The 288,358-nt window shown below is 45.2% G+C and overlaps 1 long non-coding RNA gene across 3 annotated transcripts; it reads left to right on the top strand.

The window, feature by feature from the left end:
• Positions 1-85,537: 85,537 nt before the first annotated feature.
• LOC138266640 (uncharacterized) lies at positions 85,538-283,453 on the top strand. Of its 3 annotated transcripts, XR_011199593.1 has the most exons (5): positions 85,538-85,851; positions 194,241-194,374; positions 211,421-211,553; positions 219,819-219,968; positions 283,295-283,453. It is a non-coding gene; the product is annotated as an uncharacterized lncRNA (long non-coding RNA). The 3 variants fall into 3 exon arrangements; XR_011199592.1 differs by lacking the exon at positions 283,295-283,453 and having other exon boundaries at positions 219,819-220,366; XR_011199594.1 differs by lacking the exons at positions 85,538-85,851; positions 194,241-194,374; positions 283,295-283,453 and adding an exon at positions 201,835-201,914 and having other exon boundaries at positions 219,819-220,366.
• Positions 283,454-288,358: the final 4,905 nt, after the last annotated feature.

Here is a 288,358-nt window from a genome sequence, read left to right as displayed (position 1 = left end):
TGGATATATCTATAGATATATCTATGTACATAGATATATATATATATATAGAGGTAGATCTATATATACCAAAGAGATTTATAAAGTGTGCTACTCACCTGTGAGGGTCTCAAGGCGCTTGGGGGGGGGCGGGGGGAGGGAAAGGGGCTGGGAGGTTCACTGTTCGAAAAGCCAGGTTTTGAGACCCTTCCTGAAAAGAAGTAGGTTTTGGGTCTTGCGAAGGTGGGTTGTGAGGGCGTTCCAGGTTTTGGGTGCAAGGTAGGAGAAGGATTTGCCCCCGGTGGTGGTGTGTTTGATGCGGGGGACAGAGGCGAGAGAGAGGTCAGCTGAGCGGACGTTTCGTGTGGGGGTGTGGAAGGTGACTCTCGTTGAGGTAGGCAGGGCCTGTGTTGTGGAGTGATTTGTGTGCGAGGATGAGGATCTTGAAGGTGATCCTTTTGTCAATGGGGAGCCAGTGGAGGGATTTGAGGTGTGGAGAGATGTGTTCGTGTCGGCGGAGGTCGAGGATGAGTCGTGCTGCTGAGTTCTAGATGCGTGTAGTTTGCGCTTGAGTTTTAGAGTGGTGCCGGCGTAGAGGGCGTTTCCGTAATCAAGCCTGCTGCTGATGTGTGCGTGAGTGACAGTTTTTCTGGTCTCTGTGGGGATCCATTTGAATGTTTTTCAGTATACGGAGTGTGTTGAAGCATGAGGAGGTGAGAGCGTTGATTTGTTGGGTCATCGAGAGGGAGGAGTCTAGGATGATGCTGAGGTTGCGTGCGTGGTTGGCGGGGGTGGGTGCAGGGCCTAGCGTGGTGGGCCACCATGAGGGGTCCCAGGTGTTTTTGTGTGGGCCAAAGAGGATTATTTCGGTTTTGCTTGAGTTGAGTTTCAGGTGATTGGCTGTCATATATATATATCACTTTTGTCAATATTTGTGTGGTTTCCCTGGGGGGAAAAGGGTCCGACTTGTCTAGTGGCAGTTTTAGTGCCATAAAGAAGCGCAGAAGGTTTATATGCCTACTGCAAAGAGCAAATCTGTATTTTATGTAAATAGCTGAGTACATTAGCAAAGTCTATGGAGAGATGAAGGGCACTTTTGCTGGGTGGTAATGAGGGAATCCGAGGAGGAGGGAGTGGGAGCACCAATAATGATTGTTGGACTGGGCGCAGGAGGTGCTAAAGGCTGTGACGAATGGTATGTGACAAGGAGTTTTTTGAGTGTCTTGAAAGTACGTGCTGATTGAGGGAAGAAGCGCAGGTAAGGTGGCCTCTACTGTTGCACGTATCTCACACACCATCGATTTTGTGACTGTCTACGTAGGCTAGTGTTTTAGAGCAACAGTTTAGCCAATAGCAGAGATGGCATCTTGATGGATGACTGCTGCCTGCACTCGGGTTATAGAGGACCGCTCTGACATAGGATCAGAGACTGAGACATCAGATACTGAGACAGCATCTGAGGGATAGGACAATGGCGCAGACTCTGGGAGTGATTTTTCAGTCAGAGGAGTCCCATTCGATAACTCCTCTTCCAGTACATTATGAGGGAGGTGATGAGGACAGTCCTGCTGTCCCTTCGCAAGCTGTTTGTGCAGCTGGGTAATAGTGGGTTAGGCCAACCCAGAGAGCAGGTGAATGCGGCGGCAAGCAGAGAGAGAGTGCTCTCTTGGGAGCTCCCCAATTTAGTTCAGCCCCAAATTCCACCACCCAAATCATATTGTGGAGACATCAAAATTATCCATGGCAAAACAAACTGGTTTTGTAAGGCAGGCACCTGTGTTTTTGGTCCTGGATTCGGCGGCCATATAGAGAAACACACTAAACCCAAACATTTCTGGAAACTAGACATTCGGGGGAGTCCACAGAGGTGTGACTTGTGTGGCTTCCCCAAAGTTTTCTTACCCAGAATACCCTGCAAAGCTGAAATGTTGAAAAAAACCTCAATTTTTCTCGCATTTCTGTCACACAAACTACAGGAATATGCTGGGATCCACAATATTCCTACCACCCAGTGACTCCTCACCTGTCCTGATAAAAACACTACCCCACTTGAGTGCCTACACCTAGTGTCTGTGTCAGGAATGGATCACCCCAGGGTCAACAGCTGCCTCACGTAAGGACCAACATTGACCGTTGTGTGATCTATTCCTGTCGCAGGCACCAGGCCTAACCACACAAGTGAGGTATCATTTTTATCGGGAGGCTTGGGGGAAGCCTGGTCCGAGCCCCGCAAGTCACCCCTCCTTGGATTCCCCTAGGTCTCTAGTTTTCAGAAATGCACAGGTTTGGTAGGTTTCCCTAGGTTTCCCTGAGCTAGAGGCCAAAATCTACAGGTAGGCACTTTGCAAAAAACAGCTCTGTTTTCTGTGATGTGTCCACGTTGTGTTTTGGGGCATTTCCTGTCGCGGGCGCTAGGCCTACCCACACAAGTGAGGTATCATTTTTATCGGGAGACTTGGGGGGACGCTGGGTGGAAGGAAATTTGAGGCTCCTCTCAGATTCCAGAACTTTCTGTCACCGAAATGTGAGGAAAACTTGTTTTTTTAGCCACTTTTTGAGGTTTGCAAAGGATTCTGGGTAACAGAACCTGGTCAGAGCCCCGCGAGTCACCCCATCTTGGATTCCCCTAGGTCTCTAGTTTTCGAAAATGTACAGGTTTGGTAGGTTTCCCTAGGTGCCGGCTGAGCTAGAGGCCAAAATCTACAGGTAGGCACTTTGCAAAAAACAGCTCTGTATTTTGTGAAAAAATGGGATGTGTCCACGTTGTGTTTTGGGGCATTTCCTGTCACGGGCGCTAGGCCTACCCACACAAGTGAGGTATCATTTTTATCGGGAGACTTGGGGGAACATAGAATAGCAAAACAAGTGTTATTGCCCCTTATCTTTCTCTACATTTTTTCCTTCCAAATATAAGAGAGTGTGTAAAAAAGACGTCTATTTGAGAAATGCCCTGCAATTCACATGCTAGTATGGGCACCTCGGAATTCAAAGATGTGCAAATAACCACTGCTCCTCAAAACCTTATCTTGATCCCATTTTGGAAATGCAAAGGTTTTCTTGATACCTCTTTTTCACTCCTCATATTTCAGCAAATGAATTGCTGTATACCCAGTATAGAATGAAAACCAACTGCAGGGTGCACCTCATTTATTGGCTCTGGGTACCTAGGGTTCTTGATGAACCTAAAAGCCCTTTATATCCCCGCAACCAGAAGAGTCCAGCAGACAAAACGGTATATTGCTTTCAGAAATCTGACATCGCAGGAAAAAGTTACAGAGTAAAACATAAAGAAAAATGGCTGTTGTTTTCAGCTCAATTTCAATATTTTTTTATTTCAGCTGTTATTTTCTGTAGGAAAATCTTGTAGGATCTACACAAATGACCACTTGCTGAATTCAGAATTTTGTCTAGTTTTCAGAAATGTTTAGCTTTCCGGGATCCAGCATTGGTTTCACACCCATTCCTGTCAATAACTGGAAGGAGGTTGAAAGCACCAAAAATAGTAAAAATGGGGTATGTCCCAGTAAAATGCCAAATTTGTGTTGGAAAATGTGGTTTTCTGATTCAAGTCTGCCCGTTCCTGAAAGGTGGGAAGATAGTGATTTCAGCACCAGAAACCCTTTGTTGATGGCATTTTCAGGGAAAAAACCACAAGCCTTCTTCGGCAGCCCTTTTTTCCCATTTTTTTGGAAAAAACTAAATTTTCACTGTATTTTGGCTATTTTCTTGGTCTCCTCCAGGGTAAACCACAAACTCTGGGTACCATTAGAATCCCTAGGATGTTGGAAAAAAAGGACGCAAATTTGGCGTGGTTAGCTTATGTGGACAAAAAGTTATGAAGCCCTAAGCGCGAACTACCCCAAATAGCCAAAAAAGGGCTCAGCACTGGGGGGGGAAAGGCCCAGCAGCTAAGGGGTTAAAGTGGCTGTCTATGATGGCGGTTTCAGCCATGGACGTGATTCCATTTTTTTAACCGGCGGCCTGTTGGCGGTGTACCGCTGCTTTAACACCGACCGTCAGGGTTGTAATGAGGGCCATTGTCATTTACAACGCCAACAGCTCTAACTCCCTGCAAAAGCGAGACCTATTAGCGTTGCCAATGCTTGTCTCCTATCTCAGGGCAGAATGCCTGGCCTACTTGTAGAGAATTGCTGTGATTGAAAGGGGATTTGTGCTCAGGTACTCTAGCTGCAGGGCAGGCCTGTTGCAGAGAAAGGCAACACCCCATCTCTAGCCGCCCTCCAGCGCACTGCTCCCTGCCTTCATCATGGACGCTGGGAGGGCAAAGCGGCTGTCTGAAGATGATCGCTGTATTTACTTTCAGGATGGCAGAGCGGTCAGAGTGTGTTTACCATTCGGGACCAGGATTCTAACAAGTAATAGATACTCGAGCCAGTGAAGCTAAGCGTCTCTGACACGCCTGATGGACGCTGCTCTGAACAAATTCTCCTCCTGCCTGAACTGATCAGAAGAAATGCCTTTCACCGGAAGATTAGCACTTCACTGATATTCTAATAAAGCAGGACTCCTCCGTCTGTGTCTCTCATTCTGTCGCTCCCTCCAACTGAAATCCCCCTCGCCACTAAAATGAAAGTATCATTAGTGTGGCCGGTGCAGTGGCGCTGGGGCACAGGGGTGTGAGCGAACAGCTTCCCCCTTCTTCCTACCTGCCCCTTTCCCCCTCTTCGTCTGTTCCTCCCCCTCCCTATAAGTGGAACGGTCCCATGCTTCATGCTAGCATAAATGTGATTGTGCCCTACTTGCTGATGCCGCGTACATTCTCTCACAGCTAACTAGTGAATATGTCACTCCCACGAAACTATTTCCTTATTTGTTCATTCATTTAAAGTTTTGCCAAGCGCATCACACTTCCTTTCCTTACTTCAGAATTCTTAAAGTATTATTGGGGAGAAAGTGTAGTCATTAGAATGAGATGGTTAAGGATGAAACTTTCTTATGCTCTTCCAAAGCAAACCCTGACGCAGATGAAGGCCATTTTTAAATTATTTTTAAGAGAAAGATCAAATAAATGGATTCGGGAGTGTCTTAGAAGTATAATTGTTCATACTCCTTCCCCGACTACGCTTTGACAGGTTGTAAAGCATAAACCTTGGACCAATTGACAAACTTTGTGGACAGGGAGTCTAGCATGTCTACCACCAGACATTTTGAATTTGCTTGAAATGGAACCATATTATATTTGAATAAATTCAACATTATGACATTTTTGGAGTAAGAGAGTAGAGGTTTCGATCATCTTCTTGGTTCAGTTTCTCAAAACATCTTTAAACAGTCAACATTTATGGAATATTTTGGAAAACATGATTCTTTTTTAAATGTCCAGCAACCAAGAAGCAATAATTAAAAACAAAACTAAAGAAATGGTGTTCCCTGAATGATTTATGTGGTGCGCAGCAGAGGTTTCCATACAATGATTGGCATTTCGTATTGTATGAGGTGTTATGGATGTTACTGGCTTCCTAGACATATGAGAGGCATGGATGTAATTTAGGGGTCAACTGGGGGTCGCATTTGGGACCCTTAGCTTGCTCATTGCGACTCCTGGCACTTCTTTTAGGGCCCCTGGCCTCAGAGGTGGCAAAATCAGTGCTAAGAAGACATGTGTGACCTTGCCTTCCTTATTTTCAGCTCATTTTTAGGATTGAGCCTGCGATAGCATGTGTTTGCACATGCATGTCGCTTGTGAGACACTATTGTTACCAAAAGGGCTTGGAGCCTGCCTGTTACTTATCATTTGTTGGCTTGTGTGGTACTCTTCTTTGCAGCCTTGTAATTGGTCACTGTAGGCCTAGCATAATTTACATTTCTTTTTGTAGAACAGGGACCAAGAACTGATTGATTCAACTTAATCAGTGCCTCTTCTCTGCTTTCAATATGATTTAGGTACTATTTTATTCTTTTTAACTTCTAGTGCACTGCAAACAGAAGGCATATGGCTCGCAAAAACATGGCAAGCGCGACAACTAAAATTGCAAAGTTTTATTTTCTATAATCAATTTTTTTTTATCTTGTCAAGTCCTTTTTTCTCACTTTGCACTCATGTTTTGTTTTTGCTCGTGGGTGCTGTTCTCAAAAGATGACGATTATCTTGTTCCAAATATTGCAAAGCAGCATTGTTTTACTTATGTGTGTTTTCTGAAATTACCCTTCAACACATAATCGTGCAGTACACTCCAATCCCATTCATGACAATCCACACCACCTCACATCACAATAATCCACCCCACTCCTTCCGATCCACCCCACTCAATCCAGTCCACCCCACTCCAATCCAAACTGGTCACCCCAATATAATCCACTCCAATCCACCACACTCCAATCCTCCCAACCTGCCCCACTCCAATCTGCCCCACTCCAATCCAAAACAATCTGCTTTACACCTCAATCTTTCCCACTCCACTACAGTCCAATTTGCTCCACTCTAATCCACATCCATCACCCCCACTTCATCCCATCCAAACCACTCACACTCAATTAGATCCACCCGGGATCAGTCTAATCCACACCATGCCAATCCATACCACTCACCCCACTCCATTCCAATCCATCACACTCCAGTCCAGTCCACCCCACTCCAATCTACCCCACTGCAGTCCAATTCAATCCACCCACTCCACTCCAATCTAATCCACCTCACTCCAAACAACCCCACTCTAATCCATTCCACCACACCCCACTCCAATCCAGTCCACCTCACCCTAGTCCTATTACTCCAATCACATCCACCCACCCCAATCCACCTTACCCCATTTCAATCCACTACACTTCAATTTAATATACCCCATTCAATCCACCCACTCCAGTCTACCTCAATCCAACCCACCCACTATACTTCCATCTAATCCACCCTACTACATCAATCCACTCCAACCTGCTCCACCCTATTCCACCCCACTCCATCTCACTCTACTCTACTCCACTCTATGACACTGTACTATAAGGCACTGCCACTGAACCACTGAACTCTACTCCCCTCCGCTCAACTGCACAGCACTCTACTTCACTCTACAACACTCTACTCCAATAAATCCACTATACAACACCCTACTTCCCCACTCCACTCTACAACACTCCATGTCAAAACCATTTAGCCATGCTGAACAGCAGCCACACTGGGGTAAAACATGGCAAAACACATTGCCAAAGCCAATAGCTCTTGTATGGGTGAGACCTATTAGCTTTGCCAATGCCAATAATTGTATATAATTCACTATTAGTGTAAAAGAAACTGGACCATTAGTTGAGTAAAAATGTGTTAAATGTATGTTGTATGCATGCCTTTAGTGAGAGTATTTTTGTGTGAGAGAGGGAGCATTTATATGCAAGCGTGTGTGTATGTGAGCATGTGTATGAGTGAAAGTGTCAGTTGGTGATAGAAGTAGCAATAAATGATATTAAGATTCAGTAAGTGAGTATGAATGAGTTAGGGTGGGTAAGAATGATGGAGTGAGTGTAAGAGTGAGTGCAAATCACTATTAGGCCTGGACGGTACTCACAGTGTTTCACTCTGTGGAATTCCGTGAAGTTGTAAAAAAGCTCCGCAAAATTCCGTTGAGTTCCACGAGCAGGCAGATGGGGCATGCTGTACTGCATGCACAGATTTTTAGCGCCCAAAGCTTCTTCTGTGCTGTAAAATCATTGCAAACTGCACCACGTAGAGCAGCAGAAAGCACTGCTTCATTCTGCCACTCGAGTTGATTTTCTACTCAAGCTACAGCTTTCTCAACGCGACCTTGCGATTGCCCGCGTTGAGAAATCTCTCCAGGAAGCATTCTAGCAACCAAAAATCACGCTAGACAATGCAAATTCTCATTCACCAGCTTAACGTTGGCAAGCAAGGTGTCAAAAAAATCTCAGCCATTCAGCAGTTGGTGGAGTTTTGCTGGAACTTGGAGTGCAAACTAGAAAAAACTCCATGAACTCTGCCAATGGAGTGGAATTTTTCACCCACCTCTAATCAGTATGAGTAGCTGTAAGTTAATCAGTGTAAGAATGAGTGACAATGTGTGAGTGTAAGATTGAGTGCAAGAGAGTAAGAATGGTTGAGTAGGAGTGAGAAGGTGAGAATGACTAAAATTGTGAATTTCAATCAGCACGGGTGAGATGCAATCAAGTAGTATGCTTGCAAGTCTGCTTTTCTCTTGCAAAATACTGGTGTTGGCATGCTGGAGGCCATTATTAACAGACAAGGAATTGGCATACTAGAGATAATAATTAATAAATGAGACATCCATGGCAAAAGGCTGGCACATGCATACTGGAGGTAATTCTTGGTATTGACCGCTCAAAGCAAAATGCTCACGCTAGCATGCGTGACATGGTTCTTGGCATAAAGGATGACAGCTGTGGTATATAGGAGGTGGACAAACATGACAAAATGCTGGCTATATCATACTTTAAGGGTCACCCAAGGTACATGGATAACATTATTAGCAACATTCCAGACTGACATGTTATATGTAATTGTTGACATAAGGAGGCACCCATGGAACAATGCTGGCCCTGGCACAATGGAGGTTATTTTTGGCATGTGGGAGAATCCACAGCAAATTCTGAAAGAAAGGAGGGTCAACGTTTGTGGTACGTCAGGTTTCATTTGCTTTGCACACCATGAAAAGACTCATATATCTAATGAGTGCCCTTTCATAGCCCATGGCTTTTTAGCATATTATGTGAAAAGTTTGCTTTAAATTAAAATGCACTATTTGACCTATTTTTTTAATGTTTCTTGTGGGGAGAAATCCTTACCCTCAAACACATTCAAAACAGCTCTGGTTCATTCACTTTGCTCAGTACAATTTAGGCCCACCATACACCCAACCACTTTCAAAAGGTATGTGCACATCCTAATATATGTTGATCAAAAGAGACATTTGTGTAGTATTGTTATATTAATGACACATTTATGATGTAAATTCAGTGATATCAATTATTGCGATGTTCGGGTTGAGGTCAAGTCACATCATTTCCTGGGAAGATTCAGGGGCAACAGTCATATGATGTCTCTTACTTTAATGTCAATAAGGTCAAAAGGTGTGTGATGTCACTTCCAATACCCCTGGCATTTTGGTCAATCAACATCCATGATGAAAATCAAATCAGATTAAGGAATCCTCAATTGTTCTGTGTGGAGCTTGACAATTTATATTGTAAGTATTTACCAATGAGAAACAGATGCCAGTTGAGTCAAATTATAACGTTATGAAGAACTTGAATTCCTCCACACCTGTTGCTTATTCACAATTTGTGTTAGAGGGTTGTATCTGCTCAGTTGTTCAATTTTATTTAAATAAAGCTATGTCATGGGATAATTCAAATTATTACAAGAAAATTTGTTGAAGAAAGTATGCAGGGATGTTTGAAATTCGACACCAAGAGTTGGAACACCCTCCCCATCCACCTCAGGCAATCCCCCACCCTGTCTCAGTTCAGGAAGACCTCAAGACCTGGCTCTTCGACAGATCCTTCCTCCATTCCTCCATTCCCTTCCCTCCTCCAGCGCCTTGATACCCTCACGGGTGATTAGCCAGGCTATACAAATCCCCTGATTGATTGATTGAAATTATCTTCGGGCGTGGCCTGCAGGTGCATTAAGTGAGACGCACCTTTCTTGCTTTCTGAGCCCCCTTGGCCTACTGGACATCCTTTAGAGCATTGGGACCCCCAGCCTGGGTCTAAATGTCCAACTCCCTCCCAGTGCTTACCCTGTAACTCCACCAGGCATGAAATCTGCCCTAGGGATCCCAACTTCAGCGTGCTGTGAGGCATCTAGCCAGAGATCTGCCCTTGTAGCCATCACTTTGAGAAGGGAAACCTGCCTTGCTATCACCGGTGACCTACATCCAGACATTGTGGCACAGTTCCCACTGGGATCCTCGTTGCAGCACAGCACTGGGATGGTGAGCGACGGTCCTGCGGAGCTGCCTCACAAGCAGTGGGAGCCACCAACAACCATGCCGGGAGGTGGGAGGATGGAGACCCCACTTGCTCTTCTGCAGGAGACTAGGGGCATGCACCCAGGACATCTTGACACCTTCCTGGCTTCGCAGGGAAGCTGCAGCCGGGTGGGGAAAAAAAGAAGCTGGACTAGTGATGAGGAGGTACCCTAAAGACACCCCTCTTCTGGGCTATGTAGTACGTCTCACCCAGGGCCTGACAGCGGCGCTCATGACGGTGTGCAGCTGACACGGGAGCAGTTGTCAGTGAGCACCCCCTGCCAGAAGGTAGGAGACAGCCTGTAGTGTGCACCCCCTCCTAATACTCCAGGGTACATGTCCAGGGCGCCCTGACACCCACCTGCCCCAGTGGGGGAGCTGTTACCACAGGTGGAGAAAAGTCTTGCACACACTGTGGAGGATCCTGGATAGTGCCTTCAGCTCTTCTGCTAGGCCTGGCATCATCTCCTGCACCACCGGGCCGGATTTGTAAGCTGCTAACACTTAGCGCAGCCTACCTCAAAGAGGACATTGCTGACAGGGGCCTACAACCCCCATCATTAACGCCAACTCAACGCACCAGGCCCTAATACCATGGCAATCTTAGGTGACGTTGGAGGCCCACTCGCTGCTCCACTGCCCTGAGTCTCAGGAAATCCTTGGCCTCTCCTTAACGAAGCCTGTGCAATCCCTGTGATGACTGGAGAGACGCTCTCCAGGTGGTGTGGGATCCTCACCTGATAATACAGCTACCACTGCTAGTGAGTCTATAATGAGTGTGGCTCATTCACTAGGTATTCCATTGCTGGAACACTAAGGTCCGAATTTAAGAAAGGTGGTGAGGCATCCAATGCAGCACTACTTTTCTTGCACCCCTTAGCGCACCCCTACCGGCACCATGTGTGTGCCGTAATTAGTATACGATGTACCAGTAAGGTAGGGGCAATGGCATAAAAATTTGTGATGCTATTGATGTACTGTGCAGGATTAGTGGCAAAATGTTGCCGCTTATCCTGCAGAGTACATAGGGGTCCATTGAAAACAATGGTATGCCGCCTTTTAACACCTGCTCTGTGCAGGCATTAAAAGTAGCCGCTAAAAATGACGGAAAGTGGAATCTTCTAGACTCCATGGCATCAGTTTTGCGGCCCACCCTTAAGGGGGAATGTCCCCCTTGCATACATTATGCCTGGCACATGCATAATGTGGCGCAAGGGGTTACAAAGTGGAGCAATGCATGCATAGCGCCATTTTGTAAATATGGCGTGGTGAATTCGGCCTCATTGGGCCACGTTAGTGTTATAAAAATTGATGCTAATGTGGCACAAGAAGGCGCAAGACCCTCTTAAATCTGGGACTGACTCTTCTGCAATAACCTAGCTGGTCTCCACAATACCCATGGCTATGCATACTTCTTACAGATCGTATTCAGGAGTGGAAAGGGCCACCATAACCACACAGAGCCACATGAAAAAAACCCATGTTTCTTGGGCATTCTACCCCCAAATAACGGACCACTATACTTCTTCTAGCCTGCGTGGTCTGGTGAACTGAGCCTCATCACTTAGAAAACCCTTACATCCCAGCTGAAAACTCAAAGTCTTGTAACTCTGTATGGTCACCGGTCCTCCCTGTGGCTTTTCTATTGCCCACTCTCACAATAGTGAACACCTACACATGATGCTTTGAAACAAATCTACCAAGGACATACCAGTGACCTCACTCTGGTAAACGCACCAATAGGTACACTAACTCACCCGAGAGATCCGAACCCTGAGACTGACAACCCTGCGCCCACCCCAATTTCACAGGAATACCTGTCACTTTTCCTGCAAGAAATACGCTCAGAGATTGGCTCGTTTAAGAGAGATTTCAAAACCAGTGTCCAAGATCTAAGGAAAGAGGTGACTGAACTAGGGGACAGGGTTGACGATATGGAATGCACCACTGATGTGCGCTCCGAAAAGCAGTAAATGTTGTGGTGACAAATAGCAGTCCTTGAAGAACAACAAATAGTACTTCAGGTCAAACAGGAAGATCTGAAAAACAGAAGCCGTCACAATATAATCTGCACAAGGGGAATGCCCAGTGGTGTGGAAGGAGATGACATTATGTCATTCACAGCAGACCTACTACATACGATAAGAGGTAGCATGGAACTTCCCCCTCCAAGACTGGACAGGATGCACAGAGTGGCCTCAGGCTTGAGATACCCCAACAAAATGCCTGATATCATAACCGCAGTCAACCTTTTTACAGAAAAAGAAGACAACTTATGGGCCGCCAGATACAAAATGGATTTCATTTATAAAGGACATACAATGCAAATTACATCAAGCTCTGTCTCCCACCACAATCTCAAGAGAAAAGGGGCTTTCAAACAGTGACGGACAAGCTTAAGGAACTGAACATTCAATACCAGTGGGCCACACTTTTGCTTGTTGTTCACATGGGAGGGTAAGAGACACTCCCTGCGCTCCTTGGAGGAGACTAAACGCCTACTGGGCTGCGATCACCCTTTGGATGACAATAACTCTTCTGCATCAGGCTGCACAGCACAGACTGAGATCTGACCTGAGTGGTCCACAGTGAAGCTTCGTTGGCCTTTCAAATGCCAAACAGAAGAAACCTCATGCAAGGCTAAACACATTATCATCCCACACCTCAAAACCAAGAGCACAGGTCAGTCCCCTTCCTCCGCCCGTGATCCCCCTGAAAATGGGCTCCTGTCTTTGCTGACGGGGGACTACCCTAACGGGTGAAGAATGATCCCCATTACTGCACTGGACACCGGGCCTGACCTCTGGGGGCTTGGAATAGTGCGTTCTTGAACCTTGGTGTTACCCCATACTCACTAACCTTTACTGGTAGCCCACCCCACTGGGCTCACATCCTCTTGTGCACGATTTGTGTGACCCCATGCTGATCTTTGAGGACTGCAAACCTTTCGATTGGACCCAGTTGGCCCCTTTGTTGTGGTTTGCTACTTCAGCCTTCTCTTACAGATCATATTGCTTTCCTGCCCAGGCATCTCGCTACCCCCCACCGCTGGAGCGCACCACGCCCCCACCGAGCACAGGTTTTCCCGGTATGTCGTTGCCCTGGTAGGTTGCCCCCCACATCTTTTCAACACACTCTATACGGCATCACAGGGAGTGGAGACAGAGGGAGGGCTCTTGGGAATGGGAATACACTGCTGACTCTTCCCCATCAGGTCCCTTTAATACTGCTTTACCCCTCAGCCTGGAAATATGATATGATGGCCCCTGCACATAAGAAACTCATATCCTCAATGTCCGAGGTCTCAATTCTCCTAACAAACGTCGACAAGTATGGAGATACATTCTGCAACATAATCCTGACGTAGTCCCCTCACAGGAAAAACATCTTTTAAGGGGAGGAACCCATAGAATTGCCACATCTGTGCTTCTCAAATTGATTCTGGGCTTCTGCTGACACCAAAACACTCGGTGTACGAATTCTATGCAAATCAAGCTTTTGCCCCTCTGTGTCCAATGTAGTTAGAAATAAGGAGGGTTGCATCCCTATATTGCACATACAACGAAGAGTGCAGATCTTAACCAAACTCAACACTTATCCCTGTAATACGACACAAGACTCATATCTTCAAAAGACCTTGTGGGAGCAATTAGAAGGGAATAGGGGCAACCTGATTGTGGCAGGCAATTTCAATCTAGTCTAGGACCCAGAATTAGATAAGTCCTCAGAGATGTATCAGGGCGTGGGAGCCATGTCTGCTCAACTTAAACGGGACATTACGGATCTAGGCCTTGCAGATGAGTGGCGATACACCCACCCTAATGATAAAAACGAAAAAATGTTATACCTACGTACACTCCTCCTACTTGCGAATTGACACTATATTGGTCACACATTCAATACTATGTACCGTATCCTAGTGGACATCTCAGCTATCTCCCTAATGGATCACGCCTATTTCAAACCCCTTTGGGACAATTCTTCCCACACCTGTAGAGGCCCCCCATGATGGCGTTTGCCTCTACAACTGCTACAAGGCCCTGACGACGCTGCTACTGTCCGGCAGGGAATAACAGACTACTTTGCTACTAATACCACCCCAACATCTCCTTACCTACATTATGGGATTGGTTCAATGCGTACATACGAGGAAACATCACCTCGATAGCTATAGCCAGGAGAAGAGAGAGCTGTCTGGCAGAGAATAACCTCATCCCAGAACTCTAAGGGCTAGAACAACGTGACAAAGAGGCCATGTCCCATCACAATAGGCACTAAATTGCTTTGCTGTGGGGCCAACTCTGCTCCCTCCAAACCAGAAGAGAAGAACGGGCTTTATTGGCCCTACAGCAGAAATATCATGAAGGAGGCAATAAGGTAAGCACACCCTTGGCCCAGAGACTTTGCCATAAGTGAGCATGAGCACATATTACAAAACTCTCTGACGGGGAACAAAGCTGTGCAATTACTGAATGTGACAAACAAAAAATATTCTGCAACTACTATCAGACGCTCTACCAAAGCAAGAATGCCTCACGGGAACAGATCAATGCCTTTCTTCAATCCTGTGACTGGGACGGATTGCCGGGAGCACACTCAGACCTTCTTGAAGCCCCCATCTGCAATAAGAAGTTCAGGCAGCAGTTAAGGCCTTACCACTGGGGAAAACCCTATGTCCCGATGGGCTGCCTGTCAGCTTCTACCATCGGTCCTCCCAGATCTCCAGCCTCCTCTTCCTGACTTCTTTAACTTCTTTACATAAGAGGCCGGACTCACACCCTCTATGATGACAGCAGAGATCACTCTCATACTCAAACCTGGCAAGAACCCAACCCACTGCACCTCCTATCTCCCTATTGCCCTCCTCAATACTGATGCCAAACTATTCACTAAGATAATAGGTACAAGATTGGACAAATACCTCCCGGTGCTCCAAGAACCAGACCAGGTGGGCTGTGTACATGCCAGACAAGGCGTGGACAGTGCTCTCTGAGTAGCACACTTAGTAGAAAAAGTACACCAACACCACAAACTGGCATGTCTCATCTTGTTGGATGCAGAGAAGGTATAGAGTGAGCTGGCGATTCCTCACTGCCTGCCCTGGTTGACATCCTGCAAACCTATGCAGGTGTCTCAGGCTTTAAGATTAATATGACTAAGTCTCTCGTGCACAACCTCACTATCCCCACTCAGGACCTGCCACATCTCAAAACACTAGCACCATTTCAGTGGACACAAGATAAAATCAAATATTTAGGCCTCAACATTACCCCTACCCTAGAGTACTAGACATGGGTGAACTGCCACCAACTCCGCAGTGACATCCTAGCAGACTCATGAGGATGGCAGTCACATCTTATCCCCTGGCTGGGCTGCATCAACATTATAAAAATGAACGTACTCCGAGGAACACTATATCTGTTTCAGATGTTGCCCAACCGTGTCCCATAAAAGTGAGATCCAGCAACTCCAGTGAAACATCCGCTCCTTCATATGGAATGGCAGACGCCCACGAATAGCAAATGCGGTGATGATCCTGTGTGACAGAGAGGGACTACCATGCCCTGACTTGCTTCACTACTACTGGACCGCACATTTGCGGTACATCTTGGAGTGGGTGGTGGGGGCCAGTGAAAAACACTGGTTCGTCATGGACTGTACAGTAGCTTATAGATAACTTTGGGATCTGGCATGCCTGCCTAGAACAGCCTGACCAAGCAGCCCTTATCTCTCCATGCCCACTAAAACAGTCCTCAACAACTGAGATAGACTGGCCCTCAAGAATGGTCTTACCACCTTCCCGCCACCCAATACCCCAATAGCAAGCAACTCGGCCTTCTCCCCAGCCCTCTTGCCTGAGACGTTTGCAGAGTGGTGCAAATGCAGGACATTTTGTGAACTCTTCACAGGCCCCCTAATGAAAACTTTTGATCAATGTAAACAGCAATTTCATCTAATGGACAGGGCAAGACTGCAATATTGTCATATTAAACACTGGGCCCTCCACGCCCAGGTATGCCCAGACATTATCTGACCATATAGGGGCATATTTATACTCTGTTTGCGCTGAATTTGCGTCATTTGTTTGGCGTAAATTCAGTGCAAACTCAACTCCATATTTATATTTTGACGCTTGACCCATCTAACGTCAAAATATTGAAGTTGACGTCACTTTTTGGATGCATGAAACCACCTTGAGTCAATGAGATGCAAGGTAGGCGTCCCCGTCCAAAAAATTACTCAAAGCCCCTAGCGCCTTATTTATCATCCCATGCAAAAAAGGTGCAAGGGGGGAGGAGGGCATAAATAATTGCGCTAAGCCTGCTTAGCACCATTACTGGGTCAGAGCAGGCATTAGGAGACCTGTGGACCCATTTCCATGGTCAGCCACCATGGAAAGGGCCCACAGGTGCCCACCCCAAACTCCAGGAACACCCCCACCCGCACCAGAGGGACACCAGAGGATGGGGGACCCCATCCCAGATAAGTAGGGTAAGTAAAGGTAAGTATTTGTAAAACTTTTTTTAAGTGCCATTGGGGGCCCTGAAATTAGCTCCCCTACATGGCACTGGTTGCAATGGCCATGCCCAGGGAACACTGGTCCCCTGTGTTTGCCATTGAGGTGGTGGGCATGACTCCTGTCTTTTATAAGACAGGAGTCATGTGGTATGGATGGTTTTGCACCAGGAAATGACGCTAGGCTGGTTAACAGCATTTTTTTGGCCTCTATCCAGCCTAGCATCATTTTTTGAGGCAAAACCCCTTTCCCCCGTACCGCCACCCCCACCCAGCTAATGTCATTTTAGCAGGCGCTAGCCCACCCTTAGCGCCGGCATGTGGGATTCCATAAATTTGACACCCGCCTGGCGCTCTGGAATGACACAAGCTGGCACTATACTTTTTGACGCAAAACTGTGTTTGCGCAGTTTTGCATCAAAAAGTATAAATATATGCCATTGTCCCTTCAAAAAGCTGGTTTGGACCTAAACTGGTACGAAGGGCCTCATCTCCAACACATATCGAGTACTACAACAATCCTCCCCACAACACCAACACATGTATCAGAGCACTTGGCAGACCACCTCGTCCACAGAGATCACACCCAAACAATTGGAGACCCTTTGGCAGGTCATACCCAAGATGTGCCGTAGACTCTCCCTTACAGAGACAGACCACAAATTGATGTTCCACTGGTAGTATGTCCCGATACACCTGGCCAAAATCTATCCGGGCACGTGGCCCCAATGTCTGCCACATATGGGGGAAGGGGGCTTTGCACCAAACAATTATGCTAGGATGGTTAGAGGCAAAAAATGCCTTTAACCAACCTAGCATAATTACCTGATGCAAAACCATCCATACCACATGACTCCTGACCTATAAAAGACAGGAGTCATGCCCACCACCACAATGGCCAGCACAGGGGACAATAATTCCTATTTCAGGGCCCCTATGGCACTTCAAAAAAAAAAAACAAAAAAATTACCTCTACTTACCCTACTTACCTGGGATGGGGTCCCCCCATCCTCTGGTGTCCCTCTGGTGTGGGTGGGAGTGTTCCTGGGGCTTTGGGTGTTCACCTGTGGCTCTTTCCATGTTGTTTGACCATGCAAATGGGTTCACAGGTCCCCTAACGCCTGCCCTGACCCAGGTGTTAAATAATGGAGCTAAGCAGGCTTACTGCCATTATTTAGGCCTTCCTCCTCCTGTGCACGATTTTTGCACAGGAGGGTAAATAAGGCGCTGGGGACCATGAGTCATTTTTTAGACAGGAGTGCCCACCTTGCATCTCATTTTACATGCCTTCATTCCTGTGGCTGGGGTCTCATTTATTTCTGTTGTGCCTTGGCCCATGCTCTGGCTGTTCACCACCTATCACCATGGTCACAGAACACTTGGCTGCCATTGTGTTCAATTTGGATTTCCTGCCTCTAGCAAAATGAAGCAGGCGACAGCCCCTTTGTCAAACAAGCTGTTTGATTGCTCAGGGTCTAATTGGCACCTATGACGTCAATTCATTGAGTGTGATGCTGTTCCGCCCACTCTCCTCCCTGGCCATAATGCACATCAATCACAGCGGCTCAGCACAGTGCTACAGGCGCAGAGAAGGACGCAGACACGCTCCACTCTGAAAGTCTTGACATCAGTAGCACTTGCACTGTACTTTACAACACATCCGAGTATGTCCCAGCTGCCACTTTGAGTACCTGCATGCTCCTTTGGCTAAGGAGAAGTTCCAGTACTCTAGGGAGGAAAACTGAGAAGTGCCAGCTCTCAGTACTGGTGAGTATCGGCCCATTCAGGGCACTGAATATATCCCAATAGCCCTCCATTTAGAAGCTCTTCTCTCTTTTGGGAGGACAGGGTTGTGACGTGGAGCAGAGAATATACTAGGATTTAGAGCCCTTTTATATATCAGTTCATCTATCACAGCTGTCTTTTTTAATCAAGATAATCCTGGCTTTTAACCCTTTTACTAGAGAATGTGCATTAATATGGCCTTTCCTCTTCTGAATTTTGCCAAATGTTAGAAGGCACCTTTTTCTGTTATTGAAGAGATTAGTGGTGTCACAGATAGCATGCCAATTGCCCTCAAGCTCATGTGTCCTGCCTCTCCAATCCAGAATTTTGCCTCTAACATATTGCTTTAGTAGCTTGCCTCCTCATCGTATTCAATTTTTAGTTCTCACCTACAAGCAGGCCTTAGCTGTCTGTTGTTGAAGACCTCTTGTGGACAGTACAAATATTACAGTGGGCTTTGGGCCAGCACACTGCTTACTATTATTGGTTGGCTTTCTGATCACTCTTGTTTGCTTGCTTCTTATTCAATTACTTTCCTTCCTCGCCTTGTGTATGTACCTCCCTGGAACCTAGCTTGTATTCCAAATTTAGGACTGGATGACTTGTATCCTTTCACTGCTCACATTCGAGGATCTACTTTTTCTTTTAGCACCTCTCTAGGAATATCCGTGCTTTGTTCCTCTCTTTCTTGTGTGTTGAATGCTCTCTCGGATATACCCACCGCATTGTCCAAATTCCTCCCTCCTCCCTTCCAGCTTATCTATTGCCTTCCTACCCCTCCAAAGCTGCTTTTTTTCTATTTATTTGTTTTTCATCTACCCTCGGCCTCCAGCTCCTGCATTACTCCCTGCCCCTCCACTCCCCTTTGCTCCCTCTGCAATGAAGTCTCTCTCCATTCCTTCCCCAGTGCTTCGCCATTCCTACATCACAATTTTCTGCAAGGTCACTCCTTTCACAAAATGATCTTTCCTTCACTATGGTGCTTTGTAAGTGGCCATCAGTTCCAGGTACAGATTGGTGTTACCTTATAACCTTTACTAACTAATTTACGAAAAGTCAGATTGCTACGACTGGAATACAATGTTTGCCTACCTTCTTGTTTGCTTGTGACTCATTTTTATCATATTCCTACCTTTACTTCGGGGGGCTTCTGTGCATAGCCATTGATTTGGTTTATTTTACTTCCTGTTTCGACTTTGTGTATCATTTAGAATGATATATGAAGAAAAATATATTAGAATAAAAATCATATGGGATGGTGAGAAAGGTAGCATTTTGATTTTTCATATTCACTGAAATTATGCTGTATGCAGTCTCACCACAACAAAGCCACTTTTTATTTTTGGGGTTATGGGGCAGGGCAGGAAGTGGCTGGAAACTCATGTCACAGCAATATGAGCTGAGCATTCTTTAATTACTCTATGATTCCCCCAGGACCTGCCGTGATTCAGCTGAAGACTTCTGGCAGCAAGATGATATGAGAGAAGCAGTCTCCAAACCTCCTTTCACGGCCTCACAGCTATTCTTGCCATAGTAAGAACAAATTTCCCTCTCATAATTAAGATCTAATCTTAATACATTAGCAAACACTTATCACTATAAGCAAACACTCAACAGTAGCGAAATATGCATACTATAGATATATCATGATAAAATGTGTATTAATCAATTTATTTCTTTATTTCAGTGGGAAGAAGCTAATGTAGAATCACAAATATATTCTTTATACATTGAACTATGTACAAAAAAAAACATAAAGTGTCAAATGTAGAAACATATGGTTAGAAACAGCACATTTTTAAAGCTAGTGTTTTACATGATACTCCTTCTTGTTGCAAGACTGGTTTTCTAAGGCAGTACTTCATTGAGAAATACAAATTCCACTTCCAAAGATGGCAAAGACTGCACTTATTGGAAGTCTGTTTTTCTGTTCCGGGTATAACCCTCAGTTAACTGAACTAGGCTTGATAGAAAAAATCTGGATTTTGTGATTTCAAAGGAGGATGGAAGCAAACACGAGCTGAAAGTGACTTTTAATTTGCATCTAATCAAATTAGAGTGATGCATATTCTGTTTTTAAAAACTTCTCCGCAGTTATTCTTATGAGGCGACAGACATAAGAAACTTTTACAAACAACAAAGGCTAAAAACATTCAAGATTATAAGCCCATATTTTCGGCTGAACCAAAGCTTAGTTGCAGTGTTTCCTGGGAAGAGGAACATTTTCATAAATTACTAAAGATTGCCGTCTAACGTCTGCTATAATAAGAAAAATACGATTACCAAAGCTTTTGAAAATCTGCCAATAGATTTTTAGCTTATTAGCCTAGGACATATCATGACCTGAGTGATAGATAATTACACTCTTATATCAGGAAGACTCTGGTAGAACCTGAGGGCTTTGTTTCCCTGGCTTTGATTCAGGTTTTCCTTGTTGATCTTTGCTCCCTGCCTTTAACTCTGCTCTTTGCTTATAATGTTATGCCCTGGGCTCTATTTCTTTCCTTTTTGGTCTTACCTGGGCTGCCTGATTATATGATTCCTCCTGGGCTGGACTGTCCAATTTCTGTGTGAGACCTGTGTGATTCTCACCGGATACAAAACACACAACTGAAATCCTCCTGAACAGGAGAGTTGTGAGTATTAGCTGCACATTTAACAGCTAGTAAAATATCCTTCAATGTGTGCACTGCAAAGGGTTAACCAGGCTTAGTGGAAATTTGAACACAGCTCCAAAGACAAACCGACTCCTAATCCTATTTAGAAACGTAGGGTGGAATTATACTGAATAAAACCAATTTCAAAATATTTGTTAAATCACCAGCTATTTCAGAATGTGCCACGCTTCATCTGGAACCAGACAGAGCCTTCATTTCATGAGGAAGCTGATTGTGTTTTTATTTATTTATTTTATATACAGCAGGGCGCCAACAGGAATGAGAACCTCGTACATAGCACGAGGCACGTTTTACCTAGCACATTAACTGTAATAACAAATAGAGTAAAAGGATTACAGGTATTTCACATTTATAGAATAGCTATACCAGCCTATTTGGGGGGGCGTAGACAAAATGGCCAGTATTTACAGTGGATTAATTAGTCTGAAAGCTAAAGACCTAACAGGTGGGATTTCAGATTTGTACAAAAGACAGCCTCTAGTAATAAGAACACAAAAACAAGATAACAGGTGTACAGCAGTTAGAGATTAGCTACACTAGTAGGGGAGGAGCACGTAAAATGGGCCTAAACAGAAGGTGGATTAAATAGCCTGATAGATGTAGCCAGAAGAGATGGGCTTTCAGATCTTTATCAAAAGACATCCGAGTGGATTTCTTATGTTTTAAATATCTTATTTAGTGCACCTATTAGATACCTACGTCAAGTCAAATCAAGTCAAATTTTTTTCTGTTGGATTCACCATCCATAAAAGTACAAATGAAAGCAATAAAAAATGCATTTGCAACCCCAAAAAATACATATATACAACAGAAACTTATGAAAACATGAAAATCGATTAAACAATTTCCCCTGTTTGATGACACAGTCGAAATTTCACTACAGGCCCAGCAAATGTACAATGAGTGTACCGACTGGATATAAGCTATAGCTTCTTTAAAGTGCCTAATGTTTGCATCTTTCAAAATGGGCAGCAAAAAGCAACGTCTAGGATAGGCATAATGTGGGAAACTGGCACCCTCTTGTAGTACTTCACACTTTTTGCCTGGTTTCTGCATACAACTTGGACTGGAGTGCACTGGGATCCTACTAACCAGGTCCCCAGTGCCAGTGTCCCTTTTCTAAAATTGCAAAAATATTGATAGAATTGGCAATACCTTTAGCTGTCATTATAAGTCCCTAGTAAAAAAGTACATAGGTACCCAAGGAATGGAGTGGTAAGGGTAGGTCCCTGAGGGCAGCAGCACAGATTGTGCCACCCTCAGGAACCATGCATTCAAGTGCATCCAGCACTGTCATTGCAGGCTAAGTGTCCTGGTGAAATCCTAAAATGCAAAACTGACATGGCACACAGCCTGTGTGACCTGTCCACTATAATCTGCATGCAATATAGGTAAGTCACCTCTCTAGCAGGCCTTCCAGCCATAGGGCAGGGTGCACTATAATGCATGTGTGGGCATAGATGCATGAGCAAAATGCCCCTACTATGTCCTTGCGAAACTTGGGAGACAGTACGTGAATAGAGCATCCATTTTAAATGCATGTGCTGGACACTGGTCAGTATGAGTTTCACAGCTACATGATGGCCACTCTGAATCCTGGGTTGTTTGGTATCAAACAACTCGGAAAAATAATTTCAAACTGGCACCTGTATTGGAATTATTGCAAAATGTACCCCGGGCCACCTTAGAGGTGCCCCCTGCAAATGCTAACTAACCCTGGCATGGTTACTGGCCAGTCACAACCAGCCTGCCACCACCAGACAAGATTCTGAAACACTGGGGTGAGAGCTTGTGCTCTCTGGGTTCAGAAAGCAAATCCCTTCTTGGGCAGAGGTATTACACCTCCTCCCCACCTCGTGTGACGTGAGACTGAGAGAATATAGTGGTCATTAAACACTGTTTCTGCAACTAAATAATTAGAAAGGAGGTAACTAATATCTGATGAAAACAAAATAAAATCAATTAAACTACCACCTTTCCTGCCAGTATAGGTTGGGTTAAGAGAAGGGTCAGCGTGTAGTGAATCCAAAGCAAAATGCAGAGTGTAATTAACTAGAAGATGATTAAGTGCATCTCCATATGATGAATGAACAAAAATGGGTTAATGTGGCTCCAAAATAGTCTACTGAGCCACAGGACCTAGAGCCTACTTGGTGATATTAAAATCACCCATTCACAGCAAAGGTATTGGTTCCTTCTGTGAGTCGATAAATCTATCCAATTCATACATAAGAATGATCACTCTCTCAATGTTGTGTATGTTAAAATCTTTACTGAAAAAAAAAAATAATGAAAAATACATAGGGCATGAATTAAGCCATTGAAGTTGGAAATTAGGAGAATCTAAAATGGACCATTTGACTGCCCCTGGGAACCCTACCTTAACTAGGATTAACAAACCACACCGAGGGGCATATTTACACAGAAGTGGCGCAGAGCGGTGCTGAGCCAACAATGGCATTGCTGCTCTGTGTCACTTCTGAAATGCAGGGATGTGCCGTATTTACACAAATATGGCGCACCCCTGTTTCCCTTAGCACGGGTGCTAAATTTAGTTAGCAGCGCCAAAACAGGCATCCTTGCACCATAGTGCAAGGGTGTCTGCATTGAAGGGAATGATTATTTATGTGCAGGAAGGTGTCCTGCACATAAACAATCTACAATGGCGATTTGTTACTTCTATGTGTGCTGCACAATGCAGAGAAGTAGCAAATCATCATTATTGAATGATTGTTTATGTACAGGAAGGGACACCTTCCTGCACGTAAACAATCATTCATGGCCTATTGCTCTTTTTATGTGTGCTGCCTAGGAGAAATAAAAGTATTTCTCCTCGTTGCACCATGCTAACGCCACCCCTGGGGTGGTGTTAGTTTTTGTCAATGCCTCACATTTATGATTCCTTGTAAATCTGTGGTAGCGTCAAAAGCAATGGGTGTTGCAGTGGATCACCCACAGCAACACCCATTGTACAACCCTCTGCTGTAGAAAACTGCATCGGAGGGGCCCATATTTACAAGGCTCCATTAAGCCACAAAAAGTGACTTTGCTCCACCTTGTAAATATGGCGCAGTGCATGGTGCCACTGGAGTGTCACAAAAGTGACAATCTGGTGGAGCTCGGAACATGTAAATATGCCCCTTAGTTCTGCTGGCTCGTGACGGTACTGTGGACATAATAAAGAGATACAACCATTTACATAGAGTGGATCAAGAACCCATCCAGCACACAATATCAAAACCCTTAGATAAAGATAACCAATAAGGGATATCCACCTTAGAGCTAAGACCTAGAACATTCCAAGAGGCAAATTCAAAGGCAGGGATACCACCCAGAATCCCACAGTCCCCAGGTGTAATTCTCCCTGCAGAGGCACGTGCATTGGGGGAGTGCATGCAAATTCAGGCCGAGGGGATAGGGAGATCAGATATGTGATCAACCCTAGGGGGCAAGACAAATCCTCAGCAATTGGCGCACATGTGTAAATGTGGAGAGAATTCCGCATGATTGTCAATCATTAACGTCACAATCAGAAAGGGTTTCAAATCCATTACAGACTGGTACAGAAAACTGAGAGGCCACAGAATCAACCTCATAGAAATTCATAGTAGAACTTGTGCCGGCCTGCAGTGGGTGATATGCAGATCCTAAGGGGAGGGCTGATATGTTGCTGGCATTAGCTGGAATAGCTCAACCTATTGATAAGTCTTGAACTACAAATGTATTTTTAAAGTGGATCACCACACAGTCGTTAGTGTACAGTTTGGGAGAATTCCCAACCCACTCAACCCTCTTCAACATGGATATCTTATCATGTAGGAAATATCTGACACCCAGAGCTCCCTGAGAGTCAATTAGTCACCTTATTTACCAACTGGTCATGGTTTTCAATTAAGTACCATCTAAGTTTAGGCACCTCTTACAAAATGATGGTGTATGGTGTGGCAGCTGGTGGCAAAACTAACTTACAGATGGATTTAGTCAAAGGATTTCAAACTGGGGCTGAGGGGGAGCTGGTGGGGCCTTAAAACCAGGTAGGAAGACAGTAGAATACGTTTGCTGGCCGAACTGAGTCAGTGTTCTGTAACAGAGGCAGTGTCACAAGGGTCCAACCAGAACATGGGCGTTGCTGTGGGACACCATGCTTGTTAGGAGTGTGGACATTTTCATGGGAAGGTTGTAATTTTGCTCATTGCAGGTCAATAGAGGACAGTCTGTGGAGAATATGAAAGACAATAATTGGCACTGCAGGTACTAAATACCGCAGCTAGGCAGAGTGATGCCCTTCACACCCTCAGACCCATTCACAAATTATTTATGCTCAAGTTGGACTATATAGTCATCTTGGCTCTTCTAGGAGCAGTTTTCCCTTCCCCATTGAGTTTTTGATGTCTTTCTACCTTTTTGCCAGGGGATAGGAACAAATCTGATCACCAGTACCCCCTGGAACCATGACAGGGCCAGCCACGTAGACAGGAATTTGTGAGGGGTCAGAAGTGCAGCCTAATTGTCCACCCTCAATCAACATTGTACAGTCATCCAAAGCAGATTGTGTGGGGAGGATCTATGGCCCCGCTGACTTGTCTTTAGGTTTCCCCAAAGTTCCGGTTGAAGTGCAGTAGAAAGACACTCTTCAACTGTCTATCTTTTGATCAAACAACCCCTTATCATTAGGCAAAAAGCTAACTATAGAATTCAAAACCGATGGGTCCTTGCTGATGGTAGCAGATGATGTCCTTTTAGCCATGGTCCTCACTGAGTCAGGACTGGCAAGATAACCGCAAGAATATCATGGCCAAACAGACAATAAAGACGGGTGTCCCAGTTCAGCCTATTCTGGCCTCTGATGGGCGCAGACGTGTTCCATCTTTGCCTGGTCTTCGCCTGGGAATGTGCCCGGACACGTGTCCAGCACTGGGGAGAAGTAGGTGCAATAAATAGCTCTGATGATCTCTTCCAGGTGTGGTGAGCAGTGTTACCTAGGGCCTGTAGGCCGCTCTGTGCCCCCCTGTGGCCCCGCTGCAGAGTTCTTTGTCCCGATACTATATAATTTGTTGTCAGTGTTGCATATTGTATTGAAAGAAACAGAGTGCACGTCTTGCCTATAGTTTCTTATTCCAGAATCTGTTTTGAGATAATCCTAATGCACATTTGTTGATGCCTTTGAATTATGTTCCATGCTAGTTTTAGCACAGAATTCCTCAACAATATAGAAGCATTTATGGACCCCGGTGATTTCAATTAGAAAGCATGGAGTGTTTTGAAGTTGTGATAAGCACCAACATTTTAGGTTTTTGTTTCATGATTGAAGTCCGTATTGAACTTTTAGTTGAGCTTCAAGGTTGTTTATAAGCTCAAAGAACAGAATATTGTGGCTATTTACAACCATAAAGCCACTTTGTTTTTGATTCAGTATATGTCTGAAGCCTCCCTTTGGCAGTGTGTGCCAAAACATTTCAAAGTTCAGCAAAGTGTATGGGTTTAGAGATGTATGTTTTGAAAAGTTAAAGGTTTTCTAGACCAAAACAGCAGTGCATGCTTCAAAATAAACAGAACTGGTATTTGGTATTTAATAGATTGCACAACGAGGATTTGTGTGCTTTCTGCACAAATGTTGATTGTTTATTAGTATAACGCTAACATTTCATCCACTTTTTAAGATATGAGAATGGTAAAGTTTAATGCTTGACGTGCTGGATAAACAGTATTCTTTCTGGTACATTATTCCGAACTGACTTCACTAATGAACATTTATTTAACTGGAATTGATTGTCTGACTCATTGAAGCTAAAATACACTTCTTTTAAAGAGAAGTGCTTACTCTTGTTAAAGCTGTCTTTCCTAGAGAATGAATCCGAATAGGAGAGACTGAGGGCCTGATTACAACTTTGGAGGAAGTGTTAATCCGTCCCAAAAGTGACAGTAAAGTGACAGATATACCACCAGCCGTATTACGAGTCCATTATATCCTTTGGAACTCGTAATAAGGCTGGTGGTATATCCGTCACATTTGGGACGGATTAACACCTCCTCCAAAGTTGTAATCAGGCCCTTAATCTCAAAAACCTGCAGACCAACCAAGATCAACCAAACCCGATGGTTTATAGAGAGGGCTCTGGGAATCAATCAGGTGGGAAGGCAATTTGAAGAAAATGTGACAGTATAGTGTCCCAGGCTGGGGACAAGGGGCACCGACAAATGCGTCTAGCCTCTTCGTATCGGAGCGCCGTGCCCTCTGCCATACCCCATTTCTGCAGGGCACCATACCATGCCTGCAGCAGGGGAGCAGAAGGTGCCTTCCAGTGCATAGTGAGGATGCTTGTGTCCAGTAGCCGGGCCAGGCTGGCAAGCCGGATGCAAGCTGCATGGTGTTTCCTGCATCTAAAGATATCCAGGCTAAGGTCAGTGAGTTCTGTATCATCACGGAGAATGTTATTTATGTCTTGTCAGAAAGAATGCAGTGAGAGGCATAACAATAATATATGGTGGAGGTCCGTGCGTTGCCCGGCCCACAGTGAGGACAGGTCATATTCATGTGGGAAAGTATCAGTTAAGTTTGGTGGGGTGAGATATGCCTCGTGTACTATCAATTTTTTAACCTCGCCTTCCTGGAGACTGTGTGGGAATGCCAAAGACCGGGTGCATCCCTTATTGTTGAGCACCCTCCCGATCTCATCCTCCTGTATGGCTCGGCAGGGACTCAATGAGATGACCATATGGTCACTTAGCCCTTTGTACAGCCAGGTGATTAAATGGAGGCCAGTGCCAAAAGTGAATAAGGTCTTTAGGGTGTTATGCATTGGGGGATCCACATCGATTTTTTCCCACAGCCTATGGCATGTGTTGTGTAGGCGGTAACAGGTTAGGAATTGCCCAGATGGGAGGTCAAAGTCCTCCTGGAGCTGGAGGAAGGAGAGGAAGTGACCACTGGAGAACAGGTCTCATGGTGAGCTGACATACCTGCCAGTCACGGAGGGCCTGGCTAGAGTAAGAGCCAGGGTAACGTGGGAGGCCTATCATTGGGAAGCCTGGGGCATATGGAACGATGTGGCGGGTAAGAGTGTGGAGTCTGCACAGGCATCTTCTTGCCACCTGCAGCAGGAGAACTTGCTGAGGACGAAGTGGATGGTCTGGGAAAAGAATGTCCCTGATGTCAGAGAACACCTAGGTTCTTGCCTGCTATCCACTGGGTGATCCACTGGAGTTGTGCTGCCAAGAAAGACAGCTCAAAAGAGGGAGACTCCAGCCTGCCCTTGTCTGGGGTTAGTTGCAATTTACAAAGGGCAACTCTTTGGCACCCTCCCCAGATTAATTTCATGAGTATGGAGTCCAGATCTTTCAAGAAAGCGTGGGATGGGATTAGAGGAAGATTGGAAAAGTAGTATAGGAGACGCAGCAGGATGACCATCTTTGACAGTGCAAACCTTCCGATTGTGGTCAGTGGTAGGTTTTTCCAAAACGCCACTTGGGACTTAAGTGAGTTAAGCACGGGATGATGGTTGCCATCGAATAGGGCGCCCGGGGGTCTGGAAGAGGTGAATGCCTAGATAACATACTGCTTTCCAGGTAAGCAGTGCGTCTCCCACGTTGAATTTGTGGGGGATTAGGGTGTCATGGAGTGGGTAAATAGCAAATTTTACCTAGTTGACCATGAGACCGGACACCATGGCAAATGTCTTTAGGTTGTTGTAAATGGGGGAATAGGAGTAGGTCTTTGGCATTTAGTGAGACCACATGCGTCCTGCCCTTGAGGGGTATGTGCTAGTGACTACCTCCTGCACAGATATGAATTGGCAGGGGTTCCATGGCCAGAGTAAGAAGCAGGGGTGATAGGGGGAATCCCTGCCTGATTCCCCATTCTGTCAGGAATGCATCTGAGATGAGATGTCCCACCAGCACACACCAGAGCGAGTCTTTATATAATATTCATGTTCAGGCCAACAGGCAGGGGCCTATGCCCATGAACTCAAGGTCACTGAAAAGGTAGTGCATGAACAGGAAATCAAAAGCCTTCTCCACGTCCAGCACAAGGCACACCAAAAATGGGTATCGCCCTGCACCTGATCCTGAATGTATAAGAGGCGGCAGAGGTTGTGTGAAGTACTGTGGCCTGGAACAAACTCTTTCTGGTAAGGGTGTGTGAGATCCGGCAAGATCCAGGCATATTTGTCTGATAGTATCTAACCCTGGATCTTAAAGTCTGACCCCAATATGGCAATGGGAGGGTAGGACGTAACGTCTGTCATATTGCAGTGGGGTTTGGGGAGTGAAATCAGCAGTGACTACCTCATTGAGGTGGGTAGCTCACCTAAACGGAGGGTCTCTTTGTACATTGCGGCTACAATGAGGCGAGAGCCTTAGCAAACATCTGGGAGTATTCCATGGGAAGGCCATCTAGGCCTGGTGCTTTGTTTCTGGCTAGAAGTGCCTGCTTAACATCTGCTGGTGCTTTGACCTCATCTAAATCATCTCGAGTGGGTGTGTCTATGGAGGGAATGGTAAGGCAGTCTAGGAAGCCTGGCACCCGCGTCATCCAGGATGCCTAGCGGCATGTTATACATGTTGCAGTACTAGGTGTAGTAAGAGAAAGGGAATGCAAACGGCCCCTTTGGCAATTAAGAAGGATGAGTTAAACGGGTAAGAAATTGAGAAAAAGTGAGATCAGATGTATACTGTTGGATGGGGAAAGTCAGTTACAAAAAAAGATTAGAAAATGAAAAGAAAACAAAACAAAACAAAACAAAAGAAAAGAAAAGGAAAATTAAAGCCCTGTAAAATGCAAGAAAATAGGAAGATGGACACATCAGCGACAGACAAATTATACTGCATATTTGAAAACAAACAGGATAATCTGTGGAAAGTTGTTATTACCTATTGGTGGTCCCTACCTTTCACATGCACTGAATATTTAACCAGACAGGTATGTTTACTGATGGGAAAAAAAGATGTGCCTGGCATCCATCAACAGGCTTTTTGTTATGTACATATTTATATATGTGTGTTTGTATTCATACCAATAGGGAGTATGACATGATGAGATAGTGTATAAGGTGCAAGTGCAGGGGTCTCCAAAAAGTAGCTTGAAAGCTACTGGTAGCTCGCCAGCACCCTGTAAGTAGCTCTCAGAGGTGAAGATAATCCAAGCCCATCTCAGTTGAGTCTGCATATTAAACAAGGCAGCCCCGTTCATCTCAAAACCCTTAGAGTGGAAGCCAACCAAACAAATAGCAGAACCTTTTAATAACATTCAAACACAAAATGTGTTGGGTTATGGGATCTGACACATGAACTTTCATATCCACTCTAAATCTAAGTCACAAGGAGATTGGCAATGTTATAAGCTCTGCTTTGTCAGTGACAGCACAAATGTTTTCAGCTGGGAACATGATCAGCCCAAGAACTGAGAGAAGCAGGCAATGGATCCAGAGCAAAGAAAAAACATTAGCCTCATCTGCATTCATTTATGTGTCTGTCTGTCTGACATTGTCTCCCTTCCTGATAGACAGAGTTGTTTCCTGGAAAATACACCTAGTGTCAAGGACTGTCAAAGTATGCTGGCCCACGTCATAAGGGTTTTATCTCTGATGCAATTATGTGCATTCATGGTATAATAGTGCTCATGGCATAAAAATTGTCATTCTTGACTATTACAGGCTTTTGTAGTCCAGTTGTGCCATATAGGCTGCCATCATTCACATATTAAAACATGAATGGTCTACATTTAGCCATCCCTGACAGAATGGTGACCGTTCCTCCAATAATAATGGCCATGACAGATATAAAGTGGGCAAACTGGATATGACAATGTCCAGCCTTGGCACATTGATGGCCCTGGTATAATCGTGTGCATTACTTACATAAACATAGGCATCCTTGGTATTATGGTTAACATCTAGGACCCGTGATTGTAATACCTGGGCACTTTGAGCTGCATCTATCCATGTGAGGCATTTGTACATGACAGTTCTGATACTTGGGGATTCTGTGTTTTCTAAAAATGAGTCTGATATTTTAAAGGCAAAAATTATGTTTTTCAGAAAAGGTTTTTATTCTGGAAAATTGAATTTGTTTGCCCACAAAGGAAAGTGTCATTTTAAAGAAAAAATGTGTATTTTCAAAAACTAATATGCTGACGAAGACAAATTATTGCAGTTCTAAAACACATTTACAGTTGATAGCCAAGTGACAGTTTGGGCTGATTTGGGGGGAACTTGCTGGTCTGGTTATATTCTTTGCTCCACAGAGCATGTGAGGATTTGAAAGTCCCTCACTAGTGAGGTGGAGGCATCTAATATTGAGAAACAGTTTCCTACCATTTCTTCTGGTAACCTTGTCTAGAATACCTACTACTTACACATGCCTGCTAGCCCTCCTGTGGTATATGCCATCACCCAGGACTCTCCAGCAATCTCTGTCCTGGTCTTTTCTTTCAATCTCACTCAAGGTGTGACCCATCTCCTTGCAGTCAGCCTTGAGGCCTTGGCGCCATGTTTCATGTCTTTCCTCTTTTTCTTTTCCCTTGAGGGTTCCAGGTGAGGGCTTGCCTGGTGGTGTTTTGATGAGAGCTTGCAGACGGTGTGACCTATCCTGCCTCAGCATCTTTTGTTCATAAACAGTGAGTTGAAAAGTGGGCTGCCACAGGTCATTGTTGCTGATGGTATTTGTTCAGAGGATTTTCCTCAGACAGGTGTTGATGACGGTCTGGACCTTGTTGATGGTGGTCACTGTTGTCCTGCAAGTTTCTGCTCCATGCAGAAGGACTGATTTTATGTTGGTGTTAAAAACCTGATCTTGATTTGCAGCGTTAGGTCCTTGGAGCTCTAGAACTTCTTTTGCTCAATGAAGGCAGCCCTTGCTGTGCGTATTCTTCTCATGCCATTGGAGTCTTTGGCACTCTGCTTGTCTTTTTCACAGATCAGGTAGGTGAAGGCCTCAACCACCTCCAATGCATCACCTGCAGTTGTGATGGCTGTGTTAGAATTCAGAATCTTGGTTTGTCCCCTGTGGATTTTGAGGCCATGTTGTGCTTTGTTCAAAATGCTTGGGTGAACACCACTGCTTAGAGTAGTCATAGTGTGATGTTAACACATGTTGTCACTATTTTACAGAGAGAAAATATGCTAGTAGCTCGGCAGTATTTCCACTGAGCAAAAGTAGCTCTTAATTCGGAAAAGGTTGGAAACCCCTGTGCAAGAGTCTATTGTCTGCAGGGTGATGTGAAAGGCTTCTTCACAATGACAGATTAGGGGCCTCAGTTGCTACTTTTTGGCGCAGGGCAGCACAGCAAGGCTTCTTGCGGCACCGCCCTGCTTCAAAAAGAAATGGCAGGGATGTGCCGTGTTACTGTCATACGGCGCATTCTTACCCTTTCTGCCTGTGCCTGCGCACAAATTGGTGCCTAGCGCCAAAGCAGACACCCTTGCATCATGGGGCAAGGGTGTCTGCGTTGTTGGCATGATTGGTTTTGTGGAACACCTTCCTGAACAAAAACAATCAATGGTGGCATTTTCCTCTTTGTGTGCTGCAGAACTCAGCGCTCATAGATTTCCTTTTTCTATGTGTGTGCAAAATGCAGTAGACATAGAAAGAGGAGAAAATGAGGAGAAATAATGTTATTTCTCTTTGTTGGACCTTCCTCATGTCTTCCCTGGGAGGCTTAGGCTGTTGATGCTTTCCCAGGTTTACAGCATGTTGTAAATCTGGGAATGTGTCAATTGTTATGGTTATTATGTGGAAACACTCACTGTAGGTCCAATGGCATGCCTCCCTATTGCAGTGTGAGGCACCGAAGCTACTTGCTCTCCGATGCCTAACTCCATATCTACAAGGCATTAAAAGCCAGCAAGGTGGCTTTATGTTGCCTTGTAGATATGGCTCTGCAGTGTACGCCGCTGGATTGTCATTAAAAGTGACATTCCACCGGTGCACAGTGGCCTGTAAATAAGCCCCTGGGTTTTTTAAAGAGAGGCACTTTCAACGTTTTTTTGTTTTGCGGGTGTAAAGGAAAGCTTGTTGTGCAAAGGGATGCTGTTTCAGATTTTGGGTGGAAAGTTGTAGAATGCTTGCCTCATTGTTGTTTCTATTTCCCATTTAATAGACTCCAGTCTGGCCATGCCTAGCTTTTCTGGCATTGTATTGGCCTTCAGAGGCGTTCAGGGAAGTTACATTTTCAGTTCACTTAAAGTGAGGTAACCATCATTAATGCTTTGTAAATTATGCATCAGATCTCATGTAGCCTCATGGAGTCATGTACAGCAGAGTGGTGTAGAGTAGAGTGGCGTAGAGTAGAGGGGCGCAGAGTGAAGAAGAGTGGTGTAGAGTGCAGGAGTATAGAGTGGAGTGGAGAAAGGTAGAGTAGAGTGGCGTATATTGCACTGGGGTAGAGTGCATAGGAGCAGAGTGGTGCATAGTAGAGAAGAGAGGCATAGAGTGCAGTGGCGCAGAGTAGAGTAATTCAGAGTAAAGGACAGTGCCATGTAATTGACTCTCGGTAGCCTGGGAATCACCTTGAACACTTATCTAGAGTCCCTTGCTGACTCCTGTTTGTTTCTCTTTTCGCCATGGTATACTTGTGTAGTACTACATTTGCTTCCTGGGACTGCAAATCCCATAATGCACAGCCTGGTAGTCAGGAAAGCCTGAATTCTGTTGCCCATTGTTTTCTATGGGAGAAGTCCAGCTGCTCCTTTTCACCAGATCCTCTCCTCCAGGACTTGCATGTGTCTGAAACTACACACACCTGAGACCTCTCCTGCGCAGCTCAGCTTGGAACTGCTTATAAGCAGCCATTTCCTCAAGATACCCGTCATGCATTGGAGTTTGATTCCTTTGTGTTACAGACTCCTTATCGGATGGTGTTCCAGTTTTGTTCCAGCTTGATCCTGTTTCCTGTTTCTCTGCCCTGCTCCTGATTGTTCCAGTCAGAGTCTGCTCCCTACCTCTTAGCCTTGTACCTGTGTGTTTCTTCCAGAGCCTGCTCCCCGTTTCTCTGTCCTGCTCCTGCCTTGTTTCAGCCTGAACCTGCTCTCTGTTTCCCAGTCCTGTTTACTGCTTATTCCTATATCCTGTATTCCAGCCCTATCCTTGCCTGTTCCAGCCAGAGCCTGCTCTCAGTTTCCCAGTCCTATCTCTGTTTGTTCCAGACAGAAGTTTGCGCCCTGTTTCCAGTCCTAGTCCTGCCTTTGCTTCAGCCTGAGTCTGTTCCCAGTTCTTGCCTCTGCCTCTTAGTTTGTTTCCTTCTGTTTCCGTTTTCCTCTCGGTATTTGTGTCTGGTAAGTGTTCTATCAGTCTTCACCAGTGTATAAGTGTCCTCCTTTGTACTGGGGTTGGCTCCTGGTTTCCAGGAGGCAATGCCAGCCCCATCCTTGTCTAGTGTTATACGTTGTCTTTCGTGCCTAACAGTGACAGTGTTCTATTGCTGTTTTTACAGGAATCGCCACTGTGTTTCCAGCTGGACCCAAAAGAGTGTGTCTTGTGTATGTAAGTACTATCCTTGTTTTTGCTCTAGGGCAGTGGTTTCCAACCTTTTGACATCTGTGGACCCCCACTTTATCATTACTGGAACCCGGGGACCCCCACTGAATCATTATTGGAATCTGGGGACCCCCTATTGAGTCATTACTGGCTGGGGACCTAATTTGTTAATATTATTTAATTTTCTAACCAGTCGTGGACCCCCAGGGGTCCCCGGACCACAGGTTGGGAACCACTGCTCTAGGGTCCAGAGACAGAATCACTTCCGCTGCCTCCTTTCTATGGGGGTGGCAGGGTGACTATCTGTAAGAGCAAACTGCACAGAGGCATTCAATCAATCAATCAATCAATCAATCATAGTATTTATAAAGCGCGCTATGTACCCGTCAGGGTTTCGAGGCGCTGAGGGGGGGGGGGGGAGGGGAGCGCTGCTGGTTTATCGGTCGAAGAGCCAGGTCTTGAGGAGCCTTCTGAATGCGAGGAGGTCCTGGGTCTGGCGAAGGGATGTGGGGAGAGAGTTCCAGGTCTTGGCGGCGAGGAAGGAGAAGGATCTGCCGCCGGATGTCTTGCGCTGGATTCGGGGTACGATGGCGAGGGCGAGGTTGGCGGATCGGAGTTGACGTGTTGGGGTGTAGAAGTGAAGTCTGGTGTTGAGGTAGGAGGGTCCGGTGTTGTGGAGTGCCTTGTGAGCGTGGGTCAGGAGTTTGAAGGTGATCCTCTTGTCTACCGGGAGCCAGTGGAGTTCCTTTAGGTGAGGGGAGATGTGACTTCGGCGGGGTATGTTGAGGATCAGTCGGGCGGAGGCATTTTGGATACGTTGGAGGCGTTTGATGTCTTTGGTTGGGATGCCTGTGTAGAGTGCGTTGCCGTAGTCAAGTCTGCTGCTGACGAGGGCCTGGGTCACCGTCTTTCTGGTTTCTGTTGGAATCCACTTGAAAATTCTGCGGAGCATTCGGAGGGTGTTGAAACAGGAGGAGGAGACGGCGCTGACCTGTTTGGACATGGTGAGGGCGGAGTCCAGGATGAAGCCGAGGTTTCTTGCGTGGCTGGCAGGGGTGGGTGGGGGTCCGAGGACAGAGGGCCACCATGAGTCGTTCCAGGCCGAGGGAGTGCGTCCGAGGATGAGGACTTCCGTCTTGTCGGAGTTGAGTTTCAGGCGACTGTTGTTCATCCAATTGGCGATAGATTTTAGTCCCTCGTGGAGGTTTGTTTTGGCGGTGAGCGGGTCTTTGGTCAGGGAGAGGACGAGCTGGGTATCGTCGGCGTAGGAGATGATGCTGAGATGATGTTGGCGGGCCAGTTGAGCGAGGGGGGCCATGTAGACGTTGAACAACGTGGGGCTGAGGGAGGATCCTTGGGGGACGCCGCAGATGAGGTTGGTGGCTTTGGAGCGGAAAGGGGAGAGACGGACTCTGCGTTCTGTCGGAGAGGAAGGATGAGATCCAGTGGAGGGCTTTATCTTGGATGCCGGCTTCCTGGAGGCGGGTCAGTAGGGTGCGGTGGCAGACGGTGTCAAAAGCGGCTGATAGGTCGAGGAGGATGAGGGCTGAGGTTTCGCCGTTGTCCATTTGATGTCTGATGTCATCTGTGGCGGCGAGGAGGGCGGTCTCAGTGCTGTGGTTTCGTCTGAATCCGGATTGTGAGGGGTCCAGGATGGAATTGTCTTCGAGGAAGTGGGTGAGCTGAGTGTTGACGATCTTCTCAATGACTTTCGCTGGAAAAGGGAGGAGAGAGATCGGACGGAAGTTTTTGAGGTCGTTGGGGTCAGCCTTGGGTTTTTTGAGGAGGGGTTGGATTTCTGCGTGTTTCCAGCTGTCCGGGAAGGTGGCAGAAGTGAAGGAGAGGTTGATGATCTTGCGGAGTTCGGGGGCGATGGTGGCGTTTGCTGAGTTGAAAACATGGTGGGGGCAGGGGTCCGTGGGGGAGCCTGAGTGGATGGTGTTCATGGTTGCTATGGTTACTGCCTCGTCCACGTGGGTCCAGGCGGTGAGGCGGCAGTCGCGGGAGGAGACGTCGGGGGTGGGGTCTGGCGGTGGACCGGTGATGAAGCTGTCGTGGATGGTGGTGATTTTCTGGTGGAAGAAGGTGGAGAGGTCGTCGCAGAGTTTCTGGGAGGGCGGGATGTCGTTGGAGTTGGCTTTCGGATTGGAGAGTTCCTTCACAATGCCGAATAGTTCTTTGCAGTCGTGGGCGTTGTTGTTGATGCGTTCGGTGAAGTGGGCGCACTTGGCGGTGCGGATCCGTTGGTGGTGTTCGCGGTTGGCGTTTTTGAGGGCGGCGAGGTTGTCGGGTGTGCGTTCTTGGATCCATTTCTTTTTGAGTTTCTGGCAGTTGCTTTTGGAGGTGGTGAGATCGTCTGTGAACCAGGCTGGTTTTCTCTTTCCTTGGGTGGTGGTGGGTTTCTTGAGAGGGGCAAGGGTGTTGGCGCAGTCGAGGATCCATTGATGGAGGTTGATGGCGGCTGTGCTCGGGTCGATTGCGTCGGGTGGAAGGTTGTTGACGAGGGTGTTGGTCAGTTGTTCTTGGGTGATTTTGCCCCAGCGGCGGTGGGGAGGTAGCTGGATGCGGTGTTGCTCTGTGGTTTTCTTATAGGTGAAATGGACACAGTGATGGTCAGTCCAGTGGAGTTCGGAGGTGTGGCTGAAGGAAATGTGGTTGCTAGAGGTGAAGAGGGGGTCAAGGGTGTGTCCGGCGATGTGGGTAGGTGTGTTGACTAGCTGACGGAGACCGAGGTTGAGGAGGTTGGAGGTCAGTGACGCGGTGTTGACGTCGTTGGCATTTTCCAGATGGTAGTTCAGATCTCCCAGGAGGATGTAATCCGGGGAAGCGAGGGCGTGGGTGCTTGCAAGGTCGGCGATGGTGTCGTTGAAGGGGGGTCTTGGTCCTGGAGGGCGGTAAATGAGGGTTCCTCTGAGGGTCGTGTTGGGGTCCGTGTGGATCTGGAAGTGGAGGTGTTCGGCTGTCCTGAGGGTGTCGTCCGAGTGGGTGTGGATTTTGAGGGTAGCTTTGTGAGCGATGGCTATTCCGCCGCCGATTCCGTTGGTTCGATCTCGTCTGGTGATTTTGTATCCGTCCGGTATGGCGATGGCGATGTCCGGAGACGAGGAGTCGTTCCACCAGGTTTCGGTCAGGAAAGCCACGTCAGGAGCAGTGGTGTCGAGCAAATCCCAGAGCTCGATGGCGTGTTTCCGTGCGGAGCGGGTGTTGATGAGGATGCAGTTCAGGTGGTTGGGGTTGGATGTTTTCGTAGTTGGATTGGTCGTTCTGATGCAGGAGAAGTTGCAGGTACGGCAGGAAAAAGGTCCTTTAGTGTGCTTCGGGGATGCCCGGTAGCATTCAGTGGAGGGGCCGGGGTTGAAGGCGCGGAGTTCGTTGATCGAGTAGCGGATGCGGGGGGCGCAAGGGCCAGGGGGTGTGGCGCTGGGCGCGGTCCAGGCGCGGACGCGCAGCGCCAGCCATTAAGAAGGGAGGGGGGAGGGAGGAGCAGCTGGGAGGCGGGAGGCGGGAGGGAGCGGCAAATGGGGGCGCGAGGGGGGCGGGGCCACAGGGAGGCAGCGGCAGGGAACGGGGAGCGCACAAGGGGCAAAAACACTGAAAACGAGCAAAAAACAGCAGTTACAATAAGAAAAGCACACAATCAGAAAAAACAAAATGGCACAATATACGATCGGGGAGACAGCAATCAGGGGGGCACAAAGGGGGCAGAAGCGCCGGCGGAGAGGCGCTGAAAAAAGCGAAAAAAACGAAAAACACTTACGGGACGGCGGAAAGCGGCACACGGGTCAAGTGAAGCTAGTCAGAGCCCACTAGACCCCAGGGATGAGGCGCAGGAGGATGCCTGCGGGTGGAGGAGGGCCTCGAACACGCAAACAGCAGCGTGGTCAGGGGACAGAGGCAGGAGGCAGCAGGTTGGTGCTGCGGTCGTGGGGGGCGAGCTCAGGACCTGAAACAGGTCAGAGGTCGCTCACTCGCAACACGCAGCGCCAGCCATTAAGAAGGGAGGGGGGAGGGAGGAGCAGCTGGGAGGCGGGAGGCGGGAGGGAGCGGCAAATGGGGGCGCGAGGGGGGCGGGGCCGCAGGGAGGCAGCGGCAGGGAACGGGGAGCGCACAAGGGGCAAAAACACTGAAAACGAGCAAAAAACAGCAGTTACAATAAGAAAAGCACACAATCAGAAAAAACAAAATGGCACAATATACGATCGGGGAGACAGCAATCAGGGGGGCACAAAGGGGGCAGAAGCGCCGGCGGCGAGGCGCTGAAAAAAGCGAAAAAAACGAAAAACACTTACGGGACGGCGGAAAGCGGCACACGGGTCAAGTGAAGCTAGTCAGAGCCCACTAGACCCCAGGGATGAGGCGCAGGAGGATGCCTGCGGGTGGAGGAGGGCCTCGAACACGCAAACAGCAGCGTGGTCAGGGGACAGAGGCAGGAGGCAGCAGGTTGGTGCTGCGGTCGTGGGGGGCGAGCTCAGGACCTGAAACAGGTCAGAGGTCGCTCACTCGCGACGCGCAGCGCCAGCCATTAAGAAGGGAGGGGGGAGGGAGGAGCAGCTGGGAGGCGGGAGGCGGGAGGGAGCGGCAAATGGGGGCGCGAGGGGGGCGGGGCCGCAGGGAGGCAGCGGCAGGGAACGGGGAGCGCACAAGGGGCAAAAACACTGAAAACAAGCAAAAAACAGCAGTTACAATAAAAAAAGCACACAATCAGAAAAAACAAAATGGCACAATATACGATCGGGGAGACAGCAATCAGGGGGGCACAAAGGGGGCAGAAGCGCCGGCGGCGAGGCGCTGAAAAAAGCGAAAAAAACGAAAAACACTTACGGGACGGCGGAAAGCGGCACACGGGTCAAGTGAAGCTAGTCAGAGCCCACTAGACCCCAGGGATGAGGCGCAGGAGGATGCCTGCGGGTGGAGGAGGGCCTCGAACACGCAAACAGCAGCGTGGTCAGGGGACAGAGGCAGGAGGCAGCAGGTTGGTGCTGCGGTCGTGGGGGGCGAGCTCAGGACCTGAAACAGGTCAGAGGTCGCTCACTCGCGACGCGCAGCGCCAGCCATTAAGAAGGGAGGGGGGAGGGAGGAGCAGCTGGGAGGCGGGAGGGAGCGGCAAATGGGGGCGCGAGGGGGGCGGGGCCGCAGGGAGGCAGCGGCAGGGAACGGGGAGCGCACAAGGGGCAAAAACACTGAAAACGAGCAAAAAACAGCAGTTACAATAAGAAAAGCACACAATCAGAAAAAACAAAATGGCACAATATACGATCGGGGAGACAGCAATCAGGGGGGCACAAAGGGGGCAGAAGCGCCGGTGGCGAGGCGCTGAAAAAAGCAAAAAAAACGAAAAACACTTACGGGACGGCGGAAAGCGGCACACGGGTCAAGTGAAGCTAGTCAGAGCCCACTAGACCCCAGGGATGAGGCGCAGGAGGATGCCTGCGGGTGGAGGAGGGCCTCGAACACGCAAACAGCAGCGTGGTCAGGGGACAGAGGCAGGAGGCAGCAGGTTGGTGCTGCGGTCGTGGGGGGCGAGCTCAGGACCTGAAACAGGTCAGAGGTCGCTCACTCGCGACGCGCAGCGCCAGCCATTAAGAAGGGAGGGGGGAGGGAGGAGCAGCTGGGAGGCGGGAGGCGGGAGGGAGCGGCAAATGGGGGCGCGAGGGGGGCGGGCCGCAGGGAGGCAGCGGCAGGGAACGGGGAGCGCACAAGGGGCAAAAACACTGAAAACGAGCAAAAAACAGCAGTTACAATAAGAAAAGCACACAATCAGAAAAAACAAAATGGCACAATATACGATCGGGGAGACAGCAATCAGGGGGGCACAAAGGGGGCAGAAGCGCCGGCGGCGAGGCGCTGAAAAAAGCGAAAAAAACGAAAAACACTTACGGGACGGCGGAAAGCGGCACACGGGTCAAGTGAAGCTAGTCAGAGCCCACTAGACCCCAGGGATGAGGCGCAGGAGGATGCCTGCGGGTGGAGGAGGGCCTCGAACACGCAAACAGCAGCGTGGTCAGGGGACAGAGGCAGGAGGCAGCAGGTTGGTGCTGCGGTCGTGGGGGGCGAGCTCAGGACCTGAAACAGGTCAGAGGTCGCTCACTCGCGACGCGCAGCGCCAGCCATTAAGAAGGGAGGGGGGAGGGAGGAGCAGCTGGGAGGCGGGAGGCGGGAGGGAGCGGCAAATGGGGGCGCGAGGGGGGCGGGGCCGCAGGGAGGCAGCGGCAGGGAACGAGGAGCGCACAAGAGCAAAAACACTGAAAACGAGCAAAAAACAGCAGTTACAATAAGAAAAGCACACAATCAGAAAAAACAAAATGGCACAATATACGATCGGGGAGACAGCAATCGGGGGGCACAAAGGGGGCAGAAGCGCCGGCGGCGAGGCACTGAAAAAAGCAAAAAAAACGAAAAACACTTACGGGACGGCGGAAAGCGGCACACGGGTCAAGTGAAGCTAGTCAGAGCCCACTAGACCCCAGGGATGAGGCGCAGGAGGATGCCTGCGGGTGGAGGAGGGCCTCGAACACGCAAACAGCAGCGTGGTCAGGGGACAGAGGCAGGAGGCAGCAGGTTGGTGCTGCGGTCGTGGGGGGCGAGCTCAGGACCTGAAATTGACATTCCCTGTCACTGTGGGAGGTTCTGCACCCTTCTCTATGTACAACCCCAGCGTATTTGTCCATTAGTAATCCGTTTCCTGTTTGTTCACACAAGGGTTGCTCTGCTTTTACTTTCCTGTCTCAGGTGCCTGTCCATAGCTGTCCTTTCAGTGTATCCCTTTAGCTGCTCTTCTGCCCCAGTACACTACCTCTTTAGGATATTCGGTGACCTCAAGTGGTGTCCCAACCAAAGTCCTGATCAGACCTGCCCGAATCCGTGACAAGTGCAGGGGCATAGAGTGGTGTACAGTGCTAGGGCATAGAATAAAGTAGCATACAGTGCAGTGTCATAGAGTAGAGTGGTACAAAGCAGAATAGAGTGGCATAGAGTTCAGTGGCTTATTGTACACTACAATGGCATAGATTGCAGTGGAGTTGAGTGAAGTAGTTAGAGTAGAGTGGTGCAGGGTAGAGTAGAGTGGTGTAGAGTGCAGTAATGTAGAATTCAGTAGTTTAAAGGAGAGTGGCATAGAGTGAAGTGAGTTAGAGTGAAGTAGGGTAGAGTGAAGAGAGTAGAGTGGCATAGAGTAGGGTGAAATAGAGTCGAGTGGCATACAGTAGAGTGGCATAAAGTAAAAATTAATATATATGTGGCAACAAAAAGCTTAGATTGGCCACATGCTCCTATAGTCTTAAAATGTAATGCAGGTGCTCATAACACACTAACATATTGTTGCTGAATATGTATACTGTAAAAGAAACCTTAGCCAGTATAGAAACTTACAAATAGAAAAACATGTGGAGCACTCCACAGCTATGTGTAATTGATACCATACTGTAAGCTGAATTATGTCATATAAAGGCAATCTTGAACAGAAAACAGATGCAGTTATATATATATGTGAGAAGACAGATAAATACAGGCTTTAGGAAGAATATGGACAGACACATTATAGGATGCAGTCCATTGAAACCAAATATTTGCTTTCAAACCAAGAAACAAAAATTCGAAACACCTTCGACAACATTAAACATATCAACTTAACAGTACACATTAAACATACATAAATCGAAAACAAACGCTACAATAATGTCCATGATGAATCCATCCAGAAATGGTCCTGCTTGTAATAATAAAAATCAGTCCAAACATAGGATTCAATCAGGAATAATTCTGTTCAAAATAGTAAGGTTCACTCTGATTTAGAAAAAGCAGCCCGGAACTTCAGCCGACACGTGTTTCGTCCTATTCAGGACTTTATCAAGGCTGAATAAACATTAACAGAAATTATAACAGAAATTAAGGTAATTCGCAGATGTCCAGCAATATAAAAATTCACTCATCTTTTAACATTGACCGAATCTGTACTAATTATAATATTGAGTTAGTCACCATCTAACGTCATGCAAGCAAAAAAGTCAAACCAAAAACCACAGTCACCCACACGTGTGGTAATCAGTGCAATAGAGTCAAAGTACTAGAGCAGTGTGTCAAATAATAAAACAGAGAAAAAGAGGACCCGACTAGTAACTACAACCAATTACTGTGAGTTAGCATGCATTTAAAATGAGCAGAGAGTCCCATAATAGCATAGAATTTTAAGAACCTCTTGAGAGGGTATTCCTCCATGTCCTAGTCTCAAACACCTACATATATAAAATCACATATTACGTTCTACCAGTGCACACCAAAGCTACTAAGACTGTCAAAAAACATGAACCCAGTCCACCAACAAACCTGAATGTAATGATTTGATTGTCTGATGATTAGTTCTAAACTGTCCAATCGAGCATCTACACATATGAAACGTCACTCATCTCGCTAAATTCGTCCGACAAATAGCACTTGAAATAGCTCTGAAATAATCAAGCAGTGGTACTGTTGTTAAATATTAGAATATCACAAATAATCCATAGTAACTCAATTCTATGAGCAGTACTGGCGAGAAATAAATTAAAAAAATATACATCAGAGATGTGCCCATGCATGTCCGTTGTTATAATCTGGAAAATAAATAACCATTCGAGTAATCTATTACCAACATGGAGACGCCACCCATTAATAATAACAATAGTATCCTTGCCCAACTTAACATATTCCAATCCCTTATATATGGCCATGAACATTCCAAACACGTGACCGAAACAACAATTATCGATGGCAGAAAAGTCACCAAATCTATTAATGGTACAGTAATGCGCCAAAACCACTGCCATCACTTATTTAGTTTGTAAACCCGTTAAACACAGTTATACAGGAAACCTCAATCTAATTGTCCTTAACGCAATTAACTTGTAAGCGTCCCACACAAAACGCCATCACGTCTGAATGGAAGGGCAGCAACTCGTTGCTTGTAACAAGCGGCCCTTTTGAAATAAAAAAATTAAAAAGGGACAACACCGCCCTATGTGAAAATACATGTAGGAATAGGTAATAAACCTAGTTCTCTCTATGTACGCCATCTTGTAATATGCGATTACAACAAATGGATATATCTATCCATACTGCAAATGCGTCAGTAGCCTGCATATCAAGTCTCAACAAATATGACAAAGCCCATATTTATATTAGCACCGATAACATGGCAAAAATGAGACAAAAAAGTCCTCAAAACATCCAGACATATTTTAAGTTGGTAAGGGAAACACAATGTAACACGCTATAGCACAAATGTGTGTAACTCTATCCAAAATAACATGTAGCTATGAATGACATGTATATGTGAAATATGTACCTCAAATATAAAGACGGCCTCGTTAAGTGTCCATCGACTGATTTTTTCGGATGCCATCTTGGAGTGGATATTTAAATCCTCTCTAGTCCTCAGAAAACATATCAAACTACATTGTCCACTTCTCAAAATCCAAAAGTAGAGCAGAATCCCTGTTGTTTTATTTCCATATGAAGAAAAAAAAAAAGAAATTTTACTCACAACAAACATCATAAACCAGGTACAGACCCATTACACACAAACATGCCTAACCCATGGTGTGTTAATAAGTGATTTAGTACGATGGCTGCTGTAGGAATAATGTTGCAGAACTCTTCATGTCATTCATTTAAGATGGTAAAATACATAGTTATTCTCCACAATTTTGTAAATCCAAACCAAGAAATCCTATTTACAAAGAAATGCGTTATCATAGAAAGTAATGCATTTCATGATCAATATTAATGCCCAATTCTATGCTTTTGAGCCTAATTATCCATTTAGCCTTGCTTCTTCTAAGTGCAATTTCACGATTGCCCCCCCTAGGGTGCGGCAAAGTCTGACTGATACCCATAATTCTAAACTTGGGGACCTCTGTCCTAGGATGTTCATTGTTAATATGGCGAAATGTGGGGGATGATGAATTGTTGTTTCTTAGTGCACGTATATGTTCCTGAATCCTCTCCTTTAAGGGATGAATGGTACTTCCTATGTAGATTTTATTGCATTCACACATCAATATGTAAACTACAAACTTGGTGTTACAATTTATGAAAGTTAAAATCCTATATGATTTACTCCCATTGAAATTAAAAGCAAAAGTTTTGTGTAAAGCTATATTGCACATATTGCACTTACTGCAATTAAAGAAACCAATTGGCCTGGCAGGAAGCCATGTTTCCAAGTTGTCCCTCACTGGAGGTAGATATCTCTTGCAGACCAAGGGGGTCATTCTGACCTTGGCGGTAAAAGGCGCTTACCGCCGGTCAGAAGGCCGCCACAACACCGCCGCGGTAAACCGCCACGGTCATTCTGACCCTCAAGAGGCAAACCGCCAAAAACCCGACATCCACAAAAGTCCGCCACACCAACGGCCACCGTTAAACTGGCGAAGACCAAACCTCCACCGTCACGCCAACAGAAATACGCCCATGCCATTACGACCCACAAATCCACGCGGCGGTCTTTCAGCCGCGGTGTTCGATTGGCGGTACACACCGCCGCGCTCAAACTACACATACAGCTCCAAAACACAGCCACATTGGACAATTTGAAATACACACACCTGAGACACATACACACAACACTCCCACACACCCAATTAACTATAAAACACACACCCACATCACCCACAAACCCCTACGACCACAAATCAGAGACGAAGCCCAGAGAGAGACAGCACAGAATAGAGAACACCATCACACAGAGGCACACTACACCATCACCCACACAACAACCACGCACAAAACACCACACACCACTACACTCACCACACTCATCCCCGCAAACATCACCCAACACCTCATCCACACCACCCCATGGCACCCCAAAGACACCCCAGGTTCTCAGACGCAGAACTCAGGGTCATGGTGGAGGAAATAGTTCGGGTAGAGCCCCAGCTCTTCGGGACACAGGTGCAGCACACCACCATTGCCAGGAAGATGGAGCTATGGCAAAGAATAGTGGACAGGGTCAACGCTGTGGGACAGCATCCACGAAATCGGGACGACATCAGGAAGCGGTGGAACGACCTATGGGGGAAGGTGCGTTCCATGGTATCCAGGCACAACATCGCGGTGCAGCGGACTGGCGGCGGACCCCCACCTCCTCCCCCAGAATTTACAACATGGGAGGAGCAGGTCTTGAACATCCTGCATCCTGAGGGCCTCGCAGGAGTAGGCGGAGGAATGGACTCTGGTAAGTCTCATCTTCACTACTTCATCCCCCCCACCCCACCAGCATGCCAACTCATACATCCACCCTCCCCCCACCACCATCACACATCCTCATTGCTAATGTCTCACCATCGCAACCCACCCATCCCAACACCAAACCCTGCATGCCACCACAAACCATCGACAGCCATCACCTAAGCATGCCCACTGCACATACCCATCTCCCCCACAAACCACCGTCACAACAGCCCCCACAAAGGAATGCCAGCACTGGGGTACACGGGCACCCACCCATTGCACGCTATGGCACACACAGAAGCAATAATCTTACTCTTATACCCCTGCAGGACCCGAACGCCACCACACCGCCCAGGAGGGTCCAGAAATGTCCATCCCACCCCCAGAAGAGGCCCCCAGTGATGACAGCAGCTCTGTCTCCCTGGACCCAGATGACCAGCCCGGCCCATCGGGGACCTCGGGACAGTCGGTTCCCCTCAGACAGCCACAGGCTACATCAGACCTACCCCCCTCTGGGAACACCAGCACAGCACCCACCCAGCGGGCCCATGCCTCTGTCTTCAGGACACGTCAATCAGCGGTGTGTCCACCACTACAGGGCACCCAGGTTAACCCACCATCCCAACAACAACAGGGACCTGGGGGCAGTGGTAGTGGGCACACGGTCCAGGGGACAGAGGCCCAGGGAAACAGGGGAACTGGGAGGGCTGCTGTGCGACAGGGGGAGGACAGGCCCAGGGAACCCACTCTCCACGAGGCCCTCACCTCCATCATGGGAGCATACCACCACTCCCAGGAGACGATGGCGACGGTCCTGGCCAGGTTCCAGGAGATCCAGGTACTGCAGGAGGAACAGTTTATGGGGTTCAGGGAAGAACTGAGAAACATTAGTTCCGCAATGGGCACCATCGTTGTGGCTCTCAACCAGATTGTCACCACATTGCGGGACCATGTGGCACCACAAAGGGCCCCTGTCACTAGCATGGACCAGGAACAGGCTACCACCTCCGCCGGCGCTAGTGGACAAGAGGCCCCGACAGAGGAACAACCGTCCACCAGAACCCCACCTCCTGCAGAAGAAGAACCACCCCGCAAGCGGGGCCTGAGATCTAGGAAGAAGACAGAGTAGGATGCCAAGACCCCGCCAGGAAAGGATACCCCCTGATGTCATCCCACTGTCCCACATTGTCACCCTGTCCAACGTTAAACTGCCCCTGCTCCACCTTCCACAGGCATATGGACAATGCACCTGTGAGACTGAGAATCTGGACTCTGCCATGGACATTCCTCCACCATCACCCATCACCGATTTTCAACCATGTCCCAAAATTGAGCACTTTAATAAACACACTTATTGCACACAAATAATCTGGAGTCTGCCTGTATTTTTGAAAATATGTATTAGACATAAACGTGCCAAAATGACCAGTTACATTGTGATGACAACATACCACTGTCACACAGCTGTAGTCCATGGGCAAACAAAGCAGAAGTCACGCAGTGGGGCCCACATCTCTGAAATTGGAAGGGAAAGTCACAACTCTGTTAGCATACACTGGGTGAAAAGGACAGACAGTAGAGAGGCAGGAGACTGTAAGTAAATGTAAAATGCCGGTGTTGATTCTTACCTGTGTGTTATTGAAAATACTGCTGTATCACTGTGTCCCTGTTGTCTGTGTCGTCCTCTTCGTCTTCCTCCTCTTCACTCTCCGCAGCCTCCACAGCTGCTACAACACCACCATCTGGACCATCCTCCTGCAGAAAAGGCACCTGGCTTCGCAAAGCCAGGTTGTGTAGCATACAGCAAGCCACGATGATCTGGCACACCTTCTTTGGTGAGTACATTAGGGATCCACCTGTCATATGCAGGCACCTAAACCTGGCCTTCAGGAGGCCGAAGGTTCTTTCTATAATCCTCCTAGTTCGCCCATGGGCCTCATTGTAGCGTTCCTCTGCCCTTGTCCTGGGATTCCTCACCGGGATCAGTAACCACGACAGGTTGGGGTAACCTGAGTCACCAATTAGCCACACACGGTGTCTCTGTAGTTGTTCCATCACATAAGGGATGCTGCTATTTCACATGATGTACGCGTCATGCACTGACCCAGGGAACTTGGCATTTACATGGGAGATGTACTGGCCAGCCAAACAGACCACCTGGACATTCATGGAATGATAACTTTTTCTGTTCCTGTACACCTGTTCACTTTCACTGGGGGGTACCAAAGCCACATGTGTCCCATCAATGGCACCAATGATGTTGGGAATATGTCCAAGGGCATAGAAATCACCCTTCACTGTAGGTAAATCCCCCACCTCAGGGAAAACGATGTATCTCTGCATGTGTTTGAGCAGGGCAGACAACACTCTGGACAACACCTTGGAAAACATAGGCTGAGACATCCCTGATGAAATGGCCACTGTTGTTTGAAATGACCCACTTGCCAAAAAATGGAGTACTGACAGCACCTGCACTAGAGGGGGGATCCCTGTGGGTTGGCGGATGGGTGACATCAGGTCTGCCTCCAGCTGGGCACACAGTTCCTGTATAGTGGCTCGGTCAAGCCTGTATGTCAAAATGACATGTCGTTCCTCCATTGTCGACAGGTCCACCAGCGGTCTGTACACGGGAACATTCCTCCATCTCCTCGCAAGTCCCAGCGAACGGTGCCTAGGACGGACAACAGCGAGCACAGAGTCAATCAACCCACAGGTACGTTCCCACAGCTTGCACAGTACACGATTCTCTATGCATTGAATGGCTTGTATGAGTGTCGATGCAAGGCCTAGGCATGCGTGACGCAGTAGAAATTAAGCCATGTGGGCCCTTGAAATGGCGGCTGCCTGACCTGTGAAGTGCGACAATGGGATGTGAGGTCAATGCGCTGGCGTGGCACACCGTGGCGGTAGGCGGTCGAAGACCGCGGCGCAAAGCTGCATTGGTTAACATTGAACCCTATGCGTTGCAGGAGCCAATGACGAAGTGCGCCGGCGGTTGCGGGACGCACCGCCGCGGTACGCACCGCCGCGGACGTGACCGCCATTTTCTATCTGCTTAATCACTCGAGACCTGATCATCCACAGGAGAGGACCTATACTGCAAGTGCTGCTGTGACCTCGGTCTGGAAGATACAATGGCTGCTGCGACTGGGGAAAGGGCCCCTGCCTTCACTTCTGAAGAATTGGAGAAACTCGTGGATGGGGTCCTCCCCCAGTATGCGCTACTCTACGGTCCTCCAGACCAACAGGTAAGTACACTGGGAGCATGCTTTAGGGGCAATGCCTGTGTTGAGTCGGGTGGATGAAAGATGGTGGGGAAGGGAGCGATTGAGGCATGCATCAAACGACGGATGAGAGCATGTGCCACATGGCAAGGGTGGGGATGGGGGGCCACTCACATCGAGCATGCAGAAAATTATAATAATGTTATTTCTCCCCCTGTACATGTCACATAGGTCAGCGCCCATCAGAAAATCGACATTTGGCGTGCCATCGCCAAGGACGTCCAGACCCTGGGGGTCCACAACAGACGGGGCACCCACTGCCGCAAGAGGTGGGAGGACATCCGCCGCGGGAGCAGGAAGACCGCGGAGGCTCTGCTGGGGATGGCCTCCCAACGTAGGAGGGGTGCAACTCGTCAATTGACCCCCCTGATGTCTCGGATCCTGGCGGTGGCCTACCCAGATTTGGATGGGCACGTGAGGACATCACAGCAGACACAAGGGGGTGAGTACCAGCACATTCTGCTATCTTAGCGCGCAGTGGAGGTGTCTGGGTGGGGGAGGAGGGCTGTGGGTATCCCTAGGCCAGGGCGATTTCTGTAGGCTAGGCCCCTCCATAAGGCATGGCCCTGTGCCCCCGCCCCCCACCTTTGTAGGGTGCCAAGTACAGCTATCCATGGCCCTGTATCACCTATGTGTGCAGTTGTCGTCCATAGGCTTGTAGGCCAAGTCCCAATGATTGAGTAGTGTACCCCAAGTGCGCGGCGTAGTGCAGGGGGCTTCTGTGTCTGTCCTCTCCGTCAACTGTGTTGCCAATGCATGCACTCAACATGTCTTTATTTCCCCCCCTTTTTTGCTGCTCTTCCTGTTCATGTGTGCATTAGCATCATCAGGCGGAGGAGAAGTGGCATCGGAGCACGAGGGAGCTGCATCTCACATGGCCCTGGAGGGCCATGCAACCGACTCGGAGTTCACCAGTGAGACGGAGGGCGAGGGGAGCTCCACAACGGGGACACGTGGAGACATCAGCGACACAGACACGTCCTCGGAAGGGAGCTCCCTTGTGGTGGCGGCAACAACCATGCCCACCGCAACAACAGGTACAGCCGCCACCCAGCGCACCAGCTCCGCCCTCCAAGCAGCCCCTCAGCGTTCGCCCTGTGCCCGCTCGCACATGAAGGCGGGCATCTCCTTCGCCCCAGGCACCTCAGTTACCCCTGCTGCCCTCAGTGAGGAGGTCATTGACCTCCTCAGGACGCCCATTGTTGGACAGTCTACCCTTTTGAATGCCATCCAGGGGGTAGAAAGGGAGGTGCATCGGAGCAATGTATACCTGGAGGGCATTCATTCGGGTCAGGCTGCCCATCAGCGATCGTTCAACGCTCTGACCTCAGCACTGACGGCAGCCATTGTCCCTGTCTCCTGCCTCCCTCCTCCAACTTCCTCCACCCAGTCCCACTCCCCTGTTCCTCTGCCTATCCCAGACACACCTACAGACCAGCCTGCACACACCTCAACACCCAAGGGCAGCTCATCCAGACATAAGCACCACACATCACACAAGCATTCACACAAGCAACAGCCACATACAGACATACCAACAGCCACTGCCTCCTCTGTGTCCCCCTCCTCCTCGTCTCCCTCCTCCCTCCCTGTGATGTCTCCACTCACACTTGCATGCACAACATCATCAGCCACTACGTCCATCACCAGCACACCCACCAGAACACTCCGCACACGTGCAGTCACCACCCCCTCTGCCATTTACACGTCCCCTGTGTCCTCTCCCAGTGTGTCTGTCACCCCCTCTTCCAAACCACACAAACGCAGGCAGCCACCCACCCAACAGCCATCCACCTCACAACAGCCTCCGTCACAAGCACCTGCACCCAAAGACACCACACTTGACTCTCCTACAACCACATCCTCTTCCTACACTCCCATACCCACTGCACCTACCCTTCCCACTGCTCCTAAAAAGTTTTTCCTGTCCAAAATTAACCTCTTTCCATCACCTGACCCACCCCCTCCATCTCGTAAGAGTCCAATCAGCACCTCAGCCACCACGACCCCTGGACCTACAAGGACCATAGTACAAGGATATTGGAGTCCACCACCTTCAAGGGCAGCTACATCGGCCAGCAGTAAAGGGACAGCCAGCCCACCCCCTGGGAAGAAAACCAAGAAAGGCAAGGCCCGGCGCGAGAGGCCAGAGATGGCAGCCTCCAAAGGCACTACCCTGGCACCGTCAGGAAGTGGGGTGCCACCTGGCACATCTACAAAGGGAGGCAAGGGCCACAGAGAATCACGGAAGGATGGCAAGGGCATCACGGCCGACAAGTCCGGCAGCAGGCGAGCTGCCCAGGAGGGCCCCACCAGCCCCATTCTGGGTATGAAGGAGGACACCCACGGGCCCGGGACTCCAGCACAGGAGGGCCCCGCAAACGAGAAGTCGAATGGCGAGTGAACTCCATATATTGGCCGGATATGGTGCCCTGGAGACACATGTCAAGAACCGCTGAACAGGGCCCTTCAAGACAAGCACCGCTGAACAGGGCCCTTCAAGACAAGCACCGCTGAACAGGGCACCGCCGTCTCAAGAACCGCTGAACAGGGTCCTTCAAGACAGGCACCGCTGAACAGGGCCCTTCAAGACAAGCACCGCTGAACAGGGCCATTCAAGACAAGCACCGCTGGACAGGGCACCGCCGTCTCAAGAACCGCTGAACAGGGCCCTTCAAGACAAGCACCGCTGAACAGGGCACCGCCGTCTCAAGAACCGCTGAACAGGGCCCTTCAAGACAGGCACCGCTGAACAGGGCCCTTCAAGACAAGCACCGCTGAACAGGGCCCTTCAAGACAAACACCGCTGAACAGGGCACCGCCGCCTCAAGAACCACTGAACAGGGCCCTTCAAGACAGGCACCGCTGAACAAGGGCCCTTCAAGACAAGCACCGCTGAACAGGGCCATTCAAGACAAGTACCGCTGAACAGGGCACCGCCGTCTCAAGAACCGCTGAACAGGGCCCTTCAAGACAAGCACCGCTGAACAGGGCACCGCCGTCTCAAGAACCGCTGAACAGGGCCCTTCAAGACAGGCACCGCTGAACAGGGCCCTTCAAGACAAGCACCGCTGAACAGGGCCCTTAAAGACAAGCACCGCTGAACAGGGCACCGCCGTCTCAAGAACCGCTGAACAGGGCCCTTCAAGACAAGCACCGCTGAACAGTGCACCGCCGTCTCAAGAACCGCTGAACAGGGCCCTTCAAGACAGGCACCGCTGAACAGGGCCCTTCAAGACAAGCACCACTGAACAGGGCCCTTCAAGACAAGCACCGCTCCGCTGGGCCCTTCATCTCAAGCACCGCTCCGCTAGGCCCTTCATCTCAAGCACCGCTCCGCTGGGCCCTTCATCTCTGCACCGCTCCGCTGGGCCCTTCATCTCTGCACCGCTCCGCTGGGCCCTTCATCACAAGCACCGCTCTGCTGGGCCCTTCATCTCAAGCACGGCTCCGCTGGGCCCTTCATCTCAAGCATCGCTCCGCTGGGCCCTTCATCTCAAGCACCGCTCCGCTGGGCCCTTCATCTCAAGCACCGATCCGCTGGGACCTTCATCTCAAGCACCGCTCCGCTGGGCCCTTCATCTCAAGCACCGCTCCGCTGGGCCCTTCATCTCAAGCACCTCTCCGCTGGGCCCTTCATCTCAAGCACCGCTCCGCTGGGCCCTTCATCTCTGCACCGCTCCGCTGGGACCTTCATCTCAAGCACCGCTCCGCTGGGCACCGACGTCTCAAGCACCGCTCCGCTGGGCCCTTCATCTCAAGCACCGCTCCGCTGGGCCTTTCATCTCTGCACCGCTCCGCTGGGCCCTTCATCTCAAGCACCGCTCCGCTGGGCCCTTCATCTCAAGCACTGCTCCGCTGGGCCCTTCATCTCAAGCACCGCTCCGCTGGGCACCGCCGTCTCAAGCACCGCTCCGCTGGGCCCTTCATCTCAAGCACCGCTCCGCTGGGACCTTCATCTCAAGCACCGCTCCGCTGGGCCCTTCATCTCAAGCACCGCTCCGCTGGGCCCTTCATCTCAAGCACCGCTCCGCTGGGCCCTTCATCTCTGCACCGCTCCACTGGGACCTTCATCTCAAGCACCGCTCCGCTGGGCACCGCCGTCTCAAGCACCGCTCCGCTGGGCCCTTCATCTCAAGCACCGCTCCGCTGGGCCTTTCATCTCTGCACCGCTCCGCTGGGCCCTTCATCTCAAGCACCGCTCCGCTGGGCCCTTCATCTCAAGCACCGCTCCGCTGGGCCCTTCATCTCAAGCACCGCTCCGCTGGGCACCGCCGTCTCAAGCACCGCTCCGCTGGGCCCTTCATCTCAAGCACCGCTCCGCTGGGACCTTCATCTCAAGCACCGCTCCGCTGGGCCCTTCATCTCAAGCACCGCTCCGCTGGGCCCTTCAAGTCAAGCACCGCTGGCCCATTGGCAGACGGGGCAGGCCCAGATCTGTGTCGGGCAGGGCTGCACGATGCACTCTGGGCACCATGCCTCCTTCAGTACCAGTGGAGTCTGTAATCCAATTGAGAGACTGTGGCTTTGCACTCCCCAGGATGTAACAGTGGGCAAGCCACCCACTGTAGAGACTTGTGAGACTGTGGCTTTGCACTCCCCGGGATGGCACAGTGGGCAAGCCACCCACTGTAGAGACTTGTGAGACTGTGGCTTTGCACTCCCCAGGATGTAACAGTGGGCAAGCCACCCACTGTAGAGACTTGTGAGACTGTGGCTTTGCACTCCCCAGGATGGGACAGTGGGCATGGAGGCCCCTCGTGGATCTGGCGTCGTGGACTCATGTGGCTGAGGTGCCTCCCCTTCCCTTCCCCCTGAGGGGCCTGTAGTTTTTCTATCTGATGCCCCTGCAGTGTTCTCTCCAATGGATTCGGGTCTCCTGTGTGGGCTTTGCCCATGTGTTGAGGCCCATTGGCCCACGTACAATGACTGGAACCCAGTTTGACAGGACAATTTACATATGTGTATATAGTTATAGATGTTGGATTTTTTTTTTACTTAGCCTTACAATATATTTGAATTTCATGATCATTTTATTTTGTCTTTGCATTCTTCCGGGGGAGTTGGGGGTGTCACTCTGAGTTGTTGCTCTGCATTGATGTGTAGGTAGTTGTGGGTGAGGGTGGGTGTGTCGCGTATGTGTGTGCCCGTAATCTTTTCTTCTCCCCCCTCCCCTGTGTCGTAGGTGCAGTACTCACCATTGTCTTCTGCGCCGGCGTTCGTGCTCCTGGTAGAGGAGCAGGTAGACAATAGCTGGTAGGATGTGTAGTTCTGGTTCCATGCTGTCCGGATTCCTCGTGGAGTGTGTAGAGGTGAGCGTTTTCCCGTTCGTAGTCTGTTTCCGCCGTGTTTTTATCGGCGGGGCTCCCGCCCCGGAAAAGGTGGCGGATTGGTGAGTTGTGATAGGGTGGGCGGTACATTGTCTCCCGCCTATCTGATGGCGGTGACCGCTGCGCTGTTTGTTTGTCCCGCCGTTGCGGTCGGAGTGTTAAAGTGGCGGTCTGTGTTGGCTGTTTCCGCCAGGGTCAGAATTCCATTTTTTTGACCGCCTGTCTGTTGGCGGGTTGGCCGCCGCTTTAACACCGACCGCCAGGGTTGGAATGACCCCCCAAGTTCCTAATGGTCGTCCCTTTCTTGTGGACCATTTTGGGTCTAGGAGGTAATATCTGTTTAAGCGTGTCATCCGTAAATAAAACATTCCAATGTTTGAAAAGAATCTTGTAGATGTCTTGACTGTTATGAATGTAAGCTGTACAAAAAGATATAGTTGGTTGTGATGTAAAATCACTACTTTTGTTCTGTTTTTTCAGAAGAGATGTTCTTGGCACTTTGTTAATTTTCTTTCTGGCTGTCTTAATGATTTGCTCCAAGTAGCCCCCATGAATGAATCTGTTCCCCAATCTGTCTAGTGCTATTTCACAAAGATCCGACTTGCTACAATTTCTTTTTGTGCGGATAATTTCCCCATAGAGGATAGCATTTATTTGAGTTTTGGGATGGGAACTTGTGGCATGTAATAATGCATTACAGGGAGTCGGTTTGCGGTAGACACTTGAGTATACTTGATTATTTTCAGCAAATATGTCTAAATCCAAAAACTGTACTCGTTCTTTGTTATATTCATACGTCATTTTGATGTTAACGTCATTCCTATTAATGTAAGTCTTGAATTCTAGTAGTAGCGATTCTGCTCCTGTCCAAATCATTAGTATGTCGTCGATATATCTTCCCCAAAAGAAGATATTGTAACGCCGCGCTCTGACGCGGCGTCTCTTTCTGTCCTCGCGGGTGGAACACGCTACCGATATTCGGAGCGCCATTCTCCGCGTTTTTTGACTATGCTTTCTGGGAAGCATATATTTCGCTCCCGGTCGCGCTACACTTAGTTGTAGCCTTTTGTTCTTCATTTATTGTTGGTGGTGGGTTTTTTGTTGGGCCTTTTGCCTGTCTCTATCCATGTTGTGTCCATCTTGTCTTCTTCGTGTTTTTGTCCCAGCATGCTCTGTTTTTCTTTTATACTACTTCCTTTTTCCTATACTGGTCTATGGGCTTTTCCCAAACCAAGAAGGTGTTACTTCCCTTTCCTGTGATGTCACTTCCCTTTTCTCAGTATATAAGTCAGTCAGTCTTGTTCCTCCTTGCGTTGCAAACACTTCCTTCTGGTTGTGCTGTTCGCTCCTGTTCTTTGTTCCTGCTTTTTTTCCTTGGGAGATTTTTGCCTGTTCTTTGTTCCTGCTTTTGCCTTGGGAGATTTTTGCCTGTTCTTTGTTCCTGCTTTTGCCTTGGATATTTTTGCCTGTTCCTTTTTTCCTGCCTTGTACCCTGGATATTGCCTATTTTTGTTTCCTGTTGTCAAGTCCTGTTTTTTCTTGTTTTCCTTCAGGAGTTCCTGTTAGAGGTTTTTTCCCCAGTGTTGGGGTTTTTTCCCTCTGGGACTCCTTCTGGAGGATACGGTCTGCTTTGGCGTAGCCTGTCAAGCGGCACCGTGGCTACTAGAAGGGGTCGCCCTTATCTGGGAACATCCAGGACCTGTAGAAGACTTGGTGTATTCGCCAATCCGAAATCCAGAGGTGAGAAGTCCAGCGCAGTACGTGACAGATTGCAACGCCAAAAGATTCTGCGTTGCGAGAGCGCCATGGAAGATCCACAGGGAGAGGTGTCAGAAAATGCTCAAGCTATGTTACAGACTGTCCAACAACAAGCCCAAGAGTTACAACAGTTACGGGCAGAGAACACTGCGCTACGACAGGTCTTGTCTTCCCGATCAATGGACATACCACCCGTATCTGCTACTATTCCTCGATATTCCGGAGATCCTTTAAAGATGAAGGAATTTTTGGACGCCCTGACGGTTTTCTTTGCCTTTCGTCCACTCCAGTTTTCTTCGGATAAGACTAAGGTGGGCTATCTGATCAGCGCCTTGTCTGGTCCGGCGCTTGCTTGGGCGACTCCTCTGGTTTCTACAGATGACCCAGTCCTGGCTAACTATTCCGCTTTCCTGACTGTTTTCAAACAAATGTTTGAGAGACCTGGGGTAGAAGCAGCAGCTGAAGAAGCCTTATGTGACATTCAGCAAGGTAATCAGGATGTACTGCAGTATATAACCCACTTCAAACAGCTGGCAGCTGAAACCTCCTAGGTAGAACGCACCTTCGTAACCCTTTTACGCCGAGGCCTGCGTGAAGAAATTAAAGATGAGCTTGTACACTCTTCCCCAGCTTGTTCTTTGAAAGAATTAATGGATCAATCTATGAACATCGAGTATAGACTTCGAGAGCGCAAGATGGAAAGACGTAGAACTAGAGCTCCATACCAGCCCGGTTCCTTCCGTGCTAGCAGTTGGCGAACGGAAGATAGTACATCTGAAGCCTCTCCACCTCCCCATGAAGAGCCCATGCAGATAGATCTGGTTCGTGGGCCATTGACGGAGTCAGAAAGGGAGGAACGACGACGAAGGGGACTTTGCCTATACTGTGGTAAGGCTGACCACCTGATCCGTAGTTGTCCGGTACATCCCTCAAGGCCTGCGGGAAACGCCAGCTCCCGTCCCCTGTAAGGAGGAAGGAGACGGGAGGAGCTGAAGTACCATCAATATGTTCCTCCAAAGAAAGCATGTCCACCCTGTTTATCCTCTCGGTCAAGTTACAAAGTTCACAAGATCAAGAAGAACATCTTCTGGCTCTCCTTGATTGTGGAGCCAGTGGACTCTATCTGGATGAGACCTGGGCTACTAGTAAAGGAATTCCCTGCATTCTTAAAGAAACCCCTTAGCAGGTTCACACAGTGGATGGCTCTACGTTAACCTCAGGACCTGTGGTGGCCTCAACTCCCACTCTTTGTTTGACATTTGGGGGGCATCAAGAACACGTTGCCTTTGATCTCAAAGCCTCACCAAATCACATCATGATTTTGGGAATTTCCTGGTTAGCCCGACACAACCCCTATATCAATTGGGAAACACGAACTATATCCTTAACGTCTTCATTTTGTCAACAGAACTGTTATTCCACTACTTCTTATTGGACTCCAAAAAGGTCCTGTCAGTCAACTAAGGATAACACTAACTCTATCAATACTATCCAGGGGGTTCCAGATTGTTATCAGGAATATATCAGGATTTTTCAGAAACCTAGTAATCCTATTTTGCCACCTCATAGCAGTTATGACTGTGCTATTCCTTTAATTCCTGATGAAGTTGTTCCCTTCGGTCGAATGTATTCTCTGACAGACCAAGAAAAGAAGGTGTTAAGGGAATATTTAGACGACAACTTACACAACAATTTGATTGCTCCTTCCACGTCCCCCGCTGGGACTCCTCTCTTCTTCGTCCCAAAGAAGACCTAGGATCTGCGTCCTTGTGTGGATTTACGTGAACTCAACAGAATAACGATTAAGGATCGATATCCACTGCCTTTAATCAGAGATATACTGGATGCCATTCAAGGAGCCAAGATATTTACTAAATTAGACTTACGGGGGGCCTATCATCTCCTTCGGATCAAGGAAGGAAATGAATGGAAGACTGCTTTCCGTACCCCTTTTGGGCACTATGAGTATCGTGTTATGCCCTTTGGACTGACCAACGCCCCTTCTGTTTTTCAACGATTTATGGATTCAGTGTTCTCTGATGTACTCAATCAATATGTAGTCATTTATTTGGATGATATCTTGATATATTCCCGTGATCCTGAGCACCATGTAGATCATGTCCTACAAGTCCTGGAAAGACTCAAGAAAAACCAATTGCTTTGTAAACCTGAGAAGTGTGAGTTCCATAAATCTGAAGTAAGGTATCTCGGGTTTTGTATTAATCAACACGGAATATCCATGGATCCTGACAAGGTCAGTGCCATATTAGATTGGCCTTCTCCAACGTCCATTAAAGAAACGCAATGTTTTCTTGGGTTATCAAACTTTTATCGTCAGTTAATTCAGAACTTTGCCCACCTACAAAGTTTCATAACACAAACAATTAAGAAAGAGAACCTGAAGAAGGGTTTCATTTGGACCAAGGAGGCTGAACATGCGTTTCAAGAATTAAAGACAGCCCTTACCCAAGCACCCGTGTTGCGTCATCCTGACAATACCAAGAAATTTATCGTCGTGACTGATGCCTCAGACAGAGCTATTGGAGCAGTTCTGCTGCAGAAGCAAGACAGTGATGGATTGGAACATCCTATCTTTTATCTGTCGCATATTCTATCAGAGGCTGAACGAAATTATTCTGTACTGGAACGAGAACTACTCGCTCTCAAAGTAGCTTGTAAGGAATGGAGGCATTTCCTGATGGGTTCCAGAGAGCCTTTTGAAGCTAGGACTGATCACCGTAATCTCCAGTGTCTTCTGAGCTTTCAGTGTCGCAACAGTCATCAGGCTAGATGGGCTTTCTTCTTTAGCCAGTACGATTTCGTGATTACGTACATACCGGGTTCCCAGAATTTAGTGGCAGATGCCTTATCCCGCAGATATCCTGACATAGCCCAGAACTCCTCTCCACATCTTATTGAGTCTAGCAGGATCATCGGAGCTACTCAATCTTTTCAAGAATGCGTTCAATCCGAGTACCAGTTTCTGTCTGCTTCAGAATGGGATAAAGTGACTCCTTTTTTGCAGAAGAAGGACAACTACTTCTATCATCAACATGCTCTCTTCCTACCTACCAAGAAAGTGCAGACAGAAGCCCTGCAAATGTGCCATGATTCTCCTATAGCCGGTCATCGAGGTATCAGGAAGACCCAAGAACTGCTTCAGCGATCTTTTTGGTGGCCTTCGCTAAAGACAGACACTGAAACCTATGTGTCAGCATGCCCAGTCTGTGCCCAGACTAAGACACCCCGAACTAAGGTGGCAGGTTTATTAAGACCTTTACCGGTTCCTTCCGCTCCTTGGTGTACTCTATCCACGGATTTCATATGCTCTCTACCTACTTCCTCTGGTAACCAAGTAATCATGGTAACCGTAGATTCATTCACCAAGATGGCCCATTTTTCAGCCCTGAAGAAACTACCAATGGCCCCAGAAATGAGTCGCATTTTTCTACGAGATATTTTTCGCCTCCATGGTCTTCCTCTGGAGGTCATTTCGGACAGAGAGCCTCAATATGTATCACGTTTCTGGAGAGCCTTTTGTGCCTTCTTTAACATTGAGATTTCTTTATCCTCGGGTTTCCATCTACAAACGAATGGGCAAACTGAACGAGTGAATCAAGAACTTCAGCAGTATCTGAGATATTACTGTAACGCCACACAAAGCAATTGGTCGGAATATCTTGCTCTTGCCGAGTTCTCCTATAACAACACAATACATAGTGCGACCAAGACCACACCCTTTTATTGTACTTATGGATTTCATCCGAGGACTTTCACTACTGTTTCTCGAACATCCTCTTCTGTGCCTGCAGTCACTTCTTTTTCACGACAGATCCGTCGAATACAGGGCCTACTTCACACTACTCTCCTAGCTTCGAAACAAGCTATGAAGCGAAAGGCGGATCGTTGTCGGCAAGCCGCATTTTGTATCAAGTGGGCCACAAGGTATGGCTTTCTTCCAGATTTCTACCATCCCGATTTTCCACCAATAAGTTCAAACCACGTTTTTATGGACCCTTTCGAAATTCCCACATCCTGAATCCTGTAGTTGTGCGTCTCCGCTTACCTCATACCTGGAGGGTTCATCCTGTTTTCCATGTGTCCCAGTTAAAACCCTTTGTTCCTGATCCTTACCATCGCCAGTTCCAACGTCCACCTCCTCTTTCTATCAACGGACAGCCTGAGTATGAAGTCCAGGAGATCTGTGATTCCCGAATTTTTCGACGCAAACTACAGTTTTTGGTCCACTGGAAAGGATACCCCCTCAGTGACTGTTTGTGGGAAGATGCTTACTCCGTCCATGCTCCCCGTTTGGTTCGCCTGTTTTTTGACAATCATCCTGACAAACCTGGAGCCTCGGGAGGGGACCTACTGTAACGCCGCGCTCTGACGCGGCGTCTCTTTCTGACCTCGCGGGTGGAACACGCTACCGATATTCAGAGCGCCATTCTCCGCGTTTTTTGACAATGCTTTCTGGGAAGCATATATTTCGCTCCCGGTCGCGCTACACTTACTTGTAGCCTTTTGTTCTTCTTTTATTGTTGGTGGTGGGTTTTTTGTAGGGCCTTTTGCCTGTCTTTATCCATGTTGTGTCCATCTTGTCTTCTTCGTGTTTTTGTCCCAGCATGCTCTATTTTTCTTTTATACTACTTCCTTTTTCCTATACTGGTCTATGGGCTTTTCCCAATCCAAGATGGTGTTACTTCCCTTTCCTGTGATGTCACTTCCCTTTCCTCAGTATATAAGTCAGTCAGTCTTGTTCCTCCTTGCGTTGCAAACACTTCCTTCTGGTTGTGCTGTTCGCTTCTGTTCTTTGTTCCTGCTTTTTTTCCTTGGGAGATTTTTGCCTGTTCTTTGTTCCTGCTTTTGCCTTGGGAGATTTTTGCCTGTTCTTTGTTCCTGCTTTTGCCTTGGATATTTTTGCCTGTTCCTTTTTTCCTGCCTTGTACCCTGGATATTGCCTATTTTTGTTTCCTGTTGTCAAGTCCTGTTTTTTCTTGTTTTCCTTCAGGAGTTCCTGTTAGAGGTTTTTTCCCCAGTGTTGGGGTTTTTTCCCTCTGGGACTCCTTCTGGAGGATACGGTCTGCTTTGGCGTAGCCTGTCAAGCGGCACCGTGGCTACTAGAAGGGGTCGCCCTTATCTGGGAACATCCAGGACCTGTAGAAGACTTGGTGTATTCGCCAATCCGAAATCCAGAGGTGAGAAGTCCAGCGCAGTACGTGACAGATATATTTGGTTAAATTTGGAGGACCATTACCCCAAATATGTGTCTTCTCAAATAGGCCCATATACAAGTTGGCATATGATGGTGAAAATCGTGAGCCCATGGCTACTCCTTGTGCCTGTTTGAACCAAGTTCCCTCATGAATAAAGACATTGTTTTCTAATATAAAGTCAATCATTGCCAACAGCATGTCTGTATGTTCAAGATAGGAGGCTGATCGATTGGAAAGAAAGTGTTGAATTGCCTGTAACCCCTTTGACTTGGGTATGCATGTGTATAAAGAACTAACGTCCATAGTAACCCAAGTCATTTCCGGAGACCAAGTGACATCCTCTAATTTCATCAGGACATCACGTGTGTCTTGTAAGTAAGATGGTAAATTTACTACAAATGGTTGTAGATAGATATCAATGTATTCAGAAAGTGATTCAGTTGGTGAGTCGATGCCTGATATAATCGGTCTACCCGGGGGCATAGTTGCGTGTTTGTGTATCTTTGGTAACATATAAATACATGGTGCCTTTGGATGTACATTGAGGATATATTTGTATTCCAAATCCAATATTAAGCATTCATCCAACCATCCATGTAGTAATGACTCCAGGTCACGTACAATCTGGGGTAAGGGATTGTTTTTCAATTTAATATATGATGTTGCATCAGCCAGTTGTCGATTGATCTCATTAATATAATCCACTCTGTTAATAATCACTACATTCCCTCTCTTATCTGCCTCTTTGATGACCAGTGATTCGTCATTGCTTAACTTGTGGAATGCCACTCTTTCTGTTTTGGTTATATTGTGTATAATGTTTGAATTACCAACACGTATTCTATCTTCTAATTTGTTGAAATCTTGAACCACTAGTTTGTTGAAAATATCAATGGCACTGTCACTGGGCAATAAGGGGGTAAACACAGATTTTGGTTTGAAACCACTGTATAAAGAAAGATCTTGTTGAATGCCTTAGTCACTAAGAACTTGCTTTAAATTAACATCATCACCACTACTAGTATCTAAAGATAATATGGTTTGGATGTCATATAAGTCTTGTGGCTTGTGAACTGGTCAATGTTGGTTGTTTGATTGTTTCATTTTGGCTGCCTTGGTTTGTACACCCGAGGTTATGTTTTCCCCTACTACCCCTTTTTCTCTTTCCTCTGCGGGTTCTCTTAAGTTTGACTGCATGTGTTGGGGAAAATTTCTCCTGTGGCCCAATCGATATCTTTTGGCTTCCCGTAAACAACTTGAAGAGGCACCTTGTTCAATGTTAGAGGAAGCACTCGCACTATCATTGAGTACTTCCCTCTCCTGTTCACTTGAAGTGATAGAGATTGCTGATTCACTTTCTGTTTGTCTGTTGATAGTAGTATCAATATCTACATGTTTCATTGAAATGCCATCAAATCTTTTGGCAAATGTGTAAATACGTCCATTTTTATAATCCCTGTCATCTCTTTGTATTTTAGTCATTTTCTTCGTCTTGATATATTGTTGATGTTTGTCCAAGACATCCTTCAATATCTTGTCATTTTTTTCTTTCACATCGGGTAAGTTAAGGTTTTGTATTTCTACTTCCAAATCCTGTATTTCTTTAAGTAATGTCTCCCTCTTTTGTTCTGCATGTTGTATCAGTATCAGCATTATACCTTTAGATGCCTCAAAAAGTCATTGTTCCCACTCTAACATATGTCTAGGTGATAGATCGTCAAATGAGGGGAATATTACTATTCTAAGTCCTCTTGGTACTTTTTTATCCGAGATATATTTTTCAAAACTGTCGCATCCCACCAACGTGACAATTCTTGTTTTCGTAATTTTTCTAACCTAATGTATTTCCTCTTCATCCCTTCTGTTTGAAGTCATATAGAGGCAATCTTGAAAAGAAAACAGATGCAGTTATATATATGTGAGAAGACAGATAAATACAGTCTTTAGGAAGAATATGGACAGACACAATATAGGATGCAGTCCATTGAAACCAAATATTTACTTTCAAACCAAGAAACAAAAATTCAAAGCACCTTCGACAACATTAAACATATCAACTTAACAGTACACATTAAACATACATAAATCAAAAACAAACACTACAATAATGTCCATGATGAATCCATCCAGAAATGGTCCTGCTTTTAATAATAAAGTTCAGTCCAAACATATGATTCAATCAGGAATAATTCAGTTCAACATAGTAAGGTTCACTCTGATTTAGAAAAAGCAGCCAAGAACTTCAGCCGACACGTGTTTCGTCCTACTATTCTGTAGTATTCCTTACTATTTTGAACTGAATTATTCTTGATTGAATCCTATGTTCGGACTGAACTTTATTATTCATCATGGACATTATTGTAGTGTTTGTTTTCGATTTATGTATGTTTAATGTGTACTGTTAAGTTGATATGTTTAATGTTGCCGAAGGTGTTTTGAATTTTTGTTTCTTGGTTTGAAAGTAAATATTTGGTTTCAATGGACTGCATCCTATAATGTGTCTGTCCATATTCATCCTAAAGACTGTATTTATCTGTCTTCTCACATATAGATAACTGCATCTGTTTTCTTTTCAAGATTGCCTCTATATGACTTCATTCAGCTTATAGTATGGTATCAATTACACATAGCTTTGGAGTGCTCCACATGGTTTTCTATTTGTGAGTGGCATAAAGTAGACCATTCTTGTGTGGAGGGAGGTAATGAGGCATAGAGTGGTACTGTGTGGAGTGGAATGGTGTGGTGTACAGTAGAGTGGCATAGAATAGAGTGGTACAGATTAGACTGGTGTACATGGAGAGTAGAGTGGAGTGCAGTGTCATAGACTGGAGTGGAGTGGAGTAGAGTGGCTTGGAGTTGCACAGAGTAGAGTGGAATAGAGAATAGTGGTGTAGAGTAGAGTGGTGTAAACTAGAACCATATAGAGTACAGTGGCATAGAGTGCAGTGGGTAAAAGTACAGTGGTAACATGTGGACTGGAGTGTTGAAGAGTGGCTGTGTGTGGAGTGGAGTGGCGTGGTATACGATAGAGTGGCATAGAGTACAGTGGTGCTGACTAGAGTAGATTGCCATAATGTGTAGTGGCATACAGTGTAGTGGCCTAAAATGTAGTGGTGCAAAGCAGAGTGCAGTGGCAAAATGTGTTGTGGTGCACAGTACAATGCAGTAACATAGAGTGCATTGATGTACAGTGCAGTAGTGTTGAGTAAAGTAGTGCATAGTAGAGTGCACTGGTGTACAGTGCAATGGCATAGAGTAGAGTGGGGTCGAGAAGGGTAGAGCGGCATACTGTGGAGTGTAGAGTAACGCAGAGAAGAGTGAAGGGAGATGGAGTCATAGACGGCAGTGGCGTATAGTAAAGTGATGCAAGCAGGAGTACAGTGGTGTAGAGTGCAATGTAATTGAATGGTGCAGAGGACAGTATAGTGGTGTACAGTGCAGAGGCATAGAGTGCAGTAGCATAGGCTTGTGGAATGGCATAGAGTGGAGTAGAGTGGCATAGAGTAGAGTGAACAGACTAGAGTAGAGTGGCATAGATATAGACTCAAGAAAAGTAGAGCAGTATGGTGGCATAGAACAGAGTGGCATATAATACAGTGGCATGGAGTACAGTTGAGTAGAGTGAAGGGGGTTAGAGCGAAATGGGTTAGAGTGAAGTGAGGTAGAGTGAAGAGGTGTTAAGTAGAGTGGTGTAGAGTAAAGTGGTATACTGTACATTAGAGTGAGGTAGAGTGTAGTAGCATACATTGTAGTGGAATAGCATGCATGGTGCAGAGTTGAGTGATGTAGTGTGCAGTGGAATAGAGTGCAGTGATGTAGAGTTGTGTGGCACAGAGTGCAGTGGCATAGCTTACAGTGGGGCAGAGTACAGTACAGTGGCAAAGAGTGCAGTGGTATAGAGTATAGTGGCCAGAGCAGAGTACAGTGGCATACAGTGTAGTGTAGTATATTAGAATGGTGCAGAGTAGACTAGAGTGCTGTGACGTATAGTGATGCAGAATGGAATAGTGTATAGTGGCACAGAGTGCAGTTCCATATTTGGTTGCCAGTAGGTATAGTTAGGACCAAGTTTCCACAGGAGGAACATTTTTTGTTTTGTTAATAACTTTGGCATCCTTTGATAAATCTTCAAAGATTTTTCAAAACTAGTTTGCCACTCACCTCAGCTGCTGCCTAGAGAGTTTTCACAGTGATTCATCAAGCTGGGGCTGAGAAAAAGAGAGGGTCCTAAAACATGTTTTCCCCATGTCAATTACCCATGGGGATTTTAGACACAACTACAGCCTGAATCACTGGATGAAGTTACACCAAATTTGTCAGAAAGCTAAATCTTTGTCCAGAAAGAGTGTTTTTGTAATTTGGTATAAACTGTTCAGTAGTTTTAGAGTTATTAAAGAAACTATATTTATGTATATCTAGAGATGCGCACAGCAGCAGGTTTGCAGATCCATGTGTCAACAGCAATGCCATGATTGGCTGGCCGCAACATTACAGAAAAGTTGTGGTCACCATTTTGTGTATCGGGACCAAGTCTAGTGGGGGGGAGCTAAAGTGACAGATGGGGTCAGGGTAGAGGTATCCTCACCTCAAAGGGACTAGTTGAGGGGTCTGTGAGGGACCCTGAACAAAAATGTTCTTTTTGTGGTGCATATGGATCCGCAGAGCCAATGTGGCACTCAGGGAGGCCATCTTGTGAAACTGCAGCAGATGTATGGGATGAGACCCCAATTTTAAAAAACACATACGCCCACACAGCCACTCACATACCCACTCACACACCCATAACTCACTTACTCACTGACCCACAATACCACTACCACACCCAATCACAGAACCACGCACTCATACTCCTACTCACACACACACTCATACATTCACACATCTACTTATACATCTACACAACCACTCACACACCCCTTTACACATGCACACAGCCAATCACACATCCACTCAGAGACCCACAAAACCACTCAAACAGCCACTCAGAGGCCCATAATGCCACTCACACACCCACTCAAACACCCATTTACACATCCCACTCACACACCCACTCACACACCCATTTACACATCCATGTGACTCACATACCCACTCCTCACAGACCTACAAACGACTCATACACCCTCTCACAGACTCACACAGCCACTCACACACCCACTCACTTACATACCCACACAACCACTCACACACTCATGCAGACACTACAAGACCCACAAACCACTCACATGTCCACTCAGATTCACACAGCCACTCACACACACACTCACATACCCATGTACACAACCATGCAACCACTCACACACTCACTCTCACACCCATAATGCCACTCACAGACCCACAAAACCACTCAAAAACCCACACAGGCACTGACATAGCCACTCACATACCCACCTATACACCCACAGAACCACTCACACACCAATACAGTCTCTCTCACACCAACTCACAGACCCACCAAACCACTCACACACGCCCTCACAGACCCACAGAGGCACTGACATGCCACACAACACACAACTACTACTACACCCACTTACACACTGATACAGTCACTCACACCCGATACAGTCACTCATACCCAGTTACACTCCCACATAGCCACTCACATACCTACACAGTCACTCACACACAGGCAGTGCTACACTTATAACATTTGCAATTTCATATGTTTCTATTAAAGGTATTGTTGTTAAAGTATTTAATGTTTGCTTTTGGTTCAGAACTGATCCATGGAACCACCGCAATTTTAGCACAGGAACTAATAACCATAAAGTACATGCATGGGCTTCCTTGTTGAATTCGCAACTGATCTGTGGATCAATAAAATAGCTAACAACTGATGACATCATTGATAACATCTTCCAGTGAGTGTATTTTGTAACATTTTGCGACACTGAAAGATATGTACTGACCTAATACATACGTTAAATTATGATTCTTTCTGTACTACTAAGTGTATTTCTATTTCTATCCTACATCACATAAGCCATATTCCAATTTTAAAGCAAATTTTCACAGTTTTTTCAGAATGATTCCCCTAGGGGGAAAAAATCATTAATTTTTTTTTTACAGTGAAATCGCGACAACGTAAAAAAAATTGTGGGAACAATAAAAAAAAGCACAAGCGCGGACTCCCATGCTTGTTTTTTAATGAGCCCCCAGGTGGGCAAGGTCCTGGGGGATGTTTTTTTTTTTTTTTGGAAGCCTCCTGCTACAGCCACAATCCTGGGACCACCACCTCCCGAGGCATTTGCTAAAGTTGGTTGTTTGGGCCATTGGGCCCCTTGTGCCCTTGTGCCCCGGTGGCCACCAGCTACCTGGGGTAAAATGATTTTCTTATCTAGAGGAGGCTCGACAGCCTCTCCCACAGCTCCAAGGACCACCACCTCTCCATGGCTTTTATCTAATATGGTGCGGGGATGCACAGCCACCGTGCAGCACTAGGGTCCACCACTTCCGGGGCTATTATTTAATATAGTGTGGGGGGCTGCACGGTCACACTGGAACCCTGGGGACCACCACCTCCCCAGGGCTATGTCAGGAATAAGGCTGTGCGCGGTCCAGGTCCCGCCCAAAACTGCGCTGCGTGTATTTGCAGCGCCTCATCCGCACCACTTGTCATCCCCTCTTGTTCTAGAAGTGGTCATCAGCATCGCCTGCCCTGTGGTAAAGCTCATGTAGCTGCACGGTCAGGACATTGGTGGACAAGATGCTCTTATCAGTGCTATTCTATGAATGGACTACAATTCCCAGGTTTCTAGAAGCAGCAGCCATTTTGTGGTGTGGCAGGCCTATATAGCCCAGCCACACCCAAACACATTGCTCACTATTTTGAAGCCTTCGATGCAGTCAGACCTCGTGGGGGTTCCTCTGAAGAAGAGCAGATTTCCTGCTTGGCAGATTGACAGCAAATCGGAGTATCCTTGTTTCCATGGTGAATTCATATACGAGTAGGTCGTACTCGTAACGGTAAGGTCTTGATGAGCCCAATCTTGAAGGGAGTTGTTACTTCCAAAAGTAAAGCACCCCTTAGCACAACGAGCACAGCGCTTTCAATCCAAAGAATAAAGCGCTCCTGGCATGATGATAAAATTGCTTCAGGCCACCGAGTAAAGCGGCCTTGGCGTGGCGATCAAAGCGCTTCGGACCACATGAGTAAAGCACCCCTTAGCACAACGAGCAAAGCGCTTCAGGCCACACTTGTGAAGCACCCTTGGCACGATAATCAAAGCGCTTCAGGCCACACGAGTAAAGCGCCCTTGGCACGACAATCAAAAGTGTTTCAGGCCACACGAGTAAAGCGACCTTGGCACAACGGTCAAAGCGCTTCAGTCCACATGAGTAAAGCACCCCCTTAGCACAACGAGAAAAAGCGCTTCAAGTCACAAGAGTAAAGCACCCTTGGCACGACAATCAAAGCGTTTCAGGCCACATGAGTAAAGCGATCTTTGCAGGAGGATCAAAACGCTTCAGGCCACATGAGTAAAGCGCCCCTTAGCACAATGAGCGTAGTGCTTCAGACAAAGCAAGTAAAAGCACTCTCTGGCATAATGAAAAAAGCACTTCATGTATGACGATCAAAGCGCTTCATGAACAACGATCAAAGCGCTTCATGAACAACAAACAAGGCGCTTCTGCCCAACGAACAAAGCGCTTCAAGTTCAATGAGTAAAACTTTCAGGCCTTAGTAGTAAATGTGAAAACGTTTTGGAGATAATTAAAAATTCTAGTTTCATTGTTTTTTGGGAAGCATAATATGTGAGATACATATTTAAGTCTTTGAGAATTTCTAGGTTGAGATCAAACGTTTAGGTTATGAATGCATAGTTGTTACATGATTGATATTCAGAGTATGACCATAGTCCAAAGCTCTTGCCATCTCTAGGTTCAGAGGTTGCAGTTTGTTCTTGTTCCAAGATTCAAAGAAGGGGCTACGCCCAATTCACAAAGGGTTTCAATCTGATATCATGGAGACGCGTTTATTCAAGAGGCTTTTGGCGAGTTTATGCTGTTATGAATGAGTATATGCATATTTGTTCTAACCGTTTCTTTTCAGATCTCTCTCCCTGCAGTTCCCTACACTAATTCCCTTCCCCCCGCCTGGCTTCATCATAATTCTGTGCTCTGATAGCTTTTTGAGTTGGTGACGCCGTGAGGTGGGCCTTTTGTTCAACATCGTGCAGATCCTGAGTAAAGGGCACTGTGACAGGCTATTTCCACATTGAGGGGGGCCCTGTCCACCCCTCAAGGAGCCACTAATGCCCCTGGGAACCACCATGCCCCAGGGCCGGCTCCTGCTATGTTCTGTGGTGCTCATCACCGGGAAATAGCTGTTTGCTTTTGCTTGTTGGGAGCTGACCACTCCCACCAATCAAAACCAAACATAACTCCACTTTCTGACAGTGGGGCCTGTCAAACAGGCCCGCTGTCAGAAAGCAGAGTTTTCATCTGTGTTTCCTGCACGCAGATATGCGTGCAGGGAAGACAGAAAAAAACATTGCTCCAGCAAGCAGGGAGGTGGGAGCCGGCTAGGACCACAGGCGAGGACCGGCGAACTCCCAGATAGCCCGTAAAAAGCAAAAAACAAATCAGGGGGACCATGGGGAAGGCCTTGAGGTTCCCCATCCGCACTCCCAGATAGCCAGTAAAGTGCAAAAAATGGTTATATAAAAAAAAGTAAGGTAATGGTGAAGGTCACAGACCTTCACACTAAGAGTTGAGGGTTCGACTCCATGTGTGTCCATAGCCATTTCTCTCCTTTAATTTTTTTGTACTGCAAAGGCTTAAGGCTCATACTGAAAGGTAATCTTACTCTTTTTTAATTGACAAATGCATATTTCTTTTTAATTTGTGCAGAAATATCTCATTCTAAGTATATCATCCATCAAAGCCTAAAAACCTCTCTATCTCTCTCCCGCTCACTCTCTGTCTTTCTCTCTTTCAATCTTATTCTTCCACTCACCCACCCACTTAGACCCATACGCACCCACTCACAGACCCAGTCAGACACCCACTCAGAGACCCACTCAGAACCTCGTATGCTCACTCACAGCCCCAGTCAGACCCTCACGCACCCACTCACAGACCCCCTCAGACACTCATGCACCCACTCACAGATCCACTGACACCCTCCTGCACCCAGTCACAGACCTCCACAGACACTAACGCACCCACTAAAACACCCAGAGACTCTCACAGCCATTCTCACTGCCAAATACACCCTCTTACACCTATTCTAACACCCAGAGAGAGCAGTTTCCTCTGTGTGCCTGCTTGCATCTCTGCGTGCAGGCACACAGAGGAAACCTCTGCTCCAATGAAGGTAGAGCTGTTTGACATCATCGGACCGGAGTGTTTGCTGTGACTCGGCAGCAGCTGTAAAGTCCTGGGAGTGGGCACCCTGAGACATAGCAGGAACTGGCCCTGGGGGGGGGGGGCGGCATGGAAATTCAGCTGTTACAGTTAGAGTTTTCACCATAATTTGTAAGATTCTAAAATTACCATAATTTCTAAGGCAATGGAACCCCCTCATTTTTTTCCTTTCTAAGTTAAATGTTTTAAGTTTGACCAGTTTGATTCAATCAAGGTGACCTCAGGTGTGCCACACTCTTGTCATAAGTAAGACTATTAGCGCTCTAGTTGATCTCTAGAACACTCTGAGAGGCTGCAGTAGAACTCAATGGAATAATATGACAGGTTGCTCCTCTCGGAAGTAGAACAGGAAAATACTTTAGAATTCTAATTTTTCACACGCCCCCCCCCAGGCATTCATTTTGTTGAAAGCCCTGGGGAGGTGGTGGTCCCCGAGGCTTCATGGGGGCCATACTGCTCCCTAGTACTCATTTTGTTCAAAGCCCCAGGGGAGTGGTGTTCTACAGGGCTGTGTGGAGGCAGCGTGGCCCTCCTTAATGATGATGAAAAACCCAGGGAGGTGGAGGTCCCCAGTGCTGCGGGGGAGCCACACGGCCCTGGTCCCCGAGGCTGCATGGGTGCCGCACTGCTCCCTAGTATTCATTTTGTTCAAAGCCCCAGGGGAGTGGTGTTCTACAGGGCTGTGTGGAGGCAGCTTGGCCCTCCTTAATGATGATGAAAACCCCAGGGAGGTGGAGGTCCCCAGTGCTGCAGGGGAGCAACACAGCCCCTACATTAATTGTGGTTAAAGACCTGGGGAGGTGGTGGGGGTCCCTGGGGCTGTGGGGGACTGGGCAGCACCTCTGTATTCACTGTTATTAAAGCCCCGGAGAGGTGGTGGGCCCCTGCCTTAAAAAAGCCCATGAGGGGCCCCCATGCAACTCCTCCTTATTTCTTCCCCCGGGACCTGGCCCACCCAGGGGCTTCATTAAAAACCAGCCCGGAAGACAGTGCTTTTTCAAAAATGTTACCTGTGAAATTGCGATCCCATCGTGAATTTGCATCAAAACCTTTTTTTTTTTAATACTTTTTTGCTTTTGAGGGGTCCCTCTTGGACTCCAGCATCAGAGCTAAGGGGTCAGGATGTCCCTACTCTGGTTCCTTTTGTTTTTTTTATTCTTTTCTCCTGGGACTCAGCTGAAGCCGAGTCCCAACATGGCTGCCAATCAATCAATCAATCAATCAATAATTTATAAAGCGCGCTATGTACCCGTTAGGGTTTCGAGGCGCTGGGGGGAGGGGGGGTGCTGCTATTGTTCGAAGAGCCATGTCTTGAGCCAACACTTCCCTGTCAAAGTTTTGTCAGCCAGTCAGATCTCAGCACAAGATTTGGGTGGTTTGTGGAGCCTTCACTTCCCTATATATGCAAATTTGGATTTTCTCAAAAACTACTGAACAGATTTACACAAAGGACTCTTTGTGAACCAAGAGCTACCTTTCTGCCAAATGTGTTGAAATTCCACCCAGTGGTCCAGGCGCTATGCCTGTTCAAAATTCCTATGGAAAAATGCATGGGAAAGAGCAGTTTGGGGCCCCTCTTTTTTTTGGCCCCTGCTTGATGGATCACCTAGAAACTTTTCAGACAAATGCTGAAGCAAGTGTCATCTTTAAAAAAAAATATTTTGTGAAGATTCATCAAAGGCGCCAAAGTCATTAGCAAAACAAAAAACTATTTTTCTATAGAAACAAAGGGCCAGATGTAGCAAAGTGTTTGCGCCTCGCAAACGGCAAAAAACGCCGTTTGCGAGGCGCAAAAGCCTCTCTGCTATGCAGAAATGCATTTTGCGAGTCGGATCCGACTCGCAAAATGCATTTCCGACTCGCAAATAGGAAGGGGTGTTCCCTTCCTATTTGCGACTCGCAATGCTATGCAATTTCATTTGCGCCCGCGAAAGCGGTCGCAAATGAAATCGCTGTTACCATCCACTTGAAGTGGATGGTAACCCATTTGCAAACGGGAAGGGGTCCCCATGGGACCCCTTCCCCTTTGTGAATGATCACAAAAACAATTTTTCAGAGCAGGTAGTGGTCCTATGGACCACTGCCTGCTCTGAAAAATACCGAAACAAAAGGTTTCGGTTTTTTTTCTAAGTGCAGCTCGTTTTCTTTTAAGGAAAACGGGCTGCAGATAGAAAAAAAAAAAACTGCTTTATTAAAAAGCAGTCACGGACATGGTGGTCTGCTGTCTCCAGCAGGCCACCATCCCCGTGAGTGCCCATACTCGCAATGGGGTCGCAAACTGCGACCCACCTCATAAATATTTATGAGGTGAGTCTTTGCGACCCCATTGCGAGTTGCAGAAGGTGTCTGAGACACCTTTCTGCATAGCAAATTGCGACTTGCAATTTGCGAGTCGCACGGACTCGCAAATTGCAAGTCGCAATTTGCTTTCTTCCTACATCTGGCCCTAGGTCCTAACTATAACTACCTAGTGGTGACTATCCCTAGTTAATATATGTGTATAATTATGAGGAGTACTGCATTGATTGGCCAATAGTGTACTTAATAGTACCTGGGGTATAACAAATGAAATGTATTGATACTGTTTATAATGCGGGTACGGCCATTCATGATGAAATTGAAATGTATTATACTAATATGGCGACCACGAATAGTGTATTCAACACAGATGGACAGCAGTACCCTTTCATTTGCCACTTCAAATCCTCCAATAGGAATGTACTTTGATGCATTTAAATAATGGAAATATCATGCTGTTGTTTTCACTGTGATGCAATTGTTGTGGAAGGCATCAGGCCGAAACATGTTTGTTTGCAAATTAAAATATTGAATCCAGGCCTTGTGTGTGCTCCCTATTGTCCTTTGAGCAAGTTGTGTGTGTGTGTGGGTGTGTATATATATATATATATATATATATATATATATATATATATATTAAAACGCGTTGGAGGTGGGGGCACTTGTTGTGGTTAAATAAAACACAGCTGAAGTACCTGTTCCTGGAGTGCAAAGCTTCTTGTTTTCTGTAAAATAATATTGGAGGGCTGGCCACATCTCCCGCGTTGGCACCAGCAGTCTGAGCTTGCAGGCTACAATGTGGCTTATTGTTAGGCTCTTTGTTGTGAAATATATATATATACACAAATGCACATCATCACACTCCAAAGTCCACACTCTGGATACGTGGGCAGTGATTTGTTTATTGTGCCAGTGACCATTAGATAGAAGCAGAAGCAAAAATCCCTACAGGTTGTGGCACAACTTGGCCTTGTTAATGGGTTAATGGGTTGAACAACGGGATGAACAAGGTCATGTTGGGCTGAAACGCTAAGAGATAGCCATTGTTTGGACCACCAACCTAACATAATAGCACAGATGCCCTTTTGGGAGACTAGGATCTCTTGCTGTAGCCTGGAATTTGTATAGAACTGAAGGTTTGAGCTGGTGGCCAAATCAGCAGTCTCTTCAATAATATTGGTATATATTTCTTCCACCTTCTCCATGTGGGCTTGCAACATGTGGGAAGCATTTCAAAAAATTACTCTGACCCCATTTTTCAACATCCATTGACATGGCTTTGGCAGTGGCAACACCTCCTGTTTGAAGTACATAATCATGTTTAGACTTTTATTGCTCAAACCAGCATAGCGCATGAAGATGGTGAAGTTCCATAGGGACAGAACCTCCTCGCTGAGGTCTTTACAGGGATTTTGTTATCATGCTGAATGAATGTCAAGCACTTGTTGATTTTAAAGGAATTCTGCACAAATCCCCAGAAAGGTCACCAGTATTTTGTGGATGATTTCTTCCTCCTTCAGGAAGTCATCCATAATCCAGCTGATGCAGTGGGGTAAACAAAGCACTCAGAAGTATCCTCCACTTGCCATGGCTTTGTCAATATTCCTCCATTGTCAATGACGATAAACCAGTCATGAGACACCTGGGTTGAAGCCATTCGCAGACCGTGGTATGTGGAAGATGTGTTTGATATAAGGGCAGTTAGTACATCCTGCTGAACAACAAGGCCAACGTCCTGCTCTTCTTTTAACTCAGGAATATTAGGTGTTGGAGACACTTGTTCTTTCTGAGTTACCTAAGAAGACATAGGCCCATATTTATGAAATGTTTACACTGCCTTAGCATCATTTTTTTAATGCTAAAGCAGCGCTAACTTAACTCCATGTTCAAAATATCTGAGTTAGCGCAATTTTTAGGAAGCGCCAATCCACCTTGTATCTCATTGTGACAATGAGATGCAAGGTAGGTGTTCCCTTCCTAAAAGTAACGCTAGCCCCATAGCATCATATTTATCTCCCTACGTTAAAACCACGCACACCTAGAAAGCGGACCCCAAAAATGACACTAAGGCCGATTAGCGTCAAAATGTAATGCCTGGTCAGACCAGGCGTTAAAGTGAAGTTAGGCACATTTCCTTTGGGATTCCACCATGATGTCCCTATTTTGGGCACATAGATGCCCACCCGAACCCCCAGCATCACCCCCACCCACACAACAGGAACACTACAGGTGGAGGGAGCACATTCCACGTAAGTATATATTTTTTACTTTTATGTGCCACTGGAGGCCACTTACATGTGGCCACCTGGCTGGCACTGGGTACGTTGGGGTCCCTAGTGGTGTTGTGTAGCCATTTTAGAAATAGCTCCATGCACGTTAGTTTAACACACTAGGCCGCTGTGCACTTGAACCTAGATATATTTTATTCAGCTTTGCATTGTTATTTTTACAATAACCAGTTTTACGGCCTTGTTTTATTTTCATTTATCTAACTGTTTTTCCTTAGTTCAGCACTGTGTTCTCAAGCAAGACATTCTTGCTCACTCTGTGCTTCATTCAAGGCTACAGTTTGGTACATTGCCGGTGAGCGTGGTAGAAGTTTAGTCTCCAACATTCGTAGAAAATACACATCCTTACGTAGGGACATTTTCTTAGAACATCAGCTGTGTTATTATAAAAACACTTCCTAGTACCATTACACGTTAAGAGGGAGATTCCAGCCAAGGAACCACAACTGTATGCTGATTGCTGAATGCTTCGCTACAGATGCTAATGCAGACCACAGGCCTTTGCTCAGGTATGAGAGTTGATGTCCTCCCGGGGGAACCTGAAAGGCAGAATTAGAGTTTAACACGCTGTGCTCAGATTATGACTGAGATAGGAAATAGTCCATTGATTATAGTAACAATATGATAGCGTTAATCTTACGCTTCACTCTTCTCGTCACCCTTTTAATACTGTCATGTTTTGTCGTCCTGGTTATTGCAGCTCACGCTTTGCAGTCATTTTATTAAACTAGTCATTGAAACATATACTGCTTCTGTCTGTCATTTATATATGAGACTGAATTATGAATGAGAGAACCGGATGTGACCTGAGTGACCACGACTTCCCTGAGAAGCCTAATATGTCATGCCCTCGGCTGCCCAATCATCTCTATCCTCTGGTAGAGATGAGGCACTGCTAGTTAGCCAGAGCAAAACCCGGATTTGGAGCAACAGGTGTCACCCACAGTGGGTCAGACTCAGTCTCCCAAACTTTATCTACTAGTAAAGTACTCTCATTTGGGAATTTTTCCTTACGAATGAACATTTGTAGCTCAGCTATTGTTCAGTATTTTCTAAAAAAAAGTAAAGCCACATTTATTCTCTTTGAATGGGTACTCCCAGCTCGGCAAAGACATCCCCTTTGCCTTGTTTTAGCATATCAGCCGACCTGTCCTTTTTCCCTAAGATACTCTTTCCATCAGTGTTAAATATTCTTCACACAGCTATCCTAGATCATCCAACGTCTTATTATGACTTTATCAATAAGAGCAGTAGAAATCTGGATGACAAGATGCCACCTGCCTGGAGGGTAAACCGTGTATGCCCCAAAGAAAGTATGTGTTGTGTTACACTCTGCTTTTTACATCGAATAGGGAAGTTAAATAAACAGAGTGGCAATTGTGCTCCTTCAATGAACGGGTGCCAAGGAAAGAAGCAAACAAGTACAAACATTGTGAAATCCACTCCCAACCATTTCTCTTACAGCATCTTGAATAACTGTGATAAACTGATGATTAGCTTCTGTATTGTTGAAGAGCCTTCATTGTATTGCAGCTCTGATTGCCTCTCAGACCTCTGTTGATTCACCGATAGGTTTTCTAAACTGAAGTTCTGGATATTTGAAAAGGCATAACCTCCAATTTCTCCTCACATTGTGTTTCAGTTATTTCCTTCCATACTTCCTATTTTGGCATCCCCTTACTTTCTGCGTTTTTTTTATAGCTCACCTGTTTGCTTCAGTAACTCACACGTGGCTCTCCTGTACACAATGCTTCCTTTCAGATACTATTTATTGTTCTTTCTCAGGTAGTCCTAATATGACTGCTTACCATACCCAATTTCTTCTTTTTGCTTAATCCTCCATTTAAAAAACTTACTCTTGGCTCAGATACCGGAAAAATATTGTGGTTTCTTCCACCAGTTCAAAGTTACCTCAGAATCACTGTGGATGCTTGTGACTGAATTGAAGGTAATTTAGATGAGTACCAGACCAGTCTTTGTTAGAGCTGTGGCCATATTGGATTTCTTAACATTAGCCTTTAATGACGACATTTTCAGTGCCTTGTTCCTGTAGGACATTTGTTCTTGTTTGACACCTTCTAAAAAGCCAGTCTGATGGATCGCATTTGAGCCATCGAGTCAAGAGGTGCAGAACTCGAAGGATTTTACCCATTTCTCACAGCTGAGTTTGAAGCCAAGCACATGTCTCTTGCTCTGTCAAGCACATCCCTGTGCAGTCCTCAGACATCCTTATTGTCATTCAATTTTCTTCAGTGTTTATGTTAATCTAACTGACCTCCTCATCTGATCTTGTGAACACCATGTCTAAATGTATACCGACCTCTGTTTAGATCAACATAATTCAGACCATTGTATTCACACCCCAGGGGGGCTTCAATAGCATGTCAGGGAGAGCAATATCTATAGAATCAAAACCATTTCTGCATGTTACACGCAGTTCCTTTTGCCCCAGATCAGGGTCTCCACTCATATATCTTGTCGGGATTTGGACCCAACATCTGAAGAGAAAACATTTTAACATCAACATTAATGGCAGGCTGCCTGAGAAACACACTGGCTGTTGTGTCAGTGAAAAGGATCTGGGGCGTGTGAAGAATGTCTATATTAGTGTTTGGAGCACAGAGGAAGGGCTGGCTGTGTTAGAGGTCAAAGTGAAAGTCTGAAGGCCGGTATATGTGCATTTGACAATATCTGAAGGATAGCAGAGAGGGATTATGGGCTGGGTAACTTGCTCTTCATTGTTTTTTGATAGGCTCTAAAAGTTAGCAGAGGAGGGTCCAGGAGCTCAGGAGGCTCACAATGTAGGGGTGAGGGCTCCTGAGAGCCAGGTGACAGTCTAGGAGCGCTAGCAGAGGCAATGTGAAGGCAAATGCAGGGTTAGCTAAGTCTCTAAGGCTGACTTTAGACCTTTTATTTGCTCCGAGGGTTAGCAGACTCATTGTAGAAGAGGGCAGTTTAAGGATCTCCGTGGAAAGTCAAAAGAGCAATAGAGTGTGTAGGGGGTGCTTGTGCTACTTTTGACTGTGCAATGTCTGTTCAGTGTGTGTGAGGCAATCTTGCCCCACTGCCTACTTTGCTGAATATACTGTTGGACACACTTAAATTGAGTGATTTATTGCAAATGAATTAGCACTGAAGATCAATGGCTTGTATAAATATCTGAAAATGGCTTCCACCAACTTTTGTCATTGCATTTTGGAGAATGGAGGCTCGATAAAGTGGGACTGGATAAAACTTAATATCGAAAAGTTAAAGATGATGTTATGGGGCAGTGGTGAGCACAAGTTTCACTAGCTTTTTTAGTTGAAGAACTAGGTAACCTTCATATTCCAGTGAAGTTGGTAAATATATCTTTACATCAAAAGAGATTCCACATTGTCAGATCTCTATTTTTGCTCCTCCCTTTTTCACTTTAAGATTCTCTGTAGCCCCTTCATACCCATTTCTTCAGTCAGGATAACACCCTTTGTTGACTCTTGTTTGGCCTCCTTTATGAGGCCTTCCTGATGGCTCCATGAGATGCCTACAGATGTTTCTGAGTACAGCTCATCTGGAGTTTTGACCATGCCAACCTCTTCATATATCATCTGCATTGGCTGTCAATTTCTTCTTAAATACAAATTAAAATTCTTTGAATTGCACCTCGAGCTATTCATGGATTGTTCCATTGTTCATTAAGAATGAACTCTTGAGGTCTCAGCACCTATGTCACTTCAGGAGTAACACACTTAACAAACACATATTCCATTTCGCAGAGTCACCTTCTGCTACATCTACCACACACTTCCATTCAGCTGACTTTGCAAAATAGATTCAAAACCAGGCTTTCATCTGCTTCCTTAAAAGAGATCATTCAGTGAGCATTATGCACAAGCGGCATGATGCACAAACAGATGTGCAAATGCAGTATACATTGTGATAACATAATAGAATACATCTCATAAGAGGTGAATGATGAGTTGTAAGCCAATAGCTGTGATGAGGTAACTTGGGTCTTGAGACCCCCATGGTTGTTAAGGCTGACTTGTCTTGCTTCATCTCAACACAGTGACATCATTCTCCCAATTAATTAGGGTAGATGTAGATGTAGCGTGTTAGACTTTTTATCCTTGGCATGGTCTCCCTTAGCTTTTTGCCTCTGTTTCCCAGGTTGTGGATGTGTGCTGGACTCTGTTTTTGCTGCTTTTGTTACTCTGGGCACTTTACCACTGCTATCCTGCAGTTGCTGCTTCTGCCAGAGTAGGAGGACGAAGACTGGACTTTGTGTGCCTTCTATCTTGTGAAGATCTCCAAGGGCTCAATTTAGAGCTTGCCTCCTGTTGTTTGAAGTCTCAGGGACAACAAACACTTCTCTCTGCCAGCACCTGGAGTCTCTGGAGAGACTCCTACTCTGCCCTGTGGTGCCCATCCAGTTCCTGGGATCCTGAAAGGAGAAGCTGGCAGCCTAAGAATGCCGTGCGGGGAAAAGATCGGAGTGACTACGATCTGCGGCTGAAAAATCAATGCGCCGCTGGCTTTGTGGCTGAAAATCAACGCTCGCCTGCAACGCGACTGAAGAATAGATGCACGGAGCTGGAGAAACAATGCGCAGCATCGCTGATGGAGGCTGGTGAGATCGCAACCGACGCAAGCACCGCTGGGCGTGTAAAAACAACTCAAGGCCTGCCCGAACCTGAGAGTGCTGACCAGACCGACACATCACTCTCCTGCGGAGAGATGAAACTACGGGCCCGACCCGACGAAAGGAGAAATGATGCAGGGTCTCGCTTGTGAGTGAAATCGACGCATCGCAAGCCTTTTTTGATGCACACTCGCCCGTGCGGGGTTATTTTTGACACACCCAAGGTACTTTTTCATGCTAATAGTGTGAGTGTGTGTTTAAAACTACGTGAAGACTCTTTTTGCTTTTTAATTGATAACTTGACTTGTGTATTGTGGATTGTTGTCATTTTGGTCTTGTTTTCTTTAGATAAATATTTTTTATTTTTCTAAACCTGTGTTGTGTCATTTTGTAGCGTTTTCAATAAGTTACTGCGTGTGTTGGTACAAATACTTTCCACCTAGCACTCTGAGGTTAAGCATACTGCTCGTACCAAGCTACCAAGGGGGTAAGCAGGGGTTAGCTGAGGGTGATTCTCTTTTATTCTGACTAGAGTGAGGGTCCTTGCTTGGACAGGGGGTAACCTGACTGCCAACCAAAGACCCCATTTCTAAATTAGGGCATGAAGAGAAATAAAGAAATCTCCCCAGTATCACACAAGAGATTCTAGAAGCCTGGTGCTGGATTTTTGCAGTGATGATAAAGCCTGAAACACTTGTAGTACTGACTCGAGTGTGGTAGACGCTGGATGCACACCTGTGGTGACAAACCAAGATAAATGTACATTAGAACTTATGTCATGGAATGTTGCCGGCCTGGCAAAGAAACTAGATGATGGTGAATGGGCCTCTTTTATTAAAAAAACAGACATATGTTTGTTTCAGGAAACTTGGGCGGAGGATGCCACCAACATAGATGGATTTCTCTCATTTAGTGCACCTGCTATACCTCCAGAGAAGGGGAGGGGCCGGGCAAAAGGTGGGCTCTTATTACTTGTTAACAAGAATTTGCAGTGTGACTACAAGCTTTTGGGAATTGATTCTGTAGATCTAAAAGCCATGTGTATTACGTTTAACAGAAGATTATCAATTGTTATTGTTAATGCTTATATACGATCGGTCCCAAATGGCTCCGAGTCCCATACCCTGGCTATTCTGTCTGAATTTGTAGGCAGCCTCCACCCCTCAACTATTCTAATCATAGCTGGAGATTTTAACTGTACCTTCGAGCCTTCTATTCTCACAAGTGGTTTAACTGATGAAGAAGATGAGCAGTGGGGGATCCCACAACTATCTATTACCCAGCCTTGCAAAAAATCTCGGGTGGCCATGCAATTAGCCACATTATGTTTAAATCATGGCCTTAGGGCCTGTAACGGTAGAACTCCATCTGATATGAACAGCGCACCTACTTTTAAAAGGGGCATGTCGACAAGCACTATTGATTACTTCTTGGTCGATGTTAGGTTGTGGCCCCAATTGGTAGATATGAAAATAGAAGTAAGATGTGACAGTGACCATTTCCCCTTGCTCCTTACTCTTTCTGGAGAAACGTTCAGGAGAACACTTAATAACCATGTCACAATCATTCCGCCATCTTGTTGGAATAACAAATTCACCAAGATTACATGGCCAAAAGTGGTGTCCAACCCTCATCATATCAGAGCAATATATCAGATTTTTTTAAATAATTTGGCAGAGTATGAAGACCAGGCAGTGGGGAATATTCCGATTCTCAAAATACATGACAACATGTATACCCAACTACGGTCTTTTTTTTTATAAAACAAGGCGGTCAAAGACACATGAAGGGAAAGGGGCAAGCAAGGGATGGTTTGATGAGAGGTGCTCAAAGGCTAAGTCTGGGTTAAGAGTTGCAGTAATGTCTGGTTCCCAGGGGGAAATTAAACAAGCCAGGTCCCTATACAAAGCAACTTTGTCTTATGCTAAAAAGCAGTGGGAGGATTCCCTGTGGCAGGAATTATTAGATGCTTCCAGAGAGAAGAACAATAAGCGTTTCTGGGAGCTTCTGTCTAAAAGGGAAAATGGAGGTAGGAGTTGTCCCAGCAACCATATCCAACCAGAAAGCTGGGTAGAGCATTTTACTACTCTCTATGCCCTACCAGAGGGCCCAATGGACACCAATGTGGTCCACTCTCCAACAGAATTGTTGGAACCAAATTCCCGTATGGCCCCCCAAGTGGAGTCTCAGTGTGTCCCTGAGCGTTGCCTCATTTTTAAAATAGAAGAGACCCTTGAGGCTATAAATAGCCTAAAACCTGGCAAAGCACCTGGACCAGATAAGCTTCCTGGAGATCTTTATAGATCAGAACCACATATCTGGTCCTGGTATATAAATGCCATCTCAAATAGTATAGCGGCAGGGGGGCAAATTCCAGGTACATGGAAGGGGGCAGAGATCATACCCATTTATAAAAAGGGGAATGCTAATCTCCCAGCCAACTACAGGCCAATTAGCCTTATAGACAACCTACAAAAGATCTTTGCAAAACAAATTTTACAGAGGTTAATCAATTGGGTTGAGGAGTACCAAATCCTTTCCCATCTACAGGCAGGGTTTCGTGCAAAAACAAGCACGATAGACCAGGTTTTTCGATTGGCCATATTGCATTGGAAATATGTACTTGTGGCCAAACAATGCCTGTATGTGGTATTTATAGACCTGCGATCGACTTTTGATTTGGTCCCAAGAGCCAAACTGTGGGAAGTGCTGGGTAGATTGGGAATCCCAGAGGATCTATTACTCCTGTTAAAACGACTGCATGAGAACACTTATGCCCAAGTGAGGTGGGGTGAACAAGGCGAATTGACAGAACGGATTCCAATCAGAAGAGGAGTTCGCCAAGGTTGCGTGTTAGCCCCCCTACTGTTTACTATATTTATCAACGAAGTAGTAAAGGCTGTGTCCACAGGCCAGAATGATGCCCCTTCCCTGAATACACAAAAAATCCCTATCCTGCTCTTTGCCGATGATTCACTCCTCATTTCTAAGACACCAATGGGGTTGCAGACCCTTGTTGACCGGTTTAACCAATTCTGTAGCGATTATGGGCTGGAGGTTAACATTAACAAAACAAAATTGATGGTCTTATCCAAGGGACCTAGGAAAAGATGTTCCATCCACATTGAGGGAGTACCGCTGAAGGAAGTAAGCTCTATAGATTACTTGGGAGTTAGGTTAACCAGTAAACTACTATGGGAAGAGCAGATTACGAAAAGTGCAGGGCTCCTTCAACATAGAGCCTCATCCATATTGCGTTTTTATCAAAGCTCCTTTACAAAGGTTGTTTCCCCAGCAATAAAAATTTACACGGCTAAGGCTCAAAGTGCAGCCCTGTACGGAGCGGAGGTATGGGGTTACGCTAACTGCAATAAGATCAGTGTGGGGGAAAACAACTTTGCAAGGGCTTTAATTGCATGTCCACGCACTACACCCTTGCTTCCATTATTTCTAGATCTGGGGTTAAGCCGAGTAGCAGATCTAGCTACTCTAAGACCTCTCCTTTATTGGATTAGATTATGGACAACCCCTGAACTAGATATATATAAGACCGCATTACTCGATTTACTGAAATGCCAAAATGCTAATACTCTTCCCTGGATTCGCCATGTGGCCCATTGGCTTAGGCTTTTGGGCTTGGGCGACTATTGGGAAAATCCCCACAAATTAGAGAGACGGCACAAAAATGTTTTAAAGTTAACCTATTGGTCTTATGTTAAGGACAACTACATAATCCATAAATCCCATGGTCGCTTAACTAATTCCTTTACTGATATTAAATGGTCCCCAAAGTTTGAATCCTATTTGGATGTGATACCGGACTTGCAAGGCAAGAGCTTATACGCAAGGTTTCGTTTTGGCTCACTGCCCCTGATGTCATTGATTCATAGGTGGGGGTCGATTAATCTTCCCGATACATGCCCTGCCTGTGGCAGTATTTTTGAAACCATTGAGCATTTTATGTTCTTCTGCCCAGCCTATGCGATTCCGCGAACAAAATGGATCCGCAAGATTTGCAGGGACATGGGATTCAAGAATTGCTCCTTGGCTCTACGGGTTCTAAAAAGCCATAATTCAGCTGACGTAATTCTTTCAGTAAGTAAGTATTTAGCAACAGCTTGGCGCATACGTTGCCATCTTCAAAAAGTTATTTAAGGTCTTATCTCTATATAGGTAAGATTTAGAGCCATATGTGCAAATCAAGTTATTGTTTTAATATTTTACACCTATTTACAGACATGTATCTATTTATTTACTTAAGAATTATTATATTCTGTTTTATGTGCTTTTATGGTCATTGATGAACTAAGTTGATGATGAAGATGATCTGGATGAATTGGGTTGGATAGGGCTTGGAATAGATTTTTCAGACATTATGTAGGTAATCATTATGTGTTTCTGCCATTTTAACACTAGTTTTAGCCATAAAGAGCTATTTTTTATGCATCTGTCTGGTACTCGTGCCATTTTAACATGAATCCGATAACCATTTTAAGTTAATATATAAGCTTTTTATCACACTGTGCTTGTGTCTTAACGACTTGACAGTGCTTAAATTTGCCAAATGATTGTGCCGGTAGTAGGCTCTTTTTGTTAAAGTATGCCATCTAAATTATTAAGGAATTATATTATTATGTAACATCAAATCAGCACTTTAAATTTTTACATCTTGGGTCGGATAGTTTGTATTTATCTTGATGATGATACCATCTGGGAAATATGTATTTTGAAATCACCCCATATTGTTTTAAGAGTTTTAAATATTTGTACTATTTTAACGTTATGAAGCAATTGTCTCAGAAACCCTGGTATCTAAATGTTAAGTTATGTATCGGGATCAATGGTGGATTATAGTAGGCCATTGCCTACAGAAGCTTTTCCTATTCTAAACCTTACTATTTTCAGCCAGTTTAAAAGTATAATGAAGAAAACGTACCTTTTTTGTACAATTTAATATGTAACTTTTATGACCTATGGTCGAATAAAGTATATGATGATGATGATAAAGCCTGAAAATATTTGGCAGGCCAAGCAGAGTAGACATCACTGCACGTACCTGATCTTGAATGGCAACATCACACCAGCTGTCAGACTACAGAATGTGACATGACAAACCAGATAGTAGACTGTGCATTACTCAATAAATCAAGTTTCAGACTGTGACATCACTGCAGGAACCATTATATAAGTATGTGACATCACACCAGGATTCAGATAACAGAGATTTTGGTATAACTCTACGAACTAGATATCAAATTGTGACAACTTCAGGAAACATGTCAGACAGTGACTTCACCAGGAAATCATACTTGTCTTCAAACAGTCGCATCACTTCAGACAGCAGATACCAGCCTGTGACTTCGCTCCTTGGACCACAAATCTAACCAGATCATTGCTCCAAGACCCTGGCTTCAGCTGGCTCAGGAAATCGAGACATTTGAATACGCATATATTGAGACAATAAAACAGTTTAATATTAAAAACAAAACTTTACAGAAACAAAGGGGGAAAATGACAAAACCAAGATTTCTGAAAAGTAGAGGGGAAAACTCAAAAGAGGGGTCGTAGTACAAAATAAATGGAAAACAGTTGTCCTGCCCCTTCAGTAGCCGGCACTGTGTCCTCTACCGTGAGCTCATTCCGAGTTAAGGTCAGAGCTCGTTAAGGTCAGAGCTAATTGGTACAGCATCTCATGTCCTCTCGCCCGCCAAGAGGCCGGATCCGACAGCTCAGAAATTACTGTACAAATTCAAGCAATTGCAGGGGCTCTTAGTATGCGTGCTCCGGGAGATGAAAGGCGCTCCGGAATTATTTAACAGTCCGCTGAAGCGTCTCTCTGCCCCCCAATGAAACACCCCTCTTTTAACATGGCAGCGCGAGGCAGGACACTGGAAGGTCACAGGAAGCAAAGCAGCGAGTCAGGGCCTCTCCCTTAAAGGGCCACTCAGCGAATGAAGTCATATCAGGACTCTACAGCCATCACAAGAAGGGAAGCAGGGAACCAGAGTTTCTCCTTCAAAGGGCCATAAAGGGAATAAAATCACATCCGGGATCAACAGTGCACCCTGTCAGCCGTCATCAAGTAAAAGGTAATTGGTGATATTCGTTGTGATGAAGGATTACTATATTGCATGTGATATACCGACAAAAGTATGGCGTCCTGTGCACTGACTATCACGATGTAGTCATTGTAAGAAGATATGCTGCTACGGATCTCGTTATACGTACCTATGCAATATAGTGGTAGGCGTTTTAGTGGATGTACTGAGTCCCCCACACTATATTTAGAGAGGGGACACCGTTCCCTTTACACATGACCGAAGGAGGCTGAGGGGCCAGCTGATCACGGAGCACTGCTGCTGTCTGCATTTATGAACACTCCATGCTTGTAACCTGCCCCCAGGATGTTTGTAAACCACCAGCGGACTAGTAGCATCCTCTTTATTAGTGAAAAAGATTCATTGGGGAGTTACCTTGAAATCGCTTGAATCTTTGAAGTAAAAGAGAACTCCAAACCATTAACCCTTCTATCACCTAATGAGCTACACATGAGCAGGCTTTTGTGCTTTGACGCGGGATAAACAGCACTGGCAGAAAACAAAAACGCATGAACCACAAGTTTACTGTTCAAAAAAAGAAACTCAGCACATTCTGTTTAAACTCTAATCGCAGTTTAAAGCAGTTTCTACCAAGTTCCAGATGCCTGTTTAAAAACAGTGCCATTTCAGACATTTCTGAGCCTAATTAATCAATGATATGTGGAAAACCTACATGTGATTTATGAAAAGTAAAATAAATAAAAATAAAAAAATTCTGAGTTATGGTAACTTTTTTTTGTAAAATAGACGTCTCCGATTTCAAGTGAGGAATAGTAGACGATCTTTGCATTACATTCTATGAAATCACTGTGAATTAATACACCCATTAGTTAGTTTTCTGAAAGACTTGCGCAGGCTTAAATGCTTTTTTATTTTATTTTCAATAAATGAACCCTTTTACCACTGCAAAGATTCGAGGAGGGTACTCTGATAATACACGAAAGGGGCCAAATAAGATCCTGGAACAGAGGATAGAATTTGCTAGTTGGGATATGTTGAAAGCTGAACACTGTGCTTAGCCAAAGGTATCATTAAGTTATCATTTATTTTCTCCAGCTATTTATATTTATCTAGTGCTTGGGGCGGTTTTGTTTTCCTAAACTAAGAATGCCCTTACACTGCCTTGTGGCACTCAAATACTCCTTCAACGTGCTCAGCAGAGACAGGAAAAGAGGTAGGCATGGACCATTAGCAAGGGAAAGAGAGAACAAGAGAGAGAATGAGAAGGGTTGATACTAAATAAAACCTTATTTCCCAGAAGTCATGTAGCTGTGGTGCGATGTGGGTAGCTGAATAAGGGGTCTGATTGGCTGGAAGATTGGGAAGAATGGAAGAAGAGGAATGGTGGGGAGTTGGGTGGGGAAAGTAAATGGAAGGATTGAATAGGATAGGAAGGAGCAAAAATGCGGAATGAGATGTGGAAGGAGCAGATGAGAGTGAGAGGAATCAGGTCCTGACAGAGAAAGAAAGCCTGTCACTTCTTAGGTCCTGGAGCCGGCTAGAGAGAGTACATACAAAGTGACTATCATTACTGTTTGGGGGTTTTCAAAGTAATTCCTGCACACAGCGGATGAAGAGAGCAGACAGAGAGACCGGAAAGGGCTAGGAGAGAGGAAGGGAAGGTGTTTCGATAAAGGAAAGCGGGATCACAATATAATGTTCTAAAGATCCTTCATAAAGCATCTAAAACTATTGTTTGGAGACCTCAATGCACTGTGCCATCTATATTCCTTGCACCCAATGTTCTCTCACTTGTGCTTCACTTGTTATTAGAAGGGTTTTGACTTTAAGACCAGCTACTATTGGCACTCCATTTCATCAGATGATCATGAAGGTGGAATGAGATTTAGGCAGCCACACTCCTTACGTCCTCCTAAACAAACAGAAAAAAAGATTAAATTCTGGTGGCAAGCTCTTCTCCGGATGCCCAAAATCTGTAGCAAGATTTAGTGGGGAAAACTCTCTCATCTGTCTAAGACATTAGTTTTTTCTTTCCATGAAGCAATGAAGATCACACTTAATATACATTTCCTTGTCTTCATTACTACAGCACTCACTACTCTGGACGTCTAAGGAAAACAATAAAAGGCCAATTAAAAAACTCCATGATGTAACTGATAAAAATAATTATGAATGTAAGCTTTGGCTCCCTGAAGCCTCCACTTGCTACCAGTGAGCTCACACATCCGTTGTTATCTGTCTTGCTCTCCTAGAGTCATTTTGGAATAAGACAAATAGAGAAAGAGGCTGGAGCACTTTAAAAAATTGATACCAATTTATGTGTTTAATAATCTACTCGAGATTCAAGAAGACTTAGATAATAGAATTGTATTCCTGTTATACAGTGCTGTTGAGGAATACAACCAACATCTGTTTCTCTCAGGTGTATTTGCATGTTTTGCTCAGACATAGTTTACTGAGTCTCATCATATAGTCAGGTACAGAATAAATAGGAAATTACACAAATTCACTTAAAGCCACTTTGCTTCTAGTATGTGATGTAGCATAATAGAATCTGCTTACTGGTCAGCAATTGAGATAAACCTATAGGAGTGCTCTAGCCTCTTTCATCAGTTGTCTTTCACCATTAACCGAGTAGGATGACCACCCCCAGTCAGACCTACAGCACTACACATTTAGCAATCAACTGCAAACCAGAATGTATTTAGTAGTTCCAACACAAGGACCACTTAAAGACCCAAATACTTCAGATGATTAGGGATAAGGTTCTGAACTAATCAGGGCACACTTCCAAAGATATCACCTGACTTCATATCTGGACAGGAAAATTGCCCAATTATCCTAACGACCAGCAAAGCCAACTTCAGATTTCAAAAATGTTAACCTCAGGTCTTAAACTGTGGAAGTACATACCAGACTTTATTGAAGATGTCGATGACCATTTAAAATTCAAGGACAATTTGAAGTTTCTCAATTTACATCAATTCTTTTGCACTAAAAGACCATGCTACTTACTCACCAACGTTCTAGACGTTTCTAGACGTTTGCCACATAAGTTTACCATTTTGCATCTTACACTGAAGCATCTACCTAACAACATCCTGTACACCCATCAGAATCATCACTTATATATGTCATTGCCGTCAAAGACCACCTTGGCTGCAGTAAGTAAACAGACTGGAGGACCTTCAATATTGGGACACTGTACATGTGTGTGTGTCTGTGTGTCTGTCTGTGTGAGTGTAGAAATGCGTGGAGATTTATGCAAGAATGCATTTCTGCCTGTGTTTGATGAACATGGTTCTTAAATATTAGGGGGTCAGTTTTCCCAAGTCTCAACTTCCCAGTTGTGTTTTCAGGTGATGTACCTGAAGTGAGAATAAGAGGAGTTTCTGGTGAGAGTCAGCTGCAGTATGTCAAAGGTTTCCTAACAAGTTGGTGAGACATTGACTTGTCATCTGAACCGCCCAAAGACAATGCCTATAGAAATCTCAGTATCTGCCCATGGCATAAAATGAGATCTGTACATAATTGGTGGGTTCACACATTGCGACTTGTTTACGCAAACCATGGAGCTCACTCTGAGATACTCGAAGAAGGAGATCCAGGTATCTAGCCTAGTGCTCGGTAGGTGTGAAGATGGATAACCTTTGTATTATCTTTTAAAGACTAATGTGACCAGACTGCAGATGAGACAGGTCACACAAGGTTGTTTATGTATGGATGGATGATCAAATTGAATGTTTTGTGTGACCCTTGAGAGTAATGACATAGGGTCTCTCATTACCAAAGAAGCCACTGATCCTACTGCTCATGCTTTATTACGTTCTCCTTGCACTGAAAAAGGAGAAGCAAACTATGCTTAATGTTTAAGGAAAGCGTAGTTCAATTACATATACCCTCAGGTATAATATATGTATATTCTAAGTTCACAATAGTCTCAAATGGTTAGTATCTCTTTGATCTGGTCCTATAAGAATGCCTAGTGTGTGCAGAAGAACAAAGGAAATATTGTTTTCTGTCAAATCCAAACAATCTGATGATGAGCAATAGACTGCAGTGGTTTTGCAGCATACAGATAAGCACAGTCATGCACAGATAAGGTCAGGCTGAGATAGGTTGCTATGAATAAAATGTAATAAATATCATGCTCTGTGTTTCTATAATATAAACCTGATCCGTTCTGTATGAAATGCAATTTGAATGTGACTGTTCCCACTGAGGCAGGTGGATTGCGTAAAGTAAGTGCAGTATAAACAAGGGGGGTACAGAGTAGTTAGCAATTACGAAGGATTGTGAGTTGAAAAAATGTAATGAACTCTGCATTCAAAATAAAATGTAGGGAACGTCACCCACCAAATCATCGCTAACATTATTAATTGTTCCATTGTTTTTCAACTATGACCATTTACTATACCAATTGGAAAAAATACTTCTTTACTTTTTCTGTGGCTGACATTTATAATTTAATATGAATGAAGGCATAGATAATAGTTGTTTAATAAGGACTTTATTAGTTGAACTTTCCAGCAAACAACATCGAGTTATCCTTCATGGACAGGGAGAGGACTGTCTTCTCCATGATTACTAGCAGGCTTTTCTTTGAAATGTAAGTACATATGATGTAATGTTATGTAAAGTCATTTCTATAGCCACATAATGGAGTCTAGGTACCTTCCAATCTTGATTTTGACGGTTAGATCACAGACCAGAATTTGATATGGCGCTTGAATCTGTGTCATGAGTGGTCAACAAATCCAATTGAGTAAGAGCACAATCTAAAGTTTGATGAAATATAGAATAGAGTCCAAAACGCGAGTTAAAATTATTATTCTTTATTTTAATTCATACAAAAAGTATAACACCCAACATGCCTATTTCCTTTAGTAATATGGAGAGTTTCTTCAGGGCTGTAGATAAAATGAACAAAGTACAAAGTATGTACCTTGGTGTGGCGGGGGGGGCAATAATGCACCAAAGCTCAACCGGATTTAACATTACACCTTTGTATCTAAAAAATAATCAAAATTAATCAATAAACATAATGCATGAAACATAAATAACATTACGAATAGTTTTGGAACAGAGATATATACAATAACCAAATCAGAAACAAAACAAACAAAATTTCATTCGATATCTTAGGGAAGAGTTCATAGTTAAGAACACATTTGCCCTACTAAACACACATGTATAACATCAATGAACCCACATCACCTATGTCAAATGCCATTACCACGTAGATTACAATATAAATCTACTAACTAGCAACCTCATTCCATGACCATACACTATGAGCTACAGTAAAAGTCATACCGAGAGAAAGTGCACCAGGATAAGCTCAACTGTCAATACTGTTTTTCCATATCCATATCATTTCGTACATCCGTTAACATGATCATGAAACTGCAACACATGGTACAACAATCCTTTAGTACAAGAACAATTGCAAGCACTAAACACATTCTTATACTTGCAAATGCCATAACTTAATAGATACTCCATGTCATCATTACTCATTAGAATATACATCACATCCCGATCAACATACTTTGAGGTCCTGTTCATATTTCAATATTAATTATAAAATGGATCAGCACGACTCGCTTCCCAAAACGAATAATTCATGTAACTTGGACGCAATCCGTAGTGTTTTATTCTGTGTATACATTATGGGCGTGATTCACAGAGGTAAAGGTACATTTTTGTGTAATTTTACATATATAGTTTTGGTATTTACAAACTACGAGTTATTAGTAAGCATACAGATATGGAGACTCCACAGTCAGGGTGGAAAGTCCACACATTAAAAAAATAAAAAGATAAGACAGGTGTATCTTTTCATGTGTGGAGTTCTTCTCCCCAACTCGGAGTCTTTGCAGTTGTAAAGTTACTATTAACTCGTAGTTTGTGAAAAAATAAACGTACACAAAATGTACGTTTACCTTTATGAATCAGACCCTATGTGGCTATTACAGAAAACGGTTTGCAAACCGTGGGAGGTCATAACATCAAACGAAATAGAACGCCTTACTAACGGTTTGATATTCTCCAAGAGCCAAATCCGTGCTTGCTTTTAGTGAAAAGCCAACTATCCTGCAACATGGATTTTGCGACACTGGTTGTTATATTGTTTTTTTAACTATGCTAATGCTTTAATAATTCCTGTCATGTTTAAACAGGATTTCCAATGTGAGTATAAACGATACAAGTGATAATTGAATTCCAATCAAAAGGCAAGTAATAAGCACTAAATAAGGATGGACTACTAACCCTGTAAAACATTGCAGTAGGAACTGAGGGACCCACGCAACACCAAAGTTAATTTCAAATAAAATACTATAAATGCTTAGCTTGGACTATGACGCCTCCAGAATAATAACACCTAAGCCAACTTGCTGGAGTAGCATGACCAACGTGATATCAGTCACGGATCAGCAAAAGTGAAACAGGATCCATCATTTGTGCAGCACTTCTATACCCACAGGGCCTTGCTTGCTGATTGTGTAATTGATGCAGAGCAGTGAATACCAGTCAATGTTCTTGTGTCCAGTACACATAGGGCCTCATTACGTCCCTGGCGGCCGGTGGTAAGCTGGCGGTAACACTGCCAACAGGCTGGCGGTGTTACTCCAGCTATTATGACCGTGGCGCAATAGCCACGGCCACACTGCCGGCCCCTCCACTATACCTTCAGGCTTTCGCCTGGCGGTCATAATCCACAGGGCAGCCCTGGGTATTATGAGTCCCCGACCGCCAGCCTGGCCACGGCGGTAAACACCGCCATGGAAAGGCTGGCGGTAAGGGGGACTTGGGGTGCCCCTGTGGGCCCCTGCACTGCCCATGCACTTGGCATGGGCAGTGCAGGGGCCCCCAGGCATAGCCCATTTCACTGCCCGAATTTTGGGCAGTGAAATGTGTGACGGGTGCTACTGCACCCGCTGCACATCAGCATTTACATCGACTCTATTACAAGCTGGCAGCAATGTTGATGTGACTTTTCCGCTGGGCCAGCGGACGGTAACACTGTTACCATCTGCTGGCCCAGCGGAAAAGTCATAATAGGGAGCCAGGAATAGCACCAGCACTGGCGGTATTCTGTCTCCCGCAGCCTCGCCAGTCTTTTTGAAAGACCACCGAGGCTGTAATGAGGGCCATAGTCAAGAATGTTAAACATATGCATTAAGCTTAATATCATATGGAGCTGTGTCATGAGTGGTATATTTGTGATTGTTTCACTCTGTGCTGGACATGTGTCTTAAACCTTTATATGCAGTGAACTATGGTGCTTGATGGGTGTAACCAAAGGCCTTGCCAAAATGACTCACTCCTATCCAGGTTATCTCTAAGCCTGGGTGAAATTCATGTTTCGCTGGCATAATCTTGTATAATTTTGCATTATGCTTGTTACACAGCATTCTACTATTATGCCACAGCTTGTCGCCCTAGGTGGCAGAAAATGAGCACAAACGGGCAAGAACAACGACAAATGGCTAAAATGTGATAAGCTACTGTTTGCGATGCTTGAGTGTTTTAGGCAATATTTTTACTGCAAAATGCATTCTTCATTCTGGTTTCCAAAATGGATGTGAAGACACTCTTGTGCTAAAACGTAGCACCAAATGCTGGTTTCACATTTCACGTAATATTCCCAACTTTTTGTGTAATTATACAAATGCAAATTATGTCTATTATGCATATTTCACATACTTCTAGTTATCTAGTGTGTATTTTGTGTGAAAATTAGAAGCATGTGTTGCTGTTTTGAAGATCATGATTATCATCTTCAGACTTATCTTACCATTGTTGAATGGGTGATGGGAGTTCTGTGTAATGTGTTCTGTTGTAGAATTGTGTGTTTTCAGAAAGGGAGTTCTGTTGTGCGCTTGCTGTTACCCTGCTGTGTTTGATAAATGTACAATGTTCTGTTTATTGTGTTGTGTTGCATGCTGTGTGTATTGTTTCTTAGTGGTAATGTTGTGAGCTTTGTAAAATCCAACGATAAGACACATCTCTGATGTGTTTGATACACATGCTTTGTGCTCGCTAATGTTTTATACATGATAATAGATGACCAGGGGGAGCCTTGAAGGTAGTTTTAGCTGTATTACTTTGCTTTCCTTGTTACAATCAAATTGAATATTGAATGGAAACTATTAAGCACAGTTGATGGCCATTATATAGTTTACCTGATTATAAAGAGTACCAAGCATTGAATGAAGACTGTTAAGGACATTAGTAGCGATATTGTGAGAGAGGTCATTTGAAGATGAATTATATGAATGACACATTAGATTAGTTTGCTTAAAGGGAATGTGAGTTCATTTTATGTAGTATATTAAAATTGAAAATGTTATTGCTTTTGCAGAATGTTCTGCTGATCTGTTTCTTAGGAAAGATCTCATTATATTTCGACTATGCATCTCACTGAGTAATTATTATATTATTTATTTATAAATGCAGCTGAACCAATCCGCTAATAGAGCGCTACACACATGCCCTCAAGGGTGCATCTCATATTCTCATTATGTAGATAACAGAAGCTAACAGTGGAGCTAAAGTAACATGTGAGTTTACATTTTGGATTCTATTCTTTCATTTGGAGTACCTTAATCAAGTACCCAGGAAGGGTGATAGTCCTTTTGATTCCGGGAGGGCATTCCCCTGTGTCTGCCTCAGGACGGATACCACTTGATTTACTGTATTATATCTATTTTTTTCCATTACGATGCAGATCCTACTCCTTGTCAGGTAGTGATAACCAGTGAAGGTGAATTTGTCATGCAGGTACGAGGGTTGAGTCAGGTGTATCATCTTGTAGGTAAAAGGTTTGTAACTGTGTCTGAAACGGTTAGGCTAGTATACGGCCTTCCCACTTAAACTACACAGAATGATATTCCCAATGTGTTCCTTGCACTCCAGAGACTGGGGAATAGAGAAAAAGCCTCTGTGTTTAAGGCAGAGTAAGTCTACAATAGGATGGAAGAGTGACTGCAAACTAATGGGTTTGATTGTTGTTTCGGCCTCATTGACAGTATTATAGATTGCCTCCAGTATAATTAAATTGTGATGGGGTTCTGTATCCAAGAAGAGTCAATGTAAATCATGAGTATGAAAAGTGGCACTGAGGTTTTCCAGTCAACCAGGTCCAGAGAACAGAGGCCAATGCTACTTGGAGGTTCTCTACTATGTTACAAAGAAGAAAGGTAGATTGTCACTCAGTCTTAAATAATTGTTTGTAGGCCCTCCTATAGTGATGTGTAGAGAACATCATTTGTATGCTGTTCTTGGAAACTGTGAATTCTGCCCACAAGTAATTTACATGGAATGGATAAATGGCTCCTAGCAGTATTTTCTAATTAAAATAAAAGCAAAATACATTTGGTTTGTGTTGCTAAATTAAGATTGTCAAAAGGTTAATATTCTTAGATCCAAGTAGGGATCCAAGTATCCCAGAGTTCAAGGGAGGCCCAACTCTTGTGACTATTTCAAAATCAAATACAATTAAAATAAATGTTTTAGCATTTCCCATTGAAACACTATAAAAAATAATCACCTTAATTAGGGTCATTATTTGCAACAGTTTTTCCTCGTGCAGAATGGTTGAACATGTATTACCAAATCGCAGATAAGTTATGGACAATTTCCTGTGCAAACGGTCATAAATACATAACCAAGAGCACCATGTGCATGAAGGAATATTGCCAATATTTTCCTTATAAAATTGTGTTAATATCCTTCTGCTCAATGTATGCAAATTGGATCCCATGACCCCAATCGAATTCGTGGGGAATGGTTATTTTTTTATTATATTGGTTCTCCTGGAACTAATATTACTATGCAAGTAATAATAGTGGGAAACTATGTGTCACGATCTGAGTGCATATGAGTTTGAGGATGTCGAGGATGGTCCCTCCTCCCGCTACTGGTCTGCTTATACCCCATTCCGCCCCCAATAGTAATCCCAGCCATAACGAAGAGGACCCAAACTTAAGGGGGATGGAAAAATGTGGATAAGTGAAAGAGAGAGAGGGACCAAGAAATAAAGAGAACAAGAGAGAGAGAGGGAGAGAGAGAGAGAGAGTCTTGCTCCTGCATGTTTGTGTAGGAAGAACTGAACAGGGCTGCTTTGGCACAATATCTTGTAAATTATTCAAGGTACATCAAGTTACTAATTTTCTAGAAAGATAGAGCAGTAAGTAGTTAAGGATTGTTTATAACAATCATGCAATTGTATAGACTTACCTAGTACAGTGTGCGAACAGACAATGACTAGTCCCAAGGACCACCTGGATTCCTGCCCAAGAAGATCCAAACATAGCAAGGAGGACAGTGTGGCACCAGGACAAATGAAGCCTGTAGACTGTAAGAATTACAAACACACTGTAAATCCCAGGCGCTAAAGGGTCTATAGATGGATGAGCAGAGGGAATCACTCAGGAAGTAAACAGTAAAGGTAATGGACAGAAAATCCAGATGCAACCTGTAGCATAATCGAAGGAGTCTTAACAAACACTGTTGTAAGACGCCCGCTTATGCATGTGGCAGGTTGCCGTATTTCTCTGACTCCATCGATCAGAACCACTACTGGCTTAGACCTTCTCCAGTGTGGCTGGGGTAGTGCTGCTGGTCTAAGTGGCACTGGAAGTCATTACTAAGTGTATTTGAGTCTTTCGTTGCCCTGTTCTTCTCTATGTCTGTTGTTACCTAAGTGTTTTCTGGTAAGCTGAACTCTGTGACCTGACACTTGTAATATTTCTAGATGTGCAATTCACTTATGTCCATTTGCTATGCTCTAAGCTTTCACATTCAACTAATGAGTTCCCTTTTCGCTCCAATACAATCAATTACATTTATTTTTTGGGAATGCCAGCGCTAAATATATTTTCTTAAAGTGCTTTGTCTTTGACTTGAAAATATTGGCAATATTTATTTGTCCATTTCTTGTACGTATACTTTATGATGGTTTGTAGTTAACTTCACTAGATCATAACTTACATTTCTCTAACCATACTGAACAGGCAGCCTCTAATGTCAAAGCCACTCTCTTTGCAATTAAGAAACTGAAACCCTTCCTTCAGCCCAATGACTTTAGCTTCGTAGTCCAGTCACCAGTCCACTTATGTTCATACTATGCATTTCTACCTAGCATTCGTACATCTTATTTAACCTCAATCAAAACAGATATTCAATCACTGTTCTACCTCAAACAAAAAAATTACTAGCTCACCCCAGAACTCAAAGACTCACACTGGTTACCACTTTAGACCAGAATAACATTTAAATTAGCATGCACTACGTACATGACCTAGTACCTCAAATAAAAATCCTTGGAGTAATATAATCCTATATTTGAAAACTTTCAGTAAATCCAGTTAATCTCTAAACACCTAAGAATACCTCTCCTTCCGTAACTTGAACAGGCCTACCCATCCTCCATCCTTCATGCAAAGCATCAGGTCAGGGTTGGTGGCATCCAGTGTTATCTCCAACTCACAAGAATCAGGAAGATGTACATTCGTTTGATGGGCTAGGTTACTTCATACTCCTCAGGTACATTTAGGCTGTAAATTTAAAAAAGGCTAGTTCACTCATGCTTTTTCAAGGTTCAAGCATAATGACATCTTGTTTTGGTAATTTTTTCATTTTCTTCTGCGCAATGTGCTATATACTGGTGCAGTTATTGTAATTTGTATGTAGCATTATTACCTTCTTTTTATATTGGGGGCGTGACTTGGCGCCGAGGAAGATTGCTGCTCGGTAACGGAGCTCCCCTGGAGCTGGATAGGGAACAGGCCAAATATCCATATTTCCTTTCCATGATGAAAAAACCATAAGGGAGCAGGAGTGGGACGTGGTGTGGCATATACCGAACCATTTTCACAATTTCTTCTTGCCTCAGTTTTTGCTCTTTCATTCATGTCATCAGTAGCACAGGTGAGTGATGCAGTGGCTTCTGTTTTATTTGTATCACGCTGAGGGGATTTCTATTCACAATGGTTCCTACCTCCTTTCAGAAGTAAATTGCAGTTTTTGAGAATCCACGCTGTTTTCCTCACTCTGTTGGGGTCATTTCTGTTTTTACGAATAATACTTGAATTTTACTCTCACACTGAGCAAATGTCCTCCTCCTCCTGAGAAAACATCCTCACCTCTGGCTTGAATTACTTTCTTATGGGTAACACTAGAAATTCAGGTCAGATTCAATCTCTCAAATCTGGTCTGTATTTTGTGTGCTTCTCACATGTTGTAATATTGTCACCATCTGTTTCCTCACAACCTGGTTATATAATGGAGAATAGTGCGTGTTTCCCTCAGGATTCAATGATTATGAATCCCTCTTCTGCAAGCATTGGGGCAGATTTAAAAAAAAGTGGCGCTGCAACTGATGCTGCGCCGCTTTCCTTGCGCCACTTAGCTCCCCCCTACTGCCACCATGTGTGCGCCATATTTAAAGTACAGCGCACCATGGCACAGGGTAGGGGACAATAGCATCTTTTTCTTTACACTATTGATGTACTCTGCAGGAGTAGCGTCAAAATTGTGGCGCTACTCCTGCAGAGTACATAGGGGCCCATTTTACATAATGGTATGCTCCCTTTTAATGCCTGCTCTGAGCAGACATTAAAAGTGCCTAAAGGAATGGTGCAAGGAAATCACTTAGATTTCCTTGTGCCATTTTTTCAACCCCCCCCCCAATGGGGGAACACCCCCCTTACACACATTATACCTGGAGCAGGGATAATGTGGCGCCAGGGTTTACAAAGTGGTGCAATGCATGCATTGCGCCACTTTGTAAATATGGCGTGGGGAAAATGCCACATTAGCGCCGACTTAGAGTAAAAAAGATGATGCTATGGTGGCGCTAACGTGGCGCTAGGGGCTCATAAACCTGCCCCCTGGTTTCCACCAAATTTGGTCTAACAATGGAGCATATCCTTATATTGCTGCTAACAAGAAAGCAAAACAAATACCCACCATCTCCAGTAAAATCTCTTACACTAATATCCATGGAGGTCATTCAAGAAGAAATCAGAGCTCTTAAACCTTTCATGGAGAACAGAAATAAAAAAACTTCACAAGTTAGATGATAAATGGACCTTAATCAATAATAGCGTCACTGAGACGGAACGCAGAGTTGTATGTATAGAGGCTGTTACTCAACATATTCACCACCTTCAAGTCGAGCCTGCTCATCTCAAAAAGCATGCAGAAGACCTTGAAACTCCTAACTGGAGAACAAATCTACACATTAATGGCTTGATAAAAGGTGTGGAGGGGTCTTGCCCTATTACCTTTTTTTCACTACTTTCTACCCAAGATTCTTGACATGCCAGAATCTACCACACTAAATATTAATCAGCACATCAACCTGCTCATGCCACTTGAGGTTCTTCTGCTCAAAGACCTAGAGGTGTTATTCTTCTTTGTTGGAATATACTGACTATCTCAAAGGTATCAAAGCTACTAAAAGTAAAGTTCAGATTTCTTGGTCTGGCACCAATCTGTACATTTCTCATCTAAATCAACTTTGGATCGAGGGAAAATACTGGATCGATGGAAAAGCCCCATTGCAAGACCTGACTGGTAGGTGGTTCCTCCAAACCTTAGGATTCTCAGGGAAACACAATAAACGCCATACTGTGCCTGCCCTGAATCTGAAGAGTAGCAACTTTTCCAATCGTGAGAGCTCCAACTGCAGATAATGCGCCATCTCTCCTGAGGATAAAAACATATAAAAATCACACTGATGCCACTTAATAAAAACCCCTCCAATCTTGGTAAGAAATACATTTTTTGTGACAAAATGTCACTAGCCCCTTATCACACTTCTTTCTATTAGCTGGGACAGTAAACATTTCTGGGAGACCAATATAGATGAAAGTATTATTAACCCCTCGGGTGCCTGGGGCAAGCTGGTCTCGCCCTTGTCCACGGTTGCCGTCTACCGAGGACGAGACCGGCTTGTCCTGCACCCCACCCACACCTGACCATCAGGGATGGAAGGGAAATTGCTTTCCCTTCCACACCAACTCCCCCGCCTCCCCTTTACCCCCTCCAGTGACGTCTGAGGACGTTAGCGCGCAGTCATGCGCTGACCTCATCAGAAGTCACCTCCCTTTGTGCTTGAAGCTCAGCTTCCAGCGCGATCGGAAGAGAAATGTAAAGCATTTCTCTTCCGATTGGGGGTGGGGGCAGGCAGAAGCTTGAAAGGAGAGGAAAGGCCTTTCTTTTCATGTCTCTATGAGCATTTCTGCAGCACGATCGTAAAGTGATTGGGCTGCAGAAATGCCCACTCTACATCAGGGAGTTTTTAATTTTTTATATTTACATATAGAAGGAGCGATCTCTTGAGCAAGAGTCGCTCCCCACGGGGAATGTTTTTTTAAGGCCTTTTCCAACCCCCAGGGGCAGACTGGCCTATTGTAATTAGGCCGATCTTCTCCCACGGGGCAGAAACCTCTAGACGCCAGGGAATATTTACTTTTTTTTTTTTTTTTTTGCAGGAGGGGAGCGACCCCTTAGGCAAGGGTCGCTCCCCTTGGGGTACAATTATTTGTAGGCCTTTTCTGCCCCACTTGGGGGCAGATTGGCCTATTTGTATTAGGCCAATCTGCCCCTAAGGGGGCAGAAACCACTAGACACCAGGGATTTGTTTTGCAGGTCAGTTACATGCAAGGGGAGTGACCCCTTAGGCAAGGGTCACTCCCCTGGGGGACAAATTAGTTTTAGGCCATTTCTGCCCCTCTTAGGGGCAGATCAGCCTATTTTAATTAGACCAATCTGCCCCCAAGAGGGGCAGAAAGCACTGGACACCATGGATTTTTTCTTTGTGCCAATTTCACGCAAGGGAAGCGACCCCTTAGGCAAGGGTCGCTCCCCTGGGGGCAAATTTATTTTAGGCCATTTCTGCCCCCCTTGGGGCAGATTGCCCTATTTTAATTAGGCATATCTGCCCCCTAGAGGAGCAGAAACCACTGGGCACCAGGGATTTTTTTTTCACAGATGGTGAGCGACCCCATAGGCAAGGGTCGCTCCCCTGGGGAGCAAATTTATTTTAAGCCATTTCGGCCCCCTTTTTGCATTTGTCGCCCCAAGTGGGAAGGGTATGCCCAGACGTGGGTCCCATGGTCACTGCGCCACTGGATTCAAGCTAGCCTAGCTGATAAAAGGTGATAACCTGAAACCAGTCCTGGGATGCTTATTTCCAGTCCAGGGAGACCTGGCTTGGCAGTTCAGGCGGGACTGTTCCCATGAGGAACAGGGTCAAGACTGATTTTCATATGGTTGTGTCCAAACAGGGGTGGTGTGGTGAGCAAAATAAACAATGGATTAAACCCAGATTTTTGTGACTAGGGGTGAATGTTTGCATTGTTCAACATTCTGTCCATCATCTGTTCTTTTTGCATTTGTTCCTCCTAGTGGAAAATGTATGCCCAAATGTGGGTCCCGTGCTCACTGCACTACTCGATTCAAGCTAGCCTAGCTGAGAAAAGGTGATACCCTGAAACTAGAACTAGGTTGCTTGTTTCTGGTCCAGGGAGGACCTGGCTTTGCAGTTCGGGCTGGACTGTTCCCATGAGGAACAGGGTCAAGACTGAATTGCATATGGTTGTGTCCAAACAGGGGTGGTGTGGTGAGCAAAATAAACAATGGATTAAACCCAGATTTTTGTGACTAGGGGTGAATGTTTGCATTGTTCAACATTCTGTCCATCATCTGTTCTTTTTGCATTTGTTCCTCCTAGTGGGAAATGTATGCCCAAATGTGGGTCCCGTGCTCACTGCGCAAGTCGATTCAAGCTAGGCTAGCTGAGAAAAGGTGATACCCTGAAACTAGAACTAGATTGCTTGTTTCTGGTCCAGGGAGGACCTGGCTTTGCAGTTCGGGCTGGACTGCTCCCATGAGGAACAGGGTCAAGACTGATTTGCATATGGCTGGGTCCAAACTGGGGTGGCGTGGAGAGCAAAAAAAACAATGGATTAAACCCAGATCTTTGTGACTGGGGGAGAATGTTAGCATTGTATAGCATTCTGTCTATCATCTGTTCTTTTTGCATTTGTGGCCTCAATTGGTAAGGGTATGACCAGATGTGGGTCCCGTGCTCATTGCGCCAATGGTTTATCACCTAGTCTAGGTGATAAAGGGTGATACCCTGAAACCGGTCCTAGAATGCTTGTTTCCGGTCCAGGGAAGACCTGGCTTGGCAGTTCGGGTTCAACTTTTCCCATGAGGAACAGGGTCAAGACTGATTTGCATATGGCTGGGTCCAAACTGGGATGGCGTGGTGAGCAAAAAAACAATGGATTAAACCCAGATCTTTGTGACTGGGGGTGAATGTTTGCATTGTTCAGAATTCCGTCCATCATCTGTTCTTTTTTGCATTTGTCACCCCAAGTGGGAAGGGTATGCCCAGACGTGGGTCCCGTGCTCACTGTGCACCTGGATTTAAGCTAGCTTAGCTGATGAAGGGTGATACCCTAAAACCGGTCCTAGTATGCTTGTTTCCGGTCCAGGGAGGTCCTGGCTTGGCAGTTCGGGCTGGACTCTTCCCATTAGGAACAGGGTGAAGACTGATTTGCATATGGGAGGGTCAAACTGGGGTGGCGTGGTGAGCAAAACAAATGATGGATTAAACCCAGATCTTTGGGACTGGGGATAAATGTTTGCATTGCTCAGCATTCCATCCATCATCTGTTCTTTTAGCAAGAATAGGTTACAGTAATTTTTCCTGATGCTAATAATTGTGCCTTGTCATAAGGCAAAATGATGTTAACGCAGGAAAAATGACTCTAATCTGGTTTATGACATGTAAACACGTCGCAAAACGGAAATGCGTAATTTTTGCTCACAATAGCGTCAAAAAGTGACACTAACGGAGCAAACAGTGCACAGGTGAGGCAAGATGGACCCACAAAGCCAGGAGAGATCCAAGGGAGACACCAGACAACCAAGAACCAGCCAGGAGGACATTGACAAGACCCAGGGGAAAAAGAGGAAGTGTTATTTCAGTGAAGAGGAGCATGAAATACTGGTGTGAAAGGTGACGGAGCACCAACATCAACTCTTCATCACCTCTAAATTGCCAATTGGAAGGAGAGAGGCAATTTGGCAGCAGATAGTGGACAACATTAAGAGTGTGGCAGAGGGCAGTAGAACTGTCACTGAGTGCAAAAAACGCTGGCATGACTGCAAGCGGAGGACAAAGGTAAAAATGGCAAGGAACAGGAAGGCAGCACTGCAAACCAGAGGTGGGAGTCCTGCACCACAAGAGGACCTGGACGTGATGGAGGAGATGGTTGCAGCAGTCATCCCGGAAGAAATTGTCACTGGTATCACAGGACAGAACAGTGCAGACTACCAGGAAACAACATATATGCAGGGTAAGTTGCACAGGGGACAAATATGCCGAAATTTCAGGTGCAAGAAGAGGGAGGCACATAGCTACTACGCAATGCATGTTAGCCCTGCAAATCAGGCAGTGGAAAGGGCAAAGAGGCAGGGCATGGGACCCCCTGCACTGCCCATACTGGGTGCATGGTCTGTGCAGGGGCATCCAGGGTCACAGCACAACACTAACAACCTTTGCATGGGGGTACACCACCATGCAAAGGCTGGTGAAAATGCTGAAGCAGACCAGGAGGGTAGTGTTGAACGGAAAACTGGTCTGGTGTTACAGGACAGCTGGTATTGCCAGAATGTAAACTTCAGGAAACTGCCCAGTACCAGGCCATTGGTCCAAGGGGCATTCCCCATTGACTACAGTTGCCACTACCACCTGTGCTGTTGGCGCTGGTCTTTTAGGAAATGGCAGTTAGGTGCCCATAGAACAAACACACTCAAAATGAGGGTTCAGTATGACTACATGATCAATCCCCATCAATCCCTATCCAAGTGCATCTCCTGTCAACTGGTCTTGTCCATAGACTCAATAACCATGAAGCACAGTCACATACTTAATGATGAACACAGCAGTAATCTCATACCCATGCTGGCCATCCCTGGATTTACCCCTGTGCCTGTGTCACATTAGCTGCAATGCCACCATGGAGCATCTCAGGGATCATAGTGCAAAGATGACTGCATTGAGGGGGAGGACATACGTGTACAGGAAGGTGAACACACCTGCACAGTCACACGAGGAAATGGAACTCTTCTAGGTCCATCAGTGCAATGCAATGTAACACACATACGCAAACATCAACATGAGGAACTACCAATGGTAACAAGTGCATTGTCTCCTGGCAGTGCCATGCATGGTGTGGTGCGAGGTCTCAGCACCACATACGCATATGTGAAACATGAAAGACTGGGACAGGGCCATATTGTCATGTGTGGTGCTGTGGCATCAGCACAGCAACACCCACTGCAAGGCCTCACCATGCAAATGGAAGCATAGGGAGGGTTGATGAGGACAAGAATGTGGCAGGCAACAAATTGGACGGAACCCATCCCTAGAAGATGTGTAACAGACAATTGCGCAAACTGCCCTTCCCTACATGTGATATGCAGGTGGGGCATAGGGCTGAGAGACTGCAAACATTAAGTACAGGAACAATGCATGGGAACCAAGATGACAATGTGCCACCAACAGGAAGTCAGTGATGTCACATATCAACTGCCACAAAACAGACACACTAATTGTACAATATCTCATTGCAGAGGACGATGGCTCTCCTGTGGATCTGCCTGTCCTGGACCACCCTGATGACCTGGATGACCAGCTGACAATCCTCATCCAGGAAACCCTCCAAGATGTCTTGGTAACCCTCCAGACACCATCTCTAGTCGCAAGGAGGGGCATTCATGTATCAGCCATCCCAGAAGCCTCACCCACCACCCCAATAGTACGACCTGCCAGCTCAAACACAGCTGATGACTCTTACAACACAGGGACCACCTTTGAGTTAACAGTATTAGAGTCCAGCAGGAGCTGGCCAAGGAGGTGCGGTTGCGGATGCAAAGTATGGCAGCCAGCTTTGAGGGTATGCGCATGTGCATCATAACGTCCACTGAACAGACAGCAGCCAAACAAGGCACACAATCCCCACTGCATGGAGTCCAACAGTGTGTGAGGGACCTAACCACTGCTGTGAGTCAGTTGACACAACACCTGCCCTCCCAATCTTGATGCTGCATGCATGACAACAAGCAGGACTCCAAGCACCGGAAACTGGCCTCCCTCAGGGCAAACATCGCTGCCTACCACAGGGATTTTGCTGCCATACTCAATAATCAGCAGCTCCTCCTTGCTGCAGTGATGCCATATGTAGTTCCACAGATGGCAGCTGCCGGGAATTTGGTGTATATATCTCCAACCACTGAAGTCTGTGGCCCCCGCTACCCCACCACCATCAAGGGCAGAGGAGACAACACACACATCAGAGGATCAAGATGAGGAACAGATCATCTTCACCTATAGGAGTACCCAGTAGCTCCAGCCCATGCCACATGGGCAGTGATTTCCCTTTGTCCTGTGCTTGACATCATTCTAGTGTTGCTACAGTTGGTGCATGCATACTTCACCGACACACTGTTAACCTTTACACTATGGACTGCAAATGTCTCATACTACTCCATTGGCAATTCATGTTACCCTGCACTGAGCAACACTTCACCCCAGCATGTCCAATGACATGTCCCTCAACCCTGGACTTGTGTTGTGTCACAATAGATTGTTTTTCACTAATGGGGTCACAGACCTGGACAATGTAAATATTGCCCTACAGCACTTTGAAATAAACAGCACCTACACAACCACTTTGTCTCTGTGTAATGTGACACACTTACTTTGCAGTTGATTTGTGATGCGTGTAACATGTCAATTGTCACAGAGTGTCAGTATAAGAGTGCAGAAATATTTCGGCACATATCTACGCACAAAGTACCTACAGGATGAACATCAATGCTGGCCACATCCCCTACGAGCATGTCATTATCTATGTGACATTTGTTTAACACATGTATGCCTCACACACTACATACAGCAGGAATGGCTGTGTAAGAGTGCTTGGGCAATAACGTCAGCTGGGAGTATCAGTGAAACACATTGGTGTGAAATAGTCATACTAGACCTCATCTGAAATTGGCACTGCTCAGTTTAGCAGTTTTGACATGAACTTCAGGCTGCAGGCAGATGTCTCACAGTGCCCAACATTCTGACACAAGACCCAAACAATGACAGCATAAAAACCACACCTACCTGTCCAATAAATGGGAACCATAGTCACCTTGAGTGGTGGGAACATTGGATGGCAGATGCATTAAGAAGCAGATGTGTTGAAGCTGACAATGTGACAGCTCAGTTGCAGTGGGAATGAACATTTCAAGAGAGGGATCTGGATGCAGGACGGAATCCCCAGGCCAACAGAAAAATGACACTGTACACTCATGCGAAGACCCTGAGACCCAAACATATGACACATGCAGTAAGGGAGTACCCAAACATTTATTATGCATGCAGAAAACTGAACTGAAAACTATGTTAAACACCTATCCTAACCTAATCTATCCTACCTATACATTACCCACAACTGGCCCTAACTACCCTATGCTAAGCTTACTTTCCACATTTAAGAACACAGTCTGAACATTGGCCCCCCACCCCCCTAATATCATGAGAAGCATGCAGGACAACATATACTAACCTAAACATATACTATCTAATCCTAAACAAATATATATATTTTTTGTATTTTTATCATATATATATATATATATATATATATATATATATATATATATATATATATATATATATATATATATATATGTGTGTGTGTGTGTATATATATATATATATATATATATATATACACATGTATATATATATATATATATATATTTTTTTTTATTAAAACACAACTGCCCCAACATCACCCCCACACACAAACTTACATATTATAATATGAAAACCCACCCCCCAAACCTACTTATCCTATCTAAAAAACTAACCTGATCTAACCTATCACTAACCCCCTTAAATCCACTACAAAACATGATAAGGAATGAGGAGGGAGGGGACTGAACTAGGGGTGAAGGGAGGCATCAGTTCAGAGGTTGGCCCTCTTGAGTGTCCTCTTGATGGCCTTCAGTCTCTTTGTGTTGCATTCCACCTCCTTCTTTAGGCTGTCCAGCTTCTTGAGGACCTGTTTCATGTCCCTCTGTAGGTCCTTTATTGCCGACATGTCCATTACAGCAGACGTGATGGGCTGTGGTGCCGATGTTGAGGGTGCTACAGGTGGGGCAGATGTAATGGTGGTGGCTGTGGCCCTCTTTGTAGGTGTGGTGTTCAGTCTGCTCTTTGTGGCCAATGCAGGTCCCCCCTGGCTGAATGCCCGCCATTCCCCAGTGGCTCGCTCCTTTCAATATCGTCGTGCCATCTTGCGGTATCCAGACTCCACATCCAATATGTGGTGATAGCGCACTGCCCTCTTCTGGAACACCCTGAGTTCCGCACTGTCCATGTTGGCAGCTGGTAAACTGAGACAGGCAACCATCAGTGTCAGCATTGTGTGATGTATGTACAGATGGTACTCTAACACTCTGCCTTGATTTGCACATGCACTCCGAATCACATTCCAGATAATACAATGTCCCTGAAGAATGTAACGGCAACACTTCCTGCCCATCATATCATTGACACCAAAGCGATGCACAACAAGAGCTGGAACCAAATAAACTAATCTTTGCATTGATTCAGTGCAATGTGTCACAATGCAAAGGCAGCAACAACTTCACATGGGCCAGGCCCACTAATCTTCATCATCTGAGTCAACTTTAAAGCATACAACACCAGTAACTAGTAGATGTCATTGGGTGAATGGTATGCAGTTGCTAATCATAAGGGGTCAGTGTTGATTGGGACACATGCAAGCCTGAATGAGATGACTGTCATCTACACTATGACCATCACATCTACCTACATATATGTTGTTCCCCTACCCCTGTGCCTCAGGGGGGATGGGCATGCAATCCATCATCACAACTGTTGAGGTCAACCATGAAGGCATGTTCACTTATACATGGAGTTAAGGAGTGGAACACATGTGAGGAGGGCTGCCACCTAGGAAGCAGGTATCCATAGGTCATCCCCATCTACATTCATGTGTCCAGGTGTGGACACCCATCAGCACCTGATCTGCCAACAAAATTCACTAAACACCCACATTGATGCCAGCACACATCTGGCCTTGACCTGCATGCACACCTATTACATACCACATAAGTGTCACATAAATGGAGTACAACTTATGGGGCTACATGCTGGGGGACAGTTACCCACCCAGTCCTACATGTACATTGCAATACAGGGATGCACCAATTTGTGTGGAAACCTGGTGCATCACTGTGTTGTGAGAAAGACAGTATGACCCAGTGCCAATATGCTGACACTGGTGCACTTCCAAGTCACATGTGGGCCTACGTGTGGATAATAATCACCTTGCTCACACGCTGCTGCCTATTGCGCAGCACAAGACTCCCAAGATAGGACTCTCTGCTTCTGAATGGGTAACCCTTGCATGGGACACAATTTCAAAATCCACCCTACTTTGATATCTGATAACATGCCAGCTCATCATATCTAGCAGTGAGTGCAACACACCAGAGTCACTCACACAACAGCCGCATTCACTACACAGGACAGACATTATCACACTTACTGGATGCATCTGGAACTTGAAATCTTGCCACTTCTCCAATGGTGTGGGGGTAGGTTGACCTGTAAGACATTGATGGAAATATATGCTCAATGTCATATCACTGCCACTACGAGTGGACAACATATCACATTGTGCAACATTTTATATGAGTGAGCTAGTGATCCTGCATGAAGACAGTATAACAGACACACCACTGCAAACTCACATTGACACTGACACTCCGTTGATTGAGAGCCACATATATGCACAGATGCACTGGGCCTAAGACTCATGTTGTGCTAAACCCTACAACAACCACATGTGGCCAATCCATTTAAGATGGTACTCCAAGGCATGATTTGTATTTGAATAAATAAGCCATGGCACTTCCCTGGTGCACTGCAACACAAGTGACTCAGGTATTGTGGCTTGTGCATCAAGGCACACTGAGTAACTGTTTGATGAACATGGGGCTCAATTTTCAGACTGCAATGATCATGCGTTCGGTGATCCATGACTGATGTGGCACAGTTGTATGTTGGTAACAAATGCCCCATTGCCAGTGTCCCCTAAGGCGGGTATGCCCCCTTTGCCAACATAATGACAGGGATCATGTGTGTGTAATGATGACAATGTAATGCTAAACATGGATTGCCAACTTTGCTGTCAGGATCCAGTGAAACATGGTATGCTGCTGGTGTCTTGCCTGATCATCATTGACAGAATGCATGGGCACATGTGTTTCCATGGCCCATAAAATGTGTGACTAAGGACCACATGTACGAAGATCAGGTTTTGCAACTCGCAGATTGCGAGACTTAGCGACTCACAATTTGCGAGTCGCAAAACCTGATGTACAACAGTGTCAATGATGTTTGCGAATCACAATGGGGTTGCAAATGACCTACTTCATGAATATTCATGAGTTAGGTCGCAATTTGCAAACCCATTGGGAATGGTGGCACTCACAGGGATGGTGGCCTGCTGGGGTCAGCAGACCACCATGTCTGTGACTGCTTTTAAATAAAGCAATTTTTTTTTTAATGGAGCCCATTTTCCTTAAAGAAAAATGGAATGCTTTTAAAGAAAATGAAAAGTTTTCTTTTCATTTTTTCAGAGCAGGCAGTGGTCCGTGAGACCACTGCCTGCTCTGAAAAAATGTTTTTGCATGTGTTCACAGTTGAGACTGGTGCTAACTGCGATTGTTTTGTGACCACATTCCCGGTCAAAAAACAATCATACATCGGACTGTGACTCGCAATTAGGAAGGGAACGCCCCTTCTTAAATGCGACTCGCAAACCATTTTTGCCATTCAGTAATGTGATTACCGAATGGCAAAATTGGGTTTGTGCATTGGTAAAAGCTTTTTTCTCGTCGCAAACATTTGCAACGAGAAAAAAAGCTCCATACATGTGGCCCCTAAGTGATAGTCATACATGACTCAACAAACCTCTAGCCTGCATTGTTAACATGTATAGACATGTGGACTCCATCTCAGTACTGGGACACTAACACTTCATTCTGGTTGCATTCAACCTTATCACAAGCATTGCATGCGGCACACCAACACATCTGCTTCTGTCACTCAGGAGCATTTTACTGTACATATATGTCAATGGGATACTCACCAACAGGGCCATCAATCACAACACCCAGGTGGTCCAGCAGATCCTGCTCTCTGGCCACCAGGTCAGCCCTGCGATGCTTTAGCTGGTGCTCATTACGGCTGGTATGGTAACCCTCTTCAGGTGGTGGAGCACCTTCCCCCACCGCTGCCGCCTCGCCTCCGTCTGATAGCCCGTATCACCCTGCCACCCATCTCGAGCATCATAGGTAGGAAGTGGCATACCAGCCACACAAAGCCCCCTAGCTCCTCCTCCCCCATCCGTGTCAGCATTGCCCTTCCATTTCCCTCAACCACAATTTCAAACAGTAAATAGTGAAAAAATGAAATGACAATAAAGGAAACTTACAGGCCAAACTTAAGAACCCAACTGACCCAACTAATCTAATACCCAGACAGACACCCCACAGTACCAAGACAAAATGAAATACAGTAACTACACAAAATCACATACACTGCAAGTAACAATCAGATTTCACGACAGACACAACAAGAGAGACACCACCAGATACAATATCCACCTACAACACACCAGCAACACTGTGACACAGCCACACAGTCAACAAATGCACAGACTGTAAAGTGAAAGTGAAAGTACACCCACAGTACCATGCCTGTAAACAGGATTTCCAATTACATCTCTTCCCGTACACTTGTGACACGTTTTACATCATGCCTGTATTTTTTTACGCATAAGATGTTTGCGTGACTATTTTCAACGCATTACCTACATGTGCAGCAATATACAATGCATTACCTGTAGACTTCAATTTTACAGGATATCTGCATAAGTGTAGTGTGAGGGTGGAATTCACGTTAAGGGCCCACATATCGGTAGTTTGCGTTTGCAGGTCTTTTCGACGCATTAGCCCCAAAATGTTTGACTCTCTCTGTGATTGCGTGATTTTATTATATTTACCATGGATGCACCCTGTATCACCATTCAAATAGGATGGTATGGGCTGCAGTGTGTAATATTGTGTATGGTAGAGCATGCAACTTTGTGAGTTGGGTGTGTCTGGTCTTTAACCACGATGTGTGTGTTTCTGAATGAACGGCATGCAATACTTTAGACATCATGCATATGTATGAATGTGTGCCCAATGTGTATCCACATTTGATGGCAGTCAGTGATCTACAACAGTCATGGTATGTGTTTGTGAAATGTGTTGACTCATGTGATGTGTGTAGTTATTTGACTTAGAGGACATTACATTTCAGACGACAAACGCAACTCAGGCATTATTGTTGATGGTTGATGAGTGCTATGTAGGATATGTTTCCCCTCATATGTCACTAATTGTTGGTTATGAGTTCATGGTGACTTGTGTGTGGACTACACAAATGTCTGACATGTGTACATGTTTGGTACGTACTGTTTGAAACACTGTGCCTAAATCCCACCCATAATATATTTTGTACACGTCAGTTTGACTCATTACAATTAGCTATGTTACTTGTGTTGTTGTGGTGGACCTGCTGCCCTAGATGCATGTGTTCACATAATTTCAGATGTGCATTCCACAGAAGTGTCCAGTCCAAGTGTGTGGGCATGTGTACCCTATGTCAGGATTGGGCTCCATGGCAGTGGCAGGACTGATTTCCAGAGATGGACTGCGCAGGGCAAGAGTTGTGAACATTGCTTGTCATACCTGGGACTATCATGCTATCCATTGTCACAAATGATGCCCCCCGTTGTCACACAAGCTCCTTGCGGACATTGCAAGTGTCACAGTTAGTAATGTCAGGGGTCTGTTTATACATTCCTGTACTTCTGATATTTCACATCCATTGCCTCATGTATGGGACCCTTATTTACCTTATGATTGGAGATATCTTAGTTGTGTGTCATGTGCTACAGTTGAACATGTTGGTAACAAGGATGTGACTCATGTGTTGTGGTCCAATGATTGCGTCCTTCATTTGTGACATTCAAGAGATGAGTCTTTCTGTTATGTGTGTGATGATTGCTATACAATCATACGCATCACATGTGATGTTGTATCAGAAGTAGTCAGATTTCTATTTGTGACATGCTCCCTGAGGTAATACTCACATTCCTAAGGTACATGTGATGGAGAATGAAGACACCAGAGCAGGATTGTGTGATCAAGTAAGATGTTTATTTACATATCTTAGCAAGATGTGCAGAGTGACTATAAATTAAAAAAGTTGTGTACGATTTGCTGTCTGCGTCCTATCCCTTCAGCTGTTTTCTGCTGTTCCTCCCTCATTTTCCCCTCCATAATCCTCTCCCCCCTCAGGCAGTTCTTGGACCGGCTCATATAATGGGATGTTCATCCTCACACAAATGTTGTGCAGGATAGCACAGGTCAGTAATATTTTACACACAATGTGTGGGGCATATAGGAGGCTGCCTCCTGTGATGAGCAGGCCCCTGAATCTGTACTTCAGGATGCCAAAAGTCCTTTCGACAACAGTGCGTGTCCTCCGATGTGCCTCATTATAGGCACACTCTGCTGCTGTTCTTGGGTTGGGGAATGGGGTCATGATCCATGGCTGGATCCCATAACCCTGATCCGCTGCAAAAGATTATAGGAGTGATTATTTTGTTAGTGCTTGCAACAGGAATGTCATGTAGTATGGCAGTTGATATCTTGTGTTGTCTGTGACTCATGTGTGTTTGTGGTATGGTGTGAGTTCCTGGGCTTCTGTGAGGTCTATTCAGCACTGGGTTGTTGGACATGACAACTTGTATCAGTGTGCTTTCAATGGAGGTACATGATATATCCACACACACAACGGGGTTCACATGTGGTGGTAACATTGTTGCACTACATGGCCTGGACATCCCATCCATTTAGACATGTGTCATTGCAGATGAAATGTGACACTGAGGGGAATATTTATACTCTGTTTGCACCGAATTAGTGTCATTTTTTTTTACTCTAATTCGGTGCAAAACTAACTCCATATTTATACTTTGGTGCTAGACCCCTCTAGCACCAAATTTATGGAGTTAAAGTCATTTTTGAAAGTGGAGACCTACTTTGCCTTAATGAGATGCAAGGTAGGCGTTCCCGTGCAAAAAATGACTCTATGGCCTTAACGCCATATTTAGGGGCATATTTATACTCTGCAGCATATTTATACTCTGTTTGCACCAAATTAGTGTCATTTTTTTTTTTACTCTAATTCGGTGCAAAACTAACTCCATATTTGTACTTTGGTGCTAGACCCATCTAGCACCAAGGCCCTGATTTAAACTTTTTTTGCACCGCATTAACGTCATTGTATGACGCAAAAGTGGCGCAAACGTACAAAATATTGGCCCTTATTTATACTTTTTGCTGCAAAAATGCACTAACTCAGTTTGCACCAAAACGTTTAGCACCGGCTTGCACCATTTCTGTGCACCAGCCGGGCACCATATTTATGGAATGGTGCAAGCCGGTGCAAAGGGTAGGCTAGAGTTAAAAAAAATGACTTTAGTCGTGTGGGGCTGGCAGTATAGAAGAAGAGGGTTTAGCACCAAAAAATGGATTTAGGCAGGTTAGAGTAAAAGAAAATGACTCTAACCAGATTAGCGTCATTTTATGGTGCTAAACCTACCATGCCACATGACTCCTGCCTTAGAAAAGGCAGGAGTCATGCCCACCACCCCAGTGGCCAGCACAGAGGACAGGGGTCCCCTGGGCATGGCCATTGCACCCTGTGCCATGTATGGGGACCCATTTCAGGGCCCCCTATGGCATTTTCAAAAATAAAATGCACTTACCTGTACTTACCTGGGATGGGGTCCTCCATCCTCGCAGTCCCTCTAGTGTGGGTGGGGGTGCCCCTATGGCCTAGGGAGGGCACCTCTGGGCTTATTCCATGGTGTTCCACCATGGAAATAGGGTCACAGGTCCCCTAACGCCTTCCCGGACCCAGGTCTTAAAAAATGGGGCAAAGCAAGCTTTGCCCCATTTTTTGACCCCTCCTCCCTCCCTTGCACTATTTTTACATGGGAGTATAAATATGGTGTTAAGGCCATAGAGTCATTTTTTTGCACAGGAACGCCTACCTTGCATCTCATTAAGGCAAGGTAGGTTTCCACTTCCAAAAAATGACTTTAACTCCATAAATTTGGCACTAGACGGGTCTAGCACCAAAGTATAAATATGGAGTTAGTTTTGCACTTAATTAGAGTAAAAAAAATGACGCTAATTCAGTGCAAACAGAGTATAAATATGCCCCTTAGCATCAAAAAATGATGCTAATCTGGTCAGAATCATTTATTTTGACTCAAAACTGCCTAACGTCATTTTTAAAAAAGCTAGCCTACCCTTTGCACCGGGTTGCACCATTCCATAAATATGGTGCCCAGCTGGTGCTAAAAAATGGTGCAAGCCGGTGCAAAACTTTTTGGGGCAAAACTGCCTTAGTGCAGTTTTGCACCAAAAAGTATAAATAAGGCCCTGAGGCTCTTTGAATTGGGTAGGTGACAATACACAACACATCTCCATAAGTTGGCAGCACTGAGCTGTTCAGTATTGACAATGCACAATTGTCCCATGTGTGACTTGTTTCTTAGCAAGCCTTTGTTGTTCCCTCTGCCAGTTGCTCATGTGCAACCGTGCACCTACACTACCGAACTTGCTCCAGGGAACCTGGCTAACTGCCTTGTGGAGGTGGATGTATCTGTGAAGGAAGGGCCATCTCCCTGTGCATATGCTGTTTTGCTGGACAATTGGCTCTTTCAGTGTGTGCAGCACTGTGCAGTTTGCATTGGTGGCACATCAGTATGTGTTCATAGCACAGCCCATTTCCTTATTGCAATCTGCAAATGGCACCCCAGGAGTGTGTTTGATGTTGGGACTGCCTCAGTATTTCGGGGTCACCTACATCTGAGTCAGCATCCTCATGCTATGTGTCTCATGGTGTTAGACCTGCTGCAACACACATTGCACACCCCTTCCACGCTACAGACTGCTTGGGAGAGTGGCTGATTGACTATGTGGCCTAATGTAATTGTAAATTGTTCATCTTCCAAGTTGTACCTACAGTGCAGACCATGTCATTGTCACTGTGGGCTTTAACATTGGTCCCTTGCTGCTCTAGAGTGGCAGCTAATGTTTGTGGCAGCCGTCAGTTGTCCAGAGGTGTGTATCCCAAAGTGTCAGGGTGTACAACATAACTACTAGTGTCACACCTCAGTGTCACCCTGCCCACGTGTCAATGCAGTGGTGTATGTCTTGTGTGTCCTACAGGGTTGTTGTGCTGTGTGTATATTGCTAGGTTTGATGACTTACCAAAAAGAAGGCCATTGGCATTTTGTCCATCCTGGAAGTGCTCATTGATCCTGCTGTGCCGGAATATGAGGGAGTCATGGACACTCCCAGAATACTTGGCCAAGATGTTTGTGAACAATCTCTGATAGTCAACTGTGGCCTGCACATTGATAGAATGTGTGTGCTTTCTGTTCCTGAATAGGTGCTCTGTTGCCGTAGGTGGGACGATCCAGACTTGGATGCAGTCAATTGCACCGAGCACATGCGGGAAGCCACAGATTTGACAAAACCCCTGTTTTATCCCCTGCTGCTTCTGCAGAGCATTGGGGAAGCTGATGTGGCGGGGTGTGAGCGAGATTATGGCATCTAACACCTTGGGCAGGAAGGCCGGGAATGAGGGCTGTGATACCCCAGCAACCAGGGCACCCGTTGTATGGAAGGAGCCACTTGCCAACATATGCAGGACAGATAGCAGCTTGGTCACAGGTGGTATGCTGGGTGGTGTATGCAGGCTAGTTGTTAGTTGTGGCTCAATGTGGCGCAGCAGCTGCTGTATAGCTTGCCAGTTGAGTCGATAGCTCCGAATGATGTCCTGTTCCTTGAGGCCATAGAGGGTTGTCCTGTTTCTGAAAAGTCTCTCCTGCCTTCTGAGTTGCCTTTGTGGGCTGCTTTGGGGTGGTGGTGGCTGTTGCCGTTGGTCCTGTGCTCGGCGTTGTCTTGTAAGCTGCATCAGTAGCACCTCCATATTATCCTGTTGGTCTGTAATGTTGCTTGTGTGTGTTTTCCTTAGGTAGTGGTGTGTTTGCCTCATTTTAACGCCTGCCCTGACCCAGCAGTTAAAATATGATGCAAATCGAAGTTAGCGTCATGTTTTGGGTCCCCCTCCAACCCATGCCTCATCTTTGCCCTGTTGGATAAATATGGCACTAGGGTGTTTGAGTCATTTTTTTGACGGGAATGCTTACCTTGCATCTCATTGATGCAAGGTGGTTTCGCGCATCCTCAAAATGACGTTAACTTCATATTTGTGACGCTAAATGGGTCTAGCGTCAAACTATAAATAATGGAGTTAAGTTTACGCTGGATTTGGTAAAAAATAATTATGCGAATCTGGCGCAAACAGAGTATAAATATGTCCCTTAGTCTTTAAAACAAAGATCAATTACATACTATCCCAATTTAAAATCAAGCCTAGAAGGATGTTACTCCTTATAAAACACCATTAAAACCACAATTCATTCAATCAAATAATACTTATACTAAAAACTACACAAACATAAAAGTTTGATTAAAATATCAATTCATGTGTAAAAACATATCTATGGCCAATAAAAATCCCCCCATAGCACATGTTACATTCTGGAATCGCATTTCTACAAAAATGAAATTGCTTGCCCCTGTCCTAGGTGCCATACTTTATAAAAACAGATTTTAGAATCACTTTGTGCTGACCTAGGAACCACAGGCAGTCTATAAGTGTGTAGATTAAATCACCCTTCCTCTTGAGACCACATTTACAAATTCCCTTTTCATGTAATAGAGTTTAATGGGCCTCAGACGGTAAAACTTGATTCACCCCACATCTGAATCTCAAAAGGCTTTAGCGCATCTGTGCATGAGGGAGTTTGCTCCAGGTGTGGAACAGTTTCATCTCCCATCCATGATATAATCAAATGCAATACCAATTTCTTATTCATTAAGTATAAAATATCCTCTTCTCTGGAGACCTGTTTGACTATTCTCCTGAGTTCAGCCTTGCTCACCCCATCTTACCAATTCCATCTACAGTATTTATTTTTAATTTCCTGCAGCAGTCGAAAATTCTCCCTCTAACTCCGCTAGCCCAGATAAGTTAATCCTGTAATATCTCTCTTCTACACAAGAGGGAGATTTTGGGGATCTTCTTGCAGTTTATTTGTAACCAAAATCTTATTTTATCTGCAAGTGCCAAATAAGTCTACCTTACCAGGCACGTCTCTATTCTAACTGCCTGGACCATTGTGGATGGGGGAAGGGTAAGCAGTTTCTTTAAACATCTTCCTTCTTCAACATCCCAGCATTTTTTGCCACTGATGCTGGCCACCTTGGCTCTGTACTGGAACTAAGTTCATACCCTGATAAGCCATAAGCACAGGACGTAAGAAGGGACCTCCATAACGACTATCAAATTTCTTCAGACCCTCCCCACATAAGAGAGTGTCTTCTCTTGTGTAGAGTCGAAAGGATCCTTCCATCTTAAATCATGGAAGAACCACATCCCTAGATATTTATATTTCCTAACTATTTCTATTTTAGGTTATTTTATTGACCACCCCAGTCTTATCCTCTTCTTACCTATAGGAAGCACTTTGTTTTTGCCGTATTATTTACAATTTTTTTTCAATTTACAGTACGCCAAAGATGTGTCCAGTTTTCTCTGGAGACCTATTTCTGTCAAGTCAAATAATTACTAGGTCATCCACATATAAAAGACAACTAACATGCATAATATCCATTTTAGGGCTAAAGCTGTTTAGCTGAGTATTTTTGGGAGGTCTGGCAGGTATAAAGAAAACAGAGTCGGTGCCAAGACGCACCCTTGTATCAGACCATTTCTTTGGTTTATGCTCATAAAAAGAGAATCCTCAAGGTCGCATTCTGCCTGAGCCCAATTATCCCTATGAAACTCTTGTAAAATTAACAGTAAATAACAGGGAATGCTAAGATTCTTTAATGCTTCCCATAGCAGAACCCGGTCCACCGAATCAAATGCGCAGCTAAAGTCAACAAAGAAGCAGAACAGTCCTCCGCACTGCTCCATTGACTTCTTAGCAATTGTCCAGTTCAGTTAATAATCTTTACTCTATACCAGAAGTAAGCCATAAAAGTACATGATGTATACAGTAAAATAATATATAAAACAATGGGCTCATAAAAGTTTGAAATAAACAGTTTGGTAGTTAAAATACAACTAATGCATAAAACCAGTTTTAGGGTGTGATAAGACTTTTCCTAATATGTATGGCTTTTATGATAAAGTTTTCTACCCCATAGCATATATTCAGGGAGTCTAAGGCTAACAGGAGTTTCAATGCTTCCTGATGGGTTCTTATATTGAATAGATGGAAAACTGGTTTAAGATAAATGGCTCTAATATAGTCATAAAATCTACAAAATACAATGAAGTGTAAAGTGCTTTGTTTACTCAGTCTATCACGGGGCATCTGTTTGACTCTAAAGGGCAATGCCTAATAAGGGGGTATGCTACTAGGTGGTGAGCTATGCCCAGGCGAAGTCTGGTTAACACAAACCTGTGCTGCATGTTGGTGACCATGGAAAGATAGCCAAATCTACTTACATTAGAAGAAAAAGATACGTCAAAACCAACAGTGGTTTTAGTAGATCCAGTTAGCTTCCTTGAGTACACCTTGACTTTCATAAAGGTATCCTTAATGGATTTTTTTGAAAATGACAGTGCATCCTCTGGGTTATGTTTAACAGATTTATTAAAAACGGATTTAAAAGAGGATTCAATAAAAGCTGTCCAGGGTATGCACATGGCATTGTCCAATTTCACACAGTCCAGTATAAGTCCTTTAGTGAAACCAGTCACTTCCTTAGACCATATACTATGCCATGAGAGCAGGGGTCTCACTTGTAGCACATCTTCCAGGTATTGGAAACCCACTTCTTGGTGTCTAGTCCAATTAGAGGCTGAAGTGGGTAGACATAGCATAGGTTTTAGGAAGCAATTCTCTTCTGTTTGTAGGGGAATCATTTTGGTGTGCCCCATACCCCAGCTCCATACACAACCTTAGAGATAACTCTGGCCCTGTAGACATCCAACATGGATCCTATGGGGTGACTCCCTAGTTTGTTTGCAAATCTAAATATAGCCCTTGAATTTCTTCTAAGTTTGTTGCTACCTGAACAAGCCTGCTGGTCCCATTTACCTTTGCTAGCGAATAATACCCCCAGATAGTTAAAACAGTCAACTGTACTAATCTCCATATTCAGGATGTAGAAGCTTTGGAATTTCTTGACCTTCTTGCCACAAGCCATAGTAAATGTTTTGGATTTATTGATAATCATATCCTTAGATGACATAAACTGTTCCAAACACTCATTAACTTTTGGAACCCCATGGGTGTTCTAGAGATCATGACAACATCGTCTGCATAGAGTAGGGCAGGCACTGGGCGACAGGCCAGGTACGGGGGGTCCGCATGTAGGCCCTGCAAATGTTTGTCTACCCCATTAATGTATAGAGAAAACAGCAATGGGGCAAGGACGCAGCCCTGGCAGATGTCTCTAACTATCTTAAAAGGGGGGATACATTCGTCAAGTTGGCCATATCGAACTCTGCATGTCAGATCACTATACAGATCAGCCAAGAAGTTGATAATATACCTGGGAGCGCCAATCTCTATTAGGGTGGACCATAAAAGGGCATGTTCGACTAAGTCAAAAGCACTACTAAGGTCTGCAAAGCATAAATGTAGAGCACCTTTCTTAGCCTTGGTTTATTTTCCTATAATTAGGTCCAGGTTAACACATTGCTCTATAGTTCCTAGACCTTTCCTAAAACCATACTGAACCGGTGACAAGATTTTATTTTCCTCCACCCAGTCATTTAATCTTTCCAATATTATTCTGCTACATGTTTTCAAAGAGTAGTCCAGCTGTGAGATTGGTCGATAGTTTTTTGGGTCTGACTTATCCCCCTTCTTATAAGTTGGTATTATAATGGATGTATACCAGGACAGCGCGATATCACCAGATAGGACCAGGTTGAATATTGTAGTCAAAATTGGTGCCCAGAGAGAGATATTATGTTTAAAAACATCCAGAGGAACACCATCTGGTCCTGGAACCTTGCCTTCTGCACCGGCAAGGATAGCAGAGTGGACTTCATCTGTCATGATCTCTGGAAAGTTAGGTTGGCCCGGGTTGTTCTGCCTGGTTAGATCTAGTGACCCAATCCCTTCCCTGTAGACCTCTGAGTAATGGGTCACCCATGTTGCGCAGTCTACACTAGATCCCAGATCTGATGGCATCCATTCTGAAAGAAAGGGGGTGTTAATGGTTTCCCAAAACAATTTAGTATTATTAGTGTCTGTCGCCTGGGTTAATTTAGACCATGCAATTTCCCTTCGTTCCTGTTTCCTACGTTCTAGTGTCTTCATATAATTTATTCTCAGGGACTTAATACCTGCCGGGTCTCTAGATGATGACTACAAAGCTAGTTTAAGAGTCCTCCTTGCTTTCGTGCAGACCTGGTCGAACCACCCCTTTTTAAGTAAAGGTCGTTCTTGAAGTGGACTATGTGTCAGCAGCCCCTGTATATAGGCGGTAATAGTCCCAAAGCATTTTAATAACCTGGTGACCTCAATATCCTCCTTTAGACAATAACCAACTTCCTGCTGGCAGCCACATATAACGTCTCATAGAATCTCAGCAGGCACTATGTCCTCCCATTTTCGTCTCACCCCCGTGGATCTATGTACTTCGATCTGATTCTGGGTAGTATAAAATACATCCCTTGGGCCCCAGAGGGACGTAGAAAGGATGATCGGGTCAAGATCACTAAGGAGGGACAACACCGTGCACGGTGTGTCTGTGCCAATTTGTGCAAAGGATGACAAGATGATGTGATCTATGAATGAAGTTGAGTTTGGGCCCCTGTGAGTTGGGATGATTTTGTTGGAGACACCGTGCTTGCGTTCCAGGAGCATTAGGTCATAAGTAGACAACATCAGAATAAGGGCTTCTCCATACTCATTATGAGAAACATTATCATATCCTGACCCATAAGGGGTAGTAAACCCACAAGACCCGGGGGAGGTGCGAGTGCAAGGCTGGATATTAAAGTCCCGGCCCAATAATAATGGGTTTGGAGCTGATGGTTTTTAGGAACTTATCTAGGCTTTGTTTCAGGGCATTGGCAACCCTATATTTGGTGGTGTCAGAGATGTTATTGTAGAAGTTAATAATGACCATATCAATCTTATTCTTGTGTTTTAGCCACAAGAGTTGAAAATTAGTGGTCTCCATTGAGATCTTTTTAACCACCACATAAAGTTTGTTAGAAATATGCACCATGAGCCCCCCCGTTAGCCCTCCCAGATGGAGACAGTGTAGCTAGCAGTGAGTGTGAGGTGAATCCAAGTACATTGGTAGGTGTAGTGTACCAGGTTTCTTGGATGCAAAGCACATCTAGCTTACTAAGAAGTGAACCCCACTTTCCAGTCACGGTTTTGCCACGTAGGCCCTGTACATTCCATGTTGCAAGATAATGGCAGCCAATTGTGTTATTGACAGTTTCCTGGGTCCATGAATCTTCCCTACTGTAACTAGCTACAGGTGGAGCTACCTCAGTTGGTTCCCCCCCCCCCATGATGTATTATATTCCTGGTCTCCATCTCATCCCTATCCTGTAGGACTAATGAGAGCCAGTTAGGGCTTGGGTCTGTTTTGAGGTTGGATGATTCCTTTACCCTAGGCCTCCCCCTCTCATGCTCTGCAGAATCCTCTCTTTCCAGTCAATCATTATCTGATAATGAACTTAATACCTGATATTTATTGCTTAGGGGTAACGGAATGGTGGAGTGTGCATTATTAATGAGGTTAAGGCCTGGGTATGTCAATATAGACCATGGCTGCATGCTGGCCATGGTTTGACATACAAGTTGGCCTGGTTGTAGATGTCTATAAAATACACCTAGCGGGGACAGTTCTGTTGAGCTTCTATCTTTCGGTCAAAACGAGGCCCTGCACAAGATGTCCCTGACCATACAATGGCCCATAAACTAAAGCAATGATCCACCGCCAAGGGCCCCTCCTTAAAGCAACTTTGCTCTTGAGGAAAGACTATATTCGATTCTGCCTGTCCCTCAGCATCCCCAAGAGGATTTTTGAGAAGACGTTCCCATTGACATCCAATGGATTTATTTGTCGATAATTCACTGGGAATGAATGCTCATCTTTTTGTATGTAGGTTTAATTATTGCCCCCTTCCAACTGTCAAGAAATTTATGTTACAGAAGGAGTTTTTGAAAAAAGAGGTAAAACAACTTAGACCACCAGGCTATATTTGACTTTATTATTACTGCCGGTAGATTGTTGGGACCTACCGCCCTTTTAAGTTAAAAAAATTCTGTTATTTTCTTAACTGTTGGCACTGTGAACCCCTTCTTTGTTTCCTTCTTAACAAAAAAAATACTCGGAGAGGGGTGGCTATAGAATATTTATTATAGGTCTCCTCTAGTAATTCAACACAGGCCTCCTCTCCCACCGAACCAGTCACTTTCACCTGGGCATTCCCTATTCCGCTCTGCACCAACCTCCAAAATTTCTTTATATTTTTGGACCCTATTGTATTGATCAGTTTGCCCGAGTATTTTGTTTTAAATTCCTATTTCTTGCTGGACACAATATTTTTATATTCTTTCCTGAGACTATGCAAACGTAGTGTATCCATTTTATTCCTAATAACTCTCATATTTCTTTCAAGCTTCCTTATTTTTTGTTTTGCCGATCTACATTCATTATCAAAGCAGCTGTCCCTAAATTGCTGAGCTAACCTCATTTTGTCCTGTGCTTTATTAAAGACCATCAATTTGTCTTTTAGATATGCATCCACCTCTTCTATTATTCCTCATACCATCATAGAAAATCTGGGAGTATCTTTCCAGATATAAACTCCCCTATCAATATTGGAGGGGTTTCAGTAACAGAAGGTGGCTCTCAGAGATCCTAGCCCTCTGGCGCTATAGACACAAAAACAACGCAAAGGCAGGAATCAGCCTTAAAAAATGATGCAAAGTCCAATTTACGTCAAATTTTAACTCCTGGTCAGACCAGGCATTAAAATGAGGCCCACACACCATAACTCAGGAAACACAAGCAGAAAGAGAATTGGCCACCTCCTGGACAACATGGAACTGTTAATGCTCTAGCTTGACACATGCCCCAGACGACAGTGACAAGAATAGGTCCCTCCAGCACCATCACAGCAGCCACAAAGGCAGCGTGGAAGGTGGGAGAGGATATTCCGACAGCGCACAACCTTCATTGGGCTCAGGAAACAAGATGTCATCAGAACTTACCATCTGAAGCGGGAGTCTATTGTGCGCCTGCTGCACCACATTGCGCCAGACATCCCTGCAAGGGTGGAAACTCCAACTAATATACCACCCATGACCGAACTCCTCGCTGTCCTCCATATGCTGGCATTAGGATCATTACAAACAATGGGTGCACAAGGGGCTGGAATCTCCCAACCATCCTTCTCAGCCTTCCTACCAAAGGTTCTGGATGCAACCATCAGCCTCACACCCCACAACATCTGCTTCCCCAACACCCAGCAACTGCAGCAGGAGACCAAGCAAGGCTTCTACCAAATTGCTGGGATCCTGCATGTGCTGGGTGCAATGGACTGTACCCATGCCCAACTTGTGCCATGTGCTGCAATGGAACACCTCAACAGGAACCCCAAACACACCCATTCCATAAATGTGCAGGCCATTGTGGACCACTGTGTGCTCTTCACAAACATCCTAGCCAAATATCCCAGCAGCGTCTATGATGCCTACATATTCTGGCACTCCACCATCAACGAGCGGTTCCAGGATGAGAAATATGGCAATGGCGTACCTGTAGGTAAGCCACCATACCAACCAGTACCCAGACAACACACCAACCTTGTATGACAAACAAGACATACACCACACTAAACACACATGGACAGGGGAACACAGATGTACAGACAACAACACATATGCCACATTCCACACTACACTGCATTCATTGCACATCACACACACATACACATATGTACATAATACAGCCACAACCTGCCTGGCACACCATGTGAAATATAGGTGGAGCTATGTCCCTTTTGCATACAGAATCTGGGCCCAAACCACTACAAGTGTCCACTGGTTGACAACTAAATACTGATCCCACACACATACCACCAAACAATTAATAGCTCAGCCCTGTGAGTGGCATAGGCCATATCAATTTAAAGAAAGTCACACATAGGTAGAGCCCCACATTTGACATGGTGTAGAAGCTTCTGGCAGCACCAATATCAAATGCCACACAAGTGTTTGCATGACCAACAACTTATCACCTTCACATACCTGATGTACCTGTAGGGAGCACCTTCAGCTGTCTGCTCCATTTTGCCACACACATAGGAATACAACTTAACCAGCCATGAAAGACCACGGGTCAGATAAATGAGAAGTGGTGCTGCACCTAGTCCAGTGCCACTTCACATGTGCCCCTTAGCGTCCCATAACCCCACAATGTGTGCACCGTATACAAGTAATAGGTCACCATGGTGCACAGTAGGTGCAATAGTGTAATGATATTGGATGCCATGGTAGGACTGTGACGGAGTATTGATAACATACCTGATCTTTCATGCACCATACATAGGGACCCATGCAAAAATATGAGGCCAGATGTATCAAAGGGTTTTACCCATTCTGTGTCTATGGGAAAATGCTTTAGTACATATGGCCCATGGTGTGCCCTCTCCAAATGCCTGCACTGTGCATGTGTTGAAAGTGCCTGTGAGAAATCATGTGTAGGAACCTTGAAGATTCCACTGCACCTATTTTGCTACTCCTTCAATTGTGTGAATAACACCGTTGTACATGGTGGCTGGCAGAGCCATCATCTGGGTCACAAAGTGTTGCATTGCATGTGTATTGGCACATGGTAACATGGAGGCCTGAGTTTGGCTTTTTAGGGCTACCATGGTGTCAAAACAAATTACACTATTGTGGTGCAAGAGGTGGTAGGTCCCACTAACAATAGGACACAGCTTCAGATATGTACAACACAACACATGCATGGCATGGTTGAACTGTCAGTTTGGATTATTTTGACAATCACCAGGTCCCTGAGCCGCAACCCATGATAGTAATGTCCATCAACACAAACCAATGGAATCATACTAAAAAACAGGAACACACACAATACCAGAAGCAAGTTGGAGTCACCATTGTACCTAAAACCAACATCTGCCATGGAACATACAAAACCACATAGATGCATTACCAACACATGTCCTCTCATCCCTTTGCAGCCACCAAGATTACTGCATATAGTCATGGGTGACGAGTCCTTTTGGCAACCCAACAGTGGTGGAAGAGCAGGCTTTCAATGAAGGGCACAGAATGACATGAAATGTGGTAGAGAAGACATTTGGGTTCCTGAAGTCATGGTACAGGTGCCTGGCCCTGACAGGAGAAAGCCTGTTGTATGCACAACCACTGGTATGCAAGATGATACTTGTATGTGCAATCTTGCATACCATATGTATATTGACCAATGTTCCCTAGGATGAACTAGTAGGTGTCCCCAATAAGAAGGAGGATGACAATGGTGCAGCACAGATGGAGGGGGAACAAAAAAACACTGCTTCTGGAATTCGCAGGAGACAAACAAAATGGTACAGACCTTCTACACCTAGACACTATACAAATATTATCACTTTGTAATCATCACCAATAAATAATTTTGCACCTGAAAGTCCATGATCTACTCATTCTCCACTACTTATACCATTGGAATGTTGCTCATACCTCAGAGAGCAGGAAAGAAACAAAACAGTAACAAAGATGGTTGTAACATAGGTTGTGATGTAAGCGGGTATAGCGCCTCCAGGCCACACATCAGTGTCACATAACTTATGGCCATGTGGTTCTCTTAGACCTAGATCCACGCACCTCAAAAATATATGTGGCGTTAAGTGGATTTGTGCAAATACCTACCCCTTTTCCCACATCATCCCCATGCCGGCAAGATGTATGCAAAGGGGTTATATACGGTAGGGACTGTTTCCACAAGGTGCATTAGAAAAATAGGTACTGAAAAGTGTCACATCTCAGGCGGATAGCTGGTATGCCTGCACTGAGCATGTGTGACAATGGGGGACACTCTTGGTATCAATGGAGCTTCTTTGACTGTTCAGGGTTAGGAACCAAAGTTTGAGCCTAAGACTGCACTGTATATCTATGTTGTTGCATTTCGGTACCAACCCTGCTATGGTGTGCTGTACATCATTTATAGCACACACATTTTGGCTGTGGAGTGCTCCAAGGGTTGCTACACAAGTGAAGCAGCAATGGGTGCTGATCCACTCTCCATACATATGGCCCATAGCCAGGAGTTTACTGTAAAATGGGACAATGCACCACCAAAATAATGTCTGGGTGGAATGTAGGCAGAGTTTGTCCCACTCTCTATGTACATTCTAACACACCTGTCACACAAATCTGCTGTCTTGACACATGCATGCAGCCAATCCGGATATATATGTGCAGACTGATGTACAGGTGTATGGTCTAGGTGGGAAAGGGTTTGTAATTACCTTCAATGGTTGACATGTGTCAGCAAGGTTACCCAGTATAATCTGTATGATAGCATCACACACCACATATGAAAACACACCTCTCATTGACACACACACATGCCTAACCAAGAGAAAGTTTCCAACATTGGCAACATTCCCTAAAATGTCTAGGGCTCCAACATGCCACTCAGGTGTGGGAAGTGTCAGTCTGTTTAGCAATGTCCAAACATGTCACAGACCCATCCTAAAAAGTATGGGTGAAGGAGGCAGCTATGTTGCATGTGGCCAGAAAATGATACAGCACTGAGATGATTTAACTCACTAACAAGATACACTCATGGTGACACTGACATAGGTTGTGGAATGATAGCTGAGAAAATCCCACAGAAACTTGGAGATACAACATGGGGAAGTCACTAGGATATTACACAAGTGCTGTGACAGAAGTACTGTTATGTGTGTGTGGAAGTCAGTAATCTCGCAAAGCCTGGAAATGGGAGGGAAACTATCATGTAGTCAGTAGTAGATATCTACATCTCCAAATTACACAAGTCATATGTTGCATCCTGTCCATGTATGACTGGACAATATTGCAGGAGAAGACGTATACAAAGTGTAAGCAGCCTGAAGAATGCCAGCAATGTAGGACCTAGTCTATTCCAAACAAGATATGCCTTAAATGATGGAGAAGGTACACACATAGGCCAATACTGACTGTGCAACTTAACAATGTCACCATGTGATCACCCAACATATGTACAGAGAAGGTGGCTGGCACAGTAAATAACCAACTCATTTATGCTACAACAACAATGTTGTAGTTGCCCATTGCATACTATTCAGACAGAAGGGAGTGACAGATGACAACACCTATTCCCTGGGTAGTACAAAAATTACAAGTTACACTAGATATATAGACCCTAACCAAGCTGCAATTGGAAATTACAAAGAATGTATTACCATGTCTGTCAGACCATGCCAAATGATGAGACATGTCCTACACGTACAAGTAGCCAGTCCTTTGTACATGATAGGTCAAGCCTGACATCAAGTACCTCAAAGGAAAATGAAAATCCCAGGCCATTTGATTCCCAATGTACATGTGTCAGTCTGCAGGGGATTGCACATTGCTCTGCTAAAGAGCTATCATAAGGAGGCTAGATCCCCACCCAACACCTCCTAACCCCAATGCTGAGGCTACATTGACACTTGACACAGTCAGGGGCCTGATGCATTTGCACAGTGGACTGAGCAGAGTGGAGCACTGTAAAGCTGCGCTAAAATATGTGACCATATGTCTGCGTGGGCATAAATAGTCACACAGTACAAAGGATTACTAGGCTGCCATCATTGCTTGAATGGAACACTGCCACACCATTGTATGTGATAGTCATAACAAACTTTTTTTTAATAATTCTTTTTATTATTTTTAACATCAGTACACAATAGGATACATTGTCACTTTCAAAGAATAAAACGAAAAAAAAAGAATCAATCAGGCTTATCCAAGAAATAATTTCCCCAGATTAGAGAGAACTTTTTGACATTGCCTATTCTCCTAGCATATCTCATCTCCTGAAGTCTAACTTGAATCATTTTATTGTACCATCCTTGACTAGTAGGAGATAATTCAGACCGGCAGTTTCTCAGCAACAGTGATCTAGCCACCGCCAAGGCTATAAATACGAGCTTCTCCAGCCGAGGGGAGAGTCTTGCCTCGGGATCATAGCCCAGACTCAACAGGCGAATACTCGGAGATATGGGTCCCAACACAATGGATGTTAACGTTGCAAAGACCTCTTCCCAGTATCTCTGTATACATTTACATGCCGCTATCGTATGTATCCAACCAGCTGCCCCTATTTCCTTGCACCGAAAACACATATTTGGGTGTCCGATCCCCATACGGGATAGGGCTTGCGGGGTTCGATACAGCAACCATTTGCTAAAAAATATCATTCTGTGCCAATTAGCCCCTCGTAGCGCAGAGAAATTTAGGCGGTTAATAGTCTCCCAGTATTCACTTGAGAGCATCATGCCCTCCTGACTAACCCATTTCTTTTGAGCTCTTATCCCCAAATCCACTCTAAACCTTTCCGCCAAGAGCCATTTCCATGCCCCTGCATTACTTACCCGCAGAGGAGTAACTAATTCTGATACCAGTGATTGGGTATTAATGATAGAATTAGTATCTAAGTCTTTAAAAACCCTCAGCAGAATATTGTAGGATCTAACCAGTAAAAGATCATTATTGACTGTAGTCATGATTTTCCATGGGGCTTCCCAGTTATCCTCAACCCAGAAATCGCCAATTTTACTATATCCAGTGCGCTCCCACCTTTTCACCGTAATTTCGTTAAGCTGTGTCCCTGAACCTAGAGAAATCTGTTAGAGTGGGGTGTGAAAATGTACAGAGGGAATTGAATATTTTCTAGCGAAATCCACTCTTCTCTTAAGAAGCCATTTTAGAATTTTATAACAAACTTTTTTAGGCGATTTGGTCAAAAGAGCTGGGTTCCGAATATTATGCTCTTGACATATTAGTACCCGAAAATCAATAAAAAACTTGGAGACCACGAAGTATTCTAACTTAAAGCTAGCATAATAGTGTGCAAAGAAAGCATAATAATAATCTTTGAAATTGGGTAAGACCAATCCCCCCTTCTCCTTATCGGCATACAGTATGCTCAAGGCGGCTCGAGCTTTTCGGTTCTGCCAGATAAAGGAGCGAAATAGGGATTCCAGTTTTTAAAAAAAGGGTTGCGTCAAAACACACGGAATGGCTGCAAACAAGAAATTAAAAAGTGGTAAAATTGACATTTTAATTAATGCGATGTGGCCTAATATCGAGAGAGGAAGAGGCCTCCAACGAGTGAGTAAAGCCTGAGTTTTCTTAAGTAGAGGAGCGAAATTCAGTTTATAAAGATCACTTATATTGGCCGAATAGAAAACCCCCAAGTATCTCTTTGGGTTGAGGTTTACACATCCTCTTAATTCAGGAAGAAGATAATTAGGAGTAGTGCCACAAAGAATGATGTCGGTCTTGGTCCTATTAATCTTATAGCCACTGATTTGCTGAAATTCTTTGAATATATTAAAGGTCACTTCCTGAGAGGAGTGTTTTGTGTCCAAAAACAGAATAATATCATCTGCATAAAGTTTAATTTTTCCCATTGATTTTAGCGGTGCCTGAACCTGGGTATTCTGTCTAATTTTAATGGCAAGTGGTTCAATAAAAAGGGCAAATAAAATAGGGGATAGTGGGCACCCTTGTCTAGTCCCTCGTTGTATTTGAAGCTGTCCCACAGACCTTGAGTTTATAATAATATTAGCCTCAGCATTTGAGTACAGCCTTTAAATTAAAGAGATCACTTGAGTGGGTACCTTGTAGTTGGATAAAATTAAATAAAGCGTGTCCCAGACTACCAAATCAAAGGCTTTCTCTGCGTCCAGCAGAAGAATAATGGCAGGGACTTCATTAGTCGTAAAATAATCAAGAGCCTCTGCTAGATAGTGTGTGTTTGTAGCCAGCTGTCGACCAGCCACAAAACCATTTTGATCAGGATGCACCAGTTTATTAATAAACCCATTAAGCCTATTAGCCAGTAGTTTTGTCATAATTTTATAGTCTGTGTTTAACAATGAAATTGGACGGTAAGCATTTGGATCCTCCCTATCTTTATTTTTCTTAGGGAAACTAACCACATTCCCTGTGTGCCAAGTTCTGGGGATTTCCTCGCCTTGTAATATACCGTTTAAGAGGGCTAAGAACTCCTCAGTAAATACATTTATGAAAGTCTGATAGAACTCTGCGGGGAAGCCGTCCGGGCCACAGGTTTTTTCCTGTGGGGAGATCCTTGACTACATCTAGAAGTTCCGGCTTTGTAAATGGTTGAGACAATCCCCTACGGTCCTCCTCTGAAAGAGAGGGAATATTAAGGCCCAACAGGAATATCTCGGTGGTCCTGGAATCTATAACAGAAACGTCACTATAGATTTGTTTATAGTGCTCCATCATGATTTGATCAAGGTCCCGAGGCTCAGTGCGCCTGGCCCCAGTGATCGGGCATCTTAAGACGTGTATAACATTGCCACCGATACGATCTCTAGCTTGCCATGCCAAGAATTTTCCTGTAAAATTGCTTTCTTCATAACTTTTCTGTTTATAAGATCCATATTCTATATCAACTTTTTTTTTTTAAAATCCCGCTAACGCTTTCTTGCCAGCTTCAAACGCCTTTCTATTAATATCCGAAGGGGCCTTCAAATAAGAGATTAGACACTTGTGGACCACCTCTTCCAGTGCCGCAGTTTGTTGTTTCAGAGCCCGTCTATCAGCTACCTCTTTAACGATCACCTGGCCCCTGAAATAAGCCTTAAATGCATCCCAGATTATTGCTGGGGTTGACGACCCCTGGTTGCGTTGAAAGAATTCTCTTATTTCAGCCTGTGATGTTTGTATCCACCCTTCATCCGGAGATTGAAAATCCACCTTTTAATCTGCAGTGGTTTAATTGTAGAGTGGAATGAAATTTCCAGCAGCAGAAGGGCATGATCTGAAAGACCAGAATGCAGGACGTATTGAGATCGATAACACAGAGTTTCAGAGATCAAAAAGAAATCTATACGCAAGGAGCTTTTAAATCGGGAAGAGATACAGGTATATTCCCTTACGTCAGGGGAGTTTGTCCTCCAAGGATCACATAATGCCAGCACCTTAACATAATCTCTAAACATCTTGGCTACTTTAGGTTTATACTGTCTCTTACCTTTTACGGTAGAGTCTAGAGCTGGGTCCTGAAGAAAGTTGAAATCCCCTCCAATAATAATTTTCCCTGTCAACTGGAGAAGGGAGTGAAACAAGTCTATGTACGGGGCCGGATCATCCGTCAGAGGGGCATAAAAGCTAACAAAAATTAATATCTCCCTTGCGATAGTACACTGAACCCAGCACCAACGCCCTTCAGGGTCGGAGAGAAAATCCAGCGGTTGTGCATTCAGGGTTTTAGCTAAGAAAACTGCCACCCCTCTATGAGCCTCTGAGGCTGCCGCAAGAACTTTAAAATCAGCCATTCTTTTAAACATTTGAAAACCTGAAAATTTATGAAATGGAATATGAGTTTCTTGAAGAAATATAACTGAGGGATTAAGATCAATTAGCCTCTTTTCGATAGCGGACTTCTTCCTATGATTGTTTACTCCATTAATATTCCAGGATAGGAATCTTAATGGCAAAAGTAATTGTGTCATTTACTTAAATTTTGGGCTTGTGTGCCTGTAGTCTCACTAAATCTGGGGACAAAACTCCTAATCAATCGTGACGATCCTATACATTGACTAAAACAAATCTTAATATCCATACCCCCCCCCCCTCCTTTTAGTGGCCCACACCTGGAGCCCTCCCGCCTGGACGATCCAGGGCCACATCCCTCCCCCACCCTCTGTCCCACTTCTTTCCTTACGAGGTGCCTTGTCATAGCACCCTGGGCTAGAGGCTAGAGAGAGAAATTTAGAGTAGTCTGTCCATACGCTACGGCAAAAAAAAAAAAAAAAAAACTACAAACACAAACAAAAAAAAAAAGGGGGGGGGGGGACAAAAACAAAAAGGAGGACGGGCCTCTACTATGAGACTGACATTTATAGTATTTAATAGATCCTTATAGTCTATCTTGCGTTCTTCCCCCGCCCCCCCCTTTCTCGTGCCGGCTGTTCGGAGTTTTGAATTGCATGCAACAAAGATTTAGCAGCATCAACCGTATGAATGAAGTTTGAATGTCCCTTAAAAAACACTTTAATTTTTTATTGTTGCACGAGGCCTGCCTGCGCCCCGGCTTTTTGGAAAGCTGGAATCATATCTTTTAGCTCTCTTCTTCGATGCGCTGCCACCACTGACATATTTGAGAAAATCTTGAATGAGTAGTCTCCGGGAATCTGAAAGGTTTTAGGGGGTCATTCCGACCCCGGCGGTCAAGGACCGCCGGGGCCGGGGTCGGCGGGAGCACCGCCAACAGGCTGGTGGTGCTCCGCAGGGCATTCTGACCGCGTCGGTATGGCCGCGGTCAGAACAGGAAAACCAGCGGTGTCTCGCCGGTTTTCCGCTGCCCTGAGGAATCCCCCATGGCGGCGCAGCTTGCTGCGCCGCCATGTTGGATTCCGACCCCCTCACCGCCATCCTGTTCCTGGCGGTTCCGACCGCCAGGAACAGGATGGCGGTGAGGGGTGTCCTGGGGCCCCTGGGGGCCCCTGCAGTGCCCATGCCAATGGAATGGGCACTGCAGGGGCCCCCGTAAGAGGGCCCCACTTTGAATTTCAGTGTCTGCTTAGCAGACACTGAAATTCGCGACGGGTGCTACTGCACCCGTCGCACCCTTCCCACTCCGCCGGCTCCAATCGGAGCCGGCTTCCTAGTGGGAAGGGGTTTCCCGCTGGGCTGGCGGGCGGCCTTCTGGCGGTCGCCCGCCAGCCCAGCGGGAAAGCCAGAATGGCCTCCGCGTTCTTTCGACCGCGGAGCGGCCATATGGCGGTTCCCGCCAGGCGGGCGGCGACCGCCGCCCGCCGGCCTCAGAATGAGGCCCTTAGTTCTAATTACTTTCTGGAAAATCTGTTCCTTAATACGAAAGTCCCCAAAGTTCACTAATATAGTTCGGGGATACTTAGAGTTGGATGGTTGGACCGCATGATTGTTAGATCCGGATACTTATCCTCTGACCCTGCTAAAACATGACTTTTTATAAGATCTGTCACCAACTCCATGACCGTCTGACCGTTTTCGCGCCCTTCTGGGACTCCCGTAAAACGCAAATTGGATCTGCGTGATCGATTTTCAGCATCGTCCAGACGAATTTGTAGATCTAGCAGGTCAGCTTGGCATTTTGATAAAGAGGGTTCCCCCGTCACCCGAGTATCCTCCAGAGCAGAGACTCGTTGTTCAATACCTGTAACTCATGAGTTGAGCTGCTGGATGTTACTGCAGATCAGGTTCAGTTGAGATTCTGTTCTCTGATTCGCATCGTCCTGGGAGACTTTTAATGCTTTCAACTCACTTAGAATCTGCAGAAGTAAGTTGTCCGCAGGAACACCGGTGTCTGACATGACTATCGTTTGTTGTGCAGAGGCTTCCCTTAACCCCTTAGGCCCGGCTGAATCAATAGAAGAAGCATTAGAGGAGGAAGTGTGGGTAGAAGCTTCAGTTACTGCGCTGGGCCCTGCTTTGTTGATCAGTTCTTGTGCTGAAAGTGAAGCCGAGTCAACCGGCTGCACAGGGGAAGTGTGGGTAATGCTGAATACCAGATGATATTCCTTACGATTCCTTCCACTTTCAAACAAAGGAAAAAGGGGTCTAGAAGCAGATCCAGTGTTCACTGTTGGATCAGCAGCTATCTCGGGGCCGCTGCCGGTGATCGGCTGAGTCAGTAATGATGAGCCCTTACTTAACCCTGGACTAGAATCCAGATCCGATGTGGGGGGCCCTTGAATCATCAGACGGACAATCCAGACTAAGGGGGGTACTAGATGAATTGGCTTCTAAGGGTAAAGGGCTGATAGGGAGAGGTGCAGGCAAACTAGAGACTGAATCCATAGCTGAAATTGAAGGAGGGGGGCAGAGACCAGAGCCTTGTGCAGGTGGTTATTCAAAGGGGCTGGTCGCTTCTGTTTGGTGATGCGGGTTACCCTAGGAGCTCTGGCAGCGGAGCGACCTGTAAAATGTGGAGACCGCCGCATTTTTCCCCTCTCCCTCCGGAGCAAGAAAAAGGAAATTGAATTGCACCAGCAAAATTCCCAAAAAACAAAAAAAAGGGGATGAGGTGAGACCTCTATCTAAAAAAAAAAAAAAAAAAGGGAGAGAGAAAGGAGGGAAAAATCCCTCCTTCCCGCTTATCCCCTTATGCCCCCCCCCACAGAATATAGCAATGAAAATAAGCCTTAGGCCTTAAGTACTAGATAAAACCAGGGGGTTCGGTAAACAGACCCACCAAAAAAAAAAGGGAGGAGGAGAGAAAACAACACAAAAAAGGGATATACGAATATGCAGGAATGTAACTCCCTGCTTCTCTGCGCCTTACACAATCTACTAGAGCCGCAACCTCTCCCATAAGAAAAAAAAAGCCCTGGAAAAGTCATCTTCTCTCCTGTGCCTTTGATGTAAATTCCTTACAGTTTTCCTCTTCTCTTCTCCTCGAGGACTGGCCAGGATCATCCGACAGAGAACCAGACATAAGTGCCTCCAGTAGGCCGTAAAAAACGATAGAGAGGTTTTAGGGAGGCCCCCTCCGGGTTGACACAGCTAGGAAACGCCTGCCTCGGCATCCCTAGCAACCTTGTCCGACCTCCTTCCTGCTCCGAGGCTTCTGTGAACCCGGCTGCAATTAATGTTCCAGGACGGCTTTCCCGTTTTTTTTTTTCCCCGAGCCGGCGTCCCTAACAACGGCTCTAAAATAGCTTCCGCATTCCTCCGGCAGCCTGGCTTTAGCCCGGCTTCAGCAATTATCCTGGGGCGGCTTCCTCATTCCTTCAGCCGCAGCGCGTCTAATCTCAGCGCACTCTCCCTCCTACTGCCTCCTGCCTTCAGCCGCAGAGCATGACGGGAGTTCTCACGGCCGGCCGGAGTCATAACAAACTTGTTGTTGTTTATTGCAAGCACCAAGTTTGTTGCATGCACACATATGTGTGATGTCTCAGCACACATGTACCACTTAAATGGCACAGGCATGGTATTGTGTTGGAGTCTGCACAAGATGCATGTAGAACTATATGTTACACATGTAGCAGAGCATTATGAGGCCTGAACCTAGCAACACACCTCAGTGTGGACACACATGCACTCACATTGCCAGGCGTAACATGAAATCAACCCAGCCGTTGTCCACTGCACCCTCAGAGTACGATTTGTAATGGGTATCACATGCATGGCATGTATTTGACTTAGCCCATCATAGCTACTGTGTTGTAGTCATATGTACATTTGGAAATCAGACATTACAATGTTGTAGTACCACATATATGTGTTAGATCACATATGCACAATCCTAGTACACATGTGGTAACATATATGTGTACAAAGTCTAGCAGCTCATGCAAAGGTATCAGTCATCGCATACATCATACACACACATACAAATACAATGGTAACACATACAGATGTTACCCTTAAGATCTGAACAAACATGCACACACAGGTAGCCATACCATACTTTCTACATACATGCCTGTGGCATCGTATGTGAATCTGGGTGCACTGTCAGTCTTTCCAACAAAATCTATGCATTCCTGTTATTCGTCAAACCTTTTGATGCAAACGGCATTAACCAATACTGCGCTATGCCAAAACTATGACAGCTGGCCCCTGCGTGTCAATCTCAAGTCCAGAGGCCTTGTCAGGCTTAATGGAAAGGAATACCCCACATGACCCTCATGCATCAACAATTTCGAAAACACAACTACTGCTAACTTTGTGAAGGAAAAGATTATGCCTAGCCGCTGAGCGTCAATTGCAAGTCTTGTGGCCTTGTCAGCCTCACTGGGGGGAAATCGCTGCATGACCGTCATGCGTCAAAAAAACTATGCGTTACTGAAAACATGATGCACAGACACAGGAAATTAGGAAACAGAACTTCCTGGCTGCATACATGGTACAGTGCATTCATTTTCAATTCACAGTCTTTTTGTCTGTGACTGTCTGAGGGTGTGTGAAGCTGGTGCTGGTGGAAGATTGGTGTTGTTTGAGAGGTTTGTGCTGTGTCCTGTTGCTGTTGTGTGCTTTTTGTATTTTTTCTCAGTCTTTTATAGTGTTTTCTTCCTATATTTTGTTATTGTATTGTGGGGTGTCTGTCCAGGGCTAGTATAGTTATTCGGGGTAATTGGGGTTAGGTTGGGTAGTTAGTTAAATCTTTTTGGGGGGGTTGGTACATTTGCAGTTTGTACATACTGCATAATGTCAAGGAAAGGGAGGGCAAGCAAGGTGCTGGCTGATGAACTGGGAGGGTTCATTTGATTAGTGCAGCATTACCTTCCAATGATGCTTGTATTGGGTGGCTGCATAATCCAGGGCTACCCCAAAGTGGCAAGGAAGCTGAGGTGGTACAAGGTGCTCCACCACCTGTGCAGAATATTTGGAGTAGTGTTCACCGATCACCAACTGAAGCACCGTTGGGCTGACCTGATAGCACAAGAGCATGATCTCCTGGATCACCTGTGGATACAGATTGGTAGATCAGTTGGTGAGTACCCCATTTGCATAGCTACACCCTTATTTGCATGTGCATGACAGGCAGACATAAGATTGAGTGCAGCATGTTTTGTTAAGGGTCAGGACAGGTTAAGAGCCCCTAGAGCCACCTTAGTGCTGTCATTGTGAAAATCACAAATGACGCTAAGCCAGGGCTGAAGCGCCATTTTCCCTGTGCCATATTAACAAAGTGGTGCGATGCATGCAAAGCACCACTTTGTTAAGCCTTACACAACATGGTGGCTGCTCCAGGCATCATGTATGGGAGAGGGGGCCTTCCCCTGTAAAGGGGGGGGGGGCAAAATAAACGGGGCAGGGAATAACGTTACATATTCTAGGGCCAATTTTTCCACCAATTTGAACGCCTCCTCAGAGCAGGCGTTAAAAGGGGGCATACCTTTTTATATGATGGTCCCCTATGTACTCTGCAGGAATAGTGCTAAACATGTGGTGCCACTCCTGCTGAGTACATATTTTGCATCTATATATATTGACTCTATTGCCCCCTACCAGGTGGAAGGATGGCACTGTATATTACATATGGCGCACACATGGTGGGGAAAAGGAGGGCGCCAAGGGGGGCAAGGACAGTTACAAGGCACTATATGCAGCACTACTCTTTTTCAGTCAGCCCATTTGTGTCTTTGGTTAACAGCATTTAAGGAAGCTTTGTTAGGCACTGAGTCCAGACTACTTGCATATTCCTCTTTGTGTACATACTGTATTACATACACCCCACAATGTTATTAAATTGACACACGTGCAGATTTTGTACCACACACCTGCCCTGCCCTGTTTTGCAGACAGTATGGGGCAGGCCTGCATCTGCAGCAGCACTAGCATATAACTTGGTAGCCAGAACCAACGCAGACACACTTGGACCACAGTGCAAGTGTGTATGTGTTAAGGGGAGTGTATTTGAGCAGGTCCCTTCCTGGACATATATGGTCTACTGTGGTGACAATGGCTGCCCACACAGTATTGGCAAGGCTTCCGTAATGTCATTCAGTTACTGTGCAGGAAGGGACTACTACATAAACATGAGAAAACTGCCATGCCATTTTAACTCCAGTGTGTGTGTCTTGACTATGCACACACATATTAGAGACAAGAAACAAGGATGTATCAATGCATTTCTCAACACATTGCTGTGCTCACTCCACCCCTGGGCAGTTGTTATATTTTATTGTACTAATAATGACTAAGATGTCTTCAACATCTGGGAAAGGTTTCACAAGCAATGTGTGTTACAATGGGACGGCCACTGCAACAACCATTGAATGCCCCACGGATGCAGAATACTGTATCATGCTGCCCAATATGGACATGGGGGTGTAACACCAATAAACAGGTGCACGACAAATCCATGTACATATGGTTCAGTGAAATGCACCACAGGGGCGCCAGGGAAACTGATTCTTTGGTTGTCCCAGTGTCTCCATTACCTGTCTCTTTATCTCACAGTATAAATGTTTGGCAGTTGTTCTGACCTACCACTAAGTTGACTTGCTTACTCAGCTTAACAAGTTGAATGTGAAATTGTTGTCCATGCAAAGAACTGTCCAAATTTCACTAAGCTATGTTTCCTGTCATGTATTGCAGGTGGGCCTTCACCAAACACCACTGAAGAAGTGTCCCAATTTGAAGATCCCAATGCAGCCAGTAAGTGTCACTTTGTGCGACATGTGTGTCATTCATGGGTGTTGTGTGAGAGGGTCTGATGTGTGCTATGCAATGATGAAATGTAATGTGTGAGCAATGAGTTGACATCATCTGAGTTAGGATATGGACATCATGTCTGATGCTATGTTGAGGATGGAGTATGAGTTGATTTTTGCACACGTGCCAACGTGTGAAGCTATGGAATAGTGGGTGTCAGGATTATATACACATATGCATTAGTGTCAATCATGATATGTGTCTGAGCTGCTGTTTCTTTGATCAGCATGCCTGTTGCCAACATATATGTCACTGCACTTTTGACAGCACTGTGTGCCATACATAGCTTTCAGTTACTCAGTAAATGGTACAGATTATATACATGTTTGGAGGTGCCTAGGGGGACTATGTAGGAGACACTTGCAACACCTGTGCCTCACTACTCTTCAGATTTTCAGTGAGGCAGTAGTTGTGAAAGGAGCCTTATTGTGCTGGCCAACAGTCATTTGACTATACAATGAGAATACAACTCTGCTCAAATAGGTTGTGGAGCATGTCTACAGTATATAGCAGGCTAGATGTGTGCAGATATACCAACATGGTCTACCCATCATGATATTTGTGAGTGATCTTGGTCACATCACATATGCATAGAATGTGAATGCTGAGTATGTACCTGGTACATAGGAGATGTCTGACATGCATGTGCACATCTTGTTCAATACATAGGAATACTGTAGCTACCCCCAGTACACTGCCAATCTTATTGTGCCCCTTAAGGCACCCATACAGCCACCATGTGTGTGCCGCATTACCCAATTTGCACAACATAGCACAGGGTAGTGGGCAATAGGTACCAGTTCTGTAGACAACATAGATGTACTGTTCATGCTTTGGCCAAACTATATTGGCACCAAGCCTGAACTGTACATGTGGGCCCATTGTGAGCCATGGTATGCCCTCTTGTAACGCGTGCTCTGAGCAGGTGTAAATCCAAGGACACGTGAATGATGCTTTGCTAAACCCTAGAATGGCCAGTGGGAAGTTTCCTGTCCTCCTATCAGATGACCCCCACCGTGCATCCATGATGCCCGGCCAAGACATGAAGTAGCACCAGGGTGTCACACTGGTGGATTGTATTGCATTGCGTCATATATTGACTATTGCACAAGGATTCTTGAATTGTAGGACCACTTGATCCTTACTAATCTGATAACACAAATGTTGAGCAAGGACACAGTAGTCCACTTAGCTCAGGGCCCTGATGGTCAGAAACGGATAGCTGTTAGCCCAGTGACATGTACATGGTACTGTAGATGGCTGGTATGAAGTTTGTGTTGATTTGGAGTTTGTCAGTGTAGTGGAATGTGTAGTAGACAGCATATGTAATTTGAGGATGCTTTGTACATTGCATGTCTGTTCTACGTCCAACCAATGCTGTATGTAATGCCATGTTCTCCTCATGTTTCAGCAGCGAATATGACCCCAGCGGAAAAACACACCTTTGAGAAGAGGGCTGGCAGGTACTGGCACATAATGGCAGTACAGGCCGGGTACCAAAAGATGGAGAAGAGACATTGGAGGGAAAAATCAACTGGCGCTTGGCGTGCATGTTGAAATGGGGGACCTCCGCTACAGCTCACAACTGGTCTGGCCACATGGGGAAGACATCTGGAACGAGGGGACCCTCTGCTGGCCCTACCCCTTCCACTTCAACAGCACCATTCCACAGCCGGGCACCCCAACAGCCACCTACTCCAGCCACAAGCTCTACATTCAAATCAGTCATAAGACGGGACATGGCAGCCATGATGGCAAGGCTGGATAAGTTGGAGAGAGACAATGTCCGTAATTATAAACTTCTAAAGTACTGCAACAAAAAACTGAAGAAGTTGTAAAATAATGTGTGCCACATCCTCCCAGTTCCTCCCTCTCCTTTTTACTGCTGTTAAATTATCAAGTGGGTTTTAGGTGAGTAGTGTTAGGATACTAAAACAGTGTAGTTCAGGTGTAGGTTAGTGTAAGTGTAGTTGGGGGTGGGTTTTAGTACGTTTTTATTTTTGTGGGGGGTTGGGTGGGGGTTATGTTGGGGTTTCTATGTTTATTAAAAAGACAATATAAACAATAAAAAATATAAAGAAATTACAAAAAATATATATTATAGGTAATAGTTTAGGTTAGTACATGTGTAGCCTTAGTTTATGTTTTCCTGCCTGTGTCTTGTCACTTATGGGGGGTGGGGGGAGAGTGTTTAGAGTGCGGCGTTACATGTGTAAGATTAATTTAGAATAAGATAGATAGGTTTAGGTGTAAGTAGTTTAGGTTAGTTTAGTGTAGGGTAGTGCATCGGATAGGTTTAGATATGATGTTTTTAATATGTTTTAATAAATCCTGTTAGTATTTAGACAACTATGGGGGTCATTCCGACCCTGGCGGCCGTCGGTATGTTGGCGGTAACACCGCCAACAGGCTGGCGGTGTTCTGCCAGCAATTCTGACCGTGGCGGAAAAGCCACGGTCAGACCGCCGGCCTCTCCACTTTCCCGCCAGGCTTCCGCCTGGCGGGCATAATCCCTGGGCAGCGGTGCAAGCACCGCTGCCCTGGGGATTATGAGTCCCCGACCGCCAGCCTGTCCGTGGCGGTAAACAACGCCATTGAAAGGCTGGCGGTAAGGGGACTGGGGGTGCCCCTGGGGGCCCCTGCGCTGCCCATGCACTTGGCATGGGCAGTGCAGGGGCCCCCAGGCATAGCCCCATCGCGCATTTCACTGCCCGAATTTCGGGCAGTGAAATGCTCGACGGGTGCTACTGCACCCGCTGCACATCAACATTGCCGCCGGCTCTATTACGAGCCGGCGGCAATGTTGATGTGCCATTTCCGCTGGGCCAGCGGACGGTAACGCTGTTACCGTCCGCTGGCCCAGCAGAAATGTCGGAATAGGGAGGCATGAATACCGCCGGCAATGGTGGTATTCTGTCTCCCCCGGCCTCGGCGGTCTGAAGAAAAGACCGCCGAGGTCGGAATGACCCCCTATATCTCTATGTTGATTGGGTGTCTGGATGTTCTCATGTGTGCACTGACCAAGTAGGAGGAATGGCTTGGGTATGCTTTTTGTCTTTATTTCCACGGATGACCATGTGCATCCCCTATGGCCAAGGAGCTGTCAGATTGACTGCTAAATGACATCAGCTAGTCCAAACATTTGTCATCCATAGTTCCAGCCATTTACATTGTGTATGTATATTGTATCTTGGAAAGGAAAGTATGGAACTTCACCTGTCATTGCTGGGGTCTAGCACTACTATTGTTGGAAAGTGTGGCACATATGACATTAGGCATATTTGGGTCTGTATCCTGCCACACTGATAGCTGCCCGTCATTGATTAGATTCGCTTTTTCTGATTCACACACATTAGTTGTACTGGTGCTCTCATTTGGGTAATTTACCAGTTTCTTGGTTCAGAACCATAAATGCCATATGTCAATTTATATGGATGTCTGTTCAATACATGTTTTTAAGACTGTAAATTGGTTGTAGCCCACATCACTATCATTCACCTTTTTTTGTGTTGGGATCCTAGTGTGTGGCTTTGTGTCTGACAGTAATGCACACATGTAATTATGTTCTGCTCTCATTGACATAACATCACACATTGCATACATTTAGCTGAGTTGATGGATCACAGTAAAAGTTGAAATGTTATATGTGAACAAGGTGATTTATTTTTGGGTGCAAATGTATTTTCCAGTGCTATGAAATGTCCAGTTCACAGACCCCATGAGAGATCCTGAGCCATTTGTTGTACAATCAAATTCCAGGGGTGAGGGACATGTCATGAGACATGATTAGGAGAAGTGTGCATTTGTGAGGAGGTGACCAAATTGCCAATCTGTAAGATTTGAGACAATGGCAGTACATAGCAGACAAGTCAATAGTGGTTGAGTGAAGTGGGCACATTGCCTGCTGTCACAAAAGTGGCATGATCTTAAGCACAGAACTAAGGAGATACTGTCCATGTGGCACAGACTGGTGCTACCGGGTGGTTTTCCTTATGAATGTTGTTCCTTCCACATCTTCATCCTCTGATGTGTGTGGTGCCTCCTGTGCCATGGGTGCTGCTGTTGTTGAGATTTAGGGGGCCAAACACACAGCAGGGGCTAGAGATGTAGAGTCAAAATTCCCGGCAGCTGACATTTGTGGGAACATATAAAGCATCACTGCAGCAATGAGGAACTGCTGATTTCTGAACACCGCATCATGGTGGTAGGCAGCCATGTTTTAACTGAGGGAGGCCACTTCCTGCTGTATGGACTCCAGGGTATTCTGTATAGCCCCCAGCCTGTTGCCTATCATGCTGCTGTCACTTTGTTAGTGCAATTGTTGAAGCCTCTGCCTCTTGACAGCAGCTATGTCCGCCAGGGACTGCTAGAGTCCACATAGCGGGGAGTGGGTGCCTCTGATGGCAGCTGAGTTGTCATTAATTGAACTGAGGCACCTCTGCACTCTCTCTAGGCTGCCTGCCATGGTCTCCATCCCCACCCACACCTGCTTGGACAGCTCCCGCTGGAGTCCTACCAGTGTCCTCTGGAAGGTGATGTCTGGGGCCTCAGAGTACAGGGCTTGTGCCAGTAGTGCAACTTTGATGCCACTTGTGCCAGTTCTCACACATGTTGATTGTCCCATTAAGCAGTACACCAACCATTCACACAACACACTCAGTCTTCTCAAATGGTGATATTGTACCTACTTGTACAGCTGCACAAATGATGTTCACAGACATGCCTCATGTGTTGTATGAGTTGACTTTTGTAACCATTCCCAAATGGCGCATGGAGTTGTGTGAGAGTTGTTGTTGGTCCACTCTGGGCATTCCACAGGTTGCACACTTAAAACCTGTTTTTTTCTCAAGTGGCACAGCTCAGTGCAGCAGCAATATGTGTTGCACAGAGCAGCGCTAGTTTTGAAACGCACGGATGTGCCATGTTTACTGGAATATGGCACACCCCTGCGATTCTCCTGATTCTCCCGAATCTGTGCCTGTGCAGATTTTTTCTCCCTCCACCAACGTAGGCATTGTTCCACCATGATGTAGGCGTGCCTGCGTTGAGGGGATATATTGTTTATGTGCAGGGAGGTGTCCCTTCCTGCACATGTACACGCTATTATGGCAAGGTATCATTTCAGTGGGTGCTGCAGGATGCAGCACACATGAGAAGGGCAATGACACAAGGAGGAAAGAAAGCATTTTGCCTTGTTATGCCATCCTGACACCACCCCTGGGGTGGTATTGACGTCAGTCCCAGTCTTTGATGTACATGTTATGTTGGATCTGGGGTAAAGACAGTATGCAATGGGTGTTGTTGTAGCACAGCAACAGCCATACTAATTGCACGTCCCTTTAAGGCAATGCGCTTCATATTTACATGGTGGTGTAAAGCCATAGTAAGTGGTTTATGTTCACATTGTGTATATATCGGAGTGCATTGTGCAACCGGAGTGTCAGTACAAGTGTGGCTTGGGTGGCGATGGGGCATTTTGATTCAGGGCCTATGTGTCCCAATGAAACCCTTTAGCATGCATTGAGTGTGTCCTATGTGCCTCCCCCTTCTGCCAATTGTGAGATTCAGATAGTCCCCCCTGCAAACTTACCCTGCATTTGTGCTAGTGCTTGGTAGTCTGCCCTGTCCTGTTCTGCGATTCCGGTGACCAGCTCCTCCGGTATGACCGCTGCAACCAACTCCTCCAGATCATCCAGGTCCTTCCGTGGTGCGGGACTTCCACCTCCAGTCTCCAGTGCTGCCTTTCGGTTCCCAGACAGTTTCTCCTTAGTCCTGCACTTGCAATCGTTCAAGCACTTCTTGAAATCGGTGACAGTCCTCATCACCTCTGCCACGCTGTTGACTTTGTCTACTATTGCCTGCCATATGGCCTCTCTCCTATCTATTGGCAATTTGGAGGAGACGAAGAGCTGGTGTTGGTGCTCTGTCACCTATCTGACCAGGATGTCATGCTTCTTCTTACTAAAAGTGACACTTCCGCTTCCTCTTCTCCTTCTCCTAGAACTTTGCTGGACCCTCCTGGCTGGTAATTGGGTGACTGGAGTTTCCCTGGGGTCTCTCCTGGCCTGCATTCTCCATCTTGTCTTCCCAAAAGTTTTTTTCTTGCTTGTGAGTTTTTTTTTACGCTAATGCGGTTAAATATGACACTTACCAGTTTTGCGTCAAAAATACATCCCGCAAAACAATCTAGCGCCACTTTTGCAGCATTAGCGTAATTTTTTCTTATGGTATGTCACAATGGTTACTGTCATTTTTTTTTAACTCTAACTATTCCTTAGCGCCATCTTGCGTCATTTATTAAATATGGCGCACTGATGGCACTAGGGAATGATAGTAGCTCACATTAAAAATGTTGATGCACAACTGCGCTAGTGCAGTTGTGTGTCATTTTTCATAAATCTGCCCCCTAGTCATTAGAGTGAGGTCCTTCATCTGCTTTGGGGTAGTTTACAGGTAAAGGACTGTACTTTGGGGGTAATGGACCACCATATTACGAGTGTGGCGGTTTGGCCTGTGCCAAACCGCCACTTTCCCCTTCCTACCGCCAGGGCAGTTGGACCGCCGGGCTGGAGATAAGCACCTCCGATCTGGCTGTCCAGTTAAGACCGCAGGCGGTATTATGAGTCCCCTTTCCGCCAGGTTTTTCGTGACGGTAGAACCACCACAAAAACCCTGGCAGACAAGCTACAGTCGACAGGAATTTGCATTCCTGTCCCCGGTAGATGACTCCCCCATCCTTCCTTCATCCAAGAGCACCCCTCTTCCCTTACAACATTCTCACCCCCACACCTGCTCACTGTAGCAACCCACCGCACCCTGTACTTACCCCCATCACCTGCATACAAGCACGCACCCAAACGCAAACTTCCACATACTGTCACACACACACCCACACACCCTGACACTCCCTCACTCACACTCACAACACCCTTACACTTGCGCATGCACACAAACACACACAGACACAGACACACAAAACACCCCCTCCCTTTTTGGACGGCCACCTTATCTGGTAGTCGAGGTCGTTGTCCAGGAGGGAACGGGTCCTGGCGCTTGCACCGCTGCCAGCACCCCACCAACACAACTGAGGACCGTTGTGCTGCAGGTGTTTTGGCATCCACCAGTACGTCGGTCGGCGGTCTTCCCCGCCGAAGTCGTAATGAGCACCAAAATCTATTAGGCAATCTTGAATACCATACTGGAATGGATTCCTCGCCAGAATATATGCTAGCACCCGGCCATCTAAGCTCACACGCCCATTTGATGTAAGAGAATCAAGCCCGGCTACATCCCTTCCTGAAGCCTCTTTTGTCTACCAGCTCGCCCTTCTGATATTAAAAGCAGATAACAAATCATCATACTGTTCATCCACCATCTCTGAGAGCAATTTATGGTTAAAGTCCCCCATTAAGATTAACATATGTTAGGGATATAATTCTCTTATATTCAACACATCTTCTTTGAACAATTCCATTTTTTCATTATAATTAGGAGGACTTTTTGCATGTATATAAATATTATGGATAATGATACATTTGTTACTTTTACTAACATTTTGCAGCTTTACACTACAGGAGAGGATCCAATTGCAACGGGTCTTAACTTCCCATATTCTAGAGGTGATTTTGGAGGAAACCAATGTTATCAGCCTCTCAGCCTCTCTGAATGACACTCTGCTAAACTATCCAATGTCTTACTATAAGCTTCCAAAAATCCGCCTCTCTGTGGGGGTCCACTGCACAACCATGTCCCCTGTTAACTGAATATTGAGAACTGTTCATCTATTTCTCTAAAAGTCTGTAGCTTCCTTAAATTATTTAAGCCATGGGAGTTCCATGAGAGCACAGTAATGCTATGCAGTGATGATGAAACCTAGTCCACATTGCTTATGTCAATCCATTCTCCCAGGTCTTTATCCCAACTTGAGCAATCATACTTATTTTGATCCTTGGGGCATTGAAACATGAAGTCCCCCTTCTCTGGGTTCCAGTATATGCCTATACCTAGGGTAAATCCCCTGTGAGCCCCAACTGACTTGGTTTATCTGGAGACGACTATGGCAATGCATAAAGTCCAGGTTTTGTTGCCTACAACTGTCTATGCCTATAACCCTAGATATTTTCACTTCCTTGATTTTATCATAGTCTCTGCTTTAAGAAGGGTATATCTTACCAATCCTGAGTATAGCAGAACCTCTCTCTATTTTCCACAAAGCCCACTTGTCTCAAATTAATTGTGGAGATTAAGGCGGTCATTATGAACATGGCGGGAAAGACCGCAGACCGCCGTGCCAGCGGTGAACAGAATCCTGTCAGCGGCGGCGAATGGAAACTCGCCATATAATGAACAAAAAACCCAACCCCGCCAAACATTCCCACAACACCACTCCCCGCCAGGACCCTGTCGGTGGGAATCCCGGCTTACCCCACCCCGCCACCGCCAAGCACACCCACATCCCGCCCTCCAAATAATGATGCACAAATCACCTCAGCGGACAGTGGAGGCCGGACGACCATTGGCGGCTGCGACTGCCACGGGCGGCAAGTGGGCTCAACAGCAACAAATGCACACATTGGCTAGGCTTAGCACCCACACACCTGACACACATCCAGAACACCATAAAACACCCCCAGACACACCCCACAATCCCTTGCAAGGAAACCAGGACCAGAAGACGGAGAGCACCAGAGCCAGACAGAGAATGCCAGCCGACAGGACACGCATAGTGACCCACACAGGAGCACCCAAACACCGTCCCCAGTCCCAACGCCATCCACCACCCTCACCATGCCTTCCCCAAAAATCCATGCTTCGCCGAAAGGGAGCTAAGGACCATGGTGGACGAGATCCTAAAAGTAGAGCCACAAATATTGGGGTCCGAGGTGAAGCACACACCCATCGCCCGGAAAATGGAGCTGTGGCAGACCATTGTCAACAGGGTGAATGCAGTGGGACACCATCCACGCACCAGGGACGACATCCGCAAGAGATGGAACGACCTGCGGGGGAAGATCCGGGCCATGGCATCCAGGCACTTACGTATGATCCAACCTCTGTCCTCTTGGAGTTGTTCCATCTTTTGTGGCACACTACTGTTCCTAAAAACAAATGAATCATGGACTGAACCCGGAAACATGGCATTCACATTGGATATGTACTGGTCTGCAGTACATACCAATTGGATGTTCATGGAGTGAAAGTTCTTCCTGTTTCTGTACACCTGTTCACTCACTCTTGGGGGGATGATGGGTATGTGGGTTCCATCGATGGCACCAATAACATGGGGAATGTTTGCAAAGGCTTAGAAGTCTGACTTGATGGCAGGGAGCTCAGCACTTTGGGGGAATCGCACATAGGATTGCAGATGTTGTACAAATGCATTTCAGAAATCTTGTTAGTACCTGGCTGAACATTGGCTGTGAGAAACCAGCACCCATGCCCACTGTCACTTAAAAAGAGCCTGTGGCCAGGAAATGTAGTGCGGAGAGCACCTGCACCTCAGCTGGAATGGCATGCTGATTATGATTTCCGGGAGTCAGTGCAGGATCAAGTAATGCACATAGGTCCTGAATAGTTGCAAGTGTGAGTCTGTAAGTGATAATGATCTGACGCTCCACCATGGTCCCCATATCCACAATTGGTCTGTACACTGATGGTGCTCTTCCTCGCCACAAGGGTCGGTACCTATGAGGGGTAAGAACAAGGAGTCATGTGCACACATACACTGGCATATTTGCTATAAACATTCACTGCATTCTTCATAGTAGTGTCTGTACAATAACTGCTACCTGACAGATGTACATTTACATCACTAAGAGGGAACGGAGTAAATCATGTGTGATTATATACTCTATGGAAAGAGACCCATAGGCCCAGCATTGTGAGTAATTTGAATTTCAAGATGCGTATTGATAGCAAAATGTCTGCCCAATATAGTTCTGCCCCTTCGTTGTGGAAGTGACCTAAGATGGCTAGCGGTTGACGTCACAGCGTACGGCGGTGTTGACCGCTGTTCGCACCCTCATTGGATAACATGGATGCCAATGGCGAATCCTGGCATATCATGATTTCCGCTGGCGGTGACGGTGCATTCCGCCTCAGAACGTACGTGCGTTCGTCATCGTGTGATCACTTGACTCCCTGATCCTGTGCGGACAAGTACTCCACTCTGTGTACTGCTGTGGCCTGCCTCTGGCTATGGATGTTCCACGTGGTGCAGTGGAAAGGGCCCCGACCTTCACTCAGGAAGAACTGGAGAAACTGATGGAAGGGGTCCTGCCCCTGTACGGCAGACTCTACAGCCGGCCAGAGGTACAGGTGAGTCCGTGTGTGTGTAATGGATGGAGTGTATTGCTCAGATGTGCACTCCTGTCCGCCAGGATGGGGCTTGGTGCATGGACAGCTGCGTGCCACTGTCCTGCATGTCTCGGAGTACTGTCTGTCCTATGTCTAACAGTCAGCCAGCCATAGCCATCGTGCAGGTGCCTGACCTATGTGTTTCTTCTCTGTGTCTCCCTACTAGGTCAGCGCCCACCAGAAGAGGGCACATTGGCATGCCATCGCCAAGGAGGTACGGACCCTGGGGGTCTACAACCGGCGGAGCACCCACTATCGTAAGATGTGGGAGGACCTGCGGTGCCTAGCGCAGAAGATCAGTGAGGCCCAGCTGGGGAAGTCCTGCCAATGTGGTAGGGGTGCCCGTCGGGCACTGACCCCCCTCATGCTAAGGATCCTGGCGGTGGTGTACCCAGACCTGGATGGGAGCTTGAAGGCTGCACTGCAGTCACAAGGGGGTGAGTACTCACAGCCCATACTTCAGCCTGGAAGGATGAGTGTGTGTGCGATAGGGCTCATGGTTCTTAGAGCAGGGTGACTGGTGTCCAGCTACTGTCTGCTCCCCAAAGGGTGTAGGGGTGTCCCTGTCCGGTTTCACCTACCTCAGCTTCAATGCAATGACAGGATATGGGTGTAGGTCAGTATACTGCTCAGTAGTCAGGGCCATGGTCATGGGCCTAGTGCACGGTGCTGCTTGTTGGGTGTGTCTGCTGGGTAGGTGTATGTCTGGCCATTGTGTATCAGCATTTAGCTACTTACAAGTGTCTCTCCTATTTTGTCTCCCCATTCCTGTTCTCTTTTGTGTGTCTGGTACAGCATCAACATCAGGCGAGGGAGCTGTGGCACCGGCTAGTGGGGAGACAGCGGCCCACAGATCCTCCGAGGCAGAGACAACGGATGCCCAGGGGACCAGTGGGTGGGAGGGCGAGGGGACTTCCACGGGGGAGGCTACTACCACAGGGGGTAGTGACTCTCAAACCTCCTCTGATGGGGGTCCTCCGGCGGTGGCAGACACTAGTGGACAAATCACGACCGTGGGATCTTCCGCCACCACCCATACCATCAGCACCCTCCCTTCTGCTCCCACCGAGTGGGTGTCTCCTTCACCCCAGGCACCTCCTCCCCTGCCCCAGTCAGCCCTGCTGCCCTCACAGAGGAGGCTATTGACCTCCTGAGAACCATCTCTGTAGGGCAGACAACCATCGTCAATGCCATCCAGGGGCTAGCATCAGAGGTGCAGCAGACTAATGCCTATCTGGATGGCATTCATGGTGCCGTGTCTGCCCTACAGAGCTCTTTTCAGGCTCTGGCCTCCTCTTGGACAGCAGCCAGTTTCCCTGGCCATTCCATCCCCCCTCCAACCTCCTCTACCCCTTCCAGCACCCCACTCCCTTCACCCGTCCAAGACACACATTCAGACACGCAGTCAAGCACATCAACACACAAGAAACACACTTCCAAACACAAGCACCACACATCCCACCACAAGCATTCACACAGCCAACAGACACCTGCACACACAACAACGTCCACTTCCCCCAGTGTGCCCGCTTCTTCCGCCTCCCTGTCTGTCCCCTCTACATGCACACCCTCATGCACTGCACCTTCTCTCACTGTTACTGCTCCTCTTCCTGCACTCACCACAATAGCAGCCAGCCATACATGAACCCCATACACCACACCTGCACTCACCACCTCCACTGTAGTTGACACATGCAGCACATTCACCCGACTTGCAGACACCCAACCAACATACATCCACACTAGCTGTCTGTCTTCTCCCACTGTGTCCACCCCCACCTCCCAAAACACTCAAATGCACCAAGACACCCACCCATCAGACATCCACCACACGCAATTCCACCCTGGTGTTTGTTTACATAATTTATGGTTGTGGTGCTATTGTATGTCCTATGACCAAGTTGCAGTTGCCTTCGGTCGGGTACGTCTCTCTTGGTGTGGGGTGTCTGACTATTGCTGCTGGGAAGGGATGGGGAGCTTTGCGGGGTGGGTGGAGTGGGTGGGTATGTAACTTTGCCCTTTCCTCCCTTGTTTAGTAGGTTGCAGTACTTACCGTCGTCGTCTTCGTCGGCGGTCTCGATCGTGTAGATATATAGCAAGGAGCAAGGCTGGCATGATCTGCAGCTCTCTGTCCATGGTTGCCGCTGCATGTTTTGTTGACCTCCGGTGAGTGTTTCGTTCTATTTGTTTCTTTTCTGCCTGGCTTTGTGTGGCAGTGGTTCCCGCCCCGGAACTGGTGGCGGAATGGTGGTTCATAATTTGATGGGCAGTTTGGGGCTTTCCGACGGCCTGTGGGAAGTCTCTGCCGTCGTCAGCTGGACTCCTTTCCTGGCGGTGGGTGGTGCGCAGGATGCGTGAGTTTCGTTTGGTTCATTATTTGGCGGTCCAGACCGCTCCTCTATTGGCGGTTTCTACCTCCACCACCGGCGGTGCGGAATGGACCGCCGTGTTCATAATGAAGGCCTATCTGTGGACTAGGGCAGGAAGAAAGTAGCTCAAGAAGCTGGGATCTTTTTAAAGGGTTTGGCTTCCTTCATCTTTTCACCCTCCTACTTTTTAGGACTGGCTCTAGGGATACTCATAAAGAGTTTGCATCCTTCCCCTGATCCTCTCTAAGACTGAGGGATAGAGACATCTGTTTTGTATTTTTTCCTGATCTTTTTTCTCTCTCTGTATAGAACCTTAACACAGGGTTACACTATTCCCCCTCTTTCTTATGCTCTCTGAATTCCTTCAGTCTATCTCCCTTCCTATTGAGATTCATATTTTGACCCACCTTGAGCCTTTCATTCATCATTCACCGCACTCCTACCATACCATCTGACTCAATTTCTTTTTTTAACCCTGTGGGAGGTTTTTTTCTCCTTTTCTTGCCAAGACTTCTACTCAGATAAGAGGTTGAGGGGCTGCCCAGAGCTTGTATGCTACCTACATGCCCTCCTTCTCCTACATACCTATCTCTTACTGTGGGCTGAAAGTGCTTTAAGGCTTCCCTTTTCCTCCCTTTTTTTAGTTGCTTTATTCTGCCATGGGCACCTCAGGACCACCGAGTAGCCAAGAAAGTGGCTTTTTCTTTTTCTTATTAACATTGGGATTTTGGGGATATTTACCAAGGGTAGCCCTTCTGAGGTTGTGACCATCGGTAAGTTCCTGGCAGACCCTCCCTTGACAGGCCCATCATCCACATCCCCACTTAGATCCACTGATGAGTCCCCCCCCAACCAGCAGGTCTTACTAATTTTGGCATGCAACGATTTATCAGTTTTAACTCTGAGGCAATAGTCTGCAAATACCATTTATGTGTTTTCAGTGTTTCCATATTCACAACCACTGCCTCAAAGATGCCCTGCAGGGTTTTTTGCAATAGAACCAAAACTTGCCATATTGATGAGGGAAACGATGGTCCAAACTCCAAACCCGATACTAATGAGGGAGGAAGGTCCTTGTGCTCCATAGCTATTGGGCTTAACGGCCCCCATTAAAGACACTACCAAGCTTGAGAACCACAACATCAGATACGTTAGGGGGAGATCCTTTACTGACTACTTCAGCTTGGTTTGATGGTCCATGACTCCAGTTTAGTGACCCTAAATTAACTTCATGGGAGCCTAGTTCCCCTAAGTTCTCCATTAGCAGGCAAGGCGAAGAAGACAACATTGATTCTGGCAAGTCTACCACTTGTTCAAATAGGAATTGAGGTTCATGTAGCTGTGCCACGTTTTTATCTGCGAGGGAGTGAATCTAAATAGCCGGGGCTGCCATAGGGTAATTCCCCCCCACCGTTTTTAACCAGGTTGCCTTTAAAGTGCTTTCCCACAAATTCTTTAATTGAGTTTACTATGGGAAATGCCCGTGGGGTCGCATGTCCCTTCACCTCTGGCATCTTCCCTGCCCAGGGTGGTCACGCATGTCACTTGATTGGTCTGGATTACTTCTTTTAGAACTCGACATGCTGGGGAATGTTTCAGTGCCTTTGTTTTCCTTACTTATTTCACTCCATGCGGTTTTAGAGGTATGCTCAGAGACATTGTAGGTGCCCTTTAGTTTAATTTCACCTCTGTCACTCCCAGAAATGGGCCCAGGGAGCTGGTTAGTGAGATTTTAATAAAGTTTTTCACCTAGTGCACACCACCTCCTCAGAATCCACTGCCACCACCACAGGATTGCCACAAAATTCAAAAAGTTAATCATTAATCGGATCCAATTTGTAGGTGTAACTTGTAGCAGTCCCACAACGTGATTATAGCAAACCACCACACTTGGACTCCTAATTGAGTCAAGAGCAACAATAGGCCTAGTTTGTCAAACTTTTTGGCATATATCCTCTGACCAATTAAGGATACTTTACACCAGGGTAAATCAGGAGGTACAAACCATACTGCTGCACGCCCAGCTCTGCCCCGGTTCCCTGAAGAAGGCCGACATGGTCATGGCTAACCCCCCCAGCAACTCACCTGGCATACAATGTTCATGATCTACTTGCCCTTATTTTGACTCACCCACCACTTTTCTGAAGATTGCTGTGGGTTATGGGTAAGTGGTGGTTGGGTTGCAGGTCTCTTGGTTCCTACTTACCTTAATGCTCCTCTGTTGTCTTCAGTTACTACAAACTCTGCTCTGCTATCTGGGGTTTCCTGCTCCTCAACCACCCCCCAAAGTGGGGAGGGGGGGAGATATTGCTGGCAGAGCCTTCAAATGCCACCTATGGCAGTACAGCCAAAAACGTCTACTTTCTGCTATTTGTAAATATATTTAGTATATTTTAAAAATGATAATGCGCTCTGCTAGTCCTTCTCGGGTTTGCTTCTGCGGCATTTGGGTTGCTCGCAGCATTCACGCTCCTGCTTCTGTTCACATGGCGACGTGGCGCCCTGCAGAGGGCACAAGCACAGATTGGTTTCCAGCTGGAACACAACCAATGCTGACCCAAATAGATTTCATATCTATGGTTTGTTTCCAATACTCGTAACCTTGTACAGCTAATAACCCCCACACATCCCTCAACATGCAAACACATTATCTGCAAAGACATCCAACTCATGCATCACAAACTGACCACAGACAGATTGCATTGCCCCACCACCCAACACAATACCATACATACAACACATATACACATACCCCCCACAACTACTACAGTCAAACACCTTCATTCTCACAGCTAACACTACTCTGTCCCCTCCCACTAACACTACCTGCCACCACCCACACAATACAAAACTACAACATACATTTCTCTCAGTTTCAGTTTCCCAGATACACACTCTCTGCTCATACTAACCAACAACACTATCCTCTGTTCGCTCCACACAGACCACCTGACATCATAACAATGCCCAAACCCTGCATTCAAACACATCATCTACAAACACTCTTCCCCTCTCCTCACCAATTACACACAACCATACAATCCCCACACTTCACTCCACCACACATATTACCTCTTCCAGTCATCTCAACTAATACTTACTTCCCTGACACACACCCATCACCTCTTACACACCTCATACATTCATCTCCAAAACACATCAACACCCCATCTAACACTCAAACTCCACTTAGCAGCACTAACTCACATACAAATCCCTCACCAAAAACAACTACACCAATATCCCCTCTCATTATTCCACAAAAACAATACCGACCACAAACATCAGCACATCAAAGCAACACAAACTTACATTACACTCATCATCATACCCACTCCCACCCCCAGGACTACACAAAGGATACAAATTCCATCCTATCTCCACCCCTACCCCCCCACTCTTCACAAACACCTACCTCAAGCACCCCAACCCAGCAACTTTCATTCATTCGCCTCTCCTCAATTGCACAATTTAGAGCCTTACATCATGATTCACATGCTCCTCCACCACCCCTAACCCATACTCCATCCACACTAAACAAACGCAAACAAAATAAAAAACATGCCACTCATAGCAACCTCGCATCCCCTTGTCTGTTACATAATAAAACTACCCTACAAAAAACACTACACTCCTCATGGCTCTCTCAGCCACCAAGTCCACCATCCACACACACAGACCCAACAAAATGCCTCCTTAACCTGCTGGAAGAGGAACACTATATTGAAAAGCAAGACTATTGTGAGCCTCAAACAGTTATCACAATTAGCAACACTCCTGCTTCAAGTTCACATTACACTACTTACCCTTCTACTAAACAAAACAACACTACCACTAACACACCTTATCTAAACTGCCAGCTCATAAATGTTCGATCACTCTCAAAAAACAAGCACCACATCTACGACCTGCTCACAGACACACAACCTGACTTACTTTTCATTACGGAATCCTGGTTGGGAGATGACATGGCACCAGTGTTGCACGAAGCCCTTCTTCCGGGCTATCAAACCATCACACAAAACCGTATAGGCAAGAGAGGAGGTGGACTAGCTATTATATTCAAACAGGCAATAAACCTCAGTAAAACAGACAACATCTCCATACAAGGTTGTGAAGCCCTCCTTACCAGATGCCACCCTACTCCAGCTTCCTCCTGTAACTTTCTCCTCCTTTACAGACCTCCACCTTACAACTCCACTTTCCCAGATGCTTTTCTTGACAGTCTCAAACCTTATTACACTATACTCCAATCTATGCATTCTTGGGGATCTAAACATTTGGTTTGACAAACCCAATATGCCCCATCCAAAAGCTATCACCACTGGCCTACTCGCATTGAACCTACATCAGATTGAACACAATCCCACACACATCGCTGCTCACATCCTAGATGTCATTTTTGCTAAGCCTGAACTCGTTACTATTCATAGCATCACACCAACCACTGGGTCAGACCACCATCTGATAACTTTCCGACATACAACTCCACAAATCAACACACCCCACAACCACTTACATACATACACCTATCGACCATGGAGCAAACTCATTTTGGATCACTCAGAAACACAACTAACAGCAAACACAGATCTTGATACAATTAATTCTGTGCCAAAACTTTATGAGTGGCTACAAGAAGCTTTTGATATCCTAATACCACTCAGAAAAACTAAACACGACAAAAGAAAACCAACACCTTGGAGAAACACAGAACTTAAAAAGATAAACCAACAAGTCAGAAAGTTGCAGCGGACCTTGCTCAAAACAAACAACAGTCAAGACAAACTGCAGCTACACAAACTTAACAGGATATACAAATCATCAATCAAAAAAGCTAAAAAAAGATACTACTCAGACAGAATTCTAAATGCTCAATCTACAACCAAGGAATTTTATAAAATTCTCAATAAATTTCGAAAATCTACATGCATGGAAGGAAGTCATCCCACCACTCAAGATTTCACAAACAAATTGGCAGCTCAGTACACAACCAAGGCAGACACATTGGACTCCTATTTAAAACAGAAGAAAACCATCAGCACCAACCCCTTTACTAAAATACCCTTTAAGAATAAACCATCCCAACCTCTACAGTCCTTCAAACAAATATCCCAGGATGAATTTATGGATTTGGTCAAAGCAAGCAGACCTTCTGGTTGCCCTTCTGACCCTTGCCCACCACAAATCTTCAAGAACATCCTGCTATCTACTTCTGCTGCCACACCTGTAAGAAGAATCATCAACAACTCTTTAACTTCAGGAACTTTTCCTGCAGACCTGAAAAAGGCATACATACGACCATTATTAAAGAAAACAAACCTAGACCCGCAAGACCCCAACAACTACAGACCAATCACAAATGGACCTTTCCTGGGCAAATTGATAGAAAGAGCAGCATTCGCCCAGATGTCACAATTCATTGAAGACAATTCTATACTTTCAGACTTCCAAACTGGATTCCGACCGGGAAGAAGCACTGAATCGGCACTCATGGCAATCTGGGACGATCTTAAAAACACAGTCGACCGAAATGGAGTTGCTGCACTACTTCTCTTGGACCTCTCAGCTGCCTTTGATACGGTTGACCATGACACCCTAACTCAAAGACTCCACGAAGCCGGCATACAAGGGATTGCTCTCGACTGGATTACTTCCTATCTCCAAAAAAGAGCGAATATCATCCACTCGCCCCCCTTCTCGTCCGAACCCTACTTCACAAAAGCAGGGGTCCCCCAAGGGTCAATCATCTCACCTTTGCTTTTCAACATCTACATTATATCTTTACCAGAACTGATCAATGATTTCCATCTCACATGCTACAACTATGCAGATGACACACAAATACTACTTAAATTAGAAGACCCCAAAAACATTGAAAACTCACAAATCTTCAGTTGCCTCAGAGCCGTTGATCAGTGGATGACCTGGAGCCATCTCAAACTAAATACCTCCAAAACAGAAATACTCATATGTGGTGACTGGAACAATTATGACCCTCTGTGCGTCTGGCCTGATGATCTCGGACCACCTCCTCAATTATCCAAGGAAGTTAAAAACCTAGGAATCACCATGGATTCCAAGCTAACTATGAATGCCCAAGTAGACAAATTAGCACGCACAAGCTTCATCACCTTAAAGACTTTACGACGCATCTTCCCCCACCTCGGATTTCCACACAAGGTACAATCTACTATCTCGCTTGTACTATCCAAACTGGATTATGCCAATAGCCTCTACCATGGATCATCTCTATCTGTTATGAAAAAACTACAACGTATCCAGAATTCCGCAGCCAGGCTACTAAAACATATAAAGCCGCAAGCCCACATCTCCCCTGCCTTGAGAGCACTACACTGGTTACCCGTTGCCAGAAGATGCACTTTCAAGCTGCTTTGTATCACCCACAAAGCTATACATGGAACAGGACCGCTTTTTATCAGAAAGAAAATTACCAAATACATCCAACAAAGAACCCTCCGCTCAAGACTGGCACCCCGCCTTAGAACACCACCATACAAGAAAAAGACTATAGGTGGTACATCCTTCTCCGTCCAAGCAGCCAAACTATGGAATTCTTTACCCCCAACTATAAGAGCCACAGATAACTTTCTTGTCTTCAGAAAACTACTCAAGAGTTGGCTCTTTCCTTCATAACCACCTTTTTCAAACAACTATGAACTGCATATGCCTATGTGGATAAATATTTTTTTCAGATTATATGTATATTCTATTTATTTATAGTTTCTTTGGAAAATATGTATTGCTACTGTCATTACTATAAAATACACACACACTTTAAACCTGTCTGACTAAGTATTTTTTACCCAAGATTCTAATTATGTATTGTATGTGCATATGTGTGTGTATTCATGTGTGTGTGTGTATATATATATATATATATATATGTGTATGTATGTGTATATGTTGTTTCTGTGCTTGGCATGTTCGTGGATCATTGCATGGCTCCTGGTTTTGGGTTGTTATACTAGATATCTATGAATTCCTGCTCTCATCTTATCACACTTATCTACGCATCACTCTTATGTCATGTCTCTATCAAACTATCCTCCATTCTCACTCTGACTCATCCCAAATCCCTTCTACCACTTTCATCTCCTAAATATCTCTGCCTAAGCTCTTCCCTCCACCTCCACATCTAACTCACCAAACCTCATTCTACCTCTGTGACCTCCCACACAACCCCACTAAATTCTCCTGCATTCATCTCACCCTGCTACTATGCTCTCCCTAACCCTTCCACATACTCTTCCCCCTCCGCCCCCCTTTATTCATCCCAAGCCTTTGGGTTGAGTAAATGAAGGATATACTCCCAATTAACACTTCTGGATTTCTTTCCTCCTCCACCCCTCCATTACTCCAGTCAATCTAACTAACAAACTCTCATATCCGCGGCTCAAATTAACTCATAATAATACTAAAACTGTACTCATTATTAAATTATACTAATCCATCACTAATTCTTGTTGGGTTCCGGAGTAGCGTGCTACTCATCGAAAAGCGCTTCAACGTCTCGTCAGGGGTAGTAAGCGCTATATAATTACGATTACAATACAATACAATACAATATGTTAACAAATAAGTCTGTATATGTGAGTTTGGTTTGTGTTAGCATGTATTTCCTTGCTGGTGTAGGGACTAATTTAAAATAGAAGGATGTCGGTTCAGTTATATTATGACTGGAAAAATATGTAAATTTAGCTTGGTATTTTTGAGAACTGCCCTGTTGGGGGGTTGGACAATGTTTCCGCTTTTTATAATTGAAAAATGTACATTTTATGTTAGCTCTATGTAAATAGTGATGTCCAACAGAACATGTATCCGTAATTGGGTGGATTTAAATAAAGATCCTCATCTTCGAAGGCAGTATCATTTTCTAACTCAGACAACATTGCATTAACTGTATCAATATCCCAATCATCAGAATGTAACCCAGGTACAATGACATCACCCATGGCTATTATGAATACATATGTAATCTGCAAAATCTTGGTGGGGCCGAAGACATCGAAGGCGACTTTATCCCAAACAATTACATCTATTACCAGCTCAGCTGAAATGTTCACACGGGACAAGTCTCTTGTCACTGTACGGAAAGAAAAATGAGGCGCCAGCACCTCCTCGACCAGTTCTGTGGTTGAGTGTTCTAGGAGATAGTGGCCGTTGATTAACAAAAAAAAGACAGTCACAAATCCAATCCAAAGACAAATAATGATCAAGGCTAGGATAATCCGTACGTATATCCAAGGTGGAACCAAATAAGTACGTTTTAGCCATGAGAAGTCAAACACACACATTTGTGGATGGAGTCTCTGAGAGGGTTAAAAAGTCAAAAGAGTGTGATGAAAAGTCATCTATACCCTCAAAATAACCAGAATCAGTCTATCGAAAAATGGAAGCCACATGTGGTAATAGAGAACTAGTAGAGTCGCCAAGGGGTGGATCTGTAGAAACCAAATTATCAACATAAGATGTTGCAGGAAGTACGGTACTCATGACTGTAGGGTGGCTGGTATTTGCAGAGGAAATTGGAAGTAACGAATGTGATTACAGGATCTCCCTCAAATCTGGGGAGAAACAGCTTCAGTGGGGCTCACATGCTGCACAGGAATTTCCTGTAGGGTAGTGAGAGGAGTTGGGGAACAACAAAGTACCTCTTGTAGCCTCATATTTAGTATCAGCCACTTGATGTAATTTGACATGTTCAATGGAGACAAAATGGTTGTCTTTGGAACCACCAAGTTGTGGCAAAATTACAGTTCTTGTACCTTGCATGCCAAACACTGGCACAGGAGAACAGTATGTTGGGCCGAACTCCTTCTTCACCGCTACCTTCTCTCTGACGAGGTCCTCAATTTGTGGGGTCCAGCCAGAAGGCTCTGGTTTATCCTTGATTCCAGCAGAGGCAGATGTCTTCAACTGTTCACTTGCATGGAAACCAAGGAAGAATGGCAAATCCTTTAAGAAGGCACAACGATCATTTATGTCAAAGGGCGTGGCAGCAGCCACATTGCCTGCACCATTAAGGTCTGAAACATACCTATTTATGCCAAAAAGAACCTGGTATGGCGCCCCCCCCCCCCCCAGAGACTGCTTGGGGAGATTATCATGTGCACGTTGACCCCATAGAAGTGGTGGATCCAACTACATCATGAGCCTAATACTCTAGCTGTGAAGGACTGCTTTAAGTCACAGGTCATTCTTTCCACAACAGAGTTGCCCTCAGGCCTATATGATGAAGAATAATGCACCTGTACCTCTAACAAAGCCATGGAGTCCCTGTATGCTTTGGAAGCAAAAGCAGGGCCCTGGTCCGAGAGGAAAATACTGCATGCATAAGTCAAAACAAAGACTTGAAAATCATTAATGACATTTCGAGCATCAGCCGAACACTGTGCCCACAACGAGAGGAATCTAGAGCAAGAATCGACTGCAAGAGGGATACATTTAAATGCACCATTCGAAAGGTTTGTTAGAACTGAACAGGTGTGTCTGCGGTGGATGTGTTACTGTTGAGCACTTAGGGGGTCATTATGACACTGGCAGTCAGGGTAAATATGGCGGTAGTACCGCCAACAGGCTGGTGGTACATACCACTATATTATGAGATTGGTGGGTTGGCTGCAGCCATCCTGCCACTTCTCCACTCATACTGCCATGGCAGTATGAGCTGCCGGGCCGGAGATGTCTATTTCCAGCCCAGCGGCACACATAGTACGTCCATGGCATATTGAGCCAGCCTACCGCCATCTTTTCCTGTCACTGGTAGGTGGCTCCCCCACCCCCCAACACTCACCTGATGCCCCCCACCCCCATCCAAAATGAACCCCATACACACACTAACCCCCACACCCTGATACACAAACTAACACCCCACCCCCCTCCGATCCACTCACTCACTCCACCCCCTTTGATACAGAAACACACACCCCACCCCCTCCGATACACAAAACACACCCCACCCCCTCTAATACATAAACACGCACCCCACCCCATACACGCACACACCTGCAAACACGCACACAGACACCCATATGCACCACGCATACACCCATTAACTAACACTGCCATACATGCATTTATACATGCATACTTCCAGACATACTCACACACATTCTTACACAATCACACTGACATGCAGACATGCACTCAGTTCACCATTCTCACATGCACTCACTCACATGCATACAACCACGCAAACAACACAACACACACAGACACATTCACACATGCACTCACACACTTAGACACACACACAAAAATCACCCTGCCGCCCCCTCCCCTGTGGACGCCGACTTACCTTGTCCGGCGAGGAGGTCGTCCGGCAGGGAACGGGAAGGGCTGTTGCTTCTGCCAGCAGTGCCCCGCCAGGAGAACACCACCAGGCCGTATTATTAATCAAGATACGGCTGGCGGTGTTCTACTGGCGGGGCGGTGCTGGTGTTAGCAGTTCCAGCTTACCACCATCCACCAGCATCAGCACTGCCAGATTTCCACCCTTATTGTGTCAGAAGTCAGGCGGTGCTCATAATATGGCGGACGGATGGTAGCAGCGGTGGTGGTATGTTGGCGGCCATCACTGCAGCTGTAGCCGTTTTTTTCCTGCCAACGCATAATGAACACCATAGTCTGTTGACATCTCACAATAAAGGACATATTTCTTGGCATGCGTGTATGATACAGCAGTGAAATTTTTAGCCACCACACCAGCATGAGCAGAAGCAACATATTCATGTGCAGCTTTTACTAAAGCTAGCCTATTGTCTAGGTTGGGAATCAGCCAATCACCAAGTCCTGAGGTGTTACATAGGGTATATTATGTTCACTTAAATGGGATGTATATTTAGCTGGAAAGCCCTTAGGTAAGGAAGTGCCGTTGCTTGTAGCATTTACGGCTGCCAGTTTATCTTTGTCAATGCATGTTTGCAAACGTGTCATCGCAGCTACAGTAGCAGTTGCAACTGCCAATTTGGCCACTTCCTCAGCCAATGGATTCCCTACAGCATGTGTTCCCACATGTTGATGATCCAATGTATGTACAAGATGAGTCTGTGGCAACCTGTCTTTGAGGTCTGCCACCTTCACCCAGAGTTTTATGCTTTATGGTGTTACCTTTAGAGCCTTTGTAACCATTCTGATGCTAATAATGCAGATTTTCATTAAAGGACTGGGCACAATTTTATGACTCACACGTGATAAGTGTGGATATTCAGGATTCATATTTTCTAGTGCCAAACTCAAAGCATTCAATTCAACTAACTGCACAGTACAGTCCCCTAGGGATCGTGTGTGAGTTTTCTGGGGTTGGAACTTAGCGTCCAACATAATACCATAAACGGAGGCGCACGCCACCGAATACTGGTGTATACTCCCTATAGCAAGTTGAGTTGAACCATCAGTGTAAAGGTACATTTATTCCATTCAAGAGGCAAAATGTTAGTGGGCATGGGGTAAACATGCTCATATTGCAAAGATTCTACCGTCTGCAAAGATGGGTCAAAGGCATAATCTACATCTGTAATTTTTATGGATGTTGCCCACTGAATCCACCTAGGATTCAGGGCGGTAGCATTTGGAACGCTAGCTTTGTTAGCAGCCTCTAAGATTGGAATTGGTATAGCAACAATTATGCATTTTCCTTGTGCAAGAGGGTGGCCATCTGCACCGCAGTCAGTATTTTCTCAGTAGATGCAAAATGCATTTCCACAATGGAATATATATGCAATTTATATGCAAGCATCACTGTTTCACCCTTGTTGAAGGAAATGTAAGTAAACCCAATGGACCTGCAACTATGCATATGACAAAATTTGTAGTGCTCACACATGTTTGGAAACATTGTGTAGCGAGTAAGTCAGATTGTAGTGATCAGAGTATGTCAGTGTGGTCAGATAGCCAATGTGAACTGGAAAAGTCTGGATGTAATAATTCATACATTTTGACTATGAGATTTTGGCCCATATTTATACTTTTTTTGCGCTGCGTTTGCGTCACTTTTTGGCGCAGAAGCGGCGCAAACTTACAAAATACAGTTGTATTTTGTAAGTTTGCGCCGCTTTTGCATCAGAAAATGACACAAATGCGGCGCTAAAAAGGTATAAATATGGGCCTTTATGTTTCAATATGTCAATAAACTACTAGTACCACTTAATTCATACGGAGGTGTTAAGCATTGAGCATAGTCAGGAATGTATGTTCTGCCAAAATAAAGGAAACCTAAAAGCGATTGAAGCTTCCAAAGAGTATTAGATGGTTGTAGGAGTGCACATTTCTCTAAGAAGTGAGGGGCAAGGCTTTTTTCTTCATTTGTGAGTTCATATTCCAAGAATATGACACTGAGAAATGCAGTGTGAGATTTCTTGAAATTTAATTTGTAGCCAATGGCAGCAAACAGCAAAATTGGCTAAGTGTGTGTCTAACTCATCATCCGCCAGGTAGATATCTTCTACATAAGACAATGCACCTGGGTTAACATTCATGAACAATTGACACTATACAGGCAGAAAAAACAGACTGGCACTGTTTTTGTACCCTGTGGCCAGTCATGCAAAGTGACGCTGGATGCCAAGCGCAGAGAAGGCAGTTAAGTCCCTACCCTTGGGCACTAGATTTTGCCTGAAAAAAAGCACTGGACATATCCAGGCTTGTTTTTGTATTTTTTACAGACAATATTATCAATAAGTGCCGTACTGTGTGTGTTTTGTATTGCAAACGTGTGTGTATGACTATTTAAATGTCCATAGTGTAGACTATTCTAAAGGAATGATGCGGTTTCAAAACAGAAAAAAGTGGATTGTTCATTTGGGAGGCACGGGGTTCAATAACTCCCTGGTGCTCTAACTCTGATAGGATGTCCCTAACAGGTGCTTTAGCTTTCTGTTTAATAAGATATTGTGGTTGCGCATGCGGGCTGGACCTTAAGGGTGTTATGTGATAAGGAGAGTCCTTATCCCAGCCAAAATGATTGCAGTATAATGCTGGGGCTTGAGCAAAAGCCCATTTCGCTGCATGAAATTATTTGATTTCCTCAGGGACAAGGGCAGAGAAAGAAGGAAGGATTACTATTTCACCTTGCGGGGAAGAGCAGACAAACTTTCGGGGCCAATCTCCCTCTGCTAAGAGAATGTTAAATTGTCCAAGAAAATTACACGAATAGTGTGTGGTATGTCACACTCAATTTGGATGTCTTTATCATAGAGCTGATCTGGAGTGGCCACACGGCTATCTGCAGTCTCAACTGTCACATATTGATCAGTTGCTTTCACTGCCAGAAACTCTTGAAGAGTCCAGTGGACTACGGTGACCTCTGCTCCGCTATTGAGGAGAGTCACCCCCCAGTTCCCATTCAGAAGAAGGGTTCTCAGGATTTGGGGCATATTTGGTGGTCATGGCCACAAACATTTTCTTTGGAAATTGCCATTTGAACATAGGAGATCTTTCCTCCTGCTTGATCTTCACGCCAGACAAGCACTGTGAGTCTTTTCTCGGTTTCACATACTCTTCTTGTCCGCGGTCTAAACACCATCACCTCTCTTCCTGTCTGTCAGACGACTCCTGGAAGGAAAGAGAAGGACGAGTATTAGACAGCTGATATCTCTCAGGTGGTTTAAGATGGGCGCGATAACACAATTATATTGTCTCTCAGAGGTTTCTGGTGGTGGAGAACCACCTCAAGATTTAGCCTTACCTTTAGACTTAGATTTGTTGCATTGTTTTTAAACAAACTCCAGGTTGTGCTTGGCGATGTCCTTGCTAGCGCTAGGTTTGCCAAGTTGTTGTTTAGGAGGTTTGGTACCCAAATTATTATGACCAAGTGGAGTATAAACTTCAGCTATAAAGATCGTCAGCTCACGTTCGCGGTCAGTAGCAGAGACTGTGGGAGCCTTTGACGTATAGCCAGAGACGCAGCTTCACCTCTGATGTTGGAGAGATTCATCTCAGAAACAACAGGAAAATTCCTCATTAATTTCATACCCAAATCCAGGACTGAGCTGGCCCCATACTCATCCTGCACTTGCTACAGGACATCCGGTAACACTGCCAAAGACTGCATACCATGAGTTAGGGGATAGATAGCTACAAAGGATGAACCCCATGTGTTTCAGTCCACTATCTGGGGTACCATAGTTAATATTCTGTGTTTGCCCTGTGGTCCCATAAAAGAAAACACAGCCTCAATTTGGTCTTTTTTTTGGCAATCCAAAAGGGAATTTCCTCACGTACTGTGGGTACCTTACCTACAACCGCATTGAAAATGACAGGACTAATAATTAGAGGACCAGGAAACTCTGCCACTTACACAGGAGCACCCATCAACGTGCGCATAACAAATTGAGCCAGGTGTCGGTAGAGCCGAACAAGGGTAGTATATAGCTGTTGAAGTTAAGCAACAGTCAAGTGACGTAAATCAGGATAAGGTGTATAACCAGCTAAGGCTGGTCAAGTGGCCCCTTCATTATTAAGGGGTCCCATGGATACTGGGTAAGTACATGTTCTAAGGTGCTTCAGAACCAATTATTATGATCCCAATGTGTAAGTGGTATTTATAAGAGTGCATGTGGTCTGTATGCATTAGGTGGTGCAACATTAGGGTAGTCATGAAAATGAACTGTATTAGCATCCACAGCTGGAAAATTGACCCAAATATAAAAAAAAAACCTTCTATTCTGTAAGCATTGTGTGCCTCCACCACCAAAATTAAATCACTGCCCGCATTAGTAGGCCGTGAAATGGTACATGTGCATGAACAGCTGGTCTTCAGTTTACTGCATTGTGAACTGGCTGTGGCGGATTCGCCACTATAAAAACATGAGTCGTAACAAAGTGGTAACATCAAAAATTGGTAACTCCTATTTAGAAGTCTGTGCTCAAACAACCACCTGTATTATAAATACTGTGGAGCATAAATCATGGACATCTCCGGTGTAGGTCTGAGGAGCACTACTCAAGGGACCCGTTATATAAGTACCAGTCACATCATTGGTAGCACCATGTCTCAGGGAGTCTTCTTTTGCAGAACTGTGCCTTGGGAGAACAGAACGTCAGAATGCAGGAGCTGTGCCACGTCTTCCAAATCAGTACTGTCATACCAAAATACCTGACTAGCTCACAGTGCATTATTTGCCCTCCTAATCTTACAGAGTGACAAGTAATTGTGGCAACCCAAAGGGCACAACACTCTAGCCCCCTTTTTCAGGGGAAAGTTGAAAACAGGTCAGTCCTTTTCATACATTATCTCAGTCCTACATATCCAAAGCAACAGTAAAAAAGACACAATGAAAGTATATAATATATTTGTTGCAAATAACATAGGGCCTCATTATGACATGGGCAGTAAATACCGCCTACCGCCGCGGTGACGGCCACCAACATACCGCCATGGTGGCTACCATCCATCTGCCATATTATGAGTACTGCCTGACTTCCGGCACAATAAGTGCTGCACCCAACCCGCCAATCTCATAATGTGGCAGTATGTACCGCCAGGCTGTTGGCAGTAATAGTGCCACATTAACTCTGGCGGTCGGAAGACCACCAGGGTCATAATGAGGGCCATAGTCTATTATGAAGGAATTTAGATGTGATTACAGTACTGGCAATAATGATACAATTCAGAATAGCAGTTAGAAATCTTTATAATACAAATAGGGGGTCATTACGACCCTGGCGGTCGGTGGTATAGTGGAGGCATTACCACCAACAGGCTGGCGGTACCTACCTCCACTATTATGACATTGGGGGTTGGGCCAAACCGCCAGTGTACCACACCGACCGCCACAGTAGTAACGACCTTCAGTCTCCAGCCCAGTGGCAGTCACTAGGCCGCCCATGGCATTATGACCCCACCCACCGCCATAGTTTCATTGGTTTCGGTACCGCCACTGAAAATATGGCCGGTAGTCACGGCAATGGCATGTTGGCGGGCGTCGCCGTGGCGGTAGGCGGCATTTGCCGCCAAGGTCCTAATGAGGGCCATAGTGACATCATAATAGAAATATAGTGGCCTGAGTATACCATGTAATTGTATGCGCAGGATGGCTTATTAATATTATTTATGATCTCTGGGAGTGGAGAACCCCATACCTCTGTTTTCATATTAAAGTGGTCCTCCTAGGGAAGTGAAAACCCAGTTTATACAGGCTGCATGCCCCGGAGGGCATCTGTTTTCCACACGTGCCAGCTCTGCTAGGATCCTCCTCTCTAAACATAAACAAATAGGACCTAATTTATAATGTTAGCTTGATGAAAGGCTACTGTGTTATGTCTAAAGAAGCCTGAGAACAATTGCTGGCCAGACATAAAACAACACCTGACACTTGTTGTGCCCACTGAGCAGTCAGAGAATGTATAGACAGAATCCCAGGAAAGTGGCTTCACAGGCACAGCAAGTGAAATTACAGTGTCTTTCATAACAATGGCACAAAAGAAGAAATGTGCATGGACATCAATGCAAGGCAATGATATTGTGATTTCTAGAGTGCTAGGAAATCAGGCATAACTTTAGTGAGTCCATGCAAAGGCCTCATGACACTTTGCTGGAAGTTCAGTTGAAGGTGTGTTAATTCTATGAGCCATGAGAAATGTTTCATGTTGTATTAATCATCTCTGGAGTGCAGTTGCTGAGAGAGTAGGTGGAAGATTTCTCATGCCTTAAGAAATGGGTTGGTGTTATAGATTTAAAATAAAATGTTGCTGTTTCTGATTCACCAGTACCACACTAATCATGATCGTAGCTTGCTGAATTTGCAGAATCTGCTAATAGAAATGTGATCTGTGTATAAAAGCTGAGGTACTGGGTTTTTCAGAACCGGTACTGATCCGGTAACCCAGCGGTGCCAGGGTACACCCAAAGACCTCGGGTACTTTCCTGATTCAGACTACAGAAACTCAGAGTCTTCTAGGTGAAGTCAAAGATCGAATTTATTGGCTGCAACCAATTGACAAGTGTCCTAGAAGTACAACAGCACGATTTGTATGTTCTCAGGAGACTGTGTGTCAATGCAAAATCAGGTTTCCTTATATACAGTTTTTTAAGCTTCAGGCAAACATTCTTGACATTTTGGTTGGTCATTCACATGTTTTCACTACAAAGGAAAAACCAGTGTCATGATGAAACCTCATATTTCATGTCATCCAGCCCATAATAAATTACCCGGCAAGGCCTAGAATTTCACATCAGATAAGTGTAGACCCCCAATAAAAACGGGCACCTCCCCCTCGTAAAGTAAGAAGAAGAAAAGAGCAGGTGCAGGTGTGAGCAAGTTAGGCAGGGTGTGTGAGCGATAATAAGGGTTTTATGGCCTGGTGTGCCTTGATGCTATCTGATTCGGCCACTGGGAGAGGGACTGACCAAACAGGTTTGGCCTGAGGCAATGGTTCCAGCTTGCCCAGGTCAGAGAAAAGTCAATCAAGGTGTACGTGTCCTTGGAATCAAATCTGACTGTATTATAAGCCTATGTGAGGGCAACTTTTAAAAATGGCTGCCGTGTATAAAATGGGAGCCACGAGTGCAGGACGAAAATGGCGATTTCGAGGTGAAAACGCTGCTGGAATTGAGCGAAAATGCTCATGCTTAGTGTACTAGTCATTATCGGTCTTTTGATACTAAAATCGTACTGCTGTGGCAAAGTAAATTACATGGGTCCAGAATTTTTAGAACCACAAAGCTTTGGACTTTTAGTATTAGTGGATTCATTTTTGGGCCTTATTTTGCTAATTTTTCAATGAGCTGCAATTGAGGTAACTTTAAATTTTTCTCTTGAGACTTTGTCCATTTGTATTATATTTTTCTTTTAGAGATGTTTACTGTACTCTTTGAGATTAACTCACTGGGTTTTTCCTAGACCTAACAAATTAGGGCTGGGTTTTATTATTCTGTATTTCTGTCACTGGGTCTTCATGACATATTCATGCATTTATTCTGTACTGCATTTTTACTACAAATTCTGTTATAAATCTAGTTTTGCCTCATTTTTGGATCTAGAACTCAGTTAATAATGCTTCCTCATTTATTCTATTTTACTGTGCTGAAATGTACATTTTCCCATGAGGAGTGTAGTCTCTCCCCCCTTGATCCATTGGAGATCCCAGAGCCAAATATATTTGGTAAGAATTGGGATGTTCAAACTATTGGGGTTCAGATGATTATTGGGATTTGGCACCAGCAGGAACAAGACTTCAGTGAATGAGTGAGCCTGTGGCATGGGGGACATTAGCAATTATGTGGGAATAAACCCCGGCTATAGCTCGATCCAGTACAAAACACAAGAGGGACCCACATACCGAGGGGAGACTGGGTACTTATAGTCATCTAGAACAGTTCTTCACCAAGGATTCATTTATAGAGATATCAGTATTTCATTATATGTTAATTACTGTAATCAATTACTGTGAAAAAGCACCAAAGATACTTAGTAATTATGCAGGACAAAAATGATAGAGATAAACAATATGAAACATGATGACTGCCGCCAATAGTGCAAAAAAGTATTTATTTAGTGACCAATTGCATTAGCAATACAAGTCAAACAACAATTAAAGAAGTGCTCTGTGTCCCCAGTGATCACACAAACAAAAATACAAAGACTGACTCTAGGTGTGCATCTACAAGAGAGCAAGGGGCACATGTACATACCATTTTTCCTGTCGCAAACGACCCAATTCGCAGAATCGGACCGTTTGCGTCAGGAAAAAAACATTTTGGTAGGTACGGACCCTATTTTGTGATTCAGTAATCTATTTACCGAATCACATAATAGTTTTTCCAGACGCAATTAGGAATGGACGTTCCCTTCCTAATTGCGAGTCGCAGCGCGAAGTAGCATTGTTTTGTGACCTTGAATGTGGTCACAAAGCAATTGCAGCTAGCACCAGTTTCAAACTGGTGCTAACCCATTCACAAACGGGAAGGTGTCCCCATGGGACCCCTTCCCCTTTGTGAAAGGCAGCAAAAATATTTTTCCAGAGCAGGCAGTGGTCCCAGGGACCACTGCCTGCTCTGAAAAAACGAAAAGAAAACGTTTAAAAAAAAAAAAAATTATGCATCTCCTTTTCCTTTAAAAAAAAAATTGCTTTATTTAAAAGCAGTCACAGACATAGTGGTGTGCGGTCTCCAGCAGGCCACCATCCCTGTGAGGGCGGCCATTCCCAATGGGGTCGCAGATTGCGACCTGCCTCGTGAATATTCATGAGGTAGGTAATTTGCGGCCCCACTGTGAATCGCAAACAGAGTAAAGTACGCTGTTGTACATCAGGTTTTGCGGCTCGCAGTTTGTGACCCGCAAACGAATCGCAAATTGCGAGTTGAAAAACTCGGGGTCATATATCTGGCCCCAAGTGACCACATTTCAGATAAACATAGATGATTAATTGTTCACAATAATTGATAGCTATGTCCAAAAATGGGTAAAGTGTACTGAGTCTGCTAGTTGAAGTGTTAATGGTGTTTCATCCTCACTAATTGTTTTTTTTTTTTTCCAATATCATCATCAGGATAGGTAGTAATAAAGGACACAGATGCAATGAAGAATAATGGTTTCAAAAAGCCCGAGTGAAAAGTGCAACTAGCATATTCATTTGATGGGCTAAACAGGAATTAGCATAACAAGTCAGTTCCCTCCCACACTCTGCACCTGTGATGTAAATGACAATTACACTGTTATGTGTAGACCTGTTCAGTTGTTAGCCCTGTGAGTTGTTAATCACTGTGGTATCAGTCTATCCTTGCAGAAATGTGGAGTTCAGTACATTTCAGTTCCCCCGTCTCCAGCATTTATATAAGGCTAGGGACAAATCTAGTCTTGGAGTGTGGCTGGTGTAAATGGAAGGCCCTGGGGTCTCACTATATCCCGGTCCAGGGCATAATAGTGAATAGGGCTGGCTTACTGGTGGCACCCTGTGCAACAATCTCCCCCCCCCCACCAATATGACCTCCTCCTCCAATTCCCTCACTACTACCCGGCAAACGTGTCCCTCATCTTTCCATAGCCCCTCTCTCAAATACATTTAGGGGGTGATTCTAACCCTGACGGGTGGCGGAGGCCGCCCGCCAGAGTTCCCCCCTCCAGAACACCGCTCCGCGGTCATAAGACCGCTGCGGTGATTCTGGCTTTTGCACTGGGCTGGCGGGCGGCCGCCAAAAGGCCGCCCGCCAGCCCAGTGCAAAAGAGCCTTCCCACGAGGACGCCGGCTCAGAATTGAGCCGGCGGAGTGGGGAGGTGCGACGGGTGCAGTGGCACCCGTCGCGTATTTCAGTGTCTGCAAAGCAGACACTGAAATACAAAGTGGGGCCCTCTTACGGGGGCCCCTGCAGTGCCCATGCCATTGGCATGGGCACTGCAGGGGCCCCCAGGGGCCCCACGACAACCCATACCGCCATCCTGTTCCTGGCGGGAGAACCGCCAGGAACAGGATGGCGGTATGGGCTGTCAGAATCCCCCTCGCTGTGCCGCCATGGAGGATTCTAAAGGGCAGCGGAAAACCGGCGGGAGACTGCCGGTTTTCCGCATCTGACCGCGGCCAAACCGCCGCGGTCAGAATGCCCTGCGGGGCAACGCCAGCCTGTTGGCGGTGCTCCCGCCAACCCTGGCCCCGGCGGTCCATGACCGCCGGGGTCAGAATGACCCCCTTAATTTGTTTTAAAGCACTTGCAAAGGATGGCTTTACTAATTTACTCAGCTATCCACATAAAATACATATCTGTTCTTTGCAGCAGGCATAATAGCTCTCTGGCCTACTTTATGGTGAACCAAAACTGCCCTAGACAAAAGATCTCCCCTCGGAGAAACATTAATCACTAGAGTTATCATGACATTTTTATTGCTGCTTGAATGCTGGATGAACAAGAAATTGCTAAACATTGTGCCCCTTTGAGGTCAGTGCCCCCCTCAAGGAGAGCTCCCAGTGTGGCCGCACCAGTCACACCTCCCTAGAGCCTGCCCTGCTAGTGTAATGGGGTTAGCACAGGTACTTAGAATCAGCTGTCCAAGCACTCTTTCTGGCTTTGGTGCTCCAGGATTCAAACTTCTAGTTCCTGATGTTCGCAAAATGTGGGATTATGGGTGATGCTTCACTAGGACAGTTCCTCCACTCTGTGTTCCCAACCTTCAGTGGCCGAGCCTACAGAGCACAATCAACTCCACATTGGTCCTACATAGCAACAAACTCAGAAGGAACGGTGGCTCACCATTTGTATCCAACAAACTACAGTCTTGGAGTCTAGCTCAAGGTCTTCATCATTTTTACTTAACTCCTCAGTATCTTATTGTGTGCTTGTTCATAGTGTCTGTGTCTCCCTTTGTTATTGTTTATCCACTGTATTTAGTCTCATATTTGTGCTTCCCATTGTCACTGTCTCCCCATTTCGTTCCTTATCGCCTCAGGCTCTTTGTATTTCACTTTGCTCATGTATTTCCATTCGTCCTTGTCTAATCACTATCTTCTGAGTGTTTATGTGTTTCATGTTTTGTATGTCTGTTTGTATTTATGTTCTTGTCTTCCCAATGTTTTCTCATGCCACTCTCTGGCTAAATCACTTACTCCTCTTTTCCCAACAAGTTCATCTCTTGATTGCCACCACCATGTGTCTCTGCATCTGAGATATATTTTGCGTTTGTTTCTCCTTCTGTTTCTGTAACTTGCCATGGATGTGACTCTCCAAGCCCCTGAGAGATGGCTTTTTCAGTCTATGTTTTGAATTTCTACCTTTTCTGGGTTTGTTTCTCAGCTCCTGAATTCCATTCTGTTCACCCCGTATCGGTGTCATTCAAGGGTTTTTAGATATTTATTTCTCCATGATCTCCTTTGTCCATTCCTCCTCAATGTCTCCTTCTGTCAATACATCCCAAATATATTTATTTCACAATGTCTCTCATCAGTCTACACACCCGCAGTATGCACATGTTTTTATGTGAACCCTGTCTTTCCTTGCTTAAATCATCATGGTTAATGTGGAGGTATCACCGCCAACAGGCTAGCGGTGTATACTGCCACATTTTGAGTGTGGCCGGTTGGCCGCAGCCAACCCGCCACTTCACTACTCATATCGCCATGGTGGTATGAACCGCAGGCCGTAGATGTGCATCTCCGACCGGGCAGTCCACACATTACGTCCAGCAGTATAATTAGCCAGCCTACTGTCATGGTATTCGCGGCGGTACCACCGCCACGAAAAACATGGTGGTAGGGCTACTGGTGACAGGGAATTCCTTCACTGTCACTGGGAGGAGGCTCCCCCACCCCCCCCAGTAATCACCTGACCCCTCCAACCCCCTAGAATCACAGTGCCCCCCCAGCCCCCACCCCCTAGAATCACAGCACCCCTTAACCACTCACCCCCCTACAATCACGGGCCCCCAACCCTCCCTCCCAAAATCATGCACACACACACCCACACACACTGCGCATGTACCCATGCACCACCACTTCCATACTCACATTCACTCATACTCATCCATACATGCATTCACTCACACTCATCCATACACACATTCACTCACACTCACTTACATGAATACACACTGACATGTAGACACGCACTTGCTGTAACATTAATACACACTCATCCATAAACGCATTCACTCACACATACTCCCACGCATACACACTGACATGCACTCACTGTAACATTCATACACACATTCGTACATACCACCACGCATACACCACAACACTCACAGACGCAAACACACATGCACACACACATTCATAGACACATGTAGACACCACACACTCACACAAAACACGCACCGACTCTCCACCCATCTCCCCTGACAGACACCTGACTTACCTTGTCCGGCAAAGAGGTCATCCAGCAGGGAAGGGGTGCTGCTACCGCCAGCAGTGCCCGACCAGCAGGAGACCGCCAGGCCTTCCTACTGGCAGAGCAGTGCAGGTGTTAGGACCGCCTAGGCGCCTTGTCTGCCAGCATGGCTACTGCCAGATTTCCACCCTAAATATGGCAGAAATCCAGCAGTGTCCATAGCATGGATGGCGGAAGACCGCCAGCATGGGCGGTCTTATGGCGCCCATGGCTTTGTCGGTCTCGGTTTGAGACCGCCAAAGTCATAATGAGGGCCTGTGTCTGAAAATCTGTTTTAGAAATCTTTGGGGGTCAAAGCACTGCCAACAGGCTGGCGGTGCTTTTTTCGCCATTCTGACCGCGGCGGTTTTATGCCATTTCTGCCCCGGCGGCGATAATCCACCAGGGCAGCGCTGCTTGCAGCGCTGCCCTGGGGATTATGACCCACTTACCGCCAGCCTGTTTCTGGCGGTTTTCACCGCCAGGAAGAGGCTGGCGGTAAGGGGTGTCCAGGGGCCCCCTAACAGGGCCCCGGCCAGCTTTTCACTGTCTGCATAGCAGACAGTGAAAAGCGCGATGGGTGCAACTGCACCTGTCGCACCGCCGCAGCACCGCCGGCTCCATTCGGAGCCGGCTCCTGTGTTGCGGCCTCATTCCCGCTGGGCCGGCGGGCGCAAACTTGGTTTGCGCCCGCCGGCCCAGCGGGAATGTCAGAATGGGGGCCGCGTGAGTGCGGCCGCATTGGCGGCCGCATGGCGGTTTCCGCCTGGCGGGAGGCGATAGCCGCCCGCCAAGGTCGGAATGACCCCCTTTGTCCTATTTCTAAACAACTCTTTCACTCCAGTTTGTGTTTCCCTGAGTTGGTTGTGGCCAAGTGATTAGGGCCTAAAACTTTGAGTCCAAAGATTATGGATTTGAATTATACTTTCATTATGATATTTTGTATGCTTAAAGTTTTGGTGTATTACAAAAAATCTTGTAAGTTTGTTCAATATTTAATAAAATCGGGTAACAATTACATTTTATTGGTAAGCCGATATTTTAATCGCCACTCTGGGAATATTTGCTTTTAATATATACCAGGCCACAGGAATAAAACTACTTCATGCTCTCAATCAATCAATCAAGATTTATAAAGCATTGCTAATCACCGACTTGCATCTCCTGGAGGCTTAATCACTCAGCCAGGTCTAGCGGCCATCAGAAATTCTGGAAGTGAGGTGATGGCCCAGAGGCGCTTACGGAGGCTATTCCAGGTTTTTGCTCCGATGTGAGAGAAGGAGCATCCTCCACTTATGATTTCAAAGAGGCAGGGAGTATGTGCAAGTGAAAGGGAGGAAAAGCAAAGTCTTCTTGACCGTTGGTGAAAGTTCAGGCAGTGGTTAATGTATGTGGGTCCTTGGTTGTGTAGAGCCTTATGTGCTTGGTTCAACAGATTTAATTGGCATCTTTTCTGTACGGGGTGCCAGTGGAGTTGCCTGAGGTGGGGTGTGATGCGGGTTTATCGGGGACTTGAAGATCTTACGTTGCATGTGCAAAGTGAGGAAGCAGGCAGAGGGGATGGTGTTGATCTGTGATTTCATGGTGAGCTTCTTGATAATGATGATTCCGAGGTTTCTGGTGTGGTTGGAGGGAGTGGGTGAAGGTCCTAGGTCTGATGGCCACCAGGAGTCCTTCAATGTGTTGCTGCTGTTGCCAAAGATCCGGACTCCTGTCTTGCCTGTGTTCAGCTGCAGGCAGTTGTTCTTCATCCAGTCCTTCATCCAGTCAGAAAATCTTGCCATGCATCAGTGGAAGTTGGTTTCTGGTGGTGGAGGGTTCATCGTTGAGTGAGAGGATATCTCATACACTTTTGTATTGAATATTTTCAACTGATATTATTTTGAGTGCTGGCTATGTTCTAATAACCATGGTCTAAGACTCTCAATCTGAATAATAAGGGTTCAAATCCTAATGATTGTTTTCAATTGAACCACTGTGTGAAAAACTGTTAGTTAATGGGAGAAAAGACTCATTAGGTAAAAACAAATATGTTAGTTGGAACTCTGAAATAGGACCTTTTAATATATGCCAAGACCCAAAGAACAAAACAACTTCTCTTGTGCTTTTCCCCCGATCAGTATAGGGAAAGGTGCGGAAGACATTGTGATGCGAAGGGTTAATTAGCTTGAACAGTGTAGATGAGCGTGATGCCTGCCGAAGCCAGAGCAACGTGGAAGAAATTCACGATGTTCGCTTTCAAGCTTGTTTTCTTTTGACATTCCGTAGATAAACTTATTCGCAGCTGCATGTGTGGGAAACAGACTGTGAAGGAGATTCAGTCTCAACCTTGAGAACGAGACCACAGTAAAAGATGGAATGAAAACAATGGCCAGGGAATGGCAAGGCAGCGAAGAGACATGTACTGATAACATAGCTAGAAAATACTGGAAGGGGATAGAATCCAAGCTTCAGGTTACTTAAACACTGAAAGGTGGGTGAGGGAATTGAAGCTCACAGATGGAGTTGTGAAACTGTCATCTTCAGACCCAGAGCTGCCTCCCTGTTGTGCTGTTCCAAGACCGTGACGCTCGAGGGGGAGAGAGGTCCAAGCGGGCGGTAGAGGGCTTCCCAGCATTTCGTGGACTAAGTTAAGTTCCACCCAGGGAAGAAAGGCTTTTGTTTCTCTGCTCTATTATTATGATTGATTATTATGCTTGCACTGTATTTATAATCTGAAGAATTCAGCTCGTTTATAGTTTTTGTCCTACTGAACATCGTAGTGTGAGCCTGCTACAGTAATTGAAAAATGCATTTTAGTGTGCAGTAAATCAAAGCTTATCTGAAGTATTCAACTCGTTTATATTCTGCTTCCTGAACATCGTAGTGTATCACATTTTGGTATACAGTTATTTAAAGTTTATATCTGTCAATGAACTCTTTGCTCAGATGTATACATAGATGCTCTTTGTAGTGTACATATATATAAATAGATGCTTTTTCATTGCTATTCTTATTCTGTCAATGAACTCTTTGCTCATACGTATACATAGATGCCCTTTGTAGTGTACTTATATATGAATAGATGCTTTTCATTGCTATTCTTATTCCACTATTGTTGATGTGCTAAATGCCTGCATTTACCTGAAATTCTAGTAAAGCTAAATTGTATTCATAATTGGCGTGTGGTCCTTCATTGAGCGTCCTTATTGACTTATACCGAACAGGTGTCAATCAGTCACCTGGATAAGACATTTTGGTACCAGGAGTGGGGTATAAGTCAATAATGCCTTTTTGGGGACGAAAGAAAAGTGAGGCAGAGAGCGGAAGACAGCATGGGGCAGAAGCCAGATCCATTCCCGGGTGGTTAGCAACTGACCCGTTCTCTGGTGTGGCAGGACTCCTGAACCGGTGGGCAGCGCCGGTGTTATGGGAGGCATTAGATGAGAAAGTGACTCCTCTTTTAGTGGAAGATGCGGTTGAGAGTGTGAAGCTAAGAGGGGCGAAGCTGGACCTGAAAGCAGCAGGGCAAGTGGGATGGCTTTTCCTGTCTGCGCTCCATACGGTATACAGGAAAACATTAACACAAGATGCAGAGATAAGAAAACTGCGGAATGAGGTTGCAGCCGTGCAGGAAAGGCAGTTACTTATGAAAGAAACTAAAGAAAGTGCAGTGACTAGGGGTGATCATGTCAAAGCCCAGCTCACCTGAGTTCTTGTTCAGTTCTGATGGAGGTTGAAGACAATCCGACCCCACCCTGAAACTGCTTGTTCCAGCACACTAGTTTTTAACACAGTGCACTAAGAACAGAAGCTCAAGGGTAGGGGGGAAGTGGATAAAATAAAAAAAGAGAGACAACACCGTTCTTGCGTTTCCACTGTTGAAGTGCTGCACAAATCTGCGGCCCTTTCTGACTTCCGTAGAAACTGGTGCCTAATGAAACATAAACAAAGAACAGATAAGTGCAACCTATTCCTAAATGGGTTCCTGACTATCCCTTTATTTATTAGAAATTCTCTTCTAAAAGTACCTCTTGGATCCTGGTCTCGAGTTTCCAGGTTTGGAATGTGTTACTGCTCTGGGATGTGCTTTCTATTACTGTAAAGCTTCTAAAACATTAAACAAATACCGTTATCAGAATTACCAATATCAAACATTCATCTTAATATAACTAAAGCCTAAATTCCCAATAGCAGACTCACTTTTCCCATATCTCCAGAATCTTTTGGAAAACAAATACTGTACTTTTACATCAAAATACAGCATGTAATTTGTGCAAGTCCTTGATTTACTGTTTGCCTTGCTGTTAATGGTTTCCACTGTTCGATTCTTAAAAGTTCCATAAAAAAAAACAATGTTTGTTTCACAAAGCTCCGCAAGGTATTCTTGCAACAAAGAGCCTGAATCACAATGTTCGTGGAAGGTATCTTGCTTCAAACCGTCCACACACGAATCCAGAAATTGTTGTCAAAGTTCCTTCAGGTAATAAAAAGTTTTGCACTTACTTGTTGCTGGCAAGAGATACTGATCAGTCTAACCTTGTCTTCTTTCTCTTTTGCAGGTTGTTTGTAGGAGAGAGGCTGAGGCAAGGAGGAACCGGAAACCAGAAGAAGGAAGAGCCAGCAGCTGCGTGCATTGAAGCCAATGAAAGTCTGTAGAGAGCAGGAGTGCCAGCGCCGAGGGATCTGTTCTCAGGTAAGCGGGAGGTAGACGAGCACAAGCACTGGGTGAGGCTCGGGGGCTGCCTTTTATAGACAGGGCTGGGTGTGGTTCGAAGAGCTGGGTGTGGTTTGAAGGGCTGGGTGTGGTCCTCACATGCTGCACATGTTCTTGAAAGGTGTGCAGAGTTTCAGTTATTATGCAAATGAGTTGAATTAACACATGGCCTAAGGAGGAGTGTTTTAAAGAAGCCTTGGTAAAAGCAAGGCCCAATGTGTAAACAAAACAGCACATTAAACAACATACACAGAAGCCTAAGGGGGGGGGAAGGTGAGATAACAAGAAAGGGTTTGAATAGTAAGTTTAAAAGGGAGCTATTACAGAACCCACTAGTGCAGTGAGAGGGGACATGCTCTTTGCTGTGCACAAACCCTAACAGTTGCCCCCCTCAAAGGCCCTCCTACAGGACGGGGTTTTCCTGGGTTTTTTAAATAAAACCGTCTAATCAGCTGTGGGGCATGTACATATGATGCTGGTTCCCATGAATTCTCAGATTCATCATATCCTTTCCATTCTACTAAATAAAACAGACGTCCACTAATTCTTTTTGAGTCTTTTATGCTTTTCACTTCATATTCTAGATTTCCCTTAATTGGTATGGGTGGAGGTGGTGGTTCAGGTCGGGTTTTTGGGTTGTACGGCTTAAGCAAGGACACATGGAATGTAGTATGTACTGGATATTCTTTTGGTAAATCTAATTTTACTGTTACCGGGTTTACTATGGCAGTTATACTAAAGGGTCCAATGAAACGTGGTTGCAGCTTTCGGGATCCCTCTATGTTTAGGTTCTTTGTGGAGAGCCATACCTTGTCACCAATTTTATACATTGGGGCCTCAGATCTGTGTTTGTCTGCTTGTCTTTTCATGCTTTCCTTGTACTTTAATAAATGTTTCCTGGCTTTGTCTTGTATGTCACCTAACCTCGTTAGTCTATCCGTTACTGTAGGCAACAGGGACTCTTCTAACAAAATGGGTATAGCTCTTGGATGATACCCCTGCAAGAAATAGAATGGTGAGCAAAGTAGAGCTGAATGCTCAGTATTATTATAAACAAACTCCGCTACAGGGAGAGCTTCCAACCATTCACTAGAATAATCAGCCAATAAACAACGTAGCGTTTGAAGTAAGGTTTGGTTCAGTCGTTCAGTCTGTCCATCTGTCTCTGGGTGGAAAGCAGTGGATAATGCCACATCTATTTTCAGTTTTTCACATAATTTTTTCCAAAATCTAGAGTTGAACTGGCTCCCTCGATCTGACACCACTTTGCTTGGCAAACCATGTAAACGCACAATTTCCCTTATAAAAATATCGGCAAATTCTGCCGCCGTGGGTAATTTCCGTAATGGTACAAAATGTGCCATTTTAGATAAAAAATCCACTATAACCAACACTGTTGTGAAGGATTTTACAGGTGGTAAGCCTACAATAAAGTCTACGCTCACAGTGTGCCAAGGTTGCTTGGGTGTTGGCATTGGTATTAACAAGCCGTCAGGGGCCTTATGAGAAGATTTATGTCTTGCACAAATTGGACAGGTAGTGACAAATTGCTTAATGTCCTTTCTTATAGTGTCCCACCAAAAGTGTTTTTGCACATTTTCCAGGGTTTTTACCCAACCAGGATGACCTGCCAATGGTGAGGCGTGATGCCAAATTATCACCTGTGTTTGTAATTCAGAGGTGGGCACTAACAGCATGTTGTCGTGATACAATAAACCTCGTTGTATTGTGTTATGGGAATCCTTTAACCAATCCTGAGGTGCTATTTGCATGTGTGCATTATATAGATCTGTGATGAAATCCTTCTGTTGTACTGGTGCCAAAAACTTTTGGGGAGGAATAATGGGTTCTCCTATTTTATCTTGTTTCATGTCTGAGGTATGTCCGTATCTAGATAACACATCAGATTGAATTTGTTGTGCACCTGGTCTATAGGTTATAACAAAGTCAAATGTGCTAAAAAAATTTAACCAGCGCATCTGACGTGGTGTTAGTGCTTTAAGTGATCCAAAAAACTGTAGGTTCTTATGGTCAGAAAAGATTGTAACTGGGTACTTGGCTCCCATTAAATGATGCCTCCATTCTGAAAAGGCTACTTTGATAGCTAGTAGTTCCCTTTCAGCCACAGTGTAATTTTGTTCAGCTGGTAATAACTTTTTGGAATAGAAGGCTATAGGATGTAACTGGCCATCTACTATATCTCGTTGAGAGAGAACTCCTCCTAAAGCTACTTGTGAAGCATCCGCTTCAACAAAAAAGGGCAAGTCAGGATCAGGATGTTTCAGAATTGGGGCTGAAGTGAACTTTTGTTTTAGGAGTTGAAAGGCGTGTGCCGCCTCATCAGTCCAAAGAAATCGTTGCCCTTTCCGCAACAAGGTAGTTATTGGGGCCGCAATGTCTGCAAAATGTGCAATAAACCTCCTATAAAAATTGGCGAAACCCAGAAATTTCTGAATATCTTTTACAGAGGATGGTTCTGGCCAATCAGCAATAGCACTGATTTTCTTTACATCCATAGTTATTCCTTGAGGTGACAGGCAGTATCCTAAAAAGTCCACCTTGCTGACATTAAAAGTACACTTTTCTAACTTAGCAAAAAGATGATTTTCTTTTAACTTTGATAATACTGCACGAACATGTTGGGTATGTTCTTCTGAGTTCTTAGAGTAAATGAGGATGTCGTCTATGTATACTATGACACAAACGTCCAGGAATTCGTGTAGGACCTCATTTATAAAGAACTGAAAGGCCGCAGGGGCATTACATAACCCAAAGGGCATTACTGTGTACTCAAATAAACCAAACTTTGTCTTGAAAGCTGTCTTCCACTCATCCCCCTCTTTTACTCGGACCAGGTGGTAAGCTCCCCGCAGATCTAGTTTAGTGTATACAGTAGAATGTCTTAATTGATCCAACAACACAGGTATTAGAGGAAGAGGATATTTATTCTTTATTGTAGCCTTATTTAGTCCTCTATAATCGATACACGCGCGCAGGGATTTATCCGGCTTCGGGATAAAAAAGAGTGGAGATGATACCGGAGATGTGGAATGACGGATGAACCCAGACTGTAGTAGGTCATCTAGGTAGGTTCTTAAGTATTTGGTTTCTTCGTCAGTCAAAGCATATACTCTGTTATTAGGTAAAGGGGCCCCTGGGATAAGATCTATACGGCAGTCATAAGACCGATGTGGGGGCAGCACACTAGCCTTTACTGGATCAAAGACGTCTTTAAAGTCAGAATATTCAGGAGGGAGACTTGGTTCATCTTGTGTAACACTAGCACAGTGTAATACTGTGCTCTGTTCTGTACCTGCTTCTTGATAGCAATTGGTTCTACAGAAAGAGGAATCCAAAGTAACAGTTCTATTCACCCAGTCAATTTTTGGGTTATGAGTTGTTAACCAGGGTACCCCGAGAATCAAACCAAAATTAGGAGTATCTATCAGATCAAAGCTAATCACCTCTGTGTGCCCGTTCTGACAGACCATAACAAGTGGACTTGTTTGTTTTGTGATTAATCCAGAGGTCAATTCTGACCCATCCACTGCACATACTGCTTCTGGACAAGGCTTTAGGCACATAGGAAGTCCTAAGTTTTCAGCTAACTTATTATCCACAAAATTTCCTGTCGCGCCTGAGTCCAGTAGGACAGGGAGAGAATGCCTCACTTGGGTAGTAACAATTAAAACGACCTGAATTATGAAATGTCTAGGAATGTGCGGTACCATGAAGGCTGCAGCATTAGAGGTTTGATTAAGATGTTTTCTCGAACAAGTAACCTCTCCCCTTGTCAAGCTTAATCGTTTCCCGATTCAGTTGAGGAGGTGGAGGAAACAGCACCCTTTTGTGGAGTTTTAGGCTTTACTGGACATTCTCTGGCAAAGTGACCTGCCCTGCCACAATATAAACATAATTGAAGTTTTCTCCTTCTTTCTTTTTCCTCTGATGTGAGTGGACCTCTGAGTGTCCCTATTTGCATAGGCTCAGGTTCAGGGAGTTTATTATCTGTGTCTTTCTTCTCGTGTTTAATAAAAGTTAACCGTGATTCCAGTTTGTATTTATCTCCCTTTCTTTCTCCTAGTCTATGTTCTAATTTCACAACTAAATCTACAAAGTCCGAATAGTCTTCTGGCAAATCAACGATATGAGCCAGCGCGTCTTTTAACTCGTCTCTCAAACCTTTATAAAAAAGGGAGACACGCTTTCCTTCTGGCCACTGTGTCTCGGTGAGTAAACGATTAAAACTAGTGAGATAGGTCAATAAATCCTTGTTACCTTGTTTAAGATTTAAAAGCTCATTATCACTTGCCTGCATGAAAGTGTGTTTTGCAAAAAGGCTGGTCATGGTACGTTTAAATTGATTCCAATTATGGAGGATGGGATCATCTCTATCCACGAAAGGAATTGACCAATTGGCTGCTGTGCCACCCAAATAAGACAAGACGAATGCCACTTTCGTAGCATCAGTAGGGAACTGTTGTGGCTTACAAACGAAGTGTAATTGACATTGATGGATAAAAACATGGAATTTGTTACTATCTCCATGAAAACGTTCAGGTGCTGCTAAGGGCACAGCATTAGGAACATTAACAGTAACCTCAACTGGGGGAGGCAAAGTTGTATGTTTTGATGGCGCCCCTGTCTCTGAGGTGGTTTTAAACAAAGGCGTAAAAGCTGTGTTCCACTGAGATCCCCTAAATTTATACCTGCTTAAATCCTGTTTTAAAGAGGTATTCTCCATCTTTAATCTCTCTATTTCCTCTTGCATATGTTGTAAGATGCCAGACACTGATTCATTATGAGCCAAGTCCTCATTAAGGGCCTGCGCCATATCCGTGACGTCAATGCCCTCTATTTCTTCCCCGGTATTCATCGTCCACCAGAACTGAATTTTTTTAAGGCTTGTGCTTCTGTCAAAGCCCAGCTCACCTGAGTTCTTGTTCAGTTCTGATGGAGGTTGAAGACAATCCGACCCCACCCTGAAACTGCTTGTTCCAGCACACTAGTTTTTAACACAGTGCACTAAGAACAGAAGCTCAAGGGTAGGGGGGAAGTGGATAAAATAAAAAAAGAGAGACAACACCGTTCTTGCGTTTCCACTGTTGAAGTGCTGCACAAATCTGAGGCCCTTTCTGACTTCCGTAGAAACTGGTGCCTAATGAAACATAAACAAAGAACAGATAAGTGCAACCTATTCCTAAATGGGTTCCTGACTATCCCTTTATTTATTAGAAATTCTCTTCTAAAAGTACCTCTTGGATCCTGGTCTCGAGTTTCCAGGTTTGGAATGTGTTACTGCTCTGGGATGTGCTTTCTATTACTGTAAAGCTTCTAAAACATTAAACAAATACCGTTATCAGAATTACCAATATCAAACATTCATCTTAATATAACTAAAGCCTAAATTCCCAATAGCAGACTCACTTTTCCCATATCTCCAGAATCTTTTGGAAAACAAATACTGTACTTTTACATCAAAATACAGCATGTAATTTGTGCAAGTCCTTGATTTACTGTTTGCCTTGCTGTTAATGGTTTCCACTGTTCGATTCTTAAAAGTTCCATAAAAAAAAACAATGTTTGTTTCACAAAGCTCCGCAAGGTATTCTTGCAACAAAGAGCCTGAATCACAATGTTCGTGGAAGGTATCTTGCTTCAAACCGTCCACACACGAATCCAGAAATTGTTGTCAAAGTTCCTTCAGGTAATAAAAAGTTTTGCACTTACTTGTTGCTGGCAAGAGATACTGATCAGTCTAACCTTGTCTTCTTTCTCTTTTGCAGGTTGTTTGTAGGAGAGAGGCTGAGGCAAGGAGGAACCGGAAACCAGAAGAAGGAAGAGCCAGCAGCTGCGTGCATTGAAGCCAATGAAAGTCTGTAGAGAGCAGGAGTGCCAGCGCCGAGGGATCTGTTCTCAGGTAAGCGGGAGGTAGACGAGCACAAGCACTGGGTGAGGCTCGGGGGCTGCCTTTTATAGACAGGGCTGGGTGTGGTTCGAAGAGCTGGGTGTGGTTTGAAGGGCTGGGTGTGGTCCTCACATGCTGCACATGTTCTTGAAAGGTGTGCAGAGTTTCAGTTATTATGCAAATGAGTTGAATTAACACATGGCCTAAGGAGGAGTGTTTTAAAGAAGCCTTGGTAAAAGCAAGGCCCAATGTGTAAACAAAACAGCACATTAAACAACATACACAGAAGCCTAAGGGGGGGGGAAGGTGAGATAACAAGAAAGGGTTTGAATAGTAAGTTTAAAAGGGAGCTATTACAGAACCCACTAGTGCAGTGAGAGGGGACATGCTCTTTGCTGTGCACAAACCCTAACAGATCAAATGAATGGAGGCAAGGTGCACCGCATTAGCAGTACGAGTAGCAAAACAGAAGAGTAGGCAGAAGCCTAAAATACCCTCAGCTGTGCAAGTGAGGCATTGGTACGCAAAGAAAACTGGGATCCTTATACTTGGGATGGAACAGTCTCGGATAATGATGATGACTGGAATTGGGAGGATGAGGTGGAAGTACGTGTAGCAGAACTAGGTGGAGTTGAAAGTGGAGAAGGACGTGTAGGTGAAATTGAAGGTGAAAGGGGAAGTGTAATGGAGGTTCGCCCACTCGTGCAGAATAAATCAAAGGGATTGAATGGTGGGCAAATACAGAAATCACGTTTGGTAAGAGATTATACACAGAGTGAATTGTTAGAGATAACTCGTATGTTTAGGCAGATGCCTGCAGAGCCTTTGTTTAAATGGTTGGTGAGATTGTGGGACACTGGAGCAGATGGTACATATTTGTCGCCAACCGAGCTTTTGAAAATGGGATCAGTAACTACACATGCTATGTTAGGGCAACGGTTACGAGGTGCCCAGGGGCACCAAGCTTTCTCTCTAATGGGTTGGTTGATGGAAGGAGTGAAGCAATTGTACCCAACTGCTGTAGATGTGGAGGAGAGTTGGGGTCCTTGGCATATGATTTCAGAGGCAAATGAACAACTGCGAGAAATGGGGATGCAGAACGCAGTGTACTCCCAACAGTTTTTAGGACCTGATGTTGAACCCGTGACAGCAGGGATCAGGGCACGGTTAATCAGAAATGCCCCTCCGCATATGAAAGGTGCTTTGTTGGCCCTTCTAGGACCCGCTCAGGGAAGACCAGTGGGGGATGTGGTATTATTAATGGCACAATTAGAAGGGCTTGATAAACAAAAATCAGCAAGAGCAGTGGGGCAGGACAATAAGTATAAGGGAGGAGAATCTACAATAAAAGTGACCAGACGACAAATGTGGATAGATTTGTTGAATGCTGGGGTGAAGAAAGAGGAGATAGATGGAAAGCCTACCCCTTATCTGCTTAATAAATGGAAAGCATTGCAGCGTAGACAGAAAGAGAAAGAGGCATTTGATGAGAAACAACCCTCAGCCACTCCCATGGAATAGTCTTAGAAGGAAAAAACAGAATCAGGGAAAAATAGGAAGGTGCCTGTCTCAACTCTATATCCCGACTTGTCCAGCGATGGCTGGGAAGTCCCAGACCCCTTATTATGAAGGTCATGCCAAACCCCTGGGGTCAGAGCAGTGCAAGAGGTAAGCCCCGGGGACAGGCGGCCATATGTACCTCTCATCATTTATTGGCACAAAGGAACACAACATGTTATGTCACTTCTCGATACAGGTGCGGAAGTAACTTTGATAAATGGAAACCCTAAGAGGCTGCCAGGGAAGGGTGTGATCATTAATGGTTACGGGGGTGCAGAGACAGAGGCCAAACCTGTTAAGCTTAAATTGTCAATCGGTAAAGGACCCCTGTTCACGGCAGAAGTTTTAATAGCTGAAGTACCAGAATTCGTTATTGGCATGGATTTGTTACTAGGCAAAACTATTAATACGCAATGGGGAACATTTACTTTTGGTGTGAGGAGCATACACATAAAGAAATCTAGGACAGTTCTGGTTGGGCATGCAAAGTGGAGTCCATTACATGTGCCTTCTCCAAAGGAGCCGGTGTGCATTAAACAGCACCGCATACCCGGAGGTCATAAAGAGATTTCAGAAACCATACAGGGGTTGCTAGATGCAGGTGTGTTAAGGCCGGCTGTGAGCCCATTTAACTCTCCTATATGGCTTGTGAAGAAACCAGATGATACCTATCGAATGACTGTCAACTATCGACAACTGAATAAAGTGGCTCCACCCTTGGCAGCCACCATCCCAGACATCATCACACTGGTGGAACAGTTGAGTAAAGATGTGGGGGAATGGCATGCCGTGATTGATCTAGCAAACGCCTTCTTTTCAATTGATATTGATGAGGCCAGTCAAGACCAATTTGCAATAAGCTGGCAGGACAGAAAATTCACATTCAGGAAGTTGCCCCAGGGGTACGTGCATAGTCCCACATTGTGTCATGGACTAATAGCCAGCGATTTAGCCAACTTCTCGGCTGGAAACACCCGACTTGCACATTACATTGATGACATCATGATCACTGGAGACACTAAAGAGCAAGTCTCAGACACGCTGGAAAGATTAATTGAATACTTACAGCAGAGGGGATGGGCTATTAACCCAAAAAAAGGTCCAAGGCCCGGCACAAGAGGTGAAATTCCTGGGCGCTATTTGGTCAGGACCAGTAAAAAGAATACCACATGAAGTGATTGATACAGTGCAGCAGCTAAAGATTCCTTCAAATAAGGCAGAAGCACAACGATTTATTGGTTTGCTGGGATTCTGGAGACAACATATCCCTCACTTAGGATTAATATTGAGACCATTATATCAAGTTACACGAAAAAAGCACCCTTTCCAATGGGGACCTGAACAGCAAGAGGCCTTTGAGGGAGCAAAAGATGTATTACAGAATTATTTTGCGTTAGGTCCCATCACAGAAGGAGACCCGTTTGAGCTGGAAATGATAGTACAGGATGATGTAGTGATGTGGAGTTTATGGCAGAGGCAAGGAAAAAAGAGTGCCACAAGGATTTTGGTCAAAGAGATTAACTCCATCCATGAGCAATTATACCCCGCTAGAAAAAGAACTAGCAGGAGCATATTGGGCATTAGTAGAAACAGAGTGCATAACTGGTGACCGGCCGGTTACCTTAAGAACACGGGTCCCCTTACTAGGCTGGATAAGAGAAGGAGGGGTTGGCACTAAAGTAGGCAGGGCGCAGGAGTCTACCATCGTAAAGTGGAAATGGTATCTGCAGCAGAGGGCAAAACCGGGGCCAGCAGGAGTGTCGAAGTTACAAGAAGATATGCTGGGGGCAGTGGACTTACAGGCAATGGTCCCCTCGCCAGAGCCATCTGAGATGGAGTCTTCACCATTTAAAACAGCCCCACCTTTTGAACAGCTCACAGAAGAATAACAGCAAAATGCATGGTTCACAGATGGTACCGCCCGGTACCATCAAGGAAAAAGGCAATGGCAAACAGTTGCGTTCCAGCCTGCTACAGAAACGCTGTTGCTGCGAGGAGGAAATAATGGATCAAGCCAGCTTGCAGAACTGCAGGGGGTAGCAGCAGTGATCGAACAGGGCCCCATCGGAGAGAAAACGTTTGTGTACACTGACAGCTTGGCCACCTACCAAGGACTAATAAGCTGGGCCCCGGCTTGGCGCAAGGATGGATGGAAAATCAAAGGCACCCCCATTTGGGGAGGCGATCAGCTATGGGAAGAGATGTGGGAGAAAGGGCAAACATGTCAAATCTATGTGGGACATGTGGATGCCCATTACCCATCGGACACCTCACTTGCATCTCTATTCAACAACACCACAGATCAGATGGCCAAAACACGAACAGTGGTCATCAATGAGGAGGCTGAAGCTGCTCTAGCAAACAGGCCCATGCAACATCTGGACATCTAGGAGAGAATGGCACTTATGCATGGGCACAGCAACGACAGATTCCAGTTACTAAAGAACAGGTCCAACAAGCAGTAAAAGAGTGCCCCACGTGCAACCAGATAAGACAAATGCCCCTGCAAAAGAAGCCTAGCGGCCATATCAGAAGAGGAACCGCAGCTGCTACAGTGTGGCAATTGGACTGTCGGGCCGCTACCAAAGGAAGGAGTAAAAAGCTACGTATTGACCATGGTGGACACCTACTCTGGCCCTATGTTGGGTATGCCCTGTAAGTCTGCAGACCAAAAGTCCACTTTGCGAGGGCTAAACTACCTGATAAAACATTATGGGGTACCTGATGAAATCCAAACAGATAGGGGCACACACTTTTCAGGGAAAACAGTGCAGGATTGGGCACAGGAACAGGGAATTCGGTGGATTTTACACCTTAATTATTATCCACAAGCTGCAGGCATGATTGAGAGATATAACGGATTGTTGAAAGAACAGCTAAAAAAGTTATCAGCACATCAGACTCTAACAGGATGGAGTAGTAATTTAGACAAAGCCTTGTTCGAATTAAACAATAGACCAGTTGGGCAGCAGACTCCTTTCATTCGGATGACAGGGCATGATAAAGAAATCACCCACACAATGATTGTCTGGAAAACAGACCCTCGAGCTCGATTACCTTTACAGGCTACTTCTGGCAGTATAGGACTGGACCTGTTTGCTCCAGAGGATGGAGAAATACCCGTAGGACAGGTGAAGACTGTTCCCCTAGGAATAGGAGTGAGACTACCACCTGGAACATATGATAGAATTGCCCCTCGATCCAGCCTAGCCATCAAGGGAGTGTCGGTGCTAGGGGGAGTCATAGACCCAGATTTTAGAGGAGAGGTTAAAGTACTATTACTGAACCAAGGAGATGCTACTGTATCGTATCAAGCACATGACAGACTTGCCCAATTGATTTGTGAACAAGCGTATACCCCCCACATTGAAGAAAGATCTGCCCCCCTGATAACACTCAGAGAGGTGAAGGAAGATTTGGAAGCACAGGAAGAAGAGTATGGGTGCATCATCCAGGGAAAAAGCCAGAGGCAGGAGAGATAGTGAGTCAAGGGGTGGGGAGTACGTATATTGTACTTTTAAAGAATTCTAATGTACATGTATTTGTACCTGCAGTGAGACTTACCCCACGGTCGTAAATGATGACATCTGCATCGATGACGTGGTTCCTGTTTGCGGTCATGATTATAACCGGAAAAAGTATATTGGTCCGACCGAATATAGCAGAGAATGTCATTACAGACCTTCATGTCACTTGTGCACCTCAAGCCGCTAATGTAACTGATGACCAGGGAAATGTTTCACTTTGCAACGTGAAGGTACCTGGAGGCAAGTGGATGGCTGCCAAAGCTGTAACCTGGAAGGTAACTGGACAGCAAATCCGACATGCCAACGGACTGAACGAGTTGCAGGGATTGCCCGCAACAGTACAGGCTTTCAATTATACGCTAAACATGATATGTAAATATTGTGATACCATTGTACCTTTTACACCAGTACAGACATATCCGTGTAGATCTTATGATTGTTCTAACAAACAAGATATTTTACCAGGACATATGGAGGTTGTTACAATGACTAATAGAACCAAAGGAGTTCGATACTCCAAATCGCCCGCCTTTATGTTTTATGTAGCCGAAAGATGCATGGTCAGCATTTTAGGCAACTTTTCCATAGTTCGATATAGAATAGGATGTAAGCAAGCTTTGCATGCAAGCATAATTAACCATATTGTGTTACAGATAACTATTGCCAAGGGGAATGTTTCTAAGTATGATCCATTATGCACACCATGGACACTACAGTTATGGCCCTTGCCGAAGTTACGCATCAGAAGAGATCTACGATCCATGATAGCCGGGGCCACCGGAATTGGGGTAGGGGCCCTGAACGCTTTTGATATTGAAGCCATCAGGAATAAGCTATCTTCTACAGGATATAGTACAGGGGAGGCCATAAAAGTAATTTCACAATGGGGGCCCTCACACTCACAAGAAGTATGGAAGGTTCTGCGTGGGTTGTATCGTTATTGGCAACGGCATAATTTCACTTATGAACAATTTGGAAAAAGCTTTCAAAGCACACAAACAGTGTCCAAAGGAATTCAGTGCATACTATGGCAAAGCATTGTTAATCAACAGTATGTAGACTTCAATGCGGAATGGGGACAGCTTCAAGGTGAATATTGGAGACAACAATTGCATTTGCCTGAGGAAATATGGGTAAAGCCCATACAATTTCATTGTGAGGGAGAGATGTGTTATGCTCATTTTGATATAGCTAGAAGTGATCTTCCTCCTGAAATATGGTGCCCCTTTATATTGCTCCCTGTAGTAATAGGTGAAGAATGGTGGATACCTCACACTGACAAAAAATGGATTGATCAAACAAATCACACCGTAGATCCCACTAGATGTGCAGATTGGTCTAAGGGGTGGGTATGTACCCACACTGGACGGGCGCTAGATCCATGCCTTTACCCAATACCAGGAGAATGTGAATGGTTACCTTATTCTATTAATGGCACAGACTTATATCAGATAGGGACAGGGACTATATGTTACGTTACTAATCATCCCTTACTTATTAACGGATTTGTACAAACCACCGGAGAGTAGGTAATGTGTATGTGCAATATTACCAGCATTATTGACATAAGTACTCACATCCTATACCGACTGACTAAGTTCACCACAACCACATTACAGACGCAAATGCAAGCACCGTTTGAATGGAATATCCCGCTTGTTGTGAAGCTACCTAGACTAGAGGCAATCAGGCTCTACGTACAAATCAAATTTTCTAAATTCGACATGGCAGCTAAATATACCAAGGATACCGCCATACAGATGACCATAGACGCCAAACAGCTTATGCACACTGCTTCACGCATCCAGCAAGTAATTGAGCACCATTGGTATGACATCTTCTTAGGTTGGGCACCAGGAGCTACGAAGACGCTAAATATAGTGTTACATCCGCTAATCTGGTTATTGAGTGTCACGCTAATGATTATACTATGTAGACTATATGTACGCACAAACCAGCTTTATACTAAAATGCAGGCGCTTAGAATAATGCTAACAAGTATTTGTAGCAATCTAGATAGCGAAGTGTTACAATAAATAATTCTTGTTTCGCAAGCATCGCGCTCATCTAAGAAGTGGAGTGATCAGTATAGGGAAAGGTGCAGAAGACATTGTGATGCGAAGGGTTAATTAGCTTGAACAGTGTAGATGAGCGTGATGCCTGCTGAAGCCAGAGGAACGTGGAAGAAATTCACGATGTTCGCTTTCAAGCTTGTTTTCTTTTGACATTCCATAGATAAACGTATTCACAGCTGCATGTGTGAGAAACAGGCTGTGAAGGAGATTCAGTCTCAACCTTGAGAACGAGACCACAGTAAAAGATGGAATGAAAACAATGGCCAGGGAATGGCAAGGCAGCGAAGAGACATGTACTGATAACATAGCTAGAAAATACTGGAAGGGGATAGAATCCAAGCTTCAGGTTACTTAAACACTGAAAGGTGGGTGAGGGAATTGAAGCTCGCAGATGGAGTTGTGAAACTGTCATCTTCAGACCCAGAGCTGCCTCCCTGTTGTGCTGTTCCAAGACCGTGACGCTCGAGGGGGAGAGAGGTCCAAGCGGGCGGTAGAGGGCTTCCCAGCATTTCGTGGACTAAGTTAAGTTAACCCAGGGATGACAGGCTTTTGTTTCTCTGCTCTATTAATATGATTGATTATTATGCTTGCACTGTGTTTATAATCTGAAGAATTCAGCTCGTTTATAGTTTTTTTCTTACTGAACATCATAGTGTGAGCCTGCTACAGTAATTGAAATATGCATTTTAGTGTGCAGTAAATCAAAGCTTATCTGAAGTATTCAACTTGTTTATATTTTGCTTCCTGAACATCGTAGTGTATCACATTTTGGTATACAGTTATTCCAAGTTTATATCTGTCAATTAACTCTTTGCTCAGATGTATACATAGATGCTCTTTGTAGTGTACATATATATATAAATAGATGCTTTTTCATTGCTATTCTTATTCTGTCAATGAACTCTTTGCTCATACGTATACATAGATGCTCTTTGTAGTGTACTTATATATGAATAGATGCTTTTCATTGCTATTCTTATTCCACTATTGTTGATGTGCTAAATGCGTGCATTTACCTGAAATTCTAGTAAAGCTAAATTGTATACATTATTGGCGTGTGGTCCTTCATTGAGCGTCCTTATTGACTTATACTGAACAGGTGTCACTCAGTCACCTGGATAAAACACCCCCATACTGTCATGCTATGTTATGCTTAAATGCTCATTAAAGATACAAGGATTAGATGACGAAAAATTACAGTTTGGTGTTTGCGTGCTCCCTATGCCCAAGGCCAGTGGAATTGTTTGAGTCCTCAGCAGTGGCTAATCCATAAGTATGGATTTACCCACTTGCGCCATCTTTTTAAAAAATAGGTGATTTTTACAAAAAAAGCTTCTAAATTAAACCTATCAAAAGTAACAGACCATCATGCATTCCAGTGGGATCTACTTTTTCGCAATGCCAGCTCCTCTAAAGGTTGACACATCACCTTTCATTTGCTGAGTGCTTGTCAAAGCCCAGCTCACCTGAGTCCTTGTTCAGTTCTGATGGAGGTTGAAGACAATCCGACCCCACCCTGAAACTGCTTGTTCCAGCACACTCGTTTTTAAAACAGTGCACTAAGAACAGAAGCTCAAGGGAAGGGGGGAAGTGGATAAAATAAAATAAAGAGACAACACCGTTCTTGCGTTTCCACTGTTGAAGTGCTGCACAAATCTGCGTCCCTCTCTGACTTCTGTAGAAACTGGTGCCTAATGAAACATAAACAAAGAACAGATAAGTACATCCTATTCCTAACTGGGTTCCTGACTATCCCTTTTTTTATTAGAAATTTTCTTCTAAAAGTACCTCTTGGATCCTGGTCTCTAGTTTCCAAGTTTGGAATGTGTTACTGCTCTGGGATGTGCTTTCTATTACTCTAAAGCTTCTAAAACATTAAACAAATACCGTTATCAGATTTACCAATATCAAACATTCATCTTAATATAACTAAAGCCTAAATTGCCAATAGCAGACTCACTTTTCCCATATTTCCAGAATCTTTTATAAAACAAATACTGTACTTTTATGGCAAAATACAGCATGTAATTTGTGCAAGTCCTTGATTTACTGTTTGCCTTGCTGTTAATGGTTTCCACGGTTCGATTCTTAAAAGTTCCATAAAAAAAATTTTGCTTCACAAAGTTCCGCAAAGTATTCTTGTAACAAAGAGTTTGAATCACAATGTTCGTGGAAGGTATCTTGTTTCAAATTGTCTATACACGAATCCAGAAATTGTTGTCAAAGTTCTTTCAGGTAATAAAAGTTTTGCACTTACTTGTTGCTGGCAAGAGATACTGATCAGTCTAACCTTGTCTTCTTTCTCTTTTGCAGGTTGCTTGTAGGAGAGAGGCTGAGGCAAGGAGGAACCGGAAACCGGAAGAAGGAAGAGCCAGCAGCTGCGCCCATTGAAGCCAATGAAAGTCTGTAGAGAGCAGGAGTGCCAGCGCCGAGGGATCTGTCCTCAGGTAAGCGGGAGGTAGACGAGCACAAGCACTGGTTGAGGCTCGGGGGCTGCCTTTTATAGACAGGGCTGGGTGTGGTCCTCACATGCTGCACATGTTCTTGAAAGGTGTGCAGAGCTGGGTGTGGTTTGAAGAGCTGGGTGTGGTCCTCACATGCTGCACATGTTCTTGAAAGGTGTGCAGAGTTTCAGTTATTATGCAATTGAGTTAAACTAACACATGGCCTAGAGAGGAGTGTTTTAAAGAAGCCTTGGTAAAAGCAAGGCCCAATGTGTAAACAAAACAGCACATTAAACAACATACACAGAAGCCTAGGGGGGGGGAAGGTGAGATAACAAGAAAGGCTTTCAATAGTAAGTTTAAAAGGGAGCTATTACAGAACCCACTAGTGCAGTGAGAGGGGACATGCTCTTTGCTGTGCACAAACCCTAACAGTGCTCTATCCAGTTGTCAAACTGGGAACATAAGGTGAGAACTTTACCCAGACTCCTTTAATACCTGCTAGAATGACAAAATGATATATATTCCCACGGAATAAACTGCACGAAACCACATAATGTGACATTCCTAGCCATGTAATATAGTCAACTCTGCCGCATTATTTGGCCATCTATAGCCACATACACACAGGGGCCCTTGGTGTGCCCTAGCATCAAAGACATATGTTGAAATATTGTGGTCGTTTGTAGTAACACTGTAAGGCAGCTGCCAAAATTACCCTCAGTCTGTGTAGGGTTCTTTGACTTCTGTAAAACTTTTAGCAACTCTCCAAAGCTGCTAATGTGGTTAACCTTGCTCGTCATTTAAAATCCTACTACCGATTGAACTATTACAAAGTAATTATTCCTGCTTTGCTATCTGTCACAGGTAACAACTATCATGTACAGAGAAATGGTCAACTGTTTTTTTCAAAGTTGCCTGGTGAAGTTCCTAATGTAAAAATCATGATGCCATTTTTAATTTCTATACCTGACAGCAATGCATCACCAGAGATGATTATTTCCCAAAGGAAATTCACCTGGAACTGACACACGAAATAGGTGTGATATTGAAGTTGTTAAATTGGAACTTCAGATCCAGGTTAGTATAAAATATCCCTTCTCCCACTTCTATTGATTTGCTTTTGGGAGCAAAGAACTTCTTAAGTCTGCCAACTCTCATAAAAAGTACACCTCCAAAAAGAAAATCTAAGCAGGAGGTGGTATTGCCTTTGAACTTTAAGTCCACGCTCATCAACAGAGCGCTGCTTCTGGCACTATCATTCATGGCACAGGGGTAAAACTATGACCTATCCTTGATGCTGGCTGCTGAGCGTGTATGGTTGCTAGTTTTTTGATCGTTAAATATGTCGCGATACACATCAGTGTTTGATCAATACTTGTGTATAGTATAAATCAAATGAATATAAAACTATTTAACTTGTACTTGTAGGGGCTAAATATTTTAGAATTGTGTGACCTACTCAGATGAATTTGGAAATGTTTTACAAGGTGACAGAACCATTCACTGTAACTGTAATTGTGAAATACTAAAATCTCTTGTCTTAAAAGTTTGACTCCCGAATGCAATTTATCACAATTCTGAATACTCACAGTTGCGGAAGATACCATTGCTTTTAGCAACCATCTGTGCTTCCACTTCTAGGCTAGACACTGATATTCTTTGTAGGAGTTTGTAGGAACTCACCATATTTATGCACACACCCTTCCTTTCTTATATTTTTCAGTAGTTGTACACCAAGTCAGACTTTACCTCCATTTTCCTAGCAGGGGAAGGTCTACCTCTTCCCCATATTGAACTATGTCTACGTTTTTTGTGGCTACCACCGAGCCCAAATGGCATAGTGATCTCACATATCTTGCAGGGTTGTCCCCTCCCCAGTTTCTTAAAAATAGAAGTTTCCTGTTATTTTGCATGTGGGTCCCAGCCATCTGCTCCATTCAGGATTTAACCGTTTCCCAAAAGGGATTGTTCAGGTGGTATTCCCATTGGATGTGGCTGAAAGTCCCACCCTGGCCACATCCAATCAGACACTGGTCTGAGTGAATTATACCACATTTAACCATCTGGGGTGTGGTATAGCAGACTGTATGTAGAATTTTTATTTGAACTAATTCTAAATCTCTCCCTGACAGAAACATCCCCTGGATGCTCTATGGCCTACTCCCATTCTGAATCCTCCATTGTTCCAAGTTCCACTTCTGCTTGAGCCTGCACATTGTCCCTGGCAAATGATTTATTATCTGCCTATGTGTGCATACTATTATGTGCCTCCTATAAGGGTCCACACTCCAACAGGGCGTTATTTTCCAGGTGTGCAGTCTGCACAGCCAGAGCATGTCAGACCCTTGAGTATCAGAATATTCCTGTTTTTGATAGTTGATACTCTCTCCTGAAAGGTTCCAAGGAAATCAGATGTGTCTAAAAAAGTGGATTTTTGTCCTGAATTTGTGTACTTAATGTTTACCTTTTGTCCTGAATTTTTACGGTCACTACCCAGAATTTGCCTCTTTGCTAGGAGGCCACCCTAGTGTGATCTGAGCCCAGTGCATGCTTTTACTTCTGTGATTTGTGAGAGATGAAACCTACATAAGTTGCAGCAGCAAACCGCATATAATTACAGTTTGCACACCATGAACCAAGTGAAATCATATGCAAATACCACATATTTGCCCATTTCAATGGGAAGGCAATTCGCAAATGGATTCATATTGCATATCTGCTAAATACTGTTTGGCTAACAAGCAATAATTTGAATATTGCACAAACGCACCTTGTGATTTCCCTCCGTCACATAATAAAGCCGACTTCACAATGTTCCACAGTTTCAGAGACTTCTTGTGTCAGAGCTTTGCAAATCACATTTAGGGGACGATAACTGAGAAATGCTCATCACAGTTACTAATGTTTGGAAATTGGAATAGCCAATGCATATCGAGTGTTTTCATAACACAAATGCAGACTGGATGGTGAAAGGTTTGCAGCACACACCAGTAAGTGATGGACTGTCTCCATGCCTTTTGGAGCACCCAAGGAGGGCCACGTTAATTTGGAATTGTAGGTCATTCTTTCAATATCTGCAGAAAATTAATTTCATACAAACAAAATCGTATTCTTGTGTGCATTTAGATACAACTATTGCACTGTGAATGTACGAGCCTGTGGATTAGGTCATATATATGCACATGATCGATTGCAGTAAGGGTCATATTCGTTTAGATGTTTTATGAAACCCGAAGCCTAACTTTTGAGTCACCTAAGGGTGCAGTATATTTTTCCACCAAACTATGTACTAAGATGAGGATGGGTGGGATGGGGTGGGGTGGTTGAAGGTGTGGGTGGACCCCATACCCACTATTCTTCAGTGGTGATACTGATGTGTTCGGTTGAAGACAATCCCCAAAAATATTTTTTTGCGGTTCCGGAAGTGTGTATAGTTCAGACCCGAGGTTTGAAATCAGTTTGTTCTTCAGCAGGTGGTACAGGACTAAAAGAACTAGCTTATCTCTTTCAGATTCTTTATTGGTTAATAAATATGTTGACCCAAAAAATAGGTTTGTAGTCGATGGAAAGTGGTGGAAAGAGGGTATTCAGGCCGTTTCTTTGGTAATCCTTTTGTATGGTGCAGGGACATTAAACTCCATCGGTGTGATTACTTGGAGCGAGTGGAGTGTATTTAGAACTGATTTTATGTGATTGCACATTGATATGTCTAGACATATTCTGGTCACTTTGTTTTGTAATTTTTGCAGACAGTCAGTGAGTTTCTGATAGCCTAGGGTAAATGATGTAGAAATAGGTGTACTATTACGAAAACACAGTCAGTTCCAAGTAATGGTAGCTCTGGAGGTGTGAAAGGAGTTGCACATTAAGAAGAGCTGCAGGTAGATATTCCTGACCACTAAGTATGTGTTGTGCCTTGGTATTTACATTTGTATTGTGCTATCGACCATTGCTAGTTCACAGTGTCATAGGACTCAAGTTGCGCCGGACTGATGAGGCAAAAATAAGCTGCAACTGGTCTGGGGTTTCTTGTGCTCCCATTCAGAGGGGACCGGGGATGTGAGTTCAGGCTTCACTGTTCTTATTGGAGTAGGATCAAGAGTAATTTGCATATGGCTGGTTCCTGTCAGAGGTGGCATGGTTGACAAAAGAATGAAGGACTGCATTTTAGCCCAGAGTCATTTCCAGCAGCTGAGATTAATCCAGGAAATCCACACTATGACGTTTTATTTTCAACAACCATTGTCATGGAATGATATTAGACACTAGAGTATTGGCATCTTTTAGTTCGGATCATGGAAGTCCATCAATTAAAATCTGTTGTTTTTGGTGTTTGGTTGTGTAAGAGTTTGACTACATAGGGAACTCAATCAATGCTTAGTTAAGCAGTGTTTTGCATAGGTTAATGTGGATGTAAATGGTGCGCAACCTAGGGACATGTTTGTAGGGTCTTATATGCATGGGTAGATTAGTTGAAGGGATTTTCTGATTTCGTCTTGATTAGATGATCTCAGTTATCCGTTCGTCATCTGGTGTAAAAGGATTTCTATATGTGCATCAGAATCCAGTGATGCTTTCTTATGCACATGATGGTGTAGTATATTTTTGCCTGAGCAGTTCTGGGGTGTATATGGATGTGGTGTCTGAAAGTGCTGTTGATTTGGCAGTTCTTTGCCCACTGTATGGCTTTGGTGCCATGCTTTGTACATAAGGGTGTAAGTGTGTTTGGCTGTATGTGGTAGTGTGCGTGTGTCCATATAGGAGAGTGGAGAGGGTTGTTAGATATCTGATAAAAGCCCAAATATAAGGAAAAGCACTTGCTTTTGTAGGAGGATGGCAGAGAATTTCTGTACTTTTACTTAAGTGTTCTGTATGTCTTTAGCAACAGTAAATAACTATTGGCATAAATAAATATTTCAGTAAAAACAATTGTAAACAATAGAATTAAAAACAAAAGTCATTTTATATAGGATTTTTTCAGATATGTCCTGCCAGACTTTGAAATGTCTATCAATCTATCTCCTTAATGCTGCCCATTTTAGATTCTAATGCATGTGTTCTACAAATACATTTTAACTCTATATAAGTTGTGTGATCTATGATATGCTTACTTGGTGTTGAAGCCACATTCACGGCACGAATGGCTCAGGTATGATACACGCCAATTTTGAAACAATTCAAGAAATGTGGAAATCTGGCATTGATCATAGTGGTGGATGGTGGTAAGGTGGTGCTGCTATCACCAGCACCACCATGCCAGTAGACCGCCACCAGCCATATCATGACCTGTGATAAGGCCTGGCGGTGTTCTGCTGGCGGGCGCTGCTGGTGGTAGCAGTGCCCCTTCACGTTCCCTGCTGGAAGACCACCTGGAAGAAGGTAAGTTGGGCTTCCGACATGGAAGGGGGTGGGAGGTGTTGGGTGTGTTTGTGTGGGGTTGTGTGCATGAATATGTGAGTGTGTGCGTGAATGCGTGTGTGTGTGTAGTGTTGTTTGAGAGAATGGTAGTGTGAGTGCATGTCTGCATGTCAGTGTGAATGTGTGTACAAATGTGTGCAAGCATGACTGGATGTATGCGTGTATGAATGTGTGTATGCCAATGTGAGTGAGTGGGTGTATGCGTGGTGTGTGTCTGCAGGTGTGTGTGTGTATGGAGAGAGGGAGGGGATTGGAAGGAGGGGGTGTGGATGGAGGAGGGTTTGGGGGTGTCTGGGGAGTGTTGGGGGTGTGTGAGCCACCACCGGCAGAGCCTGCCACCATGGTTTTCGTGGCATTGCTAACACCACGAAAACCATGGTGGTAAGCTGGCTCAAAATGTTGTCTGCAGTACTATAGCGGCTGCTACCACCCTGGCGGTCTGAGTGGAGAAGTAGCAGATTGGCTGCAGCCACCCCGCCATTCTCATAATGTGCCGGCATGTACAGCCAGCCTGCTGGCGGTGCTGCTGCCACATTACCACTCACCGCTGGGGTCCTAATGACCCTCCATAATGTATATTACAAACCTTATCAGGGTATATTATAATGTGCTCCCTTTCAGTGTTGAACTCTTTCTTACATCAGTTTTTTTCCCTGTCATCACAATATGTACTATACTCAGTTAGATTATTCAGCTGTAATTAAAAAAAAGCGAGATCAAATTATTTTAGTAGCCGAGACATCAATTGCATGATCTTGCCTTTAGTACATATGGTGAAAGCTTCATCGATGTTCCAATTTCCTATTGGATTGAAAACTGGTAGTACTAATATTTTGCACTGAGTTAACAAGAAGGGACAGACATAAATTAACTATGATATTGATTCAGACCTGTATCCACATAGCCTACAGCAGTTACAATCACAGGCCTTTTGATGTTTCCAACCTGCCCTGAGCTTTGCTATTGGTAAAAACTGTAAGTGTAAGTTGCCTCTTACAGATGGTTTTAGAAATCTTAGTAAATAGCTCGGTATTCTCTCTGTAAAGCTGAAAATTACATGCTTCAATTGCCTTTTTTCAAAATAACATATTCCAAGTTCTTTTGCAGTCTTCTACCATTGCTAACTTCAGGGGAAATTGATGTACATTGTTGAGGCCATTTGGCCATAGAGCACAAGAAGGGTTTAGCACATCATCCCACATCATCCCAAATGATATCCTTTCATGTTCTTTCTGAGAGGAACGCAGATGGTGGCAATAATGTACAAATCTACAAATCCAAAATATCACCCATATTTAAAAATCCGAATTCAATTCTTAGGGCCTTGTATAGATTTTGGCAGATAAGACACTCCATCACAAACATGACGGATATCCCTTCCTCCACATTACAAGTGCCATTGAATATAGTGCACTTGCATTATGGTGGTTGGGCTATCCCTCACATTTGTGATGGAGAATCCCATCCGCCAAAGTTTTATTTTGGCCCTTAGCTGGTGTAATGATATTTGTGTTTTAACTACTGACTCCCTATTGCACCACTTTGCACTTGGCTTATCTGTCCACCCCCACATAAGCGGTCACAATTTACAGACTCCAGTTTGTATTCAGCTTAGCCTTAGCTTCTCCGCCACGTTAAAGGTGCAAGTATTTTTCTGTGCACAGCATGTTATGCAAGCAACGTGTTTTTTCGTTCATGTTTTTATTCTGCGTGTCTGCGTGTTCCTTCTCATTAAGGCCTAAAACATAACATGGAGGAGTCAGTCAGTCAGCAAGATAAGGATGTACTGTGATGATGTTTATGGTACGGCAGGGAACGGTTTTAGCTTTGGGTGGCACGCCTTGGGAACCTGGCCAGTTCCAATGTGTTTCTTTCAAAGCTGACCTGAAGTAGCTATGAATAACAGTGAGTGGGGGTGGTTCTAGAAACCTCCTCTCTGACTTGTTTAAGGTATATAGGAGACCCAGGATTGACAGTGGGAGATTCAGAGACTTTAGCCAGGATTGAGACATCAAATGCCTGACATCCCGTGAGGGTAGATCTCTTTCTTTTCCATAGTCGATCCTGGAGTCTACGGCTTGAAGCTACTGAGAGAAAAATGAAGAAGCAGCTGTGGCCTATGGTGATTATTTTTTACTAATTATTTGCTTTACATTGTGTATGATTATATATATATATATATATATATATATATATATATATACATATATATATATATATACATATATATATATATATATATATATATATATAGAGGTATCTGTACCTTTGCATGTATATATTTGCTGTTTATAGACTGAAAGATTATTTGTACATGTTGTCTCTTTATTGTTGCACACATTTTAAAGGTGCACTTTCAGTTGTTCTGACCTTCCTTTACGAGCCCTGCAGGGTGATTAAAAAAATATCTTCTTTAGACTAAGAGGTGCATTCCCTAGATTCTTTTGACTCTTTTCAGTGTGTTTTAGCTCGGTCTGCAGTGAAGCAAAACAGCTTGCTATAAGGGCACAAAAATTGAATGCTGATTATAAAGTGTATGACAATACTCAATACTTCTCTAACCCCACATGTAATTTTTCTCTATAGCTAAGTCCATATGTCACAGATGGGATGAATTTGGGCTTAAACATTTGTAAAATTGATTTTGCTGTTGGCTGTATAATTTTTGGTAAAGCTACCTTTGCTTAAATTGGTAGTGACTCACTTTGAAAATTACAGCTTTGAGGGGATATATATAGTTCCTAGTCTTGTTTTGTCACACTCCCAGATATTAGTACACATACATTTGTTCAGTTTTATTTCCCACGATATATATTCCAAAGATGTTGTTTCTGTTTGTTCCCAAATATCATTATCTATATTTAATTTACATATGTCTTAAGGTTAATAACATTGCTATATTCATGAAGAGACTGCAAGGAGCATTTGAGACCTATCGGACTGCTGTCCAGTAGGACAGTGTCATCAGCATATAGAAGTATTGGAATTTGAGGGTGGCCCAGTCTGGGGGAAAATGTTCTTGCCATTTTAATGGTTATTAACATGTCATTTGTATATAAATATAAAAGTAAATGGGCCAAGGTACATCTTTGGTTAAGGCCACGATTTGTGGGAATTCTTTGTACTTATTCTTGTGCTGTTATTGCATGTGTACATTGGAATGGCTTAGTTCCAGTTGCAATAAGACTGCATGCAAGAATGTAGCATGCTGCTCACACATCAGAATGCTAGTAAGATATGTAAGAGTTTGTATGTGTCTGTGGAAACATGCCCTGGTACATTGCTCAAAGGTTCATATGCCTGCTGCTGAGATATTCATCTAATCTTCAGGGTACAGGCAACCATCACATAACCTATTTTATGTTGCCTATATTCCCACTGTATGATCTGTTTTACACAAGGTCCAGGGTCACAGGTTCCAATTGCTCCAGAGATAATCGGAGAACATAAGGGGACTTCATAAGACTCTTGCACATGCCTCAGGTTCCAGTCTGTTTAAGGTATTTCAGTGGGGTAACTCACTTTAAAAATCTGCATATGCATTTCAGGTCGCAGAATTGAATGCCTGTATGCCTGTAACACGTAGTTTCACCTCTGCTTTTCACCCATCTTTGGTTGGCAAAATAAGTAACATTCTAAATAAATTCAACAGCTTCTGAACTTAGGGCCACGTATACGAAGCTAAAGAATTGCGAGTCGGAAATAGCGACTCATTGCGAATTGCTATTTCCAACTCGCAAACCGGGATGTAGGTAGAAATCGCAATACCATTTTGCGATTCGATGTAGAGTCTCACCACAATTTGTGAAATTGCAAATTGCAAATTGCACAAGGGTGTGGTCCGGAGTCGCAAATTGCAACAGGGTCGCAAATTGCGAGCGGTGTAAATAAGATAGGAGAAAACACACTTCCTGGTTCTGAGTGATGACTTCAGAACCAGGAAGTACCCCCCATGGAACAGGGAGGAGTCTACCCAGCACAGTCAGCAGAGGCACACCTAGGTGAGAGGAGTAACTACAGCTATGTCAGCCCAGGACAAGGAGACACCCACTGCAGGGAGGAAGAGGAAACCAAAGTTTTCAGAAAAGGAGCTGGAGGTCCTAACTGAGGAGTGCTGCCTGCACCATGAGGTCTTGTTTGGCAAGGCATTAATGAGTGTCCCTGACACACAAAAGAAGAAGATCTAGCAGGACATCCTGAGTAAAATCAATGCGACTGGAGTCAGCCATCGCACCATTGATGAGGTCCGCAAAAGGTGGTACAACCTCAGGTCCAGGACCAAAGAAAGGGTGGCAGAGCAGATGAGGGAGGTGCATGGAATTGGAGGAGGACCATCCACAGTACCACCTCCTACAGCCATTGAGAGCATGGTGGAGACCACTTTGGAGCCGGAGGCTGTGGTAGGAATTGGAGACCTGGACAGTTTTGCACCGGGAACATCCAAAAGTAAGTAGCAAAAATCACTTATTTACACCATTCAATGCACCATGCACATAACCACAGTGCACAAAAGCATGTATCCTCCAGATTTGCTCCATGCCTATACTGCAACCTACAGAACAATGCATTATGGGCAATGTAGTACAGTAGTCCAACTTTTGAAGAATATTTATTTTGATACACCACATATGAGAGGCACTGACAGTGTGGGCCTGATTCTAACCCCGGCGGTCTTCGACCGCCGGGGCGAGGGTCGGCGGGAGCACCGCCGACAGGCCGGCGGTGCCCCGCAGGGCATTCTGACCGCGGCGCTTTGGCCGCGGTCAGAAAGGGTAAACCGGCGGTCTCCCGCCGGTTTACCGCTGCCCTCAGAATCCCCCATGGCGGCGCAGCTTGCTGCGCCGCCATGGGGGATTCTGACCCCCCCTACCGCCATCCTGTTCATGGCGGGAAAGCCGCCATGAACAGGATGGCGGTAGGGGGGGTCGCGGGGCCCCTGGGGGCCCCTGCCGTGCCCATGCCAATGGCATGGGCACGGCAGGGGCCCCCGTAAGAGGGCCCGCAAGGTATTTCAGTGTCTGCCTTGCAGACACTGAAATACGCGACGGGTGCTACTGCACCCGTCGCACCTTCCCACTCCGCCGGCTCGATTACGAGCTGGCATCCTCGTGGGAAGGGAGTTTTTCCCTGGGCTGGCGGGCGGTCTTTTGGAGACCGCCCGCCAGCCCAGGGAAAAACTCATAATACCCTCTGCGGTCTTCTGACCGCGGAGCGGTATTATGGGGGCGGAATTCTGGCGGGCGGCCTCCGCCGCCCGCCAGAATTAGAATCAGGCCCTGTATCTCCTGTGTCCCACAGGTCTACCACAACTACCCACCAATGACCCTGCTGTGCAAGGATAAGAATCTGCCACCATCACAGCAGACGAGGCTGCCAGTGTAACAGCAGGGGAGTGCATGGCCACACCACTTGTCCACCATGCAGGTGAGACCACCGTGGAGACAGATATGGACACTGAGACAGGCAACTTAACACCGGGGCCACAGATGAGTGTGAGTCGGTCACATAGGTCAGCTGGGTGTGGGCGGAGATGGCGATGTTAAACACAGTCAGCAGGTGAGGAGGATGTCACAGGTGAACAATTCCTAGGACTGGAGGCATTCTTACTGAGCAGTCACCACCTGCAAAATAAACGTATGCGGTTAATGAATAGGAACCTGCACAGACTGCAACAGACCCTTTCACAGGGTTTTGCCAATGCTGACACACAGTTCACCACCATGATCAATAACATGGCAAACCTCACCACCTCCATTATTGACCAGGTCAGGGAAATGGTGGCAGATAGGGCCCATGCAAGGCGCAGAGAGCGCAACACTGCTGCCCGTTTGGACTGGCTGAGTCAGTCTATTGGCCGCCTTGCAACCACTACAACCTGCCTGTCAAGGTGCACCGTAAAGCTACAGGTGGAACTTGGGCATTTTGCCGGTGATGTAGCAAGGGGACTAGGGTGCATCAGTCATGCAGTGGACCTAATAGAGACCACCCAGGCAGCAAGGGGCATTAGCGATACCCCTCAGGATAGTGAGGACATCTCCATCTCCAGCGTGAGCAGCGTTTCTGCCTCAGATGCAGGCATCCTGCAGAGTAGCAGTGCCCTCCAAGGATCAGGGGACCAACCAAGATCGGGCCATAGTGGCCTTAGTTGCAGGAGGGTGTGATTTTGCTAATCTGGGATTTGCCTGAGGCACATGATGTAAATGTGTCAGACATTACATTTTACTTTTTTCTTGCTGTTTAGACGTCAACAGTTCATTATTACACTCCTGACATTAAATGTTTTTTTTTTGTACTGCACAACCTGGCTATGTGTGTCTTACATTTGTGAGTGTTGTCACAGTTGCCACGTACCTGCCAAAGTAGTGAGTTGCAATGTGGTCCCGTCTCTGTCTACCCTCCAATGCAATGCTACCATTCCCAGGCAGTCGGTGTGGTAGCTCTTGCTCCTCATCCTCCGATCTTGCATGCAGTTTCTGGGGCATACTGGAGTGCCCCTCCACTTTTGTGCAGGCATCAGAAACGTCACTTCAACAAGCCAAAGGTCCTCTCAATGATAGTTCTGGTTCGCCGATGTACTATGTTATAGCGCCTCTCAATCAGATTGGCAGCTGTTTGGTATGGGGTGAGTAACCATGGCCTCAGAGCATATGCACTGTCAACTGTGTGACAAAAGAGCAGATATGAGCATGGTTTCACGTGGTTATGCAGTGACATGTATTTAAGACATCACAGTACCTAATAAATATCCTTCATCAAACTCCCCACGTTCTAGGCGTCGGTGTATCCCACTGTGCCTGAATATGTATGCATCATGTGTACTCCCTGAAAATGTAGACACTATGTCAGTAATGACATTATGGGCATCACATACCATCTGGATGTTTAGTGAGTGGGTACATTTCCTATTGCGGAACAGATATTCCATATTTGCTGGTGGGCAAATTGGTATATCTGTCCAGCCCACATACCCTATTACATGGGGGAAGTTGGCAATTCTGTAGAAGTCCAACTTGGTGCTGTTAATTTCCTCCTCATTCCTGGGAAGGTATATATATCTGGACATGTGTGCGAGTATGGCATCTAAGAACTGTCTAAAGAATCCCCACTGGTAGCTACCCGAGGCCAAGATGTGCAGTGAGCAGAGCACTTCCACATGTGTGGGGATAGAGCAGCCGCGCATTGTCTGGCATTCTAGCTGAGGTTTCAGCAGTTCAATAATCTCCAAGATAACTGCGCTACTCAGTTTGTATTTACCATAAATCTTGTCCTCAGTTTGTTGAAATAAGGTCTGCCTGGTTCGGTATATCCTCTCCTGTCTCTGCCTCCTCCTCCTCTGCTGGGCAGCCTGGACTTGCATACTCCATGCAATCACATATAGTGCAGTTTGAGAAATCCAGATGCCTTCTGGGTCTCCTTTTATACTTTGGTTCTGGTTACCACCTGTTTGGTATCAGTGCTAATCTGGGTATGAAAATCGGGCTTTTTGCGACTGCCTTGTACATTCGGTTTGCGACTCGCAATTTGCGTTTTCTTAATTGCGAGTCGAATTTTAAAGTCACAATTGCGAGTCGGTAATTAGTCGCATCGCTATTTGGGACTCCGAAATGGCATTGGAACATACCATTTCGCTTTTTGCACGGTCCCAAATAGCGGTGCGACCGATTTGGGACTCGCAAAACTTTTATATATGTGGCCCTTGGAGAGTGGACATCTGGGTGAGTATTTAACATGCTCTCTTCAACTCACCACCATAGACGTCTTCTATCAGGAGGAAGATTGCAAGGGTCAGAAGATACAAAAAAGCAAGTCCAAATGAATTTAACTAATTCAGGTCACAAACATAAGGACACTATAATAAAGAGATAATGCACAGAAGTATGAAAAGGCACTCTGAGGGCTTAGGCACTTTCTCTAATCTACTGATACAAAATATGAATATACAGAGAACTATTGTTAAAGTGTTTTTGACATTCTGTTACTACAACCTCCCATAAGCAACAGAAGAGCTGCTAAATACCACTGCATATCCTCCTTTTTCCCCCTTTCCATCATAGAAACAATATTTTGATATTGGGTGTCTGTGAACCTCCAACTAGCCTCTCACAAGAAAAGTAAAAACATCTTCCATCACTGGAGATAGGAAGTAAACATGTTTTTTGAACATCTCAAATTGTTTTCTGCAGTAGTTATTTACTGAGCCATAAACAAGATAGTTATGCATGCATTTGCTCCCTTTGTCTCTGCTTTCCCTGCTAGGGTGAACACCAAAGTTCCCAAAAGTAATACTTTGAAGATTCATGGTGTCTCACACCTGCAAGAGTACATTGGAATACTCATTGGTTAGTCCAAGTCAGAACTGTGAGTGAGTATATTAAACTTTTATGATAAGGACACTTCAGAGGTGCTGGTACCCAGCTGGGAGTGATGTTTTGATCTAGTATGATTGGCAACAGCAGCCGCTGCAGAGAAGGACCGGAATCAGGGGAGAATAAACAAAGTATTTACCACTCCAGCCTATTTGGGGATACAAGATAGCCACAAAACACCACTAGCCTCACAGTTCAAAGCAATATTCATCAAGACAACAGAAAATATCCATCTTGAGACAGCTCTCTGGCAAGATAAGGCAGAGCAAAACACATATCAGCAAATTGTTTTGTATCTTCACAGTTAACGAAAAAGGAATTATACTTACCACAAAGTAAAAAAAAACAGTTTCTAAGCCGCACAAGATGGTAAAGTGAAAATTATTTCAGAAATCACAATTGGAAAGTATGAGACATTGAATCAATGATTTAAAACAAGTCTCCTAGGCCATGCATAAGATGGCCACCTGATGCTGAGGCTCCGCTCCTCACTGGGATCATTTTCTGCAACTTCTGGCACTCTGTGCAGTGTTTAGAGGGCAAAAACAGCAGCCTCCTATTTCAGAAACCTTCAGGATTTGAAGGATTCTTCACCGGATGATGAATTTTCAGATTCTCACTCCAAACAAGTGAATGGCATCGCTCGTTACTTCATGGCCACCATTTTGATTTCTACTTCAACAGGAGCTCTCTATACAACACTTCGTTGACTGGAAATGCTGCATATTAAGGTGGTTATTAGTAAAAACTGCCTATCACCGTGGTGACGGCCGCCAACATACCGTCTCCGCGGCTACTATCTGTCCACCATATAATGATCACTGCCGGACTTCCGCCACAAGAAGGGCGGAAAGCCGGCAGTGCTCATACTGGCATACAGTGGCAAGCTGGGGCTGCTACCACCAGCACCGCCATGCCAGTTGAACGCTGCCAGCCGTATCATAACCTGTGGTATGGCCTGGTAGTATTCTCCTGGCGGGCACTGCTGGCGGGCACTGCTGGCGGTAGCAGTGCCCCTTCCCGTTCCCTGCCGGAATAACTCCTCAAAAAAGGTAAGTCCAACGGGGGGTGGGGTGAGGGGTGTTGTGTGTGTGTGTCTGAGTGTGTGAGTGTGTGTCTGAATGCTTCCGTGTGTGTTGTGTTGTTTATGTGGGTGTGTGCGTGTGAGTGAATGCGTGTAAGAATGGTGAAATGAGTGCATGTCTGCATGTCAGTGTGATTGTGTGCGAGCATGTCTGGAAGTATGCGAGTATGAATGCATGTATGTCAGTTTGTGTGATTGGGTGTGTGCGTGGTGTGTGTCTGCAGGTGTGTGCGTGTATGGGGTGGGAGGTGAGTGTGAGGATCGGAGTGGGTGGGAGGGAGTTTGGATGGAGGGCGTTAGAAGGGAGTTTGGATGAAAGGGGGTGGGTGGGGCTTCTGGTGAGTGTTAAGGGGGTGGGGGAGTCACCTACCAGTGACAGGCTAATGCTACGAAAACCATGGTGATAGGCAGACTCATAATGCCGCCGGTACTCTGCCGGCTGACGGGCTAGAGATTGACATCTCCGGCCCAGCGGCTAATACCGCCATGGCAGTATAAGTGGAGAAGTGGCGGGTTGGCTGCAGGCAACCCGCCATTCTCATAATGTGGTGGTATGGACTGCCAGCCTGTTAGCGGTACTACCTCCACATTTACACTCACCACCTTTGTCATAATGACCCCCTCTGTTTCCTGATTAGTGTGTGTAACCCATCAATTTAGTGGTAGCCTTTATCTTTAAACTAACTGTTGTGGAATACAAATGCCTCTCCAGCTGATTTTCTGTTGCCAAAATTTGAATGCCATTTAAACTCATATTTGAACAATTTTTATATTTGGCAGCAGTGACAATGGGGGTTATTCTAACTTTGGAGGAGGTGTTAATCCGTCCCAAAAGTGACGGAAAAGTGACGGATTTACCACCAGCCGTATTACAAGTCCATTATATCCTATGGAACTCGTAATACGGCTGGTGGTATATCCGTCACTTTACCGTCACTTTTGGGACGGATTAACACTCCTCCAAAGTTAGAATAACCCCCAATGTTCCTTCTTCTTCAATTGTAAAAGCAAAAAAGAAAAAGCTTTTCTCACATTTCAGTACTCTTCTCCTTTTTTGGGTGTTCTGTTGCCTCCTTTTATGGGCAGACTTTACAAATTACCACTGTCTAATAAAAGTCTCCCTATCAAAATTTCAGACTCAGACTTGTCTTCAAGTGAATTTCAATGAAAGGTGCTAGTTCTTCATTAGTTGTGGCTCATTCTGGACATCCACGTTTTGTAACTACAAATGTTACTCCATTAAAATAACAAACACCCTAGGCCACCAGTGAAAGACTAAAACAAGACCCTCCTTCTCCAGATAAAACAACTTCCTCTATTTCTTTACGAACTTTGCTAGTCGAAATAAGAGCCTTGAGGCCATTCATAGAGGAATCAAATACACAGATTCAATCCCTGGATGCAAAATGGTCCTCTATGGAGTTTAGACTAACGTCGGTGGAACAGCGTGTTAGTGACCTTCAAGATGAAACAACTAAAATTGCAGATCTTGAAAAGTATATCTTTATGTTGAAAACAATTCGGAGGATTTAGAAAATAGAAATATACGTAACAATCTATGTATTTATGGTCTTCCTTAAGGTATTGTAGGAGAGGACTTGGTAACCTTTACTTCATTCCTGCTGAAACCTCTTAAGCTGCCATCTTCCACAACACTAAATATCCAATGTGTTCTTAGACTAGGCCCTTGTTTATCTTCATAAGTGGCTCCTGTTAAAACTCATGGAGAGATTATTCTGTGTCTGAAGTTTACAGATTTATTGACAGTTCTAAATGCTGCCAAGTCTAAAAAGTAACTTATGTGGTTCGGTGCGAAGATTGTTCACTTTCAGGATATAGTCATCATTGCTGCCAACAGACACAAGGAATTTCTTAGCAATCATCCTGTGTTTCATTTAATTTAGATGCTCGCTATGGCTTATTTCATCCTTGTACCTTCAGAGCCACTTACCAGAACAAAAGTACATCATTTGATGATCCAGCCAGACTTAAAGTCTTCATTAATTCTCACTTTACAAACTCAATGGACACTGATGGCCCTTCTGGGTATTGAGATGCCATGCTGTTTTATTGAAATGTTTCTATAAAATTCCCTTTTTCTACAGGTTCTGACTAGATGATTGTTATTTTAATGCTCATTACTTTTCTTTTTCTCTTCTTTTCATATTTTCTCTATAGAAAATCAAGACTCCTTTTATTTTTATTCCCCATTTAACCCATATACCATCCCGGTGTGGTGCCTTGCTCCTAGGTGGATGTGCCGTCTTCATTGTGCGTCACCGTCCCATATTTTCTTCTTTTTCACATTAAGGTATGTTTTTTCAGTTGTCAATTTTTTACATGTACTGTCCTCCATTGTTTTGATTCATTTTCTGATTCTCCTTATTTTTCTCCCTGTTCTTTTCTCTCCCCTCCCTGTCTCTTGCTACATGTGCTTTATTTACACCCATCTTCACCACATGCTTTTTGTAGTTCTTACTTTTCTAGATGTAAATGTAGACTGAATAGTTCTATATATATTGAAGGTTTTATAAAATCAAAGTTATTTTTTGGAATGTGAAAGAGTTTGTTAATCCTATGAAAAGGCAAAGAATTCTGTCTCGTTTAGCTCCCTACACCTCTGGCCTAGTTCTTCTTCAAGAGACTCATCTTACAGAAACAGAAGCCTTAACACTAAAAAAGAGCTGGTTTGGTTCAGTCTTTGTCTTACCTACATTGAATAAGAAGAACGGCGTAGTTATTTTATGCCACAAAAAACTGAAATGTTCTATAGTAACTCAAGAAACAGGTTCAGAAGGTCATTGGATAATAGTTAAGTTGCTTATTAATGGCATTTCTTTGACTGTTTTTAATGTTTATGGCCACACCCAACCGGATTATTCATGTTGGTCTATTGTCTCCAAAATGCCTTCAATATGCTGATGAGTTTTTCATTCTAGGTAGGAACTGTAATCAAATTTAAAATATTTTCTAAATCATAAAACTCAAGTTAAATTTGTTCCTCATAAAGCTCTTAAGCAGTTTATTTCAACCATATCATAAAGTCACTTAATAGATGCACTGAGTCTATGTAATCCTTCCATACAAGAGTTTTTGTTTTACGCTCCTACTCATGGCACTCTCACAAGCTTAGATCATATTTTTGTTAGTAAATCATTATCTCAAAATCTCATTTAATTAAACTATTGAGCCTATTGTTATTTCTGACCATGCTACAGTGGTTACAGATATGGACCTACTCTCAGTACATCCCAGATCCTACAAATGGAGGTTTAATAATTCTCTTTAACTTGATCCAGTTTTCTCTTCCTCCTCTGCTACTTTTATAGATGATTTTTTAACAACTAATGGGGGAGCACATCCATATCCTCAACTAGTGTGCAATACTTTTAAAGCTGCAGCATGCGGGTACATGATTGATTTTGTCTCAAACAAGAACATTTTTGCCTTACATCTTAAGTCCTTATTATCCAATATTAAATGTTTAGAACACCAGTTGTATACTTCAGCTTCATAAACTACATATCAAGAATGTATATGTGTAAACTTTCAATTTAATAAAATAACCACAGATAGTGCATCCTCAATATTACTTCATAGTTCTGCTAGATACTGTGGTGGTCATAATAAGGTTGGAAAACTTCTAGCTAATTATTTAAATATTTGTAAATTATGATCTATTATAGATCCTGTCCGTTCTTCTACTGGGAAACAGTTGTCAAAAGATCAAGATATTCTAGAAGAATTCAGAATTGTTTTATCAAAACCTATTTATTCCAGAATCTCCTCCACAATCCTCTCTTATAGAATTGTATTTACAAGGCATCCTTTATCCAAACCAGGGTAACATTAACTTTGCATCCCTTGAATATGATATATCTCTTTCAGAAATTCTCAATTCTCTCACATAACTCAAAAAATGTAAATCCCCAGGACCTGATTGTTTCACTGTTTAATTTTATTTACATTTTTCCAACTTACTCCTCCCTAAACGCTTGCAGCTTTTTCAATGTTTTTATACTTCTGGCTCAGCTGGAGACACATTTCAAGAAGCCACTATATGTCTCATTCATAAAGATGGTCGTGACCCTACACAGTTTAACAATTATTTTCCCTTGCAAATGCCGATTATAACATTTTTGCTAAGTTACTTGCTTTGAGACTAGTTCCTATCTCACCCAAACTAATTGGCAACGAACAATCTGGAATTGGCAATGGTCGCTTAGCCCTCTAGATTATTTTTTAATGTTTTGAGTAAAGTCTCCTCTCTTTGTAATTCCTTAGCTGCTGTTTCTATTGTTGCAGAAAAGGCTTTTGATAGAATTGACTTGTCCTTTTTACTCAAATCTCTTACTTGGCACGGGTTTTGACCCAACATTTTATTATTTATACCTCTTCTTTGTAAAGCTCCCATGGCCGCTGTCTTAGTTAATGGTTGGAGGTCACATTGGTTTCCTTTACAAAGAGGTGTTGGCCATGGTTTTCCATTGTCTCCCCTCTTTTTTATCTTAGCCCTTGAACCTTTTCTCTCCAAAATACGTAACAATAACCTTATTTACGGTTTTTAGTATGACAATAAACATCTAACATTTTAGGCTTATGCAAATGACATTATCTTTTTTCTTTCTAACCTAGTTAGCACAATCTCTGCCCTTCTCCATGAATTATCTCAATTCTCTTTAGTTTTAAGATATAAACTCATTTCAGACAAAGAAAGGTATTCCCTTTTACTAAATTTTGTATTAAGCATTCTTTTCTGTTTACTGGGTTTCACTGGAATACTTCTAAGATTAAATACTTAGGCATTTTGTTTACTAACTCCATCAAAGAATGGGTTAACATGAACATGGAAAAAGGAACAAATGAAATTGATAAACAATTAGCTTCCTGGAACCCTTATTCCTTTCTTGGTTGGGTCATCGTGGTTCCATAAAAATGATCAATACTCCTGTTATATATTTTTTCCATGATTCCAGTTTACATCCCTCGCCCATTTTTTTAGAAAAGTGGATTCACTTCTCTCTAAATTTCTTTGGCATAACAAAAAGTCTATAATATCACTGTTCCATCTAAAGAAAACCAAGCTGGAAGGTTAAGGTAATGTTCCAGATATTTGGTCATATCATAAAGCTTTCTCTCTCAGGCAAGTGTCTAAATTACATCATAACCTACCTTACCCCTTCACTCATTTGCGGCTTGACATTGAGCACTCTTTTCTCAAGCTGTTCTCTCCCAACGAAGATCTTACATTCACTTCTAAAAATATTATCCTCTCTTCACCTTTGTTCAAGTATACTTCTTCCTTCTTGAAACCTCATTCTCAACCTCATAATATTTCTCGATATTCCTTTCTACCTTCTCCTTTATGGTATAAACCATCTTATCACTATAAAAATAAACCCATATACTGGAAATTCTGGAGACAAAAAGGTGTAATGTGGGTTCAGGCTTTATTTGATGGGCCTAATCCTCGCTCATTTCCTCAATGTCAAGAAGCATTTAACTGTTCCCACTCATTTCTGACTAAGTTAACAATACTTATGGATACCATCTTGGAAGCTTAAAACCGCCACCACAGTCATACCCTCGACACCACCAGGCTGCAGCCAGCCTGCAGCCTGGCGGTCCCGGCAGTTGTAATCCGCCAGGGCAGCACTGCAAGCAGCGCTGCCCTGGGGATTATGAGTCCCCATCCGCCAGCCTTTCCATGGTGGTAAACACCGCCATGGAGAGGTTGGCATAATGGGAGCATTGTTGGGCCCCTGGGGACCCCTGCACTGCCCATGGACTTGGCATGGGCAGTTCAGAGACCCCTATGCACAGCCCCATCGCGAATTTCACTGCCCGAATTACGGGCAGTGAAATGCGCAATGGTGCTGCTGCACCCAGCGGACCTCAACATTGCCGCCGGCTCGATTACGAGCCGGCTTCAATGTTGTGGTGAGTTTTCCGCTGGGCCAGTGGGCGGAAGTGCTGTTTTCATCCGCTGGCCCAGCAGAAATCTCCTAATAGGGCGGCAATCATACTGCCAGCAGTGGCGGTATGATGGCACCCGCGGCTTTGGCGGTCTTTGAAAAAGACCGCCGAAGTCGTAATAAGGACCTAGATCTTTTTGCTCTGCCTGTTCTTACAGGTGGGTGCAGAAGTGTTGATATCTCAGACAAAAAATAACTCTTTTAGTTTTTTATCATTTGCATTACATTTAGCTAGTTTTCATATGACACAAATCCATTGTGTCAATCTCTGTATAATCGACTCGCTTGGTTCAATGAAACTTTGTGACATCCTAGAACTGAAATATAAATGAAAACTTCATGGCGGATGTATGAAAAAGCATATGTGTTCTTATTCAGAGAACTACTTTAAGTGATTTCTAAAACAAGTGTGTGATCTGGGTGAATCTCAGAGTAACAGGATCACCAGTTATAACATATTGAATAATTAGTATTGTGTGCTCCCTTCCAACAATTTGCATCAACTTTGCTACCCCTGGCAATACTTTAATACCACTTATGACTCAAAAGTATAAAAGTATTATAACAAAAGTCTATAAACAGTGTGGATTCCTTTTGCACTTTATGCAAAATAATAAGTGCATTCGATTTTGTAATCCTTGGAAAGGATGACTCCAAAACTGGTATACACATGTGAGCGCTGTCCACAGATCATACACATAGCCACTTTCAAGCCTCTTGACCAGACTATCTGAGAAGCCACATTTAAGAGAGAGTGTTATTTTCCCCACAACCTTAAAGACATAGCCATGGGTAATGAGGGGTATTCTAGCTAACAACACCCCCACAAATGCTTTGTTTGACTGATTTGAATCCTGGAGACTCCTAAGTAGGTGAATTATTGATTTATATTGCACAAAGAGCAGAAGTAAAAAGAAACAACTAACTGATTTTTTGGTTTTACCCCTTTGTCAAAAACAAAAACGTTTTGTTTGATTGCAACAATTTAGAGTGTTGTTTAGTTGATGTGGGTTAGATGAACATAAAAATTCTGTGAAATTCAGAAAAGTCCACCAAGCTGAACAAATTTGCCACAAAAATGGCAAATTTGTTCTGCAATTTTTTTTTAGGTGGATGGATTTTGAGAGTTTTGCATTTCACCAGAATGTGTCACCTACTCCTAATCTCACTGCAAGAGAAAAAAGTGTGTATCGTAATCTTTTGCTCCAATCTGATGTTGTATCCGCAAATTCTGCACTGGTCGGTGCAGCTAGTTAACCTCTATTTCATCACTGTCGGTGCTACTCCCAAACGTGAATTCCTTCCCCAAACCATACATTAAAAAGGGTTTGTTGGTGCGAGATGCAAAGCTAATTTGTGGCGTGCTAGTAGCAACGCTTTGGCACACAAAAAAGTCTGCATGCAGAAGCTGATAAATGCTGTTATTGCATTGCTTTCTATCGCACAACTCTGACTTGCATGTCACAATGCCTGGTCAAAAGTGTAGTACATCTAATTCTAATAGTTTTACTGGCAGAATTTCGAAGCACCACTGTGTCAGATCTTGATCCAGCATAACACTGATGGTGGTAAATCTACTGCATTTCGATTTGGCAGTCACAACATCTGAGGTTTCTCAATCCAGATGTCTCTCTGCAATGGAAGAAGACACTTGGGAGAAATATTGAAAGAAATTCTGCCAATTCTGCCAGTTCTGCAAATTGGTTCGTTGCTGTGTTGGGCATGGATAGTCTTCTCCAGCCCTTCAGTCTTCTGGGAATGTTTTTAGCTTTCTTTTCTTTCTACTAACACTGAGCTGATGATGTCCCTGGTCAAGTCAACCTTAGTGGCAAAAGCGTCAACATTTACAAAATATGGTCTGTTTAAGCACTTATATTAAATATGATCAATAACGACTAAAAATTTACCTGAACTATGATGGGTATGACCTCCAATGTTACTTTTCAAATGCTCAAACCTTTGTCCGAAAGTTAATATTTGACCTCTTTCATAATCACATTCATCTCTGTGGAATTTGCGCTGTTTCTTGGCCATAATCTCTCCCTCTAGTTTATCCAATTTAGTTTGTATTTTGTCCATTTCACTTTTAAATTCATCCACACTGCATTTTTCTTTCAGTATTGAAATGCCTTTATCTTTTTCGGTTGCTGCTTTTTCTACTTCTTTTTTGGCATATTTAATAAGCATTTTTAACATCCCTATGGAACAATTGTGGTTGTTCATGACCCATTCTTCAATCATTTCCGGGTCAGGCTTAAAAATAGTTGGAAAAATAAAAATGCTTAAACCTCATGGAACCCATTCAGAGTCCACATATTTTTGCAGTGTGGTAGCCTCCCACCATTTTGCTTGTTCACGTTTGGATGTTTTCCATAAGTTATTCTACAGTTGTTTTTTAGTAAGTTCCTCATTTTGGCCTTCCACCACCTCAGAAATATTCTGTTTGCCTCCAGTAAATGTAAATAGTTTATCAGCTGCCTTTTTCCACTTTTGTTCTCTGAGTGCTGCCATTATGTTATTTCACAAACCAATCGATCTTGGAAAATTTAATAACACGCTGTGCCCCGTAGACTTTCTCTAACAAAGACCAAAGAGAGTCCGCTCCGCTTGCCAGTTTGAGACAACTCAATGATACAACACAATATGAAATTACGACCAAGACAAAAATATTTCATAGCGAATAGGGAATATTTGGATAAATTACAAATGTGGAGTGACAAGAAAAGTATTGAAAAAAATGAATATTTGTTTTTAAAATGTGATTTCCCTAAACTCCCGGTATTATATCTGCTGCCCAAATTACACAAAAACTCTGTTAATCCACCAGGTAGACAGATTGTCTTGTCCAGAGGCAGTATGCTTGAGAACATGTCAAAATAATTGACTTTTTCCTTCAACCTTTTGTTGAATCGTTACCCTCTTTTATCAAGGATACTGGTGATTTTTTTAGAAGGATCAATGGCATCTCATGGGATGAAAATTTTTTATTGCTCAGCCTGGATGTAGAGAGTATGTATACGTGTATACCGCATGAATTGGGCATCAGCGCGAGCAAGCATTTTTTGAGAGCAAGATCAATCTCTTTTTTACAGCATACTGATATGTTACTGCAGATGATGAAGACATGTCTAACAAACAATTTATTTATTTTCAACAAGCAAATTTACCGACAAACACAAGGGACAGCGATGGGTACTTGCTTTGCCCCTAGATATGCAGGACTCTACCTGGGCTGGTGGGAGGAGCAAGTAGCATATAATATCCATCTGTTTGATGACCACGCTGTCCTTTGGGTTCGGTATATTGATGATATTTTCTGTATTTGGAATGGCAGTGAGAATGAGGCACTTGACGTTGTTCAACAACTGAATGAAAATCAGTTGAATCTAAAATTTGCAGCTCATATACATCGTTCTGAAATAGAATTTTTAGATTTGAAATTGGAGGTCAGGGATAGGAGATTAGTAAGTACATTGTTTTGAAAGAAACAGCTGGAAACAGCCTGCTTCAGGCTAAAAGCTGTCATTCCATTAATCTTATATGGAGCATTCCTTATGGAGAATTACTTAGAGCCAAAAGAAATTGTAGTGATGGCAAAGATTTCTTTCTTGATGCAAAAATCATGAGTAACACTTTCCGTGAGAGGGGTTATCCCCAGAACCTCATTGAAAACACTTTTAAAAAAGTGCTGTTGATGGACCGTGAAAAATCACTAATCTCCTGGGCTAAGGATAATGTTGAGGAAAGTCAACCTGTAAGATTTATTACAACCTTTCATGATCAAGCATGGGAATTAAGACGTAGTTTGAATAGATTTTAGGACATATTAAGAACGGAGGAGCATTTGGTAGAGGCTATTGGGAAAAGGCCCCAGGTCACCTTTAGGAGATGTGCCTCTCTTAAAGATAAGCTTTGCACCAGTTTATTGGACTCTGAAAAAAAGATGTAGACAGACATCAATACAAGGTTTTTATATCTGTGGATCTTGTAAGGCATGTGGAGGCAGCAACAGCTGCAAACAAATACAGTTATCTCAACAAACTCGACCTTTCATAATTAGAAATCATTTGAACTGTAACACAGAATTTTGCATTTACGCCTTGAGATGTCCATGTGACAAGTGTTACATTGGTAGCACAATTTACAAGGCAAAAAAACGTGTGCTGGAGCATATGAGAGCTATAACTAGGAAGGATAAAACATACCCAATTGCAAGACATTTTGCCCAGTATCATGAAAAGAATATCAACCTACTTAAATTCTGTGTGTTGGATAATATTCCCATCCATGTGAGAGGTGGGAACAGAGAACAAGAACTCAGGAGATTAGATTCAAAATTAATCATTAAGTATAGAACAATTCATCTAGGAGGATTTATTCTTGATGAGGAGTTATCAGTACATCTAGGATAATACAGGACAATGATTTGTTCTTTAATGTTTATCAGCTAGCTTTTACACATAGTTGTTTTTGGTCTTTGAATGTAATATGGTTTTTTCATAGAAGCAGGTAGATATTGTAGACAGTTTATTAGGTTGAGTGTATATTTTTATGTGTGAATAATTTTAAACCTGACTAATTATGTTTTCTTTATTCATTAGGGTGACATCGTGGCAACAGAAATAAAAAGCAAAAGAGCCATTATATTGACGAACTGGCCAGGATAGCGTGAGATCGCATTCTGATGTAGAGTTTTTGTAATCAAGAAATGAGACTTTTACTTTAGATGCATTTATTGAGAATTACATACTGTAAGTTCATATTGGGTTTGGATATTTTGCATGCAGTGGATCTCATGATGGTTGTGCAATTTTCATCATCACGATTAATAAGGTGAAAAAGTATCAGCGAGAGAATGTTCAGTTTAAAATTACGAGTATGTCTATTAAAAGTATTGAAGTAGCAGAATTTTAGATTTTTTGAATAATAAGAAGCATGAGGTGTAAAAAATAGAGTTATTTTTGTGATCTGCAGATGTATTGTGAAGTAGAAATAATGAAATCTCAGCATATTCAAAGATGCCCGAAATGCTTTTATTCAGGATTATCGAGTTCTGTTAGTCCATTGTTTGTGTTTTCTGAGAGAGTGCAGGTGACATGATATTTAGGTAGCGAATTAAAATGGCACTTTTATAACCTGTGAACAAGGAGCGGAGGCTCTGAAACGCGTAGGGTTTTTCTTACTTAGTTTTGAAATAAACATGCTTGTGTTCAAAGAGTCGCGGAATGTTGTTTTGATAAAGCCAAAGCGTTCCGCGTGTTCTGGCAACGTGTTGCTTTGATTCATAAGGGTTCGCTACCCTGCTGTGACTCGCCGCGACTAAGAGGCCAGAACTTAGCGGTCTTTGGATGGTATGTACAAATATATATACACACACATAATTATACACACACACACACATACACACACATATATATATATTAGGTTTTACTTAACCATTAGGAATTTGGTCCAAATCTGCCTCGCTCTCCCCTTAACTAATCAAACCAAATCATTTGTCTAACATTTTTTACTTCTCTGAATGAACTATATTTTGTTACTTTATCTTATGTACAGTCAGCATGGAACCAAGCTGACCGAAAGACAGCTTGCGAGTGTATCTGCAGAGGAATATCCACCATTTAGAGAGACCCATAATAGGCAGCTAGACTCCTACAACTAGACTGTCACAGCACCTCTCTTAAGAACAGTAGGTGCTCTTGTTCTTCCAAGGCCGTATAATCCTCCACATGCACACATTTCTATCTGGTGTTTGATGGCGGTGGGCACCGGCACTCATTTTAGGGACAATGAGGTATGTGCTAAGTGCCAAGAGATTCCATCAGAGCCATAGATGTGCTTTATAAAATGCTATAAATAGGTAAACAAAAATAATAAGTAAAATATGGCATTATCTACCTTTGACCCAGAGGTAGAAAGTGGCAGCAATGAGGAAGAGACAAAAGGAGAACATAGGTATAAAAAATAATCTGCAAGAGTGAGCTAAAGAGACAGGATGTGTAGGGGGTGGAATAAAAGACACATAAGATGATGCCAGTTTGATGGAATATTAAGGCCAGATGTATTATTCTATCAGGCAGCATAACGCAGCAAGACAACTTGCTGTGCTACATGAAAGGGAGAAAGCAGTAATGTGCCATATTTACCAATATATGGCACATTCCTGCTCTACCTGCACTGGCTCACAATTTTCTGCCAAGCGCCATGCAGGCACTGTTGCCATTTTGGTGCTAGGGTCCCTGTGTTGGAGGCAGCATTGCTTTTGTGCAGGAAGTGTATCTTCTTAGACACAATACACTTCTCTGAGGTGTTTTCCTCTTTCTCTGTGTACTGCAGAATGCAGCACACTTAGAAAGAGAAAACAACGTGGAGAAATAAGAATGTTTCTCCTCTTGTGCCTTCCTTGGGAAGGTGTAGCATTATGACACATTCCTAGGTTTGCCAGTGTTGGTAAATCTGGGAATATGCCAAATTCCATGGGTGGATGTGTGGGAACACTCAAGCTCCACCCATGGAATGCCTTCCATGGGCAAAGAAGCACAAGGCAGTGATTTGCACTGCCTTGGGTTACTCCAGATTTACCAAACACCACAGGTCAAGGAAGGTGGCCTTATATTGCTTGGTAAATCTGACTGTAGTATTGCGTTGCCCTGGCAACACACTAAATGACACAATGGCAACGCAATACTATGGTAAGTCTAGCCATTAGAATTCGACAACTGAGGCATTCATCAGCACTGCAGCAGGCTTCTAAGAAATATTTTGAGGCCCTGCACTTAGTTTTTTTTATTTTTACAAATTAACTACTGAGTGCACCACTGTCTTAACCTGCAGCACTACTCACTGTTCCTAGCTCCAAGATGTTATTAGATCTATATTGATGCAAAACCTGTGATGGTGCAGCTCTCTGTTCTGGAACACTGCCTGACCCATTGCTCATGACTGTGGCAGAATCCATCCTGGCAGGTGTTGTGGCCCGCAGCTGTTTACTAACTGAATCCTCACACTCAGTCACCAGAGCCATGAAATCTACAGGCGTTGGTGGCTTTAATTAACACCAACAGCGAATTTCTCACTCCAGGCCTGTGAAAAGGCAGTATGCATATTTGACTCTGCAATACGCACCTCTTTTACATAAGGCCACTTGGCATCTCTCACCTAAGGCCTGTGAACAGGTGGCATTTTCAGCTGACATTGCATCCTGTGCACCAAGACTCCCAACATCACGGCTCTTAAGCAGCAGGAGCTTTTTCACTAAAGGCTCCACTTCAATCCTCTCAGGTGTTGTTAGAGAAAGTAACGTGTATTAGGTTTGCTGTGGTGCTCGGTGATGCTGTGTGTCCTAAAGAGGGGAAGTGGACAGGAGAGATCTAACCTAGCATTGTATTGCATTGCAGCATTTATATACTGCTTAATACCCCTATATGGCATGCTGAAGGTATGGCCTACATGGGTAGTGCACTACACTGCGTGGAGTGTGTGGTTGGAAGGATGTTGCCTTTATTTTTCTCCTATGTGGGAAATGTTCCCACGTCATGCATGATGACCACAAAGGTGTGGTTGTCCTGCTATGGGATGCAGTGCCTACAGGTGTGGTGCATGGTAAAGTGAAGTGTGGGAGACAGGCACACAGTTTTATGGTTTTCGGTATGCTGGTAGAGTTGGACAGCTCTGCAAGTTTCCTTATGGTAGTTTTTATGATGTAGGATCTCACTTAAATCTCGGAGGGTGGCATGTCTTCCACCAGGGCAACAGAATAAATTATGCTGTCACTCTGATTGAGGTGCCGCTCACCAGATTTAGAAATGTTTGCTAGCTGAGTGGACATTTCTAGCATTGACAGGAACCACAGTCATGGCAGTTCCTGCTAATGCATTGTAAGTTTAATGGACAGCTCCTTCAACATGACGGAGCAGTGCTAAAAACTTACAACTATTTATTTTTGAAAATAAAAAAACAATGCCCCTCTTGCTCTGAGAGTTTCTTCTCATGACAAAGGGGGGTTCTTTTCAGTGTACCTTACTGCCAGGTTTTTCCTGGAGGTGATGGGCATTGTAAAGCAGCTTTTTCAGCATATTTAAATTGGGTGGGTGGAAATATATCCAAATATCTGTTGTCTGATGACCAAGGCAGAGACAGAGTAGTCTTAGCTATCATCAAACTATGGTCCACCCAAATTTAAATCAGGCAGGTGGACTATAATCGGTGTGGAGAAAACTCCATTGCTGATGGAGTTCTGTGTCCACCAAGATTTAAATAAGGCCCATAGTCTGCTTTGCTTGTTACTCCACTGGGTTAATCAAGCAAACATTTTGTGTATACTTGTGATTTTAATGGTGTAGGTGTCCTGTCTGCAGTGCAGCATCTATACTCGATGCTTAGACTTGGGGGTGGGGACTGTTGGCTAACCCCCTGTGGGACACGTGGGCGAGAGCAAATGTGACCTGCTCTCAAGAGAGTCCAAAGACTGACTCCTACACAGTACTATTTTAGCTCTGCCTTTCTAATCTATGACTCACAGCACAAGTACTCAAACCTACCTGATAGCCTTCTGCTATTGCTTTCCAGGAGGTACAATATGGCTTATGGCTGAGACTTCTCAGGCACATGGTCAGTCGGTGTATGTAACATTCCTGCTGCAGCTTCTAGAAGCACCAGTGTCCTATGGAAACTATGACCCATATTATACTTTTTGACTGTCAAAAAGCTTACCGCTGGCTAGCGCCATTTTCTAGCACCATCTTGGCATCATAGTTATACTATGACGCAAGACAGTTCTAAAAACTGGTTAGAGCAAAATTACGTTAACGAAGCCAAAATGACTATAACCTGTTTTACGGCACGTAAACGTGTCGCAAAACAGAAATGCACCATTTTTAACCGCATTAGGGTCTACTTCAGACGCTAATGCAGAAAACAGTGCCAAGGAGAGGCAAAATGGACCCAGAAAGCCAGGAGAGACCCCAGGGTGACCCCATTCAACCAGGAACAAGCCAGGAGGACAAACACAAGTCCCAGGGGAGGGAGAAGAAAAAGAGAAAGTGTTGTTTCAGTGTGGAGGAGCATGAAATACTTGTGAGATAGGTGACGGACCACCAACATCAAATCTTCATCACCTCCAAATTGCTAATTGGTAGGAGAGAGGCAATCTGGTAGCAGATAGTTGACAGGATTAACAGTGTGGCAGACTCGAGGAGAACCGTAACGAAGTGCAAGAACACTGGCATGATTGTAAGGGAAGGACAAAGGAGAAAATGACAAGGAACAGGAAGGCAGCACTTCAAACTGGAGGTGGTAGTCTAGCACCACAAGAGGACCTGGACAATATGGAGGAGATGGTCGCAGCGGTCATCCCAGAGGAACTGGTCACTGGAATTGCAGGACTGGACAGCGCAGCGCAATTGTCAAGTGCAAGAAGGGCGAGGCACCTAGGACACACTCAATGCATGTCAAAGGAGCGCAGAGGGACACATTGCACATGAAGCAAGTTGCACCATTCAGATGTAAGCTACACATGTACCTGTGCCTTCATAGTGCCATGCACCACAACACATACACAACCTGAACATATCTCAATCACAGGGCTAAATACTAACATGGATAGAAGGCGTGTCTAATTACTGTGCCTCTGGTTGTGCCATCATAAAATCCCTTGCATATGTCAAATAAACCCTAATCAGAGACTAGGAAGTCAATCAATAACGTTGCTGGGGTTTCGACATGGTGGTGTCCCTTGCAATAACACCTTGCAACTGCCTTGCCTCGTTGCCCAAACACATGTGTGCTGCATCTTACAGCACACAATTCATTGCAACCTTTCCCAACAGTACCCAGACATGTGCGAGTAGCACCACCACCCGCACATTAACAACACATCCACATAAGGCAGCCACCTCTCCATCATATAGTAGGGATGTCCCCTGGGTGCAGTCAAAATAATCTGGTCAGGCACTGGGGGAATGGCAGGGTGGTCCTGTATCACTGGAACCATGTCACTACCCAGAGAAACTAAACTGGTGTAGTGTGGAGCCACACATTTTGAAGCTGATCAGAGCTGTGCCACTACAGAAAATATGTACTACAGATTGCAAACTGTAGATCACAACAAATACAGGCTGAGCCCACAACTACTCTGACACAACCATGTGAGACACATAGGAATGGGGAAATAACCACACACATACAACACATGGTGTATGACTGTGAACATAATGGTGTACAATTACACATTGACGGGTGGCGCATGGGCAAGTCTGGTGTTGATAAGACTGCCAGTGCAGTGTACCTTTTGCGGTTGGCCGTATGAGTCACACGTTGGGATGGGGTGGAAATCTCTCTGCTCATGGTAGCTCTGTGGGGCACTTAGCACAACATTGTTGATGGACCAAATCGAGTCACTGCCAGTCCTGGGGTGCATTGGCTGTGACAGGACACGTTGCTTATAGCCCAGCAAATCAGGCAGTGGAAAGGGCAATGGGGCAGGGCATGGGTCCCCCTGCACTGCCCATGCCAGGTGCATGGGCTGTGCAGGGGCCCCCAGGGGCACACTACACCACATCACCACCAACTTTTGCAAAGGCTGGTGGAAAAGCGGGAACATACCTGAAGGGTAACGCTGATCGTAATACTGGTCTGGTGTCACAAGACAGGTGGCATTGCCAGTCTGTAAGCTGCCGGCACTTGCCAGTGCCAGACCATTGGCCCATTGGGCATTCCCCATGGACAACATGTGCCACTACCACCTGCGCTGTTAGGGGTGGTCATATACACAATAGCAGTCAGGTGGACATAGGACTGCTGGACTTGTAATGAGGGCCCATGTATGCACCAGTATGACTACCTGCAAAATCACCATCAAACTAACTTGAGGCTCTGACCTAACTTAAACTCCAGTTAACTGGCTATATCCAGAAACTAATTTACCATCAGGCACTGTCATATAGAAAATGTAGTACACAGAAACAAATGATACCCATGCTGGCCATCCCTGGGTCCACCCCGTGCCTGTGTCAAATTATCTGCACTGCCACTATGCTGCATTTCTTGCATCATAGTGCAAGGATGGCTGCATTGAGGGGGAGACCATAGTTGTGTATGAAGGAGCACCATCCAGCAAAGACAGAGGATGAAATGGAAATCTTCTAGGTCCATGTGTGCTGTGCAATGTAGCACACATACACAGACATCAACATGAGGTGTTATCAAAGGAAACAACAGCATAGTGTCTTGGCAATGCCATCCCTGGGGTGGTGTCAGGTTTCAGTATCGCCCGGGTCTATGTGAAACATGTAGGACTGGTACAGGGGTATATTGCAATGCGTGTTGTTGTGGCTTGACCACTGCAACACCCATTGCAAGGCCCTACCATACAAATAGATGCATAGGGAGGGTCGACAATAACAAGATGGTGTCAAGTCACCAAAAGCATTTGCATCACACCTAGTAGATATGACGCAGCCAATTGCGCCACCTGATCTTCCCCTCATGTGACACTCAGGTGGGCCAAAGGGCTGATAGACTGCAACCATGATGTACAGGAACAATGTTTGGGAATTAAGATGACAATGAGCCTCCAATAGCAAGTCAGTGACGTGACATGTCAACTGCCACAACACAGAAAGATTGATTTTGCACCATCTCATTGCAGAAGATGATGGCCCTCCTGCTGATCTGCCTGTCCTGGAGCACCCGGAAGACCTGGATGACCAGCAGACAACCATCAGCCCAGAGACCCTCCAAGAAGTCCTGGTATCCCTCCAGACACCACCTCCAGTCGCAAAAAGGACAAATAATGTAGCAGCCGTCCTAGATGCCCCACCCAACACCCCAATAGTACAACCTGCCAGCACCGAAACAGCTGAGGACTCTGAGGATCCAGGGACCAGCTTTTTAGAGAACAGTGGTAGGAGTCCAGCGAGAGCTAGCCAAGCAGGTGCAGGTGGGGATGGAGACTGTGGCAGAATGCACATGTGCCTCGTTATGGCCAATTAACATACTGCAGCCAAACGAGGCACGCACTCCCCAATGCATGGAGTCCAGCAGTGTCTGAGAGACATAGCTGCTGTCATGATGGAGAGGCCACAACAACTGCCCTCCCAAACTGGCAGCAGCGTGATTGAGAACAAGCTGGAATCCATCCACCGGGAAGTGGCCATCCTCAGGGCAGACATGGCTTCCTACCACCGGGATGTTGCTGCTATCCTGAAAAATCTGCAGCTCCTTCTTGCTGCAGTGATGCCATATGTAGTTCACCAAATGGCAGCTGCCGGGAATTGGGATTCCAAATACACAACCACTGAAGTGTGTGTGGCCTCCCTCTATCTACCCACCACCATGAAGGGCAGAGGAGACACCACACATATCAGAGGATGAAGATGTGGAACAGATCATCTTCACTTGTAAGAGTTCCCGGTAGCACCAGCCCATGCCACATGGGCAGTGTTCTCCTTCGTCCTGTGCTTGAGATCATGCCAGTGTAAGCACAGTTGGATATGTGCACTCCTCACCTACACACTGTTGACCTGTCTGCTATGGACTGTCATTGTCTCTCACTTACCAAACAGCAATTATTGTTCCACCACACTTAACAACACTTCACCCAAGCATGTCCCTTGACATGTCCCTCAACCCTGGACTTGTGTTGTGTCACGATTGTATGGATTTCACAAATGGGGTCACTGACCTGGACATTGTAAATATTGCACTACAACACTTGTAAATAAACACCTCCGACACAAACTCTTAGTAATTGTGATGTGTGTAACCATGCCATTAGTCACAGAGTGTCAGTTCAAGTTTGCAGGACTGTGGGGGCACATACCTACACACAAGGTCCCAACATGACAAATGTTAATGCTGGTCTCAATTCACTGAGAATGTTACAAATGAAGAACACGTATGCTACACTCACTACATAGAGCAGGAATGGCTGTAAAACAGTTCTAGGGCAAAATCATCAGCTGGGAGTAAAAGTAGAACACATTGGTGAGATACAGAGGTAACTAACCTCATTAGTGATTGCCACTGGTCAGTTTTGCAGGGTAGAGTTCAAATTTAGGCTGTTGTCAGATGTGTCACAGTTCCCAACATTCCTACATAGGACCCCAACACTGCCAACTAAAGTACCACACCTACCTGTCCAATACAAAGTAAACAAAGTAACCTTGAGTGGTGGGTACTCTGGATGGCATATGCATGGATAAGTAGATGTGTTGTTGCTGCCAATGTGACAGCTCAGTTGTCAATAGGGGATGCACATGTCAATAGAGGTATTCGGAGGCAGGACGGAGTCTCTAGGCCAACACACAATTTGCACCATGCACTCATGGGAAGACACTGAGACACAAGCATATAACACAAAGGCCCATATTTATACTTTTTTAGCGCCGCATTTGTGCCGCTTTTTGACGCAAAAGCGGCGCAAATTTACAAAATCCAATTGTATTTTGAAAGTTTGCGCCGCTTTTGTGTCATAAAGCGGCGCAAATGCGGCGCTAAAAAAGTAGAAATATGGGCCCAAATGTATAAGAGTACGTCAAAAGTTTATTAAAATTTTAACTAAACTAAAAACATTAATAAAACCAACCCTATCCCAAACTAACCTATTCTAACTATACTTATCCAACTACTAAAGCTAACTACCCTATGCTAAACGTAACTAACACAACTAACACCACACTCTAAACATTGGCTCCTCACCCCCCCACCTTAAGTTACAAGACACATCAGGACAACATATACTAATACTGCACTTTACATTGCAACACCTCACAGCTCCAGATCAGAGGCTTCATCCTTCAGTTTTATCCTGTATACACTATGATTATTCTGCTCTCATTGGTTTCTTATGGATCAGGAAGCAGGGTAAGTGGTATGATATAAAAGTTGGTTCTTCGAAGCATATTCGACTTTCTTCAGGACCTTTGTAAAACAATCAAGGTGTGGATCATGAGAGACGTTAGAATTTTTCATTAGCTACAATATGACAAACACCTTAAATTTCAATGTATCAATACTCATCCTATTCGCAGAAAAAACATACACCCTATGCCATAGGTGACACTCCTCACATAAAACGAACAAACAAGATACATGACATTCATATACGAGCTACAGGCTGCTCCTGACCCTCTGATGTAAGCCAAAAAGAACATTGCTAGCCCTAGCCTCAGAGTTCATTTTAAGCATGTAAGGCAAGCAATCTCTTTTCGACAAACCTGATTTCAGTAAAAGAAAATAACCATCTTACCTATGTTCATTTGTGAGATTAATTCAGGGTCAAATTTATATCTATTAATTTAAAGTAAATGTTCCTGATTACATGCCCTAATTTTCTACTATTGTAATATAGCTGACATACGATATTTCAATTTAATGTAATGTAATATGAGAACAACATATAACATAACTGATATCTCTTTACCACTACCAAACTCCCCACATAAGTTCCAGATACACATGGGCAGATCTCACCACGCTGCCACAACATAGACTATGGGGCATATTGAAGAGCCCCTAGCGCCATTCCAATGCCAGATTAGTGTCATTTTTTATGCTAATGTGGCGTTAGAAGGCCAAAAATGCAACGCCATCTTTACAAAGTGGCGCAATACATGCATTGTGCCACTTTCAAACCCTTCGCACTACATAATGCCCGCACCAGGCATATTATATGCAAAGGGGCGTTCCCCCGTTAGGAGGCTAAAAAACTGGTGCAAGGAAATCTAAGAGATTTCCTTGTGCAATTTATTGGCACAATTAACGCCTGTTCAGAGCAGGCATTATAAGGAGGTTTCCTTTGCTTACAATGGGCCTCTGGGTGCTTTGCAGGATTAGCGTCAGAATTGTTTATGCTAATCCTGCAAAGCACCGGACTAGCATCAATAATTCAGATGCTAGTCCCCTAACTACCACCATGGTGTGCAGTATTTTAAATATGGCGCACACATGGTGGTGTTAGGGGGAGGCTAAGGGGAGCAAGAAAAACACACAGTGCAGCGCCACTTTTCTTAAATATGTCCTCATACATACAAATTTAGGATTAACACAACACAATGCAAACCTGCCCCCAGAAGTAGGTCTGTGCAGACAAAATCAACTTGGTGGATGACTGCTACCTCAAAGACATTTCTTTATAATGTCCTAATGCTGACACATGAATTCAGTGTTCCTTTATACAATAAGGACAAAACAGTCTAATAATCAAGGCAGCTTTCTTCAGAATAAAAATAATATTTCCAGTTTAGACATTAAGAAGCATTAATTAATGGATTCATCCTGACAACATGTGGAAATCACCAATTCATCTTTGTCTTCTATACGAGGTCCAGAGCAGCACACGGGGGAAGTAATGATTTTATAACACCATAAATTATTGATGTCAGTGTTTTTTAGATTTTGTAATGTAACTTGCAAATGAGATGGTTTGTGAGAATATCAATGCTTCCTAGTGACAGGTGTATTTTCGGATGAGTAAAGGGCCATAACTTCCTGTTAACACTCTTTTTTCAATGTATTATTTTTGTGTTGTTTATAATATGCTGTGGCTCACAACCTGTTTCACATATCATTCAGCCTTCTACAACAGACTGGAGTAAGCATTGAGCACCACGAACATACTGTGCATTGCTTCGCCTTTACCAACAGGTTCTGGTTGCAGGACTCTTCTGTACCATGCCCTGCGTCCAATCCCCTGCCAAACATATTTCCGCACATATCTGACTTTTGCTACAGGTTGTGCTAGAATTCAACCAGTAACAGTGGGATGTGAGCATGACCAGTAGTCATACACTGCAGACTATAAGTACAGAGTGGTAGCCAAATACTCGACGTAGCCATCATGTCCTTCAATACCACTGTGTCCAGTCGGCAGCAATTTTCAGCTGAGCCTACTTGGACAATGAGGATGTAATTTTTCATTCTATTTTTTTTAATTCACTGACTTCAAAATTAGGTCCACTAATGGGGGTGGGGCATCTTGAAATTAGTGCATCAACTTTCAAGATGGCATCAATCACTCTAAGATAGCACCTTTGTCTGCCAGTCCGGCTCATAGCTCACATGATTCAGCATCATCTAGAAAGGTTGTCAAACAACCCACAGTAGTAGCATAGCTCTGCCTCTTAACCTATTCATCATCAATCGATGCTGCCATCTTAAAAAATGACCACAGCCCATTTTAAAATGATGGTGCTGATTGCCACCATTTTAGGGAATGGTAAGTACTTCTGACAAGCGTTGGGATTCTAGAAATGCATTCCATTCTCTAAAGTGTTTCTGGATGCTTCCAGATTTTCGAGTATTCTAAGATGACGGCCAAGTACTGCCTTCTTAGATTGTTTTTCAATCATTCAAACATGGCCAACCTATTGCATAGCAGGTTACCACTATGAAGAATACATTTACATTCTTAATTTTGGAGGCGGAATTTACCCCATTTTTGTCTGCCCTCATGCTCTCTCGTATTGAGGGTGCTTTTCCACAATGAGTGATTCATTTTTGCTGAATTTGGCATTATGAAAATTATGAGTAAAACAAAAATATTCAAGGTGTTGAAGCGAGTCTGCTTGCAGAGAAATTAACTGCACAAATATGAAGAGGATCCACAGTTCACAGATGTTGGAGAGGACAGCAGGAGAAACACTGTTGCACCACTCAAATTTAAATATGGTTTAAAAATGTAAGGGCCTGATTTATACTTTTTTAGCACCGCAATTGAGTAATTTTTTACGCAAAAAGGGCGCTAACACAAACTATAATTGAATTTTGTAAGTTTGCACCACTTTTATGTCCAAAAATGACGCAAATGCGTCGCTAAACAGTATAAATCAGGTCCCAAGGGGCATATTTATACTCCGTTTGTGCCAAATGTGCGTCAAAAATGTTGATGCACATTCAGCGCAGACCGTGCACCATATTTATACTATGACGCCCGACTTCGTGGACGTAAATATTCCCCATGTGCGTCATTTTTTGGATGCGGGAGACCGCCTTGCGTTAATGACATACAAGATAGGCATTCCCGCCAAAAAAATGACTTTAAGGCCTGTGTGCCTTATTTATACTCCAGCTTAATTTTGATGGATAGTAGGGGGTGGGCCTTAAAAAACGGCACACAGCCTGATGTGCGCTGTTTTTTAACACAGGCGTTAGTCCGGTTTGAGCCATGATTTTTTACTCTAACCTGACTTGCACCATTTTTTGAAGCACAACCCCCATTTTCCCCTATGTCGGCACTGCCTGGTTTGAATCATTTGTTTTCACTCTGACCAGCCCCCAGCGCCGGCTAACGTCAATCCTTAAATAAGGCGTCCTCATGGTGCGTAGGAATGGCGTTAGCCGGCGCTAAAAAAATCTACGCAAACCAGCGCCGGCGCTGGTTTGCATCAAAAAGTATAAATATAGGCCCAAGTCTTTATGTTTTTAGTTGCCACCATGAAGTCGTAATTTTGCTGTAATTCTGTCAGTAGTTCATGAAATAGTGGAAAGCAAAAACTTACATTTGGAACCAAAATGACAAAAGCTACTATTAGGTTGGCCACCATAATTTTCGAACATAAATGCACAAACGCTCGCCCCCGTCCTGCCCAATCTGCACAATATTAAAAAGGTCGCTAAACATCTGCGAGAGAGAGAGAGAGAGCGAGAGACGCACACTCACGCACACCCACGTATATTCACAGAAAAAAAACCTTGCTTAAGGTTGTGATTAAAACAATCAGGTAACATAATGACAATACCGTGTCTACCATACAAAGCTTTGACTGCTTTGAAATTTCTTAGTGCAGCTAGAAAATCATAACTCTTAACTTCTACCACGGCAATGCTCTGGTCCAGCTCTCTAATATGACATCAATTATGGTGTAACTCATGACATCATCAGTGGCTTCATTGATGACACTACTGGTGACTTTACATGTCAATTCACCGTTGATATCCTATATGATATCAGTAATGGTGATTAACACTCCTGCACAGTGAAGTTCACTAGGTGTACTATTTTCCACTATCCTGCGGCCTCTTGATACAAACACACAGCTGTCAACATTTAATAACCAAAATTAAGAAGCATTTTTACGGACCTTTTTAAGATAATGATGATATCATAGAGATGTCTTCCCAAGAATCTGTGCCCGAAGCTATGGATAAAGAAAGAACTACCAGATTAAGTGGTTTCTATTTAATAGAAAAACAGATGTGTTGTGGGCCCTTCTATAACAATGTAACACATTTGTAGATTTTTAAAATGAAAAACACTGTCACGAATACAATTATTTGTATAATTTATATATGTACAATTCAATCGATATATTTATATAATATCAAAATAGCAATAGATCAATATTCACATTATTCTGGTAATGAGTCATAGTTACCATACTCAAACATATCAAGTTCAATGGCAGCTCCCTATGAGCTCCAGGGCTACTCCCTCCTTGTTTTCTGACCTGACGTTATTATAGCAAGTGAAAAATAATATATTATTCACTCTTGGTATAATAAAAAAATGCTATCTAGCAACAGCCTGAGCTAGCTTGCTGTGACAGTGACTAATAGCTGGTGCAGTTGCACGATCACTTGCACCAGCAGATTATCCACGGCTTGTCAAATCTGAGCCCTAGCCTCAAGGCCCTGGCATGCCTAAGTGCCTCCCCCTATCTGACATGGCAAAGCGGCACAACTAAAAATAGCCTTGTGCGACACCGGCTTAAGCCCCGTAGTGCCGTAACTACACGCCAACCACCCTGTTATCCCACACTTCCCCAACTCATCACAGAGTTTGAAGAGAGTGGAGTGAAAAAGCAGAGACTGAACCTGATATCTATGAATGCGTAGCTTCAAGGTTTCTGTTTCATACTTCAGCATTGGAAGAAGAAACGACAGGAGTCCAAATTGGACCTACGCAATCAGTAAGGTAAGTAAAAAAGCTTGTAAATGCTGTGTGCATTTGGGTGAGTGTGTGAAGTGCGTGTCTGTCACAGAACGTCTGTATGTGTGAGCAGATCTATGTGTATATGTGTGTTTGTGTGAGACAGGGAGAGGCAGGCTGTGAAGGGATGTGTCGGAATGAGTGAGGATAACTGACAGGAATACTACGAGTAAGAATGAATAGAGTGAGGGAGAATGACAATGAGTGTTACTCTGTGTGTGACTGAGTCGGAAAGAGACAGAGAGGGTCATTCTGACCCGGGCGGGCGGCGGTCGCCGCCCGCCTGGCGGGAACCGCCAAATGGCCGCCCCGCGGTCAAAAGACCGCGGGGGCCATTCTGACTTTCCCGCTGGGCCGGCGGGCGCCCGCCAAGGGAGCGCCCGCCGGCCCAGCGGGAAAGGGCCTGCAACACAGAAGCCGGCTCCGAATGGAGCCGGCGGTGTTGCAGGTGTGCGACGGGTGCAGTAGCACCCGTCGCGATTTTCACTGTCTGCTATGCAGACAGTGAAAATCATGCTGGGGCCCTGTTAGGGGGCCCCACGACACCCGTTCCCGCCATCCTGTTCCTGGTGGTAAAAAATGCCAAAAACAGGCTGGCGGGAAGGGGGTCGGAATCCTTACCGCCGCGGTCAGAATGGGCAATGAAGCACCGCCAGCCTGTTGGCGGTGCTTCCGTTGCCCGCGGCCCTGGCGGTCCAAGACCGCCAGGGTCGGAATGAGGCCCAGAGTGTGTTACAGTCTGAGTGAGTTTGAACGAGTCAGTGAATGAGTGATTGATAATGAGAAAGACTAATTGAGAATGAGTAGGATTGAGTGAAAACAAGTGACACTGACTGAGAAAGAGTTAGACTGCGTGGGATTCAGAGAGAGATTAGACAAATGAGTGAGACTGAATGGGAATGTGTGAGGCTAAATGAGTATGAGTATGAGTGAATCAAAGTGAGATTAACCCGAAACCAGATGCAGGCAGAGTCCGCCCCCTCTTAAGCGATTTTCCAAAGGTGGTTTCTCCAAGTCCAAGTTGAAAGATAGAAGATTACAGTGAAAGGACCACCCAGAACTCAATTGGAAGATCATTAGAGGGGCAGCCTCAAAGTCCTGGTTGCACTTAGTAGTAGTTATTGGACCTTTTGGCCATTATAGCAAAAGAAAGTCTCACCATCCTTTCATATCCTTAGGGTAGCGGGCTCCATGAGGGAGATGAAGGCCCCCAATTTCACAGTGCCAATATATGCTCCTGCAGCTTCCAGTGTCTCACCACTTTTTGATGGCCGAAATCTGAGCGAACAAAAAACTCAATGCTGCATGCTTCAACCGGAGACTTAGGGGTTGCAGTCTAGAAGACCTCTTGTAGAAGAAATACATTTCCGACGTAGTTCGTTATAGCCCAAGGGCAACAGGAAGGCTTACTGGGAAGTCGAAAAGGGAAGCGAAGAGCACTCTGGATCATAAAATCCATATTCCAGTCACTCAATGCAGGGAAGGCCTCATGGAACTGGTGAACAATGAAGCCACAGGGATCATCGCCCGCAGCCCCTTCAGCGACACTGAGAACCTGCAAGTTGTTTCGATGGGATCTATTTTCCAAATCTTCAACCCTTGACGATAGAGTAGTAAGCTGGCATTCCTGCTAAGTATATTGCTTCCACTTCCTTTTGCAAAGCTGACTGGGAGGCTTCTACTGCCCCTATTTGAGTCTTTAAGCTTGTGTCTGGACAAAGCTAAATCTCTCTGATGAGCTCTAATGAGAGCGAAACACATGTCAGTGTTTGCTTTTACTCATTCCAGGTTCGCTTGGACGTTACTTTACCAGTCCAAAGCTGTAATACTGTGCCTGGAGTGGTAAATGGCTTTTGTCATTTTAAAGCTCAGCAAGGTTGACACTGTGTCAAACCTATGCTTCAAGACTCTGCTGTACAAATGACAAAAGACTTTGGCCCTCATTACAACCCTGGCGGACGGTGTTAAAGCGGCGGTAAAACTGCCAACAGGCCGGCTGTAAATAAAATGGAATTACAACCGTGGCGGAAACCGCCAACATAGACAGCCACTTTAACACTCCGACCGCCACGGCGGTACAAACAAACACCGCGTCGGTAACCACCAACAGACAGGCGGAAGACAATGTCCAGCCCACAGTATCATGAGAGGCCAATCCGCCACCTTTTCCGGGGCAGATACACCCCGAACAAAAACACGGCGGAAACAGGCTTTCGAAGGGAAAACGCTCACCTCTACACACTCCACGAGGAATCAGGACTCCATGGAGCCGGAACTTCATATACTCCCAGCCTTTATCTTCCTGCTCCTCTACCAAGAGCACGAACGCTGGCGGCGAAGACCACAGTGAGTACTGCACCTACGACACAGGGGAGGGGGAGGGAAAAAACAGTGACACACACACGCAATATGTAACACCCCCACCCACGACAACACACACACCAATACATATTGATACATCACAGTTACAACCCCAACCCCCCCAGAAGAATGCAAGGACAAAAGGAAATGAGTCGAATGATTGTAATATCTTAAAATACAGTAATCAAAAATATTTACATATATACACATTTACACTATGAACAATTATATACACCAAGAACACAAGTCCAAGGGATTCCACCATCATAGTCCGTGGACCACTGGGCCCAAAAGGCATGGGCGAGGCCCATACTCAAAACCCGAACAAGACAGAGAGAACACTGCAGGGGCATCAGATAGAAAAAAAACAGGCACCTCAGGGGGAAGGGAAGGGAGGGGCACCTCAGCCGGATGAGTGCATGACGCCAGCTCCACGAGGGGGCTCCATGCCCATTGATGTATCCTGGGGAGTGCAAAATCACAGTCTCTCAAGTCTCTCCAGTGGGTGGGTTGCCCACTGTTCAATCCTGGGGAGTGCAAGGCCACAGTCTCTCAAGTCTCCCAAGTGGGTGGGTTGCCCACTGTTCAATCCTGGGGAGTGCAAAGCCACAATCTCTCAAGTCTCCAAAGTGGGTGGGTTGCCCACTGTTCAAACCTGGGGAATGCAAAGCCACAGTCTCTCAAGTCTCCCAAGTGGGTGGGTTGCCCACTGTTCAATCCTGGGGAGTACAAAGCCACCGTCTCTCAAGTCTCTACAGTGGGTGGGTTGCCCACTGTTCAATCCTGGGAAGTGCAAAGCCACAGTCTCTCAAGTCTCTCCAGTGGGTGGGTTGCCCACTGTTCAATCCTGGGGAGTGCAAAGCCACAGTCTCTCAATTCTCTACAGTGGGTGGGTTGCCCACTTTTCAATCCTGGGGAGTGCAAAGCCACAGTCTCTCAAGTGGATAACATTCTCCTCTGGTTCTGGAGGGGGCTTGGTGCCCAGAGTGCTTCATCCTGCCAAGGACTGAGGTAGTGGATGCTTTTCTCCACTGGTTCTGGAGGGGGCTTGGTGCCCAGAGTGCTTCATCCTGCCCATGGTGGCCTCAGTAGCGTAGTAATCATTGGTGCTCACTGTCCTGCGGTGGTGCTGGCGGTCTTGTCCTGGGCAGCGGGGCTGCTGCTGGTGGTCTTGTCTTGGGCAGCAGGGCTGCTGGCGGTCCTGTCTTGGGCAGCGGGGCTGCTGGCGGTCCTGTCTTGGGCAGCAGGGCTGCTGCTGGCGATCCTGTCTTGGGCAGCGGGGCTGCTGCTGGTGGTCTTGTCCTGGGCAGTGGAGCTGCTGCTGGCGGTCCTGTCTTGGGCAGCAGGGCTGCTGGCGGTCCTGTCTTGGGCAGCGGGGCTGCTGCTGGTGGTCCTGTCTTGGACAGCGGGCTGCTGCTGGCGGTCTTGTCCTGTGCAGCGGGGCTGCTGCTGGCGGTCCTGTCTTGGGCAGCGGGGCTGCTGCTGGCGGTCCTGTCTTGGGCAGCGGGCTGTTGGCGGTCTTGTCTTGGGCAGTGGGGCTGCTGGCGGTCTTGTACTGGGCAGCGGGGCTGCTGCTGGCGGTCCTGTCTTGGGCAGCGGGGCTGCTGGGGGTCTTGTCCTGGGCAGCGGGGCTGCTGCTGGCAGTCTGGTCCGCTGTGCTGATCTTTGCAGACTTGCCGGTTTTAATGTGCCCCTTCCCCAGCTTGGATGGTGTCGCAGCTGTCTCCACACTCCCAACTGTACCCCTGGGAGCGGCTTTGGTGGCTGATTTCTTTCCCCTCTCCCGCCGGGCACTGGCCAACTTTTTATGCTTGACAGGTACGGGACTGTCCGTACTCTGGCTCCTTGCCACACTGGCTGCCCTGCTGCCTGGTGCACTCTATAATCCGGTGACTACTGGCACCACTGGTCCCGCCGATGTTGTGGCTGAGGGGCTAGGTTGGGACCTGGAGAGTCGGGCCCTAGGAGACTGAAGGGGTGGGGGAGGTGAGGGAAAGAGGTCAAGGTTGGCCAGGAAAAGTTTCTTCGGAACACTGGGACGGGGAGCTGGAGGGGGTTTGGGAGTGGAGGAAGAGGTAGTGGTTGTAGGAGGTGTACGTTTGCTGACTTTGGGTGAAGGTGCATGGGCTGGAGGCTGTCGTGAGGTGGATGGCTGTTGGGTGGGTGTGTGGCTGCATTTGTGTACCTTGGGAGGTGGCGTCACAGACACACTGGGAGAGGACACAGGGGACGTGTGAATGGTAGTGGGGGTGTTGACTGCACGTGAGCGGGGTGTGGTGGTGGGTGTGCTGGTGATGGGTGTAGTGGCCGAGGATGTAGTGTATGCAGGTGTGAGTGGAAATGAGACAGGGAGGGAGGAGGGAGACGAGGAGGAGGGGGACACAGTGGAGGCAGGGGATGTTGGTGTGTCTGCATGTGTGAGATGCTTGCGTGAGTGCCTGTGGGATGTGTGGTGCTTATGTTTGCCTGAGCTTCCCTTGTGTGTTGAGGTGTGTGCATGCTGGTCTGATGGTGTGCTTGGGATAGGCTGAGGTACAGGGGTGTGGGTCTGGGTGGAGGAAGTTGGAGGGGGAGGCTAGAGACAGGGACAATGGCTGCCATCAGTGCTGAGGCCAGAGTCTGAAATGCTCACTGAAGGGCTGCCTGACCAGAGTGAGTGCCCTCCAGGTATGCATTGGTTTGTTGAAACTGCCTCTCTACACCCTGGATGGCATTCAAAATGGTAGACTGCCCAACAGTGAGGGATCTGAGGAGGTCAATGGCCTCCTCACTGTGGGCAGCAGGGCTGACTGGGGCAGGGTCTGAGGTGCCTGGTGTGGCTATTAGGTGAGCACATGGACCCAATACAGAGGGAATAGTTGTCTGTGGATGTCCCTATGAGTTTGTGTGTTTCTAACAGATATCCCTCGCCATTTGCAGGTGACTCTGGTTACCCCAACCTGTCATGGCTACTGACCCCAGTGAGGAATCCCATGACAAGGGCAGAGGAACACTACAATGAGGCCCATGGACGGACTAGGAGGATTATAGAGCAGACCTTCGGCCTCCTGAAGGCCAGGTTCCAGTGCCTCCATATGACAGGTGGTTCCCTATTCTACTCACCAAAGAAGGTATGCCAGATCATCGTGGCCTGCTGTATGCTTCACAACTTGGCTTTGCGACGACAGGTGCCTTTTCTGCAGGTGGATGGTCCAGATGGAGGTCTTGTGGCAGCTGTGGACCCTGTGGACAGTGAAGACGAGGAAGCAGAAGAAGAGGACATCGACAACAGGAACACGGTGATCCTGCTATACTTCCAGTGAGACACAGGTAAGAAGACAACACTGCCTGCTATATCTGATTTAAATATACTACCTCTCTACTGTCTGTCATTTTCACCCAGTGTATGGTCACTGAGCTGTCACTTTCCCTTACGATTTCACAGATGTGGGTCCCACTGTGTGACATCTGCTTTGTTTCCTCATGGACTATAGCTGTGTGACATAGGTATGTTGACATTACATTTGAATGAGCAGTTTGCCACTGTAATTGCTAATACACAATTTCGAAATCACAGACAGACTCCTGATTGTTTTGTGCTTTAAGGGTGTTTTTTTAAGTGCTCAATATTGGAGGGGGGTGTAAAATGGTGAGGGGTGATGGTGGAGGAATGTCCATGGCAGAGTCCAGTCTATTAGTCTCACAGGTGCATTTTCCAAAGGGGCATAGGAAGTGGAGCTGGGGCAGTTTAGGAATGGACAGGGTGACAAGGTGGGACAAAAGGATGACAATCAGGGTGGTCTTATTTCTTGGCGGGGGTCTTGGCATCGTTCTCTGTCTTTGTCCTGGATCTCAGGGACCGTTTGTGGGGTGGTTCTCCCTCTGCAGGGGGTGGGGTGCTGGTGTGGTGGTCCTGTGTCGGTGCCTCATGTCCACTAGTGCCGGCGGAGGTGGTGGGCAGTTCATCGTTCAGGCTAGTGTCAGGGGCCCCTTGTTGTGCCACAGTGTCCCTCCTGGTGTTGACGAGTTCCTTCAGCACCCCTAAAATGGTGCACAGGGTGGAATTGATGGATTTGAGTTCCTCCCTGAAACCCAAATACTGTTCCTCCTGCAGTGCTGGGTCTCCTGAAACTTGGCCAGTACTTTTGCCAATGTCTCCTGGGAATGGTGGTAGGCTCCCATGATGTTGGAGAGGGCCTCGTGGAGAGTGGGTTCCCTGGGCCTGTCCTCCCCCTGTTGCACATGAGCCCTCCCAGTTACCCTGTGTTCCTGTGCCTCTGTCCCCTGAACCGTGTGCCCACTGCCACTGCCCCCAGGTCCCTGGTATTGTTGGGTTGGTGGGTTAGCCTGGGTTCCCTGTAGTGGTGGACACACTGCTGCTTGACGTGTCCTGGGGACAGAGGTATGGGCCCGCTGGGTGGGGGCTGTGCTGGTGTTTCTAGAGGGGGGAAGGTCTGTGGTGGCTTGTGCCAGTGTGAGGGGAACCGACTGTCCCGAGATCCCAGATGGGCCGGGCTGGTCATCTAGATCCAGTTGGACAGAGCTGCTGTCATCACTGTGGGCCTCTTCTGTGGGTGGAGTGGACATATCTGGACCCTCCTGTCCGGTGACGTTGGGTAGGGGTCCTGCAGGGGTGTAAAAGCATGATTATTGCATCTGTGTGTGCCATGGTGTGCAATGGGTGGGTGACCCTGTACCCCAGTGCATGCATTCCTGTGTAGGACCTTGTGTGATAATGGTTTAGGGGGGTGTATGGGTATGTGTAGTGGCCATGCTTTGGTGATGGGTGTCTATGCTTTGGTGTTGCATGCAAGGCTTGGGTTTTGGATATGTGGTTTGTGATATTGGGACATCTGTGAGGAGTTGGAGTGATTGGGGTGAGGCCGCGGGTGGGGGTATGTGATGGCATGCAGGTAGGGTGGGGGATGAAGTAGTAAAGATTTGTCTTACCAGAGTCCATTCCTCCAGCTACTCCTGCAAGGCCCTCAGGATGCAGTATAGCCAAGACCTGCTCCTCCCATGTTGTTAGTTGTGGGGGAGGAGGTGGGGGTCCGACGCCAGTCCTCTCTACCGCGATGTGGTGTCTTGAGACCACGGAACGCACCTTCCCCTGTAGGTCGTTCCACCTCTTCCTGATGTCATCCTTAGTTCTTGGGTGCTGTCCCACTGCGTTGTCCCTGTCCACGATTCTTTGCCTTAGCTCCATCTTCCTAGCTATGGAGGTGTGCTGCACCTATGCTCCGAATAGCTGTGGCTCTACCCGGATGATTTCCTCCACCATGACCCTGAGCTCCTCCTCAGAGAACCTGGGGTGTCTTTGTGGTGCCATGGGGTGGTGTGGGTGATTTGTGGGGTGGTGTGTTTTGTGATGTGTGGGGTGATATTTAGAGGTGTGTTGTGTGAGTTGCGTGGATGTTATGTGGGTGATGGTGTTGAGTGCCTGTGGGTGCGAGTTTGTAGATGGTGGTGTCTCTCTCTGGCCTTCTGTCGCAATTGTGGTCGTAGGGGATTGTGGGTGATGTGGGTGAGTGTTTTATACTGTATTGGGTGTGTGGGAGTGGTGTGTGTATTTCGAATTGTCCAATGTGGTAGTGTTTTGTAAGTGTGTGTGTATTTTGAGCGTGGCTGTGTGTACTGCCAATGGATTACCGCAGTTGAAAGACCGCCGTGTGGATTCGTGGGTCGTGATAGGGTGGGCGTATTCCTGTTGGCGTGACGGTGGAGGTTTTGTTATTGCCAGTTTATCACTGACCTTTGGTGTGGCGGACTTGTGTGGGTGTCTAGATTTTGGCGGATTCCGGGCTTTGGGTCATAATGACCGTGGCAGAATTCCGCGGCCGCAGTGGTGTGTTGGCGGTCTTCTGCACGGCGGTAAGCGGCTTTTACCGCCAATGTTGTAATGACCCCCTTTGTCACTATCTAGTTTGGCGTGGATAGCACTGTGCTGCTCCAATGCTTAAAAACTTTGCTAGCTAAACAGACATTTGAGGTGAGCAAATCTAGAGTGTCGCTGGTGTTGCAGGGTGCTCCTTACTAGAGATGCTCTCCACCTAAACTTGGGAACTACCCAGAGTTCGCTATTCTTTTTTGCATAATTTATGCGTCACTCTAACACTGAAAGGGATTTGTTTTGAGAGATATATATATATATATATATATATATATATATATATATATATATATATATATATATGTATATTAAAAACCAAAGGTTACAGGAAAGTTATAGTTAGGTTCTAAATTTACTAGCACAAAACCATAAAAATTCAACAGTTATAGTTAGACTTATTTCAAGTAACTGTAACTCACAGCCTGTGGTAACTATAACTAGTGCCTCCACCATGCACAGTTTTATCTTCAATAGTTTGACTGCTAATGTTTCATTTATATTGTTATTTACGTTATAGAAGTTGTCATGCGTGCTGTAATATCTGCGTAATTAGCAGTGCATGACAAGGGCATGAGTTATAGTTACCTTAGGGTGTGGGTTATAGTTACTTGAAATAACTCTAACTGTTGAAGTTTTATGGCTTTGTGAGAGCAAATTAAGAACCTGCTGAATTTCTATGGTTTTGTGCAAGTAAATTTATGCATTTGCCTGGGGAGGTGGTGGTCCCTGGGGCACCGAGGGGGCCGTGCACTCTCCCCACACCCATTATTAGAGTTTGCCCCAGGGAGGAGGTCATCTCTGGGGCCGTGGGGGGGAGCAGGGGCCCCTCTGCATTCATTTTAATGCATTTGCCCCAGAGGGGGAGCCTATGGGGCCCAGGGGGGAGGTGCTCAGCCCCCTCACACACTTTATTACAGTTTGCCCCGGGGAGGTGGTAGTCCCAGGGCCCTGGGGGTGTCCGTGCAGCCTCCCACACTATATAGAACTTTGCCCTGAGAAGGTGGCGTTCCATGGGATTGCGGGGGACTGGGCGGCCCCCGCATCAGTTTAACAACTTTTGCCCAAGGGAGGTGGTGGTCCCCGGGGCACGGGGTGCCGTGAAGGCACTTCCTGCATAGATAATAAACAGTGCCCCGAAGAGGTGGCAGTCCCTAGGACATCAGTAAGCCCTAGGAGGGGGCTCCCTGTGCCCCCTCCTTTTTCACCCCTGGGGCAGGCCTACCAGGGGGCAAAGTAAAGGAACAGTGTCGGAGACCGCGTTTTTTTATTTATTTATATATTTATATATATATATATATATACACATATTACTTACGTTGTTCTCCTGATGAAAGTACAGCTCAGGCACTCCTGATGTTCGCAACACCATTTATTAATGACCTCTCTGAGGTCAGGAGAACAACATGTGTATAGTGTATCAGGACATATATAAATATGTGTGGTTTTGCTTTGCCATTCGAATTGAATCTGACCTTATGAAACATTTGATTGGGAGGAACAAATAAATATATATCTATGTCACTGAACGGAAAGGTTTGCACAAAAACACATATTATAAATGGTACACTAATAATAGTTATTACATTGCTATATTTATTACAACGGTGCAGTAGTCAAATGCTAGTTTAATACCATAGTTAAGCCTGCCTAAAATGAGAAACCCCTGATTACTGCCTCAGATATGAAGCATTATATTGACTTTACGGAGAAAATTTACTCCGCAAGTAATAGTCGACGCCATTTCAAGTGATTTTATTTTGCTGCACAAATTTACCTCTTGCCCATGTAACGGTGAAATACTTTTGTTTAAAATTATCATTTCTCACATTAGGTAGGGTGTTCTATAGACATATCCTGAAATTTTATCTTAATTGTTTTAATAGATGTGTGGAAGCATTTTCGATAGTACATTTGCTCCCATTCCATGTTTCAATGTACTGCATTCATTTTCACTAACATGACATAAAAACATATGTTTATATATTACTCTTGACAGTTCCGCATATATAATCTGTATGCCGTACTGTTTCATCGTATTTAGAATATTTTAAAAATGAAAAAGAGCACAAGGGGTTAAATCGTGCCAGGAGATAAATTCTCACTAAATAGGTCTTATGCGCGTGGATCTTGTTGTTTTCCTCAGTAAAATGAATGTAATCTGGAATTGGAGACAGTAACCAGTCATTTATCATGTAAAGTAGGCAGTGGTTCGTTAAAAGGTCCAGGGTGACCTTTGAAAGGCAGTAATGAATGTGTGAATAACAGGTTCATGTGTATCAAAAAATAAGATTTATTGGTGAACATTAATTTTCAGAGGTATAGCTTAAAATGTATAGATGTATAACCAGCATTAACATTTCTTTATAGATATATACTCTGGAAGGGTAAACTGTGTAGTATTCCAACTTATACGCTGCCAGATCAAATTAATAATAGAATTCCTTCTCCTTCTGTACGATTTCTTTAAACTCCCTCACCTCCCTCCGCACCCCCGTCATCTTCTCAGGTGACATCGGCAAAGGGACTCCGGTCAGGCTGCCCGTGGGAGTTTCTTTTAGAATCAATAAGCAATTTTCCTGCTTTTTAGCTCAAGTACACAACGCGAGAAATCTTCATTTGGGCCCGTGAATAATGATCTCTCCAGAAGCGCGTGCGCTGCATGCAGTGAACGAAGGCCCGCGTCTCTCACTGAGTAAACAGTCCTTGGCTGAGGGGTTGGGGATCCATCCTGCTCTCTCCCATCACAAATGTTCACTGTCGGGGCTTGTGTCACGGAGTTTTGATCTTCCTGTAGCAAGTTCTGTGAGACACCTAACACAGTGAGGAAATGTCAGCTGTTGACCCCTCAATCAATCATGGATTTGTAAAGCGGGGCTAATCACACATAGGGTCTCAAGGTGCCGAATGTAGGCAAGCTGCTCAGTCAAAGAGCCAGGTCTTGAAGTCCTTCCTGAACTGGTTCAGTGTTGCGGTCTGCCTGAACTTGAGGGGAAGTATGATCCATGCCCAGGCTGCTAGGTAGGAGAAGGATTTTCCTCCTGCTGTACTTTTCCAGATCATGGGGACAGATGCAAGGGCGAGCTGGGAGGAACGGAGCTTGGGGATGGCTGCAAGGGTGAGCTGGGTGCGTAGAAGGTGAGGTGGTGGTTGAGGTATGCTCAAGGTATAGGTATGGTCCTATGTTGTGCAGTACCTTCAAGGTGTGGCTCAGGAGTTTGTATGTGAGGCGCTTGTTGAATGGTAGCCAGTGTAGGTCTCTGTAGCTGGAGGAGATTTGTCTGTGTCAGGGGATGTCCAGGATTAGTCTGGCTGCTGCATTCTGGACTTTGTAGTCTTGATTGAAGTTTCTTGGTAAAGCCGGCATTGAGTACATTGCCGTAGTCCAGTTTGCTAGTGATGAGAGCGTGGGTGACTGTCTTTCTCGTGTCAGGGAGAATCCATTTAAAACCTTACTCAGGAGACAGAGGGTGTGGAAGTGTGATGAGGAGACGGTGTTAACTTGGCGGGTCATCGATTGACACAACAGATACATTTCACAAGCTCATATTCTACTTTTGTAACATTATTTTTAGGAACTTGGCAGTTAAGGGCCTGATTTAAATATTGGCGGATTAGTTACTCTATCATAACGGTGATGGGTATCCCATCAACTGAAATATAAATCCTATAGGAAATATTGGGATTGAGATTTCGGTAGGCAATATATCCGTCACCATCACAATGGAGTAATCCATCTTCAAAAATCTAAACCAGGCCCTAAGTGATTTGCCCAAGATCACACGAATTTAAGCCAGCATTGAGCCTCAAACGTGGCTCCGCAGATCCAATCTCGGCAGCTTTGGCCATAAACATCCTCTGCCCCGAAAGTTGGATGTGACATCTAGGAACTGCTCAGCCTGGGACTCATCCTATCATTAGATTTGAAAAAGTGAATTTTCCTATTTGCAAACCGCCATTCACTGATATAAAAATCATGTTTATTCACCCCTTATTTTACAGTGGGCTACTTGTTTTACTTTTGTCCTCGTCACAATGTTACATGAGTGGGCTGTTTTAATTATTAATGCTTTCACAAATAACTACAGAGTTTCTCCCACACCTGGCTTTGAGGCAAGGAATCTTGAAAACTGTTTAGTGAGTCACAGGACTGTCTTAGAACACAACCTCATCTGCCAAGAATGAAAAATGAATAAATCAAATTCCACTTTCATTTGTATGCAGCTGTCTCTACAGATTATATAAACCTGTTTGCTGGCTTCAGATTACATTTGGTAAAAAAAAAGAAAAGAAACTGCACGGTGACAGTTTGACAGGATCGTATAGCCAAAAAACAGTCACACTACATAAGCACACGTTCTAGTCCTGCTGCTGTAACGTTCATTTTTACATATGTGGGTTTGCCCAGAATCACACGAAGTGCAGCTGACACCAAGACTCAAACCTCGCTTGCATAGTTCCAAAGTCGATACCTCTGGCCAGTTGTTGGAAATGGCCCTTCCTGCAGGGGCATAACATTGGGATTACGCTAAAACATCTTTTTAGTGTAATTTCCAATTGTGAAGAGATAGAAATCTGGTGATTTGGTGTCCCTGGACTCACAATTTAAAATCACAACTTATGGTGAAGTTGGGTTTTAAATTGTAAGTCTGAAAATGCCACTTTTAGAAAGTTGGCATTTTCTTACGTCAACCATTCTGTACCTTTGCCTGTCTCTGAATACACATCTGGGGTAGATGACAGCTGGGCTTTAAGCATTCCCACTAGACAGTCACACAAAAAGAGAGCTTGGACGTGGCATTTGCATACTGATGGCCTGTCACCAGGCTGATGGGTCTTCCTGGGCTAGATGGGTTGGGGGAGCTGACACTTACTCCTAAATAGGGCTGTGCCTCTCCTCACACAAAGGGCTGCATAATCCCCTGTAAAGCGTCAGGAGATAGGAAGGACAGGACAGGGATCTTGTGGACTTAAAAGAAAGGCCTATAAGTTCCTCTCACTTGCCAGAACCAGGGCACCAAAGTATAACGCTGTAACTCAACCCCCACCTAATCTGATCTCTACAGGAATCAAAGACACTCTGCCAGGAAAAATAATTACTGTGTTGCCAGAAGGGACCGCCACTCTGCAGCTGCGCTGCTGTGTTGGCCTTCTGCTGCTGTGTGATGCGCTGTAGGAGGGACTGCTACTTTGCTGCTTGATCTGCTGTGTTGCCCTGTTGCTGCCTTGCAGTGAGAAGGACCAGACTTATTCTCTACATCCTTATAACTAAGAGTCACCAAGGGCTTATTGGCTTGCCCCTGGTTCCTTTAAGAGGTCTCTGGGACATCAAAGACTGCATGGAGCCAACTGATCCCACTTTGTACGCTCCTAGCTACCAGGGCATGTCTATTTCAGCCCTAAAGTATTGAGCCTCTGTGCATTGAGCAAGTTTTATGGCGATTACAGGCTTGAGCGCTCCTGTTTGGTGAGGTCAGGGAGGAGCGCCTTTGTCGAAGGCTGAGCAGCATGCCCCAACCCCGGCAGAGAGTTCTGTGCAGCGTGAGGACCTCACCCAGCTGCCTGAAAACCTCAGCACGCACTTATCAGACTTTCCCTGTGGCCACAGGACTGTCCAATCAATGCCGTACCCCAGCCCTGCCTCCACCTGTGAACTTGGCTCCATGTGCGAGGCCCACCCATACTGCCATAATTGAGCACAGACCCACCTCCATCACCAGAGAGGTGCCAGAGCCCAACTCCAGTGTCAGCCAAGCGGATCCCAGGTGTGATGTCTGCCGATGTCCAGAGTGGCTGGTCTTGAACCAGGTACTGTGCCTAGAAGGTCGAGGTGATTCACTCTCATCCACCATCACACAGAGGGCAATTGTGGGAATCGTACTTGCCATTCGGGACCCCGTGAGGCTGGTTAGAAGTCTCCCCATTCTCTAAGGCACAGACGACCGCGGTGAGGACAGGAGACACTACCATATCTTAAAGGGAGCACCCACAATTTGCTTTTTGAACTAAAAGGATTGGGACATTACTTGCTTCTTACCCAAACACACTTCTCTAAGCACTAGCCTGCTAATTTGGATTATCTGGCCAATTTAGGACAGACTTTTGTCCCCTTACTTCAGACCCGAGCAGTTCCAACATTCTACACTTCTTGCAATAATCTCCAATACTCCAATAAATACCCAAGTAAAAGTGCACCAGCTTCTAGAATCTCCATAATCTGAATGTTTATGTACAGTAAAGCACTCTTCTCCTAATAAGTGAATAAATCATGATTAATTAATTGGATTTTTGCAGTTTTGGTTGTGTTTTAGTTAGAGAAAGATTCACTATTTTTCTAAAATGGTGTGGAGTCTTTTTGTTGTTTTTCACTGCTTTACTGTAATAAGTGTTGTGCAAATACTTTACACATTGCCTCTTAAGTTAACCCTGACTGCTCTGTGCCAAGCTACCGGAGTGTGACCACAGGTTAATTTATGGTGTGTATCTGACTTGCTCTGACTATAATGGTGGGTTCTGCCTGACTTAGGTGCATACCCTAGCCAACCAGAAACAATTTCTAACATCAATTAATGACACTTTCATGAAGAAATACAAGTAAAGAGAGGAAAGGAAAGAAAAAAGAAAATTAAAAAGCAAGGAGTGTGATGGTACAGAGAAAAAGAGAAATAGGGGGAATGGGAAAGAGTGATGGGTGATTAAAGGTGGAAGATTTAATTAAAGCAAGCACAAAAAAAAGATAGAGAGAGCGGCAAAGAGATTTTACTTGTCCTACTTAAGTCTTGTACCCTTTTCCCTCCCAGTCCTGGGTAGTAACATTCCTTCAGCGGTTGGGTATGTTTGGTTGCACAGACTGGGGTACTGCACACCAATCCATCCTGATTGCACCGGGCACTGAATTTGACAGCTGCTGATTGCTGAAAGCTCTCTGGTAGATGGCTGAAATGCTTTAAACAGATACATGAGGCACAGAAGCCTGCAGGGGAAAAGTCCTAACAAAAGAAGTGGGGGGCTAACCACATTAGGTAGTATGCGAGTTATATCATGGTGCATGAAACTACAGTGCATGATAATGCACATGGCATCACAGGAAGTGGCATCACAACCCAAAACACTGCAGGAAATTACATCACAAGAAGTGAAATCAGCTCTTAAGACCTCACACATATTTTTAGCTGGTCTATGATGAATGGGAGTGGGTGGAACTAATTCCACGAAGTTGCCTAAAAACTCAATGAGATTCCGCAGAGTTCTGCAAGCTGCAGAATTATGGATCGTTGGGCTGCTTGCATGAGTGTATTTGAGTGCATTGCAAACATACATGCAAACACTCCTGATTTAGGCAAAAGACTCATGTTTTTGTAAGCTACATATAAAACAACGGGGCATATTTACAAGAAACTGGCACATCAGTGCTGATGTGCCAGTTTTATTGCGTCGCCCCTGCTCCACCTACCAACACCATGGCACATGTTAGGCCAATAGTGGAAAAAAGAATTGACTCTATTGTGGCGCTAGTGCAGCAAAGTGCAAGGAGGCCCAGTGAATAAAATGGGTGCGCCACTTCAGTGCCTGCTTTTCAGCAGGAGTTAAAAATGACGCTAATAATGGCGCAGTGAAATCTTGTATATTTCATTATGCCATTTTTGCGGGCCTCCTAACGCCGGAATACCCCCCCTTGCATACATTATTCCTGACGCAGGCATAATTGTGCAATGCATACATGCACCACTTTGTAAATATGAGACGGTGAAAATTGTCTCTTTGAGTCACATTAGCGTAAAAAAGAAATGACGCTAGTGTGGTAAAAGGAGGCGATAGGGCCTTGTAAATCTGGCCCAATGTGTTGTTTGTCATTGTAAAGATTCCTTTATTCAAGGATTGAACAAACTTTACTATGCTGCCTGCCTACCCCAAAAGGCATATTATTCCATTTGCAGCACATTTTCATGTAGATGTGATTGCTTTAGCCACCTGCGCTCTCTAGAGGTGAGATGCTCTCCTATACAAAGTATACTTACTCAGCCCTACCCGCCACTTAATGTGTCTGAGGTGGGCACCTGCACTCATTTTAGGACATTGGGACTCATTTTTCACCCATAACCATGGACCAAAGCAAGATAGAAAGACAAAAAGGGAAGAAAGAAGAGAGATAGGAAAACAATGCTGAGGGCAGAAAACGAGATGAAAAAGAACCTGTCAAAATAAGCAAGTATAGAGTAGTGACAGAAAAAGGTTATGTCAGCCTTGGCATTCATCAGTAGGACCCTAGGAAAAAATAGGGCTCTGCATGTATGTTTTTACAAACCACACCCTGCCCCCAGTGCTTAATTTGTAAATTAAGAGGTGCCAGTGCTCAAAGCCCTTCTCTTCAACATGAGGCTGCTGTAATTAAATCTGCCAGCACTGAATACTGAGGCAGCGTAATCCTGAAGCCACCTCGGGCTTCTTCAATCCATTTACGGCCACTCCTGCCTCTTCAGCTCATCCTGCAACTTTCTACTTTCTCCCTTTATGACGCTTTTTAGTTTTTCCTTCTTCCGTCTTTCACATATGTGTCTTTTGCTCGCAGCAAATGCTTGAGGCATAAGAATAAGCCCCGGCCCTCACAAATAAGTGCTGGTGCTCAGCACCGGAAACAACAAGCACAAATTAAGCACTGCCTGCCCCCAAAATGGCACCTCCACATTTATCAGCAGACCACCCTCACCTTCATTAGAACAACCTGACAGCTCACCCTGCAATCAATACCACCGGAATACCCACACAAAGAATGGACCATATAATTTCAAAGTAAGAGTTATCAGCTCCACAGAAAAATAAGTGTAATCCACTGAGTATCCAAGGAAGAGAAGGAAATTATGATAAATGTAACTCACAAGAAGTAAGCACAAGCAACTCCAGGCACAACTAGCACTTTCAAGAAAATATTTGCCTTAGGGGAAATATTGCTAGTTTGCACAGAGAAGCTACCCAAAGTGGGGAGATGTAAGAACAGCGAGAAACACCCCAAACTATGGCCAGTTATCAGAACCTACACTAAACTACGCAGGCTAATAAGAATTTTGCAGATCCCAGACATGTTACACTGTCAACATGGTGCATTGGAAATGGCCTACTTGACCTACTTGTTTACAGTAGGACTGACATATGGGCTCGCCTAATTACTGTAACCTCACCCTAAAGGAACCAGCCCTAAGTTATCACACATGGGTGGTCATTCTAACCCTGGCGGTAAAAACCGCCAGGGCGAATGACCGCGGTAGCACCGCCAACAGGCTGGTGGTGCACCGCTGGGCATTCTGACCGCGGCGGTTCAGCCGCGGCCAGAAACGGAAAGTCGGCGGTGTACCGCCGACTTTCCGCTGCCCTTGAGAATCCTCCATGGCGGCGGAGCGCGCTCCGCCGCCATGGGGATTCTGACACCCCCTACCGCCATCCTGTTCCTGGCGGGTCTCCCGCCAGGAACAGGATGGCGGTAGGGGGTGCCGCGGGGCCCCTGGGGGCCCCTGCAGTGCCCATGCCAATGGCATGGGCACTGCAGGGGCCCCCGTAAGAGGGCCCCAAAAAGAATTTCAGTGTCTGCCTAGCAGACACTGAAATTCGCGACGGGTGCTACTGCACCCGTCGCACTCCAGCAACTCCGCCGGCTCCATTCGGAGCCGGCTTCATCGTTGCTGGGTCTTTCCCGCTGTGCTGGCGGGCGGCCTTTTGGCGGTCGCCCGCCAGCACAGCGGGAAAGCCAGAATGGCTGCCGCGGTCTTGTGACCGCGGTGCGGTCATTTGGCGGTAACCGCATGGCGGGCGGCGACCGCCGCCCACCGCGGTTAGAATCACCGCCATGATCTTTTATTCCATACATAGACTAACTCTGAACTATATCAGCATCTCAGATCTAAAAGCATCATAACAGCAAATCTACCATGTGTTTTTGTGGTATGATACAGTACATCACAAACTTAGCAGCACTGCTGCAGTAGGTAGGTGCGAGAAGGGGTAAAACAATACCACCCATACCCAGGAAGGGTAACACCTTGGCAAAATTTAACACAGCCATGTACAGCTCTCTTGAATTTCCAAAGCTACAGAAAAGCAAGCAACGTGTCTCCCTTTCAAGGAAAACAGTTCTCAACATTTACTGATTGGAACTGATGAATAAAGAACATATTTTCAAATACTTGGAAATCATTTTTGTTGTGGTGTGATGGATTCACATACTTCTGCACAAAACTGCGATATTTGGGTTATGGAGGAGCAAGCAGGATTATGCAAAGCAGTCTTTATTTGAAGTGAAATATGCACAGGTGTGGCATCTGTCTGCCAACCACGTTCCAACCTCATGTACCAAGAATTAAAAACACAGCATTAACCTTTGATGTAGGAGAAATAAAGAGATACCCATGTAATGGATTAAATGAAACAGTGTCAAAGCAGAAAACCTGGAATCAATCCCAGCTTCCCTGCTTGAGAAAATTGTGTGATCCTAGGCAGATCTCTCTTATGTGTTTGATTTAGTAAGCTGTAATATTGCACCATATATAATAAGAATCTATGCCTCTTATAGTATGCACCTGACAGTTGAATTTCATGTGGCTTCTGCCTGTCAGCTACACTCTAACCCCATGAACCAAGAATTAAAGACAAAACATTAATGTTTGATGTGAAATAAGAGAAATAATGATATGTCTATTTATTGACTGCATTGCACGAAGTGAATGCAGAGAACCTATGTGCCGTATGCCAGGTGGGGGCCACAGTGATGAAGGAGGGCTGTTGCCCTATGCATTGCTCTATTGAGAAGAGGGCAGTTGCCCTGTGCAATGCTGTGACTTGAAGGGGCCATTTCCCTGTGTGCTCAAAGATGAACCTTGTATGCTAGGAGGAGGGCTGTCACCCTGGAGCAGCATGAATCTGTGAAGGAGAAGCAAGCAATTACCTGTGAAGGAAGAGCAACAATTCAACTACCCAACAATCTAGGAGAGCCCAAGACCCTCCACTGGATTCAGGGACGCTTACTGCATAAGCCGAGAGCACATGTGGACAGCTGCAGTCCCTGTTGTAGCATCCAGACCTTTGTTCACTGCCGGGTTGCAGCCATGTACCAGGGCACTCCAAGCGTCCACTCCAGTGACAGTGTGTAAGGCTAGATACTGTGCCACCATGCTTTGGGGTCAACTTGCACTGGCTAACAGGGTACAGTATGGAGGCACTTTAACTTTCTCAAAGCCATCATGGAACTTCTAAGGCAAGGCCTAGCTTGAATGGGGAATAACTACAATCCTTTGATAGGGAAATGGGACTCAGGAGCTGACCCAGGGAAAGCTAGTGTATCTGCCTTAAAAGACTTTGTATATGATTTGTACACTAAATGCATGGGTTGATATACAGGAATGCCTATGCAACAACCCTGTAATGCCAACATTATGCACGTAAGGCAAAGCACCGCAAAGCCCTACTTTGCTTTAGTTTTTTTTTATTTCGTTTTTTTTTAACAAAGCCATGCAAAAACTATCCTAAGAGACTATTTCCTCTTTGCATGTATGGTGCAGAATGCAGCATATATGCAAAGGGGCAATAACAAGGAGAAATAAATACATTTTTTCTTGTTACGCCAGCCTCAGGTAGACTTTCCCAATTTATCTTTGCAAGTCTTTGTACGTATGGGTTTGCATCAAAACACATGTGAATGCACAGGAATGGTGCAAATAAACCTTTTAGATTTCTTTGTGCCATTTATTCGGCCCTCCTAATGGAGTAACGCACCCCTTGCAAACATTATGCCTGGCGCAGACATAATGGGGCGCAAGGGGTTACAAAGTGGAGCAACGCAATCATTGCGCCACTTTGTAAATCTGGGGTGGCGATTTTGGCCTTGTTGGGCTACATTAGCATAAAATAATGATGCTAATGTGGCACAAGGAGGCTCTAGGCCCTCTTAAATATGGGCCTTTGGTTTCTATAAGTGGGCTTAGAGACCGCCTGTTGTTTATCACTCGTTGACTTCACTGTCTCATTTGTTTGCTTCTGATTGGTCGGCTGCTGTAGGCTTCCTTCTTCTTTTAGTTTTTGTCCCTCCCCTGGAGCATGGACACATTACTTGTGTCCTTCTGATGATAATTTTCTAGGTGCTACTTTTTTTTGTGATTAAGCACTCTATCAATGAAGTTCCAGTGTCAGTGGAATTCTGCAGTAATGAAGAGCCAATTTACGTGGCAGGTTTGACTAAATTGTGTGGCAAGAAAAGGAAAACTATCCAGTGTAATGTGCATATTGTGCGATAAAATTACTTCATTATCTTGTAATTTTTATAGCTTTTAACACGGTCTGAAGATACCCATAACGAATTCTATTCTGTAAATTCCTCATTACTAATGTTATCCTGTAAATTCCATAGAGCATGGTGCATGTACCCAAGTGCATATAGTGCTTTGTATTTTGTGCATGCATTGCAAAAAAATACAGACTGGGACTGGCCTGATGCCTGAAATCAAGGCCCTGTTGCCTTTACTGTGTGGCCCTGATGGCAAGATGGGGCCAGAGAAAGCTCCTTGTTGTGGAGACCACCAGGGGAACAGGATCAGGCGGCCTCCCTCCCTCGTCCTTACCTGATCTCCACTAGCTCAACAGTGCTGGGGACTGGACTACTGGTTAGTGGGGCTGAGATAGGCCTGTGACAGAGGCTCGAGAAAGGGCACGCCAATGATCTTTGGGACCTGGCAACCCCGGAGTGGCAACTGATGGACGGTCAGTACAGATACCTGTCAGTTGAACATGCTGTGGCTACCTGGGAGAGTCATTAGCCAGCACAGGTCCCCTCACAGAACACATCAGTGGCTGTTAAACTACAGAGACCGAGATCTCCTGCTATAAATGTTTAGCATGAAGGGAACCTGGAAGTATAACAGAACCCTCACAGCAGCATATCCGAACTACACCGCCGAAGTTCAGAGATGACGCAACACTTTTAGAACTGTCAAGGCGCAGCTGCACTCCATGGGTCTGTCCTATACGCTGCTTTTCCCATCATGGTTCTGGGTAGTGGATGCAAATGTGTTCCAATTCTTCCATATGCTGGAGGAGGCATGGACATGGCTAAGGTCCATGTGGGACGAGGATCCACAAGGAGCAAAGGACAGTTATCTGCTGGGTTGGTCCAGTGGGAATCCTTGCTGTACCGCCTCCGCCATCAGTGGACTTGCCCCTCCAAAAAACTGGCAGTTACAGAATGAGCTCAGGTGGTTGCGGAGATATCCAGGCATGGCACAAACAGATATGAGGTCCTGGCCCCAGAAACGGATCTGGAATCAGTGGTGGCAGAACTAGGCTTGGACACCTTGGAGGAAGAGGAAACTGTTGTGCAAGGGAGATCACTGCAACAAACAATGCCAGAACAGTGACTATGCTATGATGGTGAGTGATGGAAGGGGGGGTCCTTGCTTTGACTGATCGGGGGTGCTTTGGTGGCCCCTGAACAATTCCAGGAGAGAGGGACATTAGTCACCAGATGCTAACTTTCGACATGGGCCCAGAAAGGCTTGCCTGGTGATTTTGTTGAAAGGAGTATTTCTTGGCCTACTCTACAATGGACTTCTGCAAAGACACTGTTAGCACTAGGTCAAGAAGAAGCTGGCTTGTATATGAGTTTTACCAGAGGGTTACCATTAAAGGCTATGGCTGTGACTTATAATATGTTGACTTGAAATATCAGGGCATGGTGAATCCAGTGAGGCCCCATAGGGTACAACATATGTCCGATGCAGGCACAAGCATATTGCATGTATTCAAGATTCATATCTCATGTGGGAGAAACTGGAGAAGGGATCCAAGCAATGGAGTGGGCAGGTGTTTGGGACTGGGTATTAGATGTATGCAAGAAGGATCCTAATCTGGGTGGCCCTGACGTACCAATTGTGCACAATAAGTTGGTGGTAAAGACAGGGGGTTGGTATGTGTTGTTAGAGGGTGTGCTAGATGGCTGATGCTACATGCACTAAATATGCTCCTGGGTGAGTTCTTGGCAGACCTGGGAGAAAATTGTGGGGTTTCACTCTGTGGAATTCCATGGAGTTACCTAAAAACACTGCAAGATTCCATAGTGTTCTGCGAGTGGCGGAATCTGGGTACATCACACTGCTCTCGCGGATTTTAAGCACCAAGAGCTTGTTCTGTGCTGTAAGATCACTGCAGACAGCACTATGCCTCGCACCAGATCTATGCTTCTTCCTGATGCTCGAGTAGGTTTTTTACTTGAGCATCAGATTTCTCAACGTGAGCAGCCGTTTTACCAACATGAGCGACACTGACCTGCTGCGACCACCAGCGTTGAGAAATCATGCTGGTTCTCATCCTAGCTCTCAATTCTTCTTGCGTTGATGAGCTGCATGCAAGAAAATCTCCACCACACAGCGGTTGATGAAGTTTTTCCAGAACTACGTGCTCCAGGTGGAGGGCAGAGGTGGAAAAGCTCTGGGTACCCCATCAGCAGAGCGGAGTTTACCGCCCATCCCTAGATCTTGGACGCCTTGTCCCCGGCAATGCTCAGGAATCCTCAGTCACGGGGGATCTGGGGTGGTGATTTTAATGGCATACACTGCATGGAGGTTGATTATTCGGTGCCCTCCTCCTGGGGATGCAAGGCTGTCATGCGACAAGACATTTTTAAGATTGGTTGGCGGAAGTACCAGTCATGACGTGTGGCCGCTGGGACATCCAGAGGAAACTAAGCACTTGTATTATGCCGCGGGACATCAGATACATGCCAGACTGGACTATATCTTCAGTAATACCGAGTCCTGGCCCATGGTGGTCGGTTTAAATTACCTAGGACAGACCTTTTCTGAACACAGCCACATCCAGGTAACATTCTGATAGGAGGGAGTCGCGCTCCAGTCTCAACATAAAGGCTACAGTTGAAAGCCGTCCTTGACACAACCTTTAGGGAAACCATCAGCACACACTTGCTACACTACTTTGAAGACAATTAGGGTTTAGTAGGGACAAGGGGGACTGAACAGGATGCGATGAAGATGGCTCTGAAAGGGCACTGTATAAGAAACACTTGGGGGGCAAGGTCACCCGACTCTGCAGTCTGCTAACGCTGAAGGACCAGCTGCGGATGGCCAAAAAGGATACAGTGACAATGGTGGAGGCCCGAGCACGGCTTATGGTGCTGTGAAAACAACAAAGGAATGAGAAACACCAACTCAGTAGCATTGACAATAAAACCTCTCTTGCCAGGCAACATGCAGATGCTGACAAAGCCTTGCATGGCTGTTGAGGTGTGACATCCCCAGAACCCTGATGTGCGCGATCCATGATGCTACTTGTAACGTGGATACCACACAAGCTGCCATAAGCACGGTGCTTGTGGATTACTATGAGGTATTAACCACCCTCCCCAGGTCGACCCTGGTCCAAGTCTGGGAATACATGCGTGCGGCTGCTCTTCCCCTTCTGACACCTGTCTAAATGCAGGAATTGAAGGAACCCTTGCAGTTGAAGGAGGTGCGACAGTGATTCTGCAAATGGATGGGAACATAGTACCGGGCACTGATGGATTCCCTGTGAAATTTTATGCCATGTATGGTGTGACCCTCACCCGCAAACTGCTTGAGGCATTTCAGGAGGCACACTGAGAGGGTATGGTACCAGCGTCTCTTTGAGAGGCCCTTATTGTTATGCTTCCTAAGCCTGGAAGAGATCCCCCCTGAAGTGAGCTCATATCGCCCACTGTAAATGTTTGATATTGACTATAAGATCTTAAGTGAGGTGCTCACAAATAAGCTGCTACCTTTGCTGGAGATGCAGGTGCACTCTGATCAAAATAGATTCATTCCCTAAAGAGCCACTTTCTGTAACACTCGCAGGCTCTACCACATAATGGGGGCAGTGGAGGGAGCCCTCGACCTTTCAATACTATTGTGCCTAGACATCGAAAAGGCATTTGACACTCTGAGACCTTGGCTTCTGGGATGGATCAAACTGCTTTACATAGCCCTACATGCCAGAGTAGAGACGGGGCACCGAGTGTTGAACCAATTTAAAATCAGAAGGGTTACCCGGCAGGGCTGTTCCCTCTCACCCATAAGTTTTGCTATGGCAATGGAGCCCCTTGTCACTCTGCTACAGTCCAGGGGCCCAGATTGGGGACTGGCTGTAGGGGAAAACTGGCATATAATTTCCTATATGCAGACAGTGCCCTTATTTACATATGTGGTTTTTGTATGGTGTTGCAGGCTCTATTCGAACTGCTGGAGCTTTTTGGAACATTGACGGACCTCAAGATAAACTGGGGAAAATATTACTTGTTTCCCCTGCAAAGTGTGGAGTAGGTGGAGAGGGCAGGGCTGGAGTCCAGTGGGTTGACCAGCTGTTTCAAGGCCTTCTGCTATCTCGGGGTCATTGCCTACCATGCAGACAGGAACCTCCTGAATGGCAACCACAGTAGAGTGCTGATGGCGGTGACTCCCTGGCTTTTTGGATGCGTCTTCCCCTATCGCCAATGGGACCGGCGTCTATAGTAAAGATGTTAGTTTTGCTCTGTTTTCTGTACTTCTTTATGGCCCTTCCGACAGTGCCTGTTTGGTCCTTCTTGAGGGAATTGAGGGGAATGATGTCAGATTTGATCTGGGGGAGTAATCGAAAAAGAGAGTTGATTGCCATGGTCCAGAGGCCGCAGGTGGATGGGGTTCTGGGGGTGCCAGACCGCAAGCTGAATTTAGCTGTGACCTAGCATCAATGACCCATGCGATGGCTGGCTGGTGGTATGGTGGCAGAGAGTGTGGTGATTTGGGATGAAATCCAGGGCACAACAATATTATATTGGTTGATGGCTCAGGGCAGCCCATTAAGGGGTCTAAGCAGACTGGCCTGAGTAGATAAGCTTTGCTGGAACAGGTTTATCCAACCCGGGAACCACTGGGTGCAATATGCACCACAGCTGCTGCTGTGCAATTTTCCAGGGGTAAGGGATGTGTTGTCGCCCGTGACCAGACTCCATGGCATGAGGCGGGGGTGACTCAAGTAGGGGACCTCTCTATGGAGGGAGTCCTGAGATCCTTTCAGGATCTGCAAACTGCTCATGACCTAGGGGTGGGCATCTTCCTGGCTCACAACACATTTGTGCTGATGGTGCAAGACCCTTGGGAAGCCAGCCAGGGGAGTTGGAGCTACATGAAGCACTGCAATGCATTCTAACACATGGACTGGGTAGAAAGGCAGTCACAATGTTGTATATCGCATTGCAGGCTTTGGGTAAAAACCAAGCACTGTGAAGCAAACCCAAGTGGGATACATGCTTGGGTGTGGTCCTGTTCAATAAATAGTGGGGGATGGGATTTGCGCTTGCTAAGTGGATATCATGTAATGCCTGCCTGAAGTTCATGCAGTTTAACTGCCAGCACCAGACCTACCTCAAGTCACACCAGTTACACAGGTTGTTCCTAGGCTCATCCCTGGCATTCCCGCACTGTTGGCACTCAGAATGCAACATTTTAGCATATGGTATGGGATTGCCCGGGGTTGACATGGATGCAGGAGATGGAGCTTATTTTGGAGGTGATTGATGTAAGATTGACCCTCAACCATTTGCTGTGCCTTTTGAGGAGAACAAAGGGAACAAAAGAAACTAAACACTATCTGAAACTGGTGAACATGACTATGATCTTATTCAAACGCCAGATAGATATGACTTGGAAGGCAGCACAGCCCCCTCTGGAGTTGTGCTGGCTCCGGATGATACATAAGTAGGTGGTGGCAGAGGCAGGTGGCAGCTCCCAGGATGTGCGGCACAGGTGGGGCTCGAGCTTCCACTCTATGGGATACATACATGCTTAAATTGTTAAATAAACTGGGAGTACCCATGTACTGTGGGCAATCCTCCAGAGGCGGGGAGTAAGTACACAGTAAGAGTCACAGCCCAATTCCAGACTCACCTTTGGTGTCCCATGCCCTATGCTTTGCACTGCCTGTTCGGCTCCTCGCATGTCTCTCTCCCTCCCCCCCACCCTCCCGGTCCCAATGCTCCCTCATTATACTGTGATCATGATATGGAGATTCTCGGGCAGGGCTGTAACTATCTAAGAACATGTTTTGTTCAATATGTTATAATGTTTTGCATATATCTATATGTCTATATGTCTTTGTTGGTGCCACAGATGGGCCTAGTCTCTGCAGGCATGGATTTTGAGACATCATTAAAGCACCAGCCTTGTAAGATCACCAAATTAATGTGTGTATTGCTGATATAAATACAGGTATATCGATGTGCTCGTCAAGAGTATCAGTGCTCATTCATGTAGTGTTGATTTTATGCAGAATGTCATTTTAAGTAAATGCAAATAAAGACATATTCAAAACAAGCGTTTATAATGCAATAGGTCTAGCATTTGCTTGAGTTAGAGCTATTGGCATTGTAAATTCATAACAGGACTTTTCTTGCCACATAAATTGGTCAACCCTGCCTCATAATTTCATCTTTTTCTGCCATATAATTCCAGTGGCCCTGCATATAAATAAAGCTCTTCCATTTAAATCTTTTCCCTGTCTGCAGCAAAAATTAAAATGTTGCTATTTAGCATCCTAAATTAAATCTGCCATGCTAATTCCAATAGAATACCACTTTCACCACCCCACCATCAGAGTTGCTGGCTGGCTAACAGAATTCCACACAAAAAAACACAAGACAGTCACAGAGGAGAAAAAAACTAGAAAGGACACCCAAACATATCATGAGTGTTCAAACAGTCATAGTGTAATAAGTATGTTAAATTGGCCTGAACCATGGTCATAATTGTAACAAGGAGAGATTATTAAAACATGTACAGTTATCATATAAACCTTTATCAGAAATAAACCTTTGGCATTAGACCTTAGTGCTCAAAACACCAAGGAAAAATATACTTTCTAAGAAACACAGTCAAGTAGCCATATTGTTAGACTCAAAAGGCTATAAACCCATAAAAACAGATTAAAGTAATGCAGTATAACCATATATTTTAGCTTCCAGAGAATGTAATGCATTACACATTTTCAAGGCTAGTACATCTATTACAATAAAAGTACAAACAGGGTTCCTAAAATATAATTTCTTTCAACCGTACAGCAAAAGTTGTAGTCATGAGGAACTTAAAAAGATAATGAATGGTAATAGGGATTATTATTTTGGAGTCCCAACTAAGCTAGTGTGGGGGCGCAGAGATGAGTAGACAGAAAGAGCATGTCATGCTGGGTGTTTTGGTGGTGGTCCCATTGTCCTGGGACCACCAAAGGCTGAGTTATGAGCCAAAATGTTTTGTAAAAGCAATTCCCTGCAAAGCATTATGGGGCAATGTGAGAAAACAGGGCTGATTGCAGAGGCCCCATAACTTTTTGCCCCCATTTTCCTCTTTTTGCTGGTGTTTTCCTGACTTTGATGGTGCCCTGGGTACTGCTAACCAGTCCCAGGGCCTGTGCTCTGTGTAAAATCAATATGCAAATTAGGCGAATTATAATTGGCTAAGTTAACCTACCTATAAGTCCCTAGTATATGGTAGGGCATGTAGGTTTAGGGACCACAGCATAGGTGGTGCACCCCTAGGTGCACTGCTGAGGTGCCCAGTGTCATTTTAAAAGCAAGCCTGCCTTGCTGGCTGCTTTTAAATTAAAGTTATATGCAAATTCGACTTTGGAATTAAAGGTACTTCCAAAGTCTTAAACTACCCTATTTTTACATATAAGTCACCCCTAAGGTGTACCTTATGTGCCCCTAGGGCTGGGTGCCATGTAACTATAAGCAGGGACTTTATAAAAATGGATTTATAAGCCCTGGTGAGGTAAAAACAGGCAAATTCGTTTTTCCCTCATTGAAGTAAATGGCCTTCATAGGCTAGAATGGGCAGACTTTATTTTAAATTTTAAAGTCTCCTTAAATGTTACATACCAAGAATTTGGTATCAAATTGATTGTTATAATAAATCACACAACTTTCAGTTGTTAGATTTAATACAACTTGTCCAGGTAAAAAGTTTAGACTTTACCTAAAAAGTTGCCAATTTCAGCTCTGCATTGTTTTTGCTGCTGTGCTCTGATTGGCCAGCCTGCAGCAGCTTCTGCCAGGCTGCCTTGATTAGGTGTGAAGTGGCCTGGCTTCACACAAAGGAATGTGCTTGGGGGAGAGAATCTCCCCTCAGCAGATGGTGAGGCAGGAAGGGGGAGGGCTGCCAAACTGGTCTTCAAAGGCAGAGAAGGACATTTGCAGCACCCAGCAACACTCCCACATCCTGCAACCCCAGACAGCTAGGTGCCCCCTTGATTAGATTAGGAGAGGGCAGGAGAGGGGTGTGTTTATGATTTTTAGCCACACCAGTGGGTGGGCTCAGCCAGATGTAACCTCCAAAAATCAGATTCATCCATGTTGGATTTTTAGAGACTGTTGCCTTCTGGGATGGATTTTTGCCACACTTCCCAGGAAGTGGTCATCACAGGGGGACGACCCTGACCCTGATTGGAGAACCAGGGCCCCCCTGCTTTTCACCCAGGAGCAAGGATAAAACTGGCAGACCTGCACCCACACCTCAGATCCCCTCCAGAATTCAACAAGAAAGGAACTTAAGGAGAAGAAGGACTGCCCTGCTGGAACCCTGGCCTGCACCTGGACCCTGCACTCAGAAGGACTGCACCAGCTGCACACTTGGGCTTCACCACAAGAAGGACTTTGCCTGGCTTCAATTGGTTCAAGGAGGGACTCCCTGTTTGCTACAGGTGAAAAATTGCTAAACCAGAGTCCCCTGCACCAACTCCTGAAGAAAGCGACCAGCTGACCACTGTCCAGTGGCCAAAAAGGAGTTTGCGCCAGGTGCATTCTGGGAGTTGAAGTCCGCACCCCCCAAGGACCATCACAGAACTTCTGGACCCTTGGGGTGAGCTGTGGACCCCAAACGAACCTTAAAAGAACATCTGGGTGAAGCCCCAGAAGTTTGGAAAAGATTTGAGAATTTTTGGAAAAAAGCTCCAGAGAGGGACCGACGCGCCGCGGAAATTCTAGCCGGCTTGCCTCAACCGCGACCCGGCCTGACTTTGTGGTTCGTCCCGGTAAAGAAAAACATCCAAAAAAGAGACTAAGTCCGAACGTAAAAAGTTGTCCGGGACCTCCCAGCCATCGTATCCGAGAAGGGCTCCATGGACGTCGGATCAAGATCCAGGTTTACCCCGGTCGAAGGATTTTCATCTCGAAAAAACGACTAAGTCCGAAGGTAAAAGTCTCCACCGAGGAAACCCACATCGCGTATCCGGACAAGGGCTCCAGGAGGTCGGATTCAACTGGCAGGTTCGTCCCGGTGAAGAAAAACTTCAAAATAAAGACTAAGTCAGAAGGTAACTTTTTAACCGAGGCCTCCCGCGACCTGTAGCCGAACAGGGCTCCATCGCGGTCGGCCTGAAAGTTTGACTTTGCCCCGGTCGAGGTGCAACCAGATGACCCGATTGGCGCTTTTTGTTTCTAAGCGCTAGAAAAGTAATAATTCTTTAAAAATTCATATCTCCGGTTCCCCTGAACCGATTTTAATAGTTTTTGTGTCATTTTAAAGATAAAAATATAAACTATTTTTATAAATTGGTTTTGGATTTTTAAACTGTTTCCTGTGTTTTATTTAAATACTGTTTTGTGATATTTGAATGCTTTACACTTTGTCTCCTAAGTTAAGCCTTGACGCTCGTTGCCAAGCTACCAAGGGTTGAGCTGGGATTAATTTACTGAGACCTAACTGTACCTACGTGGAGGTTGGTGGCTTGTTGCTAGGTGTAGGTACCTACCTGCCCTACCAATAACCCATTTTCCAACATAATTGGAAGCAGCGACGGGATCCTGTACTTGTGTTCAATATCACGTTACAGTTTTAGGTAAAACAAATTAAAAATCCTTTAAATTGTCCTAGTGCAAAAAAAATTTTTAATTTTTAATTTGGATCAATTTCAATTATTGAATTTTTGTAATTTTTCTAAATTCTTGTTTCCAATTTTTGCAAAAAGTTTTTGTTGACACAAAACTAGGGAACCATGGAGCTTGATCTGGCTAGCCTACCCACACTGACAGTAGTCCAGCTTAGGGGGTTGTGTATTGAAAGAGGGTTGCCTGCAACCACTGATCTCAGGAAGCAAATCCTGATCAAATCCCTGACAGCATGGGCTGAGGCCCAAGAGGTAGAGTCAGAAGAAGCTCCAGAGGAGGGAGAAAGAAGGGAGGATGCTAGCTCTAACCACTCAGGTGAGGGAAGGCATCTGAGCCCAAGTGAGGATGAGGAAGAACGGTCCTCAGTAAACACAGTCACTAGGGGCAGATCCAAAGCTAGTGGTGGGAAGGGGGTCCTTTCAGGAGGAGAGAACCCATCCATCAGAGAAAGAGAGCTGGAGGCCCAGCTAGCATACATAGCTTTGGAAGCAGAGAAGCTGGCCCTAGAAAAGAAAAAGTGGGCATACAAAGAGAAAAGAGATGGAAGCAGCGATAAAGAAGCTGAGGTGTCCATGGGTGGGGGAGTTTGCCCCAGATTACCCAAGGGGGTAGTTCCTGCCTATGTAGAGGGGGATGACATAGATAAGTGGCTGGGGGCCTTTGAGAGGGCACTCCAAATGAGAAGGGTTAGGCCTCAATACTGGGGTTCCCTTTTGTGGGAGTTGGTCCCCAACTCAGGGAGGGATAGGCTTCTGACCTTAAGGGGGGAGGAGGCAGATTCATACCCTAGTATGAAGAGGTGCTTAGCCAAGAAGTTTGGTCTGACCCCAGAGCAATATAGAATGAAGTTCAGGGACACCCAGAAGGTCAGTATCCAGTCTTGGGTTGACTTTGTGGACATTTCATTAAAGGCACTAGAGGGCTGGATTATTGGTAACAAAGTAGGTACTTATGAGGGGTTATACAATCTGATCATGAGAGAGCACATCTTGACCAATTGTACCCAAGAAAGGTTACGCCAGCATCTAGTGGACTCTAAGCAGACCAACCCTAGAGAGCTAGGGGAGGCAGCTGATGAGTGGCTGAGAACCAGGGTGGTTGTCAAGTCCCAGGGGGGAGACTCCAAGAAGGGGGGGACAGGTCCCCAACAACCTAAGGAGGGAGGTGGTAAGCCCACCACAGAGACTCCCTCTGTACCCCAGAACCCTAAGAAGGAGGAGAGTAAATCCCACTCCCACTCTGACAAGCAGAGACAGGGAGACCCAGGGTTAAAAAAGCTCTTGGACAGTAGGGCTTGCTTTGACTGTCAGCAGACAGGTCGCTTCAGAGGAGATGCAGCCTGTCCAAAGAAGGTGGTTAGCATTGGGCTGTCCAGTGTAGCCATGGAGGAGGACTCCTCAGATGATGAAGTCCTCTTAGCATTGAGCTGGGAGACAGGACCAGATGGTAAGCTGGTGATCCCTGAGGGTGGAAGTAGGCACTTCCACCCCATTCAGGTGAATGGGATCCCTACCACTGGCCTGAGAGACACCTGTGCCAGTCACACTATAGTGAGTGACCGGTTAGTGACCCCAGACATGTATGTCCCAGGAAAGACAAAGAAAGTCAGGATAGCCACAGGGGAGGTCACCTCCAAACCTGTAGCCATAGTGCCCCTAGAGAAGGAGGGTATCCTTGACTGGATTAGGGTGGTAGTCAGTGCTGACCTTCCCCTAGATTGTATCCTGGGCAATGACCTCCCAGAGGTGAGTCTGGTCACAGATGGGGTGGTCGCCCAAGGCACCCCCCCAAACCAAAGTCCTGGGGAGTCAGTCCCTACAGTTAGGAGACAGGGGTCCCCAAGAAAAGGAAAGAAGAAAAGGAAGGGTAGGCCACTCTTAAAGAGAGTTCCAGGGAGCCAAAGGCCTTCTGCCCCAGTAGGGGGGAAGCCCAGAGTTGGCACTGGTGAAGCCTCACCTGACCCCAAGGAAGTCCTGAGTAATCAGGCAGCTGTCCAGATGCAAGGTGTTGCCCCTGCACTGACAGAAGGGAGAGTAGAAGGAGGGTGTCTGCCACAGGAGGTGGTAGCCCCCCACTCTAGACAGCAAGAGGGGTGCCAGGACCCCAAAGATGCCCCTAAAGCAGCTCAGCCACCTGTCAGTGGAGAGCTTAGGGTGTGGTTCTGGGTACTGACAGCTGTCAGTAGCCTCTGCTGGGTGTTAGCCTTCCTGGCAGCACTGTACTTGGCCTGGGAGGCAGACCCCAGGGCCAATAGCAAAGTAGGCCCCCTGACCCTATTGGTCATGGTGGGGTTGCTCAAGTGTTGGGTGACCTCTTTGGGTAAGCTAGGTGTTGCCCTAGCAAAGTTTGGAGTAGGGGAGGTGCGCACCTCACTATCCAAGTTGGCAGAGAGAGAGGAGGAAGACCCCCCTAGAGGGAAGTTTCAGTTTGAGTTGGGTCCTTTTACTGTTGGGATGGCTTCACTACCCATAGGGAGTGACCCTGACAGGAGGATATAAGGCAGAGTAGGCCCTGCAAAGGGACAGCCAGTTTTCTTCACTGTCTTCCTCGCCTAACAAGCCAGGAAGACTCTCCCAGGGTTGGGCTGAGTCTCCTAGGCGTGTGGGCTGGGGGGGGGTTGTGTGAGAAAACAGGGCTGATTGCAGAGGCCCCATAACTTTTTGCCCCCATTTTCCTCTTTTTGCTGGTGTTTTCCTGACTTTGATGGTGCCCTGGGTACTGCTAACCAGTCCCAGGGCCTGTGCTCTGTGTAAAATCAATATGCAAATTAGGCTAATTATAATTGGCTAAGTTAACCTACCTATAAGTCCCTAGTATATGGTAGGGCATGTAGGTTTAGGGACCACAGCATAGGTGGTGCACCCCTAGGTGCACTGCTGAGGTGCCCAGTGTCATTTTAAAAGCAAGCCTGCCTTGCTGGCTGCTTTTAAATTAAAGTTATATGCAAATTCGACTTTGGAATTAAAGGTACTTCCAAAGTCTTAAACTACCCTATTTTTACATATAAGTCACCCCTAAGGTGTGCCCTATGTGCCCCTAGGGCTGGGTGCCATGTAACTATAAGCAGGGACTTTATAAAAATGGATTTATAAGCCCTGGTGAGGTAAAAACAGGCAAATTTGTTTTTCCCTCATTGAAGTAAATGGCCTTCATAGGCTAGAATGGGCAGACTTTATTTTAAATTTTAAAGTTTCCTTAAATGTTACATACCAAGAATTTGGTATCAAATTGATTGTTATAATAAATCCCACAACTTCCAGTTGTTGGATTTAATATAACTTGTCCAGGTAAAAAGTTTAGACTTTACCTAAAAAGTTGCCAATTTCAGCTCTGCATTGTTTTTGCTGCTGTGCTCTGATTGGCCAGCCTGCAGCAGCTTCTGCCAGGCTGCCTTGATTAGGTGTGAAGTGGCCTGGCTTCACACAAAGGAATGTGCTTGGGGGAGAGAATCTCCCCTCAGCAGATGGTGAGGCAGGAAGGGGGAGGGCTGCCAAACTGGTCTTCAAAGGCAGAGAAGGACATTTGCAGCACCCAGCAACACTCCCACATCCTGCAACCCCAGACAGCTAGGTGCCCCCTTGATTAGATTAGGAGAGGGCAGGAGAGGGGTGTGTTTATGATTTTTAGCCACACCAGTGGGTGGGCTCAGCCAGATGTAACCTCCAAAAATCAGATTCATCCATGTTGGATTTTTAGAGACTGTTGCCTTCTGGGATGGATTTTTGCCACACTTCCCAGGAAGTGGTCATCACAGGGGGACGACCCTGACCCTGATTGGAGAACCAGGGCCCCCCTGCTTTTCACCCAGGAGCAAGGATAAAACTGGCAGACCTGCACCCACACCTCAGATCCCCTCCAGAATTCAACAAGAAAGGAACTTAAGGAGAAGAAGGACTGCCCAGCTGGACCCCTGGCCTGCACCTGGACCCTGCACTCAGAAGGACTGCACCAGCTGCACACTTGGGCTTCACCACAAGAAGGACTTTGCCTGGCTTCAACTGGTTCAATGAGGGACTCCCTGTTTGCTACAGGTGAAAAATTGCTAAACCAGAGTCCCCTGCACCAACTCCTGAAGAAAGCGACCAGCTGACCACTGTCCAGTGGCCAAAAAGGAGTTTGCGCCAGGTGCATTCTGGGAGTTGAAGTCCGCACCCCCCAAGGACCATCACAGAACTTCTGGACCCTTGGGGTGAGCTGTGGACCCCAAAAGAACCTTAAAAGAACATCTGGGTGAAGCCCCAGAAGTTTGGAAAAGATTTGAGAATTTTTGGAAAAAAGCTCCAGAGAGGGACCGACCCGCCGCGGAAATTCTAGCCGGCTTGCCTCAACCGCGACCCGGCCTGACTTCGTGGTTCGTCCCGGTAAAGAAAAACATCCAAAAAAGAGACTAAGTCCGAACATAAAAAGTTGACAGGACCTCCCAGCCATCGTATCCGAGAAGGGCTCCATGGACGTCGGATCAAGATCCAGGTTTACCCCGGTCGAAGGATTTTCATCTCGAAAAAACGACTAAGTCCGAAGGTAAAAGTCTCCACCGAGGAAACCCACATCGCGTATCCGGACAAGGGCTCCAGGAGGTCGGATTCAACTGGCAGGTTCGTCCCGGTGAAGAAAAACTTCAAAATAAAGACTGAGGGCCTCATTATGACCCTGGCGGGCGGCGGAGGCCGCCCGCCAGGATCCCGCCCTCCAAATTACCGCGCCGCGGTCAAAAGACCGCGGCGGGTATTACGAGTTTTCCCCTGGGCTGGCGGGCGGTTCCAGTAAAACCGCCCGCCAGCCCAGGGGAAAACGACCTTCCCACGAGGATGCCGGCTCGTAATCGAGCCGGCGGAGTGGGAAGGTGCGACGGGTGCAGTGGCACCCGTCGCGTATTTCAGTGTCTGCAAGGCAGACACTGAAATACTTTTCGGGGCCCTCTTACGGAGGCCCCTGCCGTGACCATGCCATTGGCATGGGCACGGCAGGGGCCCCCAGGGGCCCCGCGACCCCCCCTACCGCCATCCTGTTCATGGCGGCTTTCCCGCCATGAACTGGATGGCGGTAGGCGTGGTCAGAATCCTCATGGCTGCGGAGCGCGCTCCGCAGCCATGGAGGATTCCAAAGAGCAGCGGAAAGTCAGCGGGAGACCTCTGACTTTCCGCTTCTGACCGCGGCTGAACCGCCGCGGTCAGAATGCTCATTGGAGCACCGCCAGCCTGTTGGCGGTGCTCCCGTGGTCGGTGGCCCTGGCGGCCACCGGCCGCCAGGGTCAGAATGACCCTCTAAGTCAGAAGGTAACTTTTTAACCGAGGCCTCCCGTACCTGTAGCCGAACAGGGCTCCATCGCGGTCGGCCTGAAAGTTTGACTTTGCCCCGGTCGAGGTGCAACCAGATGACCCGATTGGCGCTTTTTGTTTCTAAGCGCTAGAAAAGTAATAATTCTTTCAAAATTCATATCTCCGGTTCCCCTGAACCGATTTTAATAGTTTTTGTGTCATTTTAAAGATAAAAATATAAACTATTTTTATAAATTGGTTTTGGATTTTTAAACTGTTTCCTGTGTTTTATTTAAATACTGTTTTGTGATATTTGAATGCTTTACACTTTGTCTCCTAAGTTAAGCCTTGACGCTCGTTGCCAAGCTACCAAGGGTTGAGCTGGGATTAATTTACTGAGACCTAACTGTACCTACGTGGAGGTTGGTGGCTTGTTGCTAGGTGTAGGTACCTACCTGCCCTACCAATAACCCATTTTCCAACAGGCAAGTTTCCATGTGTCACAAATATGTTATTATGTTGATATGACTGTAATGCTTAGAAGAGCACCTGGAGGACACCACAATGAAAATAGCATTTGTAAGAAACACAGTCATGTAACTACATAGTTACCCTTCAAAAGGACATAACCACACAAAACAAAATGACATTAAACAATGCAGCATAACCATACAATTAGCCCCTAGAAAATGCTAAATGTTTTGGCGGCAGTCCTATTGTCCTAGGACTACCACAGGATGAGTTATGGGCAAACATGTTTTGTCAAATAATGCCCTGCAAAGCATTATGGGTCGAGTTTCCCCGAGTTCAGTGAATGTTGAAGTATCGGCTATCTCACATTTACCAATTTTAAGTGTTTTTAAGAGGGGAGCCACAAGAAATTTCTCTGATTAGGTAACTATGAACAATGTGACCAGCGCTTCAATACTGCTAATCGAGTTCATACTGTAGTGCTCGTTTGCGCTGTGAGTACCATGGCCGCCATGCATCAGGATGGGGAGAGACAAAAGAAAAAGTAGTTAGCCCACGCAGAAGTAAATGGACAATCATGCAATAATCCATGCAGCAGAGGCATAACAAAACCGCCCCAAGGCAGGACAGACATAAAGCATTTACCAATGACATCATGTGGTTTTTGAAAGGCAAGCCCACCAACGAGTGAAAGTGATGGGCGTGAGGTGGGCTAAAAGGGAAATATATATACCATATAGACACAGGTTGGAGATTATGGGAGCAGGAGCAGGTTGTGGACACGTGGGCACAGGGGGCAGACCAGCAATGTCAGACTGGAGGGGGTCACATCCGCCGGACGTCCAGCAGGGTGAGGACCTGAGCCAGAGGCACAGAAGTGGAGGGAAGGCCTTGGCGCTGACACTCGGTGTGAGAGAAGGTAACACCAGAACTGTTGTCAAAGGATTGGAACATAAGAGATGCCTCCAGTACGAGAAACATGGTCCGCTACCTCTGGGATGCTTACCACGTGGTTATGCACTCCCAGCACCAGGCCCACCCCCAAGCGCAACTGCCGGCACTTATAGGGACTGTTCCTATTGTAAGAACTGCCCTGCCATCTGCCAAGCATCTAGAGCCTAAAAGTGCATGCTGTTTCATGTGCGAGCTGTCCATACAGGGCCGGCTTTAGGGCGTGGCAAGCGGTGCACCTGCAAGGGGTGCTGACCTGGATTTGGGGGCGCTGACCTCAGGGGGGCGTTGTGTTTTGCAATAACTTATCAAAATTGCGATTTAAATGCACATACTGAAAAATTATTTGTGCGCCCAGCCTTCAGGAAGGGATTAAAATGTCAAGCCATCTCTTGTGATTAATGTTCCTGTTAGGGACAGAGAGATGGGAGTTTTGCCTAGGGGCAGCTTTGACTCTCCATAAAGTTGCGTAGAGGGTTAAAATGCCTGCTACAAAGAACATAACTATATTTTATGTGGGTAGCTGAGTGAATTAGTAAAGCCAGCCTTTACAGGCGCTTTAATAAAAATGAATGTATGTGAAGGGGGTGGGGGGCTATGGAGAGGTGAGGGACACATTTGCCAGGTGTAGTGAGGGAATCCGAGGAGGTGGTCATTGGGTGAGGGGGCGCCAAAAACCGACTGTCGCACCGGGCACCACCAGCGCTAAAGCCGGCCCTGTGTCCATATAAGAACTCTCCATGCCATATGGAAACCGGTCATGCAATAAGTGAAAGTCCATACCACGTAAATGGAAATGCTGTAAATAAAATATGTCAATATTTCCCAATGTACCAATTGAAATGGCATTACAGACCCTAGAAGGATGGGCAACTGAGTCTACCATGTCGGTGTTCTAACCGGTGAACTTTAGATCATTATAGGGCCCAGGGTTAAACTTTCAGAGCCATTCTATTCGCATGTACCATGTAGGAGCTTTCCAAATCATGTATGAACCGAATATGTGATATGTGAACTGTCTGTAGGATATAATGCAGACGGTTCCTCATATAAACTGTTCACATCGTATAAAACCTGACCATGCCACATACTAATTATTCACATTAAATAAACCCTGACCATGCCACATGCGACCTGTTCACATTACATAACAACAAGCGCATACTATACAAGAACAAAAGAGCCGCCCGTATAATTTAAGAACTGGAGTTGCCAAAAACAAAAAGTCCTTGTAATTTAACGAAGGGGCCATGCCATATAGAAACTGTCCGTCCCGGCTTTATCAGAGCTCGCCTCTTACAAGAACTGCCGAAGATGTATAAGTTCTGTGCTCGCCTTATAGCTACGCCTCCTCAACTCTGTCTACACCCTATGAAAACATTTTTTTTCACCGTAGAAGAAGTATTCATACCGTGTAAAGACCGTCCCCACGCATTAGTCGAGCCGGTGCCATAAAAGAGCGCTCTCTTAGAAGATTTCTCCATACCATCAGGTACTCAGTATACAGAATAAGACCTCCCTATACATACAAGGATTCCCCTTGTCTTATAACATTTCTCCATTGATGCAACAGTAACCATGCCACGTGAGAACTCCCTATACATAAGCATTTTTCTTGCCTTATGAAAACGTCCTATACATACAGGCGTACAGAACTACGTTTGCATACAGTCATTTTCCATGCTACATAATTCTCCCGCTCCCTATACACACAGTTATTCTCCATACAGTTAGAACTTCCTAAACTTACAAGCATCCTCCATGCTATCTGCGCACGGCCTATACATGCGCGCAATCTGTATGTCATACAACAACTCTCATGCCAGGTATAAACCCTCCCTGGTATTTAAGAACTATCCAGGCAGTCAGCTTAAGGACTTTTCCGCCTTATATGAATTCTTCACTCCACATATGAACTGACAATGCCTTAAGATATGTCCCACCGCATAACAATTGTTGTAGCCGTACAAATATTCTAGCAACAATCTAACACCTGTCACCACAATGAACGAACTGTCCATAGAGCCTGTCAAAGGTGTATACATATATAATGCAACAATACAGAGTTATCTCCAGCATAAGTCAAGTGCACCTTCCTTTCATGCATAGGCTCTGTATTATGTTAGCTAGCCGAGGACAAGGACTACTCCAAACATTTACAATCGGATCATTTAAGCACTGTTCTAAACACATAAACTCCCCCGCCCAGTACCACCTGTCCATCGTCTAAGAACTGCCTCACCATAGTCGGTCATTTCAGGGCAAAGAAAATGTGTACAGTTTAAATAAGAACTCTCCACGTCCTAGAAGAAAACTGCTCATGCCGCATAAAATCTGACCCTGCAGTGCAACAAATGCATTCGCCGCAAAGAACTGTACTCGCAATAGAAAGTTGTTCCTGTTGCACAACTACTTTCCTATAAAAGATCGGACTGGTCATGTAAGCACTACTCCTGCCCCCAGTGTAAGTGTAAGAAGGCTTGATGCTGCATAATTATGTCGACGACCTATGGACGGTGACGATCTCTGCAAACTCCTGCTGCTGCTGAATAACTTGCCTCTTGTGAGAAGAAAGGGGCATCTTGTCAGAGTTGCGGTGAACCCGCCTTCCAGTCTGAAACGTGCGCTCGCATGTGTCCTTTACAAAGATTTACGAATAAGGAACTATTGATTGGTTCATTAAATGGTAAAGTAATTAAGCAGCAGTGGCTCTCGGTTGCGACAGTTCTTAAAGGGAGCGAAAAGTTAATGCATTTTGAAAAATCAAATTTTACACCTGTAAGAGACGTGAACGCGGCAGCGCTGGTGGTGGTGTAAGCGGATGGGAAGGGGGGGAGGGGGGGGGGGACGAGAGTCAGTCCTTCATTTGTAAAACACAAAAGTGCAGGAGCCACGTTCACTGAAGTCCTGATTGCGGGGATGACGAACCCCAAGGCTTCATAGTCCTGATTCAACCCCCACTTTCTTTCACCAACCTCACCTCCCGTCTGTTTCCCTAAATTATGCAGGATGTATTTTTTATCAGCTTTAACCCTCTCTCAGTGTTTTGCTTTCACCTATCCCCCTGTTCTCCTTGTCCCTGTTGATCCGACACAAAACGTCTGATAATTAAAAGGTAAGGCACAGTGCACAAAAAGAATGCCCCTCAAGCCCTCTGTCTCTTGTCCTGTGTTGTTGTCACTCCCTGTACGCCAGGTCACAACTCTGAGTCCATGTCGTTATTAGTTGAGTAGAGAGATGCTTGTGTCATGGACTAAACACGCTTTCTGACCGTTTCCAAGCGCTTCCAGTTTTGGAAAATTCTGTAACTGAGACAGGGGGGAAAAGAAGTAATTTGACCAAGATCACACCATGAGGGCAATTGCGGTAATCAAACTAAAACACAATCATCCTGGCATTAAAGTCGCTAATTTAAACTCTCGGAATCAGGGCACGTGTGCCCCAGGGAGCCGCATCTATAGTGCTTATTTTGTTGTAGTAACAGAAGTATTGTCAAATTTATAGTATCATTGATAATAACACCAGTAATAATATTGATACTACGACACTACTGCTAATAATCTTAATAATAATGGTAATTAGTAGTAGTATAATTGTTATGGTCGAGGTTACATGCAAGCTACAAAATACCTGCTACAGAAATAAGAGCAGCATTCAAAAACTTTACTTTCAGTCAATCCCGTCTGTACCTCCATTGCTAAGAAGAACTCCATCTCGGCTTCTTCTAGTGTACCCTGGGCCAACTTGCAATAGCTAAAAACTGTTCTCTTGAGAATTAGTTTTTGTTCTCTTGAAAATATCTCCAGAGAAAAACGTGCCATCACTTCTTGAGAAAACTACTGTTTTTATATTATTATCAGGCCTATAACAATGATATTGAAAACAAAGCCTTTAAAACAACCTACTCTCAGCTGTAAAACAAACATTTCAACCATGAAAGCACTTAAAAGACACTAAATGATGGGAGGGTTATTATTTTGGGATCCCCACAAATGTAATGTGGGGACCCAGAGCTAAATTGGATGGAAAGATCACGCCGTGCTGAACATTTTGGTGGTGGTCTCATTGTCCTAGGACCAAACCAGGCTGAGTTATGGGCAAAAATATTTTGTCAAATAATTCCCTTCAATGAATTATGGGTCGAGTTTCCCCAAGTGCAGTGAATATTGTGGTATTGGTTCTCCAGCTGTGCCACTGTGCTGCTGTGCAGCTTTCACTTTGAGGATTTCTGTTTTTCGAGTTTTTTAAGGGGAGAGCCACAAGAAATGACTCTGATTAGGTAACTGTGAACAATCTGACCAGCACTTCAATACCGCCAATCTAGTTTAAGCTGTTGTGCATGTTCGCGCTTTGAGCACCATGACCGCCATGCAGCATGAAGTGGAGAGACAAAAGAAAAAGTAGTTCGCCCATGCAGAAGTGTTAGACCCGGCATCCTTGGCGTGGTCTCCCCTGTCTTTTTTGCCTCTGCTTCCCATGTTTTGACTATGTGCTAGACTCTGTTTTTGCTGTTTTTGTTACTCTGGGCATTTTACCACTTCTGGCCAGTGCTAAAGTGCAAGTGCTCCTGTGTAAAATGTATGTGTAATTGGCTTTTCCATGATTGGCATATTTGATATTCTAGTAAGTATCCAGTAAGGTGCACCAGAGGTGGCCAGGGCCTGTAAATCAAATGCTACAAGTGGGGCTGCAGCACTGGTTGTGCCACCCACATTACTAGCCATAAAGCACGGCTCAGACCTGCCCTGCAGGGTCTGTGTGTGCAGTTTTGACCTGCCAATTCGACCTGGCAAGTGTACCCACTTGCCAGGCCTAAACCTCCCCTTTTTATATATGTAAGGCACCCCTAAGGTAGGCCCTAGGTAACCCCATGGGTAGGGTGCAGTGTACATTAAAGGTGGAATATGTACTGATGTGTTTTACATATACTGATGTGTTTTACATGTCCTAATAGTGAAATACTGTTAAATTCGGTTTTCACTGTTGCAAGGCCTATCTCTCTCATAGGTTAACACGGGGGCTGCCTTTACATTTTTATAAAGTGCATTTTCCCTTTGATAGCAGATATAAATATGGGGTTTGGTGTCTCTGAGCTCACAATTTAAAAATACATCCTTTGTTAATGTTGGTTTTTAAATTGTTAGTTTGAAAATGATACTTTTAGAAAGTAGACATTTTCTTGCTTTAACCATTCTGTAACTCTGCCTGTTTGTGGATTCCCATCTGGGTCAGTTTGACAGTTGGGCTGTTTGTGAATCCCCTCTAGATAGTGAGACATAGGGTGCTGGGGTGTAGCCTGCAAATCCTGACGAGCCATCTCTGCTAGAGTGGAGGGAGGAGTGTTACTTATACCTGAATGAGCTGTGTCTGCCCTCTCACAATGCAGCCTACAACCCCCTTTCCTTTGAAGTTTGCCTACTTCAAAGGCAGAAAGTGGTATAACTAGTGGACCCAAAATCCCAGACTTTAGATTTCTTCAAGATCACTTTTGTATTCAAGAGGAACTTCTGCCAAGGAAAAGAGCTGAAGAGCTGAGGAGAAGTGCTGCCCTGCTTGTGACTGTGCTTTGTTGGGCTATCCCGCAGTTGGTGCTTCTGCCTGTGAAAGGGGACAAAGACTGGACTTTGTTGTGCACTCCTGCTTGAGAAGAATCTCCAAGCACTTGAACTGAGCCTGTCTCCTGTTTTGAAGTCTCAGGGCCATCAAATACGTCCTCTGCCAGCACCTGGACTCTCTGCTGAGACTCCTGCCCTGCCAAGTGGTGCCCTATCCAGTCCCTGGGACCTTGAAATGTGAAGTTGGCAGAACAAGAGCAGAAATCCATACACAGAACACCGTGAGGGAACATTTTGACACACTACCTGCAATGCGGCTGATAAACAACGTGCCTCAGGCTTCAAGGCTCAAATGAACGCTCCACCTGCATCATGGCTGGGCGATCGACATATTGCAGCTGGAGAAACGACTCACAACAGCCGCTTGCGGCTGCTGAAACAACGCAAACCCCATGCAGCACGGTTTCTAACACTGAAATTCACTAGACATAGTAAGCAGTGCTTGCTCCCCACCGTGCACTGCTTATGACCTCACACTTTACATCATTCATGACATGTTCTATGACATAATTTATGGAATCACTTATGGCTTCTCCAGTCATATAATTGATACCATAATCCAATGAGTGTTTTAGTTTGATTTATAGTTTACTTAGTGGAGTTTAGCTACCTAAGTACTTTCCTACCTAATTTTGAACAGTCTTTGTCCAGCTAATGGGTGTAAGTGTTTACAAAATGACATGCATCTAATACATCGTAGCTGTGTACAGGCATTGAACATGTTATAAATATTTGCAGGTGACAGTTGACAACTTGTCTTCAGCATGTTTCACACAGGTTTTTAGGCTCTGTAGAAAAACTTTGCAAAAGGGCAAAGATTCTACATACAACATACCAAACGTTGTAAGCAGCCTTGCGTTATTAGGACATAATCATCTCAGCATGACAGTATCTACACAACATAGAAAACTATGTGTGGCAGGTATTAAGGTATATAAATGTGCTAGTTTTGCATTGTAAAGATGGTGTATTTGTAAAGCTTTTACAACAGTATGAAGGCTGCAGGTAGTATAATCGTTAGCACCTTCAGGCGTTGCTTATTTTAAGCGAATAGTATCTTTCTTGCTATGTATTGCCAAGTATTTCATAGAGCGTACACTATTCTGAGTAGATACTTCTTAATACTCAGTAGTATATTTCTCATGCAAGTTTTACTGTCTGCAAACAGTGTGGCACAGAGTAGACTCCTTCCATAGAGTGAATATTGTTTATAGTACCCACTTCTCTATTCATATCAACTTCATTTCTCAATGTAGCTTCAGTGACTGTCATGTGTTTGATACAGATTGAGCATCATGTGCGGATTGAACATCTTGGGCAATGAGGGTTTCCCATATATCTGTGGTTGATTGTTAATGTGAACTATGCTACCCATGAAGTCTATGGTATAGCCTCCATGTGGCACATAACACACGCTTGCTGCACCTAAGGGAGTTGTACCTGCAATGGCACTCATGAACCTTTCTTTACTCTGAGCTATTTTCTGCTTACTTTCAGGCCTCTGATGCCATACAAGTTTATAGAGTAATGTGTTAAAAAGAAGGTTGGATGATGTCATCAGAGATATCATAAATTATGTCCTGGAACATGTCATAATTGATGTGATTTGTGAGGTCATAAGCAGAGCATAGCGGGGGCGCAAGTCATAGTTAGCCCCCCAGGTGCCCCCAGCACTGAGTTTCCACAAGGCTTTTCATGGCGGGGTCCCTGCCATGAAAAGGCTGGCAGAAACTGGATCAGCACAATGGTACTTTACTCAGTGGTGCCGTGGCTGAGCAGGAGTCCGACTGCCGTCAACTCGTCAGGAACCATGTCAGGATTCCAAGTACCTTTCGGGTCCGCTAGGTGGGTCGCTTTCATGCTGCACTTGCAAACCCATTAGGCGTGCTGTGGTCTGCCTCTAGGGCTTTTAATATCGCACAGTATGGACCTTCAATGCGCGTGTTGGGACATCGATCCCGACTTGTGGCCCTGGAGGTCTAGTGGGATCGAGTTGCTTCCCCTCCAACCCTCGTTGACCTTGCGCAACGAGCAGTTACAGGCAGTTACAGGCAGTGACCTGTAGGAAGCGCCCTATCTGGTCAGTTTAAAGGAAACTTGGCTCAGCAGGTATAGCTATTCCTGAGCACCTGCAAGGGGGTGGCCCATGTGTACATCTTCAGGGTGTTTCATAAGTGATCGTCCCAATAAAATAAATAAAAAAAAAAAGACAATTGTATATAGACATAAGGGATTAGTTATTGAATCCTTTGAGAACCACTCTTATGCCCCCAACCTGGCGTCAGAGGAGAAATGGACTTCTCAACATAGCCTGCCTGCAGGGGTGGGCAGGCTCCTATCAGAGGCAATTGCCAAAGTGCTGGTACCCCCGCATGACAGGATGGACAGACTTATGGACCAGGTAGCGAATACCCCAGGCATCCTGGGCAACACAGGGGCGAGCACCAATGCCTCTTCTACTCCTCCTCTCCCAAGCCCTTAAAGCATGATGCAGGGCACCTGGAGGGCTTCAACCGTTTACGGGAAGCCTTCCGTAAAAGTGCGCGTACAATAAGAAATTTACCCTGTAGTAAGGATGCATTGCTTGGTGGCACATCTGCCCCGGATGTGGACCCTGTCCTGGGATCTCCCCATTTCAGGGGAGGGGGGCGATACCTTATGATGAGGGCTTATCGGATGAGGGGTGCAATTCAGGAAGGCCTTGGCACCCGACTGCAACCACCTCAGGCTAAGGGGAGGAGGAACTAGAGGACACCGACATGTTTGACCCCGAAGACATTTACCATCCTAGGTCTTCGGAGTGGGTCCTAGATTCTAAGGTGGCCGCATACATGGTCAAGGCAATTCGTCACCCCTTAGACAAGGAGGTGAGGCCCGCTTACGTGCAGAGTGCCCCAGACCCGCTTTGGAGGGCAAAGTAGCAACCACTCCCTCAGTTGAACCAAAACTTTTTACTTTTTTGCTAAGTAGATGCGGGATCCTAAAAAAGGGTTCAATTGTTTCTGGCGAGCTGGCTAGGACAGGCTACTGGACGTGTTGGGACCCCAGACCAAGATAATTTGAGGTGGCAGAATCATCTGAACAATCAGGGTCGCCAATACCAACCGACATTGTAACAGGCTGGGCACAATGGGCGGTCTGCCTACTTGGAAATGCCAATTGTGCCATTTCCATGGAGATACGCCAATCTCTCCTAATAAAGATTGATCCCAAGCTTAGGGAGCTCTCTACCTCCAAAGCAGGTGCAATAGCCCAAGGTAACCTTTTTGGGGAACCCTTCGTAAAGGAACACCTGAAGTTTGTGGCTACCTTCTCGGTGCTCGATAGGGCACAATCTTCCATTAAGAAGATTTTTCAGAGGAAGGTTTTTTATGGGGCTCGTAAAGGCAGTGGTCGCTCCTCCAGCCATGCCCTCCAATCTGGCCTCTCCAGATCACAAGCCCTCCACAACAGCAGCTGGAATGATGGGAGGCAGGGAACCTTCTTCCCCAACTGAGGAGCCATAGGAGGTGCTAATGCCCCAGGATGCTCCAATGGTAAGCAGTACCCTTTTCCCCCTCTAAGACTGGAAGGGAGAATGAGACTGTTCGCACACAATTGGAGGTGGATCACATTTGAACCTTGGGTTATGGAGACAGTCAGAGGTTTCATGCAGAATTCTATGGCACTTCAATTCAAAATGTGAGACCACGCCCTATACAGTTCGCTTTACGGGACTCTCAACTGATCGATGCAGATATCCAGGAAATTCTAGCCATGGAAGCCATTACCCGATCAAGTCTGCACCCGTGGGGGTTTCCTGAGCAATATTTTGCTTGTGGAAAAGAAAGACAAAGGATTCCTCCCAGTGATAAACCTCAGGGAGTTCAACAAGTGGCTAGTCTATCACCACTTCAAGATGGAAGGCATTCACCTCATTTGAGACCTCCTTCTGTAGGGCGATTGGCTCATTTGCCTGGACCTCAAGGATGCATACCTGATGGTCTCTATCTCCCCTCCGCATTGTTGCTTCTTATAGTTCCAGTAGAAGAACCAGATCTACGAGTTCCAGTGTCTGCTGTTTGGCCTTTCATCGGCACCTTGGTGCTTCACGAAGCTGCTGAAGCTGGTCATGGAGACCATAAGAACTCAAGGCATCCGACTAATAATACACATTGACGATATTCTTCTGATGGACCAATCCCACATGCAACTGCTGATCCTTACTTAAGGACCTCAGGTTTGTCATCAACAGGGAGAAGTCTATGTTGACTCCTTCCCTATCATTGATTTTTCGGGGTGTTCCTAATAGAAACCATATCAGCCACGCTAAAACTTCTGGAATGCAAGATTTCCAAGATCAGGAAGGAGCTCTCAAAGGTAATCAGGAGAGGCAGGATCTCCCTCAGACAGCTAGTGAGGATTGTTAGTCTGTTGTTATCCTCGATTCAGGCTATCTTGCCGGGTCAGCTGCACCTCAGAGCCCTGCAGCGACTAAAGGCATCTCATCTGATGAAAAGCCTCACGTACTCAGAGCTGGTGGCTTTATCACCGGAAGCCAGATCAGAGATTCAATGGTGGATAGACCACATGGAAGCATGGAGTGGGAGAGCAATCTTTGGTTCTCTCCCGGACCTCATAAAAGAATCGGATGCCAGCAGACTCGGTTGGGGAGCCCGATGTGGAGAGATCTCCATGGGTGGTCAAAGGGCGCAGGAGGAGCTAAGCCTACAGATCAACTGCCTAGAGCTCCTTGTGGGCTCATTCACGATCCGTTGCCTGACTCAGGAAAAAGTCTCCTGTTGCATCCTCCTGAGGATGGACAATACCTCAGCAGTTCAGTATATCAACAGACTCGGGGCACCCAATCCAAGGCCCTGGACTTTTGGCACTACTGCCTGCAGAAACAGATCTCAGTGACAGTGGAATATCTCCCAGGGTCCCAGAACATGGTGGTGGAATGGAACTCCAGGCACCTCAAGGATTCCAGTGACTGGCAACTGGATCCTTCAATTTTCCAGTCACTGATGGATCGATGGGGACCAAGCAGTGTGGACCTTTTTGTGTCCAGGTTGAATGCTCAACTTGCCAGGTACTTTAGCTGGAGACCGGATCAGGGAGCAGAAGCAGTGGACGCCTTCCTGCAGGACCGGACACAGGGACAGAGCTATGCTTTCTATCCTTTTCTTCTGATCCCCAGACGGGCAGCTCAGGTCTGGAGACAGAGAGTTTCGTTAGTACTTGTCACCCCGATTTGCAAGCCAGAAGCATGGTTCCCTACATTGGATGGAGCCATTGGAGCTGCCTTTGACAATAGAGATGCTTCGGGATCCGTCAGGAAATGCACATCCATTGGTGGCACAGAGACACCTCAACTTGATGGCCTGGAGGATTTCAGGAGATGATGGCAAGACATCCAATTTTTCGGAAGAGGCTCATCAGACAGTCTTGGGCACCAGGCATGACTAAGAGATATAAATCAGCCTGGGGCCGACGGGCCTGTTTGTGTATGGAGAGACACATGGATCCTGTGAGGGCGCCCATTACTCTCATAGTCAATTTCCTGGTGGAGCTTTACAGTTCCTTGTTAGAGTATCACACAATCAATTCCTTTAGATCAGCCATGTCAGCAGGTCACCTTCCCATCAATAACTTCCCAGTAGGGGAACACCCCTGGGTGTGTAAGCTTCTGAAAGGGGTCAGATTGTCGAGGCCCTCAGAACCCAGAGATTCTCGTTTATGGGATGCTCATAGGGTACTTCACCTTCTTTTGGACTGGCAGGATAATCAATTCCTATCCAGGAAGGTGATTTCAGTGAAGCTGGCCATGCTGCTGTGGCTTATTTCTTGCAAAAGGGTTTCAGATGTCCGGGCCCTGGACATTATGACAAGGGTTTTCACACCTAAGGAGTCATGTTTATGATTTCCAGACAGACCAAAACAAATACCAGGTCAGTATAATAGCCTAGTTTTGATAGTCATTCTAAACTTTGTGTAGTGATATGCCTTAAGGCATATGAGGAGATGACTGAGAAGATAAGACCACAGAGGTGAGACAGTTGTTGATTACTATCAAGAAACCACACAAGGCAGTTACTTTGCTGACCATTGCCAGGTTATTTCAATGGATTATGATGGAGGCGAGCATCGATGTCCGTCTTTTTGGCGCTCATTCTACCAGAGGAGTGATGGCTTCTAAAGCTATTCAGGTAGGTGGTAGACTGGAAGATATGAATGCAGCTGACTGGTCAACTGAATCTACCTTTAAGAAATTCTATTTCAAACCTATTCCATGAGGCTCCATCGCTGGTAAGTAAGTTTTGAACCTGCATAATCCTCACCTCTGGTCCTGACATAGAATGAGAAATTTCCTAGCTAACGTGAAGCAAAGTTTCAATTCTATTAAGGACATGGAGGTGAGGAGTATCTCCCCAACAGTTTTATACCCTCCTTAGTTTTTGGGGAGCAGATCAGATATGTTCAGGGAGTGCAGTTATACAAGAGTGCCATAGCCTTACAAAGATTATTCCTTTTCCACATTTATGGTGTACGTATAATGTCACTTAAAATGCTTTTATAATAATTACTCTATCTGGAAATCAATTGTTCTTGTTGGAAAGTGTATTATTACTAAGCATACTGTTTCTGTGAATCTTGGGTGCAGAACTGATTCATTTAGATCTTTTGTTTCGAGGATGGATGAATAATACTATCCTTATGTTCTAGGAAATTAATCAAAACGGATTGAGGCCGCTTAAACTTAACTTTCTCCAGTGAAGAAGAGAAAGGACTGGACCCGACGGACATCTATATCAACAGTCAGACACTTCTGTGATTGGTTTATGGTTACCATGACTATGTTGTTGGACTCCTGTGGGTTGTAGTTTTATTATGATGTTTTTTTCACTTGAACTTTGAACTTGCTGTAATAAAAAGAGTGAAGAAAGGACTGCATAATCCTCGCCTCCGTGCACTTAATAGAATTTCCTTCACATTAGCTAGGAAATTTCTCAGTTCATGTTTTACTGAGAAAGTCAGACTTAATTCTCATATGTCTGAGAAAGATGGTGGGAGTTTACATTAAATATATGCTCTCACTTTAACTTATGGAACACCTTCCATAACCTCTAAGGGAAAATCATGAGAAAACAGTTTTCTCTCAAACATGATTTATATAATCCCAGTGGAAGGTGTTTTGCTGCACTGCACTGGAACATGTGTGCTGTAATTCTTTTAGTAACTTTCAATCTAATTGAGCAGTAAAAACAGGTGAATGAAATCTGTCTATTATGCAGTCGATTGTTTATGTATGTGACAGGTATGATAATTCTGGACTAATGGGGAAATTAGTGTTGTCACACAAGCATCTTTTTCCAGTGCTCTTTGAATATATTAAAATAAAATTGTACACTCCAGACAGGTTATTTTAAGTAGTATATTGGAAGCAAGTAGTACAACATAACCAAGGTGCGCAGTATACCATAATGAACAAACACACCATATACATCAAGTAGTGTACCATGGTGGTTATTTCAAATCAAACCTAGTCATGGCAAGTTAAATTCAGTAATACATGACAATGAAACCAAGCAAAAGAACGATGGATTTCACCCAGAGCTGTGACTGGGGATGAGTGTTTGAGAAGTTTCATTACTCTGTCCTTCATCCTTTTGTGCTGCTAAATGTGCCCTATGTGGCCAGAGTATGCCCAGACATGGGCCCCTTGCTCACTGTGCCACTAGATTCAAGTTAGACTGGCTAATGAAACCAGTCCCAGGATGCTTGTTTCCAGTCCAAGGAGGATCTGGCCTGGCAGTTTTGGGCAGGAATGTTCCCATGAGGAGCAGAGTCTAGACTGATTTGAATTGGGCTGGGTCCAAACTGGAGTGGCATGGTGAGCAAAATAACGATTTATTTAACCCAGATCTGTGACTAGTGGTGAGTGTCTGAAATGTTTCAACACTCCGTCCATCATCCTTTTGTGTTGCTAAGGTCACCTTATGTGCCCAGGGTATGCCCAGATGTGGGTCTATTGTTCACTGTGCCACTGGTTTCAAGCTAGCCTGGCTCATGAGGAGTGATACCTCAAAACTGGTCCCATGATGCTTGTTTCTGGTACAGGGAGGACTTGGCCTAGCAGTTCGGGCTGGACTGTTTCCATGGGGAGCAAAGTCAATGCTGCTTTGCTTATGGCTGGGTCCAGACTGGGGTGGCATGGTGAGCAGAAGAACAATGGACTTAACCCAGATCTGTGACTGGGGATGAGTGTTTGAAAAGTTTCAGCACTCCGTCCATCATCCTTCTGTGTTGCAAAAGTCACCCTATGTGGCCAGGGTATGCCCAGACATGGGTCCCTTGCTAACTGTGCCACTGCATTGAAGCTAACCTGGCTGATGATGTGTGATACCCTGAAACCAGTCCCAGGGTACCTGCTTCCAGTACAAGGAAGACCTTGCCTAACAGTTTGAGCTGGGCTGTTCCCATAGAGAGCAGGGTCAAGATTGATTTGCATATGGGTGGGTTCATACTGGATTAGCCTGGTGAGCAAAAGAACAATGGGTTTAACACAGATCTGTGACTAAGGGTGAGTATTTGTAAATTTAATTGTCAGCACTCCATCTAACATCCTTTTGTGTTGCCAATGAAACCAACAGCACCACATTCTGAAATGCACCATATACGGTTAGCGCATGATAGGTAAGTAGTATGCAATATTAACGTTAGAGAAACTCTAAATTTGGTACTCGGCCCTTTATACTTCTGATTGTAGGTTTTTCATGAATGTTTGTGTGGTATGTTTTTTTAAGAACAGAAAGTACTGATATATTTAACAACTAAATCAGGTTAGCAGGAGAGAAATAAATGGAGCTGTACAATTTACAAGTTCATATCAAATAATCAACTGGATGCCATAATATATTTGTTTATGCTACGCTAGTGAAAATAAGTGTGTCCCTCTAACCGGTTCTATAGCATAACAGTACTAATAAATGTACATGCTTATTTTTGCAGTGCAAAGACTAAATTTAAATTTATTAGCACAGTACAACAAAATTGACATGAGAAAAACACTGTTTACAACCTCATGAAAAGCACATTACAGCATTTTGTACAGGGAAACGCTTCAATGTGATTTGATCTCACTGCATGAATTTAGCTTCTTGCATCTTGTTTTTGAATTAATATGCTTTTATATATATATAGGGGAGAGTGATAAATTCTGTTCCACTGGTAGGGTTGGTGGAATTTTGGCCACTCCGCATTAAACTTGTAATGCAGAGTTCCAGCCAAATCCTGCTAACCACCATGTGCAGAGTTTTTTCTGACGTGCAGCTCACCAACAATATGTTGGCAAGTGCATGCGACATTTGGCATCCCGTTGTATAATTTTCAGTTTGTAGGTGGGCTCCTGGTGAGATTTCTGCAACATGGGTGGTTGGGCCCGTTCGTTGTCAGAAAACTGCCCCTCAACTAGAAAATCTACTTAATCAGCAGCAAAATCAACTTAAAAAGCAGTGCCCTCTCGTGCACTGCATTGTGTCATTCACAATAATTTGAGTAGTGCGATGTGCCTATTTTCGCGCATTTGCAGAACTCCACGGAATCTTGCAGAGTTTTTATGTAACTCCACAGAATTCCACAGAGTGAAACTCTGTGAGTTCTGCCAACTACTAATACTTTAATACCCTAATATACATTTAGAAAAGCCCTACCATAAACTACATATGCACATGTACAAAGTGCAAAATGCTATTAATATCCATTGTTTAAGCAGGTGCGAGGCATCCTAACCTAACTGAGACTCTACGTTTCATGAGCCTTGGACCCTGCCAACACTCAGCAATGGAAATAAATAGCACATTACATTATGCACATCTTCATATAGCTGCATAAATCTGCACATATACTAGATAGGCAATGATAGGCAAACTATATAATCATGGAAGCTGCCTACTTTATTAGCTGATAAAAAAATAAACAATTGCAATAAATTTAAATAGGCAATGGTTAGTGTGTCATTATTAATTATTCAAACAAATGTAAACATTTTGAGAAGAAATGGAATTGTTAATCAACCTGATTTGATTTTTTCTAATAATTTATGTTGTGTTTGTATGTTCAAATTTTTATAATAGCTCTTCTCTATTCTTCCGGTGTAGCAGTATCCAACTAATTCACCTAAGTAAAGGAAAATTGTACCCTATAGTTTTGACAAGAAAAAATTAAAAGTCAAGTCACATTAAGCACTACAGTAGACAATTAGTGCATATATTGAAGTACCACACCATAGACAAGTACTGCACCAAACTCAACTAGCACACCACAACTAGAACACAGTCAACAAGATAATTTCACATGAGATATGTACCATGGCCATTTGATACATTGCAGACTATGGGCCTCATTACAAACCTTGCAGTCAAAGACCGCCAGGGCGGTTTTGGCGATTGCACCGCCAACAGGCTGGCAGTGCAATCTTGCCTATTACGACAGCGGCGGAAGCGCCGCTGTCGCACCGCCGGGACCGGCGGTTTACCGCCATGGTTGTCCCGGCGGTTTACCGCCATTGTTGTCCCAGCGGTTTTAATCCTCCAGGGCAGCGCTGCTTGCAGCGCCGCCCAGGGGATTACGAGTCCCCTTCCCGCCAGCCTGTCCATGGCGGTAGAGACTGGTGGGAAGGGGAGTTGCGGGGCCCCTGGGGGCCCCTGCACTGCCCATGCACCTGGCATGGGCAGTGCAGGGGCCCCCTGACACAGCCCCACACTGCTTTTCACTGTCTGCACAGCAGACAGTGAAAAGCGCGACGGGTGCATACTGTGAAACCGGTCCCAGGATGTTTGTTTCAGGTTCAGGGAGGACCTGGCCTGGTAATTTGGGCTGGACTGTTCCCATGGTGAACAGGGTCAATACTGATTTGCACATGGTTGGGTCCAAACTGGAATGTCATGGCAAGCAAAAAAATCTGATGGATTAAACCCAGATCTGTGACTGAGGGCGAATGTTTAAAATGTTTTGCATTCTGTCCATCATCTGTTGTTTTTTAATATGTTTCCCCAAGTGGGGAAGGTCTGCCCAGACGTGGGTCCCGTGCTTGCTATGCCACCATATTCAAGCTAGCCTGGCTGATGAAGGGTGATACCCTGAAACTGCTCCCAGGATGCTTGTTTCTGGTTCAGGGAGGACCTGGCATGGCAGTTCGGGCTGGACTGTTCCCATAAGGAACAGGGTCAAGACTGATTTGTATATGGCTGGGTCCAAACTGGAATGGCATGGCAAGAAAAAAACAGATTGATTAAACTCAGATCTGTGACTGGGGGTGAATGTTTGCTTTGTTCTGCTCACCATCCATCTTTTGTTTTTACAATATAATTCGTGGCATTTGCAAAGCAATGCAATGCAAAGCCACTTTGCATGGCTTTGTGATGTTTGGTAAATGCAAATTAATGCAATGCAGCACATGGCGCTACCATATGTTGGGTAGGCATTACATATGTAGATTATGAGTGTTCCTGTGCATCCACCCAAGTATTTTGATGCAACCCCAGATTTACAAAGTCTGCTAAACCCAGGTTTGTACCAAAATGGTGCACCTACCCAACAGAAGCGTAACAAAGAGAAAAGTCTTTATTTCTCTTTGTTACATCCTATTTCCATGTGAAAGATGAATATGCCTATAGAACTGCTTTCTTGACAGGGAGGTATACCTTTCTGAAAGTACTCAATTCTGCTTACAATGCAAGCATGCTTGTGCTATGGTGCAGGAGTGCCTGCAAAGGGCACTAGGCAGCA

Source organism: Pleurodeles waltl, chromosome 11 (genome assembly GCF_031143425.1).
Source record: "Pleurodeles waltl isolate 20211129_DDA chromosome 11, aPleWal1.hap1.20221129, whole genome shotgun sequence".
Classification (NCBI taxonomy): Eukaryota; Metazoa; Chordata; class Amphibia; order Caudata; family Salamandridae; genus Pleurodeles; species Pleurodeles waltl.
This window is presented reverse-complemented; position numbering and strand designations above follow the sequence as displayed.